The sequence below is a fragment of the Sarcophilus harrisii genome, chromosome X, assembly GCF_902635505.1.
Source record: "Sarcophilus harrisii chromosome X, mSarHar1.11, whole genome shotgun sequence".
Taxonomy (NCBI): domain Eukaryota; kingdom Metazoa; phylum Chordata; class Mammalia; order Dasyuromorphia; family Dasyuridae; genus Sarcophilus; species Sarcophilus harrisii.
The window spans coordinates 24285956-24574313 of record NC_045432.1 but is presented as its reverse complement, the minus strand read 5'-3'; the positions used below and the strand labels follow the sequence as shown (position 1 = coordinate 24574313).

General features: G+C 36.4%; 1 protein-coding gene and 1 pseudogene across 1 annotated transcript; both read left to right on the top strand.

The window, feature by feature from the left end:
- Positions 1-86530: 86530 nt before the first annotated feature.
- LOC116420352 lies at positions 86531-88090 on the top strand (annotated as a pseudogene).
- Positions 88091-88904: 814 nt separating this feature from the next.
- On the top strand, positions 88905-227530 carry LOC116420351 (X-linked interleukin-1 receptor accessory protein-like 2). Its single transcript, XM_031945050.1, has 6 exons — positions 88905-88920; positions 90064-90337; positions 127136-127322; positions 143750-143903; positions 225318-225373; positions 227393-227530. The coding sequence occupies exons 1-6, from the start codon at positions 88905-88907 to the stop codon at positions 227528-227530; spliced, it is 825 nt and encodes a 274-aa protein (XP_031800910.1).
- The last annotated feature ends 60828 nt before the right edge of the window (positions 227531-288358 follow it).

The following is a 288358-nucleotide window of genomic DNA, read 5'->3' as shown; positions in this document are numbered from 1 at the left end:
TAAGAAAGGTCATACCAGGCTGATTTAATTATTTTTGGGACATTATTCAAATGTTGTTGATCAGGAAATAATGGAAATATAGTTTACTTAGAACTTAGTAAGCAATTGATCATTTTAAAGTTAGTTAACAATTGCCTGCTCTGAGAGAAGATCTTGTGTTTTTTGTCAGGGGGTGGGGAGGGGAATTTGGAAAAATACAAAATAAAGTAGTGAATCCATTTACAACTGCCTTAAATGGTTGCCCTGAATTGGTTGTCATTTAAGTCTCTGTGCATCTTTAGAAAGAGGTCCCTAATGATATTCTCCATATGATAGTGCTTGGATTTTTGCTTCTTATATTTTTATAAATAAAACATGGATAAAAACATAGATGACATTGATTTTGACTGCATGCATCTTAATAGGGAGGTATAGCTAATTTCCTGAGTGTCAGGGTTGAGATCCTAGAAGATCTTGAAAAGATAGAACATTGTAATGAATCTAGGAAGATGAAATTTAATAGAAATGAATTATAAAGTGAGAATCATAGGATCTGAGACTTGAGATTTCAGTAGACACGTAGCATAAAATATACATGAAAACAACCATATTCAAAATAACATATTAGGAAAGGAACATCTAGCCTTATGTGCCAGCCATTTCCACTATGAGACAACTCGAGTTCTCCGGCTTTTTTTCCTGACCTCCAGCCCATATTGACCTCTTGGCCACAGCCATCCATTATTCCTGGTCTAGTCTTTGGGGGTCAACAGAAAATAGCCTTCCTTTACAAGGCAGTCCTTGAAATACTTTAAGACAGATAGCATGCTCCATCACGTTTAGTATTTTCAAAAGAACAGAATGAACAAGAGAGACAAGAATTTTTGTGAGAGTAATCTGGGGTTTTCTTTAAATGTCAAATATATGAATCAACTGTGTGAAAAATCATTTAGTTTCTTTATGAAAGGATTGCTCCCAGGGATTTGAGAGGTGATACTCTCTTTGTATTCTTGCTTGGTCAATCTATGGCTGGTATATTGTGTTCATTTCAGAGTGTTACCTGTTAAGAAGGACCCTTATAAATTAGCGAGTTCAGAAGAGGGTAACCTGGCTTGGAAGGTCATGCAGCAGTGAATCAATGTAAATTTATTAAACATCTGCTATCATTGAGTCATTTGGGCTGCATGGGTTCAAATGAAAGAAACATGTACAAAGGATATCCAAGGAAAATCGGTGGGGATTAATAGGGAGGCAGAAATTAAGGGGGAAAATAATGTGGAAAATTTAACTTGAGCAGTGCTTTGATGAATATAGTTTCTAATAGGCCTAGGTATGGAGGTTGTGTAATCTCTGGGTGGGGTCCATTTAAATATAAATGTGTACAAATTGGGCATAGTGTATATTTGCAAAATAGTAGAAAAGGCAAATTTGGTATGACTATAGAGTTTATGAAATGAGTATATCTCTATATACATATATATATATATATATATATATATATATATATATATATATATATATATACTTTGTTGTATATCAAACTTTATTGAAATCAGTTTGCTAGCTTCATGAAGAGGATGGATTAGTGACAGGATAAGACTTGAGAGTATCTTCTTTAGCAGTTTAGCAGTATTTGTTCCAATTAAGAGCAGTTGGGAGTCATTGAAGATTTCTGAACATGGGAGAGTCATGATCAAAACTATGCCTTTAAAATAAGGATGAGAGATTAAAAGCATAAACTCTTTTAAAAGTAAAAACATAAAAAAGCATAAAACTTTTTTCTACATCTCTTTCTAGATGCTTTCTACCTTTTTCCCTCTCTTTAAAATATAAAAAAAATTGATTTTTATGGACTATTTCCTTCTCAGTTATAATTCATGATGTGAACTTGTAAACTGCAATTTTCTTTTCAACTGTTACTGTTCTCTTCTTCCTCCGCCCTTGGGAGGAGATTTTAAACCTAATTAAGTGTGAATGACTTTGTTTTCTAATCTAACAGGAGTTTTTGCTTAGTTAAAGTGGCAATTTCATTTTTGGTCTTCATAGGTTATAGTTTCATTGCTGTGTGTAACAATGACCTAAAGCAGCCTTTTTGAAGTCATCGACACTCTGTACCTCCCTGTAATATTTGAGAGCATTGATTGCCCCTTCTTTAAGGATCCTCTCTTTTCCCTTGTGTTCTTTGACACTATACTTTGCTACAATTCTCTCCACTCTCTCCTTCTGCTTCCACCCTCAGCTGCTGTTTCTCATCTTTTCTTATCTCTATAGACTCCTTTAATTGTCAATCTCATCCATTGCCATGCTTACTACCTCTATTTGGATGATATCTAGTCATTGCCTTCAGTTTGTCCTGAACTCAGAATTTAATATTTCTGATTCCTCTTTGAGCACCTTGAGCTGTATATTTAGGTTGTGCCTCTGCCTTGAGATGTTTAAAATGAATTAGCCCTCTTTTCCCTAAACTATTCTCTATCCCTAAATTTGCTTTTCTTTCCTATGTCCCAATTTGTATCCCAGTTGAACATTTTGAAAATCTCAGTCATTCTTGGCTCATTTTCTGATTGCATCCCATCCTCCTTCAGGCATAAAAGTCAGTTTCATTTTGGTATTCTTTCATATTCATCACATCATTCTAGCACTTCTAGTTCTGTAACTACCATCACCACTACTATGAAAACAATAATGATGACTAGTTATCCTACTAGCCTTCCTATAACTATTATTATTATAATTAGTATTATGACTAATAATATTACTACCACTATTTCTGTTACTCCTACTACTATTATTAATGGTACTTCGACTTCTATTGCTATTCTATAGTTATAATTACTATTATTTATTTTCCTACTACTTCTCTATTATTATTATTATTATTAGAAACCTACTTGTAATGCTATTACTACTATTGCCACTAATACATCCACCACCTCTAGTATTATCACCGCTGTAGTTCAAATCCTCATTAACTCTTGACTAATCTGTTAATAATTTACTATTCAGCCTTTCTGCCTTCTATCTCCAACCTACAAAAAAGACTTCTAGACTTATTGTATACTTTTTTCTAACGCTTCTTTCTAATATATTTCTTTGGGAACTCATCTGCCTCTTTCTCACTTTTATTTATATCATTCATTTTACTTAGAATGAATTTTACCTACTAAAATTTTGGCGAGTAAACTTCACATCCTTCAGCATCCATTTTTGGTGACATCTTTTCAGGAAAGCTTTCCTTGTTCCTATATACTTGTTTATATTATAGCCTGTCCTTCTTCTTTACCATATGAAAATGGATGTTGAAGATGCACAGTAACCATTACTTATGCACTCAATTTCATCATTTCATTGGGAAGAAAACTAAGGCACTGAGAAATAATTTTGGTTTTCTAATCAACTTAGGGAACTTATATGGAAGTGATTCCTTTTGTATGTTCATGATATTTTTAGTTTATTTATATTTATATATGTGTACATCTATTTATTTGTCATTTGCTTATTTGTTTGTTCATTTATTAATTCATTTGTTTGTTTGCTTATTTATCTGTCTGTCTGTCTGTCTATTTATTTATTTATTTATTTATTTATACTTTTGTCCTTTACTACTTTATGGAGGTTGGATTTCAATAATGGAAAATGAATTCATAGACTCAGATAGTGAGAGGATATCTTGTTTTGGGAGGAGTTAGTCTTTTTTGATGGCCTTAATTATGCAGGTCAATAAACTCCCTTTACCCTTGTTTCATTTCATAATAGCCGAAGGGAAAGGGGACGAAAAGTGAATACATACATACATACGTATATATGTGTATATATATCTGTGATATGTGTGTGTATATGTGCATTTATATATATATGTGTGTGTATATATATGTGCACTTATTTATATATATATATATATATATATATCTGTGTATGTATGTATATGTATATATATATATATATATATATGTATGTTATGTGTGTGTGTATGTTCTAGTAACTGCCTAGAAGCAGTAACTGTCTTAGACTGTATTTAAAATCATGTCTTCCATCTCCAGGTTTTGCCCTCTATTCATTATGTTATCCAGCTTCCTCTAGCTATAGTAGCTAGTATTACAACTAGGGCTCCAGAAGTGGGAACATACTTTTTTCCTCTTCTTCTCCATTAACATCTGGCTTTGGGTGAGTGATATGAGGGTAGCATAATCTCAAGTGCATGGGAGTAGCCAAGAAAAGAACAAATTACTTGACCAAGTGGCACAAAAAGGACAGACTCTTGACGTTACAGGTAGATGTATCTGCAGAGATATCTGTTCTCAGCCATGCAAAGATAGTTGTGTGAGTATTCATGATCACATATACATATCAGATAGAAAGAAGGCAATCCCATTGGCAAATTCCTGAGCTTGAGCATTTTTAAGACTGCTGAGAATTTTTCCCGGGGAGATTTTTACCTTTACAGGTCTAAGGTTAGATTGTTCTAGAATTGAGCCCACTTTCAGAAAACGAGGCATTTTGTGCTTTTCTGGGTAGCATCAGAATCTGGAATAAATCCAAATTCATGAATTCAAGAATTCTTCTTCGTTCAAGGGTCTTTTCTCTAGAGGAGCAAAGTTCCTAGACTGAGTTATTTGTTTATAGTAAGAAGAGAATCATAAACGTGGACCTTAAAGGAGTAAAGCCCTACAAGAGGGGGCAGTAAATCCCAACTTTGCACCCCACCATTATTATGAGTTATTTTGATGGTGTGGCCCCAGTGGGATTGCTTGCTGAGTAACTCCAAGTATGTTTCCCTTCTAGAGTGACCTATCTAGATAATACCATAAGGCCAGCTGATACCTTTATAGGTCTTTTTGGAATAAAAGTCAGACTCACTTTTGCTGGTGGGTACTATCACCCACAATCCTAAGATTATTTCTTTTCTGATGGGAATCAAAACTGAGTGCCCCGTGAAAGTGGTACTTACTAGCAAGGGAAGAGAATCATGTTGATTGTTCATGGACTTGTTTAAGTCCTTTATGTGGTTTGATGCATTATTTATAGCTTATTTTGAGTCCTTTGATGTGTTTTTTTTTGCATTTTTGTTGGCTGGAATAGAGATTGTACTATAGTTGATATATGCATTGTTGCTTTGAATGCTTTATGTGTGATCTGGGGGACACTGTGAAACATATCTTTGGAGCCTTAGATAGGAATCATATTCAGAGATTTTCCCAGAGGAAACTGTAGGTACTTATATAATGAACCAAAAAGAATTATTTTACCGTTAGCCTCTAATATCTGAGCCAGTTCATTTAAATCCAGAGTACCGGGTACTAGACCATAGGCTACACCCATGAAATCTTTTCCAATGTCATAAATGTGTTTTTATTTTTCTTCAGAACATTGCAGATACCATCCTCGCCTTCTTTGTTTTCCTTTTTAATAGAACTCTAATTTGCTAACAAATCTGACTTTCAGCGTAGCCATTACATGCTGTTAAGCAAAGGATCATAGTTTGTTACCTGAAGGGGACCTTAGAGGCAATCAGTCCCAGCTGCCTTATTTTAAAGATGACAAAACTGAGGTCAATTAAATGATACAGTCAAGGTCTGGTAGGTGGTGGCAAAGATAGAATTTGAAGGCAGATTTTCTGAGTAAAGCCATTGTTCTCTTAATTGTATCATGTTGCCTTTAACAAAAGGAAAGATAGTTAATGAGTTAATTTGGAAATATTTAGAATTTGGTGTATAATAGAAGTGTCCTATATGGGTAATTTGCTGAAGTATTGGTTGTGATAGGTTTTTGTTATTATTGTTGTTGATTGACTATTTTTTAAGCAGTCAAACTGACTCTGACTTCAATAAAATGATAGTCTTTTGAGGGGGTGAAATATAACCATAGGTTAAGGGGGAGATCTTGTAACTAAGGACTCTGGGAAGGAAGTCCTTGGATTTGGATGACTGCCCCTGACCTATTCCTTGCATTTAGATAAAAATTCTGAGAGGTTGATGGAAGAGAGGTAATATACTCTGGGATTCATACAATATGGAGTTTGGAATATATCCACTGGGCACATTTTGACAGTTGTATAAGGTGGGTCAAAGGGAATCAAGTGAGGTGAATTTGTAAAGGTAGATTGGAGGTTGATTATGGGGGCCTTTAAATGTCAGACTGTGTAAGTGCATTGTTACCACAGGCTCTTCACTAGAGAATGGTATAATCAGAACTACACCTTAGACACTTCTGGCAGTTATATCCCATTATTGTGCCATCAGAGAATTCAAAGCTTCAAGAGACTTTAGAGATCATCTAGTCCACTGCCCTCCTCTTACCTGCTAAGAGAATAGAATTAATAGAAAGTAGAAATGATTCGATGAGGTAGCTTGTTTAGTAAAGGCCTCCTTTTCTCATCTAAGTATGTTTTATGCCTGCTTACCCTGACCCATTAAAAAAAATATAGCAGACACACATAGCTCTCTTTGAACTCCATTTTTCTGTTTCTCTAGTTGGGTGTCATGTGAGTATGGTGTATCCAATCATGGATTTATATCTATGGCTTATAAGTCAATGGATCGATGATCTCAATGTGAACTTTTCTCCATTGGTTCCCTTTCACCACCCATTCTCGACTTCTCATTTTGTGTGATTTTTGGCTGTCTCCACCCATAGAATTTATAGAAGGGAGACCCTTTACCTTCCTAATATTATCAGCCTTCCTTTAGACCTGTTAACTTGCCATGGGCTCCGGTTCAGTACTCTGATTCTTCATTTGTTAACTCTAGTTCCATGATCGGCAATATGGCCGTTTCCCATCATGCATCTCTTTGATGAATATTTTCATGCCATTTCTTAGGCACAAATTGTTGTTCGTAATACGCCTCGGCCTCTTCCCTCGAGTCTGTTTTTTTGCCCTTTTACTAGAATGAAATATTGACTCTTTGGAGATTGTCATCCTACTAAGCTTGCTTGAAAATTCTGACTGCTTTTCTAGTGACATCGTCATCATTGCACCGAGTGCCGTAATTGTGCGATGTGCACTTTCGACCACAGAAAACGTACCGCAATGTTTTCCTTTTTGTCGGTTCCTTCCATCACATTTAGAGGTTTTTTCTCCTTTTCCTTGATGCTCTGGGCAGAGTTCTAACTTGGTATTTGCAAGTCAATGACATGCCAGGCTCAGTGCTCAGGGAATTACACAGTCACAGACAATTAGTCTTTTAAAAGGTCTGCCGCTTGGAAATTCGCCAGGAAACTCAGTATAGCCTCAGCACATAATGTAAATTTTTAATGATTATAACTTTGCTAAATCTAGCCTTTAACAAATCTTATAGTTTTGTTTTGAAACTTTTAAATCAAACATAACCCAATTAGGCTGCTATTTAATTAAACGGAGCTGCCACTTCAGTGAAGTGTTTAAATAAATCAACATTACTATGCTGTTACCACAGTAAATAAAGTTAAGTCTATATGGTTCAAATGTCAATACTCACACACAGCTCTTAAAAATTAAGTACTCTCTGCCTTCCAGATAATGAATCGCATATTAATTTCAGGGAAACTATGGATTTCTTTTCTTTTCCAAAGCCTGGGGGAGTACTTTACCATGACTCCTTGGCAATGTCACTCTTTTTCTAAATTAATGCAGCAATGATTACTTGACTTTTCGAGCTGCCATGAAAGCATTCCTTAGAACACTACTGTTTTTAGGTCTTTTCTTTCCCACACCAAATTGTGACTCATTCTTTTAAAAGAATTGTCCCCAGGAACGCCTTACCTCCTAGTAGGTTAAAATCTTTTGCTTGATGTGCTAGCTTTAATGCACTTTGACTGTTGTTATTCTTATTGTTGTTATTGTAGAGACAATCAGGGGTAAGTTAACAAGCCCAGGATTACACGACTAGTAATTGTCTTTAACAACTTGAACTTGGGTCCTTCATGTGCCAGGGCCTGGGCTATAACTGCATCATCACCTAGCTGCTCCCTCTCATAGACTTTTTGATATGGGACTTTTGGTATGAGGCTTGAGAATCAAATCCGGAGACTTTCCCTTCAGCAATCAATCATGTTAGATGAGATGCAAAGTGATTACCCAGTTGGAAAAATGTATACTTGGTTACATATCCTGGTCAATCATTAAAGAAGAGAAATTTTTCAGGGAACCAGTTTCCAAATAAGATTCCTTGCTGATTTTCCAGATTGTAGTAATTTCTTTGCAATTATATGAAGTAGCTGCTTGTAGAATCCCCAAAAGATCATATATTTAGAAATAGATCATATGATTGTTTTTAATTTAACTGGGGGAAAATATTAAATTAATTAATGAGTTAATTTAAAACATTAAAAAAATAGATCATAGGATCAAAGACATCTAAGCAAATTTCATCATTTTATACATGGAAAAAAAAACGCCCACTGAGATCAGTGAAATAATTTGTCCCATGGTCATTTAGGCAGCATGTGACTGACATAGAATTTGATCTGAATACAAAAGTCTTGTCTACTCATCAGAATCACCAGCATCAATTAATCCACCTGTGTCGGTTTATAAATAGACAACCTTGTGGCTTCCAGATTAGGAGAAACAAAAAATTTGGGGATATAGCCACAGCTGGACTAAATACATGTGTTTTTTTAAAAAGCTGGCTATATTTGACTCTTTGTGACTATTTTGGTCCCTTCACTAGGATGTCACATATTAAAAACCAGCTATAGAGCCAGCTGATACTCAAATTGAATTTGCAAATATTACCATATAACTTTCTAGAAATTCTGTTGGGTAGGGATAATGGCACATGAGGGTAAGACACAGGGCAAATGTGCTTCCTGATCCAACTTTCTCAGTGATCAATTCTCTTTTCTTCTTCTTCGGTCTCATTTGATTATGGGCTAAAATTTTGGAGCTCATTGAGAACATGTTGTATGGAACTCAACATTTCCTGTCCTCAAAGAGTCCATTTTACAGGAGACTATAGCTGCCATCACTAGGTTACTGGTTGAGTTGAAAAGGTCATGACAAATCTAGCTCAACTTCTTTGTATTACAGAAGAAAAAACTCAATCTTCAATGTTTCCAGTGACTTGGCAACAGTCACATAGTTATTATACTGACCCCTCTTCCCAATCCCTCTACAATAAGGCATCAATATTAATAGCTTATATTTCATTATATTGATTTTTTTGTCTGATGACAATTATAGTGGCATAGGTGACTCTGGTTTCTTGAAGGCTTTGAAAATGAAACAGTGTTAGGAGAGAGATTTTTACAATGGAAAGTGTATCAACTCTGGAGATAGGATCGCAGATCAAATTCTTCTCATATTGCTTGACGCTCCCCTTCCTTGGTCCTCAGTTTCCTCCCATATAATGTACTAGGAAATTGGACCCTGGAAGTCCTTTCCAGTTTTAGGGATATGAATGAACTTGAAGAAGTCATTTCTACTTCTTATGCCTTATGTTCTTCCTCTATAACATGAAGACTATGGTTGTAGAAGTCCCTCCAGATCAACGAGATTCAGAGATGCCTTGTGTCTTGGTAGCAATCATCAGCTTTAGATATCCAGACACTCCAACGCTCAACATCTTCTAGTCTTTTAGTGGATCTTTTGCTTCAACTTCCTACTCCTTAAGTTTGATCTAAGTCCCCATTCCAATTGTGTACGGCTCAGCGAGAATCTGCAATAACTTTCCAAAACTTCATATAAGTACATACAACACTCTTTGGTGTATCTGAGTGGTGCTCTTATGGTTATACTTCTTTAATGTTGGAAGTACTAGTAATTTTTCTTCCTCTCTCCTCTCTGCAGACTTGTGCAATTCTTCCAAACATATGTCCATATTTGTCATGTTGCGTAAGAAAAATCAGATCAGAAGGGAAAAAAAGGAGAAAAGAGAAAAAATAAGCAAACACCACCACCACCACCAAAAAAGGTGGAAATACTATACTATGACCCACATTCAGTCTTCATAGTTCTCTCTCTGATGAGGATGACTTTTTCCATCCCAAGTCTTTTGCAATTGTCTTGAACCACTTCATGTTTGAAAAGAACCAAGTCCATCACAGTAGATCATTACAGAATCTTGTTATTATTATGGACAATGTTCTTTTGGTTCTGCTCACTTCACTCAGCCTCAGTTCATGAAAATCTTTTCAGTGTTTTCTGAAATCATTCTGCTGATTGTTTCTTATAGAATAATAATATTCTATAACATTCATATAACATAACTTATTCAGCCATTCCCAAGCTGATGGGCATCCACTCAGTTTCCAGTTTTTGGCCACCTCAGAAAGGGCTGCTACCAACATTTTTTGCACATGTGGGTCCTTTTCCCTCTTTATGATCTCTTTAGGATACAGACCCAATAGACATATTGCTGGATCAAAGGGTATGCACAGTTTGATGGCCCTTTGAGCACAGATCCAAATTAAGGTGCTCACATTCTAATGGGGAAGATGGCATAAAAACATATGTATATTCAGGATAAATTTGACATAATGCACAGAGGGAAGACACTAGGCTTTGGTTTTTTTCAGCAGCCCCAATCTAGCAAGAATTATTAGGTAACACTTTTAGAAATGACACATAAAAGTTTCAGATAAATACAAGAAGACATAAATAAAGCAGCATAGTTCAGTGGAAAGATTTCTGGAGTCAGAGCATGTGCACTCAAACCATACTCCTCATTTTTATAACCTGTGTTAGCTTGAGAAAATCTCTAAAATTCCCTGTGCCTCAGTTTCTTTACTTGTAGCCTGACAAGACTGGACTAGATGGACTCTGAGGTCTTTGTGTAGCTTGATAAATATAAATTTTTAATGAACTTTTTCAATAACTGAAGAGAACTAAGAAACTTCCTTAATCATCTTGATACTGAGTCATCTCCTCATAGTGGGGATGGTAGGGACATCACATACTGAGCTACTATACCACTGACACTTATCTGGTCTTTATTAGCCATCTGGCCATGTTCCTGTGATTTCCCATTAACCATTCTGATTACCTGTCCAGTGAGGGACTCTTGCCACATTTACCTGGATCGTTTCTGAACTTTTTTCCTTGTATTCAATTCCCTGGCTTCAACTCATGCTGTCCTGAATTTTTCTCCCATTCATACTCTTAAGTTGTTACCATTTATAAACATCTTAAACCATCTTATTAAACTTCTTTTTCTGGTGGTTGGTCAAGCACTTCAGTTGTGTCTGACTCTTTTTATGAGCTCATCTGAGGTCTTCTTGGCAAAAAACTAGAGTGGTTTTCCATTTCTTTTTCTACCTCATTTTACAGATGAGAAAACTGAGGCAAATAGGATTGAGTTACTTGCCCAGAGTCCCACAGTGGGTGAGTATCTGAGGCTGTCTTTGAACTCAGGTCTTCCTGACTCCGGATCGCTTAAAGTATTAGACTGTGATCACTAATCTTGTGTTTCATGACAACAGAGATCCATTGTAGAACATTATCTAGGAGTTTAATAAATGTTTTGTGAACGGATTGGGATTTTAATCACCAGCCCTCTTGGGCCAGACACACTCACCTGAGTCCTAGGGATTTCTAGAGAGATCTTCACTCCTGTTCTCAGAAGTGCTCTTCCTTCCTCATCTGGCCTTTGCCGGGAACACACTAAGATTAAGGGGAATCAGGAAAGATTTCATATAGCAAGTCAGATTTTAGTTTGGTCTCAAAAGAAGCTAGGGTGCATAAACATGAGTTCTTTCTGTATCTGAGAAAGTATTTCATGTAGTCTAGATGACTTCAATTCATCAGTCTCAGCTTAGTGCTTTCTTCCCCTTGCCTCTGTTCTACTAGTAACTGTCAGCCATTTGACTTTTCTCCTTTCTAGAACAGACATTATCCTGTGTAGAGAGAAAAGCAAAAAAAAAATGCCTTAAGTGTGTCTTCCTTCTCCTAATTGATTTTCATTAACATTCCGTTTACATCAAGTAGCAGTATCATCCATCCTTTCATTCTTTTATTTTCCTCATGGCAGCTCAAAACTTTATAGAGTTATAGACCAAAAACCTTGTTTTATAATCTTTATCTTTCTGTTCAGTGATTCAGAGATTTGTTAATTTTGACACTCTGTATTCTTATAGTACTGTTATTTTTATTTTTGTATTGGTTTTTTGTCGTTATTTTCAAATGATACTGGGCAATGCAATGAATAAGGTACTTGATGTGAAGCCAGGAGGACTTCAGTTCATATCTATCCTTAGACATTTTGTCATGTCTTATAACCTCTTTTTGCCTTAATTTTCTCATCTGTAAAAGGGGGCTAATATCTCTTGTCTTCCAAGATTTTGAGAATTGAATGAAATATTTATAAAGTTTATTACAAGCTATAAAGAAATATATAAATGCTGTCATTGTCATCATTTTAAAATGCTATTATTAGATATTGTTATACTCCATTTAATTTGAATTGTCCTTCTAGTGATTATAGTTTGTCCATTCCCGCCCATCCTGTGTGACCCTTGTCCATGTCTGCTCATAAGCTTCTCTTAATGTATACATGCAATGTATTGGGGACCTTTTTTTCTCCTGAAATTAGAGTTTAATTCATGGTATCATTGGATAACCCTTTATAAAGACAACTCTTTATGAGGCTAGTGTTGGAAATTTTTGAGTATTTGATTGTCATTTGTTTTAATGATCTGAAAATTTCTTTCCAATCAAGTTGTTTTGTTCTTCTAGTTTTACCATTTAGGACAAAACTGTATAAATATATCCCTCTTCTGTACCATGAAAGAGCTAACATTCTCAGTGCCTTTCGTCTAATAGAGTCTTTCTAACTAAGATTATTTTATATCTACTTTGTATGTAATTTGTATTGTTCACTCCTATGTTTTCTCCCATATTGGTATGTAGTGCCCTTGTGGAAGATACTGTTTTTTTCTTGCTTGATATACTCAGTGATGAGCATATTCCTTGACATATAAAATGATAAGAGACAAAGGATTGGATGTTAGATTTCATTTATACTCAGAAATTCAAGATGAGGGAATCCTTCTCCCAATACAGATTGGTAACTTTTATGTCACTTAAAATCATAGACAGTTTAAAAAGACTCTACTTGATAAGCTGACTTGCCCAGGGTTACACAGAGAGTAGAAGGAGAACCTCAATATTCTTTACTGTGTCTCATGACACATAAGTGTTTAATACAAACTAGTTGAACACTTATATTCCTCCAATTTTCTCTCCTGTATGATATGCATTCATATAACCTTCCTAGCATGTTTTCCCCATATTAGTCACTCTCCTCTAGACCTGTTCCATTTTGTCAATATATCTTTACAAGTATGGCTTTCATACATTATCCATGGTATTGAGATCCCTTTATAGCTTATAAAAATTCAATACATGATGGATCATAATATGAATGTTTAACTTACATATGTACGGCATAGAAAATGCACCAAAGGCTAACCATTAGAACATTTGGAGGCTTTTCCATGGTATAATTTTAGAGGGTGTTGATGAAACTAATATGACATGAGAAGGTGCAATGAAATTGAAAAACCCAGGCAAGGACAGAATAACCATGCTTGTGGGATAACAAATAATTAAATGCATCAGAGTTTTCAGTGCCTTTATTTGAATATATTTTCCTGGTCTTGCATCTTTTCAACAAATATGATGCTCATATTTGAAACATTTGTCCCTTTTGTACTTCTCAATTCTATATTCTACTTGTAATTTCAAGTTCCTTCCCATTCAATATACAGTTATATTTAGTCCCTATTCTGCCAAAAGCAAAAACATATGATGAGTTTTAGTTTTTCCCTACATAATTTCTTGACTGTAGACAGTCAACTGGGCAATTCATGTTTTGAATGGAATTTGGTATAATGAAGAAACTGAAGTGTATAGTTGTTTGTGTAGATATTACAAAAATCTGTGAGTATATGTGTGTGTGTGTGTGTGTGTGTGTGTGTGTGTGTGTGTGTGTTTTAAGGAAGAAACTCATTCATTATTGTATTACTGTAGTAATTTATACTCTTAGGGTTTTACTTGGGGCCCAGATCAGTAAAATAACTTGGGTGAGTCAAGTTGCCAGTATGTATCAGAGGTAAGACTTGAATCTAGTTCTTTGTTCTTCCAGAGTAAGCCTTTTCCCATCTCTGCTTAGCAGCATGTTTATTCGTTGGTTATTCATAAATCTCAAGATTAGGATAAGCTGTTTGGATGCAAAATGTACTTATTAATAGAATGTCAGAATGTCGGTACAGAATTCGTAGTGTCCAGACTTACTCTTTCTTTTTTACATCTTCTTTTTCACACGGTTTTATTTTTATAGGCCATCATGTGAAGCTTTAAAAAAAAAAAAACCCTCATATAGTAAAATTAAGCTAGAGTACCACGTCTCTAATGAATTGGTATTCACTTTGAGTTTGGACGTAATAAAGGAAGATATATCTCAAGCCTTACTTTTCAGTGACTACTCCATATCTATAGGATGGTCCAAATGAATCAATATGAATAAAGTGTAGAAATATCCATATAGTTATATGTTAGATAAATGTAACTGCTTTTCATTTGAAAACCTTTGCTATCTCTTGATTTTCTACTTAACTCTGGGGTTAAAGTTGAACACTTGAGAAAGCAGCTAACAGTAGATTTTCCACATGGCCAACCACGAAAACCGACTACTTAGAATTGCCAGTAGTACATTGTCAGATACTTTCTTCACAGAGAGCTTTTCTTTCCCCAAGTCCCAGTGGTGAATTCGGCTGTTTGAAAATGTCATGACAGATTCAATGGCCCCTGAATGATGCACTTACTGCGTTTAGTTAGTATTATTCCTCTTGGTCTCAACATATCCCTAGGTGACAGATGGCTTGTTCTGTTGGAAAGCATAGTGAATTTTTGAAAGTGAAATCATTAATAATAATTTGTTGTACTTACTATTTGCCACACACTGTGCCAAGTGCTTTACAATTATTATTTCTTTTCTTCCTCACAATAACATCTGAATCATAGTTGTTACAATTCTCCCAATTTTATAGATGAGTAAACTGAGGTAGACAGTGAGTGACTTACCATTGGTGACAGAGCTATTAGGAGCCTGAGACTAATTTATAATTCAGGTCTTCCTGACTTCAGAGTCCATACTCTATTCAGTGTAGCAAGAAAGACGTAGTTTGAAGCTCTGATTTTGCCTCTTAATAGCACTGGGTCTTTGGGCAAGTTCCTTTGCTTCTCTGTTCCTTATTACATCATTAATAAAATGAGGGACTTGGACTAAATATTCATTAGAGGCTATTCTACCTTTAAATTGTATAATCTTAAATTTTTCCTCTACAAAGGAAAGGAAACCAAAATACGGAAAAAAAAATGTGCACTTGAAATCTCGGCTTTTTATACCCAAAAAACTATATTAGAAAACATTTATTACTTGGTTCTCATCTTCAGGGTATGGGGAAGAACACCCCAAACAAATGAGTACAATTCTCCTATACCCATGAACACCATCTTTATCCTAACACAGTGGATGCAACATAATGATTCTCTAATAAAGCATATGTTCAAAAAAACTCAAATGTTTTGAATATTGCCACAGACTTGATCTGCACACATCATCTGTCACAGAAGGCTCATGTCACAGATGAGGAGTGTTCTTGCAGTGTCCTTTGCATTTTAACAAGTTATTATAATCAAAGTCAAAGAATCTTTGTTGGGAAGGTAAAAGTACCTAATTATCTATTCTACGCTTCTCTATATCATTCATTTTGTCAAGTATAATATAATTGTCAGGCGTCTTGCAAATGGCAACATTTTAGAAATTGGAATAACTCGAGAAACCTTACAAATAATCATTTGAAAGTTGCAACATTTATAGCTAAATTGAATTGCCTCCGTTTTTTTTATATTTTATATTTTCAAAGTGAAGTTACATAGTTCAGATTACGTATCTCCATTTATAATTGAGTTATAGTAATATACCAATTCATAATTGTCTTAATTAGAAGGCCATTGGAGCCACTGGAAATGGTACATATTAAATATAAATGACAATTGAAGCTATTTAATTGCTTTTTAAAAATTTATTTTTGAGGCTTTTTAAATATCAAAAATATAATCACAAGATAAAAATCCAAATCCAGAAAACATAATAATAGGCTCTAATTATCATTTTCTATTTCCAAATACTGGTGCTTACAGAAAAGAAAGACCACTGTTTACTGCTTTAATTAAAAATAGTATAAAACCATATAAATTAAAATGACATTTAAAAAGTATACAGAGGAAAATGTTGGCCTGAAGAAATCATTATTCCAGAGAAAATAAGATATATTTAATAAGGAAAATAAAGCATTATAAATATTTTCTGTGACATATCACTTGCATTGTGATTGCTTACAAAACTGATAAATTTTAAAGTCCTTACTTAGTAGCAGAAAGAGTTTATGGTCAAAAAAGTATTGTTAAAATGATCCTTGAGGGACAGCTAGATATTTTAGTGGATAGAGCACTCAGCATCTGGAGAAGCTGAGTTCAAATTTAGCCACAGGCTTTTTAGCTATGTGGCCCTGAACAAGTCACTTAACCTCAATTATTGGGAAAATAAAAGAAAATGATGCTGCAAAAATCACATGGAATGGGGCAGTTAGATGGCACAGTAGATAGAGCACCAGCCCTGAAGTCAGGAGGACCTGAGTTCAAATCTGCCCTCAGATAATGAACATTTCCTAGCTCTATGACTCTGGGCAAGATACTTAGCCCCAACTGCCTAAGCAAAAAAAAAAAATAAAAATAAAAATAAAAAAAATAAAAAAAAATCACATGGAAAGCAATTTTGAGTGGTTTAATTTTAATTTAAGTAAATAGCCATTTATTAAGTACTGGGTATTTTGCTTGGTACTCAGGATATAAATAAGAAAGAGAGTGTCAGTCCCTGTTCTCAAGAAAATGTTGAAAAATTGTTGGGGCAGTACTTAGCATTGGAGTATCTTATTCTATGGAATGGAAATCAAGCTCATCTGTAGACGAAAAGTGGCTTGAGCTTAAAATGTACTTCTAGTCCTATATAACCATTACCTTTGTGGAGCAATTAAGGGATCCTTTCTTTTTCCCTCCCACCAAAGAAAAAAAGGAGGTTTTGGGGAGAGATAAAGAAGTTGTCTGAGTATCCAAGGTTGAATTCACATTTTGATGATGAGATAAATGATTATCCTTTGCTAGGTAGCCAGATGGTGCAGTAGATAGTGCACTGGATTGGGCAGTTTGGAAGACCTTGAGTTGAAATATGATCTCAGACATAGACTAGTTGGATGATGTTTTAAGTCACTTAACCCTTTTTGCCTCAGTTCGCTCATTTGTAAAATGAACTGGATATAGATTCAAACTACTTTAGCATTTTTCTCAATAAAACCCCGAATGGGTTCCCAAGGAGTGAAATATAAGTGAACAGATAAAAAAAAAGTATATGGAGAGGAATCTTCTATGAGATTGAAACCAAGCAGAGCTTCAGATGGTAAATGGTTCCATTTGTGATAAGGAAAGAAAGCAATTGTTCACATATGTGTCTGAAGAGTTATGTGACTGATTAATCAAAAAACAAACAAAAAACTAGATTAGACAACAGATATAAGTAAACATGTTCATTTAGACACATAATGTGATTTTATCTTGAAAATGATGTCTGGGTATATTTATATCCTTACAACCGTTTTGAGGTCATCATTGCATTAAGAGAAATTTTAAATACGAAAGATGGAACGTTCAATGGAAATGGTATAACATGAGAGAATTATATTGAACTTTCACTGAACAGCTCAGTCTGCATCAGGACAAAATGCAGAACTATAACTAATATTTGAAACTGTAGCTCATTGTGAAATTTGCACACATTGCTTGTATTGAGAAGAATGAGGGTCTTTGTATGGTTTTTATAAAATTTTACAAGCATCAATTTTACTAAATAAAAATTGTCAGTTCATTGAAAAGAAATGATATATGCAAAAATTGTGTGATATGAAATCAGAATATGAGGCACTTATTTATTATTGCAAAGCATGAATTTTCTCATTAGGTGTTTGATCTTGAAAAAAGCAATTTTTTTCTTTGGGAAAGAAGAATCATATTCATTTTGTATTACTATTATTTTTGTAAACTTATATATTACTAAGACATTTCTAAAGAATTGAGTACTATATTCTCCACTGAAGTTCTCAACTTAATATCCTTTCCATTAAGATAATTTTTAAAAATTTACAATAAATACAAATACAAACAACAATAAATAAACAAATAAAAATATAAATATTTAACTTAAAAATATTATCTAGTCTTTAATTTACAGAATAAAACCTGCCTTTAACCCTAAATATAAATAAATGTCTATTGTTTAATTAAATAGTATGGAAGAATAATTCTCACTTAATTTTTGAAACTTTTATATTTCTAAATATTTAAGGATAATAAACTCATTTGACTAAGGAGAATAGAATCTATTCGGTATTACTCAAACTGAACAATTATGATCAACAAACCCGTTTTGACACTGTATATTCAAACATGTTTGAACCTGAAAAACTTTTATTTTGACTGCTGGTGAATAACCAGATTGCTAAATTTTGACAGAAAACAATATACATTTTGCTTGTATTCCCAACACCTCATTCTTTGAAACAAGATTTTCTACCCGATCCATTATGAAGACAAAATTCTGACCTTGATCAGTGTTTGGAAAAAACATGTTCTGTCACCAATAATAATATCATCATGAAAGCCAAATTTCAAAAAACATAATTGCAAAGAAGCCCACTTCTCACATTAATGATGTAATGATTAAATTTTATATAGAAAAATTTATGTAGGAAAATGTTGAGTTTGATCAATAATCCTGTTTATTATGATATTATTTTAATATTAATAATAATTACTCTGATATTGGCATTATGAAAACACCAATATTTTTAATTATAGCATTATTAATAACCATATTAATAATACAAATAGCAAAATTAGTAATCATAACATTAACATCAATAGTATAAATCAACAAATTCTTAATTTCATTTAAATGAAATGTAAACTAACAAAATGGTGTAATTTGTTCGTGAAAAGTGGATGAGATGTGATTTTTTTTTTTTTTTTACCTAACAAGGTGGTGTGTGATTGGTGTATAAAATCTGGAAACCATAACTTTCGAGGGAGCTTTCCATTAAAAATTATGGCCATTTTATAGATTTTTTCTTTTGCTTCATAAAAAGTATGATTTAAAATTAGTTCAATTTAGAGCATGATATTGATAAAGTAAAGAAGGTCTATAAACAGGAAGAGTTGATGTGCTAAGTAAATGATTTCTTCTTCAATATGAGCATAACTCATCACCAAGTAAAGGAACTGCCATGTCCCTTTCCATGATGAAAGCCAAATATTTTAATGAGGGTAATTACTCAGGCAGTTTTCTGGCTAATTACCTTCAAGTTTCCAAATGGAAGAGTAGGATTAAGCCCATTAGCCCTCCAAGTGGAATACTGTCAATGGCAAACAAAGATGTTTGTAAATCACTGGCAGATAATTATGAACAGTTGTCCACTTCAGAAGTAATTGCAAATTCAGCATGCCAGTGATATGTTTCATGAAATCTTGTTGACAAACCAAACATAGAGATGTTCAAGGCAGTCTTTATCATAAAAGAGCTTAAATTCTCAAGTGTTAAAGAGGTTATAAGAATTGAGGGGTAATGTAATCTCTAATGGAGATTTTGTAGTAAAAAATAATCATCATAGATGATTATTGAGTTATAGACTATAATCAATGGATTCTGGGGCTCTTTTCTGGCTACTATTTGATTTTTCATGATTTTAACTTTGATCTCTGTGCCATTACTTTTACATGATAACATGGGCAGACAAAACACTTAAAAAGAAACATGTTGCATTGGAGAGGCTTGTTAGATCGTCTTTCCTTGTTGTTTTGTTTCTAGCAGTATCTTACTGAACAGTGAACTCTTTCTGTAATTGCTGTAATCTTTATATTTATTAGGTTTTAGGCCACTATGCTCTTATGGTTCTTTGTATTCTGTACTTAATATGACTATTTATCCATCTCTGTCACTTTTGTAATATTATTATTATGGATGCAGTCTATAGAGCATATAGATACAGTCTATAGATGGTACAATCTATAGAGCATAGTGTCTGCAGTCAGCCCATTTCATTAGCTTTGTAAACCTAGGCTATTCAGTTCATCATGTTCACCTCAGTTTCTTCATGTGTAAAATGAGTTGGATAAGCAATTGGCCAATCTTCAGTATCTTTGCCAATAAAACTCTAAATGGGGTCATGAAGATATGGACGCTACTGGACTACAACAACCAAATTGTTACTATATTTTATAATTTCCTTGAGATTTGGTATCTCAAGGTCCTCTTGTTTTACATCTATTAAATCTTAGGAACAGTAAAACAAAAACAATGTAAAAACAGGCATGGTTGTACATGAAAAAGGTATCATTCTACAACTTATTGATTGATAAAAGATATGAAAATGTTTGTAACTTGCTGTTTGCCATTTTCTTCCTTTATATAGTTGTAGTTATATTGTATATGAATCTTTTGAGCTTGTTTTGGTTGATTTTCTTCCCACTCCATGTGATTTTATATTTCTTTGTATACTTCTTCTTGCATTTCACTACTTAGTACTGTTCCACAGTGTTTAGCTATTTCCCAGTCATTAAAAATGTTATTGGTGGAGGATTTTCAAAAAATGACAGAGTAGGTTGATAAATTTCCAACTTTCCAGATTTCCCCAACAAACAGAACAAATTTGTCCCTCAGGGTGAACATGGAGTGGTAAAAGATTAAGAAGATTTGGGGCCTAACCTGGGTCTTCCTGTACAACCCAAAAAGATCCTAAAAAGCCCAGGTCTGGGATTTATTGGTATGATGTGCAAACACCTCCAGGCTCTCTTCTCAGATACTCCTCAGAACCCTCGGGCAACCTGGGTAAGGAGGGAGCCTCAGCAGGAACCATAGACACTTTCACCTCCCAGACAGCTTGCTGAGTTTTGGGGTGGGGTGGGAGGGTCAGAGTTAACATAAAAGTGAACCTCAGCTTATTAGAAACACTAGACCCAGCTGTACTGCAGAGAGGCTGCCCTGGGAGAAAAGGAACCAGCATACTGAGTGAATGCAGAGGCAGGGGAAAGGGACTCTGCTGCCTCTTGCTGGAAGGTAGAGCTCTTGCTTTGGGATTTCAGGTCAGAGAGGAGAAGCTGAAGTGAAGCTAGACTCATTATACTCCCACCTCATGATTAGAGGTGTTCACACTAATACTTCTCATTAAAACAACAATGACAACAATCCAGTGAAGAAGAAAGAACTCAATTGTAGAAACTTACTACATGAACAGGGAAGATGGAAGTTCATCTTCAAAGCAGGACACTGAAGTAAAAAAAAAAATTCAAACCCAAAGAGTAACATTAAATGGCTTCTTGCCCAGAGATAATTTATAGAAGATCTCTTAAAATAATTTTAAAATCAAATGAGAGATATTGAGGAAAAAGTAAAAAAAAATAAAAACAATCCAAGAACAATAAAAAGATGATGAATAAAAAGTTAACCAATTAGAACAGGTGATAGATTCTTAAGAAAGAAAATAATTCTTTGAAAATTTGAATTGGGCAAGAGGAAGTCAGTGAAGCTATCACAGACTGAGCAGTAACAAAATAGTTTCAATATAAAGAATCAGAAAAATAAAAGAGAATGTGAAACATAAGAGAAACAACAGACCTGCAAAATAAATCAAGAAGAGAAAATATAAAAATAAATATTAAAAAATAGTACCTGAAAGCTGTGACCAAAAAAAAAAAAATAAGAACCAGGATATAATAATGTAAGAAACAATCCAAGAAAATTGTCCCAAAGTGATAGAATATGTAGGAAACGTTTAAATAGAAACAATCCACTGATCACAACCTCAAAGAATCTTTTATAGAAAACATAGGAAGATTATTGCCAAGTTTTGTAACCCCCAGATCAAAGAGAAATATCTTGCAAAAAAAGAAGGAAAAAAAAACAATTCAAATATGCTGTAGCTACAATTAGAATTGTACAAAACTTAGCAGCATCATAATAAAAGACTGCAGGTCTCAAAGTCATATATACTGGCAATCAAAAAAACTAGTCTTATGGCCAAAAATATCACATCCAGAAAAATTATCTATAATATTTAATTCAGTAAACTTGTAGGTTTTCAAGATTTTCAACCAAACCCTAACTCAGTAGAATGTCAAAGATCAATTTCAAGGAACTTATTTATGTTTTTACATGAAAATGTATACCATATGTTTATGATTGACATCAGTAATTGGTTAACTCAAAAGAAAGATTGGGGGCAGAGTTAAAGTAAAAATAGTAATTATGTCATACAGATGAGCTGAGGAAAATGAATAGACACAGAGGTATTAGAGGCAGGAGGAGGACTCTTAGTTCTGAAAGCCTGGGTTAAATAGGCAACCCTACACATATAACATGGAACCCCTCCAGAACCTATAAAGAAAAAAGAGGGGAGGGATTGGTGGAGAGGGAAGTTAAGGGTGAACAAAGAAGATAAGGGAAGGATCCACTGCTGAGGAAGTTAAGTAATAGCAAGGCAAATTAAGGGACAGAATTAAAGAATTATAAGGGATAATAAACATGTGTTTGTCTGTATTTATGGGGCTGGTTTATATATGTGTGCTTGTATGTGCATGTATATATCCTTACTTACCCATAGCTTGTATGGGGGATATTAGGGGGATTAAAGGAGAGGAAAAAAAAAGTTAAAAAAAAATGTGCAATAGAGAACAAAAGAATAACCTACAAGGAAGTTAAGAAAAGATGGACAGTTTTGGGTATAATTTCTTCTAATATTATATATCTTTTCTTGAAATGGTAATTCATTGTTATATATTTTGAATCCTCTCTAATATTGTTTTGTTTTTCTTTGCTTTTTTCTTATTTTATTCATTTTAAATAAAATAAAAAAATTAACAATTTTTTTAAAAACATAGTTTGAAGTGATGAAATATTCTTCAATTACTCATCCTCTGTGAAGTATGGATGATTGACTTAAGAACAGCAATGAGTATAATATTTTTAAGACGATCCAATCAAATTCCTAAACAAAATCTTAACTGTTTCTGAGTTAATCTGGTTAATTGCCCCTCCAGTCTAACTGTGGTAGCTTTCAAATCTTTGTAAAGTATGTCTTAAAAGAAATTTTAGTTCCATTTTGAGGATAATCAAACTGAGACTCATAAGATTAAGCAAATTATATGCCTGTAATCAAGGCCATGTAGTATTATCACTTTCCAACGAACAGATTCATGATAGAATAAAAAGGGGTATAGAGTCCCTGGTATAGATTGCTACTTGAACTTCAAAAGATTAATCCACATTCCTGTGAGTCCAACCCATACGGTCAGATTTTTGATCCGAGATTAATCATAACTATCCTGGTCTTTGCTTTATCATGTATAAAATGACTGGCTTCAAGATTATGTAATATTTCCGTGTGTTCACCCCATGTCTTATTGCAAGTCAAAAGTACAAGAAAATGCTGAGTTTTGAACATAGATATTTTCATCCCAATTCTAGAGTATTAGTTTTTAAGCCGAATTGGTATAGTGTAATGTCAAGAACATGTGTTCTATGCTCAAATGACCTGTGTTCTAATCCTGCCCTCAAGTGTTTAATATACGTGTGAAAATTTGAGTCATTTCCTTTCCTCTCATCATTAACTTCTTCTGTATAATGAGAAATATGGAGATTACCCATTTTCTAGGGTTCCCTTCAAATTCAAGTCTATAATCCTATGTTTCATGCATCAAGAATACAAAGATAAATGTAAAAATAGTACCAGCCTTAAAATAATTTATATTCTTCCAGGAGATTGCATATATGCTTCTAAAGATATGAGATAAATCTTGTGTATTCCATTGTGTGAATCTCTGATTACTTTGTTATTTGGATATGAATTAACTCCCTTTTACTTTGTAGAGTCTTATGAGATCAGTCGATCACAACTTTTTTAGGATATTGGGCCTAGTACTCAGAAATATGGTAGATTAACCTTTTTTTCCCCAAGAAGTCCCTGGCTCTGGCTTCTATCAAAGACCATTGCTAAATTCAGTTCAAGAAATATTTTGTATGAACCTTTTATATATAAAACATTGGGTTAAGCTCTGGGACTACAAATAATAAAGTAATTAGTACATTTCCCCTCTAGGTGCTCTCACTGTAATGGTATTCTAACACAAAACAGGAGAGGGTATAGGGCAGAAAATGGGTTACCTTGTCCTATGGAGGTAAAACCAGACAGTGTTGGCGATGGTGAGTGGGCTTAACTAGAAGGCAGATTTTTGCCATTTATAGAAAAAAGGTTTTGGTAGGAGTTTAGTACTTTACTCTCTAGACCCCAAATTAGAGAAGAAAGGTGATTGAGTCATGTAGTATTCAAAGCTTGGTATAGCAACATAGTGATCCGGAGAGGTTATGGCTTGGCTTTTCTCTTGACAGCCAACTCAGCTACCTTTCTAACCCAGTGAAGATGAATAAGACAGCTTGCATTATGGGATGGTAAGTCACATCCTAGTCTTGATGGATTTTCCCCGAAATGGGGTTTGGCTGTCACAGAATTAGAGCAGAGTTAGAGTACTGCAATTCTCTTTCCTTCCCTCCTCCTCCACTACCTTCCTTACACCCCTGAGACTTTGGGGTGCTGTCGCATGTGTTCATCGACTTAATGGAGCATGATAAAATGCTCAGCATGCACTGGAGTTCTTTCTTGGACGTTATAGTTCTCCATTTGATGTTGCTACTGCTGCTGCTTCAGTGTGCAGAAGTGTGTGTGTGTAAAAAGCACATAGATGGTTTAAAGTTTTGCAGAAATGGTTCCCCATAACTTTCAGGAATCAGAACTCTTTAATTAGCTATAACTATATGCTGGTCATTTCTTTTTTTTCCTCTTAGAAGGAGACAGTTGGAGGGAAAATTAAGAGAAGAATTCATGTGATTTAGGAACAGTAGAGGTGAGGGGTTACGTGGCACTGTGTCCTCGAGAGAATGGTCTAAAAAAGAATGCATCAGGAGGCGGAAAAGGAGATGTCTAGGATTCCTGGAAACTTACTTTGTTCCTTTTTGAAAGGATGTGAATTGGCTAGCTCCTTCTCCCAATCAGTTTTGATAACTGATAAATTTGAAGCTTTTGTTCTCATTGCGATGAATTATTTCCAACTCAGCTTCATCTCTTACACCTCGTTAAAGGAAGCCATTTTATAAGTCTTTCTAAAATTGAGAAAGTAATCTGAAGTGCTTGGAGCTTTTTACTTCCCCTTTCTAAGGCAGAATCCTTTTTGAGGGCAAATTGTCTCTTTTGTGATTGTTTCAGAACCTGGGCAACACTAAAATTCACCCACTGCTGTACTGAAGGAGCATATTAAAGTAGTATGTAAGCTCCTTAGGGTCTGGATTTCCCATCTTTTTTAAAAAGTTTGGTATTCAACAAAGTTTCTTCTATGCAGTAAGTGCCTAATAAATGATGTTTAAATTAAGAACTCATGTTGAATAATAATTTTCCATGTTATGGAAATATGTGTTATATGTAAAGCTGGCCTGACTCGCTGACAGCTGAATCCCGGCAAAATTGGGACCTTTATATACAAGCTAAAGGGTGGCAAGTATGGCAGTACAAGCCTTGTGTTTAGATCTTAGCTCTGCCAGTTACTATTTGTTTTACTTTAGGTAAGCCAGTTTCCCTTCTTGGACCTCAGTTTCCTCCTCTTTCAAATGAGGGAGTTAGGAAGGATGTTCTCTAAGGTCTTTTCTAGCTCTAGTTTTCAGATCCTAAATGTGATATTGGGCAAGTCCTATTCCTTTTCTGAGTCTCAACTTCCCCTTTTATAAAATCAAATGTATTGAAGTAGATGAACTCTAAGGTCTCTTCCAGCTCTTGAGCTTGGATCCTATATTTCCCATCGGGTATGAGTCTTCCCCTCACTGGCCCTCATTTATCTGTTCTCATAAATAAGAAGGATTAGAGTAGCTGGTTTTTGATATCCCTTCTAAATCTTAATCTAGGATCTTATCTGTGTCTCTAAACTGCTTCAAAATCAATTAGGAAAAAAAATGCTAAAACCAAATAATATAATTTTGCCCATCATGACTATGTGTTTCCTGTTGAACTGATAGAATGAGTACGCCAAGTATTTCATATAGGACAAAGGTTGTAAATAGCAACCATAAACCCCTTGACTTAATGGTAGTCTGTGTACTTAGATAAGAAAAAATAATTTTTTATCCAATAAGTAGAATTTAACATTTTCCATTTTATTATGAATTAAAAGCAGATACAGAGCAACATTTTTCTGAGAAGAGCTCCATAGGTTTCAGCTGATTTGCCAGAGAGGTCGGTGACAGATATACACAGAGAATGAATCCCTGATAGAGGATTAGTATTCAGATGAGTATTAACTAGTATGTTTTTAGTCTAAGACTTACGTTTTCTTTTTTTTAAATTTATTTTATTATAGCTTTTTTTATTTACAAAAGATATACATGGGTAATTTTTCAACACTGACCCTTGCAAAAATTTCTGCTCCAAATTTTTCTCTCCTTTCTCCCACCCTCTCCCCTAGATGGAAGGTAGTCCAATATATGTTAAATATGTTAAAATATATGCTAAATCCAATATATGTATACACATTTATACAGTTATCTTGCTGCACAAGAAAAATTGGAACTAGAAAGAAAATTGAGAAGGAAAACAAAATGCAAGCAAACAATAACAGAAAGAGTGAAACTGCTGTGTTGTGCTCCACACTCAGTTCCCATAATTCTTTCTCTGGGTATAGATGGCTCTCTTCATCACAAGATTATTGGAACTAGTTTGAATCATCTCATTTTTGAAGAGACCCATGTCCATCAGAATTTATTATCGTATAATCTTGATGTTGCTGTGCACAAAGATCTCTTAATTCTGCTCATTTCACTCAGCATCAGTTCATGTAAGTCTCTCCAGGCCTCTCTGAAATCATCCTGCTGATTGTTTCTCATGGAACAATAATATTCCATAACATTCATATACCACAATTTATTCAGCCAGTCTCCAACTGATGGGCAGCCACTAAGTTTCCAGTTTTTTGTCACTACAAACATGGCTGCCACAAACATTTTTGCATATGTGGGTCCTTTTCCCTCCTGTAAGATCTCTTTGGGATATAAGCCCAGTAGTAACACTGCTGGATCAAAGGGTGTGCACAGTTTGATAACTTTTTGAGCCTAGTTCCAAATTGCTCTCCAGAATGGTTGGATCTATTCACAATTCCACCAACAATGTATCAGTGTCCCAGTTTTCCCACATCCCCTCCAATATTCAGCATTATCTTTCATGTCATTATTTCCTATGGAATGGGTTACTAATATTACAGCCATCATTAACATTTGCCTGATTGTCTTTGCCTTCAAGTGACTGACCTGACGTGTAAAGAAATACATCAGAAAATGTAGCTAGAAATCTAAAGACAAAACTATTTTTTTCTCTAGCTATTTTACCCAATATGAAACATCATTTCCAAGGTGTAGAATCTGACTCAACCATAAATAACTTATATCCCGGAGCCCCTCTCCCAATTTAGTGATTGTTTGTTGTGCTTTGTCAATTATGTCAGGAAGATTGTGTATTTCCTTGAAAATGACTTGGAATTAAGCGATGCAGGGATGTGCAAAGTCATCACTCATACTATCTCCACTATGGTTATTTGAGTAATGCTCAACAGTACTCAAAAGCTCAACACGAGGCAGGATGATTGTTGATAGCCCCTAATTCAGTGGGAGAATTTGACTTTTTATTAATGTCTTTCTGCTGTCTTCATTTAGATTTTGGATTTTAGTTTGTGGATCCCTGAAAAGCATCGATCAGAAGCCCACCCTGCTATTTATAACTTAACTAGTTACTCAGAGAGTACAATTCAAAGGAAAGACATTTCATAAAATAATGAGAGGTGTGTAATGGTATCTCAGAGTTGTCTTAATTTGCATTTCTCTGATCAATAGTGATTCGGAGGACCTTTTTATATGACTAGAAATAGTTTCAATTTCTTCTTCTGAAAAGTGTCTGTTCATATCCTTGACCATTTATCAGTTGGAGAATGTTAGCCTTACTTTTTCTTTGCCCTGTGATAACTTTACATTTCCGAGTTTCCATTTTTCATTTGTAAAATGGGCCAATAAGCCAGTATTATTATGTGCCTCAAATAATGGAAAATTATGTTCTATTCAAAAAACACAGGTAGAAATTAGAGTGATGCTTGTAAGTAAGAGTTCAATGAGGGCCAGGAATGGATGATCCTCAGAGCTCAGAAGTCCCCGTGTGGTCCGAACCCACATTCAAAACCCCTAAAATGAGGTTATCACTGAGATTTTTACTTTCCATTGGAACTCCTACTGAATTTTGAGCCAGAATCACAGAAAGATGTTTCCTCTTTATTATAACAAGTTTTAAAATCCAATTGTGTCACTACCAAATTCAATTAGTGCCCTCAGGGGTTCCTAATGCTACCATGCCTGCTTCCATTAGAAAGTGTCAGAGAATGTTTACAGAAATGAGTAGTAACAAAGCAAGATGGAATGGTCATTGCTATTAAAAAAAAATGTTCCATTATCTAGCTCAACCCATAGCAGACCTATGAGTATAAAAAATAATTTCTTTTTTCTAACATGTATGCTTTTTCACAAACAAACAAAATGTGGGTCTTCTGTTATGCGACCTGTTCAGATATATAAACACAACCCCCAATTACCTATCTCTCCCCTTCTCCCCCTCACTATTAGCTACTTTGTAGAATATCTAGAGCCAAATTTTAATCCGAGGCTGGCTTCCCCTGTCACCCAGTATTCTTTGGGCCTGCTCCAACTGTGTTTCCCAGCTGGTGTGTACTTAAAGAATGCAAACCACTTTTAATATTAGCTTAAGTAAGACAAGAATAAGCAGGTAAATCTGCAGGAGGGTGGCCGGGTGGGAAGCTGTGATTATTACCATCATTTATCTCGCCTCCTTTTACCTTATTTGAAGCGCGCTCACCTTGGAGGGATGCTCACAGCAAGGATGTAACGAGTAAAATTGTCACTAAGTGCAGGCTGGGTGAACGCAGAGGCCCCGAGATATTAGCCAATAGTAACTTATCTCTTAACTCTTGCTTTCCTTAGAATTACCAGAGAAATGAAACCAGAGGTTTCAGAATGCTTTGACTTTCTGTAAGTGTGGTATTTTACCTCTTAAACTCCTTTTGTCTGGTTGTCAGAAGGCGGGGTGAGAAAATCCCACATCCCTTCCCCTTCGAAAAAGAAAGCGAGCAAACAAATGTGCTGGGTGGTATATTCCAATGCCAATTTTCGATGACTCTTTCCTTCGGTTATTGGATTCGAAGCTTCCATCTAAGTATTGCGGTGCAGATATTTGTGGCACACCAGATCTCCACATACCCCATAATGCTACCCTTACCTTGCTGGTCTCCTTGACTATTATTCTCTTGCTTTCATATTTTATAGAAAATTGCCTACCTGCTTGTCCGTGTCACCTTTGCAGGAAGTAGTACTAGGAACCTTTGGTCAGGTAGAGACTCTACCATTCCTTCCATACAACATTGTTTTCTAGTTGTTATCATGTGTCTTTAGGACGCTCAACTTTCTCTCTTATATTTGTATCAGATCCTCCACATCCTACCCCATCCCTACCTATGTCACTTGTTCTATGATATTGCGAGTGTCACTTAGTATAAATTTCAAATAGTTTTTTTTTTTCCTTAAGGAAACATGGCTTCTTTTTTTTTTTTTGAAAAGCCTATTAACTTAAGTGAGCAAAATCCTTTTCCTGTTAAATGTGAAAGCTTGTCATTATATTTAGCTGCTGCTTCCCAGAATACCTTTTTTTCAGGGTTAATCCCTCAAACCCTTGATTTCAAGAGTTTTGATTCTAAAGATTCCCTCCTCATCATTGGTAAGAGGTCTACAAAGCACTTTGTGAACTTTTTTTTATCTCAATAGGGATATAAAATATACTTAATTAGTTAAGTGCATGGTGCATCTTGGGAGTTTAATAAACACACATGGAATAACTTAGGAAATGGATAGGACTTTGCTTCCTGGTATTTTTCGTATCTGTTTCATATCTCCTGAAAAACATATAGTTTATCACCATGCACTTTTTTGGGAGCTTCTTTTTTTTTCTGAGGCAATTGGGGTTAAGTGACTTGCCCAGGGTCACACAACTAGGAAGTGTTAAGTACTTGAGGTCATATTTGAACTCATGTGCTTCTGACTTCAGGGCTGGTTTTCTATCCACTGCACCAACTAGCTGTCCCTGGAGCTTCTTTAAACAGTTATGTGACCTCTATTGTTCCAGTCCCACTATCAGGTACTAGTGAGCTAAAAATTCAGGCTTCCTATTGCATTGTTGGTGGAATTGTGAAATGATCCAACTGTTCTGAGAAGTAATTTGAAACTATGATCAAAGAACTATCAAACTGTACATAGCTTTGATCCAGGCATGTCTCTTCTAGGTCTGTATCCCTAAGAGATCATAAAAGAGGGAAAAGGACCTACATGTGTAAAAGTGTTTGTGGCAGCCCTTTTTTTAGTGGCAAGAAACTGGAAACTGAATTTCCAGTTCCAACCCATTGGTTGGAGAATGACTGAATAAGTTAAGGTATATGAATATTATGGAATATTATTGTTTTATAAGAAATAAGGAGAAGGCTGATTTCAGGAAAAGTCTGGAAAGACTCACATGATCTCATGCTCAGTGAAGTGAGTACAACCAAGAGAACACTGTACACGGCAACAACAAGATTATGTGATGATCAGTTGTGATGGACTTGGCTCTTTCAACAATGAGGTGATTCAGACCAATTCCAAAAGTTGGGATGGAGGGAGCTATTCTCAGCAGAGACACAACCATAGAAACTGAATGTGGATCATATCATAGTATTTTCAGCTTTTTTTTTGTGGTGTTGGTATTGTTTTGCTGTTTTTTATCTCTTTTTTCATGTTTTTCCCCTTATGATATTTTTCTTATATAATATGACAAACATAGAAATATGGTTAGAAGAATTGCATATGTTTAACATACAGTAAATTGCATACTGTCCAGGGGATGATGGAGGAGGGAGAAAGAAAAACTTATTACACAAGGTTTTGCAAAAGTAAAAGTTGAAAACTAAGTTTGCATGTATTTGGAAAAATAAAAAGCTATTTTTAAAAAAAGCTTCAGTGTCCATCCTGCTCATTTCAGCTCTAGTTTTCCTAAGGAATGAGTTACTAATATTATAGCCATCATTAACATTTGCCTGATTGCCTTTGCCTTCAAGTGACTGACTGACCTGACATGTAAAGAAATACATCAGAAAACCCAGCCAGAAATCTAAAGACAAAACTAATATTTTTTTTTTCTCTAGATGTTTGACTCAATAGGAAACATCATTTCCAAGGTGCAGAATCTGAATGAACCATAAATAATTTATATCCCGGAGCCCCTCTCCCAATTTAGTGATTGTTTGTTGTGCTTTGTCAATTATGTCAGGAAGATTGTGTATTTCCTTGAAAATGACTTGGATTTAAGCAATACAGGGAAGTCATCAGTCATACTATCTCCTCTGGTTATTTGAGTAATGCTCAACAGTACTCAAAAACTCAACATGGGCAGGATGATTGTTGTCGGCCCTTAATTCAGTGGGAGAATTTGGCTTTTTATTAATGTCTTTCTGCTGTCTTCATTTCGATTTTGGATTTTAGTTTGTGGATCCCTGAAAACCATGAAGCAGAAGCCCACCCTGCTATTTATAACTTAACTATTTACTCAGAGAGTACAATTCAAAGGAAAGACATTTCATAAAATAATATAGTAAAAAAACATCTGTACCGTAAAGCTGGAGAATATTTCACAAATACCCAAATGATCAGTGGGAGCCATGAATATATATTAGATACATATATCGAGAAATGCAAGCGTGATGAATATGTGTGCCCATGACCTATGTATGCATGAAAGGGTTTATATGTAGAAAGCTTATCTGGCTTTATTTTAGAGATAGTTCACTCACACCTTCGACATGGCAATCAAATAAATAAACAATTTTTAAAGTCTTGTTGGGCAGCCTCTATGATCAAAAATGGTGGCTTTTTAGGGTCATTAATGTCTTCCTGGTTACCAAGGATTTAGGTCTCTCTGTGTAATACCTTCCCTTGGCTTTGAATGAATATTCCATCTTTATCTCTATTTATCTTTGGTGTTTACATTATAACCAAGAGACCTCTGCTTTACAATTGTGAAGTCTTCAATTCTCTCTCCCCCCAAAAAAAGCTGTCAGGGCTCTTTGGGTACATATCCCTTTATCTGTCAGTTTTATAACACCTGCTTTTCCATGCAAATGAGTGGATGGGGAGAGGGGGAGTACCTAGAAAACAAATCTTTATCTTCTTTCAGCCTTTATTATGTATATGTTGCCAAGAAAGCTTGAAAAGTCTTTAAGCCTCTCTTACAGAAACATCAGAAAAGATGAGACAAAATTATTCCCATTTGTAGATGATAAAATAGTTTACTTAGGCAACCTTGCTGAATCATTGAAGAATCTAATGGATGTGACTAATTGAGTCAGTAAAGTAGTAGGATGCAAAACAAATGCATCCAAATCATCAGCATTTCTATATGGAAGGAACAAAAAGCATACAGGGAAAAGAAAAACATTCTATTCAAAGAAATACAAGATGCTTAAATTACCTGAGAGTCAACCTACTAAGACAAGCTCAGCACTGAAAGAAATATAACTACAATACATTTCTAAACAACTAGGGACTATTTATTGTTCTTTTCTGCAGTTTTTTAGGTATGGTTGCCCCTTGTTCTACCCAAGGTTAATCCCTCTTTTCTCACCCTTTAGCCCAACTTCTTCTATTCACTCCATGGATTTTTTTTTTGTTTGTCTCCTCTTGCTCTGGGAATCTTTCCTTATATGTATGTATAGACTAAAAGGAATTGAGTTTTGCAGCTGCCAGGGATGCGGCCCATAAAGCGTTCTTCTCATTGGTGTTATAAATGCAACTTATTTTTGCGGCAAATTTGTTCCACGGTCATCTAAAAAGCTGCATCATTTAATTAAAGTAGAGGTTAACCAAATAAAGGATAGAGGTGATTATAAAACATAGAGTAGTCTGTTTCAGTTACATACAATTAAGTGTTTTGATGACCAAAATTAATTTAGGCAAACTGTGAAGAGACACTTTTAAGTGAGAAAAAAATTGGACATCAATTATCTCTCCTATTGTCTCATGGAAATAAATATGTTAGTTATATTTTTGGAAAGATGATTGATCCAATGATATGAATAGAATTTTTCAAAATAATTATAGACCATTAATAACCGTAAGAAATATTGTCCCAAATCACTACGAAAATGATAAAAAAAAATAACTTTGTAGTTTTCTATTAGGTTTAAAAAAGCAGAAAGGATGATAAAATCTGTAAATAAATAATCTGTTTGGATGTGTGTTGAAAAACAAGCACACAAATATATTGTTGGTCGAATTATGAATTTATCTACAGATCAATTTGCAATAATGCAAATATAGATATACTCTGAAAGAGAATGGTATGTAATCAGTAAATACAATATTGTAAATGATAATAATACTAGAAAATAGTTTTTTTGAAATCTTCTTAACTACAATTAAGAAATTCTTAATAATTATACTTATTCAAAAGTTAAATGATTTCCCTTGTTAAAAATTAGATTCCCTTTTTTGAGGGTCTTCAAGAAGACGCTGGGTGACCAGTCACTGGTTATGCTGGAAGCTGGACACTTGTGTTGGTTTTAGTTAGTATATATGAATCCCAATGTATTTCCCATCTCAAACCATATATTTAGTGTTACTTTTACTTAATGTGAGTGTTACCCTTAAGACTATATTTCATCAATGCTTCATATATATATTAAGAAGATTTGGAAGTTTCATGTCCCCTGTGTTCCTAAAGCCCTTCCTGACAAGCTACCCAGAAGGTAGGTAGGAAATGCAATTATTGCTGCTTCCATTTTGGTGATTAGTGCATTCAGCCTTAGAGAGTTAGTGATTTCCCACTGACACTTGACTACTGAATAGAGCAAATATAAATGGCCTTCTGGTCTTCTGAGTCCATGTCCATAGTAACAGCTTGTGGGGGAAAAAAAAAGATTTGTTCTACTCTTTGGGAAAAATTATTATGCTGTTTCAATCAAACTTTATGGGATTCCCTCGAATATTATTTGTTCCCAGGAAGGAATGCCAGAGGCCTAAGAATTTCTACTTCTCCCAGGACCAGTATCCATTCAAAGTGTTCTTGTTTGGGGTTATTATATCCAGGACTTTGTGAGGCGTTCAGCTCAAGCTTCTGTTTACTCTTACTCATATCTAAGTCAATCTTTCTTGCTACTCTTTTGACATGGTTGCTTCATTACACATATGGGATTTATGTGTGAATAACCTAGTCTAAATCCTACATAATGTAATCTTTATGGAAAGTGGGATGAACAGCCACACCTTTGTTTTCCAATTTGCTTTACTTTAATTAATGACCTAAAGCATTTCTTTGGAAAACATTAGGTGGTAGAAAGGTGTTCTTGTGAACAATACCCCTAAGGATTGTATCATCCCAGCCCTATTTTAGTTTCATTGACTCCATGTGAGCCTTTTTATCATGTTCCCACTGACTCCTTTAGGCCTTGCCATTAGATATCTGTTTGACATCACGTTTCTACCTGAGTGGAAATCTACTTTGATGATTTGAGAGCCCCAAACCCTTAGCTCCAATCTCATAATTGAAAAGAGTGTACACAATAATAATGTGTATTATTACACATTTCAGGAATCTGAAATAACATTATAGCTTCATGAGGGTTTTAACTAAATCTTTGCAGGTTCCCTGTATCCTTTCAGTAGAGCCATGGTGATAACAGGACCAATGAACACTCCATATTTCTTTCCCTTCAGTTGTTTTTCTTTAATGGCTATCCATTTTCAGCAGGCTGGCAAAGTTTGTGCTCCATGTTGTTCACATGTTTGGACAGACCCTGGCCCCTGTTGCATTGGACAGCAGAATAACAGCCTTATTTATAGGCATTTCTTTTCTGTTTCCATTCCAATCACAACTTGGTTTGGGGCATATTGTAATGAACCCTAGCCGAGGAAGTAGGAGATGAAACCTTTTCCTGTCTCCTCACTTTTTCTTTCCAAACTGGGATGAGGTTGCCCCAGATTGGTCCCTCTGACTTTGCAAAGCCGATTTAGTCAATGTTCTTTTGTGTTCTTGCAAATGTAGTATCTTTTAAAGTAGTGTATCAATACTTCTTGTATGGCATGGATCACTTCTTTTCAAGGTAGGATGAATTAACATTTATAGTAGGACCTACTATGTGCCATGCACCCAGCTGTGTACTTGACAAATGTTATTTTATTTGATTTTAAATAACCTTGCAAAGTAGGTGCTGTTATTTTCTCCATTTTATAACTGAGAAATGTGAGAGAAGTAGAGGTTAAGTTACTTGTCCTGGGTCACAAAGTTATTTTTCTTACATAGGATCACTTTGAAATTGGGTCTTTCTTCCAAGGCCAGTGTTTTTATCCACTGTTTCACATACCTACCTCTTTGATTGTCTGCTACAGAATTTATATTCCTTCTCAGCATAAAACACGATTGCAAGAGTAACAAAATATGTTGATGTGTAGTTAGTAAAATAGATATTGTTAAAAGTTTATGGACACCAGGTTTAGAGATCATGTGCTACGTGTTTAACCTATCTTTGATTATTTGCCATCTTGGGGACTAGGATAGGGGAAGGGAGAGAAAAAAATTGGAACATGAGGTTTTGCAAGGGTGAACGTTGAAAACTATCTTTGCATGGATTTTGAATATAAAAACCTATTATTAACAAAAGAAATCCTGTGCTAGATGGACATTCCTTTCCTTTTGCCATGAGTCCTTTGGTTCTTCCCCTTGTGTCAATAGAGACTCCATTTTAGAAACCTGCTTCTCTGTGATGAAGATTGCAGACTTAGTATAGTTGGAAGGACTCCAAATCCCACCCCTAATACCTATATGCTTGGTTCTTTTGAGTCCTTTTTATGAAACTTAAAACAGTTCCTTTTGCTACCTTGCTTTCAATGAATCTCTGGGATCTCAACAAGCCATGGCAAGGTAGAGGGAGGAGACTTTACATATATAGGTCCAGTGAATCTTCTCCTGGGCCTGTCCCTGATACTCTCTGGGCCCTTGGATCTAACTCCCTTTTCTCTGAGAGATGAGAAGCATCCTGCACTGTCTCACTTAGCTTTATTCACAACAGGTCCAACCACGCTAGAAAAACCCAGTCAACAAAAAGAGAAGATGGGTGGATTTGGGGACATAGGTCTGTCAAGCGAAACCTTTTAATTTGAATGATTTGGGGTAAGATTTTTCACTTTTGTCCAGATGGACTTTGACTTGAGTCAGATTGCCATTTTTTTCACCCCCTTGGGTCATTTTCACATTCCCATAATAATGGGATGTCTGACATACATGTGTTATTTTTACAGTTAAAAGCAGTAACTTTAAATGGAAAATACCTTTTCATATGATTATCTAAATTCTTTGTAATTTTTTCCCTTTCCTTGTTCTTCTCCCAGTAATTGTTAACATGCCTTAAACCAAGTTGCATGAGAAGTCGCTGGTATTCTAACATTCTCTTACGGTTCGAACAGAATCTGTCCAATAAATCTACACTCAGGTTTTAAATTTGCCAACCTCATAGACAATCTGGCCTTCAAGACCATCCTCTCAGAGTCCTTTTATATCCTGCTGAATGTGGGTATCAAAGGCTTTGGAATTGCATTCTGCTTAGTGTTTCTTCCTCTTACCTCTCATATAATGCTTCTGAAATAAGATACTTTTACTTTGTGAAAGTCAAAAGGGAACCATTCTAGCCTGAATGATGAAGACTCGCCCTTGACTTCCATCGGGGGCACTGAGTGAACAATACCCAATTTTCAGATAGGCATTCATGGATTTTGATTTCCAATCATTTCTCATATTTCTCTCCTAATCATCTCCCTCTAACCATTCATACCCTTCTTTACCCCATTCTTCATTCTTCCTCCATCTCTTCACTTTTATCCTTTCTTTTCCATGATCAGCTTAGCTTTTATTTCTTTTTTTTTTTTGTTCCCTTCACACTGAATTTTGTACTTCTTTGCCACCATTTTTGATTGGTATCTGTGTCTGGTTTTGATTCTTCCTGATCCTACCCATCAATATTTTCCCCTCCAAATGCCTCCACCCTAGATTCTTGGCAGGGGCACATTAGAAGTAATATTCCTGAATGCTTCTGACACATGTACCCTGTTCTCATATTGGGGGCTACTTAATATAAACATCCCCTTGGATACCTTGATTTCTAATAGTCCAAGGCTTCAGTGAGGTATACACTTACTATGAGAAAAACTCCCAGATCGCCTCCCTAAATATTGAGATACATTTGAATCTGCCCGTCTTTCCTATTCGATCAGCACTTTGTATGAAATAGGTTGCTTCATAAAGCATCAGAGTGAATACAAGAAAATCAATAAGCAATCTATGTGATAATTAATTAAGGTGCCAGAATGAATTACTGTTTATTCCCCTCCTGATTTGGGTCAGAGTCGGCTTTGATTTGGGAAGTTGTCTGTTTTTCAATTAGACTTTGTTCTGTGTTCTTTGGATGTGACTTGAATGAATGACTGGCAGAACATCACGTTAGCCCCTAATACTTCATAGGAAAAGTTGTCAATGTCAAAGTGGGTCTCAACTGATGTCAGCATCCTGGAAGTAGTTGGACCAGTGTCTGATGATGGTGTGGGTTCAGAGGAAGAATTTCTCTCTTTTTATGGTTGTATGCTTCCTTATGGTTTCCTGACTTTATTTTCTATGCACAACTGATCATATAACTTGCTAGATTACTTTGTATCTATGTTTTTAAAAAATTCCCATAATTTTAGATCATACTTACCATATTTTGTTTTAGATCATCTTTGTTTCCTTTCCCTTAATCGTAGAGCCATACATTGTAAAGATGAGCATAAATGAAAGATGAAGAGAAAGCAGTCATCAAGAAACTAATGAATGTATCAGAAGAGGCTCACTCTACCTCATTCATTTGTCTGTATCCATAATTCACCACCTCTGTAAGGAAGGGAAGGTGGTTCATTTTGCCAGTGCTTCTTAGAACAACCCTGCTTAATTCTTCTCTGTCTTTCACAGGCATTTAAAACACTCAGCAGTACTAATATGGATACATTTACAGAACATCAGAATTCTATGCGATGCAAAAATGGTCAATATGGGGAAAACTGTGTCAATTGATGAAACTTCTGCATGTTGTTCACCATTGTGAGCACATACCATTCATCTTTGCGTTTTTCTTCTTTCTCTTTACATTGGTATAGTTGTTAACTAGATTCCTTGTTGAATTCTTCTTTATTTCATATGGCATCAGTTCACAGAAATCTTCTTTAATTTATATCTGGCAGTTCTTTGACATCATGATTTCCATTATGTCTTGAAACCTTAATCTGTTTCGCTGTTCTCCACTGGAATGCCCCGCATAAATGTTAATGACCTTTGTTCATTAAACATTGCATAAAAGAAATAGCAGTGGCTCTGAATTTGGGCTTTAAATCCTGCTTTTGATATTTACTATCTTTGCAAACTTGGAGAATATTCTTAAATTAATCTGAAGATTTCATCCTTTGTAAAATAAGGTAGTCAAGACTAGATTGTCTCTGATGTTGGTTCTTGCTCTAGGCTTATTATCTCATGTTTGTACTTGGTTAAGCCACTTTTCTTTGTTGAGCTTCAGTTATGTTTTTTGTAAAATAAATGGATTGGACTTTCTTGGCCACCAAGGTTTTTGATAGCAATGAATTTTTTATATCGTGAGACAAAAAAATCCTTGGAAAATGACTTTTTTTTTTCTTGGAATTTACCATTTCCCATCTTCTGTGTTGTTAGTTACAAAGCCATTTCCTACACAGGTCCCTTTATGTTTCACCCACCATACCCTGCTAATACTCCCCTAATTACCTTGAATTTGTTTTATATAGTTTTATTCGTGATATGTTTTAGCACATTTTATGTGAATTCCTTGGAGTGGTGAACTCAGTTGACCTGGAATATCCCTTACAAGTCTCTGATCCTGTGTCTGTCTTACATTTGTTTTTGTAGCCTTATCGTGTAGCACAGTACGTGACACATGGGCACTTTTTGAATGCTTATTGACTTACATTGATCTTTCCCCCACCCCTCACTCTTGTATGAAATGTGAACTCCTTCAGAGTGGTTCTTTGCATTTGTTTGACCAACATCTAATTACCATTGCTACCTAGTAAGCTTGTAATAATAAATGTTGATTGATTAATGTTGTTTTTTCCCTAATAGAATGTAAGCTTCTTGTTTTTGAATCGGTAGCACTAACTTAGTGGCTGCTCATAATACTTGTACCGTGGATAATTGCTGGCATATAGAAGTTGCCTAATATAGGTGTGTTGATTGATTTTCTCATATCAACTTTGTGTTTTTTATCATTTTAGTTCTATCGTTTTTTAAATGACTTTCTTATTTTGTAAGGATAATTTTTTCAACATTGACCCTTGCAAAACCTTGTGTTCCAATTTTCCCCTCCTTCCTTCCTCCCCTTCCCCTAGATGGCATGTAATCCAATATATGTTAAACATGGTAAAAATATATGTTAACTCCAAAATAGGCATAAGAAAAATCAGATAAAAAATGAGAAAGAAAATAAAATGCAAGTGAAAAACAACAAAAAGAGTGAAAATGCTATCCTGTGATCCATATTCAGGTCCAAGAGTTCTCTCTCTGGGTGTAAATGGCTCTCTTCATCACAAGATCATTCGAACTGGCTCAGTCACCTCATTCTTGGAAAAAGTCACGTCCATAAGAATTGATCAGCATTTAATCTTGTTGTTGCTGCTCACACCAACTTTGTAATATCAAAGTTATAATCTCCATTTTATAGGGAGGATAAATGACACTTAGATGAAGGGTGACTTGCTTAAGATTACTTGGCTTGGAAGCGTTAAGATAGGAATCTGAACCTAGGTTTTATTCTGGCCCTTTTGGGTGTTATTTTCACTTTAGGCATGAATGTAGATTTATTTATGAAATAAAGTGTTGGTTAGTTGACATCAGGGCCTTGAGATCGTGGGTCACAGGATGGGGGAAGGGGTGAATCAATGTGAGCAAAATGGAGTTGGGAGTGTCTTGTATATTCTTTAAATTCTGGTTGGATTGAGAGATGTGAATATGGGGTGCTAAGTAGGCAGAATATCTTAGCTTGATGATTTTACAAGACCACAGGTAGGAGGAAAAAGGGGGGGAGATTTTCTTTCTGCCATTGTGGATTTGGAAAAAATGATGTGCTAAGGAAAACCAGACCATTATTTGTAAGCACAGGTGCAAAAACATTCTTCACCTTCCTCTGCCTTAGCAATTGTCTAATCATTACATAATTTAGAATGAAAGAACGATGGTTAACATAACCAACAGGTTAACATAACCAACAGGTTAACATAACCTGTTCTTCTTGTTGTATTAAGTTGTGTCCCACTTTTCTCAATCCCATTTGAGTTTTTTTTAAAAAGATTCTAGATTCTAGCTTAATTTGCCATTTCCTTCATCAACTCATTTTGTAGATCAGGATACTGAGGCAAACAGAATTAAGTGAGTTGCCCAGAGTAACACACTTAGTAAGTGTCAGAGGAAAGTTTTGAAGTCAGGGACCTGAACTTTCCTGATTTCAGAGTTAGAATTCTATCCGCCACATTGCTGGGACTATGTTAACTTGCTTTTTTGTTGTTGTTGTCTTTGTTTTTGTTTTGAACCAATAGCTTTATCTGGGGAAGTAGGAACATGGACATGCAACACTTTTAGATTTAATCTGCAATAAAAGTATATTCTACATTGCTTTGTGAAGTGCAGACAAGCCAAAAAACCCAAACAATAAATTAAACCCTAATTTCTGATGTTATTCAGATTTTCATGATGTAAATACTCATAAAAAAAATTAGCAACTGACTCTCAAGAGCCTATAAGCTTACACCAGCAGATGTCCTCTAGTGGAAAAGTCTTTGTGATATATATGTTGAGAATTTTCTAATGTGCTCAAAAAAAATAAACCTCTCCTAAATGACTGAAAGAAGAAAAAAGGCATTTATTAAGCATTTGCGGTATATAAGTCTCTCTGTGAATTTATTAAAAATATGAAAGAACTTCAGAACAAATCAAAGGATATCTAATAAAAAATCTGGACCACCTTCCCTGGGGGTGCTTCCTCTTTTTAAAGGCCTCCAGGTTTTAGGAAATTCTTCTCCAAGGCAACCCATTGCCCAGTTGAAAGATTCATGTTATGTGATAATTTGTCCTTACCTTGAGTTTGAATCTACCTACTACTGATTTCTAACTTTTGCGTTCACTTTTTCTCACTGCCACCAAGCTGCATACAGTTAATCTTTCTATCATGAGACACTCCTTTAGATGTTTGAATATAGTTCTCAGGCTCTCATGACTTTTTTTTTCCTCCAGCTCTTGGTAGAATGGTTGTAATAAGCTACTGGGGAATGTGGTGAATCCCTCGGTTTTTATAGTGATGATAAACAGAAATTACTGCTACCCCAAAATGTTAGAATTTTCTCAAGTGTAATAAATTATATACTGATACATTCGCTTTTCATAAAAACGGATATTGTAAGAAACATACATTTCTCTCTGGAAAACAGGCTTCTTATCAACTGGGCTCATGAAAAAGTTAGTGGATTTCATTTGGTTGTGATTCTGAAGGCAAAAAGAAAGAGAATCTCATTGTAAACATGGTCAGCCAGCATAGTAATGTTCATGATGAAGAAGCAATAATAATTATTATTATGTAAAAAGCATAATTGAAATAATTGAAGTTTACCTCTCTGTATCTGTTTCAGTGAATGAGGAGGTAGGTAAATTTCCCAAAGAACTCAATAAGACCTTCCACATTACCACATTACAAAGCTTCTCTCTCTCTCTCTCTCTCTCTCTCTCTCTCTCTCTCTCTCTCACACACACACACACACACACACACACACCCCTGAATAGTCCGTGACTTCAATGTAAATATAAGCATATAAAAGGAAGATCTGGTTAAAAGAATCTGGGAAATATGGCTCACAGAAAAAAAATACCCCAAATCTTGTTGTCCTAGGAATATCTTTCCTTTTTGTCATGAATACTTACTTTAGGAAGAGAATCAAGAGGTGACAGAAGCACTGAATAGGAGCAAAGATTGTATCTGTGACTTTATGGATTGAGTGAATTCTCAGTGAGGAAATTCCCTCTCAGTGCAACCATTTGTATGGGTCTGAGACTACAAGTCTTAAAGACTTTAGAGACTTAAAGACTGAGGGTCTTAGACTATCCAGTTAGTGTGTGTTAAAGGAGATACTTGAATCCAGGTCTTCATCACTCTTAATCTGGCTCCATGTTCCCTATACCATGGATGCTCCACTAAACACTTAAGAGCAGAAACTTGTAAGGAAGGGTGAGAGAAGAGAAGGAGGAAATTTACAATATTGTATCAGAAAGGGAAGAGCTGTTTACTGATGTAAAAGTGATAGCATGACATAGTGGTGGGGGGTTTGAATTGAAGTCAGTTAAAGTCCCATCTGTGATACTTTACTGGTTGCATGGCAATGGGTAAATCACTTTAGCTGTCCAAGCCTTTTTTTCCTCATTTTTAGAATGGGTGTAATGTGAATTTTTTTTTTCAGCTCTTTTGTGACAAAAATAAAATAATTTATGTGAAAATATTTGAAAATTTTATAGTGGTATAGAAATGTGAACAGTGTAATTACTTAACTGTTTCATAATAAAGGAAAATGAAGACAGAATATGGGGTTAGAAGCCTTGGTTTCAGATCTGGAATTTCTACTTATTCCCTGTGCTACCCCAGCTAAATCACTTGTCCTCTCTGGATTTCAGGTTTTTCTTATGTAAAATGTGTTTTGTGACTCTTCTAGCTTGAACTCTAGGATCTCCTTGTAACCTTTCTTTAGAAACCACAGTCTTATTGATACTTTAGATCCTCAGTGAATGATAACCACTTCTCTCATTGTCGGAATCTAGTGTTGTTCTCTAATGCTATTCTCTATTGCTCACTAACCTCCCCCTGCCATTTAGTGTGCCCATTGATTTTTTTTTTTTTGCAATAAGGTTTTGTTGATGTCTTTTTAATATCATCATCGTTTCTCCAAATATCCCTTATCTTCTCCCCCTAGAGATGAACAGGAATATTTGTCATACCTTATATGACACATTGTCTTTTTAAGTAAAAACAAAAAAGAATTAAAAATAAACATGCATGATGACAACATTGGAAAATTCCAAAAACATGTGCTTTGTAATAAAACTATGAACTTGCTACTTTTTTGAAGGGGTGGGTTGGCAGCCTTCTCTCATATCTCTATTTTTGAGCCTTGCTGGTTTTTGATAATTTTGCAATATTTCCCTCCTGGTTTCTTTTATATATGGATGCTTTTCCCCATTACATAGCAGTAATCCGTGTATTATTGGTTTCTAGGCTTTGCCAATTTCATTGCATTTTTTCATATAGATCTTTCCATGTTTTTCTGTATTAATCACACCCTTCATTTCTTATAAAACAGAAATAGTCCCTTACATGCACATCCTACAGCTAGTTTCATCATTTCATAATTGATGGCGCCCATTGATTATTAATTAGCCAGTTAATTTGTTTTTACAAAAGTAATTTAGCAAGGTTACTAGTTTAGCAAGAATATTTTATCTGATTTCACTCTTCCCCTCCTTCAGCCTCCAGCACAAGTAAAACTAAGACACCCTGCCCCATAAATAGAGCAGTCCTGAAGCACATGCATTTAAGCTTGGAGTAACTCGTGGCTTTTGATCATGGAAACCCTTGTTTCCCTTTGTGGAATCCCTTGAAATGGAGCTCTCTACTGGGTTCCAAGAGTCGATACTTATGTTGAGTCCATCGCCATACTTCCCTCCATCCAGAAAAGATGATTTTCTTTAAAATTGATTTGATGTATCCCTTTTTGAATTTAGGGAAATGTTATTCTTGGGCCATTGTTATCTGCTCTGTATTATGCTATCTGTTTAAATGTGACTTGAATAGAGGTCCTCTGTCTCCATATCACTTCCTTTGTGTGGGTATCTGTTTTCATTATACATTATAAAACAATCCCCAGGGCCAGTTGCCTACTTACCCTATTATTGTCATTGCTTAGTATTGTCACCTTGGGATCTGTGGGGTCCTTGAATGTACTTGGAACAGCTAATACCCTCAGTTTTTTGTCACACCCCGGTAGGAACCTGGAGATCTAATTGTAACCAAGAGAATCTTTATAACTAATAAATTGCTCAGATGAACTGCATCAAGAATTTTTAGCAATTATGTCATTGACCATTTTGCGATTCTAGTGAAGCTTATGGACTCCTCAGAATCACTTTTTTTAAATGCATAAGATAAAATATACATGGCTATAAAAATAAAATTTTATTAAAATACAACTTTCAAAATAATAAAAAAAAAACCATTTAGGGCTACCAGGTTATCTTAGAATCTGCCTTTGAATCTTGATTGTAATAGTTATTAGATGTGAGACTTCAACATGACCCCTCTTTGAAGCTCAATTTCCTCCTCTTTCAGATAAGGATGATAAAAACTTTCATAATTGTCACAGAAGGTCATTGTGAGTTATAAATGAAATACTATATACAAAATGTTTGGAAACCATAGAGTGTGACAGAAGGGACATAACTTTATGTATACAAGAGCGGCATCTCTTGAATTGTTAATTGATTATAGGAATGATGGCTGCTTATTCCTGAAGGTACAATTTAGAGAGGAAGCCTCATAGTCAGGAGGACTTGGGTTAAAGTCTTGCAATTGAGGCATGCTGACTGTGTGACCTTGGTCAAGTCACTTAACTTCTTAGCATCTAGGACTGCCCTCTAATAACCATAGTTGTAAAATTGACTCTTGTTCAGTTATTTCTTATGCTTGGAGTTGTTTTATTTGACTATCTATATTTATTGCCAGAGTTTTCTCTTTTTCTATTTTTGAAGATATTGATAGAGAAAATATATTTTTGTTACAATTTTTTTTTTTTGTTTTGAGAAATGTTAGAGTAGAAACAAATGGTTTTTCGATTTGGTGAAAGGATACGAAACTAGGAATGGGTTCCCCTTTTCTCTCCTGTGATTCATCATAGAGTACTCTGAGCATAAGGAAGGCTTTCAGTCATCTTATCCTGCATGACCCATTTCCCCACAGAATGACTCCTGCAACTCATGTCCCTATATCAGTTGCCCTAAAATTTTCCAGATGACAGAAGGTTGAAAAGGTAAGGTTACCAACGGTGCTACTTAGCTTTCAAGGGCTTCTAACTGTTGGATTTTGAGTCCTTTTTGTCCATTGTTTATTCACCATCACAAATCTTGTTTTAAAAAAAAAATCAACCTGGATGTCAACAATGAATGGACAATGTATTGGACCCTGGATTAAATAGGAAGCAGAAAGTACTCGGGATCCCTTTTGACAACTTTCACAGTGCTTCCCCCATTCACAAAGCCCCATCTTTTTAGCAATAGCCTCTGGTGATGTCATAGGTTATTGAAGGCCCAGAATTTTACTTTCTCTAAAGATTTAAAAGTTTGGGGTTCAGCATAGGAAAGTGAAGAGGGTCATATTTTAGGTGGAGGGACAAGCACCATTACCAATGACAGATAATGAAAAAAAGGGAAAAGGAACAGAAGTGGCATTTACTAAGTGATTATTATGGTCCGGAAGTGAGCAAAGTACTTTACAAATTACCTCATATTACCATCCCAGCAACTCTGGGAGGTGAGTGCTATTATTATCCCCATTTTATACATGACAAAATGGAAGAAAATAGTGGTTAAGTATCTTTCCCAGGTTTAGTCACATGTCTAGGAGTGAGTCTTCCTGACTCCAGACCAATGTTCTAATTTACACTGTGCTGCCACCTAGCAACCCTTGGGAAAAAAATATAAGAAAGATGGATGATGGAAGAAATTAAATGGCCTGAACATATATTTTGAGGATGAAGCTTCCTGATAGGTAACCCACATGCTCCGTTGGTCAGGTCATATGACAGTCTTTCAAAGTTGCCTCCAGCGTATTGAGCGGAATATGTGTAGAAGTATATGTACAAGAGTTATTAAGGATCGACAGCCATGGCTAGGTGTAGTGTTATGTTGCTTCAGGGATTATCTATGTGTCACAGACTACCAAGACAAACATCTCAATGGCTAAATGGATAGGAAACCAGTCTTAGAAACCTGAAAATACCATTTCTGTGAGTTCAAATCTGTCTTCAGATACTCATTAGCTGTGTGACCTTAGCATACTACTTAACTTTCTTCCTCAGTTTCCTCATTTGTAAAATGAGCTGAAAATGCAAATGGCAACACAGTCCAGTATCTCTGCCAAGAAAACCCCATATAACGTCTGAAAGAATTGGGGCAAAGGAACATAGAATTAAAACAAATATTGAGGTCAATATTGATTATGATTTAATGTTTCAGAATATGTTTTCTGTGTTTCACATTCTAGTTTAAGTATATTGTTTCTTTTTTAATATACACGTTAATGAGAGGGACCATGGCAGTGAATAATAAATGGGAACCCGAGACTTAAATAGTACTTGAGCTTCATAGGTTCAGAGAATCTTTGAATTGGAAGGGATCTCAGTCCTATTCAAAACTAAAGCTTCTTAAACTGTGGGTTGCATATGGGATTAATGACAAATTTTGTATGAGTAAAAAGGTTTCTGAATGCAATTCCAAAAATTAATTGAAAATAAAATGTATAACGATTTGAAGGTATTTCTGGCTGCCTTTATCACGTTGCATTGCTGAATTTCAATTAATCTTATCTCTGACCTCACCACTCATATATGTTGCACTGTGTGTCCATGGATGCTACAAGAAGCACCTCAGTTCAGAACTGATACGTGTTTGCATTAAAATTTCTCAGGGAAAAAAGGTTCTACAATGGAAAAAAGTTTAAGAAGCACTGAATTAAGTGGAAAATGAAATGCCTTTGACAGCTTATGTGACAGGCCATCATCTGTCCTTTGTCAGGTCTTCAAGAAGGGCGTACCTACCACTACCCAAGGCTCTCCATTTTTCTTTGGGACAGTTCAAGGGTCACGAAATTTCTGCCGACATCAAGAATCAGTTCTCCTCTTTGAAATTTATTCCCTCTGCTTCTCTTTCTGGCCTCAGGGGCCAAATAAATCGCCCTTGACATACATAAATACAGCTTTCATGCTTTATGAATCTTCTTATTCATGAAATAATATTGTTAGAGGTTCTTGGAAAGAACTTTGATTGGTTTTGAAGAGCTAGATACCCTGATTCTTTGTTACACATGATATTTATCCTTTCCTAATTTCCCGATTCTGGCAATGTAGGAAGTGTTAAATGCATGTGATTGATAAAAAATCATTTATTTATCATATTATTTATCAATCATGTCAATAATTATTTATGTATGTGGCACTTAGGTGACACAGTGGATAGAGAGTACTGGACTTTTAGCAGAAAGACCTGAGTTCAAACTTGGTCTCATACATTTACTAAACTTTGTGATCCTGGGAATCGTGGGGAACCTTTCAGTTTGTAAATCTGCAAAATAAAGATTTTTTTTCCTGAGGCAATTTTGGGTTAAGTGACTTGCCCAGGGTCACACAGCTAGGAAGTATTAAGTGTTTGAGTCCTGATTTGAACTTAGGTCCTTCTGACTTCAGGGCCGGTGCTCTATCCCCTGTGCCACCTAGCTGCCCCAACATGAAGATATTTATAACCTCTTTATGTCATATTTGTTGTCAAATTCATAAAAGGAGATAAAAATTTTAAAGTTTTTTGCAAACTTTACATTAATGTTATTTATTGTTATTAATGTTTTTATATTTTTGGACGAATGTTAATGGGAATGGGTAGAATATTAAGTGCATGGATACTAGATAAAGTGTATGAGTCAGTAGATTGTGCATAAGTGGGTAGATTTTATGTGGCTAGATGGTGGATAGTTGGGGTGATGGTAGTTGATGAGTAAGTAGATTATGAGTAAGTCTGTCAATAGGATGATTTATTTGCCCAACAGCAGACTGATTAATATGCTATGTGTCATATAGAAATCCCTGAGGCTCTGCCTATGGTCAGAGAGGAGGAGAAAGGGGAGTAAGAGTTGCTTCATTAGCTAAATATTTTTCAAAATTATGTAGCTCTCTCTTAGTTTAGGTCCTGAGCCTGAAGAGACTTTAGATTTTACTGAATTGGAGTGTTTTGCAGTTTTTAAGCAAGTCCATTTTTGTAGCATTATACAGCCAAGAAATATCAATATTATAATGGGTTCTAAGTGAAACCCCCAGTAGGGGAAAGAGACCTGCCCCTCAGTCACACAATAGACACAGTTAGAGAATTGGGATCATGACATGGACACTTTGAGTAACAAACCAGCTTGGGCTACTTCAGATTGGTTGTTCCATTTTTTAAAGGCCATTTCTCCTTCTGAGAAGCATATATATTTTTGTTGGAATAAAAGGAAACTAAACCTTGTACTGAAAAATGTTCCTTCCTTTATCTCAGGTGAGTTTACCAAAGTACTGCTTCCAGGGCAAGGGTACTTCTAGGCCAATTTATTATTGCTGACGAATGTTCTTGGGGGAAAACCTCTGTTCACTGATACTATCAGTGAAATTCCCCAGACAATTTTTTAAAAGCCTTCAATTTTTTTGAAGATTTGCTTCCTTTTTCTTGAATGATCTGACTCAATGGCTCCTACCTAAAGCTGTTTTTGTCACCATTTTGAATCTTCCAGGTAGGAACTTTGCTGAAATGAATGAAGAGTTACCAAGTTATTTGAATGAGAGAATAATCGAAGGCCTTTGCTGCTTCTAATCAAAAATAACCACCAACCACAATAAAACAAACTAAAACAACCCAAAAACCTAACAATAATGTATTAAGTTGGTATTTTAAAATTAGATCAATCCTTTTTTTTTTTTTTTTAGCATCATTTCTTTTTACCTTTGTATCTCCTTTCCAGAGAGCCATTTATATATAACACAGCATTTAAAAAGGAATCGGATGGGAAAAGGCAAAAAAGACTCAGCATTTAAAAACATTCAAACATTGCATATAGCATTCCATACCCGTTCCCATTGTTCTATGCTCATTTATGCAAACAACCAGGACATAGAAACCTTCTATCTCTTATTTTTGTTAAAGCATGGCTGGTATAAATTCACAGGTTTTAAGCACTTTTAAGGTCTGCAGAACTCTTTCCTCACAATGATCCTATAAGGGAATTAGTACAAGTATTCTTACCCCCTTTTACAGATGAAAAAACAAAACAATCAAAGATTGGTTAAGAAATATATTTTTAATCACACAGCTAAGAGGAGTGATTTCATACTCAGCTCTCAATGAAGCTATAGTACAGGGCAAGGAATCAGACTCTTAAGCTGAATTTAAATCTGAGTACAATTAGAAAAAGAAAAATTACCTTTTCACTGGAAGGATCTTAGGGCTTTCAGATAAATGAAATTATCTTTAAACTTTCTTCAACAAGAGCCTTATTGCATTTGTCTTTTAGGTTTAGTATTTATTGGACTTCAAATTCAGTCTGCCTTTTAGCAAAGATTAGGGGATTAAGATTACTTTGGAGTAGAAATAGATGCATGATCATACACAATGAGCCTACCCACTTTGCACAGCCTACATTGCATAGCTCTTTGGGGAATCAAGTTAAATCACCGCAACTGATAGATTGCGGGCTAGTGGGTCTAAATTTTAGCACTGACCAAGTCAGGGGCCGATTTCTCCGGGCAATATTTCACCTCCTGCTTTCTCTGTACTGTCACCCCAATTTAGCACATAGACTCTTCTCCCAGGTGTCTGCGGGAGTTTTAAATTATTTTTCAGTGATGCATGCCGTAGCCACTTGGAGTCTTATGTGACGAATTTGCAGTAAAATCCCAGTGCTTTCGGACTCCTTTAGAAACAAATTAGGCTGCTATCTTCCCCGAGTTGTGGTTCAAGTTCATGCATTTCTTAGCCAAGTGAGTTGCCTCTCGGGAGGTCAATTCCACTGTGTGTTCTCCCTTGCTGGCATGCCAGTCAGATACCAGGGAGCAGAAAATCTACTGGGACTTTCCTTGCCCTCTTAATAGTAGCCTTTAAACCTTCTTTACTTGATTTACAAAGCCAACTGGAAACTCGAGAGCTGTGTAGCATGATTCTAAATTAAGGAACCATGACCAAGACGTACATATCCCTATTCAATGTCTTTTTTACATGAGCTTCCAAAGCTTGAGTTGTAATTGGCAGAACAACCTGACCTATTAATCCGTAGCTAAAAATGATTCCATTAAAGTGAAATATAAATATTGAAGGTAACGTAAAACCAAATGAAGCCCATCGCAGGATTTATGTGCAAATAAATTTACCAACCAGAGTAGCTCCTGTACAATACGTACAAAGTCCATATGCTATCCTCGTAATGCTATAATTAAGTCAGAGCATCATGTCAAACTGCCCTTTTCCATCTGCTCGGGGATCTGCTTAGGGAGTGAGTCAAACAGAATGACAGCTGACCTCCAAACCATCTCTTCATTATGACTGTTGGAGATGTACCTCTTTTTTTTTTTTTCTTAAGGCAAGACTAGGAACACTTTTCTATCAAATGGGTCTCTTTATTCTTCTCCTTTCCTTTCTGCATTAGTTATGTGTGTCCTTGGATGAGTGTTCAATTGGATTGTAGGACATTCTGTTTTGAACATCACTGCCAAGTTTTCAAAAAGAAAGATGACCATTGCAGAATTCTTATAATTAAAATCGGATGGATGTCTCCCATTGTGTATTTTCTCCTTATTAGAGTGCAAGCTCCATGAGGTCAAATCCTATCTTTGTTTTTCTATTTGCATGGGAAGCTCTTGATGCAGAGTGAGTGCCTAATCAATTTTTCAAGTTTTTTCTTTCTTTCAGACTCTTCTCCCTCTTCTCTCCCTTTCCCACAAACTTTTGAAAGTGTGGTTAAGAAGAAGTAGAGTACTTCGTGCCAGAGCCCCAACTCTTGGATCTATTTTGTTGTTTGACATGAAAGACACAGGAAACAGGAGCCTGTATTTATGATACTAATTGATTTCATTTATTTTGCTTCCCCTGTGACTGTCTCACTGTCATGCTCGCCATTATCTTAATGTTGTTGTTTCCAATAACACTCAGAAAAGTCATTTTAAAGGCAGGGGGCCTCTGAGCACAGATGTGTCCGGTGTAAAGGCTCTTTTCCTCTGAGACGTTCCAATTGGCAAAAGGAAATCCCACCGAATGTTGTAACTGTAATGCCAGAGTCTGTCCATCTGTTTGGATCTGGGTTACATTGTGAATGCCTCTTTAATGCTTGGTCCCAGGAGAGCGTCTATTTAAATGATACATGAGTATCCTTCATTTCTGCTAGCAAGGTGAAACTTGGTTGAGCTTGGAAATTTGGTGGTCTTTAGAAGGTCACGTGTCATTTTGGGAAGGCTCTGAGTACGTTGTGGTGCAAAAAAATGAACGTTTTGTTATGATGGCTTACTCTGATCTGATAGGCAACATTATGGCAATTTGAAAAATCTCCCTGTAAGAGCAGCAGCAGAGGGGGGATTTGTGGGGGGTGTGAGAATGAAGACATCTTTGGATGCAGAAAAATGCTATTTTCCACCTAAGGAACAATCAATATGGTATATGGTTTACAAAGTTAGATGAATCCTAATCAAACAGGCAAAGAAAATGGTGAAAGGACTGTTCAATATAATCGGGGGGAGGAGGGGGAACACTGGACTCCATTTAATTCAGAAGTTTGCCAATTATCATTGGAATGACATCAGACAAGTAACTTATCACTGATATAACTTTGGACACATCCCTTAACCTCTCTGTAAAATAAGGCAGTTAGACTCCGTAACCATTCAAATCACTTGTAACTTGAAATTTATAAGCCTTTTAACCAGCAAGTGCCCACATGGACTCTGGGAGATTTGGATCTTGATATACAGAATGGGCTGTATTTTTTGGGGGGAAGGTAATGGTCTCCCCCTTACTGGATGTCTTCACACCAAGAGTTTAGCCACTTATATGGCAAGACCTGCCCTGGTATTGCAAGAACATTTTGTGGATAACGTATATGATCCATTTCTGCTGCTGGAGAAATGAATCAAATTAGATAGCTTTCTGAAATTGTATCATTTTTTCACATGAATGTCAGCCCATCTAACATTCTGTATATTGACAGTATAAGACTTTGCTAGTGATTTAGAATTATGAATTCAGCCAATTATTCCGAGTGGAGGAGATGCTGAGTAGAGTCTCATTTTGCGTGGCAAAAAAAGGGAAGGGAATGTGTTAAAATACAGTTGGGTGTTAAAGAGAATTATATTTAAGCTTAATATGTGGAGGAACATTGTAATAATTAGAATTCACCAATAATTTAATGAACTTACTTTATAATGAATGGAGCTCCTCATTATTTTTTAGTAATTTGGTAATGGATGATCATTTAAAGGTATCACAGAGAAAATTTAAGCAACAGAATGATCCTTGGGTCTTGGTAACCAATGACATTCCTTCCAATTCAGATTCAAGAAATCTGTGGCAATGTGTATTTAAAAACAATACACTTGTATCAAGGGCCAGGATTTTTATTTTCATTCAAATTAAATGGTTTTCTTTTACAGATACCTTCAAAATATCTTTAAATGTAACCTGCTCCCCCCAAAACACAATGCCCATTGTGATCTTAACCTTATCAGATGATAGAAGCTAGGAAATAAGGACCTTCCATGACAATAATCAACATCTCCTATATTTTGCAGGCTTCTCCCCAGATGATTTTATTTACTTGGATTATCTTTGTCCCGGCTCCATGTTATAATCCTTAATGGGGACTATTTGAATATAGAATAGGCCTTCAGGGGCTGTCATCATCGTGTTCTTACATTTAGGTGTTTCTGGCTTGGGTGCTGAATAAATACCGTTGATCAGGTCTAAGATTGATAGCTAAAAAGGATGTTTGTAGCCATCAGAACCAACTTTCTTATGTCACACAATGGCAATACTTGGTGGCAGATAATTGGTTTTAATCTTCCTGGTTTACAACAACAGAAATCATACCTTCTTCCATCTAAATTCTGAGTCTTTTTTTAAGCTAGAAGACATTTATAATGTACTTTTTTGTGATTTCATGTTTTTAGATTTGTTTTAGTGAACATCAGTTCTAGACTCAGTTTTAATGAACATCAGAACTAACATAGGTTAGTGTTTTTCCATTTGGGTTTCTCTCTGACTTTATCCCTTAACCCCAAAGATTGGGTTTTACATAAACATGACTATGATAATCAGTATATGAAATTGGATTAAATGCTTTGACTTTTTTTTTTCTTCAATAGAAGAATGATTCATTGGGCCCTATCAGCCTTGTCTTTATTTCTCTTTCTTTTTGTGAGTTGGAATTTAAATCCTGTTCCTCTGCCGGTTAGAGTACTGTTATTTCCTCTCATTTGGGAAGAAGGAGACATTATCATTGTTTGGTTGTCTGCTCCCCAAGGTCACATGAAATAGTGTGGCACTATGGCTTCTAGATGAATTGATTGGTTATCATAAACTTAGACATTTGCTTCTTATTTCTTCCTTGCTATCTTTCTCTTGAAGACAAATAATTTAATAAGAACTCCCATTTAAACAGTAGTGCACAATTGCACTAGACTTCAATTTTTCAGGAAGACATGAAAAGAGATCTAGAAGGAGAACCCCTTCATTTTCCAGAGGAGGAAACGGAGATCTATGGAGGGCAATCGAGTTGCTTAAGATCACACATTGGATCTGAGTTGTAGAGATGGTAGTTACCACAGAGATCATCTCTTCTTTCCCTCTTATTTTGCAGAGGAGGAATCGAAGGCTTAAAGCAGAGGAAGTAACTTATCTAAGATCACCGGCTTGTCAAGTGACAGACAGTATAACAGTTGGATAACTCGAAAGCCTAAGTGATAGAGGGTAGAACTGTAGGTTTTGGTGTACTCGGCTTTTTGGAAGAAGGGATTACCCTTTTTAAGCAGGGATATTATCATATTACCCTGCCCCTCTCCCTTGAAAATTTCCAGAGCACACATCTGGTCAAAATGTAATACCTTCTTCCCTCAATCCCCATTTGAACACCCATTTATTGGTACACATGAATCTGGAATTTACCTCCACATAGGCTTTGCCATTTTGCTCCTTTCCAGAATGATTTCTTATAGGGGGAAACTTTTTCTTTTGCTCTTTTCAATCTCCATCTATTTTCCTTGGATTTGGAAGGGTTCTGTCAAAACTGTGTTGTTCATGTTGATTTTCAAAACACGGGGCTGTGCCATTCCATTGAAACCCCCTTGATTTTGGCAGATGAAATATTGGGAGCTGTCGGATGAACATTAGTTTAGAAAACGTGAAGCGTGCAGTCCCTGAACGTGGTTTCTATTTACAATTCATTTAAGGGAGCGCAATGAAATGAAAATGGTACTACCAAGAGTAATTAGAGCTTTAAAAAATGAATGAAGTTCTTCCATTACCTATGTTTTGCACATTTATCTCTAGATCAATCTGGAGCTGTCTTGCAGTCTGTACTCTCTAAGGCTCTGTTCCAGAGACAGGTGACCAAAGATTTCATCGTTTGGGGGTATCTTTGCATGGAATATTAGGTTTTAATTTGCCTTCCAAATGACAAAATAGAATTCAATGCAGCTAAAGGCAAGCTTGCATCAAGACAAATTATGGTATGCCGTTTTCATCCAAATGACTGCCTAGAGAAAGAGCTTCTTTCTATCAGACAGTAAGTAGTGTTAGAAGGAGGACAATCTAGCTTTGAATCATTACCTTATCAGCTGTGTGACCCTTGGTAAGTCACATCACCTTTCTTGTTCTCAGTGTGAAAAATGAGGTCATTTTATTTCATTGTCTTCTAATGTCCTTCTACCTCAAAATCTAAGATTTTATGCTCTCTGATCCCCTGCCTCCAAATTATTTTCTTTGCATAAAATTAACATATCACAGCCAATGGCTATTTTCAATTATCTGGCATCAAATGGGTCTTAAAAAGAGCTTAGAGTGAGATTTGTTGGCAGCCTTTTGAGAATTTCAGCAATTCACAGTTTGACACTGTGTGGTTTCAGATTATGTCAGATCTGACAAAAAAAATGCTTAGGAGGAAAAATTCTTTTCAAAGCCACCACTCTCCAAATATTTGCCATAAAATCATAATAATTCATTGAATATGCAAATGAACCTAATTGCATTTATTAACCTGTCAAATGGAAGCTGGACTCTATGAGGTTTTCTTTTACCAACCCAGCACATGACTCTAAAATAATAGGGGATTCTTTTATCTCCCGGTAAGCTCTCCAGAGGAAAAATTTATCGCCTTGTTTTTTGTGTTTAATTTTTTTTTCTTGATGCTCTACTCCACCTCCCTTGCAATCATCTCTTTTTCTCACATGAAAGAGTTGATCTAATCAGGGTAGGATCTGAAGAGTCTGCTTTCTGCCCTCCTTAAAATCTTTATCTGTTTACCACGGTGGGCTGTTGACATGGGCCAAAATCTTAGACAATTGGTGCTTTCTATGAGGATCCTGCAATAAAATGGCTGTTAGAACTTCCTCCCTTCTCATTTTAAGCTGTATATTTAAACCACACTTGTTTTCTTAATATTTCTTCTGTTTCCTTGGTTTCTTTATAGCTAATTGGTATTCGTTTGATCCTTCTGACTGGCTTCCATTTGATCACCTTAAGGGGCTTTTCAAAGAACATCTTCATTCCTGCCATTGCTGGATTGTGCCTACCTTGATCTTGTGTCTGCTATTAGATACTCCTGGGTAAAATTGATCTCAAGCTGTCTGCATGGGTTATTTGCAACCCATTACAAAAGTATGAGAAGTTATTTCTAATATATGATTAAGTATAATTTCTCTGTGCCCAGATTTTTATTTATATCTTGGTCAGCTGGAATACTCTCTATGTTGATGCAAATAGATACTTATAGTGCAACTTAAAAGATTAAAGAAGATTCTAAGTTGTTGTCTTAGGCACCAAAAGCCTAAATAATATGCCCAGATTCATAAAAGGAATAAAGGAAGTGTCTGATGTAGCACCTGAATTCAGGTCTTTCTGTCTTTGATAGTGACTTCCAAGCTATCTTGTCTCTTATTCTCCCCTAAAGAACTTTTCATTTTAGAAGATTATCAATATAGGTTCCCTGCTGACTCTTTTAAAGAAATATGGTGAGGATATTTCGTGTAGTCCACTGAGAATTGCTGTCCTTTTTTTCTTTGTCTTTCAAAGTCCCTTCTCTCATCTTTTGTTGTGGAAGAAAATTAACCCTTTTGAAATATCTTTTTTTTTTTTTTACATGAGCTATTGCCTGGAAATGGACCGTAATTGATATATCTAGAAATATTGACATTGCGGAAGCTAAAATATTATCCTACTCTTCTTATGACTTTAATTTAGTAACATTAGTGTTTTTAATAATATTTAATGGAAGAGATAAGAACTGTACCTTTGATTCATTTATGGAACATTTTCCAATGTTATAGGTTGATTTCTTATTGATCCTGACTTCCTTTTTCCTTCCTAAAATAGCACTATTAGAGAGTGTGCTCGTTGTGATGCTTACTCCATTGTTAGGGATTGGACAAGCCACTTTGCATCCTGGGCTTCATTATCTCCCGTGATATAAAGCGTCTTCCAGCTCAAGATGTATGATGCTGCTTGTGACTTTATACAAGTCTCTTCCACAGCAGGGGCCCCAATTTTTTTCTCTGTAAAAGGAGAACGTTATACAAGATGATTTTTGAGGTTTCTTCTTGTTCTCAATCATCATGTGAACTCAGCCACTTTCTCTTTTCTCATGAGGCTCTTGAATTTTCAATAAATCAAGGCCCTTAGGACCAGTTTATAATGCTTAGATGTTGAAATCTTCTAAATCGGTGTCCCAGACAGGGATAATCCAATGGGGAGCCAAAGTTGCCATTACTGTAGCTTCTCTGTTAGGTAAGATTATGAGCCTGGAAAATAAGGTGGGTGACAAAAGTCCAGGATTAGCATATATTAGCTATTAAGGAGTGGGTCTCGTTATTGTCTTGAAAGATGATCCACAAAAGGAGAATTTCTCAGGTGTACGCTGCTGATTGAAAATGCATCCAATTCATCTTGAAAAGAGAGAATTTCCACTTGGTTGATTACTATCCTATTCACAGTTCAATGAATGTGCTTTTGGGCCATAAAAATAACAGGGAACATTTTTATTATTAGACAGAGCATTATTTTAAGAAACTGCATAGCAACAATTATTTCTTTTGTTATTTACTTATTTCCTTAATCAAATTAAATGAGGTGCCTGACTGTGCTCAGTAATTTATTTCGAATATATTGCTTTTTGGATCTTCTGTATTAAGTGCACCATTTGCAGATTAGACTAGATGGACTCTAACCAGGTGTGTTTCAAAGTCATTCTACTAATGTTTGTGACATTTCATGTCAATGTAGCCTAAGTATTTTCCAGCTGTTTCATTATTTTTTAATTATGTTTATTTCAAAGACTCCTAGTTATATTCATTACTATCTTCCCAGTTTCAAAATGTGCTTTTTGTTGGTTACATATTTATATCAATTCATTTATTGTTTCTGTAATTGTGACATTTATTGAGAAGACTGTACCACTGATGTTTATTTCGTTCCGTAGAGCTCCAAAATCCATTGTAAATACTATTAAATTTGATACTAACCCCATATCTATGAGTATTCTATAGAAGTAATAGAATCCTCAGTTTATAGAGAAGTAAACTGAATTGTAGAGATGAGACATATTTGTGTAATTTGCTCAAGTACTCAAGTGATTATTTGAAACTGGACTCCAGGTACACATAATCTTTTTCATATGCTTATAACACAAGACATTCATGGGTGTTGAAAGAGCCTACTTAATGACTGTCTGTGACATTTCTTATGTTCCTACAGAATAGGAGAAGACCTACTTATATTCTGGAGATATTTACTTTGCCTCACTGTGGTATGAATGAGTTCCAATTCCTTTCACCTTTTCAGAGGGATGTACTCAGGGTATTGCTACCTAGGAGGGCCACCACCGAATTGGAAACTAAACCCAGAATCCAGCAGTTAGGGAAGACTAGTATCAAAGGCTCTGATTGTTACTCACGTCATTTTCTGCTTTGTCCAAACGATTTGTTTGATTCTTGGATTTTGCCTTGAAATTCTAAATCAACCTTAGGGAAAATTTCAGATGGCTCATCTCGCAAGAGCAGAATAATGTGACAGTTTTCTGTCACTTCCTTTGTTCTATTTCCTGTGGTAACACAATTATTGACAGGGAGCTTCAGAAATTTAATAGTATATAATAGTAACATGTAAAAGTAGTTCATTTGAAATGTAAAACAGTAATATCAAGAGGACTAAAAAGAATCCTTGCCACCCATGATGTAACCATCTGGTAAAGTCTCTGAATCTTGATTTCCTAATATGTAAAAAGAAAGACATGGACCTGATGGTCCCCCAATCCTTTAATAGTTCTAAGTATTTGAGCCTATGTACAATGTCACATCCTCTGTTTCTTTTTTATAAAATAAAAGATTTGTACAAGCTGGCCTCTGAGGTGTATTATATTTCTAGATCCTATGCATATCCTTCCATAAGCCCCTTAGCCTATATGCAGTTTAATGTACTTTCCTTTAAAATGGGAGTAATCGACTTTGATGACCCCTATAAGAACCCTTCCAGTTCTAAATCTATATTCCAATGAAAAGTCCTACTTCCCTAGCTTGGGCTTTCATTTCTTCTTCCCAAACCCTTCATTTTCTCTTTTGATTTTCTTGTGTAATTGCATGGTTTCAACTATGAATTCAATTTGAATAACTCCCATTAGGGTCATTTTGCATTTTTAAAATAATTTTTCAATTTGCTTCAATTACATGTTAAGAGAATTTTTGACAAAGATTTTTATATTTTTTATTTCTAAATTTTCTCCTGCCTTCATTTGCCTTTTTCTACCTTATATTATAAGCAATTTGACATGCATTATATATGATCAATTATACAAAATATATTACCATTATTAGTCATGCTGTAAAAGGAGACACAGCCTTAAAGGAAAAAAAATCATTAGAAAAACAACAGAAAGGAAAAAGTAATATGCTTAGACTTTATCAGATCATTCTCTGGATGTAAGCAGTGTTTTTCATCATTTTGAGTCCTTTGTAATTTTCTTAAGATTATTGTGCTTCTGAGAAGAACTAATTTATTTGTTGTTGATCATCGATGTAAGTATATCACACAATTATACCTATGTACAACATTATTTTGCTTATCTTTTCACCTTGTGTCAATTTTATAAAAGTTTTCCATTTTTTCTGAAATCCACCTGCTCATTATTTCTTATAACATAATATTCCTTTAGACTTGGCTAAAATGATAGGCATTCCCTTGATAGTTAATACTTTGCCACTAAAAAGGTACTGCTTTTAGTATTTTAGCATAAATAGATCCTTTTCTCTTTTTTATTTCTTTGGGATACAGATCTAGTTGTATTGGTATGGTCAAACGGTACTTGGAATTTTATACTTATCGCATATAGTTTCGATTGCATACCAGAATGCATCATCTTTTTTTTATCACTAGGTATTCTTTTTGCTTTCCATATTTCTGTTAATGACAGATGCTTTCAATCTATTCTGTGACTCAAACAAGAAATCCTTGGGTGATCTTTGATTCTTCTCTTTTTCTAACTTCTCTCCCCCACCCTTCATGTCCAATGCGATACTAAGTTGCATGAGTTGTGGATTATCTGGAACCCAGTCCTAGTTCTCTTATTTGCTGCCTGTGTGCATTTTGAGAAGTCATTTGTCCATTCTGCTCCTCAGCTTTCATAGCAGTAATATGAGGTGATTGGATTAGCTGTTCTTAAATTTTCTCTCTCTGATACTATGAAAGTAACTTATTCATGTCTATATAATTTAGAGTCAGAAAGGTATCTACTTTTATTCACTTTTAATTTATATAAAATGAAACTGGGGCAAGTGATTTGTGAAGGGTCACAAAGGTAAAGGTTCAGGATTCCAACTCCAGTTGTTAAATGTCAAATGTAGCACTTTTTCTATCACAACAATGATTTCTTTTCCCTTTCCCTTTTGCTTTCCCTTTTCCTTTCCTTTTCCCTTTCCCTTTCCCTTCCCTATTTCTTTTTTCCATCCTTCCTTCCTTCTTTTCTTCCTACCCTCCTTCCCTTCTCTCCTCTTTTCTCTTTCAAAAATAGCCTAACAATAATTTTCTTGTGCCCCAAATTAGTAAGCATGATGAATTATAAATGAGATCTCTTTGCGATGATTGAATGTGAAGTCACACGTCCATTTGGGTAACCTTTCTATTTGATTCAAAAATGGCAAATTCCTTTCAATTGACTCTGAGTTGTGAGGAGGCAGAGTTATAGTTCGATTTGGAAGATGGACCCCCGAATGAATCAAAACTCAAAATGATCAGTTACCATGGTAGTGTAGGTTCATTTTGTAGTCATTTAAAAATGGAATGGATCGTGAAGAAGCAGAGTTGCCTGTGTTCAAGTAGAGACTTGACAGATGTGTTTCAGGGAATCTCTGCTTCTAGGAAAGGTTGAACTCCGTGATCTCTGAAGGTCTTCAGAGTTCAGAAATGTGATTCTGTGGCCTTCAGTTTTCTTGGGAAGACACCATTCCCTCTGATTGTTCAGAGTTAAATCCAGTCACTGCAGGAGTCTCTGACCTGCTGGGAAAAGTATGCCGACAGAGTCATCTGTTTTTATTCTCGTTTAGTTGATTTTACAATTGAATTCCAGGCAACCATTCAGACAAATGGGTGCAACACTTGCTTAGTTTAAATTGCTCAGGGTGATGCTTCCGTAGTCAAATTATTACAGGCAGGTTCAAGATGCAAAATTATTTATTTGGCAGCAAGGAGAAAGACAAATTACATGGATACTATGTACATGTGCTTCAGTAATTGCTCATAAATTATTATGGTGCATGTTAAAATGCATCTGCTTTCCTGAGGCTACTTGGCTTATTTTAAATAAGAAAAATCTCAGATTGTTAGAAATTGGAAAATATAATTTGCATTATAAATGTTCCCCAATTTAGGAACACAGTAATTTGTAAGCAAGTTCCCCATTTGTGTTACAGCTTCAATTTTTAAAGTCTTGACTTCACAATATTGCTACGAAACAGATCTTAAAAAGTATCATCCTCATTTTACAGGGGTGTAAACTGAGACAGAGAAGTTCAGTCCCATGGCTACAAAACACATGGAGAACGTAAACCTAGCTTTTTTTTTTTTACTCTTAATGTATTGCTTTTCCCACTAAAACATGCTGCTGCCTCTTTATATTGAATTGTTTCTCTGTTCAACATTATTGGTTTAGTTATTTTCTTCAGTCCTGTCTGTCTCTCTATGATAGGGTTTTTTGTTGCATAGTTTTACTGGTGTAGTTTGCCATTTTCTTCTCCAGTTTATTTTACTGATGAAAAAACTGAGGCAAGTACCATGAAGAAACGTGTGCGTAGTTGCACAGCTAGCTGTCTCAGGCCAGATTTGAAGTAGATTGCCCAGGTTCATAGAAACTAGTAAGTGTCTAAAGTCAGATTTGAACTTGGGGAGGATGAGTTCCTGTTGTTAGATCTGAATCTCTATTTACTGGAAGAGCTATTGTCTGTTAACTGAATGAGACTAAATGTAAAATCCTTACTCTTAGATTCAAAAAATCAATTGCTCTTGTTCAGGGCATATTAAGTGTGGCTGCACAATAACCCATGTGCAAAAGACATGGAGATTTTAATATGCTAAATGGGAGTATGTAGCTTTTCAAAATGTTCATAAAATGGTATACTGCAATAATAAATGCCTTGAATAAGGGAGACAGTCCCATAGTCCTTTTACTGTCAGCACATCTTGTGTTAATATTGCTCTTGGTTCTTATTGCCACAGTAGTTGGATACCAGGATTGGTCCAGAGATACACAATGGGAATGGTAAGGAGTACTTGAAAGTGATTGTTCAAAGAAATTTGGACAATTTAATCTAGACAAGTGACTGTTGGTCAATTTTTCATGTATCAAGGTGTACCTCTGTTCTGAGACTCAAGCTGTTGGCAGTTTGATTTATGTTCACGGAAGCCCTCCTATACAATATAGGTCATTTTCTATCCTTAAGCCAACATTTAGCATGGTGCCTAGGACATAATAGGCTCTTAATAAATGTTTATTGACTAGCTGACTTCTTATGTTACTGTACCAGATTGCTGAGGCCCTCTTTATACAAATAAATGCTATGGATTCCACAATGCATGCTCATTGTTTTTGCTCTAAGCTTGATAAAAGATTTTTTGTGCACCCAAGCTTAAAATGGTTTATTGTTTTGAATTCAGATATTCACTTACATCTTCTCTGTCTCCCCTCTCTGTATCTCTGTCTGTCTCTGTGTCTCTGTATCTCTCCCTGTCTCTATGTCTCTGTCTCACTGTCTCTTTTCCTTCTCTCCATCTCTGTTTCTCTGTCTCTATCTTTGTCTCTCTTCTCTGTTTCTTTGTTTCTCTCCTATTTGTCTCTCTGTCTCTGTTTCTCTGTCTTTGCCTTTGTGTCTCTCTTCTCTGTTTTTGTTTCTCTCTTATGTGTCTGTCTCTGTTTCTCTCTTTCTGTCTCTTCTTTGTCTCTGTCTCTATGTTTCTTTCTGTTTCTCTCCTATGTCTCTTTCTGTCTGTCATTCTCATATACACACCTACACATACATATATTTTATTGTTACGTCTCTTATCCTATGTGTGATTTTGGACAAGTCAGTTTTCCTTCCTTTCCTTGTCTTCATTTGTAGGTTCATGAAAAAAAAAAAACTAAGGGAAATGACTAGTTCAGGGTTTCCACATTATAAGATCTTCCATCTCCAGCTGCTAAAAAACCAGTGCACCTCGGAGGCTGATAGGTAGATGTCATGTGGGGCTTCTTAACTTGAAGATGTATGTAAATAATTTATAACTATGTATTTATGGACATTTGAAGGACAGACAGTTGTTTTAGAAAAAAAGAGAAAGGTGGATGGGGAAATAGATAACCATTTCAGTAGAACTAGTTTCCTTTATAATTCTATGTATTTTATTATATTTAAAAACATGATGCTGAACAGACGATTATACATCGCACCAAACTGTTTCAATGGTCCATGATGTGATTGAGTCCAACCCCTTCATTTTACAGATGGGGAAATGGAGATCCAGAGAGATAAGAATAAGGGGACATGTTCAAGTTCTCTCAGGTTGATAGCCTCAAAGGAAAAATACAATCTCATATAACTCTTATCCCCCTGTAACACATTGCCTAGCAGCAATTATACAGGGGTACATTGTAATCAAATGTTTGGCCATCAGGGGTCTTCTAGAATCCTCATTGAGAACGTAAGTGATTTTACAAACTCATATAGGCAGGATACATCAGAGGCAATGCATAAACACAATCCTTTCAAAACACTGACATCAGCTTCTCTATTAAGTAAGCCTAACTCCTTCTCAAGACATTGTTTTCCCTCTGAAATTATCTTATTTCCTTCTCTAATCATATGAATTAATATTTGGAAAACATTTTATACAAAACCAATATACATTAGGCACCGGATGAATGCTTATTCCCTTCCATCTTCTATTCTTTCAGTAGAAGAACAATCATAGATTAATTGCTGTAATAGGATTCAGACCAAACTACTCACTTATAAAATAAGTAAATGGAGACTAAGTCAGCACCAGAAGCATGCAAGATTATGAAGGCTGACAAATTGGGGTCTTCCATACTTGCCTAAGTAGCTAGTTTCTCGTAGGTGCTTCTAAAAGATTTATTGAATGATTTACTATTGATCTGAATCAGAAATGGAGCCTCTATTTTCCAATATCAATTATTTTTTAAGAAAATATTTTTCTTAAATGCAAATTAAGACTCAGATTGAGTCATCGTCACACCTCTCAGATTGTCTAAAATGAAAGGAAAAGATGATAAATGTTGGATGGGATGTGGGAAAATTGGGACATATGCATTGTTGGTGGAATTGTGAAATGATCGAGCTTTCCTGGAGAGCAGTTTGGAACTATACCCAGATTTTCCACATCTTTGATCTAGTAGTCTCACTATTGAGATAAAAATCCCACAGAAATCATAAAAGAGAAAAAAGTACTTACATGTGGAAGAATGTTTGTAGCAGCTGTTATTGTAATGGTATGGAATTGAAAATTGAATGGATGTCCATTAATTGTGTAATGGGTAAATAAGTGATGCTGTGTGAATGTAATGGAATATTATATTTCTATAAGAAATGATGAGCAGGCTGATTTTAGAAAAACCCTGGAAAGACCTACATGAACTGATGCTGAGTAAAATGAGCAGAACCAGGAGAACATTGTACACAGTATAGCAAGATTACATATTGATCAACTGTGGAGGACTTGGCTCTTCTCGGGAATGGAGTCATCCAAGACAGTTCCAATAGACTTGGGAAGGAAAATTCCTTGTGCTTTTAGAGAAAGAATTATGGGAAATTAATTTGGATCGAAGCATAGTATTTTGATCTTATTTTGTTTGTCTATGTGCTTTTACTTTCTCGTGGGTTTTTCCCTTTTGGTCTGATTTTGTTTTTTGGCACCACTTTACAGATATGGAAATATGTTTAAAAGGATTGTATGTGTTTGACCTATACCAGATTGCATGGTGTCTTAGGGAGGGGGAGGTACAGCAAAGAGGGAGAAAACAATTTGGAACACAATGACTTATAAAAATGAATGTTGAAATCTATATTTATATGTTTTTAGAAAAATAAAATAATATTAAGAAAAAATACAATTATTTTTCTTTATATTTTTTAGAGTTTTGGGGAAAATTTATACAGGTTTTGGTTTTGAATAAAATAATCTTTCAGTTCTTTGCAGTGTGACTTGAATGAAATGGCAGTGCTTTTGTATTAATTAAAATTAAAGTTACAGACAGTTAGAATTGAGAGGGACCCTAATGATCATCTAGTACCTACTATTCCTTATCATAAATGTCCTCTCCAACATATCTGATAAGTAGTAATCTAGTCTCTGCCTGAGGAACGTTAGTCCAGTGAGGGAAACCTAGGTACTATATTTCACATTTGGAAAGCTCTAAGTCTTTGTAAGTTTTTTTCACCTAGACAGTTGATATGAATCTCTCTACAGCCCCACTACCACCTTCACCAAAATTCATTGCTCTAAGTCCTTCTCTACTGGGCCAATTAGAACATATCTCATCCTTCTTCATTAAACCCTTTAAATTCTTAACGGTACCTATTACTATTCAGACTTCGTTTGTTACATAAAAATCATTCTACTGGCTTACCATGTTTTATCCAAATTAGTCCAGATTATCCCCCATCTTTCACAGAAATTTTAACACTAAGAGTGATCTCATTTGTTAAAAGACCAGAGAGGTGACATATATTTTGTTTTCTTTTCTTTTCTAAAAATATAAGGGCTTAGATCTCGGTTCTGGCTTATTCCCGATGGATTGGGGTATTTACCAAAGAACTTCTGTAAGTTTGGAAAATACAAGACGGTAAATGATAGAGAAGACCAGAAGGAAATATTTGTGCCATTTAGAAATCTGTTCAATTCCTGGAACTTATACACAAAGTATAAACAGCATTTTGCTCATCTGAATCATGAATTTCCAGATTTGTCATGTGTAGACTAGCTAATATTTGATGATAAATTGGGTCAAATATGGTATGGCTTTTTATTTCAACCTGATGGAAAAATTCCCATTTTCTCCATATTTCCCACCCCCTCCCCTCATCTCATTTAGAGAGAATTGTCTTTTTATTATTTGAAGAAAATACTTGATTTTGTCAACATGTTTTATGTGGTTTGAGGATTGCTGGCTTTTTCAAATTCACTTTGATTCTGCATTTCCTTTTCTTCAATTTACAATTATAATTTTGTATTTTCTCAGTCCAATTTTTCTTTTACAAATTCACAAGTTCCTGGTACATTCTAAAAATAAAAACAGAGTCGTTTAATGGCTTATTTTTTATATTTCTATATAAAATATAAATTAAAATGTTTAGAAAAATTCCCTTCTCAATAATGGAACAATAAACCAGTTTTCCACAATAATAAAACTTGCTACTTTATTAACCCCATGTTGACTTCAGCCAACAGTTAAAGAAATGTTCTTGAATATGTGATAGATTAGAGAAAGAGAGATAGAGGACAGAGGAAAAGATCTCCTTCTTCCCTAAGCTAGGTCCCTTCAAAGATTCTTTCTTGGCCACTGGAGACATGAATCTTGACTTTGATTATTTGATGGGCTGACGTCTGCAAAGAAAATCTGAGAGTATAACTGGAAATAAATAGATAAAAGTTGTAGAGAATTTCATGTAGGATTCACGAAAGGTAAAACTTCTTAATGATTACTTTCACAGTGTAATGGCTACCTTGATAGATAATGAGTTCCCTGTCACTAGAGGGAAGGCTACCCATTAAGGTTGACAAATGACTGGCTTTGAAGTTTAAGTACCTAATCTAAGAACATAATTTCTGTCACCATTTGGTGTCACTTGGTATGTAATACTGGGCAAGTCATATAACCTGAATCTCAGTTTCCTTATCTGTAAAATGACAGGATTAGACTAGATGGCCTCTGCAGTCCCTTCCAAATTAAGATCAATGGAATGACCTTCAGAAAGCCTCTTTTCCATTCAGATGCTATGTTTCATCTTGTGTAAAATGAGAGGACTAGATTAGACATTTCTCATGGTCCCTGGGCTTGTCTCATCGTTGACATTGGATATAAAATCAAGTGTCGTATGAAGTGATCTTCTATTTGCCTTTACAGAAAATGGGACAAAACAATAACAGACACCATCTTCCTTCGCACAGATCCTTTACTTTCCCTTTTGCTCTGGGATCTAAAAGCAGTGCATTTGTCTGGAGTAGCTTTCGGAATTTAATCTTCGAGACCAAGCTTATTTTCCTAGCTCAGGGATAAATGTCTAGCTGTTCAGCACATTCTCTGCCCACCAAGCCCTGTCAGGTGTCTTTGTACTGGTATGTAACTCCTGAAAAACAACGAGGTTAATTGCCCTCAGAGCTGACGATTTTTGCAGCATTTTTGTGGCAGAATTGGGAGAGCACACCGAGAGGAGTACTTGCTCAGCAGCCTTGGAAGGCCTTATCTCTTCTCAGGTGTCACTTCTCTCCCCACCGTAAAATAAGGGGGGAATAGAGTGACCCAAGGGGATGCTGCCATCTTGAGGCAAGAATACTGGTTGTGTTTCATGAGCCCTGGTAGCAGCTGGACCTCATGAGCTCTGATCTCCCTATTGGCTGTGGAAAGAAGGAAGTTTTCCATTGGCAGCAGTTACGAATGCATCCGGTGGCTTCTTGGCATCCTTGGAAAACCTTGTATGATCTGGACCTTCACTAGCATGGAGGTGACAGGAAGCTCCCCTAGAATCATATTGCTTCTCGTTTTCTAGCTTCCGGTAGCCAGAGCAGGTTGGGACCTAGGCCAATGAATCCAATCCCCTAGTGTTACAGAGGAGAAAACTGAGTCCCAGGGAGAGGATGTGACTTAGTCAAGGCTATACCTGGAATCTGAAACCTAGAAGTGCGTGCTTCCTCAGAAACCATCCAATTCAACCTCCCCGTTTTACCAAAACAGAAATCTTAGGCCCAGCTGAGGCAAGTCACTTATTTAACATCCCAAGAGTCATGTCCTTTACCTGCAATCCAGTGCTTTTCCCACTGAACTATGAGAGAATAGAGAGGCTGATCAGCTTGCTGTTAGCTCTGGATGAACTTTGACCTTCCCTGTCTCGAGCAAGGTTAAATTAAGACCTGCCATATATATGATCTCCCCTGCACACAGAGACAAGTTAATGAAGTAATCTCCAGTATTCAGATTTTCTTTTTTGCTTTATTAGTAACATACATATCACTTGAGGTGGGACACTAGATAGTTTTGGCTGTTAGGCTATACCTGCAATGACGACATTGATGGTATTACCAATCAGTGTTTTGTTTTTCATCCATGTCTGTCACTTTATGACCTCATTTCTACTTTTCTTGGCAAAGATACCCGAGTGCTTTGCCATTTCTACATCCAGTTCATTTGACAGATGAGGAAACTAAGGCCGAAACGTTCCAGTGGCTTGCCCTGGATCACCCAGCCACTAAGTGTCTGAATCCAGATTTGTACACAGGTGGGTCTTTGTGACTTCATGCCTGGCCTTTTATCCACTGCAGCACCACCTACCTGCCAGAAGAAGAAACTACCTGGGACTAGACATAGACAATCACCTCCCTCAAATGTTAAGTCATTCAGAGCTAGGCTTGTGTCTTTGTTATTGTGTTGTTTTGTGGTGGCGGTGGTTGTTTTCTTGGTGGTGAGAGTCCTTTGACTCTACTAGGTGTACCATATGTTTACTGTCTAATGAAATGGTGACAGTTGGTTCAGGATATTATTCCAAGGGAAAAGACCAAGCTGCGAAGAAAGTCTCATGCCTGGGAGCAGCCTACATGAAGAGATTATGAAAATTGTGAAGATAATGGGTAGGTTTAAGTTTCAAATGGAGTTACCGTATCTATGTTCAAATTCTATCTTTATAAGTTTGGCGCCATTTGACAAGTCTTCCTTCCCTCTGTGAGCCTGTTTTTTCATTTATATGATAAGGTAGTATTGTTGAGTCATTTTTCAATTATATCTAAAACCCTATTTGGCATTTTCAGGCAAAGATCTTGGACTGGTTTGCCATTTGCTTCTACTGCTCATTTTACAGATGAGGAAACTGAGACAAACAGAGTTAAGTGACTTGACCAAGGTCACATAGTAAGTATGGTTTTCTAGATTTGAACTCTTAGGAGTTAGGAGTTCCTACCCAAATCTTGATTACTTAGGACGTATAGTTCTTTTTGACATCAGCACATCAGTTTGGTAGTCTGGGTAACTTAACCACTTAACATAACTATTAAGTAGGAGACTGGAATCCTAATGGCAATCATTTCTCCAGGAGACAATTGAGAAGTCCTTAAAAAATGCACATTCAGCCCATCTCCCTCTTCCTCCCCCCACCAACAGGAACACACCCCTTCTTCTTTAAATAGACAGAATCTATGTGAACTGGCTGTGTCAGAGTCTTTAACACATGAAGGACAGTTGGTCCATGCAGTGATCCATTGTAGCAATTTGTTATGTTTTGTCGGGACATGGAATAGTCTGAGAGGGGAGACATGATAATTTCTTTAGACAGCATAAAGATTGTCATTGTTGATATTGGAAAAAATAGACTTGCCTTACTTGTCCTCAGAGGGCAGAATCAAGACAAATGTGTAGAAGTTGCCATAAGATAAATTTAGGCTAGATGTGAGAAAGAACTTACAAATTATATATGTATATGTGTATTCATATTACACACACACACACATACATGTGTGCGCACACACACACACACACACACACAGACACACATAGTGTTGCAAGGGTGTGAACGCCTTGTAAACCGGGAGGCAGATGCCTGCTTGTCTGGAATGCAGTTGGGTAGATTGCCATCCTTATCTGGGTTGGACAGCTTGTCCTCTGACGTTGGTTATAGCTCGGAGACTCAGGGAGTCTGGGAAATAGAGAAGAAAAGCAACTGTCCAGACAATTCAGACAGAACCTTTTCTCCCTGGCCCCCCTTTCCCCATTTTGGCCTCCGCTCTGGATATTTCAAGCACAAACCAATTCCCTGAATTCTCCACTTCTCATTCCATGTGGGAATGTTTCCATTTTAGGAGAAGGCAGCGAGGCTTTTCTTGGGGCCTTGCCTCCATGTGCCATGCTGGCAGCTCTCTTAGCTCCTTTGGAATCTCCAGCTGTTTGTTAGCAATCATTGGGTGAAATCATTTTCCATTCCAAAAATTGAAGCTTTCCCAAATGGAGATTTTGTGTGTGTGTGTGTGTGTGTGTGTGTGTGTGTGTGTGTGTTGGGGGTGTTGAAAGCCTTTTTGGTCTTGAAGAACTACTCTCCAAATGCTACTTTTTGAAATATTTACTGATAATTTCAAAGGTTATCAAGGCCATTGGAGTGTTTCTCCTCATCATATCCCACCATGTGGCAGCTTGACTTGGGCCATGTGTGTGTACTCTGAAGGATTGACATTTTACAATAAGATCAAGTCTATTTTTTTGGCCCTTGGAAAAGCAGAGGCTTATGATATTGTAGGTCTCGAAAAGGGAATTATATGTCTCTATTTCTGCCTACTCACACCCCTATGGTTCTCTCCCTTTCTGGCTTCAGATTATATAAGGAATGTTTTGGGCTTCTTGCCATATCACTATTGTGGCCACCAGGTGAATGTGAGCATATGGCATCTCAAACATATGTTCTGCTTTTCGAGAAATTGAACCCAGCTTTGGGCAGCACCTTTCTTATCAGTGGCTAATGAAGTACTCTCTTGAAAGCAAGTGCTTGGGATTAAAAATGATGGCATGTAGTGAATTCAAGAGATTTAGAGGTTCTAGGTAATCTTCGGGGAGACTTAACTGACAATTAAGAAGTCTTCCTCGTTCTTTGCCTATTTTATCAGCAGTCCAGAGGACATGGAGAGCAATTCGTACTGGGTCGAATTGAATGCATGGAAAAACAGCTTAATGTTTTGTGAGTTTATTTATCCAATTCCTAGCTATTTAACAGTGGTTAAGAAGTTATTATCTTAAGTTACTATCGATCAGTACCGATATTTTTGCATCCATGAGCTATATACTTTGAGTGTATGAAACTAATATCTGATTCTTATTGCATATTATATATTTTATTAGAGTCTAGTGGAAAAAAATGTAAGCCACAAACTAAACTTTAAGCTAATCATCCCCAAGGCACCAAAGTCAGTCAATTTAAGAAGCCAAATAGGATGAGAAAAAGAAGTCTACAGCCCTCCCCTTCTCCCTTTGGAAGCCACCTTCCATCACAATTCAATACGTACTGGGCTGGATTCTTACATCCTAATTATAGAGAGGTCCCTTCAGGAAAAAAGGCCAGTGTACTGCCCCAGAGATGGAACTAATATCAGTTCGCTAATGTCATATGAGAATTCACAAATTCCAGATTAATATTAGAATCCATGTACTCTAGTGACTGACAGCCCAGCAAAGCTATTTCTGCCTTTCATAATCTTAGCCTTGCTGACCTAGATTTTCAAATATAGACTTATATAGGATCTAAGGATCATAGATTTATAGCTGCAAGGACCTTCAAGACCACCAGTTCCAACCCTTTCATTAATTATGTATATATATGTATGTATGTATAGTTTTTTTGGTTGTTTTTTTTTTTTGGGTTTTTTGCATTTCTAGGTATGGATAGAGTGCCAAACCTGCAGTCAGTAGGGTGTTGGGACTCAGTCGTTACTGACTTTGTGACCTCATCTGAGGTTTTCTTGATAAAGACACTAGAATGGTTTGACATTTTTTTCTACTGCTCATTTTACAGATGAGGAAACTGATCTAAATCTTTTTTTTTAATTTAATAGCCTTTTATTTACAGGTTATATGCATGGGTAACTTTACAGCATTAACAATTGCCAAACCTCTTGTTCCAATTTTTCACCTCTTATCCCCCCACCCCCTCACCCAGATGGCAGGATGACCAGTAGATGTTAAATATATTAAAATATAAATTAGATACACAATAAGTATACATGACCAAACCGTTATTTTTCTGTACAAAAAGAATCCGACTCTGAAATATTGTACAATTAGCTTGTGAACGAAATCAAAAATGCAGGTGTGCATAAATATAGGGATTGGGAGTTCAATGTAATGGTTTTTAGTCATCTCCCAGAGTTCTTTCTCTGGGCGTAGCTGGTTCAGTTCATTACTGCTCCATTGGAAATGATTTGGTTGATCTCCTTGCTGAGGATGGCCTGATCCATCAGAACTGGTCATCATATAGTATTGTTGTTGAAATATATAATGATCTCCTGGTCCTGCTCATTTCACTCAGCATCAGTTCGTGTAATTCTCTCCAGGCCTTTCTGAAATCATCCTGTTGGTCATTTCTTACAGAACAATAATATTCCATAATATTCACATATCACAGTTTATTCAGCCATTCTCCAACTGATGGGCATCCATTCAATTTCCAGAAACTGATCTAAATCAAGTTAACTAACTTGCCCAAGGTCACATAGCCAGTGATGTGTCTGAGGTCAGATTTGAATTCAGATCTTCCTGACTCCAGGCCCAGGCTGGCATTCTGTTTATTGATGAGCCACTTGACTATGGAGTCAGGATTTGAACAGTATCATATCCTCGTATACCACACTTCATAATACCAGAGTCATTATTCTTAATCTACTTTCAGTGAGAAAGTGAAAGGAAGGAAGGGTCATCTTTTCCATTTTATTTGGTGATGTCAGATTAATACCATTAACAGAATAGGGTAAGCAAAACTTTGGGTTCAAGTATTAATATCCCAGGAGGTTTTAGAGAAAGTGAAGTGAACTTTCTCCCAGAAATATTCAGCATTCTTCCAAGGCTGCTGGGAATTTTGGCTTAATTTGAAATACTTTTCCATTTCTACCATCTTGAAACTTTGGTTCAAATGGATTTTTGCAATCAAATGGATTTGGAAGCTGGGATTAGTGAGTCCAGGTCCCTTTTGGGTAGAGACAGAAATGTCATGGAAACTCATTTTATGGAGTGTGGGCATGTTGTAGTGAATAAAGATCTTTTTTCACTTGCAGAAAAATGTAGGATAAAATCTACCTCTGATACATGCTATTTGAGTTACCTGGAGATGTAAGTGATTAGTATGGTGTCTGGAACATTGAAGGCTCTTACGTGCTAGTTGACTGATAATATCAATAGAACAGTAGAATGCACTTAAGATGACGAGTTGTGGAACTTGTGCCCATTTTCCTAGGGAAAAGAAAAAGGGCAGAAATTTACTTATAGGCAGGTCAAAGTCAGAAACTACAGATAACAAACCCAACTTTTGCAAGTAAATCACCCTCTTTTTCCAAAATCCTAAATTTTGGAGTAGTCATCCTTTCAATCTATCTGTGAGTACTTTTCCACTATCTAACTCAAAGTTATGACTTTTATTTTTAGTAAAGGAGGTTTGTTTGTTTGTCTTTTCAATTTATCAGTTTAAATTTTAGGACGTGTTTCTTAGAGATTCACTTGAGCTGTATTCCTAATTGCTTCTTCCCCAAGGGCTTTGCTTGTTTCTAAGGTATCCAAAGCAAATATTCTTGTTTGCTTTTTATTTATTTTGTTGGTAAGTAGTACTTTTTCCCAGATTACATGTAAATATAGCTTTCAACATTCATTTTGGTAAGATTTTAAATTCCAAATTTTTCTCCCTCCATTTTTCCCCTCCCCTGCCTTATGAAGGAAAGTAATCTGATAGAGAATATACATGTACAAACATGTTAAACATATTTATACATTGATCATTTTGTTAACAAAGAAATAGAACAAAAAGAAAATAGTACAGTTCAATCCACATTCATACTCCAGAGTTCTTTCTTTAGATGTGGATAGCATTTTGCCTCTTGTAGCTCTTCAAAGTGTCTTAGATCATTCTATTTCTAAGAAGAGATGAGTCCATCAGAGTTAATCATTTCACACTGCTATTGTTACTCTGTAGAATGTACTCATGATTCTGTTAAATCACTATATATCAGTTTATGTAATTCTTATCAGGTTTTTCTGAGATCTTGCCTGCTTTCATTTTTTATTGCACGTTATTATTCCATTGCATTCATATACCATTTCTTGTTCAGCCATTCCCCATTTGATGCACATTCCCATTTCCAATTCTCTGCCCTTAGAGAAAGGCCTGTTGTAAATATTTTTGTACATATAAGTACATTTCCCTTTTTTATAATCTCTTTCAGATGCAGACCTAGTAGCGGGTCAAAGGGTATGCAGTTTGGTTGTCCTTTGGGTATATATATATATGTATATATATATATATATATGTTCCAAATTGTTGTCTAGAATAGTTGGATTCCTTTAAAACTCCATCAACAAGGCATTAGTACTCCATTTTTACATATCCTCTCCGACATTTATTGTTTTCCTTTTCTGTCACATTAGCCAGTCGGATAGGTATGAAACGGTACCTCACAATTGTTTCAATTTGCATTTCCCTAATCAATCGTAATTTATATTATTTTGCATATGACTATAGATACCTTTAATTATTTCATATGAAAACTCTCTGTTTATATTTTTTTTGCCCTGTTATTAAGTTGGAATTACTTTCCATTGTTTCATTTGTTTGATGTTGACAACCTACCAGTCTAAGAAAAACAATTTAGTCCCAACAGAAATCACAGGACTCCTAATAATGTCCCAAGAAACATCATGTAACAGTGAGAACTCAGATTATCTTGGTTCGATTGTTCCTGCCACAGAATTTCCTGGTAACCTTGGGGAAGGATAAGTATTATATTTGCAGTCAGTAGGTATAGATTGAAATTTCAATTCCTACTAAAAGTTATGTTGAGCAAGACCCTGCCCCCATTTTAAAGTCTCAATTTTCTCATCCTTACAATGAGGTTGTTTGACCAACTTACCTCTTATGTTTTCTCTGATTTTGCCTTTAAATTTCTAGCTATATTTCCCATCACACAACTGGATAGCTAATAGAACATCTAGTAAATATTTAGTATGTATTAAGCACTGTGGACATAAACAGAAAAAAAACCCAAAAAAGAAAAAGTTACAATACCTAGCTTTAAGCAGCTGACTTTCTGATGGAAGAAGAGAGGAGTAATGGAAAATAGCAGTATAGAGGATAACTTCATCTGTTAACTGTTTAGAACCATCATGAAAAGAGACCCAAGAAGTGGCCTAGATTACTGGACTCCAGCAAGATAGGCTATCAGAGCTGTGGAACTGGGATTAGGATCTATGGTTTCTATGGAAAGAGATAAGACTAATGGCTAAATAAGCGATGACCTTATAGGTAGTAGGTATCTGGAACACGAATCCATGAAATAGTCTACCTGTCCCATGTCCTTTGCCATTGCCAAAAATAGTGACAGATATGGCTCTTATCAGCCATGTGGAAACCATAGAGTTCATACTCAGTATCACACACCCTTTAAGAAAAGAACTTTTAAATATGGCAGTATGGGAATCCCATAAAACAAGTCAATTTTTAATTTGCTTTCAACTAGGGACTGAAATTACATTATGAATGTACTTTTACTAATCCTAGGCTGACTCAGAACATCTGACCTTGTTAAAATGAAAAGAAAAAGAGGTAGCTTTCCATTTTTAATAAGTTCTCAGTCAGATGAAACTTGTTCTTTTTTGTTTGTGTATTGTTGTTTGTGTTCATATATTTCATTGTTCTGTTTTTCAGTGTTTATTTTTTAATTTTCTGGTTTTTTAAGAATGAATGTTACTCTAAAAATATGCATAAATTATATCTCTTACTGAGCACACTTCACTGTCAGATATTTTATACCTATAGCTCTTAGATGTTTTAAAAATTATTTTCTTTCACAATGAAATAAGTTCCCAATTGCACCAAAAAGCAAAGGGAAAGGTACTTGAAAATGAAAAATACCATCAACAACTCAAAAGGTGTTGTTTTACAACAGAATCCTGAATTTTTGGAAAAGAATCACAGACTTTCTGTGTTTCCTGGAAGCCAGAGGGGTTCCTACTGATTCTACTACCATATTATGTAGACTTATTTAATTTGAAAGAACAAGAATAAGATCATATGGAGGTAAAATTGGCAGTTGTTATTATGATGAAAAACACTTTTCATAAGCATGATAACATTCAGTCAATAGGTATTTTGTAAGTTCCTCCTATATGCCAGGCATTGTAATATAGATGTTAAAGGTTAAGGAAAAGTCAGTTTTACTGATGAAGCCCTCTTTTTTATCCCAGGATACCCAACGCTCTTTTCTCAGGAAGTCTGTGTAAACTTGTGAGATCGATCATCTTCATTATATTGGAATATATCCACCTCAACCCCAAAATACTTGAGGAATTCTTTTCTTTTTTTCTTTTTTTCATTACTTCCACTTAAAGTTTTATCTCTCTTGAAGGAATAATGAACCCCAATCAATTTATTGATATGTTCAGAAACCAGTCTTGAAGACCACAACATGTCTTTTTACCAGGTAGTGCTTAGTATGAAATGAAGAAATTCATCCTAGAGATGGCGATTAATATCCTTCAGTGTCCTGGAAACTCACCTATTTTAAATCACATTAAAAACATATGGGCTAGACTTGGATAAATGGATCATTCATCAATGATACACTAACGAATGTATTTTATGATGAAAGATTAATTAGTATACATTAAAATCTTGTGAATTCAATGTCAAGTCTCAAGAAAATATCAGTGGGTCGAAAGGGGATATACATATATGAAAAGGCGATTTCAAGTAAAATAATTTTCCTTTTGTTGTAGTCAACGCATTTCATTATTTCATGCTGTCCAAAGTAGTTGGCATATTGTCACAGAAGACACGAATGAGCATACTTGCTTCCCGTTGCAGCCCTGTCATGGAATGTCTTCCCATAGGCTAATAAGGACACTAGCAAAAATAGATTTTTCAAAGTTTCAAAAAAAGAATGTTTATACCTGTACCTGACATCCCCGGCATGCCAACTGACAGTCACTTTGAGCTTGGGCTCTCTGCTACTTAGTTCTCAAATACGGGGACCTTTTGGTGGCTGCCTGGTTTCCTAACCTTGTATATGGCAAGATAAATGAGATATCTGAAAGAGAGGAGATAGCCCTAATTGCCACTTACCTTCGAATCTATATATTCTTTGCCACGCTGAGCTTAATTTGAAATAGAGATGGCCGCATGCATATTGAATGATTTGGGTGAATGCCTGCATATTGTAACAGCCTTGAGTCTTCTACTCAACGTCCATTTATCTAAGTGTTTAATGCTTTTTGCCTCATTTACAGGTTGATATTTTTTCCCATCCCTGTGGTTTGTCTCATCCTTCAGTATTTCCTGATGTCTCTTTACTCACTCTTGGTGTTTTCAAGCCTAGTTTTACACCTTAACTCATTGTTGTCGAACACGACACATTTAAAAAATTAATGACTTTATGCAAAGCCTCCTACATCTAGTCTCTGAAAGCTGAATTAGGGCTGAGTGTGTAAACACTTCATTCAGTCAGTACCCAACTAATGACAACCTTTCATTAATTGGGAGCTTTTCTCTGCCACTACAAAACACAAAGCTTCTGGGAAAATGCCGGGGTATTATATACAAAATTTCAAAACTTGAAAAGGCATTTAGAAAACCCAATTGGTTCATCTCAGTCCCCTACATGTTCGATTCTGTCTCTATAACATCCATGACAAGTGGTTAACTAGGATCTGGCTAACCACATTTAGCACAACTTTCTATATACCTATTCCAAGTCTAGTCCTGTATAATCAATCTGTTATTTGAGAATTTTAGAGCTCAGGGGAATGTTAGAGATCTTCCAATCCAATTGCGTCATTGAACAGATGGAGAAATCGAGAGGGCAAAGACTGCCCCAGATTATATTTAGTGAGTAGCAGAGCCAGTACTAAAAACAAGTCCCCGTCCACAGACTGCTGCTCATTCCCCTGATGTGCATTGTCTCCCTCATACCAGACTGCTGCTGTTATTCAAGATGATGACCCTGAACCTTCGGCTATTAATGAACGATTTACTCATCATTGTCAGCAGTTTCTACATATGAGTGAGGAAGACTTATTTTTAGATATTTTGGAACGTTTTTAAATAAGGAATAAAAAATAAAAAATTAGCCCCCAATTGAAATATTAGGATAAATGCTAGAGGATTCTGTGACTTTCATTTACATGAGATTATATGTATTTGTATACTTAGGAGCACTGATTAATGTGAATCTTGTGTCCTAGGAGTGACAGGGAGGTAATATAAAACATCATAAAAGTTACCTGATCTTTATTCTTCCTTTTATGTAAAAATGCATTTCTTATCTCCATACTTTTGTACAGACTAACTTTTGTGACTACAATGCTCTTCCACCTTACAAGGTGGAAAGTCTTACAATCTCTGACTTTCTTCTTGATTCAGTTCTAGTAATATTTCTTATTCAAGCCTTTCCTACCCATGCCTTAAGTTATTAGAAACTCTTTACCCCTACTATATTTTTTTTGCATTTAGTTTGGATTTGCTTTTATGTGTATAGTCTGTTCTTGTAGATGATTGGTTTCTTGAAGGTAGGGGCAATTTTTGTTTTAAGCCCATTTTAGGTGCTTCATGAATTCTCATTCAATGAGTGAATGAACTTACAGTTTCATCCAGCAGGAAGAGATTGGAGAAGTCTAATTATTGTGTACATCAGTTGAGTAGTGGGATGGGGACTTCGGAGATATAGTAGACATGATGAGCAATTTCTCCTTGGGAAGGAGTCTGTCCAGAATGGAAGGTTTAGGAACATCAGACTTCATCCCCAAAGACAGCTGTTGCAACTAGATTAAAATGTAATTGATAAATATTTTAAAAAACAGAATAAAATATAGTGCATAATCAATGTGTGATTTTTCAAAGTCAGCAGAGAACCAGGTATCTTTTTCCATTTGAGTTTTATAACACTGAAGTAGAGGAAGGTGGAAAAGAAGGGCGATTGATAGAGTTTCACCAAATCAGATGGGGCCTTTAATACCAACCTGATGAGTATGGACATCATGTGAGATCATCATGCAGAGACTGGCCAAATACGTGCTAAGTATGTTGGAGTGACAATTTTGTTTCAGTTCTGCTTTGAACTAGTTAAGGGCTCTAATCCCTTTGATTGACAAAGGCTGATTTGGGGTAAAATAATGAGGGTCACACCACGGTAGAAAGGAGTGATTGCTAGATTTGGATTCAGACCTGAATTGAAGTATTTGGTCTGTCATTTATTATCTGTGTGACCTAGGAAAAGTTCCTTAATCTCTCCAGTCATCAGTTCTTCAAATTCTAAAATGAGGGTTAGAGGACCTTATGGTACCTTCAAATAATAGTTTTTCTTCCTATCACAAGAAATATCTTCTCCAGAACATAGCACTGAGCATAATTTTTTATCGTTATTTTTCAGTCATTCCAGTTATGTCCGACTCTAATCTCTTTTGGAGAATTTTTGGCACAGATACTAGCGTGATTTGCCATTTCCTTCTTCTTCTCATTTTACTATTGAGGAACTTGAGGCAAACAGGGTAAAGTGATTTACCCAGGGTCTTACAACTTGAAAGTGTTTGTAGCTGGATTTGTACTCTGGAAGACGAGTGTTTAGCATTTAATTCACTATAGCTCATAGATGTCCAAATTCTCATTGTATTATCCCTGACTTAGTTCCTAAAAAAGGAAAATCTTACAAAGAACATTTGAAGGCCATCAGTAAGGTCAGTAATGGCTTTCATGGTTTTCTTTTCCTAGTTTTCTATTTGATCTGTTAAGACACATTTATACACAAGACACAGATCCACAACTTAACTCCTAAGCAGTGCTAGGGTGCAGTTCTGTTGTCTTGGCTTTTTTGCTACCAGTTCTCCACTCTGTCAAATATAAGATTAAGTTGAGTGACCCCCAACTGCCCTTCCACAGAAGAAAATCATTCTTTATTGTCATGGCTCTGTCCCAGGAAAGATGAATGGTTCACCTTCCAGTGATGGGAAGTATAGGTGTTGACTGGGGTACAAATGAACTTTGTGACTCTCCTCCCTACTTTTTGAGTCTTCTTTTATAAATTACTCCCTTCCCATGTATTCTGTGATCAAGTTATACTGTCCTCCTTGATGTTGTTCACACAAGATCCTTAAATTCCCATCTCTGGGGATTTTCTTTAGTTGTCTTGTCCGCCTTGAATGCTCTCACTCATAATCTCTTCCTGGTGGCTTTCCTGGCATCCTGAAAGTCCTAGTTTAAATTTTACCTTCTATAAGAATCCTTTCATAGAATCTTTACCTGCTACTTCCTTCTTCTGTTGATTATCTCTGTGAATAATGGATTTTTTGTTTGTACATAGTTATATGTTTTTGCTTCCATCAAGAGCAGGGATATTCTTGTTTATCATAGTGCTTGGCACATAGTAGGCACTTAATAAATGTTTATTGACTGGTCACACTCCCTAAATTTTACAGCCATACCTATTAGTAACATGCCTTTGTTCACACTGGTCAACTCACTTCCAGAGCCTTTTCCCATTGTTCCTTTGTGGAATGGAAGATGGTTTGACAATCCATTATTTAGATGAATGTTTAGGGGGAAATGATGAGAAAAACTTAGCTTAGGTAGACCTCACTCATTGGAGTTTAGGAAGTTAAAAGGTTTGAAATCCCGCATCTATTCCTCCACACACAAACTCCAATTCATAGAAACTGAAAGATGGCATCTCAGGTATCACTCTCTTGTTAGATGTGTTTGTTGGGCATGAGATGAAACTTCAATGGAAAATATCAAATGAAGACCACCCAGAAGGGAAAAAACAAACCAAAACAATCATTCAACTAGCATGCTTTAAAAATTAAGAACAGGAAATATAAAACTTGATTCCCTACATTCAGTAAACAGTGGCGGTGGTGGTCATGTAGTCAGTAAGACATAATTTTAAAATTTGTTTCTGCTGATGATTAACCTTTTGACCCTCCCAAATCCCTTAAGCTGTGTCTGTTTTATTTTTTTTTTATTTTTTTGCTTGTAAAATAGGGGATCAAGATCTCATTTGTTACCCAGAGTTGCCGGGAGAATCAAATGAGATTATATTTGTAAAGACCTTTGCACTCATTAGGATCTGGCCTATATTAGTTGCTTAACAAATGTTTTTTCCCCCTTTTCTTTTAGATTCCTGTTGGATATCTTAACTTCTCCTCAGTTGCACCCTATTGTTTCCAGGATGAAGTGGGAAGTCAAGTGCAGTATTGAAAGCCCCTCTTAGTTTGGTTCCAGCCTATCTCATCCCTTGTGTTTATGTAAAAAATCCCTTCCCGTGTTCTCTATTTCAATCATACTGCCTTATGTTCCTGCTTGTTATCCTCTGTGCTCATTCTTAACCTGTCTGTACCTTTTTACTCTTTTGATCACTTTCTTCTTCTTGATACTATCTTGACACTGGACATCCAGATCTCCTGGTTTTCCTCCAACTTCTCTGACCATTCCTTCTTTGTTTTTCTTGTTAAATATTCCTCCAGATCACATTCTTAAGGTAAATACCTTCCAAATTCTTTGATGGACCCTGTTCTATTCTTTCCTGTACTAGATCACTTGATGAGCTCATCAGCTTCTATGGATTAAATTATTATCTTTGTGCTAATGATTCTCCTATTTTATTTTCCTAACCCAAATTTTATGTTGACCTCCAATCTTGTATCTCTTAACTCCCTTTTAGACATTCATAAATGGATGTCCGCTAGATATTTTTAAATCAGTGTCCAAAATTGAACTCATAATTTTTTGCAGTCCCTTATCACCTCATGCTTGATATCGTGACATCCAAATGATATTTTATACCATTGTGATAGCCTACCGGTTGGTCTTTCTGACTCACGTCAGTTCCCACTTCAATTTTTTGCCATGATCTACCAAAATTAGTTGCCTAATGTATAGATCTGATTATGTAAATCCCTCATGATCACTCAGTAAACTCTAGTGGCTCCCTATGGCCTTCAGCAACAAATATAAATTGCTGTGTTGGTGGTCAGATCCCCTCATAACATTTTTCCATGACCAAAACATTCTATTTCAGAGCTCTGAATTCTCTTTGGCCATCCCCCATTGCTGGAGTGATTTCCTACAGCATGTCAGCCTAATGTCTTCCATGCCTTTCTCTAAGCCTCCACTAAGAATCCATCTTCTACAGGAAGCGTTCCACAATACTTTTTCATCCCAGTGTCTTCCTTCTCATTATTTTCCATTCATCCTTTATTCAGCTGATTGTAAATATTTGTTTGATTTCCCACTCTTAGTTTTCTTGTGAGCTCTTTGAAGGGCAGAGACTTCTGCTTCTCTTTGTATCCTTACCATCTACCATCTAGGCCCTTAATAAGTAATTATACAAAAGTTGGAACAGAAGTTTTTGCATGGATCAATACTGAAAAATTACTCATGCATATGTTTTATCAATAAAAAGCTACAATGAAAAATAAGTAATTATAGACTTTTCCTAAAGTTCATCACGCTCTCACCTCCCTGTCTTTTCATAGAATATCTCCTACATCTCTCATAGGTTCCTGATTTACCCCTAGCCTTTTATAAGACATCTTTCTTTTTCCCATGAATGTTTATGACCTCTTATCTTCTCAAATAAGATTGTACATGCCTTCCTGCAAGGAAGAAAGGTTGTGGTAGATAGAGTATCAGGCTTGGATTCAGGAAGACGTGAGTGGATTCAGGATTTGTTAATTATGTGATCCCAAGCAAGTTACTTACCTTCTGTTGGCCTTAGTTTCCTAATCTGTAGCATTGGGATAATTATAACCCACTTGTACAGTTCTCAGTATCAAATGAGATCATTTTCATAAAGCATATTGCCAACATCTATATGATGATTTAATGTTGGCAATTACTACTGTCATCAGCAGGGGCATCTTTAGCCCTAACACCAGAATCCCTACTGCTGCTGGAGTTCATTTTCTGGCTTTGATTGGAAGAGCAGAGCAGTTTCTTCCTTCCAGAGTATCTTATCCATGTGAAATCACAGCAAATTACAGCAGACAGTGAAAGGTTGATATAGCTCTAAGACCTGGATCAGATCTCTAATTCTTGGATAAGCTTCCCCAAAATTAGAGATGTCATAACGTGAACTCAGCCACTTCAAGAAACAGTAGCTTCCCCTTCACTTCAAGGGAAAACATGATAACCACTTACCAGATAGAGGGGATTCTTGTTAAAATCTAAGGTTTTGCTCCAAATCTCTTTCCAATACCCATTCCACTCTGTACATACTCGCTGACTTCCTCTTAGAAAAGAAATTGAGCAACTTCACTTCTTAATAGTGACCACCCAACATTTCACCCCAGGATCCAAGGTTGATAGAATTATCTATATTCCACACCACCATTCCACACAGGCAGGAGGTCTTTTAGAAGTAGCACTGATGATTGTATTATGTCTGAATCCTCATAGATTTTAGTATTAATTAAGAATGTCTCTCTTGATGAGATGATTTAATGTTTATAAAGCTTTTTTAAAAACCTTATATATGTAGTATTCAGGGTCTTTCTCATCTAATTCAGCTACTTCTTGGTAGCTTTTATTAAAAAAAAGCATCATTATGAAAATGTTTACCTTATGTACTATGAGACCTTTTCTTTTAGCTTTGATAGAAATAAATCATTTATTTAAAAATTATTATTTAGTATTTTATTTTATTCTCGTTACGTGTAAAGATAACTTTTAATATGTCTTTTTAAATTTTTGAGTTGTAAAATCTCTCCCTCATTCCTTTCCCACTTCTCTTATTGAGATGGCAAACGATTTAATACAGGTCACACACATCTTTGCTATATCAGTCATATTATAAAATAAAACCTTGAACAACCAAAAAATGAAGAAAAATAAAAATATATACAATCTATATTCAGATGCCCTAAGTACTTTGGAGATGGACAGTATTTTTCTTCATAAGTCCTTCAGAATTGTATTGGACCATTGCATTGCTGAGAATAGCTTAATCATTCCTATTTATTGAGCATTGACTAATGTGCCAGATTTTATATGAATCACTGGAGTACAAATACAAGCAAGCACTTCAGTTTCTGCCTCCAAGGAGCTTATATTCTTGTTAATGAGGACAGCATATTCAGAAGACCTAGAAAGCCACAGAGTCAGTCCCCTTTCTCGGGATAGCTATTGATGATGATTTTCTTGGCATATAGACTCAATTCCAATTTCCAGGGTAGAAAAGAGAAATGGTTTCCTGACTGCACATAATTCCAAATTGTTTTCTTGAATGCTTAGACTTATTTCTAGCTCCCTGAACATGATTTCACTGTGTATGACTTTCCACATTTGTTCCCATTTCGTAGATGAAATAGGTGAGACAGAGAGTAGAGAGATTAAGCGGTTTTCCTTGGGTCCCTCATTCAATGGCCGCTTTCTGTCTATTACCCTGTTGGACTTTCTAAGAATCTGTGCTTTTTTACATTCCTGGGGAGCTCCTCCTGGCAAAATAAATGACAAAAAAGAGGTGGCTTTTTTCTTGTAACCTTCAGAACTCATCCTTTCTTGTGTCAACAGATCATGTATCCTAAGGACACACACTTGTTTTGAGAATTGCACTGAAAATGATTAAAATAGAAAGGCTGGTTTTGAAGCAGTGACTTCCTGTTCTTCAGTCTGATTGTTTACAGTAGATAGTGACAGTTTCTACTAACTAGACAGACCAACAGAGGAATAACTCCCTGACCTTTCAAGCAACTTAAGGAAATGAATCAGAATGCAGGCAATCATCCTTTCAAAGACCTCCACTGTTATACACAAAGAACACCCAGCTGAATACAGGATGGATAAGTTGGAAAGAATGAAAAGTTATTTTCTCAAAAAAATTATTTCCCCCTACCTACTCAGTTGCCAAGCCTTATTGATTCTAGATTTGTGATGGCTCTTGTCAGTCCCCTTCTCTGCAGTCATATTATGACTGGGTAGTTCAGACCCTCATCCCTTCTTACCTGGATTATTTCATAAGTGCTCCCCTTCCATGGGTAAGAATCCCTGTTTCAAGTGTCTCTCCTCTCCATCACAGTTCTTACATAAAGCTTCAATGGGAGGAATGGATGTAAATTTAGAGTATAATAATAGTAAACAGAAAACAAAAAGAAATACATGTGACTAAGGGAACCCATTTCTTCGAGTTTTGGGGATTGGTCCTTTTCTGAATGTATCCTTAGGGTATTCTCTTCTGGGTGTTTTGTTCTGAATCAATCCCTGAAGGTTGAAGTGTTGGGCTCCCTTTGTCTGCCCTTCCCCAGAGCTCAACTTTCAACTACTAGGGTTAAAATCTTTCTTAGAATACTTCTCTGTTGCTTCTTCTCGGGATGTCTCTACTAACGTCTTTCTTCTCTTCCTTTTTTCCTCCTTTTCCACTTCTTTTTTCCTTCCTCCTCATCTTACCCTTCTTCCCGTCTTTTCTCTTTTCAGCTTCTTCTCTATCAGAGGAAAATTACCCTTCTGTCTAATGGTAATTCAGCAATCTCGTTCACACAAGCTTGCCTGCATACTTGTTTTGAAAACTTAAGATATCACCTGCATTTTCTTTACTTAGATCATTTTGGAATAATACTTCCCTCCCCACATAGTTACTACGACTTTTGAAAAGTTTGCTTTCTTTATTGCCTTTCAAGTAAAGTTGACAAACTTTGAATTCTTCCCTTTTTTTCTTTTTCTTTTTGCTCAAATTCCATTATTTCATTAGTGGTAGAAAATCCTAGGGAGGAAACATATTCTATCATGGTAAATGAGCACCTGTGTTGCATCTTGGTGCTGGTAACCGATGCTGGTAATAGCTGGTAATTATTGTAGGTTAAGTTTCTCAAGTTATTTTCTTCTCCCAGTTGCCTGGGGCAGTAGGAGGTTGATTTGTGTATAGTCATAAAGTCAGCAGGCTTCATAAACAACACTTGAATCCCAAGTCTTACTGATTCTAAAGGTGGCTTTCTATCTCTTACCATGCAATCCTATTTCAATTCGTCCCTGTTCTATGGTGTTTATCATTCCCTACTTTGTTTCCCGGTCTTTGCTGCCATAAAAAATTAGTTACGATTATTTTCTTGTGGTTTTTGTCTCTGTATTCCTTGGCATTTATGGCAGCAGGGGGGTCTCTTGGTGCATTTACTTGCTTATTTTTTTCCTAATTCTGAGTTGTTTTCAGTGTGGTTTGACTAATTTGTAGCTAGGTGGTGCGGTAGAGTGCCAGCCATGGAATCAACAGGACTTGAGTTTCAAATGCTGCCTCAGACAATTACGACCAGTGTGACCTGGGGAAAGTCACTTAAATTTGCCTGCCTCGGTTTCTCACTTTTAAAATGAGCTGGTGAAGGAAATGGCAAACCATTCTAGTACTCTTGTCAAGAAAACTGCAAATTGGTTCAGAAAGAGTCAAACAGGACTGAAAGAAATCAATAATAATAGATCCATCCACAGCTCCACTAAGCATATATGTGTGCTTATCTTTTTGCATTCCCTGTAGTACAGATAATTTCCATGTGAGGTAATGAACAGATCATTTTGAAGACCAATACCCTCTGTCATAGATAGGAATGAGTCTATCTTGTTGCATTTTCTCTCCCTGGGGCAGTAGACTGAAGGATTAGAGGGGATATCTTTGGGGTGGGAGACTATCCAACATCTGTCAAAGTCCACCCCCTATTTATACCATTATGTTAGCATACTTGCTGCCTACTCTTGGGCAGCCACAGTACAGCAGTACAGACGCCACCATGGTTCGTGAGATGTTGGGCACGATACCCTTCCTTTTTGATTACTAAAAGAAAAAAAATTAAAGCAGCTGCTATTTAGAAATTCTGGGTTTCCCCCTCTATCTTTCTGTTCATGTTATTATATAGCTGCTTCTTTACTAATCTGTAGCTTAGGAGCCCCTCTCTACCACCTCAGAAGGCAGAACAGAGAAGCAAGTTGAATAGATTTTCAGAAAAATGAACAAAGAAACAGACTTCACATGGGAATCAGACTACTTGGGCAAGGTTTAAAAGCAAATAAAGTTGGATTTTAAAGCTAATTGTAGACACCGAAATTTCTCTTAACTTATTGTTGTATGTGGCTGATATAATTCAGTGACAGATATTGCAGTTTATCCCAACTGCTAAACAAAACCAAGTGAAAGGAGCATTTCCTAGACCTGATGTGTGATGGAGTTTGCCATTGTGCTTTCTCTTTTTCTTCCCTTCCTGTCTTGTTTCACCACTGATGACGGATTGTTCATTGTCTGAGGGGAGCAGATAAAATAGGTTTAACAATGAGAGAGATGTAATAACAAAAGGTATTGAAACCAAGATTTCTTTTTTTCTTGCCAAATTTTGGATTGTGTTATTCCAGCTTTATTCATCAAGATATTAAACAATATTGTCTCAAAGGTGCCATGGGAAAAAAATATCTTAACAATTGTTTTTTCCAGTGGACAGGCAAAAAACAATGTTTGGTGACATGCCAAATAATAAATGTTGGAATCATTAGCAATAAGGAGTGTAAGGAAAACATTTAATGAGAGTTTAAGGTAAGGAGCCCTTGCACCTTTTCCAGTTCTTTACTTAAACACTTTTCCTCAGTGGGCCTCAGTTTTCACATCTGGTAAATTAGGAAATTTGATTAAATGAGCTCTGAGCTTTGGTGATACGTCCGAAAAAGGAACTGGTACCTAGGTGGTGCCGGCCCAACTCAGGGCTGCCTCTGGAACTTATTCATTTACTTGTCAGCACCCTTGCTACATTCCTGGAACAAGAGCAGCAGTGTTTAGGAGACTCTGGTCTTCTATCAAAATAAAAATTCTTTTTTCAAAGCATATGAATGAAAGTACTAAGCAGCAGCAGGAATGGATGCTCATAAATGTTTGACTTTAGATGAAAGGCAATTAGCAATAGACAATGAAGGGAGAGAGAGGCAGATGGCTGTACAGATTGCTTGGACAAGAGAACTCCTCAAATATTTGGGGAAAATTTTTGTCATTGCTGCCATGAGTCTCACAGCTGGAGCGATCGCAAAAGAAGCAACTGTACCTCTTTCTCCCTGTTGTTACATTAAGCTTTATCCTTGCTTATCAATATGCTATTGATTATGGAACTCTTGTGCTGAAGAAGAAAGACAAAGCAGAAAACATACTGAATGCAGAGAGTAGCAAGGCGTAGATTCCAAGAGGGGTGACTAATTTTGAAAACATTGAATAGTCCAGAAAAACTCCGAGGAAATTCTTCATAGAACAATGAAGGTAGCTTACTTAGTCTCTATTCAAAACACAGAATAGCTTGGTTGAATCAAATATTCTTTCATTTAATTTTTCAAACAGTATCAATATTTTGGATATTATGTATTTTGTCAAAAAACCTCATCATGTCTAAAATATATCCTCCATATTCTTTTTAAGGATAATAGGTCTCTTTTCATATTTTCGAGGTAAGTGTGCTGAAACATATGGTAATACTTAATGTGTTTTACAACTTTCCTAGCTGCCATTTTGGGCTTGTTAAATTAATGGCTTTAAAACACTTTTGATTATACACATATCATTAAAAATAGTTGAGCATGCACCTTGAACACTTACACGTGCACACACTCCTAACATATATATGTGTATATATATATTATACACATATGTATGTATATACATGCACATGTATTTATAAAGTTTATTATATAAGTTTTAAAGCTTATCTAATGAAGAATGCAAAAAAAGGAAATGACTATTAAAAAAAAAACAAAGGAAAGAACACTGTCCCTGATGTTAAAAGACCTGGATTCAAATCCTATCCCTTATTCTTATTATTCGTATGATTTGTAGCAAGTCTCTCCCCACCTCTGTACCTCAGTTTCTCTACTTTCTAGTGAAGGGTTTCATCCAGATGTTTTATGAGTTCCCTTCCAAGTATAAGTTCCAAATACATCTTTTGGATCTTATTAGTATAAAATCGTATGGGGCAAAGGAATGAGGTTAAGTACCCAGTGGGATAAATATTCCCTTTATCTCTGGGATTTTGTAATAGACTTATCTAAGGAAATCATAAAAAAGGGAATAGGACCCACATGTCCCAAAATGTTGGTAGCAGCTCTTTTTGTGGTAGCAAAAATAGGAAAATGAGTAGATGCCATCAGTTGGTGAATGACTGAGTAAGTTATGGTACATTAAAATAATGGAATACTATTGTTCCATAAAATGAAGTAGAAGCTGATTTTAGAAAGGCTTGAAAAGAATTATATGAAATGATGCTGAGTGAAGTGAGCAGAACCAGGAAAACATATCCAGTAACAGTGAGATTGTTTGATGATCAACTAGGAAAGACTTGGTTCTTCTCAGTGGTTTAGTGATCCAAGGCAATTACAGTAAACTTTGGATAGAAAATGTGTTAAGGGGCAGGTCTATTCTCCGAGAGCCTCCACGGCTGTGGATCAGAGCCTCTGAAGGAGTTGCAGGGCAGCCTTTGCTGACACAGGTGTTGCAGATTGGGAATGAGATAAATTGGTGGCAGTGGGGAGAGGAGAGAGGTCAGACAAAGCGGTGGCCTCTCAGTCGTAGAGATCAGAGATCAGCAACTGCTTCTCCCTCTCCTTGTATGATCCTATCACAAGAGGAGAGCCATTCTGGGTTGGCTCTCCAGCAGTCACTGGCCAGAGGCATCTGGTAGCACAACAAAAATGCTATCTGCATCTAGAAAAAGAACTAAGGAGATTGAGCGTAAATCAACACATGCTATGTAGACTTCTTTTTTCTGTTTCTTTTTCTGTCATGGTTTTTCCTCTTTGTTTTGATTTTTACTTCCAACACAATTCCTCAAGAAATATGTGTTTTAAAAGTTAACATTTGGGGGTTTATTAATATTACAGAACAAATGAAACAATAAAAATAGACTTTCCTAAGGCCATGTAGAATCAAATAGTGCAGTAAACTAGTATTCATGCTCAGGACTTCTGACTTCAAAATAGTCTTCTATCTATTCAATATGTTTTGTCTCCTCTAGGACAGGAGAGATTAAGAGATGTAGCACACACAAAAAAATATGGTCGAGTGATGATTTGACACCAGATTTCTAATTCTCAGAGACTTTTTCTAACAATGGTGCTGGTCCAAAGCAGAAGCTGCATGAGCACGATGTGGATGACTTTGCCTGGGCTTACATCACCAGGGAGGATATTTTCTTTGCCCTTCCATTATCTTATATCCCTTTTATTCTTCTTTTTCTTTCAGTGGATGGATGTATCGACTGGTCAGTGGACCTCAAGACTTATATGGCTCTCGCCGGAGAGCCGGTCAGAGTGAAGTGTGCCCTGTTCTATAGTTACATTCGTACCAACTATAGCACGGCCCAGAGTATGGGCCTCCGGCTCATTTGGTACAAGAACAAAGGGGATCTGGAAGAACCCATCATCTTCTCTGAGGTTCGAATGAGCAAGGAAGAAGACTCCATCTGGTTTCATTCGGTAGAGGCTCAAGACAGTGGGTTCTACACTTGCGTTTTAAGGTGAGTGTCATGTTAAACAATGCATCTCTGTTTCTCTGTTTGAAAAAGTGACGTGTTTGAATCAGATGACCTTTAAAGTCCTTTCTGTCTCTAGAAAGTCTCGCAAAGTTAATCTCATTCTTACCGCAAAAAGTCCTTAGTTTTTCTTTTTTCAAAATAAAATTCTTGTGTCCTCATTATACACTGATTATGTTGCAGAAAACTCACATCTAAAGTGGATTTTATGTAAATCAGACAATTTTTTTTTAATAGCCTTTTATTTACAGGATATATACATGGGTAACTTTACAGGATTAAAATTGCCAAACCTCTTGTTCCAATTTTTCACCTCTTACCCCCCCCACCCCCTCCCCTAGATGGCAGGATGACCAGTCGATGTTAAATATATTAAAATATAACTTAGATACACAATAAGTATACATGACCAAAACATTATTTTGCTGTACAAAAAGAATCAGACTCTGAATTATTGTACAATTAGCCTGTGAAGGAAATCAAAAATGCAGGTGTGCATAAATATAGGGATTGGGAATTCAATGTAATGGTTTTTAGTCATCTCCCAGAGTTCTTTTTCTGGGCATAGCTAGTTCAGTTCATTACTGCTCCATTAGAAATGATTTGGTTGATCTCGTTGCTGAGGATGGCCTGATCCATCAGAACTGGTCATCATCTAGTATTGTTGTCAAAGTATATAATGATCTCCTGGTCCTGCTCATTTCACTCAGCATCAGTTCGTGTAAGTCTCTCCAGGCCTTTCTGAAATCATCCTGTTGGTCATTTCTTACAGAACAGTAATATTCCATAATTTTCATATACCACAATTTATTCAGCCATTCTCCAACTGATGGACATCCATTCAGTTTCCAGGTTCTAGCCACTACAAAAAGGGCTGCCACAAACATTCGTGCACATACAGGTCCCTTTCCCTTCTTTATAATCTCTTTGGGATATAAGCCCAGTAGTAACACTGCTGGATCAAAGGGTATGCACAGTTTGATAACTTTTTGAGCATAGTTCCAAACTACTCTCCAAAATGGTTGGATTCGTTCACAACTCCACCAACAATGCATCAATGTCCCAGTTTTCCCGCATCCCCTCCAACAATCATCATTATTTTTTCCTGTCATCTTAGCCAATCTGACAGGTGTGTAGTGGTATCTTAGAGTTGTCTTAATTTGCATTTCTCTGATTAATAATGACTTGGAGCATCTTTTCATATGACTAGAAATAGTTTCAATTTCTTCATCTGAGAATTGTCTGTTCATATCCTTTGACCATTTTTCAATTGGAGAATGGCTTGATTTTTTATAAATTAGAGTTAATTCTCTATATATTTTGGAAATGAGGCCTTTATCAGAACCTTTGACTGTAAAAATATTTTCCCAGTTTATTGCTTCCCTTCTAATCTTGTCTGCATTAGTTTTGTTTGTGCAAAAACTTTTCAGTTTGGTATAATCGAAATTTTCTATTTTGTGATCAGTAATGATCTCTAGTTCTGCTTTGGTCATAAAGACCTTCCCCTTCCACAGGTCTGAGAGGTAAACTATCCTATGTTCCTCTAATTTATTAATAATTTCATTCTTTATGCCTAGGTCATGAATCCATTTTGACCTTATCTTGGTGTACGGCGTTAAGTATGGATCAATGCCTAGTTTCTGCCATATTAGTTTCCAATTTTCCCAGCAATTTTTATCAAACAGTAAGTTCTTATCCCAAAAGCTGGGATCTTTGGGTTTGTCAAAGACTAGGTTGCTATATTTGTTGACTGTTTTATCCCTTGAACCTAATCTATTCCACTGATCAACTAATCTATTCCTTAGCCAATACCAAATAGTTTTGGTAACTGCTGCTCTATAATATAATTTTAGATCTGGTACAGCTAAGCCACCATCATTTGATTTTTTTTTCATTAATTCCCTTGAAATTCTTGACCTTTTGTTTTTCCATATGAACTTTGTTGTTATTTTTTCTAGGTCATTAAAATAGTTTTTTGGGAGTCTGAAATCAGACAATTCTAAATGCATTCCATAAGCCCATAATTTTTAGAGAATCTTTTGTCTTAGAGCAACCAACCCTGGGCTTCAACTGTGGCTTCAGGCATTCACTAGCTGTATGTCCTTGGGCAAGTCACTTAATCCAGGTTTCCTTTAAAAAAAACATCAAGCTTCTTTTGTTCATAAGTGTGGCTTCAGTGAATTAGGGAGCGCATTTTTCTGATGCAGTCAGTAGAGTCTTGAAGTGAACAAGATTTCAGTTCTGGTCTCACCTCTAACCTATATGAGAAACAAGTCACTTAACCCCTTAGAGCTCTAGACTAATAGTGTTAAACTGATATAGAAAGACATTTTTGTAAGTGGCAATAGTGACAAATCAACATCCTCTGTGATGTACTGTATTTTCATTTATTTTGTGAGACATTTCTAAATTACATTTTAATCTCGGTTGCGAAATTACTGGTGTTTTCTCCCATGTTTCTTCATGTTTGAATCCTCTAATCAATGAAACTCATTCAGACAGTAAATTACAGACAAGGGTCTTTAATGGAGAAAGTTACCGTGTTGTAAATCTCTTACATTGATGAAATCTCAGCATTGGCCCTAAAAATTCATGAATTCATGTAATTCAGAGATAGCCAAAGTCACAGGATTTAGTTCCCAAAATGCTTCAGTTCTCAAAGTGGCTCATGTACAGTGCAGAGGAAATGCTTTCATTGCTCCCCATTAAGAGCCTATATGAACCTATTTACGGCTCATGATATTTGGAAGAAAAAGGGAATCGTAGTATCATTGTTTTTTGTTGGTTCATTCTTTTGTTCTTTTTGCTTAGGCAATGGGGGTTAAGTGACTTACCCATGGTCACATAGATAGGAAGTGTTAATTGTCTGAGACCAGATTTGAACCCCGGTCCTCCTGACTTCAGGGCTGATGCTGTATCCACTGCAACACCTAGCTGCCCCCCCCTTTTTTTTCTTCACACTTAGTATGAAATGTAGATACTGTTGCTGCTGTCCTCTGCAAGCAAAACCATTAACTATTCCAGAGAACATGTGCTGTAAAGATGTAATCATACTGAGGTATTCAAAAGCTGAGAGGACTGTGGATCCTTCACATGTGATATTTTTTTCCATATTGATAGTATTGATAATAAATTGGAATAAGCACAATCTTCTCTATGAAGCCCAAGATAATATTGGGTGCAATACAGACTTATTAAGGGGAAGCTCATTCTGCCTTCATTTAAGAAAATAATTCCTAAACAGTTTCCAGGGGTCCTCAAACTACGCCCCGCAGGCCAGATGCAGCAGCTGAGGACGTTTATCCCCCTCACCCAGGGCTATGAAGTTTCTTTATTTAAAGGCCCACAAAACAAAGTTTTTGTTTTTACTACAGTCCGGCCCTCCAACAGTCTGAGGGACAGTGAACTTGGCCCCCTATTTAAAAAGTTTGAGGACCCCTGCGTTTAAGCTATCCATCGGTGAAATGGATTGCTTTGCTTGGAGTTAGGTAAAATGGACAGTGTATCAGAACCTTATATGAATATCTACTTGTCAAAGGGTAGCAGTTGGAAAATGTGATAATGTGGAAAGAGATTTGAATTTGGAAACTCCAGAGAGCATTGAGACTCACAGTTTTAAGAAGCTGGGTTCAAGATGGTCTCTCTAGAGCTAGCTTTTTGTGCAACTACAAGCAGCTGGAAAGAGGGCAGGACTTGCCGTACTGTGGATCGAGATGAATCAATCAATGAAGCTTTTTGGCATTGGAGAGAATGGTTATATATGTTGCATCCCATCTGTAGACATCAGTTCTTTTACAGGTAGCCTTGTTCATGCTGAGAAAAGGATTAGCATTATTTATTTAAACTGTTAGCTCTTAAGCATACTTAGGAGTAGAAGCTGGATTAGAATTACTCCCCAGTGCCAACTTCTGAAAGATTTAATAGTTCTTTGTCTATTTGAGTCATTTAATCAACATTTATTAAGCACCTGTGATATACCAGATCAGTCCCTGTGCAAAGTATTAGGGATACAAATAGAAAAATAATGGAGAAAAACACAGCCCCTGTCCTTAGCCAATTTACTATACGTATATGACAGGGGAAAAAAAGAAAATTGAAAAGATGGGAAGAGAAGGTACCCAAGTCCAGGGATATAGTGGAGCCCTCTACAGGAATCCAGAAAAGTATAGCCAGTTGGGAAACGAGGAGATTGCTCTGTTGGATCCCATCCTGATATGGAGATTTTGGAACGTATTTATATACCCTTCAATCATTGGAGCAGTAGGTACTGATGAACTCTGTTTACCAAAAACAAATTGAGACATGTTGCTTTGATTTACATTGCCCTGGCTTATACTCCTATAGGTCAGAAGGAAGAAGGGCAGCTTTTGGGAGAGGGTCAGGGGCCAGAGTTGACTTGTCACAAGGACAAGTGAAGAGATCCTGAACTGCAGGCTGACTACCCTCTATGGATATACCCCAATGCCACACTTTGCCTTGTAATATCTCCTCCTAGTCTCCTCTCTCTGATCCCCACCCTGATGTCGCCTTATTCCAATTTTTGACCCAAATGAAAAAATTGCCCATCATACCACCACCTGCATTGAACAGAATGCACTATATAGGCCAGAATGCCCAAATATAAGCAAGTCCAGGTATATTTTCTGGTGCCTTATGGATGTGAAATCAATGTTCTCAGAACCCAGATATCTCAAAAATGCTTCTGATTTGTTCATTGTTTTATTTCTTCTCCTGGTTAGGTCAAGTTCTAAGTTGTCTCTTTGAATTGGTATCAGCCTGCAATAGCGCGCTCACGTATTTGTGGTTTTGCAAGGCCCATCATTCTTTTCTACTTTCAACCTAGTCTATATGATTTTACCTGTTGATCTCAGCGAAGCCCCAAGTTTTTCCACGTCCTCCACTTGAATGTGACATCTTTATGGCAAGTGATTCCTGTCTGCTGTCATGAAAGAAACTTATCTGCCTCATCTGCTTCCCATACTTGGAAATGTACTTAATGTCTTCATTTATTGTTACTAGGAAATGTTCAAGGCCAGTACAAACTACACTTGATATATTTTAATTTTACTTTTCTATTGATCTTTGAAAAGTTAAGTGATGAGTTCGTTGCCCTGGAAATAGCCGACAGGAGAATAGATAACTTATTTCTATGCTACTTAAGTCTAGTTCTTACAGCTTTAATTGTCCTTGTGGCCCATCAAGATTCTACTCCAAGATCTATAAGTAACAGCCTTATTTGTCGTTTGTTAGTTTCCTTACACCTGTGATTTCTTTGGTTTGGATAGTTTTTTTATTCATAGGTTTTCTCACTGATGAATAAACTCCCTCTAACTGCACAGATTGGCAAAGGTTCTACAATTATCATCTCATAGTGGTCACTGTGGGGCTTAGTTGCTTTGCCTGGGGTCATGTATCTAGAACATGTCAAAGAAAGTCAGAAGACTTTCTGAGTCCAGATCTTCATCTTCATTCACTAGGGTGGATGTAGCTATTTTTTCTTATTGATCAGTTGAACGCTAGATGCGGCAATCAGAAAGATGGGATTCATATCCAGATTTTCAAAATTTTATTATTTTGGCTAAGTTCTTAATTTTTTTGATACTCAGGCTTTATATGTCTAGTGGGGGTGGTTATCCTTAACCTTCCTAAGTTACAGAGTTTCCGTGGCACTCCATCTCCCACTTCTTGTCTTCACAATGGATTTCTCTCAAAGGTGGAAGGCGCTCTTCCTTTACCCCTGCCTCCTAGATTCCCTGGTGACCTTTAAGACTTTGCTTAAACTCCAGTTCCTTCATGAGATTTTTCCTGATTTTCCTGGCCGCTAGATATTCTCTACCCTTGTGCTGATTCCGCCCCCCGCCCCCCTTCCCCTGACGTAAGAAATTCTTGACTGGAACTTTCATTTGAGGACATGCCAGCCATGGCTTTTATCACTTCCTATTCTGCTCCTGACACACTCCTTTTGTTTCTCTTTTCTTCAAATGCTTTTTCACCCTGAAGAAATACCAATAATAGCCACAGTTTACCTCACTTCTTTTCCAGCTCTTGTCCTGATTCTGCAGTGACCTTTTTACCTTTCCCCTCACCTGAATCATTTCTTCCCCTCTTTGTTATCTTCCAGTTATGTCCTGTTTTTCCCCTTTAGAAAATGCATTACCTTATTCATGCACATAATTTTTTCTACTAATAAACTTTCTTGACCTGGTAATTTGTTGTTATATATTTTGAATCCTCCCTGATGTTCTACTGGGCACATGACAGTGTTCTCTTTTCTTTTGCTTTATTTTGTTTTGTATTTTTTCTATATTTCTTTTTTTCTTATTCTGTTTTTTCAATTAAAATACATTTTTTAAAAAAGGAAAAAAAAACAAAATAAGTCAATTTGACTGTTATGGGAGAAGTCAATTCTCCGAGAGCCTCCACAGCTGTGGATCATAACGTCTAAAAGAGTTGTAAAGCAGCCTTTGCTGACACAGGTGTTGCTTGTGGACTGGGAATGAGATAAATTGGAGGCAGAGGGAAGAGGAGAGAGGTCAGACAACGCAACGGCCTCTCAGTCAGAGGTCAGAGAAGGTAACATCCTCTCAGTCTCCTTGTATCATCCTCTTACAAGAGGAGATCCATTCTGGGTTGCATCTCTAGTAGCCACTGTCAGAGGCTCCCATGTATTCCAGCAACTCTCCCATGAATTTCAACACTTGAGGGTAGAGATTGACTTTTTTTGATTTTATTTGTATTCTTAATGCTTATTCCTATATCTGATTACTTAATGTATAGTTTGTCATTTCATTATCTCATTCATTTCGTATGTATATGTATGTTTGTGTGTATGCTTGTATGTATACACAAATAAAATAAAAAGGTTTTTATTATATATTCTCATACATCATAATATCATATATCATATCCATGTTACACATTTCATATATATTTATTATATCATATACATATATCATTTTATATAAGATTACATATTCTCATACATATCACCTTACTACCTCATTCATTTGCATAACTTTCACAAAATAATATTTATATAATATACATATATTTGTATATATATGTATATATCAAAACATAAATCCCCATACATATATGTATACATGTGAGTTTTTATGTTGCCCTACAACTATTAGAATGTAAACTCTTTTGGGGACGTTGTTTTAATTTTCTTTTTGAGTACTTGGCATTTCACAGTTTCTGCCACAAAGCAGGTACTTATTAATAAATGCTAGTTATTGAATAATTTCACTTATCCCCGTGTATTGTAAACTTCTTGAAGTCAAGGATTGTTTCTTTTTGGATTGATGTTCCCAGTGCACAATATAGGTACCTACCACATAGCTTTGGTGGAGAAATTTTTCAATGACAGAAAAAAAGATAGTTTTTTCTATTCTAACCTAAATAGCATACCTCCACCCTTGGTTAAAATGCAATATTGCTGGTTACCCTTTCTCTTCTTTTCAGTCCTGGGCAGGAATGCTTCTTTTCATTATATTATGGCACTTATGCATAAAATAACTCCAAACTTTACTAGAAGGTTCTGTATCAGTGGCCCAAATCAGTTACGATTTTTTTTATCATTTATAAATGTTGGAATCTTTACAAACTGTTAAGCCATTGGAGTTGATTTGATCTTAGAGATATTTGGCCCAGAACTTGAAACAAGGTACTAAGTGGAACTGATAGAAACGATGCTTATGTTCACACCTTTAGAGAGCTCATAAGTATCTAAGTACTCAATGGAGTTCACAGGTTTGGGAGAATTCAGGGTCTAGAAAGAGATATCTGAATTCACACCTCCCTTAGGGCCAGAGAGCATGCTGGGAGATATGCCACAATCCCACTCTCAGAGAAGTAGCATAAATACAGCTCCAGTAAGCCACTTGAAAGAGTTTACTTGGGAGCATTCCCAGGAGTCAGAGAGGAGCACTCTGCGATAAATATTAAGGAATCTGAAAATAGTAAAGGCAGTAGTAGTAAGTGTAATTGAAATTCATTTCTTTGAAATGGGAGTATAAGCTTGTTATAGTGGGATGCTGGAAATGGATGCTGAGAGAGCCTTGCCATACTAACAACTATTACATCTTGATGTGAATAATTAGGTGGAGGTAGAGTTGCTTGAATTCTGTGATTCCTCAGCAAGATTGCGTTTTTTAGGAAAATTATCAGATTGACTATGATGAATACTCATTACAATTGGGCTCACAGATTCATCAGTAGGTTCCATTCTTTAGTAAGGTTTCACAAGCTAAATATACATCTTTGCTTGACCTCATATGATTTAATCCACTTATTTTGAGAGAGAAGACATGGAAGCTTTAAAACATCTCCAGTCATATCTGAACATTAACAGAATTTTATCAACCAGCTTTGTAAGGAGAAAATCATATTACTTTTTATCCTGGATTACTTGCTTTAAGTATTTTTATATATATACATATATATGTATATATAAATACTTACATATAATATATATAAAATATAGTATATATTTAATAATTTAAATATACTAAATAGAAAATACATATATATAAATTTATGTGTATATATGTGTGTGTATGTGTATGTATGTATATATATGTATGTGTGTATATATGTGTATGTGTGTGTATATACATATATATATGTGTGTGTGTGTATATATATATATATATATATATATATATATATATATATATATATTATAGTAAGCAGCCACATGAAAGTGGATAAGTCACTGGACTGGTAATCAGGAAGTCCTTAGACACTTACTATGTGATAATCTGCATGACAGTCACTTAACCTTTGTCTGCCACAGGTTCCTCAATTGTAGAATTGGAATTTTAATAGTATCTATATTCCAGTATATGTATTAGGATGGTACAGTGAGAAAAAAATGTGTTTATCCATATATGCAGAAGTGTTCTCCAACTGTGCAAAATAATTTCTAAACATCAGTTACTGCAACCCTGATTTGTGCTGTATCTTGTCCTTCTGTAGCGCTAGGCCTGTTTTCATGATTTCCTGATTATCTCTAATTTGTCATTGTAGAGAAGCAACATTTCTCTTGGACATAACTTATTGTAGAATTTAGATATTTTATTGCTGGTAGACATGTGTTATACATGTCTCTAGACATGTGGAAAAGTAGAAGATTACAAGAGCCCTTCCAGTGCTTCCCATTACTTTTTTTTACTTGCCTTGGGATTTATTTGGATGCCAAAACTTGGTGGATTCTGGGAGGTAGAAGGATTAGCTTCCATCCATGTCGTTAGATAGAATCCTCCAGATGAGTATCAGGAAAGCAGATTGCTATTCAAGTAATTAGTTTTCTCTTTTTTATTATTATTATTTTTCTGAGACAATTGGGGTGAAGTGACTTGCCCAGGATCACACAGCTAGGAAATATTAAGTGTCTGAGAACAGATTTGAACTCAGGTTCTCCTGTCTTCAGGGATGGTGCTCTATTCACTGCGCCACCCCTCAAGTGATTAATTTTAACAAAAAGGAATTATCCAATTCCATATTGGAGCACAAGTCAGGACTACGAAAAAGTCCTTCAGAAGAATTTCTTTGATTGGCTACTTGGGTTAGTGTAATCCCTCATTCTGTGATGGACTAAATGAACTTTAACCCAATCCCTTTCCTTGCAAAGGAGAGGCTAATTGATTTCTACACTTTTGCAGATGGTAGCAGCGAGAAATAAACAGCTCAGAAGAGGGTTGAACTCTAGGATATGCTAGTAGATGGAAGTTTATCCGATAAAAGACCAGGGGAAATGTCTATTAGAGAAAAGAAATAACATGTTTTGTAGAGATAATACTATCCTCAGCAATGGTAATATGCTGCCCAAAAGAAATCTACAGTTTGTGATTTCAATGTTTTTAATTGCAATCTGAAAGCAAGTTGTGCTGAGATTGTCACAGAGGAAGGCTAGGGGAGAAGAGTTCCATATCACGCCAGTTATTATAGGGATTACTCGAGGTATCTGACTCTACTTTTATTTTATTTTTATTTTTATTTATTTATTTATTTGTTCATTTATTTATTATTTTGCCCTTTTACAGAGTAATGACTCAACCCCTGGTACTATTAACTGACTCATCAAATAGCAGCCTCCTAATTTGAGGTACATAATTATTGTCGTAGTTCATTAAAATGGGAGGGGCTTTCTATTACATCGATGGGGTAAATAAGATAGTGAATATTCTATATGCAAGACAGTCACAAGAAAAACAGATACTTTAATCCAATACTGATTAAGTCATTTAATGTCAAGTGTGCATGGATAATAATTCTTTGTGGCTCTAAATCTTATAATCCAATTTTTAGCATTGAATTAAGCACTCTAGAGGATACAAGAGAATTCTTCAACATAGTTCCCATTCTCAAAGACTTTAAAAAGTGCTTAGTGACACAGAACTAACCCTAACCTAAATCAGTCATTTGAGAATAACAATAAACTAGAGAGAGCTAGTCTTAATATAATGCCTGAAATTTGGCTAAATTACCTATGAATTCATTTTACTAAGACATTCTAGACGTGCATCATGGTACAGAATCCACTACAAATCGTCACATGGATTATTTGTACCCAGTCTGTAGTAGAACATTCTGAGCTTTTTATTGGTCGTTCCACAGATAGCACCCAATGTATTTGGACTCTAAAATAGTGATGTCATTTTTTTCCCTGTTCAAAAATCAAATATAACAACCGATTGTAAAATGAAATTATTGGAGTTGAAGAAATTGTTTTACAAAAAGAAATTGTTTTCAAATAGCAACCCTTGTACTTTCTAACTGGGAGGCATCATGACATTTACAAGCAAGTTGAAAGTATCTGTTTCAACTGAAAGAAAAAAGTACTAATGGACAATAATATATGTTTTAGTCATCTTTAAAAGTTAACAACATCCCAACCCTTTTTTTTACAGGCTTTTCTTGGCCCATAGAAGGCATCCTTCGAATCTGACTCCTATGAACCAGTGTGTTCTTTTATTCGTTTTTTAAATTTTTTTTTTTTGGAATTTGCATCAAGTCCCACAAGGCAATGTTCAGTTCTAGATAAACAACCCCAAGGCCTCACAATGAGGCTATTTGCCTTTCATGTTATCGTAGGTATCAGTCCAAAGAACTTCTCAGAGAATAGCTTGGTTTCTTGGTAGACCGTGGAAAGCAACACTAAGGTCTGGGGTTAATAGCGTGTTCCAAGATGCTAAGTTCCATAAAGGAACCATCTTCAAGAGTCTTGGAGAAATTCAGCTAGTGTTTCTAGTCTTGCATTTAGGCCAAATGATGATTGAAGCACTGAGACCCAGGGAATATCTTGTCAGAACCACAGTGAGGATCTAAGAACATGTGTTTGAAGAAGGTGAATTCATTTCCCCCCCTTTGTGCATGTATGTCATTTCATTTTTTAAAAATTATCTCTTTTGGACTTATGAAAAGAAACAACTTGACGATTAGCATAACCAATGAAACCATGGAGATAATTGTGTACATGCTTCCCAAATCCCCTTAAGTACTTATCCTGAGAAGAACTGTCTTTCTACTTGTATTAGGGACAAACCATCTGGCATCACAGTACCTGGCATAATAGAAAGGGCACTAGAATTGGAACCCCAAGAATTGGCTTCACTTCTTGGCTACACTACTTACTTGCTGGATAACCTTGATAAATCATTTGACCTCTCCGGGATTCACATCCTTTCATTTGAAAATGAGAATATTGCCCACACACTCTCTCTCTGATAGGGTTACAAATCGTAACTAGGTATGTCAAATTGTCATTGGAATCATTATTATCACTCTTGTTACTTTAGTAGATAGCTTTATCTGTCCATGAGCTTGTAGGTACTAACATTTCCATAGGTGCTATCAAAGGCCATTCAGGATTTCTTTATGTCCTTCTTCAAGTCTTTCATCAAGACTCTTTCCAATGTATTGAAGACTTTTTTTTTCTGCTCTCCCAACATCCCCCGGGAGAATCAGTGGCCTATTTGGTTTGGCTCACTTTCTTTCCATATGGCATTTTTCATGTTTCTTACATGATTCTCTGAATTGGAAGCATGTCAGAAGTGCTTTACTCACACTATGTGTTTTTTTTTTTATTTGTTCTTTATCTTTTGGGGCTTTGCGAAGTTTGATTCTTGACTGACAGTTCTGTCGTGTGTGTCATATCTCTACAGATTGTGGAAGTAATTTTGTATAATAATGATAATTTAATTGGGCAAAATTTCTCAGAAACCTGTTTGAAGCACCCAATCATAGGATCCCAGACATGATGATGATGATGATAGCATATGTAGTTCTTTATGATTTGCAGAACACTTTACATGTCTTTTTGTTTGATCTTTACAACAAATCTATGAACTAGGTAATATTCGAACATGCATTTAACAGATTTTGTGATTGATTGTGAGGGAAGTTAAATGTTATACTCAGAATCATATAGCTGTTAATTATCTGAGGCAGGATTCATACTTAGTTTTCCTGGACTCCATGTATATAGCATTGTATTCACACTACCAACAGCCTGCCACTGTGTGGCAATTCGAGTTCATCTAGATCAATGATTCTTTTTTTTTTAAATTTATTTATTTGGAGGCAGTCCAGTTCCAGTGACTAGTCCAGAGTCACACAGTAAGTGTTTGAAATAAGATTTGAGCTCATGTCCTTCTGACTCCAGGACCTGTGTAGTATCTAGTAGGCTGGCAGATAGCTTACCTGTCGCTAGGGATTCTTAGTTGATTTTCTTTTTAACTCTATGTATTTCATGTGATATGTCTAAAAACATTTTTTCAAGGAAGGGACTAGACTGTAAAAAGGATTCATGATCATAAAAAAATTAAATGTCGAAATCAAGTTTTCAGTTTTTGGTTTTTTTTTAAATATGATCATATCACCCATGTTAAGAATTGCTGTGCTCTATGAAGCAAACCTCCTATGGCTGTCTGAGATTTAAATACAGCATTTGTCTTACCTTTTCCATTGGATACATCACTCCACCCCATTCCCCAGGTTATTATTCAGTGTTCTTATTGACCCTCTGGGCTCAGTGAAAATGGTTTTCCTGATTTCAAGCCAAACAAAGGAGATAAAATAAGTTACTTCTCTCCTTTGCCCTCCTTCCTGAAAAATCAGGGTATTCATTATTTATTACATGGACACTATACTCAGTCCTGTGAAAGACATTGAAAAAGACAACATTTCTTCCCTAAGGGTTTTATGTCAGAGAAAAAAAGGAATAGTTTAGGCATTGAAACACGGCCCAAGAAGGTGGCCAAGTCTCAGAGGCCTAAAGGTCCACTGCCCCAGCTCTCTTTTAAAATTCTCTTTCCCTCTCAACTTTTGTTCTTTATTCATTTCCCTCAGTGAAAAGGTCTTGTCAAGGGCAAATTTTGCATAAGAAGTAAGTTATCTGAAATTTCTGCCCAGAATGCTGAGTGAATTCCTATGATGCCAAGAAGGAGGTGCCAAGGGGTGGCTTTGGAAAGATTGGTGATGCTGTAAGTTAGAAAGAGGAAGCAGCAGGTTCCCTTTCCCTACTCCTTTTTTTTTTTTCTCTTCCATTTCCCCACTTGCAGGAGTGCTCAATACCCCATAGGCCACAGGGCAAGCTGCCCAAACATTCTTGGTGGTAGTCCAATCCAGATTCTCAGAGTGAGGCTGATGGGAAATAAAGATGTATTACTTAGTTATGGGATTGCTGTTCGATAGATTTTTTTAGAGATGGAGCTGTGACAGATTAGCAGGTAAAGAAGATGGTAATGATACCTTGGATTCTACCAAAATGCTTGACCCTGGCCTTCATAGTTTATAGGATCATATAGGCCCTTTTGAGTTTATCTGCTATAGGTCAAAGCGGCCCAGAGAGATACTGCAATTTACCTTAAGACAAATAAATAATTAGGCACAAAGTCAGAATTGGAACCCATATTGTCTCATGGTGAATCTAGTAAATTATACATTTCCCCTGTACCACACTGCCTCTATATCTTTGCAAGGGCTGTCTCTTCTTTCCCCATTCTCGCCCTCTATGCCCCATGCTCGCCATTCCCTCTTTCTTTATAAGTTCTTCTTGCAACTCTTAGTTACTTTCAAGGCTCCGTTTCATGTCTAGAAGTCTTTCACATTTCCATATTGCTTAAGGAACTCTTCCTCCTTAATCTATTGCCTTGGTCTGATTCTTTTTTATTATTATTATTATAGCTTTTGATTTACAAGATATATGCATGAGTAATTTTACAGCATTGACAATTGCAAAACCTTTTGTTCCGTTTTTTTCTCCTCCTTCCCCCCATCCCTTCCCCCAGATGGCAGGTGGACCAATACATGTTAAATATGTTAAATACAATATATGTATACATGTCCAAACATTTATTTTGCTGCACAAACAGTAATTCTTTTTTTAAAGTTTTTTTTTGAAGCCTTTCTCTTGTCTCATTTAACCACTGCCTTAATTCAGACCCTCGTGGCCTGTAGCTTGTGTATTGCACTAGACCCCTAATTGGTCGCTCTTCAAATCTCTCCCCTCTCCAATCCATCCTGTACCCAACTATTAATGTGACTTTTCTAAAGCATAACATACTTTTCTGCTCTAATGATTTTAGTAATAAGAGTGGCCATAGTAAGAGAGGCTCATCAAATAGGCTTCTGTTAAGACTGCTCTCCTGTTCTTATTTGGAATTGTAATGATATGGGATACTTGTGGGTCATTCTGATTAGAAAATTTTAATTTACTTAGCCTGGGCCTAGGCATGATATTTAAGGATTTTCCTGGAAGAAGCTCGGGTAGATACATCCCTTCCTCCATGTTGAATGGTTAGCATTGATATTGTCCTCTCATTTGATCCTCAAGATGTGATTTAGGGGAGCAAATTCTAATTGCACCAAACGTTGAGGTCCAGTCATGTGAAGATTGAGTGGCCATTCTCTTTAGCAAAAGGTCAGTTTATTTAAGAGAAGAGATTACAGACAAAATGAAGAAGTAAAATATATCCCACAAGTGGTAAATATGAAATAGTTTGGGAGAGCACATAACAATTAATAATGGAAAAGTCACATTCCCTAGTAGAACTTAAAATTAACCAGGAGAAAGGGAAACCCCATGTGATTGGAGCATACCCTTAGCTTGCAGGTTAATCCAGAAAGAAGTTTAACACCCTAAAAGAATTAGCTCTAAGTAGGTGGGGATAAGAGAGGAGAGATTCCTCATGGAATGGGGGAGGAGGAAGGGGAAAGAAAGCACAAGACCTGGTGGGCTCAATACAAAGAGATACAGCATGAACCATGGACAGATTTATGGGAGAGATTTAACCTCAGGGATTTAGGGTAACTTGGATTTCTCACTGTACATAGTAAAGTAGGGCTATTTATGACCTCCATGGTGGTTGGGACTATGTGATTAAACTGATCCCTATCAGTGCTCTTCTCCAATTGCCTAAGGGAGTAATTTTATAAATGCCTTAGGCTCCTTCTGCTAACTCCACTTAGTAACCCAGATCCTCCTCACTTAAAACAACCTTATAACACATGATGTTATTAGTCCCATTTTATAGATGAGAATACTGCAGCTTAAGGAATTTAAGTGACTTGCCTAGAATCACACAGGTAGTGAGTGCCTAAGTCCTGATTTGCATTGGGTTTTCCTGATTTCAGGTTCAGTACTCTAGCTACTGTACCATTTAGCTGCCCTCAATCTGCTCAGTAGACCAAATTATGATGACTTATATTATCTTGGAATATATACCTTATTCAAAAGGCTCCAACTCTAAACTGTCAGACCAATTGCTAAGTGACCAACATGCTATATCAATTTTGTCAGTGGCTAACAATAAATTACTTCAAGGAAGATAAAACCGTAGTTTTAAATACTGTGTCAACCAAGTTCTGACTAGGAGATAGTGGTGTTTCCTTTGTGGGTAAAATTATACTAATCATTATTTCAGGAGAGTGATGAATCCTGATGGCTTATCTTATAGCTTTTCAGAGCTAATCTTCTTGTTTTAATAATGTTTTATTTCAGCAAATCTATAGATATGCTAATATTGCTCAGTTGAATCTTTAGAAATGATGAGATCATGAAAATCTTTAAGCAAATAAGATAAAAGGCTGATAGGTAATAATGCAATTAGGTATTCATTTACTGTTTTTTCCAAGAAAGGTGGAATACATGCTTGATTGGCTTTGACCAATATTGCCCAATAACTTTGATTTGAGTTGTCTTGCCCCCTAAGTGGTCGGTGTCTGTCTGTCTGTCTCTCTCTCTCTGTATATATATATGTACTTGTTGTAATTGTGCATATTGTGTTGTCTTATTTTTATTTTTCTACTTTATAAACAACTGTATGTGTATTTGGATTTTTTATATCATGGTTATATCCTACTCCTTATTCCTTTCCTTCTAACACTTTGCTTGTGACAAAAAAAAGAACAGTTTCAGGGCAGCTAGATGGCACAGTGGCTAGAGCACCAGCCCTGAAATCAGGAGGACCTGAGTTCTAATGCGGCCTAGCTGGGCAAGTCACTTAACCCCAATTGCCTCAGCAAAAAAAGGCATTTCATCAAAATTTGCTGTCCCTGAAAATATGTTAGACCGTGTATGCGCCATTTCAAACTTGTGGTCTACCACCCCTCTATCAAAGAATAGGAAAGGGCTTTTCCTCATAGCTCCTTCAGAGTCAAGATTATTACATTTGGCATAAATTCTGATACATCAAATAGTGTAATTTTCATTTGCATCAGAGTCTACATTGTTTTCTTTTTTATGTTTTCTTTACTCTAAAAATATGCTTGATGAAGACATTGTTGGGTCAGAGAGTATGAATAGCAACTTTTTACAAATTTTATTTTCTAAGCACTTTGGGCCGATTCAAAACTTCAGCAAGAACGATTTAGCTTTCCCACCCCCAACACTGACCTTTTCGTCTTTTGTCATCAATTCCCATTTCTGAATAGAGTTGTTTCAATGTGCATTTCTAAGTAAACTGAAGCTATTTTCATATGATTTTGCTTAGTTTGCATTTCATACTTTAGAAATTTTTGAAAATTCTTGCCAAGATAAATGTTTGACCAAGATATGGCCTCCCCAGCTGTTCTATTTGAATCCATCAAAACCCAATTGTTCTAATCATGCCAAATACAAATTGAAAAGATCCAGTGAAAATCTATGGCTATTTACATATCCTACCCCAGAAGAGCATTAAAGGTTATCCAGAACACAGGAAACGGATCTCATTAAAGCTATATAGCCAGTGTGACCTGAGATGGTGGATGGTGATTGAGTATGGGTAATTAGACAGATTCTCCCATTGCAGGGCCATGAAATGATGGGGTCAAGAGGATTCAGAGGCACAGAACCCCAAAACAAATCTTACAGTTTCAGGATTCTCCATGTACAGTCCGCCAAATGTAAGAGAGAAGGGTTTTGGACCTCAAAAATATATTGAGGTTTTTGGTCTGTGTTGCAAAGTATGTCACAATAATTTATATGCTTACACCACTTCCAAATTAAGAGGCAATGATTTTATTATGCCCTTGATTGGCATACTAAGTTTCAAAAGTATTCTAGCCATTACTTAGATGATATGGTCACGTGATGGCTCTCTTCAAGATTGGAGCTTGCTGAATGTGGTGTGGTGAGGTAATGTAGGGAAAGGTTGGAGGGCTGGAAAGAGTCAGAGTCTCTGCCACAGCACACTCAGGAGGGAAGACTTCAGGCTCCAGACTACAGAACTGAAGATTCATCTTTGATGAGCTGCATGGCAGCTTTCCTACATCCTTCACTTCTTCTCCTAAAGACCAAGGACTTTGACTAATCCTGAGGCCCTCCAGAGAGCTAGCCTGGACATTATATGGGATGACATGATAACTTGGACTTCTGATTGGATACAGTAACAGTAGTGTTTTATTTCTTTTTTTTTTAATTATAGCTTTTTATTTACAAGACATATGCATGAGTAATTTTTCAATATTGACAGTTGCAAATCCTTTTTTTCCAACTTTTCCCCTTCTTCCCCCCACCCCTTTCCTCACACGGCAGGTTGACCAATACATGTTAAATATGTTAAAGTATATGTTAAATACAATATATGTATACATGTCCATACAGTTATTTTGCTGTACAAAAAGAATCGGACTTTGAAATAGTGCACAATTAGCCTGTGAAGGAAATAAAAAATGCAGGCAGACAAAAATAGAGGGATTGGGAATTCTATCTAGTGGTTCATGCTCATTTCCCAGAGGTTTTTTAGCTGGGTGTAGCTGGTTCAATTAATTAACAGTAGTGTTTCTTAAAAGAAGGAATTAAACTAGGAATTCAACCAGAGTATATTACAATAAAGTCTTCTTAAGATAAAAAAAACGCCTAATCAAAATCAAAAGCTCCACATATAAAGAGGTAATGCATCTGTTCCTAGCTCTATTTGCCTCAGGGAATAATGTGGGCCATGATTCAGGCTCTCTACTGTCAATGCCCACATGGCTATCAATGACCAAGGACCTCATCATTGGGACACAGCAATCTAGTCTGTGTTCATATGCAGTCAAACAAAGGGCTTTCCTGACAAATTCATATAATGTTCAGAAATACTTATATGAGACTCTTAGAAACTTGGGTAGCATTGGCCAACCTAGTTCCACACAACGTGATACTCGAGCTCAGAATAGTACTACAATACTCAGAAATGAACAAGCACACAAGTTTTTTATTCTCTGAAAGTGTTGGGAGATCCTTGAATATCTAATATTCTGAACATCAAATGTGAGGGTGGGAAAGTGGATTTCCAATAATCTGAAGATGTGGGAATCATTACAGCAAATTAGGCTAGCCACTTCATCCAAAAGTACAACTCGAATTAGTTGTACTTGACACAAAACTCTAATTTAGGAAATAAAACTGGAGAAATGAGTAAATGAAAGGAAACATGATCAGTATAAAAATTATTGCACTTCTAACTTCATAATCATTTAAAGCAGAAAGTTAAAGGGTAGGGGTAAATGAATTTTCCCACAAAGACTATATCAGTATATGGAAGAAACTTAACGAAGGGTTAAAAATGAAATAAATATTGTTGAGGCAGGAACTGGATAGAAACTCAATGTCTACAAGAAAATGCTAGCATTTATTCAAGAAATGCTGTCCCTTGGAAATAAGAGAACAAAAGTAAACAGAAATCTTTATTCCAAGATACAATAAAACACAGCAAAATCAAAATTAAAACTAATCCAAGAGAATATATTTCATATCAAAAACATCTAGTTTGGAAAACAAGTCAAAGAGCTAATTTTTTTTAATTAAAGCTTTTTATTTTCAAAATATATGCATAGATAATTTTCAAAATTCACATTTGCAAAACCTTGTGTTACAAAATTTTTCCCACCTTCCCCCTGCCCCCTGTTTTAGAGAGCAAGTAATCCAATATATGTTAATCACGTACAATTCTTCTATATATGTTTTTACAATTATCCTGCTGCACAAGAAAAATCAGATCAAAAAGGAAAAAAATTAGAAAAAAAAGTAGGCAAAAACAACAACAAAAGTGAAAATACCATTTTGTGATCCACTTCAGTCCCCACAGTGCTCTCAAAGATAATTTAAAACTCACTGGACTTCCTGAAACCACAATTAAGAAGAATAGAATCCTGACAGTATAAGTGAAATGATCAAAATTGAAAATTTCCCTGATCTCTGTGAACCAATGGGTAAAATAAAGGTAGAAAGAATTCACCATTTACTACCCAGAAAGGAAGGCCAAAAGGAATTTCCCAAGAATAACAGAGGCAAAAATCTAAAAGTAAAAACAAATACTGAAAGAATCCAAAAAGAAGTATCAAGGAACTTTAGTCATTATCAAAGAACATCTGGCAGTTTGTACTCAAAATAAAAGGAGACCATGGAGTATAATATTCTAAAAGGCAAAATATAACAATAGTTTTTCCTTTGAAACGATATATATTCCTGTAGGGAAAAAGTTCTCAAGGGATTACAGTTTTCAAGCTTTCTCAATGACAAAGAGGTGTGATAAATAGGAACTTTAAAATATAAACAGGAGAATCTAAGGAAATTTTGATTTGAGAATTCAAAGGGAATTATAAGATATTGTGCTACCATTTTAATAGATGGAGTAGAAACAAATGTTCCTTAAGGGACTAATGTCTCCAAAGTGTATTGAAGGAGTTAAATGAGAAAGCAGAAATCCTGAGAATGGAATCCTTCTGTTCTAAAGCATTAAGGAGAAAAAGAAGGGGAGTGTAAAGAGAAGAATATGATACCATAACAAAAAAAGAAAACAAAGGATGGAGCTTTCTGTTTTTATAATTAGAAAAAATAGCAAGAATATGCACTGAAGATAGGGTGAATGAAGAGGGCAAAAAAGGAGCATGTCTCTTACGTGAATTTTAAAGCATTAAATTTGCTCTCTGTCTCTTGGGTCTCCATCTGTCTTTGATTCTCTCTCTCTCTCTCTCTCTCACACACACACACACACACACACACACACACACACACACATTCACACACCAAAGTGAACTACAAGTTTTTAAGAGAATATTGGGTTAACAGGAAGGATAATAACCTGTGAGTTATTTGAATGAATAAAAAAGTGACCTTATTCATCTCAAAGGGTGGACTAAAGGGCAGTAAATAAATTTTAAAAATGGAATCTGAGAGTGTCATAGATGGACTTTTTACCAATTGGGGACTGCTTGAAGAAATTGGGGTCTGTGAAGTGAATGTGTGCATTAAGAAATGATAAAAAACAATTTCAGAGAATCCTCAGTAGTATGAATTGACCTAGAGTCAAATGTCATGAACCAAGAAAACAATTTATATATTGAAAATAGCAGTGTAAAGAAAATATTACTTTGAAAGTCTTTTAAAAATTCTGATCAAAGTAATGACTAACCAATTCTTAAAAGGGCCTATAATGATTATGATGAATCATGTTACCCTTTCCTGACAGAGAAGTACAAGATACAAGACATGGAGGCCAATGTTATTGAATATGATCACTATGTTCAATCATTCTGTTTGACTCTACTAGATTTTGCATTTTTTTCCCCTTTTTCCATCAATTATCTAGGAGGGTGTATCAAAGAAGAGGGATAGCAATATTAATGCCCCCTAAAGTTAAGTGTCTGACATTTTTTAATGCACAGAATATAACAAAAAGTCATAGATAAACAGCAGGCTTTTAAAGCTATGGTCTAGAATTTTAGGGATTTTTTTTAAACAAGCAATATAAAATGTAGAATCATTGTTTTATATAATCCTTTTATGTTTTGCTATGCCATATTTAGGTTCAGAACAAAAATCTTCAAAGTAAAAGTACCATTTTATGACTTAACCTATCTGTGAATTTCTTTTACTCTTATATGTTTATGTAGATCCTCTAAGTGTCTTGACTAAAACGTCCATATATTTTGACCCTGAGATATAGAGCCAAACCTGTTCCCTAAGGCAGACAAAGGTAGAAGTGAAAATCGTATATATATGAGAGCATTTTGAAGTAGTAATGTTATCCTTCTTAATTATTAGAAACAAAATATCATACCGCCAGGGTCAAGTTGCAGTGTGTCTGTGACAGATCAGCCCAATATGAGCTTAGAGGATTCTACCTCAGATCAGGCACAAACAGTCAAAATGAACTTTTGGGAGGAAATGTCTTCTAAATTTGCCCATCTCCCATTTCTTTGGAAGTACTGTTGTTAAGCCTGTTACTTGATAGATATTTTCAAGAATTGTGGTACATGCAATTCAATTAATTTTAGTGGGTCCTCAGAAATTAGCAATATGAACAATTGTATTAAAGACCAAGAGTGATATACAGAAAGCTTGTAAATGATATACAGACTAAAAATGGAAAGAACAACAACAAAGAACTGAATACTGGGTAATTTTGAAGACCAAGCTTGGTCCTGCAGAAGAGCTGAGAAAATAAACCATCATTTTTTTTTATTACCCGAGGGTGTGGAATATTACATATACTATTAGATTCAATTTATACTTTGATCAGCTTTTTCTCCTTTAAAAAACTTAAAGCTTAAATAGAAAATTAAGAAAGAAAATATTAGAAAAAGAAAAAGAAACTGTCATGTTTACAGCAGAACATACAAGAGGATTTAAAATACGTAACAATCCATTTCCATTTCAGCAAAGTATATAAAATAAATCAGATTGTATTTAGAACTGTCCACCTTTTCTTTGTTTCCAAGTAGGTTTTCTTTTATTCTCTGCTGTGCAGTTTTTATTTTAACCTTTTTGTTTCTTTCTCTCTACCTTCAGCAAGGTTTCCCAAGGAGGGTATAGTTAAGCACTGATATATTCATTTATCTACATAGACATATACACACATACATACATACATACATGCATGCACATTTACATATATACTTGTCTCTTGTTTCCCATCCCTGCTAACTCTTGATTATCTTTTCCATAATACTTTGTTTTTTATGTTATATTATTTGTTTCCAGACACTTTGGGTAGCTTTTGGCAGGGTTGTGTACAGATATGCCTTTGATATGCAAAAAGAAAAGATATCTCTGTGTCTATGGATATATGTATGTATGAATGTTTCTATCTACATATCTGTCTATGGATGGATATTCCTTCCTTCAATTCTTTATATTCTTGACATTGTCAAATTAATTTACTATGTTCATTTTCTTGTAATTCTTGTTTATATCTTTCTTTCAGGTCCTACTTTTCTTTTATCCAATACTGAATATTTTTCCTGATTATTCCTTTAACAGTATAAGCTGAGATCTGGTCATTCTAGCTCTTTTTAATTCCTATTGCTTCCTTGTTTGCTTTTGTCATAATTTCCTTTGAAATTCATGGCCTTGTGCTCCCAGTTGAACATTATTTTTCTTTTATATAGAAAGTAATCCCTTCATCCTTTAGGTATAGAATTAAATATATGAATTATTTTATTATTATTATCTTAACATTATTTGTATAATATTGGTTTGGATCAATCAAAAACCATAAATGTCTCTCCAATTATTTGTATTTTTATCATTATATAAATCATTGTATGTTATAGTTAATTCCTCAGTGTATCTCAGTGCAATAGCATTCAATTCTTTTACTCATTTTGTAGTCATTTTAAACAGAATTTTTCCTTTCAATTATTTTTCCTGGCTTTTATTAGTAATGTATGAAAATGTTTATTGTATTGATGGGAGTTTTTTGTTTATAACTTCTTTACTGAAATTATCGTTTCAATTAATAGTTTCATTTAATTTATATGATTTCGTAAATAAACTATTGCAACCTCTGCATAAAGAAGCAATTTTCATTCCTTTAAGATGATTTGCAGCATTTAGTAGCTTTTTCCTTTACTTATTCCTTCATTTTGTACTTTTGCATAAGTGGGATTTTTAGTACTTTGTCAAATTATAATGGAGGTAATGGGAACATTTGTCCATCCTCCTGATTTTAATGAGAAACTTCTAGTATCTAGGATACCTAGAATACTGGCTCTTGATTTTAAATGGATACTTTTTAAAGTCATGTTAAGGAAGATTATATTATTATATTTTTCACAAATGAGTACTGTATTTCATTGATGGCTTTTTCTCTCTCGCTTGATATAAGCTTATGTTTTTTATTATCTCTGTTGTTCATATGATTTATCCTGTTCATAATCTTCCTAGTCTTAAATCCTCATTGCCCACATGGTATAAAGCTGGCCTAGCACAGTAAAAAAATATTAAGTATATTACTCTATCTTCTTTATGATGTGATCTATGATGTGGGATTGTCACCAGATGATGGCAGGCACCAAACATTGGGGTTCAGTCATATAAAGAATTCACAATGGCCGCTCTCTTTGTCAAAAGGTAAATTTATTTAGGAGAAGAGGTTATAGACAAAATAAAGGGATATAAGAGACACGGGGAATGGTAAATATGAAAAAGAGTTGGGAGATCATATGAAAGACCAGTTCCTCAGTGGAACTCACAATTACCCAGTAGAAAAGGAGCACGTCATAAGGTTTAGGGCATGTCCTTAGTTGGCAGGCTAAATCCTGACAGGGACTTAGCCCTCTAAAAGAGTGAGTTAGGTGTAAGGAGAATTGGGGTTGAGAAGCAGAGTGGCGTTAGGGGAGATACACCATGAGGGCCAGTGCTGTGGTGGACTGACCCAAAGAAGGGCAGCAGCCATGGGATGGCCCATAAGTACATTTTATAGGGAAAATTTAACCTTGGGGACATGACTTGGATTCCTGACAGATATGGCAAGGTGACACTGCTGGAGACCTCTACAGAGGGAGGTTTTCAGGGGGTTGACATAACTTGAATTTCAGACTGGAGGACTTCCCCAAATGGTGGGACCATGGAGCTGAACTGATCTCTCTCAGTACCTTGTGCCTGCTTGCCCCAGAGATTAATTCCTTTAATAATCAAACCTAATACTGAAGACCTCATCATTGAGTAGTATTTTACTTTAATTTCTTTGATATTCATTAATGATATTGATCAGTTGTTTTCCTACTTTGTTTTATATATGCAGTCATTCCCACCATCCAGATGGGGAAACTGCAACTGACTGAATATTGGAGGGTCATAAAACTTATAGGTGCCTCAGGAAGGATTTGTAGTCAAGTCTTATGGATTCTAAAGCCAGCATTTAGCAGAGAGGTTATTGTTCTTAATATAGTTGATAAAATTTATTACTAAATATACCTTTCTTTTTTTTTCAATTTGAACGTTTATTTATAATTTTCTCAATTTCTTATTCCTTCTGGTTTTTTGTTGTTGATACTCAGTTATGTCTGACTCCTTGTAGCCCCATTTAGCGTTTTCTTGGCAAAGGGATTGGAGTAACTTACCATTGCCTTTTTAACCTCATTTTACAGATGAGGAAACAGCCAAACAGGGTTAAGTGACTTGCCCAATGTGACATAGCTTATATCTGAGGCTATGTTTGAAGTATGGAGGTTGAGTCTACATGACTCCCAGTCTGCCCCTCCATGCACTTAAGCACTTTATCTAATTATTTAGATTATTATTTTCAATTTCCAATTGATTTTTTGATTTTGATATTTTAACTTTTTGCAATACTTAATCAATTTCTTTTATATTTTCACTTTTGTTGACATAGAATTTGACATATTTCAATTTATAAAATAATATTCATTAATTTACACTCGATTATGAATTGGTGCTTTCTTTAAAAACAAACAAACAAACACTAATTTGATTGTCTTATCCCTTTAGTCAAATTTGCTAGTACTTTGGGAATTGGGCATTTAAAAAACAGTTTTTGGCTTCATCTATCATCTTAACAGTATTTTTTTTTAATTAGCTAACTTCTAAGATTCACACTTTTTGCCTTATTTTGGAATCGTTAATTTATCCAGTTAATAATTTGTTAAATAAAATTCTACAAGTTAATAATACCCAACGAAGAGAACAAAAATAAATATTTTTTAAAATAATAGTGAATTTTAAATTAAAAATATTGTTGAAATAAAAACTGACTTACCATATATGATCAGTTCATGGATTATCTTTTTTTAGGTGACATATATGTGTGTATATAAATATCAATATGTATTACATAGATTTTTTTTTTCTGTAAGGGCTACTTTTCATGTTTACCTTGATTGTTGTTGTTTGTTATATTCTTACAATTTTCTTTCATACTATTATTTGTTGCTATAACATTATCTTTAATCAGCTAAGGATTATATTATTTAACTTTCATTTAAATCTTTGTACTTTAATCACATTTCTTATTCACTCGCTTTTTATTGGTGTTGTAGTTATATGCAGTATGTTTAATGTGTTAGTCTTTCTGAATTTATTTACAAGTTATGTATGTTCTGGAATGTTACTAATTTTTATGACAGTTCTACTCAAGGCCAAAAAATAAATATGTTCCATATATGTTCCATATATCCAGCAAATAGTTATAATATCTATTCTTGTAAGTTTTCTTCTTTAATATATTTATTTAATATTTCATTTTCATCAAAATTACATGGAAAAAGAATTTTGAACATTCATTTTTCAAAATCTGAATTCTAAGTTCTCTCCTTCTTTCCTTCATTGATAAGGTATGCAAATTTATCTAGGTTATATAAATATGTAGTCATATAAAACATATTTTCACATTACTCATATGCTTATTCTTAAATTTTTGAAAGTAAGCTCATTCTTGAACTTTATGGTTTTCAGTTTCTTCATCTGTTAAATGAGGAGTTTGTGGTATAAGAACCCTTAAAGTTTCTTTCTAGCTCTAAGATCCCTGCTTTTGAACTGATTCAATCTTTCTGTGTCTTGCAAGTAGAAAATTCTATGTTTTTGTTCTATAAACAAGTTTTATACCTTCCTTCATTTTATAATTTCACCACATTCATATTCACAACTAAAATTAACAAGTGTGTTCACCTCTCTAAATGCTGTTGTAATATTTCTTTTTTTCTTATTGTTTTCCTTGCCCATCGTTATTTAAAAGCATATCAAAATCTCCGACTTAGGGATTTCTCGGCAGAAAATAATGTGTATTGTAATTTTATTAAAGAGCTATCCTTTCTCGTTATGGAGTGTGTATAATTCTGGAGAATAACTAATTTCAGTGAAGTTGTAATTCCTTTCATTTTTTCTTTTTTTGTATTTCATTCTATTTTTTAAAAATATCTTCCTATTGAAACATTATGTGCGGTTCAAGTTGCTTGTAAGCTTGTCTTTTTGATCTTGAAGGGCAAGCATTTGATAACTATATGAGCAAGTTAAACTAAAGTCTATTCAATATAGGCATCCTTTTGGTTGTATCAGTTTCTATTCTATAATCTCTTTCCAGTCCTTTCTTAAAAGATGACATTTATAGTCTTTATTTATTTGTCCTTTCTAGGAGAGTAGTAGTTCTCAGGACTAAAACATTAAACATTAGCTTACTTAGTTCCTTCCTCTCCAGCTGTATGGCTTATATTATATGAACATATGAAATACTTTGCAGTGTTGCTAATGGTAAGTTTATTTTTCTATTTATATGTAGTTATTTTTGTACTTTGTGTGGATCCACTTCACTCCTATTTAACTGAGATTTCCCACTATAACTTTTCCACATTGTTAGTACTTAAGGATTGAGAATTTGATATAATATAAATAATTCTCAAGTCAGTGGGTTTGGTTTTAAAGATCACTACTGATGCTTATTACCTTTGTGACCTATGGCAAAACATTTCACTTTCTTTGTCTTCCTTTTCTTAAGCTGTCAAATGCCAGCACTAGACAAATTGACCTTTAACATTTCTTCTGGCTGCACATACATAAATCGGTGTTGTATGCCTCCTGAATCCTTCCTTCATTGCTCTTATTTTAAATGTTTTATATATATATATATATATACCATATTTTTCTTTATACTTCTAATCTGTTCTACAAGTTCCTGTGATATTTGCATGTTTGTATACAGAGGCATAGTTATTAGTGTACATTTTTTTCAAGAGATTTTGCTTTACTTGATTGTACAATGTATATGACAGCTCTTTCGTCAGAGGACTTTGGTTGAAATCTAATGTTTCATGTTAATTACCTATGTGACCTTGGACAAATGATGTAGCTTCTTTGAGTCTTAATTATCTCATTTGTAAATGTGAATTAGCATATTTGTGTTCCTATCCAGTCAGTGACAAAGTAGTTCTTAATTGGTTTGGTGACCGTAAATTGCTTATTTATTTTTTTTTTGGGGGGGAGGAAGGGGCTTTGTACAACATTTTTCTTTGAATGTTTCTTTTCCTTCCACTCTCTTTGTTGTTATTGTTCATTTATTTTATTTGACACCTTTGACACTGTTCTGAGGTACTACATATAATCTGGGTTAGTTACACCCACCCACTCAGCCAAGTTTTTGACATTTCCCTTGCAATTTTGAGGCATACAAGCTGAAACATGTCTATTTTTCTGATATAGAAATTATTGTGTAATTTTTTCAGAAATTTGCAGACTATCCTATGTTCTGCAATAATGAGGCTGCTGCTGTTTCAGTGCATGATCTCATCAAGGTAGATCCTTTCACTCCTTCAGTGTGATCTTTAACCCCATACTTTTTCATCCTATGGTATCCTTTTCCATAGATAATCTTTAGAATTCATGTCCATATCCTCTTCTGGATCTTTTAAATCTAATAAATCCTGTTCTCGTGGCCTTCCCCTGTCTCTATCTTTTAACTTCCCAGTAGATTCACGCTTGGGAGAGTTGACTTGGTAGTGTGGTTGTGTTTCAAATTCATTCATTTTCCAAAATATGTATTCACTTCCGATTTAAGCTGATAACTTGATTTTTTTTTAAAAGCACTGGAATTCATTTAATGGGTCACTTCAGTTTCAGGTTGAGCAACTTATTCTGCTCCATTGCAGTGACTGTGTCTCAAACCACATGGAAAAAAAGGTTATTCCCAACTGGAGATTCTCCTGTTCTTAACCAAAGGTTGAATCTCTCTATCAGTAATTGCTCACAAATTATTTTGTATTCAAAGTCAAATAGGAAAGCTAATTGTTTGTTTACATAACAGGTTATGTGTTGATTAAAGGACATTAGTAGCAATTAAAATACATTTTGCTTGTTCAGGCAAAATTGCATTGCATCTTAATAGAACTTTAGTGATAATTTTCACAAATTTCCGGAGATGGGGAAATAATTTCCTGGGATACAATTTTCTTTGCCTGATAGAATATATTTCAACCTTTCCCAGATCTGAATCATAAGGATTTTTTTAGGTAAACTCTGATAAACTGGAAAGGGAAAGTGGTAAGGACTTGGGTCCTCAGAACCCCTTTTAAATGAATTTTTTTTGCATTTTTTCTAAGTTTACCTAGAGCTGTCATTCTAGAGCTGTCATCAAAGAAAAGTAATATTTCTAATTTAGAATCCATTTTGCATCTCGTTGCCTTTTCAAACGTTGACATTGGAGTGCTCCATTTATAAGCCATCTAATTTAACTCTTACCTTAAAAGGAATCTATTGAACCTGTCTAAGATCAGGGTCTTTTAGCCTATGCTTAAAGTCCAGAAAGAACTTAGATTCCACAACTTCCAAAGGAATTCTTTTTCACTTTTTTTTGCTCATTCCAAATTATTAGAAAATTTCTCTCCTCTGAAGCCTAAATTTGCCTCCTTGTTCCTTCTACCTTCTATCAGTGTTCTGCCCTCTGGAGCCAAGTAGAATAAATCTAATCACACTTTCATATGTCAGTTCTTCAAATACATAAATAAAGCTATTATATCCCCATTACTTCTGAGTGTTCAGTTTTTGAGGCTAAATATCATGAATCCCTTCAAATGAGCCTCATATCCCATGGATCTATGACCATTTAGCATCCTGATTTACTCCCTCTGGATGCTTTTCAGTTTATTAATGTCTGCCTTTCACTGTGCTACAACAAAATGAATACAGTCCTTCAGACATGCTCTGATCAGCACAGAGTATATCAAAATTATAACTTCCTTTTTTCCCAGGGTTTGATCTCTTTCTTAGTGCAACCCAGGTTTGCATAAGCTTTGGGGGTTAGAGCATAACATGGCCAATCGTTGCTTTTATCTTATATTTGATAAGTGGGTTTTTCAATTCCATGTTGGTTTCACATTTAGTTCACTGAATTAATTCCATCTTATTATTTTCAGCACAAAGGTTGAGACATTCAAGATCTTTTTTGGATCATAATAAGAGCAGTCATAGGTATTATGATGATTAAATGAGAATACTTGTAAAGCATTTGTCACAGTTTGTGACACATAGTAGGTACTGTATAAATGTTCAATGCCTCTCTCTTTTATATACCTCAATGTGTCATACAGATGCATTTATATTAATTAATATTAGTAGTAATACTATTATTAGTAGTAGTAGCATTTATATATGAAAGAAACATTCATTAATTGTTTAATCTGTGCAAGATCCCTTGCAGGACTCTTTTAGAATATGTTCTTTGATCCCTAAGCAAGGAGGTAGGTGCTAATATCGGTCCCATTTTCACACGAGGAAACAAGTAGACAGTAGTTATGTGACTTGCTCAAAGTGATACAAGAAGTGACCTGGAATTGTTCTCTCCATCTTTTTTTTTTAATCTGAACGCCATTAGAACCTGAAGTAACTTGACACTCAAAGAAAACTATTTTTTGTGAAGTCCCTTAAGTGGCACTTGAAAAAGACTCTTGCTTGAAGCATCCTCAAAGGGGATTGGTTGACAGCTGAACCTCCTATCTCTTCCCAACTCTGTCCCATGCACCCATGCAGAGTAAGGTTTCTGTTGCCATCAATAAGAATTGAATCCCAAACCAATAGCCTGTGAGACAGAGGTTATATAAATGATTAATGTCATATAGCTAGTGTCTGAGGTTGGATTTCAATTCTATTCTTCCCAGTTCTAGGTCCAGAGACTAGAACCTAGTACCTATCTGCTTCTGGGATGCTGACACTGTCATGCACTATAGTAGTCATCATTCCCTGCCCCTGTCTAACCATACAGTACTTCCCTCTATCTCCATTACCATTTATTCTTGGTACAGGATGGGAGAAGTTCCTAGTCAACATTAATTATCAGGGCTACCACATGTGTAAGTCCAGGGTCAAGTATTTGAGGATACAGCCTTCCATCAAGAAAAGGAGAATTGTTCAAGCCCCTTCGTGACAGAAGGTCACATCCATGGCTCCTATTGCGGGGAGGAACAGTAACAATTAGTCATCAAACAATTTATTAAGTGCTTTCTATGTGCCTTGTACTATGTTGAATTCAGAAAATACAAAGTCCAAACCAAAATAGTCCCTTCCCTTAAGGAACTTATAATATATTGGACACGTGACACATACAGAAATACACACATACATGCACACATATACGTGGTATATATAAATCAATTGTGTATATATAAATCAAATAAATCTACCTTGTAGTGAAAAACACTTGTCCTTGAGGACAAAAGCCATGATATTTGTAAATAATTCATCTGTATTTTGTATCCTTTTACTATTGTGAATTATTCAGATATTATAAGATTAATTTGAATTGAGGTTGGAGATCAAAAGGTTGGCGAGTCTAATAATCCTAAGTGGTTATCCTTTGTTAATGAAATCCAAATTGCTAGGTGGCGCTGTGAATCTGTAATCTTTTTGGACCCACTAGGAAATGACACCCAGTATAGAGGAAAGAGAATTTAGTTGATGATTTTTATGCTACTATGGAACCATGGCACTTTCTGTACTTATATGGAGTTGAATTAAAACTTTGTTGTGTACTATGTGTGTGTATTTGTACACACACATATGCATGTACACAGCTGTAGTTCTTGTATGAGATCTATGGGTCCTGTATTCCACATATAAGGAAATGTATTTTTGAATCTATTTGTAGGTTTTATGAATGTGAATTCTGAATGGTATGGTCAAATAGAGATACCCACATGAAACCCATTGGTAATCTTAGGTATCACACAGTTTGGTTACGATACAACTCGGGGGGCTTGTGTGACTCTGGAAGGCCATACCTTTTCCAGAAAGAAATATAGTAAAGAAAATCAGAGGCAGATTAGACATCTGTGTGTGTGTGTGTGTGTGTATCCATATTATTACATCCTCACATGTAGAAATTTAAAACTCTAGCAGTTAAAATATGATGTGGAATGCTTTGCTAAGGATCCATAATTGGACATATTGAAGCAAAATTGTTATTTATATATCAGAAATAGACATAATATTGAGGGTTTTTTTGAGAAATTTTAATGATGGGAATTTTTGCCAAGAGTTTAGCGGACATATCAAAAGTTGGACATGATGATGTTGATGTCCGGTTCCTGGCTTGATATTTTATTGGGGGTGCCACGTATTTAAACTGTCCAGATACCTGCTGGTGGCCCACAACCACTAATCAAGCTATGATTTCCCCTAATCATAATTTTATCTTTCAAACAATAAATAAATAAAATTCCTTGCTTTGTTATTTCTCTCTCTCTTTGATTTTACAAAAAATGATTTCTCCATTTGTTTCTCCATTTATAAAATTGGTATTGCCCCCTTTCCCTTCTAATGACCTCAGAATCAATGAGGTTTCAAAGCACTGAGAAAGACTTAAGTCCACTGAATACAGGTACAACATTATGCCCCTGTTTCCATGAAGGTATTTTGTTCCCATCAAGCTGTGCTAAGAAATAAGCAAGAACAAGCCCTGATCTTTCTCACTAGACCATCTAGCTCCTCAACCTTACACAGCTCTAATTGTACCTAATGAAAGAAAAGTAGCATTTTTAGGTCCTAGTTATATGAAACATTTTAAATAGAACTGGCCTGGGGCATTTTTTAAAATAAAATCTAAATAATGCAAGATTGTTAGTGGGAGCTGGGCCAGGGCAGGATTCCACATTTCATAAAAATCAGCCTCAGCTCCACACTATCAGGCTGCTTAAGCTGTGGACTTCACCGTACAATCCTCATGGCTCAGTCTAGCTGGACCTTTTTCCCATGATGCATAGGACTGCTACCTCAGTAACCCGGGGACCCTTTGTGTCTTGACAAAACCAGTGACACACAGGAAAAGTACCAGGGTTCAATGAGATGGGGATAGAGCACTGAACAGGACAGGGTTGTGGGTTAGCCCTCAAGTGACCTTATAGGAAATAGGAAACCCTTGGAATATGTTGTATGGTGAGGCTAACGTACCAAATGAGTACTTTAAGTTATTATATATAATAGGTGTGTATACATATTTATTTATATATTATATATATGATTGGATAGACAAAATATAGATATGTATAATATAGATTAATATATAGTTGTAATATAATAGATATATTAGATAATAGATAAAAACAAGTTCTAGGTAGACTTGTTTCCAAAGCCCACTCTAAAACTTTCTAAATGCATTAGCTTTGGCAAATCACTTAATCATATTCTGCCTCACTTTCCACATTTGTAAGATGGGAACAATATGGATCACACTCACCTCAACTGGTAATTGTGCTAATCAAATAAAATATCTCTTATAGGAAAATACTTTACAAATCTTTTATAGATATAGAAATTTCATAATTATTGCATTTTCCAAAAGCATATAATTCTAGGTTCAGATTAGTGTTTACTTCTATATTGTGCTAAAATCTGTACTCTTTAATTTCCATTCTTTTCTTTAAACCAAAAGAATAAGCTTAATTTCTCTTGTAGAGCAGTGTCTTTCAGATACTTGAACACAACTAGCATATATCTTCCCCCTATTCAGTCATGTTAAGTTTTAGCAAGTACTCGCTATGTGCAGGAACAGCATAAATATCTCCACTTGCTTCAGCCAGTCCATATAAGATATGCTTTTTTTAACCCTCTGAATACGTGGGTCCCCAAACTGTACCCCAAATACCAGCCTAGCAGGTGCAAGACCCAGGACAATTAGATTTCAACTCCAAATAACAGCATTTCAGAGATTAAAGGTCATCTAGTGAAGTCTTTCCTTTTGGGAAAAGGAGTCTTTTTTCTAGGTACTCTGTGAAGTGCTTTAGAAATACAAATGCAAGAAAAAAAAAAGAGTCCTTTAATTCCAATGGGAGAAAGGGAACTAAAAATATAAGGATATAACGGTCATGGCCAATTAGGGATATGGTAATAAATTTCTGAAATAAACTATGCGTCCCTTAATCAAAATGGAGATTATAGAAGATACTCCCCAGTGGGACAAGGGAGGTATGGGAATGGAAGGATGTTCTAGGATGAGAAGGCCTCCTAGTCAATAAGTGGTAAAGGAACAGTTCTTCCTCTTAGTACGGTTTATTCCACTGTGGGGAAGCTCCCATTATTAGAACATTTTAAATTAAATCAGATCTAACTTTGCCTTTTTGTAACTTTTACAAAAGTTACACGTTCTTACTAGCCCTACCCTCTGAAGTCAAACAAAAGAAGATAATTGCCTCTTCCACAATTAAAATCTCTACCCCTCTCTTTCCCTCCCCCACCCCAAATAATTATTTTCTTCTCTAGGTTAAAAATTTCTATGTCTTTCTAGTGATCTTCCTATTTTGGTCCTTTCCTCCCTCTTTCCACAAAGGGTATCATACCCTTATCTACAGATTCTCTTAAAAGCATTTTTTTTCTTCTGCACCTCTGAACCCTCTCGAGATATCTTGAGGTTTACTGGCTAGAATTTTTTCTTAAGGATAAGGCCTTAAACCAAAACCAATTTTATTCTAATTGGTCAATAGGTCCTAGACCAAGCTCCATTTGGTCAAGATCAACTCATTTTGAATGTAAATTGCAGTCATTTCTGCTTTTACCAGAAACCCTGAAGATATTCCTCTCCCAGATTGATTCATTCATTTATTTACTTAGTTGTTTTGGACTAGGTGAAAGAGGAAATACTTTGCCTCAATTGCTAGGTAGCCTTAATCACTGAATGGGTACGGCCTCTGTCCAACAGAAGCCTGTTGAAGATCTTAGCTTAAAAAGACCAAAGTCTCCTATTTCATCCAGTCATCTCCTGTCATCCTGATCTACATCTGGCCACTGCACCCAGATGCCTCTGGAGGGAAAAATGAGGCAGGTGACTTTGCCCAGCCCTCCCTCACTGAAATTCAATACCTCCTTGATGTTATGTTCCTTTTCAAGAGCGAAAAATAAACAACCTCTGTGATCTTCATATGCTATGAATTTAGAGCCTATTACCATCTTGGTGGCCTCTTGTGGACACTCTACTGTTACTTGAAATTTGGCAACCTGAAATAAGCACAGTATTTTCCACATTTCCCAACCATGCGTAAAATGCGGTCACTTGATTGACGAACTTCTGCTTAATTTTTTTTCTGACTGGTTTGCTACTTAATGACATTGTTTTTCCTTGTCCTTTTTCCAGGGTAGATACCAGTTCGAGAGTGAGGTACTCTATTTAATCCGATAAACATCTTATACCATCCCTTTCTGTCAACAAGTATCACTGGTCACTGGTTTTCTATCCTTTAGAATTCAATACATAGATTAAAGCAGGTTCCTTCCAATGGAATCAATGAAAGTTCAGTAGTATATTTTCCAAGTCTATAAAATCTGGGAAGAGGATAGAGATAAACATGCATTGTTATCTTCCAGGATATGTATCTCCCTTTTGTTTTCTATCAATTTGTATTTTGCTTTCTCTTTTTGAATATAAGTGTATAATTTTCTTATACCATTTTTTAGTATTAAATCGTTATTTAAAAATTTCTCCATGTTATAGAAAATTTGATCTACAATAATCTCTGCATCTTCTGCCTTCAGTACCAGTTGTTTCTCTTCCTATATTGGTGTTTGGTTTTTTGTTTTTTTTTTAATTTCCTTTGAGAATTTTTTCTCCTGCTTTTTTGTTTTTTAGTTCTAAATCTACTGTTGACTTGTTTCATGTACTCTTCCCTTTTGTCTTTTAGATGCTCTACTCATTTGCTTGTGTTTTTAATTTTTTTGATAGCCTTAACTCCTCGTCTAATATTCTGAAATTTTCAATAAGTTTATTGCTCTTTTGTACCATTCTATGGATTCTGGAGGTTTTCACAATTTTTGTATGATTATTAATCATATATTAATTATTAATGTATGATTTCACAAAATCTTATGTAGGTACAGCAATTTCTTTTCCATTAAGTTGTTTGATTTTTTTTTTGGCAAGGAAGTTGGGGTTAAGTGACTTGCCTAAGGTCACACAGCTAATGACTGTTAAATGTCTGAGACAGCATTTGAACAGAGGTCATCCTGACTCTGGGTCCAGTACTCTGTCGATTATACTTTCTAGCTATCCCCACTAGGGTTTTTTTAATTGACTTCTTTCATTCCATGGTATTGATTCATTATATTTGATCATTGCTTTGCTGTTTTTCTGATGTAAAAAAATTATTTTTTTGTGGATAAACTTCTTCATTTTACAACTTTCTTTCTGAACTGAATATCATCTTAATTGTTCTTCATCCCATACCAACCCCATGTAGTGTACCACATACACAATAATTCAAATATTGACAGGAGAATGATTTTTCCATCTCCTATTTATTGGTTGCTATTATTACTTCTTCCTCATTGCTATGTTTCCCATTTTCAAATACTGTACAAAGCTGATCTTATAACTGTTCTCCCTCAGGTTCAGGCTGTAATAGCTAATATTTATGTAGTACTATGTACTTGTCAGTGTGTTAAGTACTTTACCAATGTTATTGCATTTGATTCTTATAACAATCCTGGATTATAAAGGAGATATTATTATTCCCATTTTATAAGATAGGAAAGTAAGGCAGACAGAAATGAACTCAGTTTCTCAGGGTCACATAACTAGTATGTTTCTGAGACTACATTTATACCCATATCTTCCTCACTCTAAACTTTTATCACTGCTACCTTATTTCCATCCTTGGGGACCATCAAAGGTTTCCTGTTCTTTTGTACTTAGATTATTGAAAGTGGGCAAATACTTGAGCCGCTATATAGTGTTTGTGATGTCGGGGTGTCTGAGGGTCTTGCTTCTCTAACCTTGAAGCAGTCAACCATGGGGCAAAATAATATAAACCGGTAATTAGATCTTGTATTTTTTTATAAGAATTGCCTTATAGGGAGTAGTTTCCTTGGCCTTCTTTCTAATGTTCCAATTTTGATTACTTTCTTTTGTGTATTACTCATTTTTTGAAGGATGGTGGACAGACTGGGCTTTACATAACATCTCTTATTTTTCGGCCTTGCGGGAAGTCCCTCTTAGGTGAAATCTTAAATGGAAAAGTCAATACTCTCAAATTAGAAATCAGAGAAATGAAGGTGTAAGCATCCAGTAAAGCCATTCTGTCATTTCCCTCTTCTTCCAGAAACTCAACCTATTGTATGAAGGTGTCTATGTCCTTGACAGTGGCAGAGAATGAATCTGGACTTTGCTACAATAGCCAGATCCGCTATTCCGAAAAATCCGAAGTCACAAAAAGAAAGGAGATTGTCTGCCCAGACATGGACGATTACAAAACTGCAGAGCAGGAACCGGATGTCGTGTGGTACAAGGTAATTTGGGAGGGGAGGGATTTTTTCTGGGACAGGATTAGAGGGGGAGGTCGAGGCATATTGTTCTTGTTGTTCTTATTGTTGATGTTGTTTTAAAATTTTACAAGTTCCCATTAATCAGTGTTGACGATCTGTCCATCCCTCTGATGGTATGATACCAAAGACCCTTTTCCCCACCTATTCCAATTAAATAATTATAATGGTAGTTATTGTAATAATATGCAGTATATGTGTTTTTCAAATAAAATAATAATAACCACTAAAAATGATTTGAACAACACTTCATTGTTAATTGCTAATAATATCCAATATCTGACATTTCTATGGAGATAGAAATAGCCAATCAGTCCAGTACATTTGCCAAAACAATCCCATATGTGATCCAGAAGAGTCAGACATGATTGAAAGAAAGACAATATTTATATAGTGTTTACTGTGCGCCAAGGGTCATGGTTTACAATTATTATCTCATTTGATCCATAAAACAGCCCTCTCATGGAAGTTCTGTTATTATTCTTTTTTACCTATGAAGAAACTGAGGAAAACACATGTTAATTAACTTAGAGTCCTACAGTAAGTGAAAGTGGATTTCAACTTGGTTCTTCCTTTTTGCAGACCTAGCATTCTATCTACTATGCCTTCTAATTGCCCCATATATTCTTATTTGTTACATCCTTTAAGTAGAGTATGATACTTCACGTCCCCATTTGGGGTTTTCTTGACAAAGAAACTGGAATAATTTCTTATTACCTTCTCCAGCTCATTTTGTATTTGAGGAACTGAGACAAGCAAGGTTAAGTGACTTGCCTAAAGTCACACAATTAGTAAATGTTGGATGCAGGATTTGAACTCATGAGATTAATTTTTTTGATTCTGAGTTCAGTGCTCTATCCATGACTTTCTAGCTGCCCTATATGTTACATACGGAAGTGGAAATTGAGATTAATGAAGATGGAATGACTCCTACATAAGTGTGTTAGATGGGATTTGAACTCAAGTTGTTCCTGATTTCAAGTCAATACTTTATCCTCCTATTTGCCAACAATAGGCGATTCCCAAATGATAAAATGAATGAGGAGAAGCCCACTACTTTGGATAAGACACAAGAACAAGCACCCCATCGGAGTCCAGAATTTATTCTGCTGATCCCCATTGGGATTCTTTGTTGAATGAACTGTGCAAACACTATTCAAAAGCTTGGGAATGTCTGAATTTGGCTAATGGAGCCTGGGACTCACATTTCCTTGCTTCATGGCAAAGCACAAGTGGGTATAAACTGAGATATAATATATATACTTGGATTAAAGTGACCAGAGTTTAATTTGCAGTGCTTGTCAGTGATTGTTAAATTAAAAAAAAAAAAAACTCAGGGCATCAGGATGTTTTCCCAAAGCCATGGAGTACCTTCCTTTGGAGGTTAGGCTTCTAATTTCCAAGGTTAACATGGCGGCACTCCTGTCAGGTACCAAGCATCCTGGGAACACTTGGAGTCATTGATGGCTGGGTTCCTGTTAGCATATTTATAGGCAAGACATGGGACACCTATGTGAACAATTGCTTTAACTTGGAAGAAGTTAAAGGGTTATAATGGAAACTCATCAGGACAGGTAACTTATGTACCATAGAGGGAAACCACCATCCATTTCAATTTACTCCCCCAGTCATGTCTGACATCCCTGTAAGGTGAAAGTGCTATCAGGTAAAGAGAGGGAGATCGGCAAAGGCATTGCATATTGCATAGAAGCTGGCTCTCCTGTTTGTCCACTAAAGAGGCTAAGAATTTTCAGCTACAGAGGTGAAAAGGTATTCCTTGCATTGTAAGCAGGAGAAACAGCTTTTATAAATGCATTGATGTGAGAAATAGAATTTTGAATTTGAAGGACAGCTAGTAGTCTTCTGGCTAGAACAAAGTTCACAAGGGGCAACTGGAACCTAGTGAATAAGAGTACCCAAGCCTGGAATTAGGAATACCCGAGTTAAAATTTATTGTCAGATACTTTCGATCTGGGCGACCCTAGGACACTCGGTTCACTCTGTTTGTCTTCGTTTTCTCATCTGAAAAATGAGTTGGAGAAGAAAATGTCAAATTATTCTGGTATCTTAGCCAAGAAATCTCCTAATGTGGTCATGAAGACTCTCACTTGACTGATTAGACTAACAGAAATGGCATTCACAAAGTTTAATAGTATGAAAGAAATCATGTTGGAAAAAGGAAGGTTAGAAACAGATCTTGTGGGAGATCTTCAAAATTAGGCTGAGGAATTCTTTTTTTTTTCCTATAGGAAACTGAATTTCACTTGGGGATTTTCAGAGAGGGCTTGATATGGTCAGACCTGTGCCTTAGGAAGATTATTTTCCTAGTCTTCTAGCTGATGAATTAAAGAGATTAGAGACTAGAAACTGGGAGACCAATTAGGAGGTGATTAGAGTAATCCAATTAAGAGGCTATTTGAGTGTGAACTAGGGTGCTAGATATGTAAGAGGAAGAAAGGAGACAGATGTTCCAGAACTGGAATTGATGGGAATTTTTAAGCAATTAAATATGAGGATAGCAATTTCCAGAGGGGGCAATGCTGGTGTCCTGTAAGAAAGCTGAAAACATGGAAGGGTCATTTAGATGGCAAACTATTGAGTTGTTTTGGACAAGGTGAATTTTTGAAATGCCTAAGGGACAGCCCGGTCTGGAATTGGGTAGAGAAAATAGGGCTGGTTGTATAGATTGGTGAGTTATCTAAATAGAGATAATTGACCCCAGGGGAACTGAGAAAACCATCAAAACAGAATATATGAGGCTCTAGGATGTATCCTTAGAATAGAGGTGTCAAACACATATGTGGCCCGCCATACTCCCTAGTGGATTAGAACCTGATTAAAACATAATTGGGAAATATTTAACAAAGTAAATAAAATATAATAAAGATAACATTACTTTTTCAAACTAACGAATTTTATGGATCCTGATGTATGGATTTTGGGCCCCCCATTTTAATTTGAGTTTGATAGCATTGGCAAAGAGTACACCTTGCATTATGGGATGAGATAATTGATTTGTAAGTGACATCAGTCACCATCTAGTCAAATCTCTTTGTTTTACAAGGGATGAAATTGAGGCTCACGAAGGTGCTGAAAGCTACCCGTGATCATTATAGATTCATAGAACTATACCTGGAAGGGGCTAAGGAAGTTTTGGTCATTAAATGTTAAATGACTTGCCCAAAGTCATGTAATAATTAAGTTCAGCCACTTGTCTTAACTTATTAAACTGACTATTACTGACTAATACACCCCAAATCCCCAGCTTGATGTCTAGTCTTCTTTGCACGGTATTCTTCCATTTAACGAAACTTAATAAAAAGCCATTGAATAAAATTTTTTTAAAGAGCTAAATGATTGATATTAGGATTGAGCATCCCTACTCCTTCCTGTTATAGCTTCTTATCCAAGACACTGGGGTGGGACTATTCAAATCATTTGAGCATTTCGACCATCTCTTCTTGTTCCAAACTCCACTGGGCAAGAACCATGGTTACGGTGTTTTTTAAATCACTGATGCCCTGGAGACTGCCCCTCACTAAAATGGATGGGGATGGACAGCAATCTGAAATGGCTGTGGAAGGCCACAGACGGGGACGTGATAGCTTAGGCTACTTTTCTCAGTAACTGCTTCGAGGATGCTGTGAATGAGATCTATTGTTGTGAGTGCATATGTCAATGATGTGATAGGAAGCTGTCCTAGCTGGTTTAAGCCTGATCACTGCAATTGAATGCTGATTATTCACGTAGACATAAATGATGTGTCTTAGTAAAAGGACTATGGATGTTACCAGCAACCGTTCGGGCAAAAGTAGTATTCATATCTCTGCTGCCATTCCAAGTAAATGAATTCAAAAGAGAGAGTAAGAATTCATAAATTGAAAATCTGGTTAGACGATGGTATCTGAAAAAGGGATTTGGATTTCTGGACCTCAGTTTAAAATAGAATAATGGGCTATAGACAAGGAATAGGTTATACCTCATGAGAGAATGCATTTGCCATATATCTTGTAAATCTAACAAAACAGCTTTGATTTGAAAAGGAAGGGGAAAGTGGAAAACCACTTTTATGTATCCACTAACCTAGATATAAAGAATAACTACCTTTAAGGATAGCTGAGATACCCAGAAGTTCATAGGAGATCAGATTCAAGAATGTAACCAGTAATAAGATCTAGTCTCAGCTATCAGTATAGAGATGTAGAAAGAATAAGTAACAGGCGATTAGGAATAACTAGAGATCCTGATATAGGAGCACAAAATTGACCTCTGATACAACCCATGATTCTGACTTTGGAATGGAATACATTATTCCAAGGGGTTTGGATGGGGTGTAGCAGCAGCAGCGGGATATGTATATGCAAATGGGGAAGGGGTACATGTTGTTATTATCCCCATTGTACTAATAAGCAACAGAGGCTGAGAAAAATTAAATAAGTTGTCCAGAATCACACAGCTAGAAAGTGTCTAATGTGGGATTCAAACTTTAGATGTGCTGAATACGAGTCCAGCACTCTTTTCATTGTGTTGGACATCTATAGCTTTGAAAATAATCAAAAATGAAAGATACTACTGAACCAAATGAAAGCAAATATCCCAGTTTTAATTTTAAAAAATGGAGGAGAACAGATGTTTCAAACTATAGATTTGTGAAGTGGACTTCAATTTCTAGTCAATCTCGAAAATGTTTAATCAGAACAATGATTAGGAATATTTAGAAAGGATAGCAGTGATTGCACAGAAGTATAGTCATTTTGTGGACAAGTATTTATTATGTGCCAGGTACCATGCTAAGCTTTGGAGATACAAAGACAGGCAAAAGATCTAAAGGACTTCACAAGCTAATGGGGCAGGGAACATGAAAACATCTATTTACAAACTAGACATATACTGGGTAAATTGGGTATAATTCCTAAGGGAAGTCACTTAGATTAAGGATTATTAGTTAGGAAAGACTTCTTGTTGAAATAGAAATGTTAGCTAAAAATTGAGGGAAATGGGAAAATCTAGGAGGCAGAGATTAGGAGGAAGAGAGGCCCAATGATTGGGGATAGATCTTGAAAGTGCTTGGAATCAGGGCTCTGAATGTCATGTCACATTTCAGGAATAAGTTAAAGCCAGTTTCACTGTGACATGGAACATGTGGGAGTTGGTAAGGTATAAGACGGGTCAAGGTTTTGGAGTCCTTTAAAAGTGGATTTTGTATTTGATCGTTGTAGTGATAAGGAACCAATGGAATTTAATTGAAGGAAGAAAAGGGGAAGGGGTGGAAGAAGCAGTGTGATATGGGGAGCTGGATTTTAGGAAGGTCAAGTATTTGCAGGGCTGTCAAGGTCTAGAGTGATTAGCAACTTGTTCCCTTTGACTCTAGAAAGTAGCCCTGGAGCAATGGGTGCATTGTGCTGAGGTGCCAATTTAGGGCAGATCAAAAGGAAAACTTCCCAACAATTAAGACTTTCTCATAGCTCAAAATGGGCTTCCAGTTGTGTGACAATAGGTTCACCTTTCTTACATGACCAAAGGCCTTTCATTAAGATGGTTTTAGACTCATTTTTCAGTAGTTGAGTGAATGCCAAAAAAGCTGGAATTAATTACATGGATAATTTTTAGTTGGGAAGTTTTACCAGCCTAAAGAAACATTGTGTATACGCAGAGGATTGATTGTGGTAGTTAAATCTAGAAATCTCTTGATTATTTTGTCCAAACCTCACCATAGTTTACTGATTCAAGAGGGTCAGTAGCAGAGCTGGGTTCCCAACCAGTCCTTTGAGCCCTTAGTATCATGAATTTACCAGTGTTCCATTTCTGATCCTGGGGCCAGAATAGATTCCTTCATGGAAAATTGGATATGTTTTTGAATAACTACTTTTGTGTCCAAAAGGTGCTTAAATGAATTGGAGTGAAAAAAAATGTCCCTATTTGACTCCTTTCTGTCTTTCTGGTTGCCTAAACTCACCAGAAAAGCTTTGGGCTAATTTCTTATCAAGAAGTAAACCATGGCAGTGATTTTGAAGTATATTATACTAGAAGTGAGGCATTTTCCATGGAGAGTAAATTGTAGACCACTAACGTGAAGGGGACTTGTCCAAGATCACATAGCAGGTTCCTGGAAAGGCTAGAATTTAGGAGGTCCAAGAGGCTTGACTCACTGTCATATCTTCTTTGGTCTATATCATGGTCCAGTTAGTGGCTGTCTTTCCAGGTTGATGCTCATGGATTAAGCCAAAGTCTGGGACATGGGATAGCCAATATGTGACCCAACATACATTGTCCTCTTGATTCTTGGTCATGCTTTGTCTTTGTAATCCCATTCCTAAATATGATGCCTCACATATAGTGTGCGCTTAAAAAATATTTGTTTATTTGTGTGACTTGACAAGCTTGTAAATAATAGAATTGTTCCCTGACTCATGCGATCATCAATAAGAGTATCCTAATTCTAGAAAAGAAAGGGATTTCAGAGTCCATTTGTTTCAATTCCCATCACTAATGGAGGCACAAACTGAGGCCCCAACAGTCTTAAAGTCACATCTGTGGCCATATATTTTGAAGGATATTCGGAATCCATATATATATATATATATATATATATATATATATATATATCATCTCATTTTATGGAACTGGAAAGAAAGAGGAGGGTTCTTTAATGCAAAGTGGCATATAGTCTGCAATTCTTAGTCTTAAGAGAGTTGTCTAGGGGATTGAGGGTTTAAGTGACTTGTCACACATCCAACAGTGAGTCGGAGGTAGGACTTGATCCTGGGCCTTCTTCTTCTTAAGCCTGTTCTCTATCCATTCCTCAGGTGGCTGCTCCATAGTGCTGTAGTGGATAGAGCCCTGGGTTGGGAATTAGGAAAACTCATGTTCATGGCCTAAAAACACTTACTAGCTGTGTGGTCCCAGTCACCTCACCCTTCTTTGCCTCATTTGTCAAAGAGCTAGAGAAGGAATTTGAAAACAACTTCAGTATCTTTGCCAAATGAGGTCATGAATGGTTGGAAATAAATAACAATCCCTGGCCCTCCATGCTGCCCATTGTAAATAGTAATCCTCAGAAGCAGAAATTGAACCCAGATCTTCTTTGCTCTTTTCTTATTTCTTCTCTGCCTCTCTTAAGGAAGAGTATTACTAGGTCAGTCCATCACATAGAGTTAGTCTGATTCCTTTTCAGAGAGTTCCCTCCTACAAAGGGCAAGTTCCCAAATTGAACATAGAATGTCAGCAAAGCATTGAACCTAGTGGAGGGGCATGACAGTGGCCAATCACCTTTCTTCCCATGGATAGGAACGCCTATTCCCTAATATTAGAGATGGAAAGAATTCCATGCTGACAAGTAAATAATTGTACATCGGGCTGAAAAAAAAATGAGGGAAGCTTCAGCGGAAATGCAAGTATAAATGCAAATTCAGACAGATTTCCCTGCTCTCCTGTTGACTAGGGAGCTGATGGCAAAGTGGCAGGGCCACTTGATTGCGGTAAAGAAGTTATCTGCTATCCAAGGTGCAGTTCAGAAATCTCCACACCCCACCACTACCCTGCCATATGTTGTCATGGAGTGTACTACTCTCTCCTCTCTCTCAATATGCTTTTTATCAATTAATTCCTGAATTTGGTGACTCACAATATGCTCTTCCCAGGAATACACCATTCCCTTTGGAAAAGGGAGTCATGTTGGATGTGGCCAGACTCAAACTCAACAGAGGGGGGAAATTCATTTAAGTGAAAGTTAATATTGCAAGGAAATTTGATGTTTACATGGAAAGCATTCCATTTTTGCTGCTCTTTATCTTGACTTTTTAAAGAGAACTTAGGGCACCACAGACCACATAGAGTATAAATGTTCTCGAAGCAAAACATGGCTTTTATTAGACTTAAGAATTTCCAGTCAGTAATTTTGAGAGAGACTCTAGTTGAGCTCATCTGAAAAGCAATGGACTCATTGAAGTGGGTTCAATTGTAACTTTTTGACTTAACTACCTTTGGGAGCTCAGACTCTCTTAAGACAAGTTGTGCTATTTTTTTCCTATGGATACAGTTAACCCCAGTCTTTAGACTTACTATGTATCCTGTTAGAAAAAGGGAGACATTTTAACTTCTGACAACTATTGTATGTGTCGTACCCCACATCAAAACCTTTCTCTGCTTGTTTTTTTGTCTGAAAAAAAAAATGTGTGCATCAATTTACTTTCCAGGGTGATCACTGGGAAAAATAGAGCAACTTTGGTTGTTACATTAAAATGGAAATTAAGGCTTATTTTAAGGGTCCTCTCTTAAATGTTTGAGCCTTAGGTTTCATTTTATTGGCACTAAAATGAGCTGAGAAGCTTTGGTGTAGATAGAATGACCAGAAAGGAACAGGGGAGGTAGAGGGCTGGAGCTCCAGGTCTTATTTCAACCATTTAGTAGTTTCCCAAACTTTTAAGTACTTAATTCTTTCTCAGTCTAAGCTTCCTCATCTCTGATTTATTGTATAGCACCCATCTGACAGAGCTGAGGATTAAATGACATAGCATGTAATTAGCATAAAATACTTTAAAGCATCATATTATTATGCTATTTGTATTATCTTTATGCTTTTGCCTTAATCTTCCTACTAGACTTTTTGATCCTTGATAATTATGCCTCATTCTTGAAACCATTCACTTTATTCTCTCCAATTGGCCTTCCATAAAATTGGGATAATAATGGGACTTTTGTTGTTGCTGCTCAGTCTCCAGCTCCTCATGATGTCATGGATGATAACGTTCTGATATTGTCCGTGAGGTTTTTTGGGAAAAAGATACTGGACTGGTTAGTCTTTTCCTTCTTCAGTAGATTTGGTAAAACAGAGGTAAAATGACCTTCCTAGGATCACATGGCTAGTATGTGTCTGAGCCTATATTTGAATTCAGCTCTTCCTGAATCCAGGCCTAATGCTCTATCCTCTGAGCCAGGAAGATCAAATTTCATCCTATATTTAATGCTCTGCAAATATTACACATTATGGAAATGTTAGATATTATCATTAGCTGCTTTAAAACAAATTTTTATCCCCTTCAATCCTTAGAACATGGTTCTTTTAGTAGTAAGTGTATCAGAAATGTGGCTCGTGTTTGCATTGGAATGAGTCTTAAGGATGGGCCCTGTTACTTTAGACAATAGTATTTTTTCTTATGGATACAGTTAACCTCAGTCCACAGACTTACTATCTATCCTATTAGGAAAAGGGAGACATTTTAGCTTCCATCAGCTTTTGTAAGTGTTGTCCCCCCCAAATCAGCTGGAGATGTTAGGACCTCCTAGTAACACAGGTTGTTATGGGACCGCTCTGCTCAATTCCTTAAGTCACAATGAAATTTTGCTCAAGAGAGATCCATTTGCTGGAGTTTACCAGTACACAAACTAAATGGGAATTCTGAATCTTTAATAACCCTGAGCCTGTTAAATGTTCAATTATTAGTAGCTGAGTACTTTTCTGCTGCTCAGTGGAGCCTGCATGAGCCTGAGAACACATGGACCTCAAGTTCCTAACAGGGAGGAAGAGAGAAAGTAAAAGAACTTGAAAGGAGCCAAACAAGCCTCTAATATGCTTTTCGAATCTATGGCAAAGAGTGAGAAAGTGAAGCTCAACAGAATCCTATATTCTTTCACTCAAGTAAAATCAGTGGGGCAGAGGGAAAGAAGTCATACCCCTAAAGCTTAGGGTAATTTCAGGTTCTAATTACATAAGAAGTATAAATGCTCTAAGTGCACACAAATATCAGATTTGATTGTTTAAATTTATTTTTCATATATTTCATTATATGGATTTTGTATTACTATTTTCTTTGAATTTTAACAAAATAGTACATCTTCTCATCATTCATTGCATGGACTGTTTTTGGATGAAAAGTTCTCAGGCTGGCAGGTCAGCTGAGAATGGGCCTTTTTCTTTTGCCCCATGTTAATTACTGAATCTATCTCAATTAGACTTTCTAGTGATATCATGGTAAAACTGTTGTGTCCACATCAAATTTATATTAGGTCTTGAATTACAAATACACTTAATAACAGTTGAATCTTTTGATAAGACTTAGATACTCACTCAAGCAGTCTACAAATATTCCTTCCATGTAACAACTTTCCTCATCACAATTTCGATCTATTATGTGTCAGAATAAGAAATTAAATGAGAATATTGGGGCAGTTTTGGAGAAGCCATAGATAACTCATGACTTCCAGGAGATGTCTCAGGAAAAGTTTAAAAACTCAGAAATGTCCAAAATATACATGTAAAATTGTATATTATTTACACATTTTTCTTTTAATACCATTAATGTGTAAAATGTTTTTTTTGTAGTTAAAACAAGTAAAAACTAAGTTAATAAAAAATATAAAGCCTTGAAGAAATTCAGATTTTTTTCTCTGGTACAAAGGGAGGGCCAAAAAATTTTATGCAGATTATCCAGATTTTGGTGGGCCAGATGATGCAACCCAAATCCCTATAATGCTGAAAGGATAAGTATATAGCAAAGTTGAGGGCCATATTCATTTTTTAACAAAAAAACCCACTTACGTCATTAACCTTACAAAGGTTTTGTGTGTTTGCACCATTTATCTTTTTCAAATAATTAAAGTTTAAAACATCTCTTCTGACACCAACTTTGTGGTGAAAATGTTCATTTTCAGGGAAAAAATATTATTTTATCAAAACAGATTTTTGTTCATGTTGGGAGAAGTCAAAGGACTGGGCATTATTGATTCTGGACAAAAGAGATTCCATTTGACCTTTGCTCATTAACCTTCCTTGATCTGGAGGAATTAGTAGTATGCTTATAATTGGGAATGGGTAGTTTGTCTGGAAGGATTAAAAAAAGTAGGAAGTGGACATTAGCTCCAATGTATCACAAAATGTCCTCAGCTAGCCATTTTCTATGGTAATAGCATGGTTAACACCCGATACCTCCAATTTGTTTGACTAGTGAGGGGATAGTAAGAGAATCCATACTTTCCAGATCTATCTTCTGCCAGTGAAGATGGTTCCCACATGTGTCATGGACAGAGGGGGCAGTGTTTGCTCAATAATATGCTACGCCATCCCAGGAACCACAGATATAGTCCACTAAGTCACATGTATTTGATTGAAGATTTATAGAATTTCAGAGAAGGCAGCCACTTCACTGACCATTTAGTTTGGTCCTTCCATAATAGACTTAAAATGTGGCCATCTAGCCTTTACTTGAAGAGCTCCAGTGACATAACTTTCTGCAACATATAGTAGCCCATTATACTTTTGCTCTGCTCTGATTGAAAGATTTTTCTTATATCAACCTTAAATATACCTTGAAAAACAATTTTCAATATTTGATGTATATGATTAAATTAAAATAATAGCAATGATTTTAAATGTTAAGAAATTTAAGTTGGGATCCCCTAATCCAAACATAGTAGCCACTAAAGTTATTAGAAAGATTATCTACACTTCTTAATAGTCCCTCTTTCCTCACATCCTACTTATTTCTTAAAGTCTTTGCAATCTCGCTCCGGATTCTACCACTTCAAGCTGGTCTCTTGAAGTTTACCAGTCATTTCTGAATTACAAAATCCAATGGCCTTTTCTTAGTGGTCCTCCTACCTGGCCTCCCTATATGTCTGGAACCTCTTCTTGTTTATTCTGTCATACTTTTTTTTTTCTATGATGTTGTTTCCATCTAGATCTCTTTTTATCTGCCTTACTTTTGTTTTCTCATTCTCATACCATGAATCATCATGGGGTATTAAAAAATGATTGTAAAGCACATTAAGGTTTCAGAATCATTCAATAATCATTTTTAAGCACTTAACATGTCCTAGACTCAGGGAAAAATTTAACAAAGTCTGTAACCATCCCCACTCCAAGCAGTTTCTATTTTAAGGGAGACAAGAAGTACATTTATCAACAGATTAAACACAATATTGATTCAAAGGGATGTCAGATATGGGGAAAATTGGTTCATCTTGATCTTTGAGCTCTTCTTAAAGTTAATGAAGATCTCTTTGAGTCAGAAGTCAGTAGGTATAGAGAACAAGATGCCATATACAAGGAAGATTTTAAAAAAATAGAGATCAGACTTGCAATGAGTGAAGTAGGGCATCTACCAAGAGTAGGGGAGTGACACAGAATCAGCATGAATTATATCACCTCTATCCCCTCCTCTCAAAGAAATATGATTGAGGAAACATGTCAACACATCGGAACATGCATCACCCCTTGTTTATGATCTACCATCTTTCTGATATTCTAGTATCTCATTTTACTCCCATCTACCCAAAAGAATATTTCAGTGTTCTAAGTCCCCATACTCTGAGTGAGGTTCACACTCTTTCCAGAATTAAACAGAAAAGTTATCTTAAGTCTTGATAGATGATAATGTCTTATTTTAATACAAATCATTGATGTTTTGAAGTTTTTAATCTCATTAAACAGTGAGTCCTCCATTTCCATCCAGCATGGATAAGTAGCATCTGGTAGTCATAAACGGTGACTTCCCACCACACAGATAATTAGCTGCTTACCAGTGGACCAATATTCAGTCTGGTTCCAGCCTCTGTGATTCACAGCGTTCCTCTGATATGAACATTGGAAAGTATCTCCTTTGCACTGAGGATCTGTCAGTATGATAGTATCAGAGTTCTAAGTTTGTTTCATGAAGAATAGAAGAAGAAGAGGGTGTCATGGCTATTCCTAGAAGAAATCCCCCTGTGGGGGAGCATGGGAATGGGTATCACTGAATAGTAAAAAAGATACAAAACTTGGAGGAAGAGCTGTACCAGATTACAGATTTGAACCAAGTAGAGTCATTGCATGGTTATAGGGGAGACACACAAAGCTGGCAGGTGGGCAGCATTGGTATCTAAACTGGCACTGGTCAAAAAGGACAGCTTGTAAATGGCAAGCATTCCTTTTGGAGAGCTCTGTACTGAAAGCCAGCTCATGGAGCTCTTTGCTTTTGGCTCTTAATGGCTGTTTTATCTTAGTCATTTGGCTGAAAATTACCTCAGTTTCCTCATTGATAAATTTGGATGGATAACGTCAGCCCTTCTTAACTCATGAAGTTATTGGAAGGAATTTATTATGATAATAGAGCAGTGTTTCGCCTACAGTATAATACGAATAATCATGAGAAACAGCATGTTGTACTACAGAGAGAAAAGTTTCTCTAGAGCCAGGAAACCACATGTTGCCTGTATAATAATTATCTCATTGCTTAATCTTTTTGGTTCTCTAGGAAAAACTTTTGGTTTCAGAAAGGTTGCCTTCCTGCATTATTTTTTTTTTATTTTTAAGAGAAGGCAATCAGCATTAAGTGATTTGCCCAGAATCACACAATTTGTAAGTATTTGAGGCCACGTTTGCACTCAGGTTTTCTTGACTTCTGGACCTGTGTTCTACATACGACAACTTATAGTATCCCCGACCTGCAGTAGTAATTTCCTCATTTTTAATTCCTTATATCAGTAAAATCACAGTTCAGTCCCTGTCCCTACTAATAATCATAGAAGTTTTGAGCAGGAAGAGAAGTTAGATGTAATTGATTTCTACTTTCTGCAACACGTCTAATAAATAGTAAGCCAGTCTTTTTATAAAGTAACCTAATGACAAGGAATTTACCATGCAAAAGGCAAGCATTTCCTTTGTTGCCTAACTCTAATTCTTTGGCCTTCTATCAAATCAAAATCTGCCTCCCTATAACTTTTTTCCCCTGAAGCAATTGGGGTTAATGAGTTGCCCATGGTCACACAGTTAGGAAGTATTAAATGTCTGAGACCAGGTTTGAACTCATGTCCTCCTGACTTCAGGCCTGGTGCTCTATCCACTGTGCCACCTAGCTGCCCTCTCCCTATAAGTTTCAATGAATGCTTCTTGCTTAACTCATTTAGTATCAGTCTTATCCTTATTGGTTTTTTTCCCCAGCATAACAACTGTTCATGTATCTGATAACAGTGATTCCCTGCCTTCCCCTCCATACAAACACACATACACATATATAGGTGCATACATGCACATGCCCTACTGTAGAATTCCCTCTGGGCTAAACATCCCCTGTTCAAAATATCTCATTATCTTGGTTACACTGCGGTGGACACTCTCTAGAATTTGTCCACATCCTCCCTGAAACATGGAGCTTCGAGCCCAACAAAATAATCCCTATGTGGTCGTCCTAAGCTGTGTTAAGTGGCTTGGTGGGAAAGACCAAGGGAGATGAAAGGGAACAGAAAGGAGGGATTCCCAGTTTGTTTTCCTTAGAATCTGTTCTACTCCTAACCCTTGGCACATTTTGAACCACAGAAGCTTAGTTTTTATTTTTCTCCATGCCCCCAGATGCCCAAGGGAGCCATATTTTGGTTTAATGACCACCAGTATGTTTCTTTAGAAATCTGATCAGTGTAAGGAACCAGGAGTGCATACATTTGTGCATTGTTAATATATAGTGGCTTTGCTGGCAAGATAGGGGGTATGTGTGTGTGTGTGTGCGCGCGCGCGCGTGTGTGTGTGTGTGTGCATGCGCGTGTGTGTGTGTGTGTGCATGTGTGTGTGTGTGTGTGTGCATGTGTGTATATGTGTGTGCGTGTGCATACAGGTCTCTGTATGTTTTTGTGACTGCATCTATATTTCTGTTCTTTCATCTCTCCCCTAACCCAGCAATCATACAGCCTGTGGTTTAACCCTTTGTAAGTATCCTAAAGGTGATTAAGCCCCACAAAACACATAGTGCTTACCCTAATTTCAGACAAACTATCGTTTTTGTAAACATGACTCCCATCAGCACCACCACCACCATCACTTTGGACAAGGAGGGGGTTATATCTAGAGTTCCTCAATGGTATCATTTTATTTACTCTCTCACACCATAGCCCGGTTGTTGTCCTGGACATAAAGGAAGCTTTACTTTTAAATATTGTCTTCATAAACTGAAGTACCATTTTCATTGTCAAAACCCTCACAAATTGTGTTGTGGTGAGAGAATACATCAATATGGTGCCTCAGTCTCTTGGGTCACATCAGCATCTACACAGCCAGAGCTTAGATCTTGGAAGGGATACATACAGCTAGGGAGCAGACCTGTGATTTCCCCTGTAGAAGGGACTCCCAGGGGAGGAAACTCCCTCTACCACCATCTTCTCTGTAATTTTTAGTCTTAGAATTTTCCAGTGTTAAACAGCCAATGTGTTTTAGAAATGAGATTTGAACCCAAGTTTCTCTGTCTTTAACACCATCCTTCTAGCCACTATGCCATGCAAATGTTGGTACTATTTCTTTCCTTGGAGAGGTAGATTTGTACAATGGTACGTGGTATGATAATGAAGAAGGAAAAAACACCATTCCCATTCAGGGACTAATCTCTTCACCTTTTCCTTATACAATGACCAGTAAATTTGTCTCAAGGATTCCCTTCCTCTGTCCTGTTGCAATTGTTGTTCATGGACTACGATAGAGGGTGCCTCAGTGGTCCTTGGGTAGCCATGGTCCCCAGAAGCTATGTGACTAGTAAGCAACTTTAGGCACATTGTCAATAGCTTCTTGCAAGAGAATTAATAATTTGAAGAACCTAGATCATTGAATTTCCAGGCCTAGCAGAATACATCTCACCTTCTCTCCCATCTTGTTAAATGCAAAAGAAAAGGAAAATGACTCTCTGTCCAATTATGGAAGGGAACAATCATAATCTGATACTGAGATTTCCTCAGCCTCCCTGAGTTATTGTCTGCTGAAACTTGTGACCCCGGAAGGTTAGTCCTGTTCCATTCATATTACCACCCTCTAGCATCTTTCTGCTTTTATGAGAGCACTGCTTTTTCTGCCTTTACCCAGCTGCCTCTGGAGAAAACAAATCTGTGAGTGCCTCTGAGACTGATTTTAGGGCCTTTCTGAAGTAGGGCTTTTGGCAATGGCCTCCCTTGCAGAGGTGTTGGGATGGACCATGAATAAATGATTGCAGAGTACTTTGCCAACTTCAGTGTCTGTATGAATGTTTAATGATGACTCTGCCTCCCCCAACATCAACTACATGGCTAAGTGAACACCCTTTGCAGTCCCGATGGAAGCAGCACTGCCAGACCAAAAGGACTGGAATATTCTGGTCATGAATATTCAGCTGTTCATTATGCCATACTGTGCTTTTTGAGCCCTCCCCTCTTTGTTTGTTTATGTAGTCTGCCTTCCAGAAGACTTCTGCTCTTGGGGTAAGTTCTTCAAATCGTATTTTATCTATGACATTGAAATTATCCTAGTCATGTCCAATACTCACTGGTTTATTATACTGTCTAGCTGTCTTGGATGCATATTTTGAACACCAAAAAAAAAAGCCAAATAAACAAAGAAAACTGTCAAATGGTTGATGTTGAATTTGGCGACCTGAATCTCTCCTTATTGGAAATTGTTTTCTCTGCAGGAATGCAAGCCCAAAATGTGGAGGAGCGTAATTATACAGAAAGGCAATGCTCTTCTCATCCAGGAGGTTCAAGAGGAAGATGGAGGAAATTACACTTGTGAACTCAAGTATGAAGGAAAGCTTATCCGGCGCACAACTGAACTCAAAGTCACAGGTAGGAACGGTCTTCCTCCTAATTTCAAAAAAAATCACATTTTCAGAACATTTGCTCTGAAATCAAAGGAGCAACTTTGTTGTGGAGTGGGAATATTCACTGGGAATCAAGGTTGTAGGAAACTCATAGTTACTAGTACATTGCCCCTAGGAAATTCAAAGTTTAGCATGGACAAAATCACCTGATCTCCTAATGATTCTCTTTCTTTATTTTTGGCAATTCAAGTTACTTCTTCAACTATTGCTCTGGTCTTTGATGGTCATCTAAATAGCTTGGGTAGAATGCAGAAAAGTTTTCACATGGGCCAGGCACTCAAGCCCAGTTAGAACCAAATTCTAGACAGTGTTAGTTGTGTGTCCATCCACAAATTTAGTCCCTAAAATGGGTATTCTTAGTTCTGAATAAATTTCCTCCTTCCCCTTTGCTCTCATTGAAATGTGATCTAAGTCTTCATTGTAATAGTGTAGACCTTGTACATTGATGTATGTTCTGTCCCAAATACTGAACCACAACTATTTTATATATTAACCACTGTAACATTCTGATGCTCCGGGGGTCCTTTTACCAGCTGACATTCAGAGTACCAAGTTAGGTTCCCAGACTGAGATTCACTACATCTCTTCCTCAAGTATTCTGAATATATGACCGTTAAACTATGGCATCTCTTTTATGTTATCAGCTCAAGCTGTTCTTATAGGGGATTTTTCTCCACAGCAGTCTCAAGTTACAGTTGGTCACATAGAATCTTTTGACATCATCAATTGACATCAATTAGTTTTCCCAAACATATACCAAGAAGATACTGTAAAAGTAGAGGTGCAGGTATCTTCCCCAATATTCTATACCAGCTCAATTTCTGGGGACCGTGGGATCAAAATTAAATCAATAACTACAAAATATTTGTCCCTTGAAATTCACTCCCAAAGGTACCATAGCTAATTGATCAGGACCCTTTCTTGCTTCTGGGATCCATTATTTGTGGTTGGGTTTCACTGACTGGATTTGTTTGGCCACATAATCCACCTGAACTCCCTTTCCAGAACTCTGGGGACTTCATTTCCTTTTTCAACTTCACAAGGTCTTAGCCCAGTATGTTCTATTCCCAACATTCTTCCACACAGAGCAGGAAAGAGAGAGATGTCATCTGTGTCCACACCATGGTCCTTATGGCTTCCTATCAACTTAGAAATGGAAGGGTCCACTGGCACTTGTTTTCTTTCCATACTGGGAAACTTAGGGAATTCCCTGCTTCTCCATTTAAATGAATGCAGCCTGATAGGAAAGAGATTTAAATTGCTTCCCTTTGGAGTCTTTTATTTCCATTTTCATTTGTAGCTCAGAAACCAATCCCAGAGGCCCTTTCTTCACATAGTAAGCAGAGGAAATAGGCATTGTGTACCTGCACATGTTCTCAAGTCTACATGGAGATTATTTCAAGCACAATTCTTAAGGGCTGACCTCTCATTCTTTTAGGGGCTTTGTGCTCAGGGTCTATGTAAGGAATTAGGCAGTTCCATAATACCCAGATACTCATGATATTAGCCACTTTATCTGTCTAGCATTAGGAATAGATGTTTCACCATATTGTTTTGATTCGAAGCTGATCTGATGTCTCAGGGATGTCTCTTCTCCAGTTCAGGCCTAGCACTCTGTCTACTACTGTGTCATTTAGTTATTCTAGGTAACTTCTTGCAATATTAAGGGCTTTTATTTTTATTTATTGGGATTTTTTTTGTTTGGGTTTGGTGAGGCCATTGAGGTTAAGTGGCTTGCCCAGGGTCACACAGCTTGGAAGTATTAAGTGTTTGAGGTCAAATTTGAACTCGGATTCTCCTGACTTCAGGGCCGGTGCTCTTTTCACTGTACCATCTAGCTGCCCCATTCTTAAGTTTAAAAAAAAAACAAAAAACAAATTCAGAATCCTTAATAAGTGAATCCCATATCATTTTTCCTTGATAAGACTCTGAAATCAAAATTCACCAATATCTTACAGATCAACTCTTTCATATCTAAATGGAGATTTCATATAGAACGTTTTCAGAAAGTTTAAATTTATGCTTGTTATCACAAATGCATATCAGTCCACATAATAGTCACATATTTTTTTTTTACTGGAAAGAAAAAAAAATCTGCTTTTTGATTTGATTCCCTTTGAGAAAAATAGAATTTAATGTCTCATTCATTTCAGAGCTGTTGAATATAGATGATTATCTATTGTCATTGGGTTCCCAAGGGCCATTCCAAAGTATTCTGTTGCTTGGATCACAGCGGTCTAAACTTCATCAAATGCTTGCATTGCACTTCGTTTTGAGAATCATTTCCTTCCGTTGGTAATACACTCTTTGACCTGAATACTGAATAAATTCAATAGAAAGCATTGATTACACTCCTCTCTAACTGGATGTACACTGACAACTGATTTATCTCGTTAGTTTCCCATTTAGATGCTAGGAAAGCAATGTTAGTTCAACTTATTTCTTACGTAATCGAAAGAAGGTTCGGTGTGTGATTTTAATTCTGTTGTCCTGCTATTGAGCGATATTTTCTGCTTGTCTGAGCTGGTTAGTTTGGTTGATTAGGGGGTGTTGATAATGAAGTCAGTGTCGTATATTTGATTCCCCACATGAACCTGTTAGCGTTACACAGTGAAAATCACGTTTCATAGCCCTAGACTGAGCAGGAGCCATCCATCTTAAGTGTGCACACAGATGATGACAAGGGGAACTAAGTAAGAATGTGGAAAGGCTCACCGTAAAGCCATCTAAACTACTGGAGATGGAGTTCATAGTACATGTTCTCCCCTCTGCGATTCAGAATTTACTTGTAGTATAGAGTATTCTCTTACCCTGTGTTTGTTTGAGTTCAAATTTCTGTTAGGTTTTTATTACCATGAATAACGAATTCCATGAAATGATTGCGTTATTTAGATTTCCATTGTACCATTTCCCATATTTCATGTAATTATAGCTTAGATAAAAATAAATTTTAAAATGTAATTGCCTCACAGAAATGATCATTTGCACTAATTGCTATCTAGCTTTTTATACTTTATTTTTAAATTATTTAGCTTTTTTTTTTCTTTCACACATTATGACCAAGAAACAAGAGTTTAAGCTCTGACAGTATGTTTTCATAAGTTGGTATAATGACTTAGGTTGTGTGGTACCTCATGTACTCAACTTTATGAATGTAATTTTCCATAAACATAACAATGGGATTGACACTCTTAATAAAACCTCTAGTACTTTGAGATGACGCTTTGCAGAGGATGATGATGAACAAGAATCCCTCTGAGAAATAGATGGATTGCAATCTGCATTGTTGGAAGGGGTACCCATATGGATGAGATAAATATCTAAAACATGGATTAAAAAATAGGAACTTGTGCAAAGGGAAGCTACCTTCTTATAATCTTGTCTTTTTAAATTTCTGACTATTAAATGGAAATGTGGTAAATTAAAAAAAATCTGGAAAGCCTTGGAACTTATGAAGGAAGATGTTATCCACCTTCAGAGAAACAGAAGAGACAAGTGTACTAGATCCATCTATGTGTGTGTATATACTTATATGTGTGTATGAGTATTTATATTTATATATGTGTGTGTGTATATATATATATGAGTATATTTATGTGTCTGTATATATGTGTATATATGTATGTGTATGAGTATATGTGTGTGAATATGTGTAAATGTGTATATGCACAATTAATTATACCTTTCTTGTGGGATGGGAGGAACAAATGGTAGGAGAAAGCAACAAGCACACAGCAGAGAACAAAAGAAAATTTACAAGAAAGCAAAGAAAAGATTGATAGGTCTGTACCCAATTTGTAGTGTTTATATTGGCTTTCTTGAAATGGAAATTTATTGTTTTATGTTTTAAATCCTCTCTTATGTTCCGTGTTACACGTAGCAATTTTTTTTCCTATTTTGTATTTAAAATTTTAATAAATTTATAAAAAGAAAAAATAGAAAAATAACTTGAAGAATAGGTTTAAACCAAATGATTGAGGGCCTTGAATGTTATAGTCTTTGGAATTATATTTTAGGCTATGTGGTAACATTGATGTTTTGGGAGCAGAGGTATAATATGATGAATGGGATGGATATTTAACCTACGTTTTCACTAATAACGTTAATTCCCTGAGGAGATAATTCTTTGGGAGTCATTGGGAGATTACTCCATCTATCAGTGCAAGTGGGTCTGTTATTTGAAATTTTTCATTTTAAAGAACTGCCTAGAGCACCAATAAGTAACGATTTCAGCATAACATACTTAGTATGTCTTTAAATTAAGACTTGAATCTTGTTGTTCCTGGCTATCAGGGAGTACTTAATATGTGCACATTATTATGTACCATGTACTGGGTATATTTTAAATGCTATTTCACTTGATTCTCATGGCCGCCCTGGAAGGCAGGTGCTATTTTAGCCCCATTTTACAATTGAGAAAATTGAGGCTGAAAAAGGTTAAATGACCAGCATAGTTAGATTTGAACTCAGAGATACCTTACTTTTTTTATCCTCTGTCCCATCTAGCTCCAGTGGACAGAGTTTGCCACTTTAACCCGTTCAAAGAATTTTTCTTATAAAATTCACTAAGTGGTCTTCATAATATCTCTGCATTATAATAGCTTGTCCTTCTAACATCCTACAAGTCAGATGGCTTTTCAAGCTAAATTTTCTTATTTGTGAAATGAAGGTAATGGAAAGAATCTGCCTCTGAGGGTTGTTGTGCAAATGAGATCATATATAAATGCTTTATCAACATAAAAGTTCATTGACAACGTGCAATATAATTATAATGCCATGCTGTTTTTAGATGTTCGCTATGACCGCATAGCCCTCCAATGATACATTTGAGAATTCTGCCAGAAATTGAAGTTGAATTCACCTTTCTGTATTTCACAGATAGCATTTTCTTCTCTTTTTGGAGAAATAAGGATAATGTTCCTTCACCTTATTCTAGTTTTGTAACACTGCTTTCTTTCTCCACAGGCTTTTCACTCATTCTCTTATGTTGTAAAGTAGCCCCATTAAAAAAAAAATTGCTGATTCACCTAGAGATAGGATTTGCCTGATTATGTTCAGGATTCCTTAATCCCTCTTTACTGTTGCCCTGTATCCTGGGCAAGTCACTTAACTCCAGTTACCTCGGGGGAAAATAGTGCTCAATGAATTGAAGAGGAGAAAGCTGAAGACTTTTTCCTTCTACTATTGTATAAAAAAGGATACAGTTAGACTTTTGCTCAGATTAGATGGGATAATAATACGAAAAAACAGAGAAACTATTACTCATTATGGTTCTATTTTATCTACCAAGAAGATGACATTTAGACTGGAAAGGACAAAACAAAATGGCGCATCAGGAGTGGGGACCCAATTTAATGGAAGTGTTAGTATGATCACAGAAATTATATCAAGTCATCAGACCCAGGTGAACTTCATCCCAAAGACCTGAAAGAACAGACAAATGTGATGGCTGAGCCATCTCTAAAAGTGATCTTGTATGATCTCTAAAAGAGATAATAGACATAAACGCTAGAATTTCCTTGTCACGTGAACAACAATATGAAGGAGTAGACATTTCTTTTATCACCGAGACTTCCCTCAAAAAACAAATGCAGAAAGAGTGAATCAATGTATTTGGAAATGTCATCAAATAGCAACACAAGGACAATAGAGAGACCAGTAAGAGACTTCTGTAAGGATATGGGTGACTAATGTTAGAGGCAACAGTGAAGAGGGATTAAGAAGTCATCCTGTCTATAGGTGAATCAACAAATTTATTTTTGGTGGGACTACTTTACAATTTAGGAAAATAAATGAAACACGAGGTAGAGGGAGGAGGAAGGGTAGCAGGAGAATGTTGCATAATTACATCAGTGTCTAGCAGTGAGGAAAAGGTGACTATGATATCAGAAAATGAAGAGCATATAGGGAAAAATAGGTGAAAAAAAGAGAGAAGGATTATCAGGGGTGGAAGAATAACGAAGGTCTTCTTTAATGGGAGGAGGGAGTTCCAATGATGAATGGGTGTTAAAAGGCAATATAAAGAGCAAACTATTATCAGTAATAAATGTAAATAGTCAAAATGTTTTAGCATTCAAATTCATAAAGGAAGCATTTGAGCCATAAGAAGACCGAAACAGTAACACAACAGTGGCAGGAGACATCAATATCTGTGCCTTATTTTTGAAAAGTTGACAAACAGATAAAAATAAAAATATAAAATTGAACTCATTGCTGGAAAAATGAGTTTTTTTTTATTTATTTTAGATGACATAATTTCTTTTGAGTGGAACAGTAAAAGAATTTGTATATTTCTTAGCACTACATGGAACTTTTAAAAACAAACTGATCATGGCCACAGAGATATTATATAATTTTAATTTTTGTTTTTTGCAGAGGAACATATATAAATTGAAAGAATCAAGCAATCACCTCCTAAAAGAGATCCCAAAATGAAAATTTCTTGGAATATTATAGCTAAATTCTAGTACCCTTAGGTCAAGGAGAAAATATTGCTTTGCAGCCAAGAACAAAGATTTCAAGTATCATAAAGCAACAATAATGGTGATACAAAATTCAGCTGCTCTGCCAGTAAAGTATTGTAGGGTATGGAAGGTGATGTTTCGGTGGGCAAAGGAGCTAGGATTACAACCAAGAATCACCTACCTACCTAAACTGAATATAATTCTTCAGTGGAAAAATAGACATTCAATGAAATAAGGGACTTTTAAGTATTTTTGATGATAAGACCAGAGATGAATAGAAAATTTTACATTCAAATAAAAGACTTGGGAAGAAGTATATAACAATAAATAAGAAGGAGAAATCAGAAGGGTTTTAACAAAGTTATACTGTTTATATTTTTACCTGGGAAGTTGATAATTGTAACTCTTGTTATTAGGATGGTTAAAATGAATATATATAGAGTGAGCATCTCTTAGTTGTAAATGAAGGCATGATTTTTAAAAAAAGTAAAATTAAGTGGTGAGAGAAGAATTTACTGGGAGAAAGAAAATGTGAGAGTTAGAATGTGGTAAATTGTCTCACATAAAAGGCGAATAAGAACCTTTTATAGTGGAGAGGTGAAGGGGAATGAATGGAACTTACTCCCTCACAATTAATTCACAGAAGGAATAACACACACTTCATTATGTATAAAAATTTATATTATCCTAGAGGAATAGGAGAGGAAAGGGGATAAGAGAATGATCCAGACAATAGAAGGGAGTACAGATTGGGGGAGATGGTAATCAGAAGCAATACACTTTTGAGGGAAATACAGGGTGAGAGGAGAGTGAGAATAGTATAAATGGGTTGTGGGGGAAGCAGAATGGAGGGAAATATAGTCATAGTAAATATGAAAATAATTTTAAGTCATATTACTTTGATAAAGACCTCATTTCACAAATGTATATAGAATAAAGTTAAATTTATAAAAACGAGCCATTTTTAATTGATAAATGATCAAAAGATATAGTTTTAAGATGAAATAAAAAAATATAGCTAAGTAAAAAATACTGTGACTCACTATAGTTTGGAGAAATGCAAATTAAAACAATTCTGATGTACGACTTCATATCTATTTGATTGCATAATAACACAGAAAAGGAAAATGATAAAGGTTGGAGGAGTTGTGGGGAAAAAATGTGACATGAAGTCACTTCTGGTGAAGTTGTGAACCTATTTGCACCACTCTATAGAGTAATTATGAACTATGCTCAAAGGATTATAAAACTATATATGCCCTTTGACCTAGCAACACTAATACTAGTTCTTTATCCTAAAATAGATGCAAAACAAAATGGAAAATTATGTATATGTATTAAAATTTATACATACTAATACATTGTTTGTGGATTTGCAAAGAGATACAACCCTTTTGGAAATAATTTAAGAATTATGCAAATAATGTGATTAATAATATATCCATTTCCTGTGAACTAGAGACTTCATTACTAAGTATATTATAACCCAAGGAAATCAACAATATAGTAAAGGTTTCTCCCTCCTCCAAAATCAGTATACATTTAATGACAGCTAAAAATTAACAAAATAATGCCTATTAACTGGAGAATGACTAAACAGAATATTACAGATGAATATAATGAAATATTACTATTTTATAAGATATAATACACACAATTAATATAGAAAAGCATCAAAAGATCTACATAAATTGATAAAGGGCAAATCAAGTAAGCGAAGCCAAGAAACAATATATGCCATAACTTCAACAATGTAAATGGAAAGAATTGTATACCCCGGATCAAAAGTAAATATTGTTTATCTTTCATTTCCTAAGATGATAAATAACATCACAGAGTAGTGTCTTAATTTATGCATAAATTGGATTAAATTGAGGCAGAGTTCTTTTTCACAAGTGAAAATGTGATTCTGACATACACATCATCAGATAATCAAATTGAGTATATACTTTGCAGCAAAAGATGGAGAAGTTTTATGAAGTCAGTTAAAAGAAGCCCACCGTGGGTAGGTTTCAGCAATAAGTTAACCGAGAATTGTCATGCAAGCTATTTTTTTTTTTGAAAAAGCAGAGGAACTGAGACCAAATTGCGGACATTCAATGTGATATTGAGAAAGCAAAGGAGTTCCAGAAAAACATACGGTTTTGCTTTATTAAGTGCATTAATTTTTTTGATTGTGTGGACAAAAGCCAAATTTTCTCAAAGAGATGGGATTATCAAATTATCTTTCTTGTCTCTTGAGAAACCTCTATGTTGGCAAAGAAGCAACAGTTTGAATTGAACTTGTAAACTTTTTTTTATTAAACTTCTTTGCAGAGTATATTATGTAAAATGCCAGGCTAAATGAAATCAGAAGCTGGAATCAAGAAGAAATTTCAGCAGTGTATGATGTCAAAATGATATTATTCTGAATGTAGATAACAAAGAGGAATCAAGGATCTTCCTGAGGAGGGTGAAGCATAAGAGTGTAAAAACTGGCTTGCAGCTTAACATCAAAAAACAAAGATCTTTGTAACTGTTCTCATTACTTCCTGGCAAATAGAGGGAGAAGAAATAGAAACAGTGTCAGATTTTATATTCTTCAGCTCAAAGATCACTGCAGATGGGGAATACAGCCATGAATTTAAAAGACACTTGCTCCCTGGAAGGAAAGCTATGGTAAATCTGTGCAGCCTTTTAAAAAGCAGAGACATCACTGTGCCATCAAAGGTCCAGATAGTCAAAGCTATAATTTGTGTAAGAACAATTTATGATAGTGAGTTAGATTATAAAGAAAACTGCCTGATACACAATAGACGCTTTCAAATTTTGGAGGATCAGACTTTTGAGAGTACCTTGGACAGCAAGGAGATCAAATTGGTCAACACTTTTTTTTTTTTTAATAGCCTTTTATTTACAGGATATATGCATGGGTAACTTTACAGCATGAACAATTGCCAAACCTCTTGTTCCAATTTTTCACCTCTTACCCCCCCCCACCCCCTCCCCTAGATGGCAGGATGACCAGTAGATGTTAAATATATTAAAATATAACTTAGATACACAATAAGTATACATGACCAAAACGTTATTTTGCTGTACAAAAAGAATCAGACTCTGAAATATTGTACAATTAGCTTGTGAAGGAAATCAAAAATGCAGGTGTGCATAAATATAGGGATTGGGAATTCAATGTAATGGTTTTTAGTCATCTCCCAGAGTTCTTTTTTTGGGCAAAGCTAGTTCAGTTCATTACTGCTCCATTAGAAATGATTTGGTTGATCTCGTTGCTGAGGATGGCCTGGTCCATCAGAACTGGTCATCATTTAGTATTGTTGTTGAAGTATATAATGATCTCCTGGTCCTGCTCATTTCACTCAGCATCAGTTCGTGTAAGTCTCTCCAGGCCTTTCTGAAATCATCCTGTTGGTCATTTCTTACAGAACAGTAATATTCCATAATATTCATATAAATTGGTCAACACTTAAAAGAAATTAATTCAGGCTATTCACCAAAAGGCCCAATACTAAGTGGAAGATTAAATACTTTCGTCACATAATCAGAAGATCAGACTCATTAGAAAAACCTTGATGTTGGGAAAGATTAAAGGCAATTATAAAAAGGGTGGCAGAGAATAAGAGGGAAATATAGTGCCTTGGAAACAAAAGAAAATCTACTTTGACAGATTTTGAGAAGTACGTTAAGGATAGACTAGCCTGGCATTCTATGGCCTTTGCGGGTCATAGGGTAAGATATGATGGAACCACTAAACAACAAACCAAAAAAACGAGGCAGTATTGCACAGGTTATCAGCCTCACTCTATTCCAGAGTCATCAGAATCCAGTATCAGGCCAAAAGTCAGGTAGATCATCAATACCACATGATGCTGTGAATGGCCTTGGCTTTTCTCACCCCTGATCAAGCTCTAAGCATTCCACAGCTATTGCTTCAGCTGCTAGCCATTTGAAAAAAAAATTTTCTCATCTACATATCATGCAGTTGGATGTCTTCACATGCTTGGGGTAAATGTCTCCCTAATTCATCAAGGGTTTGAACCATATTGTTTACTCCCACTCAGATTCATGAAACCTTTTTGTTTGAGGTAGTTTTACTAGGATATGGTCACTGCACTTGTTATACCTCCTTAGAGCCACAGGTGAGAGTTTTGTCACAGGAAGATATTAAAGGTGGATCGGCAATGTTAGTTTTCCCTGAAGAATCTTAATTATAAAAATCAAACAGAACTCAGAATGAAGAGATTATAATAAGATACCTGTAACTCGCATCTTCATGGAAGTAGAAGGTCCACAAATGTTACACAGTGCATAATTTCAACCTTGTAAAATATATAAATATTTTATATAAATTTATATGTATATAAATTTATAATCTATAGCAATATACAAATTTATATAAAGTATTTTAAATACATTACTCTGTTGTGCCAATTTTTTTCTCACTAAAAATAATTTTTGTTGTATGTATAGCTTTCTGTAGGAGGAGGGAAGGGATACTTAGAATATCTTTGATGATATAAAAAGCAGGCAAAAAAAATAAAAAACTTATTTTAAAAAATAAAATAAGTCTGTTATTGAGTCTCTATATTATCTAAAATATTTTCTTCGGGCAACTTTTCCTCATTTAAAATTCTTTTTTCTGTCTCAAAATTTCTTAAGAATTTCCCTTTTGGACTGAGCTCTTATGCTTGTAAAATTAGAAAACAGGAATCTACCCTGTCTCTTGAACCCTTCAAAACCCACTCTCCATAAATCTTCAATACATACTACTCTATGATTCATTTTAGATTTTCTATATAAAAAGGCATTATGTTATAGCCATTCTCTCCTCTCCTCTCACCCCTACCAGTACTCTTTATGTTTTTATTTTATCTCTATTACAGATAAAAAAAGAAAGGGCTTGGAAAATGGGTTAAGAATATTGTTCTCCTTGGTAAGGAAGTGTTCCCCACCCTTTCCCAAGTTGATACCCTCAGGCAAAGGCCCGCTCTTCTTATTTTGACTATGGCTTTGATAAGAGTGAAAAGAGGCATTCTTTAGGAGATTACAAAACTACAGAGAGATCTGTAATGGAAGAAGAAGATGAGAGAGATAATGGGCCAGTACCTCCTGAGATTATTTTGGGAAAAAGATGAGATCAAAGAACCAGCATGAATATAGGGATTCTCAAAATATTAAAGAAATGGGGGAACTACTGCCAACTAAGTATACTTGGTTGATAACTCCCTGTTTACAGTAATGTTTTAGCTTAAGATGATGGGAGAAAAAGGATCAGAGAGAGCTGTTTTAATTTCCAGTGTATCTATACACATCATTACATTTATGTTTAATAGACGTTTATAGAAATTTAAATGGAAAGAACAAAAAGAAAGAAGAAAGAAAGAAGGAATCAAATATTAAGTAATTATAATTATCAGACTTGGTCCCAGGAAAGAACTGGAAAAAAAAAACAACACTTCTTAATTACCAGAAGTGGGAGGACCAAGAGTGGGGGAGCATGACACATACTGACAGACTTGATTGATATGTTGGTTAATTTAGTTGATTTTTTTTTCTTTTCCTTTTTTTATTCTTTTTATTAACATAGGACAGTTTACTGGAGACAGAAGTATTGAAGGCATATTCAGAAATGAATGTGATTTAAAAACAAAAGATATCAATAAAAATGATTTTTAAAGTTGTTGAATAGATGTCCAAATGAATAAAACCTACAATGTAATAGTGACTTTAGACTATTTAACTTAACTTCCTTGGGTACGGGAAATATGAAAAATGAATCTACTTGGATGTATTAATTTTGAAGTCATTTGAATTGAGAGCAGATTAGAATTAAAAAAAATATCTCCAGGCAACAAGATATACTGGACAAAGGCTTAGACTGGAAATTAGAAGATATAGATGATGAGTTTCTCAATAACTGGGTGTGGTTGACAGAGAGGGACTGGAGCATTGATGGAATTGCTTCCTGGGGCAGGTAGGGAAGGGCACTGATACAGATCAGTTTAGCCTCCTGGTCCCATGGTTTGTGGAGGCCATGGCTAGCCCCACATTGCTATTTGCATTGCTATATGCTATTGCATATTTCCACATTTATCATGCTGCATAAGGACAGTTTAAAAAAAATGAAAAAGAAAACAAAGAGCAAGAAAACAACAACAAAATAGTGAAAAAACTATGTTGAGATCCACATTCAGTCCCTATATTCCCCTCTCTGGATGTGCATGGCTCTCTATATCACAAGACCATTGGAAGTGGTCTGAATTGTCTCATCGTTAGAAAGAGCCATGTTCATCAGAATTGATCGTCATATAGTCTTGTGTTGCCATGTACAATGATCTCCTGGCCCTGCTCGTTTCACTCAGCATCACTTCATGTCAGTCTTTCCAGGTCTCTCTGAAATCATCCTCCTGATTGTTTCTTAAAGAACAATAATATTCCATAATATTCATATACCATAATTTATTCAGCCATTCTCCAATTGATGGGCATCCATTTAGTTTTCATTTTCTTGGCACTACAAAAAGGGTAGCCACAAATATTTTGACAAATGTGGGTCCGTTTCCCTCTTTTAAAGATCTTTTTGGGATACAGGCCCAGTAGAAACACTGCTGGGTCAAAGGGTATGCACAGTTTGATATTTCTTTGGGCATAGTTGCATATTGGTTTCCACAATCGTTGAATAAGTTGACAACTCCACTAATAATGTATTAGTGTCCCAGTTTTCCCACATCCCCTGCAACATTTATCATCAACTTTTTCTGTCTTCTTGGTTAATCTGAGAGGTGTGTAGTGGTACCCCAGAGTTGTCTTAATTTGTATTCAGTAGTAATGTAGAGCATTTTTTCATATGACTAGAAATGGTTTTAATTTCTTTCTCTGAAAAACTTTTTTTATATTCTCTGACCATTTACCTATTGGAGAATGGCTTATACTCTTTTTTTTGGGGGGGGGGGTTCTCGAGCATATTTTCTTTTTTTAAAAAATTTTAATAGCTTTTTATTTACAAGTTATATGCATGGGTAATTTTACAACATTGACAATTGAATGGCTTATACTCTTACAAATTTGAGTTAATTCTCTAAACATTTTAGATATGAGGCCTTTATCAGAAGTCTTGGATGTAATGATTTTTACCCAGTTTTCTTTTTCCCTTCTAATCTTCTCTGCATTGGTTTTTGTTTGTACAAAACCTTTTTAATTTAATATAATCAATATTATCCATTTTGCATTTCATACTGTATTATAGTTCTTCTTTGGCTGAGAGTAAACAATTGTATGTTCTTCTAGCTTGCTTATAATATCACTATGTCTAAACCCATTTCGACCTTATCTTGGTGTATGGTGTTGTGTGGGTCAAAGCCTAGTTTCTGCCATACTAGTTTCTAATTTTCCCAGCTGTTTTTTCAGTGAGTTCTTATTCCAAAAGCTGGGGTCTTTGGGATTGTCAAACACTAGATTATTAAAGTCATTGACTATTTTGTCTTGGGAACCTAACCTATTTCGCTAATAGACTATTCTATTTTTTAGCCAATATCAAATGGTTTTGGTGCCCACTGCTTTATAATATAGTTTTAGGTTTGGCACAGCTAGGCCACCTTCATTTGCATTTTTTAAAATTAATTTTTAAAAACCCCTTTCCTTTTTAATTATATGCTCTCCTACTCTATTTCATATTTACCATTCCTGATGTCTGTTAAATCCCTTCATTTTGTCTGTAACCCCTTCTCACAAATAAACCTACTTTTTGCCAAACAGAATGGCCATTCTGAATTCTTCATGTGACCAAACCCCAACTTTTGGTGCCTACAGTTTCATCATTTGGTGACCAGGAATCGCTCTCCTGGATCACATCAATTGACCTCCTAAACCATATCACAGATTCCAGATTTGGCTTTGGACCTAACTTGCTTTTTTTTACCTTTCATATATCCCTTCTATCTCTGGGCCTCACTTTCTTCTTCTGAAAAAATAGGTAGTCATGATGTGGACTTAGTCTCTTCCCCTGTCTAGAAGAAGCCCAGTTTACTATTATCAAACATAACCAATTCCCAGACTCTTGTTTGTATAGTGAATGTATGGCTAGAACTCTGTCAGCCTTCATTGTCCATCCCTGACATCTTGGGGCATCTTTAAGCATCTTTTGAGATGGTGAATAGTAGATCCTTAGGTCTGGGACCTGGTCTTCCTGGTGCATTCCATCTGGCTCCTGGACCCTCCCTCTGCGCTACCAAATTCTTCCCTGGTTTCCCTGCAAAACTTCTAAGATTATATTTCCCCTATAAATAGTATGCCCGAGATGAAGATCTTTGCAATGTTTTTTTTTCCCGGATTAAGCCCATTATAATGCTCTCATTCTCTCTGTCTCTTCTCTCTTTCTCTTTTTCTCTCTTTCTCTCTTTTTTTGTGTCTGTCTCTCTCCCTCTGTCTTTTTGTCTGTTTGTTTCTCATTCTCCCTGTCTCTTTCTTTCTCTTTATCTCTTTGTCTCTATCACTGTCTTTCTCTCTGTCTCTCTCTCTCTCTCTGTATGTGTCTCTGTCTCTCTGTGTTTCTCAATCTCTGTTGTCTTCTTTCTTGTGTCTTGTTTCTTCTTCCTCTTTTCCTCCTCCTCTCTTTTTCTCTCTGTTCCCCCTCATCATTCCTTTTCTTTAATGCTGTCTTTCTCCTTACTATATAACCAATTCTGGTTAGTCTGCCAAACTCCTCTGTGGATCTAACCTGCCAGTCAATGGCATACTCCCACCTCATGGCACATTCCTTTAATGAATTCTTCCTAATTTCTTTCCTTGTTAATCAATCTCATTGCTCTCTCAACCCTGTTTCATATTTACCATTCCTGGCGTGGATTTTTTTTTTCTTATTTTGTCAATAACCATTTCTCCTAAATAGACCTGCCTTTTGGGAAAGAAAATGAGCACTGTGAATTTGTCACGTGATTTTTCTGAACTAGGAGTTGCTACTCTGACCTCATTAGTTGTAAGTCATCTTCTTCAAAGTTCCTTCTAATATTCTAAGTTATGATTCTGTAGATTTTATAAATTTTGCCCTTGGCCATGAAGGGTTCTCTCCTGTTACTATTCATTTCCTTCCTATCGCCTCCCAATATTGGCCTTTTGGAAATTAGAGGCAAAAGCCCCTGGATTTCATCTCAATGACCTGGAACCAATCAGTGGCTAACATTTGACCTTAAAAGGTCAGAAACCTTTGTAAATATTCGATGACACTTTTTTTTCTATGTCTTCATAACATCATCAAATATAAGTATACCCTCTTTGCCATGAACGAGGAGGCCTTTAGCTGTTAGTTTAATTGATATTTTGATGGGTTAGTCTACTTAATTATTTAGTTCTTGCAAAGGCCTCTAAAGATATGAAGCTCTCTAAATCCCAAAAGTAGTGATTTGGGGTCTCTGTGCTTTCCTTTCTCTTAAGGTACCATTCTTTTCACCTTCCTTTTTCAGTACTACTTTGATTAGCTTTCTATTTTTCCATGAAAATATTTCCAATTTATGAGTTTTGTAACTATTTGTAATTTCATTTACAGTTGATTCTTTCTAAAATCATCTATGAATGAATGAAAAAAATCATTTATTAAGCATTTATATGTTACATATTCTGATAATCCTTGAGAACACAAAAACAACTCTCGCTACTAGTATTGTAACTATAAGGAAAATTTACATCACATCAAAGAACTTACATTCTAAAAGGCAAAGACTATATGTAAAAGTAAGCTAGATATGAAGTGGAATGATAGAATTAGGGGTTTACCAGCTCTGCAGTATGCCTTAGGGATAGCCTGGCAGTATTTTGTGGGCCTGCAACTAGATTATGTGAGGTAAAAGCCCACTAATCAGAGCCTAGGTTCCCCAGGGCAAAGTCACAGTTTAATAGACTGAGGGTAAATACTGTAATGCATAGTCATAAGTGCCCAGTAACTTGGAGTCTGGGAAATCATCTCCCTCTGATGTAAAAAAAAAAAAAAAAAAGTATGGGAATTCACTGAAATCATGAGATTGTTTTGTTTTGATTTAAACTAATGTATTCACTACTATAGAAAATTTTCATTGAGGAAATTTTGTCATCTTATAAAGACCAGTTCTTGCTCTTTCACTTTTAGGCTGTCTTACCTGGGAAGGTAAGTGACTTTTCAATATACATTAGAAGTTAACTGAAACTCACATCTTCCTCACTCTTTGGCTAGATGTCTATTCATTGCCATAAGGTTTGAGAAGGAATGAGTAAGTTTTATATAGCACCTTCTGTATGCTAAAGAAACCTTATTTGTTCCTTATCACAACCTGTAAGTCTTATCATTTTCCTCATTTTATAAGTCAAGAAACTATGACTGACAGCAATTACCTGGCTTGCCAAGGGTTATTTATATAGCTAGTAAGTATCTGAGAATAAATTTAATCTCATGTTTTCTTGCATTCAGGCCCTGGCCTCTTTCCATTATATCATCAGATTCCTCCACTTGATACTACATAGAAAAGCAAAAGTTGTGTTACTGTGAAAAAATTTACTAGAGAATGAATCCAATTATGTATTTAGCTTTTCTTTCAAACATTTGTTTTTACATCCTCCTATATTATCTCCCTACCTAACTTTACCCATGAGTCTTCAAGATGATCATTATGCTGTCAAAAAAAATAATTTTAATATTAAAGGATCACATGGATCCTTTTGGAATCCATGGATTCCAAATTCCATATGGAAATATTCATAAAGCCTTTTTTTTTTTTGCAATGATTTTTTAAGTAGGTTGAAAGTTAGTCATAAAAGAAATGACATTGTGTTGTACTATCATACAAATATTTGGGAATAATATTGTGTCAAAAACAAGCAACAAGTTTCATTATTTCTTCAGTCTAAGCATTAGAGCAGTTGCAAATACAAACAACAAATATATTAAATGTAAAATAAATTGACTTCCGTAATATTTAATTTGATTTTTCTAGATCAGGTCTCAAACTTCTTTTGCTCTACTATATATTTAAAATTTTTAGTACAATTTAGTACAATTATCCTTATATAGTGATAATTTTTTTCTCTTGACCCACTCAGACTGTTGAACATAATGCTGGTTCCACTTTTGACTTCCATCACAGCATTGAGAGTATTAAGGCCCTTTCTTACCTCTCACCTTGCGAAGACAGAATATTAATTTTTTAAATTTAATTTTAAAATAATAGTTTTTTAATATCAAAATACATATCATGATAGCAATCCAATATATGTTAAAGATGTATAAGAATTGATATTTTTCTAATTATTTAGAACTGACTTTATTTCTGTAACAAGTGTTTTGTAATGGTGTACAGAGAGTTCCTGGGTTTATCTTGGCAGTTTGAATCCCAAATATTTTATGTTGTTTATGGTTACTTTTGTAAAAATTATTTTAGGTTAAACATGTACATTCATTTTTTGCATTTTTTCATACGAGTCATGGTAGTAGAGAAAAATTAGAACAAAAAAGGAAAAACCAATTTAAAAAACTAGAAGAAAGAAAGGTGAAAATAGTATGTGTTCATTCACATTCAGTCTCCATAGTTTTTCATCTGGATGATGTTTTCCATCCAAAATTTATTAGAATTGCCTTATATCACTTAGTTTCTGAGAAGAGCCAAGTCTGTCCTAGTTCATCATCACCCAATGTTGTTGTTTGTGTATACAATGTTTTCCTGATTTTGCTTCCTTTACTCGGTATCAGTTCATGTAAATCATTTCAGGCTATTCTGAAATCACCTTGTTCATCATTTTTTTTGGGAAAAACTAACATTCTATTTCTTTCATATATCATTAACTTATTCAACCATTCCTCAATTGATGGGCATCTACTTAGTTTTCAATTCCTTTTCACTAAAGAAGAACTGCTACAAACATTTTTGTACATGTGGTTTTCTTTCCCTCTTTTATGATTTCTTTGGGACATAGACCCTGTAGAGACACTGTTGGATCAACGAGTATGCACAGTAACAATGCATTAGTTTCCCAGTTTTCCAACATCCCCTCCAAAATTTATCATCTTTTCCTGTCTTGTTAGCCAGTTTTATAAGGGTGAGGTGGTACCTCAAGGTTGTCTTAATTTGCATTTCTCTAAAAAGTAGTGATTTAGTGCATTTTTTCATATAATTATAAATGGCTTTAATTTCTTCCTCTGAAAATTGTCTGTTTATACCTTTTGACTCTCAATTGTGGAATGACTTGTATTCTTATAAATACGACTGATTTCTCTATTTTACAAATAAGGATTTAATCAGAAACTGGTTGTAAATCAGTTTTTCTGAGCTATCTGGTTCCCTTCTCACATTGTCTGCATTGGTTTTATTTGTGCAAACTCTTTAATTTAATGTAATCAAAATGAGCCATTTTACATTTCATAGTGTTTTCAATTTCTTGTTTTATTATTAATTCCTTCATTATCCAACAATCTGATAGGTAAATTATCTTTCACTCTTCTAATTTGCTTATAATATCACCCTTTACATCTAAATCATGTACCCAATTTGACCTTATTTTGTTATGGGATGTGAGATGTAGGTATACGCCAAGTTACTAACATACTGTTTTCCAGTGTTTCCAGCAATTGTTGTAGATAGTGATTTGTTGACCTAGAAGCTGGAGTCTTTTTTTTTTTTAATGCAACATTAGATTACTACAGTGATTGATTTTTGTGTCATGTGTATCTAACCTATTGCACTGATCCACCGCTCTATTTCTTAGTCAGTACCACAATGTTTTGATGACTGCTGCTTTATAATAGACTTTTAGGATTGGGTTTCTAGCCCACTGTCCTTTGCATTTTTTTTTTCATTAATTCCCTTGTTATTCTTGACCTTTTCTTTTTCCAGATGAATTTTGTTAATTTTTTTTTAGCTGTATAAAATAATTTTTGGCATTTTGTTGATATGACATTGAATAAGTAGTCTAATTTAGGTAGAAATATCATTATTATATTATCTTGCCCTAACTATGAGCAATTGATATTTATCCAATTGTTTAGATCTGACTATATTCGTACGAAAAGTTTTTTGCAATTGTATTCATATAGTTTGGGGTTTTGTCGAGGATGGTAGATACACAAATATTTTATTTTGTCTACAATTATATTATTTCTCTTTCTATCTCTTGCTGTTGGGCTTTGTTGGTAACATGTAGAAATATTGATGATTTATGTGGGTTTATTTTATATCCTGCAACTTTGTAAATTTTTTAATTGTTTCAAGTATTTTTAAAATTTTATTTCTAGTATTCTCCAAATATACCATTATATATCATCTTCAAAGAGTTTGTTTCAAAAGAGTTTTGTTTCCTCATTGCCTAGTATAATTCCTTCAAGTCTTTTCTTCTCTCATTTTTGTTTGTTTCTTTTTGTTTCTCATAGTTTTTCCTTTTGTACTGATTTTTCTTTCCCAGTATTGTAAATATGGAAATGTTAAAAATGATTGTACATGTGTAACTTGTATCAGATTGTTTGTTATCTTGGGAAGGTATAGGATAAGGAAGAAATTGAAGAAAACTTGGAACTCAAAATCTTACAAAAATGAATGTTGAAAACTATCTTTACATGTAATTGAAAAATAAAATATAATTGAAAGAAAACAATAAAGTTGAGCAACAAGGCAGAGAGAGAGAGAGAGAGAGAGAGAGAGAGAGAGAGAGAGAGAGAGAGCGCTTGCGCACACAAGAGAGAGCGCCAGCCTAGATATAGCAGAATTTTCGCATAGTTCTAAACAATCTGGTTTGATATACTATTTTGACACATAGAAAAGAGGGCTTGGAGAGCTTCTGGGTTCATATAAGAGGATTTTAAGGGACTTAAGAACAGAAGCCTCAAAATTACTGGAATGGCATGTGCCTTTGGCTTCAAGTAGGCATAAATGATTTCTGATTCTCAGTGGGTATATATCTGATAATTTAGCATCAGAAAGAGAAAACCTCAAATCCTCAGATGATTTTGATCAAGAAGAGAACAGGTGTACCTTGCTTCTGTCCTTTCTTTATCTTATAGATTAAAGAAAAAAAATGAATATTTAAAGGCTTGGAAGGATTCCAGGACAATGAGGATGACTAGCACAGAAAGGCCAGGTCAAAAGTAACCTCAGTCATAATATTGTGATGTCTCATGAGATCAAATATAGAGAGGAGCACACAGCTTATGGTTATAATACTATGAGAGGAGTATTGATGAAAAGATAAACTCACAGCAGAGCAAAATGTGGATATTAATGTAAGCTGGTTTCAGGGGATAGAAATATAAACTTGAAGATGTTTTAAATAACTCTTATATGAAGCATTTTGGGAATCAGTCAGTTTGCCATGTATTCTCTTCATGTTCTCATTTAATATGGTATAAGTACGTATTTTCTAATTGGTAGAGATGAACCATAGAACTGATGAAAAAATCTCTTTCTCTTGTTTTCTTTAAATTTGTTCTTCCTCCCCATCCCCAAACATCGTGAACTCATAGAAGACTGGTGACTTGGCCATTCTTTCCTATCTAAATACAACATTTTTTTTCTGGTGAAATTCTATTTTATTCCTTTTTTCTGACTTCTGAGAGGTCTTTATAGCCAATCTGCTCCAGATGCAGTTCAATTCTATGTATACCAAGACTCCTCATTCTACCTTCAGCTTCTGAGTCTTTAATTCCAGAAGAGCAGTTTATATAATCACCGCACTAAAAAAAAAGAATTATAAATGATTTGTAAACTGTGATAGAGAAATGACTAGCCTAAATCAAAAATGATTGACAAAGGGCTCAAGGTGAGGAATGAGACATACATTTTCTTACATTTCTAGTTTCTGGATTTCTTTTGTTTGAAATATATGAACATTTGATTTTCTTTTTCTGTTTTTAAATTGTTGTAAGGAGTAACAATTATAATGCCACAACAGAGGGTCATAGTAACATTTTAAAAAATATATAGAACCAAAGAAATTTTAGAATGAAGCCTAGATACGCAGGACAGTTTTGAAATGCTCATGTTAAATACATAATATATTATTTAAATTAAAATATTATATATAGAGATATATATCTCTCTATATATCTATTCATATAGATATAGATATATCTCATGAACATTTAACAAATTTTAAAGTAAGTGGTATGGAGTGTTCTCTCTGTTCTGAGATTGAGATACATACACACACATGCATACATACATATGTATAGATACAAAAATATACACATTGGTACCTCAGCAATAATTTGCTGAAAAGCTCATTGAATGCAATATTTGACCCATTTCACTGTGTAAAAATGCTTTAGCACATGCTGTTTGCTCAGCACTTTTGACACTTGGTTGTTGTCTTGATTGAGTAGTATGATTGTCAGGTTGACCACTCATACTGCCTAGCCCTCACTGTTGCTGCTATTGCCCTTGGCGGCTCTTCCCCATGAAGTGAGGTGGTACAAAAGACTGTCAGGTTGGAGCCCATCATGCTGAGGTTATAGGTGTCATTGTACAGATCAATGTGGATATAGTATCTAGGATCCCCAAACAGTAGTTTTGGTAAGGGGATGGAATATCCGGCTTGCTCAGTAGGATGATATTCAGCAGAACAGCAATGGTGGCTAGAGCCAAACTAGTGGGAGCTCAGGTAGAGATGGCCCAGAGGATATAGGACTTCTTGAATCCTTGAGCCCTAGGTGGCAGCCAGAGTGATGAGCTCATAACTTTTTTTCCCATTTCTTTTTTTATTATTATAATAACTTTTTATTGACAGAACCCATGCCAGGGTAATTTTTTACATTATTCCTTGCACTCACTTCTGTTACGATTTTTTCCCCTCCCTCCCTCCACCCCCTATATAATATATATATATATATATATATATAATATATATAATATATATATAATATATATATATAATATAATATATATATAATATAATATATAATATAGCAGTTCTATATAATATTGAATATGTCGCAGTATATTCTAGTTACAATCTATGTGTGCAGAACCAAATAATTCTCTTGTTGCACAGGGAGAATTGGATTCAGAAGGTAAAAATAACCAGGGAAGAAAAACAAAAATGCAAACAGTTTACATTCATTTCCCAGTGTTCTTTCTTTGGATGTAGCTGCTTCTGTCCATCCTTGATCACTTGAAACTGAGTTAGATCTTCTCTCTGTCGAAGAAATCCACTTCTCTCAGAATTCATCCTCATACAGTATCGTTGTTGAAGTATATAATGATCTCCTGGTTCTGCTCATTTCATTCAACATCAGTTCATGTCAGTCTCGCCAAGCCTCTCTGTATTCATCCTGCTGGTTGTTTCTTACAGAACAATAATATTCCATAACATTCATATACCACAGTTTACCCAACCATTCTCCAATCGATGGGCATCCCTTCATTTTCCAGTTTCTAGCCACTACAAACAGGGCTGCCACAAACATTTTGGCACATACAGGTCCCTTTCCCTTCTTTCGTATCTCCTTGGGATATAAACCCAGTAGTAGCACTGCTGGATCAAAGGGTATGCACAGTCTGATGACTTTTTGGGCATAATTCCAGATTTGAGCTCATAACTTTTAACCCCTCATACAGAACCCCCTCCCCTCCACCCCACATAAGCTTGGATAACGTGGGGTACTGGGAAACCATAAAGGTCAAGGCTCCTCTCAGAAAATGTATCATGTCAAGCAGGGAGGAGCCAGCCTGTGCTGGGCTGGGCTGGGCTGGGCTGGGCTTTGACTAGTTTCTTTCTCCACTCCTGGAAGTCTCACTTGGCCCTTTGAGGAATTGGGTGGGGAGGGATGGTCAGACTGTGGATTGGAGAAGTACTCATTATGGGAAAATATTGTTTGGTATTTGCCATTTTTGCCGCTGGTCATTCTTTCTGGAACCAATTAAGGACAAATACTGAGGTACCACAATGTATGTGTGTGTGTGTGTGTTGGGGGGTGAGGTTCACACACATACACAGACACTTACACATCTGCATATACATCTATCTAAACAGATATTTGTGGTATTGCCCAATGTTTTCATATTTTGTAAGTTTGGCAAAAAGTTATTTTTAAAAAGAAATATATGTATGTAAATATGCATGTATATATGTGTATATACATATATATTTCAATTTTTGGGAACAAATAGTTCTCTAATGATCTTATTAGATTAGCAAAATGTATGTTTATGAATAGCAGAGATACTATTCTGTTTTTATTAATATAAGTGGGCAAATTTGTATTGCTACTAAAAAGAGAATAAGAATAAAATATCCTTGATTAGTAATCAATTAAAAGAGAAGGTAAATGACCTTTTGATCTTTAGTGATAATGCCTGGAAGGAGTAAAGAAAGCTATTGGTGGCCTCCTTGATAAGCCAGATAATCAATTCAGAAGTCAGTACTAATAAATTAAATAAATAAAGGTGGAAATTATGTTCTTGGACCTACAGGTTTCTCTGGAGAATGCCTGGAGTCTAAAGAAATTTGGGTTATTAAAGGGAAAAAGTAGCTATGAGGATAGTTAAGAGTTTAGTTAGATTTGAGAATTAGAAGAAATGGTGATAGCATCTAAAGTTTCTCTTCTGCCTACCTCTCCAAGGTACCACTTCAAAATCTGTAACCTCTAGTATAGGACAGCTGAAGGAAAATCAAATATTTTATGTCAAGAAATTTGGATGTTTTCAAGATAAATTTAAAACAGCAAGCCCATGGATCCTTGGAACAATGGGTAATGAGAGTTTAGTCTGATGCAAGAGAGAGGAAATGTATTGTCATTTGCAGAATTACATTAAGAGGAAGAATTTACAGATGATTTCCTATTGCAAAGACAGCTGAACTTGCAACGTTCTGAACCAATGGAGATGTTGAGTGTCTGTTGCTCTTTCTACTTTATCAAGTAGATAAAAAGGAGATTTATGTGTCCTTGGACCCATAAAGGTGAATCCCTGCTCAACCTTTTCCAGCAAAGGAGAGATAACATTTTTTGAAAACAGGTTTGGTAGACATTCAATTTATGCTTCCTTCCCTGAACCCTATTCTTTATGACTGGTATGGTTTGAGTTCATCTTGGTTCTATGTTTTGGCTAAAGCCCTATATGAATGGCATCCATATCGGACACGTGTAGAGATTGGTGCAACGTTACACAGATGAATGTCCTGGGGATGGTGGGAGAAGGTATGATAATACTTGTCACTTTGTTGGGTGATGGGAGTTTGATGATGATCTCTTCCATAAGGACCTTTAAAACCTAGAGTGGATAAGGAGATGATTAATGGGCAGTCTCTGGTGTATTCCTAAAATGGTATCAATAAATCTGGGACCAAGCTAGTAAAAGATCAAATTTAGAATATTCCAGAAATCTTCTATCTAGTCTCTCCTCCTACCTCCATCTGCTCATTCCCCCATCACATATGGCTGCTCCCTTTCCCAACCTGGGTATTTAGAGGTACTCAAGGCTTTGTGTCCAGATTTGAGAAATATTAGAATGAGTCCCTTGTAGGGTGCGAGCTGAGGTCTCCTTCAAGGTTTCTTTGTTTAGCATAAGGGTTGAAAATGTAGGAGCATATAAGGGGATGTTAGATATTGGCAGCCAGCTTACTCCTTTACCAGTAGACTTTTTAGAGTATTACAAGGTTACTCTAGTTTCTCTTAGAATAAGGACCTTAGAAATAAATAGAACATTTGCTTATGGAAAAGTGGATGGCAGGCCCTTTGTTTGAGTCTCTATTGTGGTGACTGGTCCCAGGAAAATGTTTTATAGTTATAAGTATTATCATCTTTGGGGAGTCATCATCCATAGGGGCACTTATCGAGTAGCTTCTGTGTCAATTATTATGGATGGAAAACTAATCACCCATCAGTCAGTCAGTAAGCATTATTCCTGGTATATTTTATATTATATATCAGATATTGTGGTAAGGATTTTGAATACAAATATAAAAAAGAAAGACATCTTGCCCTTAAGAAACTAGTGGAGAAACACAACACAGAAAAGAAAACTTAAAAAGGGGGAGGGACCCATTACACAGATGACATGATTGTAGGAGTCCAGACAACTGAAACCAGGTGAGAAATGGAGGTATGGCTGAGCTGTGTTCCTTCCTTAAATGGAGGGTTTAGTAGGAAAGCTCCACCCTCCAATCAAAGGGGCCCTCGAAGTAGAGATTACTAATGAACTAGGTGTGGATTCCAGAGCCAATGTGATTTTGTAGAATGACAAGGTTTTTCAAAGTCTGATGTTATGTGCAGTATCTGATATTTACATATGATTCTTATATTAAAAACTTTGAATCTGCTTTAAGTTTGGCATATATTATTAGAAGGCCATTTGGTTGTGATCTTGAATCTTAACCATTTCATAGGCTCTAGGAAAGCAGTTTCAATTATATTTAACCCATTCAGAATCACATATGTATTTCCAATGTTTATTATTGCTCTGTGAAGTGATACTTGTTTCAGAATTTTTCTGTCCATTTTTAGCTTCTCAATCTTATGTTCTCAAAACCTATTATCATCATTATATACTAAATTGAGCTAAATTAAAACTGGCTCAAAATGGCGAAATTTCTAACTCTTGAGGGCATTTTAACAGATGCCTCAATGCCTGAACCTGAAAGAAATGATTAATGATAAAATATTTCAGTCACTCTACAAAGGCCTGTAGGGGAATCTACCTCAGAGTCCCTCAAAACATGCACTAAACAAAGCTACCTCTACCGCCTCTGTAGATCAGTGGTCCTACTCAGAGCAATGCAGGATTAAAAAGAAGAAAAACTTGTTGGGGATTAGTTGGGAAGAAAATTGGATAAAGTATAGATTGATGACCATATTTCTCTGTCCATCTAGGATGTCTTTCTTCTCCTGTCTCTGTCTCTGCCACATATTTACCAGTCATTCTTCTTACTTATACCTCTACTCATTGATTAATCTGAAAGGCTCCAGATATTGAGAGCTAAATTGAATATTTTATTCTTTCCTTGATAAACATTAACATGATCCAATGCCCTCCAGGGAGAGGAGTCAATAATAAATTCCCCTTCACAGAAATACCACTTATACTTTTATTACAAAGTTAGGAAGGCTTTAGTTTCATTGGTGTTCCACCAGCTACACAGGAGGCAAGTGAGCCAGGTCTGAATTAGTTCCAGTATCTGGTTACATGCCAAGGTGAACATATGGTTCTTTTCCAGCAAGTGAAAGAATTGTCAAATCCTTGACCATCTGGGGGGCTTAGCAAAAACTCCTACAGCGCCACCCATTTGGCTATGTCTCTGTGAGTTCATCTACCTTCCAGGAAATGCTTGCCTTGAGCTGCTTTGCACGAATGCATGAATTCCTACTTGTTTTTTTCTACTACCAACACTTGAAAATGGTAATTTCTTGGCCTTGAAGCAGATCTCACAGTATACTTAGAACAGTTATACTCTTTCCATGGATCCTGTTTCTTCATTTACCATAATGGAAGAGAATCTCAACATATTTTCTAAATCTTCTATTCTCCCTTTCACTCAAAGAAAGATGATCTTATTATTTTATTTTTTTATAATTACGGAAATGGTGAGAATGCTAGACCATGTGCAATATATTGAGGAGTTGACTCTTCCAGGCTACATTTTTGGTGATGTCAACTATGGTATCATTTCTTTTTTTATGTTAATTTTTATTTTATTTTCAGTTTTAGATTCTCTCTAAACCCCTCCTTTTCTTATTGAGAAGGTAAAAAATATAATATCCATTAAAATATGAAGTCATATAATATTCCACGTTAGCCAAATTTCAAGGGAAAACAAAACACAAAAAAGAAAGAATGAGAAAAAACACACATACACACATACACACACACACACATCTGCCCTCAGGATGCCTCAGTTCTCTCTTTGGAGGAAGATAGTGTGTTTCAATATGAGTCCTTTAGAATTGTGTTTTGTTGATCAGAATTGCTAACTCTTTGAAAATTATTTTTATAATGTATTATTATATCAACAATTCTCTTCACTTCACTTTATATCAGATCATATAGACATGACATCATTGCTAAGTGGTAAGACGACAAAAAACATACAGAAGTAAAATGGAAAAAAAATAAGAGATTTGTGTAAGGATCTATTCTTTTCAGTGATAGTTGAACCATAATGGTTTGTCCTAGTACTTTTCTCCATATTGTGTTATATGTGCAGAAGTTATAGTGATATTGTTGAAGTTATAGTCCAAGAGAATGAGGGAACCAGATCAAATATGTGCTAGTAAATTCATTTCCAGAAATAATAGAATTTTGCAAACACTCAAGGTTTGACTGTCTCAAAAAGGGGAAGATTCCTAAAGATGAGAAAAGATCAGGAAAATTATTTGTACCAATGAAAGTGCAACTAGAAAGTTACCAGAAACTCCTGATCCTCCTTTCTTTTTATAAAATCTTTATGAAAATGATCTATATATTCAGTAAGTTTTATAATAATATACATACAAAATTTGGAACTATGCCCCAAAAGTTATCAAACTGTGCATACCCTTTGACCCAGCAGTGTTTCTACTGGGCTCATATCCCAAAGAGATACTAAAGAAGGGAAAGGGACCTGTATGTGCCAAAATGTTTGCAGCAGCCCTCTTTGTAGTGGGAAGAAACTGGAAAATGAATGAATTCCCATCAATTGGAGAAGGGCTGAATAAGTTATTGTATAGGAATGTTATGGAATATTACTGTTGTATAAGAAATGGTCAGCAAGATGACTTTAGAAAGGTCTGGAAAGACTTACTTGAATTGATACTAAGTGAAATGAGTAGAACCAGGAGATCATTATACACGGCAACAGCAAGACTATACAATGATCAATTCTGATGGATATGGCTCTCTTCAACAAAAAGATGATTCAGACCAGTTCCAATGGTCTTGTGATGGAGAGAGCCCTCTATACCCAGAGAGAGGACTGTGGGGATTGAGTGTGGTGGATCACAATATAGTGTTTTCACTCTTTTTGTTGTTGTTTTCTTGCATTTTGTTTTCTTTCTCATTTTTTTTTTCCTTTTTGATCTGATTTTTCTTGTGCAGTATGATAATTGTGGAAACAGGTATAGAATTACACATTTAACATATATTAGATTACTTGCCATCTAGGGGAGGGGTTGGGGGGAAGGGAGGGAAAAATTTGAAACACAAGGGTTTGCAAAGGTGAGTGTTCAAAATTACCCATATATAGACTACTTGCCATCTAGGAGAGGGGCTGTGAGAAGAGGGTTTGGAATTGGAATACAAGGTTTTGCAATGATTAATCCTGAAGAATTATCCATGAATATGTTTTGAAAATAACAAACCTTAACAAAAATTATCCATATATATATATATGTTTTGAAAATAAAAAGCTTTAATAAAAATGTAAAAAAAGTCATAAAATAATATACACAGATATGCATACATAGATGTAATACATGTAATAGAAAATATCTAAAACATACATATATAGTTATATAAATATGAAAGTTTTGGTTGTTTTTTTCATGGAACAGATGGATTAGGAGCACTGAAGTGTCTGAAGAGGAGCACTGTCTGTTCTTTCTATGTGCCCCCTACTCTTTTGTAAATACAGCCTCTCTTTTCTGGCTTTCCCCATCAAGCATGTCCAATAAGTTTGACTTTCTACTTAGTCATTGCTCTTACTTTCCTCTCTATTGGGCTAGAGGATGGGGTTCTTTGACATGATGTGGGGAAGAGATTGGTTAAGAATCACCTTCTCAGATAGACTTTTTTGTAACTTCTATTTTTCTCACACTTCATTCTCTTCAGTTACATGGCGACTTCCATAATTCAAACACTTCTTTCTTGTTTGTGCAATTAAATTATTTTGTAGTTGTTCTTTCTTCAATTGTCTTCCTTTCCCAATTCATCTTCAACAGAACTACCAAAGTATGCTTCCTAAGATTATGAGACTTATTAGAATCTCTAGAAAACTGTAGAGGAAAACCTGGTTCTAGTGATCTAACTATAACATACTACAAAGAACTGAAATCTCATCAATTGTAATGCAAAATTGTAGTCTCAGAAAATAGAAGCTGTAATTAGTCTCATTTGATATTATAGAGTTTAGAACTAACTATAATTATGTGAAGTGACATTTGATGTCCCACTTCATCATTTTGCTGATTGGTCCTCTTTAACTTTTTTTTTCTTATACGAACGTCTAATGGTAAGAATTATAAATGACTTGTGTAAAAATAAAAAGTATGAATAAAACCTTTTTAAAAAGTGAGTGCTACCTTGAGTATTCTTGTACAAATAGGTCTTTCCTTTGTAAGTTTCTTCTTTGGGGCATAAACCTACTGAGATCGCTGCACTAAACAATTTCTAAACTTTCACTTTATATTCCATATTGTCTTCCAAAAGGTTGAAATCAATTTCTATGGTCATCAGCATTTATTTGTTAGCGTACATGTTTTTCTCATGGCCATACTCTCCCACTCAAATTGTAGATCTTTGCTAATTTGATAGGCATAGAGATGCTCCAAATTTATCTTATGTTTTCAAAATAATGTTTTATTTTTGTTGATATCGTTTTAATATTTGCATCATTTTTGAATATTTTTCTTTTCAATTCCTTACCCATAAAATAAAAATTCCCTTCCCTTAAAATAAAAGGGGGAGTATTGTAACTTAAAAGCATCAATGTAGATTTGTTACACAGCTTGTGATTTTTATACCTATTTGTCTTACTTATCTCCTTGTGTAGATTAGAAACTCCTCCAGTTCCTTATGTCTTACCAAGAGTATGCATTCAGTTCATATATTTTGCCTTAATTCACAAACTTGTCTTCTTTCAACTTTTATATTAGGCAGTTGGACGTATGAAATGAAAATTGCTTCTTGAAGGGAACTTTAAAGGAAAGAAACTAACAATGAGGTCAATATGTGCATTTTGGTTGTAGTCAAAGAGAAAAAGGACTTTCTGTGATTAAAATTTGATTTGTACTAAGTTAGCAACAAGAAGAAACTAAACCTTAAGTGTCCCTTTTAGAAGCATTTTGTCCAAACATTTACCTTAATATTTTGATGTCTTGTCCATAGAACACATAATGCATTGATTTGTCATTCCATGAAACTAACTCATTTACCTGTTTCTTTTTTCTTTTCTTCTTATATCTTTTTAAAAAATGCTTTATTGATTTTTTTTACATTGCAATCTCTTTGCAATCACCACCATATTGGTTGGTTAGTTGATGCCCAAAATGCCATCAATATATTGGAGTCAAGATATACTTTGTCCAACTAAGACTAATGTCATTTTGAGAGGGAGCAGGGAGCCTGGAGACAGAACCATGCAAAGGGCCATGAGGTCTTGCAAGATCAGGCAAAATTTTTATTCATCAGGTATCTTCAATTTATTCTATATTTCATTGATATATTTTGATTAATATGTTATCTTTCTCATTAGAATGTAAGCTTGTTGCAGGCAAGGATTGTTTATAGTTTTTCTTTGTATCTACAGTGATTAATATACTGCCTGTCAAATAACTAATTTTGATTGATGGATTTATTAATTAATTGATAGGGTTCTTTCCCCCTTTTTTTGTAAACTATTAGAAAATTAATTTGGAAAAAAAAAGCTTTACAAAATGAATATACTTGTGATACAAAAAGTTATATTTCATTTTTTTGGTAGCAAGTTTGCTTTGCAGTCCTTTTGTAGGGTTTTCTGGATCACTTGGAAGAATTTAATTGCCATGTAAATTAGAAGCAAAATCACTGAAAGGGAATTAGGTAGAAAAGGAAAACAAAAGAAAGTCTGGATTGTAAAAAACAAACTGATAACATTAAGATTTTGAAAAGCACTGAGAAAAGAAAAGACAGTATTGATGATACTACTCATAATAATAACCACAATAACAGAAATACTATTTATTGAATGCTAGTTCTCAGCAACAGAAATAGCTAGTATGTAGATATCACTTTAAGGTCTATGAAGTGATTTATAAATATTTTCATTTTGTCCTCAGGAGAACTCAGGGGGTCAGGGTAGTACCATCATTTCCATCCTACAGATGTGGAAATTGTCACCCACCTAGGAAGCAACTGAAGTCAAATTTGAACTCAGATTTTCTAAACTCTTAGTTCAGTGCTCTAATCACTACCTAGGGATCTTTTAGAGAAATGTTTTTATTATACCTGTACAGCTGAATACTACATGGAGAGAAACATATTATAGTCATAAGATGCTTTTACTAGGAACTTCTCTCCTGTCCCAAAGAAAAGTTCTGTCCCACCAAAGGGAAGGGATCTTAACTTCTTATGATTATGTATCATTTCTGGGACAGAATGATGGTATAATCCTTATTTTATGGCTAGGCCTGAAGAATGGCTTTACAAACAAAACTGGGAATGGAAATACATTTTTTTTTGCCTAGGCTTTGGAGCAGGAAATTGTCCTTGGAGTGACCATTTTTTTTAATTGGAGATTGGATCTCCCAATCTCACCCAGACTGGAAGTACAATAGTCTTGCATCTCATCCCTCTACTGATAAACGTAAAGAACTCAACTTGTTTCTTCTCTAACCAGAGCCGATTTGCCCTCTCTTAGGCAGCTTGATATGTCCTCATACCCAGAAACTCACCATTTATGTATGATGCCCAACTTTATGCATCCATCTGATCAGCTTTAGCCCTCCTGTAGCTTATAGTTCCTGATCTCAAGTAATCTGTCAGTTTCAGGTTCTCCTACTAGTAAGGATTACAAATATGTGATCATGCCTAGGGCTCAGATATATTTTTTAAGAAGGGATTTGATAAATATACATAAAACATTTTTTCAATTATTTATTTGTGAGTTGTTATTATATTATTTGTTCATTAATATTATTGTATTTTGAAAAGAAATAGATATAACCGTACTTCTGACACTCATGATCTCAATAGGAAAGGAAAAAAATTGTCACGTTATCTCTGAATCTTAAATTCCAAAAGTATTTAGTAAATTGTAAATGAAGTAATAGGTTTTAACAATCTGTTGTTTCTCATTACTTTCCCCATCTTAAGTTGGGGGCGGGGATACTCTCTAGTCTCCTGGACCCTCTTTGGCAGTCCAGTGAAGCATTTGGATCCCTTCTTAAAATAATATAGTTAGGGGTAGCTAGGTGGTGTAGCAGATAGAGCATCAGCCCTGAAGTCAGGAGGACCTGAGCTCAAATTTTATCTCAGACACTTAAACACTTCCTTGCTGTGTGACCCTGAGAAAGTCGCTTAACTTCAATTGCCTCAGCAAAATAATTATAATAATAATAAAGTTAAATATTTAAATACATAAATTTAAATTACATTGAAATAGTTATCATTTTTTTTAAGTTCACAAACTCTTGGTGAAGTACCCTCCTCTGAGTTGACAAATTATCTGAATTTACAAGACCTGAAAAGCATCTAAATGCCCTCAAGATGTAGAAGATGTAAGCAAGATGTAATTGCATTCCATTTTATTAAAGATAACATTGCAGTCTCAATCTAGAACAAAGGCCTAAAAAGATTCTACTGGTTTATCCAGCTAGAAAAGGCAATTGAATTTATGACAAGAGTCTGTTTATGAAGTAGTAATAGGAGGTTTGGGAGAATTTAACATCATCTCTGCCTTAAACAAACATAAGAATGTTCTGCTCCTCATTGATGAGTGAGATCATCTAATAATATAATCTGAGATCTTGGGAAAGGTTGTTGTGGGGTTAAGATGTAATCTTTGTCATATTGGGGACCAAACCCTAGAGAGTACCAAGTTGATTCATAAAGTGCTCATAGAAAAGCACCGGCTATTTCGTATAGAACAGGGAATTAGTGGGCTTTCTGATCATTGCAAAGATCTAGTTGCAGTGTGCATAAGAATTAGAAATGAGGATGGAATCACAGTACATTTTAAGATGGGTTTTGATGAAGAAAGAATAATATATATTGTCTCCAGATGATTATTACAAGTATAATAAAAGGATCAGGATAGAGATTCAGAATATCTATTTTTGCAATAACTATGATGAAGGGGATTAGATCATCTCCTCCCAGCTGACCCACAAAATAACATCAATAAAATCACCCACGTAGCTCTGAGGCAGATTTCCTAATGAGGATAATCTTCTGGTTCCTGTTTGAGTCTGAAGCTGAAGGACTGGAGACCTATGCATATTTAACTTTCAGTTTTTGTTTCTTCCCAGTATATGTGTCCAATCTACTGTATGTTTAAGAAAATACCCTTGCCCATACTATGCTACTTGGTATGCCCATATAGTACCTGGAATAGTTTTGTTCATCTTTCCCCTTCTCAGAATCTTGTATATTAAAGTCAAATGCAAATAATCACTTATTTGTGTCTATGAACTAATGACCCAACTAGAATAACGTGTCTTAATCCTGATAAAATAGGGCCTAAAGATCAGAAAGGACAGATAGAAAATGAGTTCTTAAAACTAACCAACATAGATTATGTGTTAGAGTGTTTTATGCTGGGGAAAAATGAAATGGCATAGATGGTCCCAGAATGGAGGGAAGGTGTAAATATACTTGGGTACCCATCCTCTTTACATATTTTAGAAATAATAAGAAGAATTTTCTCCAGTGTTTTGATCTAAAATCCTAAGTATCACTTGAATGAACGATCTAATCAGTTTTCACTTGAATACAATCTAATTTAAAACACAGTGTCCTAGTCTAAAATCTTTTATTTTTTTCATAGTTCATTTTCTAAAGGAGAAGCTTGATTAGCCCCAGAAGGACTCTTTCTTGAAGTTGATCAGAATGGATAATACCTCTGATTAATTCAATTAAGAGAAGTATTTTTTTAAGTTTACCATTGACCAGGTAGAAAGGAAGATCCTGACAGGGAGTAAAGAGGGCCTGATTAATTTTTAGAAAATGATTCGCTAAAAGTTAGGTGACTTGTGGTCTATTTGATAAATCATAACTACTCCCAGTACTTTTACCCAAACTTCTCGAGTATATTTTATCTCATCATAGAACTTTGTCTTTTATTAGGGCATACTATAAAGAATGAATAGAAATGGCTTGTGGAGAGAGATTTTCAAAGGCAGTATGAATTTTTTTCCCTTTAGATTTTCTCTCTAAGCAGATATTCTTAGAATTAATTAATCAACTAATTATTTAATTAATCAACTCTGGCAGATTTGTGCCTGAAACACAGGGTACATAATTTTTCTTCTACAATATAATTTAAATTCTCATAAATTTTAGAATTAGATTCATTTACATTGATGTAATAATTTTGTAACTCATTCTCTTGGTTGTGCTTTCTTGCATCTGTATCAGTTTATACACTTCTACCTATTTTTCCAAATATTAATAATCAACATTTACTTGGCAGTATAATAATCCACCATATTCATGTTTCATAGGCTATTCAACCATTCTCCATAGTGGGCACCTGCCTTTTATTCTATTTTGCCTTTCTACAAAAAGTTCTATTCTAAATATCATGATATATTATGGGCCTTACTGTCTTTGACTTCCCTGGAAATATTTTTTTCAGTGGCAGGTTTATTCAAGTATTATGAAATGAAAAGCTTAATTACTTTGCTCACATAGTTTCAAAATCTTTTTACAACAGTTGAGCCAATTAATATTTCTTCTAACAGGATATTCCTGTCCTGTATTCCCATTGGCCCTCCAGTTTTTGTGGTTTTCATCTTTGCTTGTTCTTTACTAGTCTGTGATATGTAGCAAAGCCTACTGCCAAAGTGTGAAAACTTTTTTGACTCATATAAGTAAAACCAGGTATATAGATATAGATATCATTGTGCACTGATCATATGTATATATTTATTTATATTATTTATAAATCATAATTTCTAAAATAAAATCAAAATATATTTTTTATAATCATACATATGTATTTCTTTGCTCTTATACATATATATATATTATAAAAATTTCTGTAAAGTAGGATTTTAGAAGAATAAAGATAAAGATGAAATAACATCTTAGAGACAATTGGGAACCCTTGGAACTTGTCAGATAGGGAAATGACATATCACTTACATTTTCTGAATTTTAGAAAAATCACTTTGGTAGCAGTGTGGAGGAACAAACTGAAGTGGGTAGAGTCGTGAGAACAATCAATACTTTATGACAATCAGTAGTCAAAGTCAGAAGTGAGGAGGGCCTGAAGTAGGGATGATAACTCTGTGAATGGAAAGAAAAGGGAATGTTCAAAAGATATAGAAGTAGAATTGACAAAACTTGATACTTGTTTGCACCTGTTAGGTGAGGGAAAATGAGGAGTTGAAGAGGATATTGAGATTATTTGAACTTGGATTATTGGAAGGATGATAATCTACAACAGTGGTTCTCAAAGTATGGTCTAGAGAATCCTGGGGCTCTCTGAAACCCTTTTAGAAGGTCTACAAATTCAAAAATAGTTTTTATTTCCAATATGGTAAATGTCTATAAATATAATCCAGATAAACAAAAACTCTTTGGAGAGATCCTCATTTATTTTTAATAGGATAAAGATACCAAAAACAAAAGTTTGAGAACCACTGCTCTACAGTAATAGAGAAATTTGGAAGATGATTTGTTTGGGGTGAAAAGGTAGTTTAATGGTATCCTTAATCCAAATCCCAAACCATACATGATTATTCATCCTCTCTGAATCACTCCATACTTCTTACAGTAAAAAAAAAAAAGGGGGGGGGGAATAGGATTCCTACTATTTGGTTACTGTCACCAAATACAGATTATTGAGGAGTACTTTCTACAACCACAAGGTAATCTAGAAGTCAAGAGTTGAAGAGGAACTTTCCAAATCATCCTGCATAGATAGATACTATGGGTAGCGGTTGGTTTAGGTTATAACAGCCCAACAGAGTCTGTACCTAATTGAAAAGTGGAGGGAAGAATTTGCACAGAAGAGGTATAGAGCAGACTGGAGAAGTGATAAGGACACATTGGATATGTGGTTTTGGTGTAGACAGGTTCCATGAATGACTATCATAGCAAGGGTGTGATGCAGCCAGTCTTCCCATGGTTTGATTGTGTTTGTATGCCTTTTGGGCCTCAGGCCTCTGAATCTCACCTGTATGGATTACAGTCTACATTAGTGAGGTGACTTGTCTGTACTAATGAATCCTTTATGTATTCATGTGTTCTTTTGTCATTTTGGTATGTAAGAATGGAAACCAAAGTTTTAATCTTCGCTTTTTATTGTTATTAGTATTTTGGAGCATTTTTCATATGGTTGTTTATATTTTCTATTTCTTCTTTCAAAAACCCTTCGTTTTTTTTTTTTTTTTTTTACTGACATTTTCCTTTTCATAAGGTTTTTTTGCTAGATAGTCTTTTGGAGCTCTTGATATACTCTACTATAAGCAAGCAGACATGTAAATTTATTAGAAATAAGTTAAATCATAGATTTGCAGTTCCATGTACAATCATTTTTATTATACTTTGTTATGGAAATACTTGTTTTATTCAATTTACTAAAAATTAAGTAAAATATTTTAAAAAGTAATATTAGCACAATTATAGAATATTTCATTTTTACAAAGGGATAGATAGCAAAATTTCTTGAAAATCTTATATTCTCCCAATTCACTTCATATAGGATTTCATTTACAAAATTGAGATAGTTAATATAATCAGCAACAATAAAAAAATAAGAAGCAAATAATATACCCGAATCCCATAGGTGTTTCTGTCATAGCAGCCAGTCATTAGCAACAAAGGCTTACATACATGAGAAAAGTGCCTTTCTTTTCCCGCAATATCTATTTCTCTGGAGCTCAGCTATTAGCTCCTACGATTGTCAAATTTTTAGTTCTTTTACAATGTGTGTATATGCTCTTTAGCTGTTATACTCCCATGGTTTTCTGAGTCCTGGAGAGATTTCTAACTATATCAAGTATTCCCTGTACTACGAAATGATTTATGAATTTGAACTTTTGAATCATTTTCTTTTTTGTTAGCTAAAGGAATGTCTTTATATGTATATCACCAGTGATTAATCATGATGATAGATCAAATTACTGGCTAGCAAGAGGCCATTTTCCTAAAAAAGTTTATTCTCAATTATTTCCAGTTTAACTTTATCCCAGTATCCTTTATTTTTCCCTTACATACCATTAAAATGTCTTCATAGCTAGAAAATTTCACTTGTACGAAAGAAGTTTTTGCTTTGAATATTTTAACAAGAATAATATTATATTATATAGAAGTAGCTAGGTAGTATCATGAATGGTGATGGTGATGATAACTAGTATTTATATAGCACTTACATGTTTGCAAAGCACTTCAGGAATATCTCATTTTATCCTCCCAATACCTCTGGGAGATAGTTATGATTATTATGCCCATTTTAGATTTCATTTCGATAAAATCTGCCCCTCTGCAACTTCTACCCATTACTCCTTGGTTCTGCAGCCAACAGAATAAATCAGATTCTTTATTTAAATGACATCCCTAGAAATCCTTGAAACCAGTGGTCTTGCCCTGATCTCTAGGCTCCATATTCCCAGTTTGTGTACCCTTGTATTCCAGTCATTCTCCTAAGAACACACAGTTTGTGAATGGATGCCCATCAGTTGGAGAATGGCTGAATAAATTGTGGTATATGAATATTATGGAATATTATTGTTCTGTAAGAAATGACCAACAGGATGATTTCAGAAAGGCCTGGAGAGACTTACACGAACTGATGCTGAGTGAAATGAGCAGGACCAGGAGATCATTATATACTTCAACAACAATACTATATGATGACCAGTTCTGATGGACCTGGCCATCCTCAGCAACGAGATCAACCAAATCATTTCCAATGGAGCAGTAATGAACTGAACCAGCTACGCCCAGAGAAAGAACTCTGGGTGATGACTAAAAACCATTACATTGAACTCCCAATCCCTATATTTGTGCCCACCTGCATTTTTGATTTCCTTCACAAGCTAATTGTACAATATTTCAGAGTCTGTACAGCAGAAATACAGCAAAATAACGGTTTGGTCATGTATACTTATTGTGTATCTAATTTATGTTATAATATATTTAACATCTACTGGTCATCCTGCCATCTGGGGGAGGGGGTAGGTGGGTAAGAGGTGAAAAATTGGAACAAGAGGTTTGACAATTGTTAATGCTATAAAGTTACCCATGCATATAACCTGTAAATAAAAGGCTATTAAATAAAAAAAAAAAAGAAAAAGAAAACTGAAACCTAAAAAAGAAAAAAAAAAAAAAGAACATACAGTTTGTTTATGGTCTTTCGAAACTAACACGTATGTGATTTGCCCCATCTTTCTAGGTATTATGTTTTATTAGTGCATCATTTTTAATAGCATTCGTGTAATGTTTGATTTAATGTTTTCAAAGCACTTTATGTGTATTAATTGGTTGATCTTCATGACAGTTCTCAGAGGTAGGTAATATATAATCCCCATTTTATAGGGAGAATACTCAGGTGAATTATTTTTAACTTGGTTTTCTTTTCAAAATCTTACCTATAGTATTTCTTCATTTTTTTTCATTTGTTCTGTTTTCTTCTATGAAATTATGTTTTATTTCTTAGTTTGTTTTCGATTAAGATTTAGTTTCTTCAAAATAAATTGAGTTGCCTTTCTTGCTTCTGCCCCTCTATAGTTTGCCAATGACAGTCTGGCCAGGGTGACTAGTATTAGACCCACCTTTGTATCTGCCTTCTATTTCAGTCTCTTGATGTTTTTTTTTTTTTTTATTTATTTAATCACCGTTTTCTTTTTCCTGCATAATCCTCCATTGACGGATATTATCAGTACTTCCTCTGGTCCTCATAGCTACCACTAAGACATTGACAATCATGACGGTCTTGGGTAATAGACCTGAACTGTTTCTCTGGCTATGCTGGCTACCTTGCTTTGATTCCCAGTGCTTTGAGACGCACACCGTTGGGTCTCTCTCTCCCTCTCTTTGTTGCTGTCTCTCTTTCACTCTCTGTGTGTCTATCTATCTGTCTCTCTTTCTCTCTCCTTTCTTCCTCTCCCTCTTCCCACAATGACCTCCTAGAGCTATTTCTGACTCCTGTTTTTTTTTTTTCCTGACATTGTCAGAATCAGATCCCAGGTTATTTACTGGAGTTTGTAGTGTTATATCAACTCCATATACAGAACAACAGCTGATGTCAAGGTTTTTGGTGGGAGTTTGTTAAGGGACAGGTCAATTCCCTGAGAGCCTCCACAGCCATGGATCATAGTATCTGAATGAATTGCAGGGCAGCCTTTGCTGACATGTTGTGGACTGGCAATGAGATAAATTGGAGGCAGAGGGAAGAGGAGAGAAGTCAGACAACACAATGGCCTCTCAGTGAAGAGGTCAGAGAAGAGCAACTGCCTCTCAGTCTCCTTGTATCATCCTCTCACAAGAGGAGATCCATTCTGGGTTGGATCTCCAGCAGCCACTGTTAGGTGGCTCCCGTGTATTCCAATAGGAGCTCCTCCTGATAAGCAAGGTTTTCCCTACTTCCCGTCCTGGTTTCCATGGGATTCCAGCCTGCTTGTGAAATTTCTACGTAAATTCTTTGTTGTTACCCCTTTCTCTACTTTTGTCAGCTTCTCTGTTTACCTGAGATTGTATTAACTTTACTGATCTAGTCCTTCTATTAACCTCCACTGGCTCCTGGCCACCTTTTTGTGTGTTTTTAGAGTGGAGGGAGTAGTTTCTTCAACTATTTTTATCATTTATTTTTTCTGGAACCCTTTATTTTCCAGGATCTATGTGTGAGGCAAATTCCTCTATAGCCTTTCACATTGATATTTTAACTGCTATTCCAATTTCTTCATTAGACATAATTGGTAAAAATTGGTGGTCGTATTAGTAGTAATAATAATAATAGTTAACAACTATATAGTACCTACTATTTTCTGACTATTCTGCTAAGTGCTTCACAAATTTTTATCTCATTTAACCTTTAAAAGAATCCTGGAAGTAGGGGCTAATATTATCTTCATTTTATAGTGGAGAACACTGAAACACATAGATTCTATGACTTGACCAAGGTCACATACCCAGTTATTGTTTAAGTTGGATTTTCGTCATGATCTGAAAAAGATGCCTTTGTTATTTCTGCCTTACTGCATTTGATGATGAAGTTTTTATCCCCTAATACATGGTCAATTTTGCATCTGTGCCATGTACTGCTGAGAAATAAATGTATTAAATTGTCTCCAAAGTTCTATAATACCTGACTTTTCCAAAATTCTATTCACCTCCTTAACTCCTTATTTTGTGGTTAGATTTATTTAGTTCTGAGAGAGGGAGGTTGAGATCCCCCACTAATCTAGTTTTGCTGTCTATTTCTTCTAGCAATTCATCTAATTTTTTTCTAAGAATTTGGATGCTATGTCACTTGATGCCTATATGTTTAGTATTGATATTAATTCATTATCTATGGTACCCTTTAGTAATATATAGTTTCCTTCCTTACCTCTTTTAATTAAATCTATTTTTCTTTTTCTTAGTTTGGGATCAGGATCACTAGCCCTGATTTTTTTTTTACTTCAGCTGAAGAATAATATATTCTGTTCCAGTTAGGTTGGATTCAGACTCATGTTTTCATGACTACAGGTCTAGTGTTCCTTCTACTGTGTCATCTTGCTGCCTCTGTGATAATCCAGATTTTAGCATTTGTTCATGTATGAGGTTTTGCAAGGGTGAATGCCGAAAATTATCTATGCATGTATTTTGAAAATAAAGATTTAATTTTTTTTAAAGAATTTGTTCATGTTAATAATATACTACCAAATAATTGAGACTTGAATAAAATTGTTCTAGCTTTATCTACATATTGAATCAGCTTCCCATATTGAATTATACATGCACTCTCACTCTGTGTCTATTTCTAATGGTTTTTGCTTTGTTTTATCTTTATACCACATAAATGTTTATTTGGTATCTTCATCACTTGCTCCATCCTGAATGCACATCCTTCCCAATCATATAAAGGTTCTCTTAAGTGATGAGCAACCACTTAGGCAGATGGAGGCTAACACAGGCTTCCACATTGAGCAATCAGGTTCTTCATTCAGCACAAATTCAGGCTTTTTTGGTCAAAATCAAAGAACACGGGAAAAAAAACCAGGAGACTATTCAGAAACTCTAGAGTAGGACATGTTCGACCACTTTTCTTGTCCCCTACCCTACCCCCACTCATTATCCATCTCGTCAGTCCTCAAGGAGAAAGGTCATGGCTATTCCCCAACATTTACTGTTTGCTCCAAATATTCTCTACTTTATAGTTGGATGGAGCTGAATGCAGTATAATGATTGCATGAGTTCAGTTCCCAACCCTCTGATTTTAGCTGCATGGTGTTGACTTACCAATTAGGTTATTCCATTTGGCCAATTTCTTTCAAACTAGAAAATAATGGGTGACCTACTGAGGCCTGAAGACGGAAAATGTAACATAAATACACCAAAATGCCATGTCCCAAACTGAATCTATCCTTGAGAGAATTCAATGCAGAGAGGGAAAATGATGCTGAAGCAAACCTTTTTCTTTTTCTAGTTGAATATCCATGTGCATCTGTTTTATGTTGCGTGTGAATCCACATTTTTGAGTGAATGTGAATGTGTATTGTGTGTATATATGGTCATGACTCACTTACCTGGATAAGTCCTCTTGCTCTATCCCTTTACAAAACAGCTGAGAATCATCAAAGTCCCTGAACAGCCCAAATAGATGTGACAAAACCCTGCTATAGACTCTATTTGTTCTATTCAAAAGAAAACCCGACAGGACCTGGATCAAAGCCTATTTCAAACATGAACCTAATTCTGACGGGCCTATTTCTTTGCCCAGCCTACAGTAGATCCAAAGCAGTAAATAAAAGACATAGCATAGACAGACACACCTAGAATAGAAAGAAGTGAGAGGTGTTAATGTTCCAGGTGGAAGGTCATGGATGAACATTATATCTAATGACTGGAGAGAAGGGGAGAGATGTTATATAGGTGGGATCAATTTTGGAGTAAGAGTTGAAGAAGGGAAAAGAATCGGAGAGGACGACAAGTTTGCATGCCCAGGTTATTAAATGCAGGATGATTTCCTGAATAGAAACAGGAAAATGGAAAGGGTAGATAGATTTTGTAGGGAATATTGAGGGATAACTTATTCTCTTTAAGGCATTTTGGAGCTTCAGATATCAATGGAATATAAAGGTTCAGAGTTCGTCATTAATTTTCAGTATTATAGGACTTAAATTCAGTTCCATGCTTAAGATATAATTAATTGGTTTAGGAATTATGCATGAAGAACTGATGATTGAACTTATAGAAGCTGAGGAGATCACCAAAATAGTGTGAAGAAATGAGAGAAGATGGATTTGGGTCAAGACCTGAGCGATTGGGTGACTACAGATTCAGAAATGGAATTAAGAAGCATTTACATGCTAGGAGGGAGAACCAAGAAAATAGTATCATGAAAGCCATGGAAAAAGAAAATATCTAGGAAAATGGTTTAGATGTAGAAGGGAATTTTAGTAGTGTGAAAACTATCAAATTATCATTGGATAAAGCAATTGAGATCATTGGAAATTTGATTGTGGCAGCTTCTGTGGAAGGCTAGAATAAGGAGTCAGATTACAAGGGAATTATTTGTATTTTGGACTCTTAAACCATAAGAAATAGGTAGAAGCTTGCTAAATTCAAAGGACAGCTGAACTCTCCCAAGAGCCCAAGTTCCAACTGCCACTACCCCAACTCAACCCAGCTAGTCATGGTTTCTAGCCCTTCCACCAACACCACCCCCAGAACCCCTACTGGAACATTTAGTGAGGACTTGATCGAGTTTCAAAATTGGATGACTTTCCTATACCCTAGGAAAAGGGCTCTGTTCTTTAAGACACGCATGATGGTTTTTGGTATCTTGACTCCATGTTTCAGTCTGACAGAGATCCAAGTTGCATTGCTATTTCTATCTGATGTCATAGAGGTGGGGTAGTAAAATAATCTGCCTTGGTGGTTCACAAAAGTCACCTGCAGAATTAGATCACCTGTCACACTGAATGTGATGATCTAGGCTAATGCAAAAACCCCACAGTATACTAAATCTAATTCTTCTTAATTTCAAATTAGTATTTGTGTTTTGCCTATGGAGATCTGTGGATCTTAATTTGGAGTAAAGGAACACAGGTTCTAGTTCTAGCCTTGACACTAGTTTTGTGAACGTGGCCAAGTCTTTTGCCCTTTCCTAAGGCTCAGTTTACTCCTCTGTTACTTAGAAATATTAGGCTATATTACATACCTATTTACTAAGATTTTGATAGGGAAAGCAATTCATAACGTTGTGATTTTGATGAGTTTTATTTTAATTCCATCGGATTTAAGGCAACCATACACAGTTGGTAAAAATAATATATGTAATCTAAACCTGCCTTCTAAAAAAAATTCTCAGTCTGGAAAAGGTATGGACTCTTTCTAAGAATACTATTTCGAACAATCACTTACTAATACAGTGTTAAACAGTTATATCAAAATGGTTATCACAATATGAAGAAGAAAAAAAATAGTTACTCAAAAATCCCAGATTAAGATCTTGTGATCTAAACATTTGCTTTCAAAACCTTCTTGATTATTGTAATGAGAATTTCTCTAAATGACTGGATGTTATGAAAACTAACCAGAGTATTGTCTAAAATGATAATATTAATCCATTTATTAATTTAGCACCTACTGTGTGTCAAGTGCTGGTAATATTATATGAAAAGATTCTGGAATTATTTGTAAGAGATAGAGATTAGAAAATGAAATTCCCTATGCTTAACTTCATGCTGTTGGATTTTTATTTCCTCTTCTACTTTATAGGAGCCCATGTGTCAATGAAATCAAATCTAATTGGTGCCCTTTACTAGTTGGTGATTGCTAGATATGCCAGCAGAAGCTCCCAAAGGTGTCAACATTTCACCTGCTTGCCATAAGTAGGATGTACTCAGAGTACATACACACACACCAAGACAAGAGGCCTGAGCTTCCTCCGAGACTCAGAATTAAGATTGTGGGTGAACTCTGGTTCTCTGTGTAGTTAGAGAAAACCGGCAAAAACTTGTCACTGATGTGTCCATGTACAAAAAAGAAATAGGGCCTCAAGACATGAAGCTTGTAGTAAAAGAAAATGGTTCTTTTTAAAAGCCCATATATTTGGTTGATTTATAACAATGAAAAAAAGTCTTAATCCTAATGATCTATTGTGCTGCTGTGGACTATGGAATACTAATTATAGTCACTGAAGAATTGAAAATTATCACTCGAAGGGCAGTGCAGAAGGTCATTGTAAGTATGAGCGTGTATCAATATATTCTAAGTTAGGAGCTACAGAGAAGAACTGGAAGAAATGATGTCATGAAAGAAATTTATAAAAGGATGAGTTGAAATTCTAAACCAGACTTTGGCTGAGCTAACAGTTCAATGTTGGGATTAGAGTGAAATCAGATACTCATAGACCACCTACCATTGATGAAAAAGTTTACTTAACAGTAACATAGAAAAATATACTGAGCTTGGTCCCAACACTTATTTGGTAAATGTAACACCAGTCAGCTCCATATAGAAATGTCTGTTCAAAATTGAGTGTTACATCAGGACATGCATTATCTGAGAGACCCCAAACCCTCATGGTTCAGCCTTTATCTGCCCCTTATGACCAAGAAGCCACATTAATAACACCAGCCCTAGTCTCCTGGGCCAATCTAGGCTTAGGAACAGGCTCCCCGATTCTTAGACAAAAACCTAGTCCAGCATACAAGTAGACATCATTCTTACCCCAGCTAATCGTGCAGTAAAGCCTAAGGATGACAAGTCCTTAGGTCAGAAACTACAGTAATGTCAAGAGAAAGTGAAGGGACCCTCCTAGAAGATTGAGTGGCCCTCTTGGAACACATAGAGAATGATCACATAGGAGGAATATGCATGGATTGCTTGTAATCTTTGTCTTGGAGAGAACTCTCAAAATGATGACATCAAGATTTATTTGAATATTTTCATGTCACTCAGAGGACAGTGGAAAGGAAGGTAGTGGGTGCATGTTGACTGCATCATATAACAAATAAGGAACCTGAAAGTAATGCTGGTATTAATACACTGGGGAGATGAATGAGTAAAAAACAAGTTGGCCAAGAACGGAAGATCAATCAACCGCTTGGTATATATTACATGCTCTGTGTTATGGCAAAGATTCTTAAAGTGTGATTCATGATCCCATATGGGATCCTGTAACTGAATTTAGGGGCAATGAAATTATTATTGATTATTGGTAAATGTTTGTTTTATATACCTATATACTTGAAGTCATATAAAAATTTCTCCAGCTAAAAGGGGTCTCAAGTGGAAAAAGTTGAAGTCCCGCTCTATGCTAAGTGTTAAAGTAATCCAAAAATGGAACAGCTTGTGCTTTTTATGAGTTAGTTAAATTCACATGGGGACAGAACACAGCATGTACATATATAAATATATCTATATCTCTATATATGTATACTTCTCTATAACGAAGCAAGGTAATTGGGGAGGTCGAGCCCTACTAATTGTGGGGAGATAAACCAAAGCCTCATATGTAATGTAATGCTTTAGCCAAGAAGTGTTGTATAGGAAGGAAGGGAGGACCAAGTGCAAAGTTTCAGAGATGGCAGATGAAGCATTGTATATAAGGAATGACAAATACACCGATATGGGAGTATTCTATAGTATATAGAAGCGTGTAACATATAAGCAGACAAGAGAGGTCAGGACAGCAGGTTGGGAAGAACATACAATGTGAAATGGAGCGGTTTTATTCAATCTTATAGGTAATAAGATTACCCTATAGGTAATAAGGGACCAATAGAAGTTACTTAGTCAAGGGGTAATATGGGCAGAAATATGCATTGGAAATATCATTTTGGCAGCTAGCAGAGGATGGATTTGAGTAGGGAGAGATATTTGGCAGGGAGATCATTTAGGAGGCCATGCAATAATGTGAGGCCTGAAATAGAGTGATGACTGTGAATGGAGAAAAGAGAGTATATAGCAGACATATTATAGAAATGGAAATGACATGATTTAGGTACTGGTTGGGAGAGTCCAGAGCTTTGCATGACACTGAGGTTGCAAACCTAGGATGCTAAGTGCCCTTGACAGTAATAAGTTCTGAAAAAGAAGGGCATGATGGTAGAGGAAAATAAAAAATGGTGAGTTTTATATTGAAAATTTTTTGTGTAAGATGTCAGTAGAACATCCAGTTCAAATAATCCAATAGGCAGTTTTTAATGTGGGACATGAGCTCATGAGAGAGACTAGACCTTGGAGTTATCTGCAAAGAGATGATAATTGAACCCATGGGTTCGAATGTGGTTTCCAAACATGAGAAAAAAGGGCCTAAGACAGAGCCTTGGGTATATCACAATCAGTGGGCATGTCATGGACAGTAATCTAGCAGAAACTGAAAAAGCGTGGTCAGACTTGAGAACCAAGTTAAAAACTGAATGGTGACAGCTTCCCGAAGAGAAAATAATCAATAGTGAGAATGGTTCCGGAGGATTAAGAAGAGTCCATCATATTTTTAAATTAAAAGATTATTCACTGCTACTAGGCCTGTACCCTAAAGAAATCAAAGAAAAAATGAACCATATGTATAAAATATTTATAGAAGGTCTTTTGTAGCAGTAAAAATAAAACAACTCTGAAAACTAGAAACAAGGAGAAAAATGCTTGTCAATTAAGAAATGGCCACAGAAATTGTAGTTTATTAATGGAATGGAATGCTGTTGTGTTATATGAACTTAAAATAGGAATGCTTTTAGAAAACCCTGAGAAGACTTATATGAACTAATATAATGAACTAAACAGAGCCAGGAAATGTAAATACATATATTTATGTGTGTGTATATTAATATTTAAAAAGTAACAAAATATTGTAAAGATAAACCACTTTGAAATATTTAAGAGACAAACATAAACACAGGGTCAAACCAGGATTCTCTACAGCTGATGATAAAGAATGCTAACTGCCTTTTAACAGGGAATTAGTGGACTCTGGATGCAGAATAAGAGGCATATATCTATCTATATCTATAACTATAGATATCAATATATGAAAAGAGAGAGAGAGTGTTAATGAAGAAATTTGTATTGCTTGACTTTGTGTATCTGTTACAAGAGTTGATTTACTTTCTTTTTTTCCTTAAAAAAAAAAAAAAACAAGAGTTGGGAAAGACAAGTAAATTGATTTGGGCTCATTAAAAAATGAAATGTAATTAAAAATAAAATGAGCTGATAAAACAATAAAAATATTATTTAAACATTCAGAAATTTTACTTTTGCCATCCATATCTTGAGAGAGAACTATAGAAATTGAATGTAGATCAAGGCATAGTATTTTCACCTTTTTTCTTGTTGTTTGTTTGCTTGGTTAGTTTGTGTTTGTGTTTGTGTTTGTGTGTGTGTATGTGTTTAATCTAACTTTTCTTGCACAGCATGACAAATATAGAAAAATGTTTAGGAGAATTCCACATGTTTTATCTATGTTGGGTTGCTTGTTATCTTGGGGAGAGGGGTGGAAGGGAAAGAGAAAGAAAAATTTGTTACACAAGGTTTTCCAGTGGTGAATGTTGAAAACTATCTTTGCATGTATTTGGAAAAATAAGATATAATAAAAAAAGAAAAAAAAAGCAATGTTACTTTCATTTGAGTGATGAGATTGGAAGCCAAATTACAGAAGGTTAAGAAGTAAAAGGAAAGGAAGCAGAAGGACCACATATAGTTGGTCTTTTCAAGGAGTTGGTTTGAGAAGATGACAACAAATAGAAGACAATAGCTAGCATGGATGCTTTCATCTTGTGAGATCTAGTGATCTTTCCTTTGCTTGTTCTTTAAAATTGGGGAAGGGGTGTGTGTGTGTGTGTGTGTGTGTGTGTGTGTGTGTGTGTGCGTGCGCATGGGCACGCATACATGCATTAGTGTTTACAGGCAACAGGGAAGCAATCAGCAAGTAACCTTCATACTGCCCCATCATCTTCCTCTCAAAGTCAGCTAAAAGCAAAGAAGGTCTCAATCATTTTTTCTGGACTCTCTGTAAAAAACTTTAGGAAAGAGACATTGACATGGTAGAACAAGCATAGATGAGTTACCATCTACATGTTAGAAGGAATATTCTCATGGATGAGAGACCCAGGTCTACATGAGTATTTCAGGAGAGCTATTATTTATATAGTATATCACGTTTCCACAAGATCTTTAAAAAATATCCACACAAAACTGACATTTTAGGAAATCAGAGTTCTAATTCTACTGTTCACTTGTATTATGTTGCCAAGTTCCTTTCCTTCTCTTGAGTAATCTCTCCTTTATTTGTTAATTGAAGGAACTGGAACCCAAAGTTACCCATGTTAATTTAAGTCAGAATACAATGAGATATATTTTTGTTACACTGAGCTTGATGGAAATTCAAGGTGGAGATGATGCAAGACTCTGGCTCAAGAAAGAGATTAGGGCTGGATATATTGATTTTGGAAGAGTTATCTACATAGGGATGATAATTGAATTGTTATTAGTAATTTTCCTTTTGCAATCAACAGCCCCACTTCTTTTCACAAGTGGCTTTTTCATTTCCTAATATCTCTAAAAATAAATCCTCTCCCTGTGTGTTGTGAGCAGATTAATGACCTCCTGACCATCCTGTGATTTCTGACTTATTTCCTTTTCTGATCTCTTATTTCCAGCAGAAGATAGAGATGAGTTGTAAAGTGAAAAGTCTTTCCTGAAACATGACATTTTTTTGGTTTTGTGAAAAGAAAATCTATACTAAGCTCTGAAAGAGATGGGACACACACTAGGGCAAAGAGCCGATTTTCATCTAAATTGTTTGTCTAGTTCCTTTTCAGTTTTCAAGGGATAGTCTGAAGGAAGACATGTCATTTCTCCATTTGCCAAGGCCGGAACATTTCATTATTATCATTTTGTCGTTTGAAAGCCTTGTTCCTCCCTCGCCAAATTCAGAAATCATATCCTCCTTTACTTTGTATGATTTCAATTTCCTGAGCATTCTTTTTTGTTAAGATAGGTTCATTTCTCATGATTCTTACCAACTCCTTTCAGCTTCCAACAGGAACTCTAGCTGTGGTTAGCACAGTGGTTAGCACACCAAACAAAAGTCAACATTAATTTGGAAAGCTAAAGGTTTACACTCTAATAAATTCTGTTCCCACCCCTTATTTTAACTCTGTTTTTGTAAATAATAATAGTAAGAATCTGCATTTTACTTCATTCTTGTTACCTTTCTATATTTGCAGCATGAAATCATCCCAATCTTGCAATGTTGTTTGGTGTTTTGATTGTTACTCTATACCATAAATTCTTAGGCTTTTTTCTCTTTATGTCCTGCCCTCATCTTTACAAATAAAGGATGGAGAGTGATCTAGTTGTTCCCCATTCCTCTTCCCTTCCTCTTTTCTCCAAGGGTAGACTTCATCTGATTCTTGAATCTTTTTTTACTTTCTTTAGTAACCATTTATGACCAAACACAGTATGTTAATATTTCTTCTTCTTATGACTGTTTCCTTCCTGAATCTATTCTACCATTTGAACTCCTTCCCCTTTCTCTTCCTATATTTTTGTCCTCATAGAGTTTTATGGATTCCTGCCGCACAGTCTTTGTTTGTATGTCTGTATGTGTTCTCACATCTTTTTTATTCAGGTCAGATAATCATTAAGTTCATAAGTTATCCTTTCACCTACTCCTGACTCTCTTCTTCACATATTCTTTTCAGGTATCCTAAGCCTGCAATATAGTAAGCTCTTCCCTGTTCTTCATTTTCTTGTTTCCATAGTCCTTTTTTCCTCGCTTTTATTTCCTTTCAAAAATCCCTCACAACCAGAAAAAACCTTGGATCAAGTGTTTTTCTAATTTAACTCTTTTTGTGACCCTTGAATTCATTAGGATTTTGAAGGAGCTCATGTCTCTTAACCTTTAGAATATAGTCACTTCCAACACTATTTAGCCTCTTCGAGTTATTTATAATGTCTTTATATTTTTTAAATGTTATTCTTGTTTTTAGCATTTGCACATCAAATTCTCTAATCATTTCTGGCCTTTTTTATGAAGAAATCTTTTTCTTCATATTCCTGACACCAACATTTCTGGCCTTTTTAAAAAAAAAAATCAGGAATACTTGAAAGTCCATTTATGAAAGTTTCATTTTCTGCTGTCTAGGATAATATTCTGTTACATAGAGTATATTATTCTTGGTTAGTCGTCTTCCTTGATGGTGTTGTTGTTTAGTCTTGCCCAAAATCATACAACTGATACGTGATAGAGATGCAGTTTAAACCAAGGTCATCTCATCCTGCCTCTCACCCTCATATTCTTTTTTACTAGTATATAGTGTAAATGACCCCATGACTCAACGGATCAAGCGCTGGGCCTGGAGTCACGAAGACCCGAGTTCAAATCTCTCCTCAGATACTTCCTAGTCATGTATCTCTGTGCAAGTTATTGACCTTATATGTCAAAAGGATCCAGTGGATCCACTGAAGAAGGAAATGGCAAACCACTCCAGTATTTTTACCAAAAAAAAACGCAATGGACAGTTGGTCCTTTGGTCACAAAGCATCAGGCACAGTTGATGGCCAGAACAGCAATAAAGTAAACACTCATCAAAAAGGCTAGGTGATTTATAAGCATCATCAAATAAAAAGTTGTTTCTGAAATAAACCACACTTAGCTCCTCCTTATTTGAAATAAGTGCTGCTTTTTTTGTCATCCTCTTTGTCTTCCATAACATCTCTCGGAACTTTCCTTTCCATTTGGCTCAGTGTCTTACTCCAAGCACTTAACTACCTATCCATATATGCCAGAAGCTTGTCCTGCTTACTAGCAGGGTCTGAGTCAGCAGCCATCTTATTCCCATGGCTTTGGGCTTTACCCCATTGTTTCAATAGAGAAGGAAATTGCTGTGATTTTCTGATTCTCTTGGTTATTCCCCTGTGGTCATTTGATTCTTCGGCTTATTGCTGGAAAGCCTTAAAGTCTCCTCCAAGGTATCCAAAATCTCTGCCTTAATAACATTTATAAATTAACAACTGGGCCAGGGTTTAACATGCTGGTGCTCAATTACAGCAGAATAATGGTGGCCACTCAGGGGAGGGGTCTCACCTTTGTTTTAAGCATTTAAACCAAAGTAGTCCTGTTCTTTTCTTTAATCTCCCCTCCTTTTTTATTCAATCATCCATTAAAAATCTTTTGTTCCAAGGCCCTCACTGTTAATGGATGTTCTGGAAATAAAATCCCTGCCTGGCTGCCAGATAATAGAATAACAGGTCCAACCAAAGTGGTCATGCAATCCTAAAAGGACCTCAGAGGCCATGCTTCCTCATTTTACTTCTAACTTCCTCATTTTACACAAGAGGAAACTGAGGCACATAGAGGTGAAGTGCCTTCAAAAGATTTACCTCTGTGATTATAGATCTAAAATTGAAAAGGACCTTAAAGGTCATCTTAGTACAGCCCTCTCATTTTACAGAATAAGAAACAAAGCCTTGCCGAGATTGTTACTTAAGACCTAGGAAGTCGGAGATGGAATTTGCACTTCAATCTTCAGCCTTCAAGGCCAGTAGATTATAGTATTTAATGAGATGCTAAACGAAAACCAAAGAGACAAACAGCTACATGATCAGTTGCTGAACACTACTCCAGATGCCCAATTGGAGATATGATTTTAGTTTCCCATTAGAGCAGGAGTTGTTCACCAGAGGCTATGAATTTAGTGGTTTGTTATTTGTTTTTCTTAGAGCTATTTGAGGCAAACCTATTAAAGATGGATGTTTGCAAGTGAGGACTCTTGCTTACTCCTTCTGTTAATCAAGCATATTTTATTAATTAACCACATTTTATTAAGGTACATGTTGCTATTCTGTATGCCTCCATTTTTTCCACAACAATAGATGCCCTCTGTTGTACCTTTAATTCTTCCAAACACTTAAAGAAGCTCATCAACTACTAGCTGTGATTTGGGGTTTTTTTAGAATATAAACTTTTTAATATTTTTAAATAATAGATTTTTATTTTCAAAATACTTGCAAAGATATATTTCAACATTCACCCTTGCAAAACCTTATATTCCAAATTTTCCTCCCTCCCTTCCTTCCCCACCTCCCCTAGGACAGCAAGTAATCCAATATAGGTTAAAAATGTATAACTCTCCTACATGTATTTCCACGTTCTTCATTGATAGCTGATATTTCAAAAAGAGAGACAGAGGAGGAAGAACTGAGTGATGATGAAAGAGAAAGAAAGTAATCATGGCAACAAAGCAGAGATGTGTACTGAAGTAATACTGATCTTTCCTTCTGAACGTGACATCATGGCCCCTGAGTTCAAATTCTTTCATTGTCCCTTACTACCTTTGTGTTCCTGGGCAAATGTCTTAATCTCTCTAACCTTTGATTTCTTTTTTTGTAAAAATGGACAGATTTGGCTACATCTTCTCTGAGAGGATTTCTCCCTTACACTCTATGATTTTATATTTGACACTAAACAAGTTCTTAAACTCTTGGTTTCCTCCTATGTAAAAATGACAATAGATGGTCTTAGAGATCCCTTCCAACTCTAGATGGTTGAGCTTATGAAACAGAAAAGGAAGGGCAGCAATGGAACAAGGGTTATGAGGTACGCATTTTCTTGATGGCTATTATATGTCCCGATGTATGCTAGGCTCTGGGCATACAAAGAAAGGCAAAAAACGTCCCTGCCCTCAAGGAGCCCGCTGTCTAATTGGAGAGACAGCATGAAAACCAGGATGGCCTAAGAAACTATATTCAGCATAAATGCATATTCATCAAAAGAGTGAATGTTCTACAATAATGAGGAATTAGAAAAGGCTTCTTTTTGAAGGTGGGGTTTAATCTAGCGTCTAATGACAATCAGAGAAGTTGGGAGGCTCAAATAAGGAAAGAGAGTACCCAGGGAAAATGTACAAGCAGTAAAATTATATTGGGTTGTCACTAGATTGCAGAGTATGGGGTGTGGGACTTGGCAAGGAGAGAGTAAAATATAAAAAGCATGGAATGGCTGGAGCGTCCCGGGTTATGTAGGGTTTAGAATGCCAAAAGGGGTTTTTATGTTTACTCTTGAGGACAAGAGGGAGACATGGGCATTTATTAGAAAGCATATGTATGTGATACAATCAGACATGTACTTTTGGAAAGTCACATTAGTGGATTGAAATGGGGAAGAGACTTGGTGCAGGTCGACATCCCAGTCGCCTATTACAATAGTCAAAGCAATAACTGATGGGCACCTAATGCAAGAGGGAAAGAAGGGTGAGGGGAGAGAAGAAGACTTATGTGACAGATATTATGAAGTATAATTGATAAGACGTGCCAACAGGTTGTATATAAAATGTCAGAGAGTAAAAAGTTTCAGATGACATCTTATTTTTTGAGCCTGGGAGACTGAGAGGATAATAGTATCATTGAAAGTGGTATGAAACTTATTTTGGGAGGAGGGAGATTCAGGGGCAAAGAGTTTGAAATATCTACAGGACATACAGTTTGAGGTGTCCTATGGAAATCTTGGAGCTTAGAAAAAAAGGTTTGATTAGTAGATTTGAGAGACAGGATAGAGAAGATCATTTAAAGCACAAGTGATAATAGTGAAGAGGGAACCCCAAAACTGAAAATCCTTAAAGGAGAAAGGAGGAAACTCCTTCTGCCCAGCCCCTCCAGAAACAAAGGACCGTCTTTTGCATCCCAAGGTGTTTCTAATCTTTTTTTTTTTCTCTCACCAGAAAGCCCAGCACTCAGGCAGGAACTCCAAGACATGAGAGGAAGGGTCTCTTTAACACCCCGCCCCAGACCAAGGAGATACATGATCGCTTTGGGGACCCCTCTCAGTGCCTCTATTATAAAAGAGCGAAACTAAAACCCTCTCTTTGCAGAGGTTCCAAACATGTCAGATGCTTGGCACCCCAAGAAGCTTCTGCCCACTTGAATACTGTTTCCAGTGCCCTCTTCTCTCTACCTTCACCTATTTGCTTAACTAGACTTTAACCTTACTTCCAATCCCCATAATAAACCTCTTTTCTCAATCTAGGTTTTCAGGTCTGCAAATTCCTTTACAGAGAACTGCGCCGCCAGAAAGGGAATCCTCAGAACTCCCTGCCCTAGTTGCTTTGCCACTAGACCTTATTTAACTCCCTGATCACCAGAAACCCTAATTTCATTTGGGTGCCCCAAATCTAAACCTTATCAATAGCAGCTGTGCTATAAGGACTAGCAATTGTGTAGACCCCCAAAGTCATAAGATCTGTGAATGAGGAAACTGAAGTTCAGAAATATTCCTACTGATAGTAAGTGATAAAACTGCAATTACAAACCACATTATCTAACTTCAAACCCAACAGTCCTTGATTTATTCCAACTCCACTGCCTCTGAATAGGTGTTTCTACATTGACAGGTACACTGCATTAATGGGTAGAGCCCCTATCCACAAATTAACCATAGAATCTCTTGAACGTGTCTTTGGTTCTACAACGTGAAGATTAAAAACCCCTGTCTTAGATCACTGCCCGTATTTTTATTTGAATTCTTAGAGATTTCACAGAGTCAGCTGTAGCAGCCGAAAAATTTAGGGAAAAGCAGTTCCATAAAGATCACTTTTTGGTCGTAATTTGTGGAAACGTTTCTTGGGAGGGGAGAGTGAATAGGGTGGGAACTTGGCACCATACTGCTTGACATTTATTCAGAATATTAAAATGTCCATTTCCTCTAATTCTGTGATTTTGTCTTTGAGTACCTCGGCTTGAGTTTGAGGGTGTAATGGAAAGGAGCTTTGCCTCCCATTTCACATTGATTTCAACAATTTGTTAGACTATGCAGGCTTCCTGCTCCTAATTCCCCCCATTCAAGCAATTCATTTTTCCATCTCTTCACCATACTATGAATAATAATATCAAAGGCTCTTCTGGATGAAAGGCTCCGGATAGAGGATTCAGAATACTGAACTGAAAGAAAATGAGTGTCTTTGAATGGTCTTCCAGAAGCCAAGAATGGAGTATAGAAATGAGGTCCTCTAGGATAAAGACTTTGAATCTAGAAGCAGTTGCCAAACCCCCTTAAATGATGCTCCAATCTCTTTAAACATTTTAATCTTTTCTTTTTAATCCTAAGGTTAGGAGTTCACTTAATATTATCATTTGATCACTAGACTGAGAGTTCATCATTGGAAGTTCTGATGTAAGGAGAAATGGAAGTGTGGGAGGAAGAGATCCTAGCATTTTTCTGTAGAGGTGACAAACATTGGTCTAATTTTCATCAGGAAGAGTTATGTAGTATGATATCCTGCATAATGCCCTAGACCTAAAGTCATGAGGTCAGCATTCGAACTCCATCTCTGCCACTTGATGTCTCCAACCTTGGCTAGTCACAGAGCCTCAGAGTTTAAAAGTGACTTAGAAACCATTATCCTAAGCTGAATTTGACCTGGACTCACTTCTCAAAATCTTCAAGATAGTTAAAATATCATCAAAAATGGAAAGATCCATCAACATGGGACAAGAACAAACAAGAGAACAATTGTTTATGTTTCAATGTCACCATGACAAGAGTTCTTTAAATGCATGTACCAGATATCTATGTTTAGTACCATTCTATTTGACAATTTTTATCAGTGCCTTGGTTAATGTCTTAAATAATATGTTTGTCACATTTACACAGGGCATAAAGCTTGGGACTAATACACTGGCTATGGGATCTTTAAATGGATATTGATATTTTAAATGGTTGCACATATATATCCTGTATCACATTGCTTATGGTCAAATGAAGTATTGGGTTCATTGTTGGGTGCCATAATATAACAACATGGATAAGCTGAATGACTGTCCAAAGGCAACAAAAATGATAAAGGATTTTCGATTCATGGCCTTTAAGGATGGGGTGAAGGTAATTGGACTTATTGATCCTGGAGAAAGGAGAGTCAAAGGGTAACTGATAGGTCTGTTCAAATAGTAGAAGGTCTGTCACATGGAACAGGGATTAATTGTTCCATTTGACTCCAGAGAGCAGGACTGAAAGCTACAATCACATTCATTTGGCCCTGATGTCAAGGAAGAAGTGCCCTTCCAATTAGAGTTGTCTAAAAGTTAAGTGGACTACCTTTCGTTCAAAACTTTCAAGGAGAGTCTGGATGATCAGTTTTTGAATAGGTTGTAATTGGTATTAGGTGTATAGGTTAGAATCCCTATTAGGTCTCAAGTTCTGAGAATCTATTGAGCCTCTGCTTGATGAACGCCAAAGAAGGGGAACCAACTACTTCCCAAGTATTACTTTGGGAACATTTTACTTTGGGGCAGTTCTCATTGTTAGGTTTGATGTGATGATTGAAATAATTTCAAGAGACAAAGTTTTGGGGTCAGTAATAAACAATTTAATCAGTTACATCCATCAAATGATTGACAAAAACATTTTTTCTTCTTAATGGTCAAAGATGAACCATGACCACTTCTTGAGGTTTATATGGCCTTGGCTGAGAAGTGTTACAGAGGAAGGCAATCAATTCTGATTGCTTAACGATTAATGGCAGTAGACTTTACAAAAAGAATTGAGCTTACTCCCAAGAGGGGCTGAGCTTGACATCTTGGACAGAGAGACTATCTCTATACCCAGACCCTCTGCCCCCCCACTTCAGCCTTGGGCAATCTAGAAAAAAGGACCTGTCTTCATCTGAGCTCTTATTGAGATGAATTCACCTTACATTAGAGATTCCTTTTAAGATTAGGGGTCTGGGTAAGGGTATCAGAAGAAAAAGCTCAATCTTCAGAGACTTAGGTTTTGAAATGATCATAATAAAAGGGGGAATTCTGGATCTCCCCAGATCACTGGTTCTTAGTAATCATTTCTTTCACCTAAATGTGCCTCTTTGCAAAGTTGGTCCTTTTATTTTTATTCCTCCCCCAAGGCCTAAGCAGAACAAAGTTATTTCCTTTTTCACATGACTCTCAGGCAAACACTTGAAACTTAATCTGTTTGCCTCAAATCTTTTCTTCTAGGAACTAAATATTTCCATTTACATTGTATAGTTTTTCCACAGGTTGCTCTTAAGGCCTTTTACCATCCAGATCTCCTACTTTGGGATTTTTTTTTTTCATTTCTTTCATTCCCCTTCTTAAGATGGAGTATACAACATTGATCATGGTAGTCAGGGAGTAGGGCAAAGTCCAAGGGCACCATCACTTCCCTAACCCTCAACATTGTACCTCTCAGTGCATCCCAGGAATACCTTCAGCTTGGCCGTATTCCACTGCTAACTCCTATTGAGTTTGCTTGTGAGATACATTTTTAAAAATTATTTAAATGTCATGTTCAGAAAAATTGCTGTCTAACCCTTTGTCTCCCATATTTGCGAATTTGAGTTTTAATCTAAATGTAAGATTTTCCATTTATCCCTATTAAATTGCATCCAATTGTCTAGCCCATTGAGATAATAATTATAATAATAGTTGACATTTATATAGCATTTTAAGGTTTGTAAAGTACTTTACATAAATTATCTCATTTATCTATTTTGATTCAGTCTGTCAAGTAGTGTGTTAGCTCTCTCTTATCTCTTTGTTTCATTTGTAAATTTCATGGGCATGCTATCTATGCTTCTATCCAAAGCCATTGATAAAAATATTAATCAGAATACAGCCAAGCAAGATCCTTGTAGAACTCTAGCAAATGCTTCTTTCCAGAGTGAAAGGCAGTTTGATATAGTGGTCACATTGTTGGCCTTGGGGTCGGCAACCTTAGGTTCAAGTGGAATCTCAAATACTTATTTGATAATCTTGGGACTTTATCCAACCCGTCAAGCTCAGTTTCCTCATGGATAAAATGTGGGTGTTGATCCTGATCACCATTAATGTCCCTTCCGGCAATATACTTATGTTCCTATGAACTATTACTGAGTAATTTCTTATTTTACTCTTTCAATTAATTCAGATTCTGTGTAAATATACTACTATCTTTCCATTCTTTTATCTATTTATCTCTGTCATCTATTTATCCACCTATAATGCATTTGTTACATAAAAATAGTTAGAGACGCAGATGTTTGCTAAAATTTATCTAAATTATATTTATATTATTTTCCTGATTTATGAATCTAGCTCTTTGTGATTATTTCTTCCTTTTCCAAGTGTTTGCAAGAATCTTTATATGGATATATTCTAAAGTTTTATCACGTCTTAGTCACAAGTTCACTGACCTGCAATTTGCAAGATCTGCTCTTTTATCTTATTGGAAAATCCAAAAAGCATTACTTTTTCTTTAGCATCTTTCTCTTTCCTCTCTGATCTTTTACAGAGTACAAGTAGTTGCTCAGTAATCCTATCTTCCTGAATATAGTACTTCTGAGATTCTTTAATATCTAAAATACCATCTCAATGAAAGAGCTTCCTTTTACCCAATTGTTGTTTTAGAATGTAAAAAAGATTTGTCCAACAAGTGTATTTTTATTGATAAAGAGGAAGAAGCAGCATACATTCTCATAAACTATCTCTCAGGTAGGCATGGTTTAAATTATTTATGTTGATGATTCTAATATCTAAGCATCCAGCCCTAACCTTTCTCCTGAACTCTATCCATGCCTCTTCAGCTGCTTGTTGGACATCTAATTAGAATCTCAAACTCTACAAATCTAAAATAGAACTTTTCTCTTTCCTTTTTTTTTTTTAACTTTCCTATTATGGTTGAGGGTTCTCTTTATCACACAGGCTCACATTGCTAATGTGTGTTGTATAGAGATGACTTCTAATACTTTTTTTTAAATAGTTATTTAATTCAAATTGCACAACTGTTTCTTCTTCCATTTTACTATGGCTTCTCCATATGTTTCCTTTTCACCTTGTCAAAACTGAGCTTTACACTCAAGAATTCTTTTCATCATTGTCCATTTTTAGCCTAGAGAAAGCCATTATACCAAGGTGAATGCACTCATCAACACTTGTGTAATTAGCTTTATCACAATTTGTACATTTGATGTACATGATACATCTTTTTCTATAAACCTGAAAAACCTTATGTATTTACTGTCCTTTATAGAGTCTTTGGACCATTTTGAGCTCCTTTCTGTGGATGGACATGGAGAGAAAATTGGATTTCTTTCTCAGCTCTTTGAAAAAGGGGGAAGAAATGATCTTCCGCCAAATGGTAGAGGCTGAGTTGAAGTATCTCTGGTGGATCTTACTTTGATTAGAAGTTCATTCAATCTGCTTCCTTGCTAGATTTTTTTTGCCCTCAATTTCCAGTCTCACTGCCAGCATTCAAGCAAGCAGGACTGGCACAAGCCATCCAGATTTTTATAATAGATACACACATCCTGACATCGTACTTCAAACAATATGGTTTACAGAAATAGCATTTTAGAAGTGGCTATGGTCTGCTGTTTCTACCATCTGTAGGAGGAGAGTCAAGAGCAGTGCTGCTGGGTTCCCATGTATCCACTTTTTTTTTTTATCAGAGGATATGTAAATGAAGGGAGTAACTGGGACATGGAATAGGTACCTTGGTCTCAGTTGCCTCAGAAAATCCTGGGGGAAATTCAATACAAGGTAATGTCACCATATCATATACCTGCGTGTACAATGCTGCAGCAGATTTCTCCAATGGGAAATTGATCCCTGCCTCCATAGTGGTTGCTTTTCTCATTGGGGAGAAGTGATGACTGTTGGTCCCCATTCCCATCCTCAGTGGCAAAGTTCAGCATCTACATTCCAGGTGGTTTGCTGTTCTGCCTTCAGCTATTGCCCTTTTCATCTTTCTTTCATCTTACAGTTTTATCTCCTTTACTTCTTTATCTCTCTTGCTTGGGTTCTTCTTCCACTATCCCTTCTATCCTCACCTCCTTTTAAAGTCAGGATCAAACAACAACAACAAAAAACTACTTTCAATAGTTTTCCTGTAAGTAAAACTAAATCTTCTGTAAAGGGGTTTTTCTGCTGGCCAGAACTTCTTTGTTTTCTTTTTTAAAAAAATATTCCTTTTTTTCAAAATTACATGTAAAGATAGTTTTCAAAATTCATTTTTGTAAGATTTTTGAGTTCTGAATATTTCTCTCTTAATCCGTTTCCTCACCCCTCCCCATTTTAACAAGCAATCGTATATAGGTCATTTGTGTACAATCATATTAAACATATTTCCACATTAGTCATCTTGCAAAAGAAGAAACAGAACAAAAAGGGAAAACCATGAGAAATTAAAAACAGAAAACAAAATTTTCAAAATGAATATAGTATGCTTTGACTTCCATTCAGAATCCATAGTTGTTTTATTTTTTTTCTGGATATAAATAGCATTTTCCATCTTGTGGAACTGTCTTAGATTATTGTATTGCTGAGAAGAGCTGAGACTTTCATAGTTGATCATCACACAATGTTGCTTAATGTGTGTAATGTTCTCTTGGTTCTATTCACTTCACTCAGCATCAGTTCTGTCTTTCCAGGTTTTTCTGAAATCTGCCTGTTTATCATTGCTTATAGAACAGTAGTATTCTACATTATATGCCACGACTTTTTCAGTCATTCCTCAACTAATAGATAACCCCTCAGTTTGCAATTCTTTTCAGCTAGAACTTCTGCCCTATTTCCCTGATCTGTGTTCAAATTCTTTGTGAGTAGCTCCAAAATGGTAAGCTCTAAATATTTGCAGGAAACTGTGATTTTTTTTTTCTGAAAGCTTTCTTTTCTTTCCCATGGTCCTCATTGGATGGCCTGAGACATTCTGCCTTTCTTCTTAATTCTTGGTCTCTATTACTGCTGACTTTCTCAGTTCAGGCAAATAAATTTAAATTTTTCCAACTAAAATCAATAAGCTTATGTTTTTACTCTTCTTCTTTTCTGAGATTCCTCCTTCTCTTCCTTTCCCCTTCCCCATTTCCTTTTACCGAAGTCCAGTCCAGTGAAGTTTCTCTAAATCATTCAGAAATAGCAATTGAACCTGTAGTTCAACGTTTTGTGTGGGCCATAGCCACCGGCTTGAATAAATCAAATAAATTAAAGAGATTTCTCAAGGTAAAAGCAGAAAGAAATTTTATTAGGATCTCATGAGAAAGGGCATCTCCCTCCCTATGAGCAAAGAGAGGCAAGGCCCAGTTAACAGACAAGAAACAGACAAGGGGCCTGAGGTAACCCTCCCTATAGGCTGGATCTTTGCCCTGATTAATGAGGACAAATGACCTCGCATTCTAAGTCATGAATGAGGAAAAACTTTCACCCCAACCACATCTTTCAGAGTACTAAATTACCATATATGGGAGTTTCAATGCCAGGGTAGCCCCAACGTAGTCTCCTAAGAACAGGTCCCACTCCTTGTAAACCATGTGGTCTCTGGAGAAAGAAACCTGGCCCTGGGGCACAGCTAACCTTCACTCAATTTTTACATCACTATCTCCATCTTGTGAGATAGCTTTCACAGTTCACTTCATTTGGTCTGTTGGAAAATCTTTAACAATTGGCTTTCTGGGGGAAAATGTACCCACAAAAACACTTAAGTTTAATCTACAGTATCATCTTCTTCATTGTTTTTTTAATTCTTGGCAGTCACCTAAACAATAAATTCACCTCTTGATTTGTAGCTCATACTGAAGATTTAACGGTCAGCTCTCTTGAGGTTATCTGGGTGGATTCCAGCACACTGCCCAACTAAACATGGCGATCCCAACTTCCTTCACCTCTTTCTGTTCCTTAGCCTGTACATAATCATTTCCTTTTAAATAGGACTCCTGTTGTTGTTGATTAGACTTGATCAGTGTCCATTCTGTATCATAATTTTTATGTGTCCTTGAGATGATAAGTAAAGGATGTGTTGGGTATGTTTCATTTACCTTGTAAAAGTCATTGTCTTCCACCATACACATTCATCCTTAATGAACACTTTATGATAGTGAGAAAGATCATGATAAAGAAACCCTTGAGATTTTTTCCCCCTTCATACAGTTCAACTTTGATTTGGCAAAGCACTACATAAGTGGCAAGCATTCTTCTTAGAATGCTTGAGGAATATGGAATTATAGTTTTCTGGTAAACTAAGTGATTCGCAGAAAAGACTTTTTTCACTTCCTGAGGATAAAGTAGGTCTGTATATTTCTCTGACTTGTAAATAGGTTAATGAAAAGTGTTGAGATTTTCCTTGCCAAAATTTTAGGGATTTAAAGTCCATTCAGAGTAAAGGTGGAGAGACTTTGATATTGCACACAGGATAGAATCAAAAACTCATTCTTAATCATATGATTGGGGATCTTGATCTGGAAGATATTTCAATGGCCATTAATTCCAATCCCCTTGTTTAACAGAGGAGAAAACAGGGTTATGGAGGGAAAGTTATTCATCCAAGGTTACATAATTGATCGCAGAAGAAATCTCAGAAAGCTCTTTTATAAAGGAGGAAACTAAGGCTTTGTAGAAGTGATTTGTGCCAGGTAGGAGACATAAGCCTCAGAATTTGAACCCAGTTCTTTTGATATCAGAGCTACTACTATATCGACTGGTGCTTCTCAGATTTGATATTTTGAATTTATTGCTCCTTGTCATTTACCACTTTCCATTAAAAATAGGCTGTATGAACAAATTTCATTGCTAATAAGTCTCACTCTGATTCCTAGAAATTTTATTGCACCATGTTTTGTGGTTTAAATCAGTCCATTCCAGCCATCTTGTCACCTGTGCAGGTGTATCTACTGTTTTAGTGAAAGACTTATCTCTGATTCTTTGACCAACTTTCAAGGACCTTGGTAATTCAGTGGCAAATTAGCTTATTCACCTCTCTTTAAATTAGTTTCATTTACTGAAGGGAAGTTCCTAAAGTCTATTCTGACCCTGTCACCGAATGCCAGAATGTTTCATGAAAGGATGACTGATGAGCCATTCACAACTGCCAGTGAAATGTATTTCCTTTCCCAGGGTCAGAGAGCCCCAGAGGGCAATCGGGGACATATGTGCCCAGCAGCCCATCAAGCAACCTGCGCTTTTTGAATTTTCCTGATGGATAAAAGTTAGGCAGAAGTAGTCTGCCTCTGTTGGAAACTGCCTAATTGCCCAGCATCCTGGGAATTGTCCAGCTTGTTTGGGAAGATAGGGCAGCCATTTGTCTTACTTTCAGGATGTTGAGTACACAATACGATTTATGTTTAAAACAGGCTAGTTCGGTTTGGTCAAGCAAAGCACGGCACCGGAATTGAAGCATCTCAGAGTTGAAGAGTCTTCGGAATTTAAAAGATCACAGATTGAAAGATAGAAGGAGCCTTCACCATCATCTGTGCCAACTTTCCATTTTAAAGTTCATTATACTTGCCATAGACTGTAGTAATTTGCCACAGAGCAATAAATGTTTCCATTTGAATTTGAATCCAGGTCCTCTGATTCCAAATTGAACATCTTTCTATATTTCAACATCTGCCTTAAATGGGGATCTCCTTCACATCTTCCCCCATAAGGAGGCACCCTATTTCTGCTGAAATACCTCCGATGAAATTCATTATTCATGATACCAACCCTTCTTTTGTTTCTTTAAAAAAAAGTTTGTTCCTTGTTCTTATTGCTGTCGTTCAAATCATTTCGAACATTGTCTCGCACTTCATGACTCCACGTGGTATTTTCTCGGCAGAGTTCTGGGAGTGGGTTTCCATTTGCTTTTCCAGCTCATTTTATGGATCAGGAAAATGAGACAAAAACAGAGTAATGTGACCTGCCTAGGGTCACACAACTTAGAAGTGTCTGAGGGTTAATTTGAACCCTGAGAGATGAATCTTCCTATTCCCAGTTCCAGAACTGCAGCACTTCCTAGCTGCTACCTTGTATCTTATATCCAGGCAAAATCTGCATTCCCTTAAGTCTTCATTGGATCCAGGTCTGATTTTGTTCCATGATATCTATGAGAGTAGGAAGTCTTTTAAAACCATCAGTTAGATCTTCTATTTTTTCTGATCTGCCCCACAACAAGAAAGGGCTTAAATACATGATGCCCTCTCTGACTTTTTTTTCCTCCAATCCTTTTAACATTTTAATTTCAAGTTTTAGTTTCAAATCCTATCCTTCCCCTCAGCTGGAGTTGGTAAGCAATGAGATATAGGTTATATATGTGCAGTTATGTAAAACATTTCCATATTTGTCATTTTCTGTGAGTAGACTTGAATAAAAGAAAGGAAAATGAAAGAAAAAGAAAATGTTTCATGTGTTTTCAATCATCTCAGTAGTTTCTCTGGAGATTGATGGTATGTTTCATCATTAGGCTTTTGGGATTGTCTTGTATTAGTCATCAGAATAACAAAGTCATTCACAGTTCTTCAGGAAACAAATATTGCTGTTTCTGTGTATACCATTCTTCTGGTTCTGTTCACTTCACTGTGTATCAGTTTATGTAAGTCTTTACTGATTTTCCTGAAATCATTCCGTTTTTCATTTCTTATGGCACCATAATATTCCATTTCTGATAAGTACACATTATGTCCCTCATTGTATAGCTGAGGAAACAAAGATCCAGAGAGGTGGTCAGGCAGAAAGAGTCTGAGTTACAATTTGAACCCAGGTCCTCTGACATGAAATCCACCATTCACTAATCCAAACTCTGGTCTAATTGGGGTTCGCTACTACAGCATCTCAAAATGAGGCCATTGAATTTTGAAGGCAGCATCTTATTTCTGCAGGATTATCAACTCTTTAAGGTCAAAGATTATGGTTTTAATGCTGAGATATGGCTCTTTGGGATTTTTCCAGCACATAGCCCAAGGCTGATCAGAGAATATATCCTTGAGAAATCCTGTTGCTGTCCTTTGAAGAGCATATAATCTTATTAGCTTAGTGCTCTTTAACCTTCATCCCTATCATCCTGAATTGTCTTGCCCATCCCTAGAGTTTCCCAAAGTTTTCAGTGAACCTCCAAAAGATGAGTACATGTTCCAATAATTTTATTCAGTTTTGTACCATAGTCTGCATAGCATTGAGCCTAACAACTTATGGGACTATCGTCGGACTTGCCCCACACCTGTTTCTATCTGAATTTCTTCTAATAAAATATTAAGAATGAGAAAAAGAAGATGATGATGGTAATTTTAATAACTGAAATTTGCACATCCCATTGTAAGATTCTCCATATATAATTTCGTTTGATCTTTACCACATGCCTGAAGTAATTAGATTTGGGAATAGAAAGAGAGTAGATTTGGGAGAGCATCATTTTATAAGAATAGGAAACTAGAATTGTGATTCACGACATGAAACATTCATGACAGAAGCATTTATCATGAAACAAAAATTTGCGGTATATTACTTGAAATACTTCATGAGCTTAACCAAACTTGACTATGAAAGGCAGAATCATAGACAAATAAGCAACCTTTTAAATACTCAGGGGAGAGGAAGAGCAAGAATAGGTTCTGGGGAATAAGAAGAGGCTTGTGGGAAGAGTTGAGGAGGGACAAACTCAAGTGACAAAATGTATAATGGAAAGGTTGATAATGATGTAAATAGGTGGACAAAGAGTCTGGGAAAACTGACCTTCTCTTTTGTGCAATTATCGTTGAAAATAGGAACAGGATGGGCTGGATTTACCATTCACAGAATGAGCTGGTTTAAAGTTCATACCATGCCTGGGAAGTTGATCATAAAGATCCCCATTTAACAACTGATGAAAATAAAATTCATAGACATTAAGGGATTTGCCCGTGGTCCTACAATTAATGAGAGTCAGAGTTAGGAGCGAAACTGAGATCTTTCTTGATTCTTGGTTCAGCAAGTCATACGTTAAAACTTCTTGTACTCCTTGCATTATCCAGTCTCCTGACAAACAGCTCCATTTGATTACTAGGAAGATGGGTGAGAAAGCGGCAGCACAGGTTCTGACTGGGGTGAATAAGTAAATCAGTATAGGTAGTAAGGAGATATTAGTGTCTTTCCTTTCTTAGGTCTACTTCATTCTCAGACCATTAAACAGTTCCCAGATTAGGCCAGGGACTCACTCTAATAATGGTGGCCATGTTTCCTTTAAGACGTTTGCTCTTCCCCTAGGCCAATATTTACACCTGCCCTTTCGGTAAAAAATATTAAATTTGTCCCTGGCCTTGAAGATTTTATATTAACCTATTTTTTAATCTTTACTGAAGAAAATCCTTTTTTCTGCTGTGCCCTCTTCAATCATCTGAATACCAGCAGCTGCCTCTGTCTGGTGCTTCTGAGTTGGCTATTCAGCATCTCTCAAATTACTAAAGATTTTGTTGTTCTCCATGGCGGAAGATAAACTCAGAAACCCCGTTCGTTTTCAAGAATCAGAACTCTAGAGGAGCCATTCAGTTAGGTCTATTCTTTAAAATGTATTCTTTTTTTATTCTCTGTAACACTTCTGAGTCATATTTATACAACTCAAAAGAAATATATGAAGAGAAATATGAGTTGTTGATGAAACAGATATTGTCAAAATGCCATGTTTCAGAATATCAAATTATATGGAACTCTATATCAGATCTTCATAAGTTAAAGCTTGTTTTGTCACTCTTGATCTGTTCAGTCACTTCCTTGGTTGATTGCTATGCAGTCTACAGAATTGACAAGCTGTCCATCCTATCGGGCCATTTAAATGGGCTAAAAGCCAGACAGACTGGGTTGACCAGTGGGTTTGAGCCCTTGGTTTTCAATAAAATTTGATAAGAGTAGGGGAAAAATGAATGTTAATTCAATGGAATTTTATTAAGTTTGTCTTTTGTATCTAGGGCTGTGCCGGGAAGTGTCACAATTTAGTCTCGGAGCAAAAATATCATTTCATATTTTAGAGTAAATTGAGCTATCACCCTGGCATCCACCCAACCTTGTTACCACATATGCTTTTTCGAAGTGACATGCGCTTATGGTTGTCATCGGCTCCCTCTTTTGCTTGGTCTTCTCTTTTATTTTCTTCAAACATTTTTTAATCATCTATTTTTGGGAGCGTGCTTCTGCTTCCAGTAACACAGTGCTCATTATCTATTCCCTTGTATGCTACAGCCATGAATCAAGACATTATTAAGTTCTCAAGGAGTTTCATGTGTTTATTATGTCTAGTTAACAACATTACATAATGTACATATGTAGGCATCTCACCTTCTTTTTATTTTCCCATCTCTAAACTTTCCACTGCATTTGAAGGTAGAAAGTGAATTGGTAAAGCTGGTAGAGAAGAGTCAGAAGAACAGCCTGGAGAATAATTAGACATGGTTGGTATCAGCCTTCTCCCTAAAATGGAAATTCTACAAACAACCAGTCAGCTTGAGAAACAGAGGCCATAGTGCATATGGGACTTCCAGTGTGCAAAGCAGTGCGGTATGTTGGGAGCTTCCAAAGTCAAGAGCTTTATATGGCAGGATAGACAAATTTCTGTGGAACTGAGTCAACAGTTAAACCCCATGGGAAATACCCTGAAGTCTCTAGTGTAATAATCTAGGATTTCGGATGTGACTGAGTTACCAACTCCTCTATATGTCACTTTCTTCCCAGAATCCTTCTCTCCTTTCAGGAACCTGAAGTGTGATTTGATCCATGTGTCTTCTCTCTTGAAGCTAAAATATATCTTAGCCTTGTGTTAACCAAGTCCTTCTGTCTTTTTTTTCAGTTCTGGTGACTCCCATAAAATAAGAGGGGTAGTTTGCAGAGGAAAGAGATAGTTGCAAACAGGTACAATTTGGTATGGTTTAATAAGTATAATAATATATAATAATAGAGGTGATATGTTAATATATAACATAAATTAATATAATAAAAATAATACAATAATAACAGCTAATAGTTATAGCCGTTCAATAGTCGAATAGTTGGATAGAGTTTTAGTGATATTTTGCCCTCTGACCAAACAGACCAAATTCTGGTTCAGGCCATAGAGTGAAGAGAGAAGAACCATACTGGTCTGAATTGGGCTTTACTTTTAACAAGGGTGACTATAAAATGGACCTTCTACTTGACATGACTTTTGGGGGTACTTGCTTTGTAGTCTTAACATGGAATAGCACATACTCTCTTGAAGGTACTCTCTTGAAGGAAAGAGATTCAGGTTCAAGTCTTGACTTCACAAGTAGCTTTGGGGAAGTCATTTAATTATTTTGAAATGATGTTTTCATTAGACTAGGAACTCTCTTTATTTAGGGACCATGTATCCTTATATTTGTTTGAAGGGCAAAGAACATAGGAGGCATGCAAAAGTATATTATTTAATGTATAATAATGACCATTGCCCAACCTACCTCTTCAGGTTGTTAGAGGAATAAAATAAGATAATATCTTTGGAAGTATTTTGAAGAGTAATGACTACTATATACAGCAGATACATATACATAGTATTATCAACATTTTTGTGATTATTTTCATTTGGTCTTTAAACAATCGGAAGTGCCTCAATACTACAGAAAGTTCTTCCTCACAAAGGGAACACTGTTTTGTGTCCTGGTTCTATGGATTAAGCTGATAATACTCAGGGTAACAGGGAATGCCAGAGCTAGAACTATTAATTCGGTTAGATAGAACAATTAGAACAATAGTTCAGAGCTATTTGGATTATTACATCCAACCATGTTATTTGTCACTGGAGAAACTGGAAGGAAAGTGACTTGTCCAAGAACTCATATCTAATTAGTAGTAGAGATGTAAGATTAAAACTCAGATCTTGTGACTCTCAGAGGTATAAAAGCACCAGCCTGACTAAAGCTCATCCCGATTCCTTTCAATCTCCTATTTCTCTTGGTCAGAGCTTGTACCCTACTTCCCATCTTTGCCCAGCCCACTGGGCTGCTACCACTGCTACAATTTTCCAAGCATCATTGACTCTGACTACTGCCCCTTATATTCCTCAGCTAAGAGAGCATATGGTATTGTATCCTTTGGCAGCCTCAGGAACAACCCAGCATGTGGGACAAATTAGCCAAGGAGAGAAAAAGAAGTAATGTCTGTTGCTAAAACAACACCCATGCAGGTTTGGGTATATGCAGGAAAAAGGTAGGAAAATTCTCATTAGTGGATAGACAGGTTAAAGGAAGGGCAGGAGAAGAGGTGGTTTTCCTTAGTGGAGGTGAGATCCTAATTTCTTTAAAAGTAATGGGTAAGGTGATGTTTTCTCAGTGAAACTTGTGAAATAGTAAATGGAATTTAACCAACTAATTTTTTTGCATGCTTCCTATGATCTCTGCCCATAATATAAACATATTAAAACGTGGTCCCTAACGGGCTCCTCGTCTCATAAGAACATAAATATAGCATATGCAGTAGCCAGAGAGCAAGAATTCTATTTTTGAATGACTGAATGCATGGGAAATATCAGCACGTTCTGGAACAGTCAGGAAATGGCTCTTGGAAAGAGGTGAGTCTTGAGTTGGAACTTAAAAAAAAGTAGAACTGGATAGGTAGAGAGGTGGAGGGAGATCATTCAAGGTGAGGACTGGGACAACCCAAATAAAAACCAAAAGATATTATGGTTTGGAGATTTACAATGCCAAGATGACGAGTCAGGCCAAAGGTCATTCAAGATTGTTTAAGTGCCTGCTGTATGTCAGCACTGGGAATGCAAAGAAAGATAAAAGCAAACTTCTCTTGAGGAGTTTATAATCTAATTTAATAGGAGTACAGTGCGTAAATCACTATGTAAAAGCAAGCTATATATAAAATAAATTGAAAACAATCAACAGGGGGAAGATACTAGAACTAAGAAAGGTAAGGACACGCTTCCTATAGAAATTGTGATTTTATCTACGTCTTGATCTTGATCTCTTTATGGACTTTGTATTATATCTGCTGAGCTTTGTTCCCCTGAGTCATTTGACTCTTAAGGCTTGCTTCAGTATCTGCTCAGGAAGCACTAGCCTAGTTTGTATTGATATATGTCACTTACCCATCATATCTTTATTTAATCAAGTATATTCCTACATCCATTTAGTTGTGAAAGGTACCTTTTTCATTTTCTCTAATCTGTCTATGTTTTTCTTTCTTTCTTCCTTCCTTACTCTCTTCCTCCCTTTCTGTTTCTCTTCCTTCCTTTTTTCCTCCCTCCCTTTGCCTCTCTCTCTCTCTTTCTTTCTCTCTTTCTCTCTTTCTTTCCCCCTTCCCTTTCCCCCTTCCCCTTCCTTCCCCCTTCCTTCTTCCATTCTTCCCTCTTTCCATTTATCTTGGTATCATATATGTATATGTACACATACATGTATATCCATAGATATGTGTTATGTTTCTATATTAATGTATGTAATGTGACCTTTTAGATTTGGGGAAACCACAGTTAACTAGATGGCATAGTGGATAGACCATTAAGCTTGAAGTCAGAAAGACCTGAGTTCAAATCCAGCCTCAGACACTTCCTAACTATGTGACCTTGGCCAAGTCACTTTACCACCTTTGTCTCAGTTTTCTCATTTGTAAAATTTGTTGGAGAAGGATATGTCAAATTACTTCAGTATCTTTACCAAGACAGATCAGGAATAGTTAGACAGGCCTACATCAGTTGAACAACAACAATATCAAAAAATAGGAAATAGAAATGAAAAGGAGGAGCATTCTGGACATGGACGACAGCCTAAGAGAATGCCTAGTGCTAAGAGACAGAGGGTTTTATTTCTGGAACAGGAAGGACACCATTGTCACTCCATTAAAAGATATGTGTCACGGAAATAAGGTTTAAGAAGAATGGTAAGGGAGCAGGGACAGGATATGAACAGCTTTGCAGTAGAGTAGAAGATGTGTCAAGGAATAATGGGAAACGGGATCGCTAAGAGATTAGACTTGATATAATAGAAAATTGGGAGCCATAAAAAGTTATTGAAAAGAAGTGTTATAATAAAAGTGGTATTTAGTCCAAAAGCTACAAAAATGCAGCGCCATCCATATACCGTAATATTTTAGAGTTGGAAGACATTTCTGAGATCATCTAGTCATATGTGTCTTTATAAGCCTGAAACAATATCCTATTTTAACTAGATGAAAGTCATTTTTGACTCACTATTTTCTGTTTCAATTGCCTCAACTCTTCTAAGCAGAAGGCCTATAGATTGTTTGCTCTTCTTAATCTGAACATAGCTAATAAAGCTGTTTTTAATGCCCTTGATGTTTTTTCATAAGCTTCAGCTCCTTCTGGACTTTAACATTTCCCCTTCTCTTGTCTGAATTCCCTTCTTTGATATTTTTACTTGGTTATATTAGCCTGTTTCTCACTTTTTTCATGTTCTTCTTGAATCTGAAGCCATCAGAGAGTTCTCTGTGCAGCAAAATTGATCTTTTAAAAAAATTATTGCTGTTTTTCTTTTCTTACTGATTAGGATCGTTCATTTGGGAACAATAAGTAAGTCTCTTGCAAGTCTCTCATCCTTATTAAAGTATCTTCCCTTTTAAAGTATCTCTTTTCATCAGTGATCTTTGAAAAATCCCTGAGAATGGAAAAGGTACCATTGGAGTAGAAGACAGATTTTTTCCCAATCAAAATAATAATAATAATAATAATAATAATAATAATAATAATGGAGGGGAGCACCGATAGCCACTTTGTGAACTTGATTCAAATACCTGTAAAAAAAATCTAGAATATATTAGTAAAGGGATAGTAAATGAACATTTATAAAGGAAATAACAGGAAACAGCACAAAAGAGCTAGTATGACTTCATTAGGAACAGGTAATGCCAGATTAATCTTATTCCATGACATTATTTGCAACCAGAAGAAATGTGGGCTAGGTGCTATAGTTGGCTGAATTCAGAAATATCCGAGTCCTTGAGGGGAGGAGGGAGAGAAGTTAATAGCATGTGTCGGCTTGTTGTAGGGTGTAAGGGGTGATGAATTTGGAGCCAGAAGGACTGAGTTTCCATCCTGAAGTTGCCACATACTTAGAGTGTGTGACCTTTGCTAAATTACTGAATTTCTCTGGTCCCCAATTTCCTCATCTATAAAATAAAATAAAATGTCCTAAATGACCTCCATGTTACCTTCCAGATCCAAGTCTCCTTGTAAGCTTTGTGGACTGTTTCTAAATCCTAGGGAAGTGATTAGGTTTTCTTGTACATTTCTCACCCTTCAGTAGTAATTGCTCTCTGCATTGGTTGTTGAACGAGAAGTCCAGAGAAATGAAAAGACAATGCACTCAAATATCCTGTTGATGTCTTGGAGGAAAAATTGAGAACACGGGTTATATGGTTTCCTTCAAAGATCTTTTAAAGGAGAGAACCTATCCTTTTCTGTCCATATCGATCAAGTTTCATGCTCTTCGTGTTCTACCAAAGTACTAGTGTTCCAGATGAGTTTATGAAATGCAGTTATCACAAAAATGGGTTTAAAGTTTTCCTTTTGATAGTTAAAAAAAAACTTATGTATATTGCTGATGCTTTTCAGGGATTCTAGTTCAGTAATTGATGACATCATCATCATCATTATTTTTATGAGGCAGTTGGGTTATGTGACTTGTCCAGGGTCACACAGTTATCAAGTGTCACGTGTTTGAGGTCAGATTTGTACTCAGGTCCTCCTAACTCCAGGGCTAGTTTTCTATCAGCTGTGTCACCTAATTGCTCCAATAATTGTAAAAAGTAAACAAAAATAAATAAATCCTGTCTAACTATTCCTGATCTGTCTTGGTAAAGATACTGAAGTAATTTGACATATCCTTCTCCAACACATTTTACAAACGAGAAAACTGAGGCAAAGGTGGTAAAGTGACTTGGCCAGGGTCACATAGTTAAGAAGTGTCTGAGGCTGGATTTGAACTCAGGTCTTTCTGATTTCAAGCTTAATGGTCTATCCAAATATCCAATACTCTTCAACATCTCATTTGGGCTTTTCTTGGCAAAGATACCGAAGTGTTTGCTATTTCCTTCTATAACTTGTTTTACAGATATGAAAACTGAGGCAAATAGGGTGAAGTGACTCATCCAGAGTCAAACAGCTACCATGCATCTGAGGCCGGATTTGAATTTAGGAAGATGAATCTTCCTGGTTTCATGCCCAGTACTTTATCTTCTAGGACATCTACTTGACATATTGGAAAGCCTTACTGAAAGCCTTTGGTATGGTTTCATGAGCCCCTTTCCAGGAATAAAGAGCCATTAAAAATAAAACTCATGCCCATATTGTCATTATCTCTAAGTTTGGGCCTTTTTTTTAGGGATAGAAAAGCTCTTTCTCTTTAAGAACATGGAGAAAAATAGGAGAACCACCATAGTTATATAAGTATACAAAAGGAATCCTTGTCTAACAAATACAATAAATTAAAGTATTTCTTCTTTTAAATTTACTATAGCAGCACTTCTTTTATTTTAGTGTATGCATGCTGGGTGGCAAGTACTTGTAAAGAATTAAAAATATCTTTTCTCAGTAGAAAAGTAGGTAGAGGGAATAAGGACTATTGATCCACCAGATTGCATCTTTCTTCCCATCTACTTTGGGTTTTACAAATTAGTGTATTTTGGATTTTATGTGGTGGTGCCTTTGAGTAATACAGTGTAAGGAAGGAACAGAAGAACCACTTGTTAAGCATCTGTCATGTGCCAGGCATTATACTAATCAATTTTTAGAAATTTTATCTGATTTTATCCTCATTACAATCTTGTAAAGTTAATCTTATAATTATCCCCATCTTATGTGGAAGAAACTGAGACAGATCATTATTAAGGGACTTGTTCAGGATCATATAGCTCATATTTGATATTAGATTTGAACTTAGGTCTTCCTGCCTCCAGGCTTGGGATTCTACTGTGTCTTATAATGCTGAAAAATCTGCAGTACAATAAGGAAGGGTAATAAACATACATATAACTATACCTTCCTTTCGATTTTTATATGTATATATATATATATACATATATATACACACACACACACACACACACACACACACACCATATACACAAACACATACACATGTTGTATTATTTTATATATTTACTTTTAGTCTGGATCCGTGATTCCATTATGGAACTATAGATGAGGATTGTCATCTAAAAATTCAGATCAACAACTCCTCTGTGATTTAAAGTCTCACAAGTGTTTCTTGGGTCACATAGCCACTAAGAGTTCAAAAACAGAACCTGAACACAGGTCTCCCCAGTTCTTCCAAGAGAAATGCTAACTTGTTTACAATGCACTAAGGAAATATGTTGCTAGTGGAAAAAAACCTTAAACAGCACATTCTGGTTGAGGCACAGAAATTACAAACCTGGTGGCTTTATAAGGTTCCCTAAAGAACTTGGAGGTAGATTTCCAATAGAGTCTTACCCTAGGGATTTATTCTTGCTAAGTCTCTCACAGAGTAGTACCCTAGGGATCTGTACTTGTCCCGTTGCTGGTTAACATTTACCCCCGAAGACTTGGACAAAATATAGATAACATGTTTTTACATGTTAAGCTGATATGAAGATAGAAGGATAGATCTTGGCAGGCGAGAAGGATGGGCTGTGTCTAATAGTTGGCGTTTAACAGGGATCGGTGGAAAATATCCCTTTGGGTTAAAGGAATCAATTGTACACGTACAGGATGAGTTTGTTTGAAATAGATCTGGGTTGTTTTTTTTTGTGCCACAAATTCAATAGGAGTCAACAATATGGCATGAAAAAGTCAATACTTTCTTAAACTGCCTGAGGAACAGAAGAAAGGAAGTGATAATTTACTATCTTTGGTCCTGATTAGTTCCCATCTGAGCAGTGAATACATGAAAAGACATGTATTAAGTATATACTATATACCAATCATTTTGCCAAATCCTAGGGAAAGACAAATTAAAGATAGTCACTCTCCTTTTGGAGCTCAAGTTCCTGTTGAGGAAAAGACAAATACATGGCCAGAAAAGGGAAGCTTTGATTGGAAGATTGAGGAAATGTGGTGATTGGGACTATTGAGGATTAGATCAACACTCTTTCCAGGAGCAGTAGTGGTATTGATTTGATGAATGGGGTGGAGGTAGGATATGGGAGAGAATGAATGAGGTGCAAAGTCTGTTAGCTATAAAGATAGTGGAGGAGAGGGTATTGGGAATGAACCCAAGTACAAATGAGAAGTATTATAACCCACTGAAGGAATATTCTTGGCTTGAAATCATATTACTTAAATTCAAGTCATTCTTTTGCTCCCTTTGTAAACATTAGGCAAATCATTTAACCATTCTGACCTCCACTGCCTCATTTATGAAATTAAAGGCTTAGAATAAGGGTCTGAGCATCTTTCTGCCCAAAGTTAATGCGAATGGGAGCACTATGTTCTACAGTAATTTAATTGCTATCTTTTGCTTTTATATCATTTATACATCCCAGTGTAACCCTCTTTCCTTCAACGTTTTTGATATGAAAATTCTTTGAATGTTCCAGAGTATTAAGGAATCCATATTTTTGGAATGATCTGAACTTTGGGGTGGTGTTAGAATGCTTCCTGGAATTCAGTAGCACCCCCTGAAAGCTGTCAAGCCATAATCCATCATTTAAGAAATAATATTTAAGAAATATTTATATTTAACAAATACTCTAGTTTTAGAGAGTAGTCTAGGGAAATGAGAGATTAAATGCCTTACCCAGAATCATACCGTCAGTATGTGATAGAGATAACTTTAATCTAGATTTTCTTATCTCTAAGGCTATTTCTCTATTCAGGATGTCATGTTTCCTCTCTGATTTGTTTTCGTTTTACAAATACTACAAGAATATAGACCTTAGTAAAGATCCAGTTTCTTCAGAATATAAGGGTGAAGGGCGATAGTGGTCAATGGGAACAACTAAGAAGCTCTTCAAAGCTAATTAATCAACAAACATTTATTTAGCACCTACTAGTTTCAAAATCCTGTGGTAGGTACTAGAAATGTAAAAACAAATACGATTCCATATCAGATAAAGCCAAAAAAGAAAAATTACAAATTTTGAGGGGCCTATCAGAGTGTAGGCACACAGATTCACTCTCTGTAGAACTGAGAAGGGATTTCAACCATTCAGGAAATCGATTTGGATCTCAATTTTTCTTTTTCCCTTTTTTTTTCTTTTCAATAATATTTTATTTTAAATACACAGAGATAGTTTTAAACGTTCATTTTTGTGAGATTTTGCGTTCCAAATGTTCTTCCCCTGCTTACACCATAAGCAATCATCCTTGCTCATCATTTCTTATGGAACAATAATATGCTATTATATTCACGTATCATAACTTTTCCCAACAGATGTACATCCAATCAATCTCTAGTTCCTTAGTGCTACAAACATTTTTGCACATGGGGTCCTTTTCCCTCCTTTTTTTAATCTCCTTGGGACACAGACTCAGTAGTGGCCCTACTGGGTCAAATGGTGTGCACAGTTTTATAGCCCTTTGGGCATAATTCCAAATTGCTCTCCAGAGTGGTTAGATCATTTCACAACTTCACCAACAATGTATTAGTGTCCCAGTTTTCCCACATCCCCTTCAAAATTTATCACTATCTTTTTCTTGTCATCTTAGCAATCTGAAAGCTTCAAAGTAGTACCTCAGAGTTGTCTTAATTTGCATTTTTCTAATCAGTAGCAATTTAGAACATTTTTAATATGACTAGAAATGGCTTTAATTTCTTCATTTGAAAATTGTTCATATGCTTTGATCATTTATCAATTGATTTATACCTTCAATTTCAATAAGCTATGTGTGTACTCTGACTCAGAGTTACGTCTAGTTCCATGGACTCCAAGTGAAAAATCCATTTTCTAAATAGAGAATATCCCCCAGATATCAAAAGTGGAAAAATACTCATAGGGCAGTATGCTTTGATGTAAGAAAGAACTGGAAAGAAATTATGTTCCCATCAATTAAGGAATCACTGAACAAATTATGGTATATGAATATAATTAAGTATTATCAGGTTATACAAAATGAAAAAAGAAGCACATTAAGGGAAACCTGAGAAGACTTAGATGAATTGATACAGAATAAAGTGATACTTAGAAAATCACATATTAACATATTCCCTTTTATTCATTTTCTTAAATATTTCCCAATGGCATTTTAATCGGGTAGTATTGTAGGTCGCCTGTGCCCTATGAGTTGTGTGTTTGATACTTCTGAGGCAAAGGATGCAACCTTGAAAGTCTTCAGTACTTTAATCAATGTCATAACCAATCATGAATCTCAAAGAGTAATGTTGATGTCTCCTACCTCCCACATCTTGGTGAAGAAGTAATGAACCAAGTGTACAGAATGAGATATAGATTTTAACACATGATCATCACAGCACAAAATATATTTGCTTGACTATACTTTATGAAGCAAGGAGGAATTTTATTTGGAGGGAGGATAGAGGGGAAAGTTGTAGAAGAGATTGGAGAAGGATAATTGTAAAGAAAGAATAAAAAGAAGAGTTTCAATGAAATATTATTTTTTTGTTCTCAATGCACATGAGAGAAGAAGGAGGCTCAGAAAGAGATGCTGAAAAGCAGGGCAATGTTACCACTACCACATTAAATTTCATTTAATTTGAATGTTAAATTTAATGCATAGATATGTTTTAAAAAACCAACCTCTATGTGCTAGATTTCTGATTTCACATACAAAATGAAAATACATATTTAATACAGTATACAACTTTCACCTACAATCCCCATTTTAAAACATTTTTATTTGAAAACATTCATATGTATTAATGATATTCTATATATTCCTTGCCCTCAATGAACATATGTATTTACATGTTGTCTACCAAGAGAAAAATATAAGGATGTGTTATGTCATTCAGTCATTTCAGTCATGACGTACTCTTCACTACCCTCCTTGGGTTTTTTTTTTTTTGGTGGACATACTGGAGTGGTTTGCCATCTCCTTCTCCAGCTCATTGTATGGGTGAGAAAACTGCTGTAAACATTTTTGAGACTGGATTTGAATTCTTGACTCCAGCCCTGCACTCCAAGTACTGTACCATCTGGCTGCTTGAATATTAGTAGATAGCATCCAAATGATGTTTTGCTTTTAGCGAATATTCAGTAATTGAAAGATGAACGCCATCGGGTTCTGGCCTTGGGTGGATTCGGTGGGAACACCGAGGATGGGAAGGATGGGTGGAACATTTCAAAGAAGAAACAGATAGAGTTTGGAAACTGGTTGGTTATAAGAGATGAAGCAATGCCATGAGTCACACATGACTCCCATTTGGGTGACCTTGAGAGAGGCGGTTGACAGAGATGGTCACTGGGAAGAAGAGCAAATTTCAGGGCAATTTGGTATAGATGATAGTGTTGAATTTGGAGTAAGGAAACCAGTGGTTTGAATCTTGCCTCAACTGTTTATTAGTAATTCATGTCACCCTCCTCTGGGTCTCAATTAACCTATCTGTAAAATGAAGGAGTTGGGCTCAATGACTTTTAAAATCCCTTTCGGCTCTAAGTCTGTGACATTATATGTGACCAGTCACTTAATTCCTCTGGGCCTCAGTTTATCTATAATCTCTGTAATGAAGGGTCTAACCTCAGTGACCTCTAGTTCCTGCCGCCTCTACAATATGATTCTATAGTATTTTGATAGCTGCCCCGAGCTGTTTCATTTTCTTTATACGATGACAATAATAGGTGTACATTTTTCACTACCCTGGAAATGAAACCTTTGCTTCCAAAGTGCACTTGTCTCATTATGACATATCATTAAATTAAGATCCCTTTGAGAGCTCAGAAATAAAGGACCTGGTTCTTGAGGGCACTTTACAATTTTAAGACTTCTTCAACAGCAACAGAATTTCAGTTAATACCTATGAAATGAAGGGGATTGGCTTGTATTGTTCATGGACTCTCCAGGAAATGTATAATTGAAAATAAAATGAAGTTATTTCTTCAAAGCATGATTATCAACCCTACCCTTTTCTCTGCCACCAATTTCATCATATAAATAAAGCTTTGGAAATTTTTTTTATGAAAAAAAAATGAATGAATGAAAAAAATAGAATCCCTATTTTGGATATGGTACACAAATACTCTGCTAAGTAGACACAGTCTCGTCCTAAAAATATCAAACCCTAAATTAATACCTATGCTTTTATTACACATGTACTGGTTAATTGATGCCTCTGGCATACTCATTGAATGTCACCCTTCTCCCATTGTACTGCATGCTTTGACCTTGAGGTTAAACCCAAATTAAAACAAGAATGTGGATCCATGTTTGAATGAATACATATTCTTTCTCTTAAACACAGAGCTATATGATTCACTTTTTACCTCCTCCTTCCCAATCCCTACCCAGTTTCCAATCAGTAGTGACAAGGCCCAATCTCTTTATTTCATGGCCAATTTGAGTTGAACATATACTGGTTCCCCTTTTATCTAGCATTCCCTGGTTACCATTATGAGTCATATAACAATGCAACTTTTCTCATTTTCTTTGTCTCTTGAGATAATTTACAATGAATTATTGGGAAATTTTCAAAATTCCTTTCCTTTGAACTCTTTCAAACTATGCTTTGGGTGGGTGAAGATATACTAGTTAATAACAATATCAAACATTTAGTACAACTAAATTGTACTGTGAATATGTTTTACTTTGGGTCAGGAAATCCTGAATTCAAATTCTGTCTCAAACCTCTCTTGGGTTCTATTTCCTCATCTGTAAGATACAGATAATATTAACCCCTAACTCATAGGGTTTGGGGGAGGATCATGTGAAGTAACAGGTAGTATTGTTTAATTAAATATACTATATAACTAATAGTATGATTATTACTACTAGTCAGCTGAATGATGTAGCAGATAGATTACTAGACTTGGAATTAGGATAATATGAGTTTAAATTTGATTTCACATACCTTGTAAACCTGGGCAAATCATTTAACTTCTATCTGCCTCAGTTTCCTCACTTGTAAAATAGGAATAATATAGCACTTACATCAAGGAACATTGTAAGGATCAAATGTGATAACATTTTAAAGATTTTTGAAAATATTAACACACTGTATGAATGTTCTCTATCATCATAATCATTATTGTGATCATGATTATTGTTGAATGGCTATTATATGTCAACTGAAGTATAGCATTGGTTCTGGGGAGAAAGAACTAAATTGAAAAATAGTCCCTTCCTTAATATTGAGGTAAAGATCAAGATCTGCTAGAGATAATCTACAAACCCACAGTATGGGATATTGGTTAAGGAAGACCCAGTCCTTGGGGCATCCTCAGATATACCCTCAGTAGGATGATATATTCCATGTCTGGTTCCAGTCCAACAAATGGAAGCAATTCCATCCTGTTTCATTTGCTGCAAGTCCAAGAGGGAGACAGAGAGTCCTGAATGTGACCCAAAAGAGAGGGGACCTAAAATGAAAAGTCTCAAAGGTAGGGACCCACTTTTGTAAATTAGCGAGATGGTAGCTTCCTAGATAATTGTTTATTTTCCCTGACTTTTGGCAACCAGTTATCCTCAACAGAAACCTACAGTCATAGGAATTACCAAAAGTTTCTATATCCTCTCAATAATGTATGTCTCTTGTGGAAAAGATATCAGCTCCATGGGCAGCACCCCAATCTCATAAATCCAAGAATCTCCTGAAGGTCTCCCCAGTAAAAATAGACACTTCAAAATCTTTGCATTTTTATTATATGATTATCTTTCAAATTAGTCAACCAGTCATCTAACAACTATTTGCCAGACACCTCTAAGCCCTAAACATACAAAGAGAAGCAAAACACAGTTGGATGAGGGAGACAAGATTCAAAGAACTATTTACAAAGAAGACGGAAACAGAACAAATTGAGGTAATTTCAGAGGGAAGGTACTTTAATTGAGATCTGGAAAGACTCATATGCATATGGTATGACTTCTTTCTAAAGCTTGAAGGAAGCCAAGGAAGCTTGGAGGTGAAGATGAGTAGGTATGAGGGTATAGCTAATGAAAATGCTCCTAATCAGGAGATCGAATATTGTGTGTAAGGAGGCCGGTATTACTGGTCTGAAGAGCACATTGAGGGAAATGAGCTATAAGAATAATGAAAAGGAGTGTTCAAAATAAAATAACAAAATCCAAAATAAAATCACCCTAAGGTACCACCTTATATCCAGCAGTTCAGAGCGTTGGTGAACATAAAATGACAGATGTTGGAGGGGCTGTGGAAAAACAGGTATGTTAATATACTGATATTCATTCTGCAAAGCAGTTTGGAACTATTTCAAAAAGCTATTAAATTGTGCATACTTCTAAAAAAAAGTTTTAAAAGTGTGTTAACTTGGATTTAAACATGATCAGTTCTTTCTGATGGTCTGTATAGCATCCCAAGGCCTTCGGAGTTGGTTTGGATCATTATATAGTTGAGAATAGTTATTTTATATTGATGAAACTTATATTTCTCAGTTAGATTGTAATTCCCCAATCTTTTATCAAACAACTAAGTCTATTTGAACACATTTAAATAACACAGAGGAAGCAGGTAATTAAAACATTTTGTCATGTGAATTAGAAAGAACGTCTCCCTCCCCTTTCCTCCCAATCTCTGCTAAGCTATTTATTTATTTTTCCTTTTTTTTCAAGTTTTCTCTTCCAACATGTGATGTTGGAAAACTTAGTTAACTTGTTAGTGTCTATGGAACATCCATGGAGATTGGCATACGTGTGGGGAGCATATAACATGAGTGGTATATATAACAAAAGTGAATTTGTGACACATCACAGTGAGAATGTCACAGCCATGCTAGAACCCTTCTCTGCTTATAATGCTCATGTTGTTGTTCCTCCACCCTTCCCCATCTAGAGCTGCTAATGGCACTGAGCTAGTCCAGTGATATCTTTGAGTCTCATTCTGCTGGGCTGTCTCCTGAGCTCTTTTTTTCTGCTGTTTTTTGCACTGGGACTGGATTATTCTGCACTGCTCTCTGCTGGTCATCTTTATCTAGGCTCCTCTCTGTGGGCATTCTGTTCTCTGCTGCCTTCATTGGCCCTTTCTCCGAATTACTCCTATTTTTGTTGCCCTTCCCACTCCCCCTCCCATTTCTCTAATAGGTTGGTGAGATGAACTCTTTTAGCCCATGAACTCCAAATTATTTGTCTTTAAAAAAGAATAAACTCCCAAGCTACATCTAATGGACCAACCAGATGAACTCCTTAGACTTAGATTAAATAAGTCTTTCAAGTGCCAAGTGGTAAAATGGGAAAACAATACAAATTCTGAAAATCAGAGGATGCTTCCAACCAGCTGTATGACACTGGGCAAATAGCTTCACTTCCTTGAGCCTCACTTTCCACGTCTATAAAATGAAAGGGGTTGAACTAGATCACATGTGAGGTGACATCCTTTCCAACTTTAGATATGTGATTATTTGGGGAACCCTGGGTAAATTTCCTCTCTTCCCTGAGACTCAGTTTTTCCATCTGTAAAATGAGTGATTTTGAGAAGATGACCAATGAGGTCCCTAATTATTCTAGAGTAAAATCCTAGATCTAGATGGCTAAGCTATATCCCTTATTTGATTTAGAGACTGAAAAGCCTTTCAATTCTTTTCTACCTTCATAGGCCAGTGGCGACTCATGTAAACTAGAGGGCCAGTTATAGATCCAGCAACTTTTTGTCTGGTGTTCCCACCGGCAAGTAAATTGCTGCTCTGCCTACATATTTACAAGTATAACTTTTTCTTTTTTTATTCAATTCAGTTTGATAAATATTTACAAAGTTGGTAGACTGACAAAGCCCTGTAGATGTCTTTTATGCGCTTATGGCACAGTTAAAAGGAGAGGCCAGTCGTGAGGGCCATGACATACACCTTCCCTGAGTAATAGAGACGCTTCTCATTCTCGGCTTTTTGGGGTGTCAAAATCAAATCTTTCTTGTGACTTTAACTTGTTTACAAAGGAAGGTTTGGCTCATGGGACCCTCCCAGTGAGTAACTCGCCTTCTAAATCTGCATTCTAGAGTAAGTACAGGAAATCCCTGCAGATACCAACAGAATTTTGAAAATCAGTAAGTGCAGGAAAACATGTCCAAAAATTAATGAAAGATCTGGAGTCACAGAGTGTGTTTTATTCATTTATTCTCACTAATATTATTTGGCCTCAATTATTCATAAGACTTCAGAGGGACCAAAAGAATGCCCCATACTCTGTGACATTAATAATGTCTTACTAGCCCAAACCCAAATTTCTCCTCCAGCTCTTAAAAATGTGCAGCCCTTCAGAACAAGGCTACTCTAGCACATCTGTGGATTGGAAAATTGAAGATCGGGCAGATCCTAGTGAAGGTTTCCATCGAACTTTTAATCCATCAGAAGGAGAAGTCATTAAAGATTAGCTACCAGCCTGTGGTCCTAACTCTTCATCACACCAGCTTGAGAAATCTGGAGCCAAGTCAAGGTTGTTCGGAATAACCTTTGGGCTGGACGGGCCTCTCTTTGTTTTTCTTTTCGAAAAGGTGGCTTCCATTCCGAAACCGGGGCCGTGAAAAATCGCTGCTGCTCCAGACCAGGTTGTTGCCTGATGTTTCCCCAACATCTGAATTACAGAATTGTCGTCCAGACGTATATCAAATATTTTTCATGCTGAAGACATCGTACGGCTTGCCACATGCAGATCCCAGGAGCAGATGAGGAATGGTGACAATGACATATTTTTAAAGGCACAAATGGCATTTTTGTGAGTTATGAGCCTTATTCTCACTAGTCCTAATAATACATTTATCTCTGTTATTGAAAGGACCCCATAAATCAACAGCAGCAATATGGGAGGCAGAGATGTACTCCAATTCATGTATGGAGATGTGTTCGCGTCTCCTTTCACTGGTCCCCTCGGAAGGGAACCACGGTGCCTTGTAGGTGTTGGAGTTACTTGGGAAAGTGATTCTATTTCATAATGATGAGGTCCTGGGTCACTAGATACTTTTAAGAATACTCCCTGGGGCAAGCAGGGAAGGGTGCTGATGGGGGGATTAGTTTAACCTTATAGTCCTACCCTCTGCAGAGGTAGTGCGTAGCTCCATCTTACTGTATCTAATCAGAAAGCTAAGTATGTCAATCTCCCTTATAAATCTGTCTTTGCTGAGTCATTTTGGGTTTGTCCACCACTGCATTCTGCTTCATGATATCTTTCTCTGCTCCCTCCCCCCATGCCTCATGGTGTCTTTCTCCTTCTCCTAGCTAGCTTACTCTTTTGGGATGCTAAAAGCCTTTATGGATTGAGCCTGTCAATGGAGTATTCTCTGTCTCATGGTATATTATTGTCTTTCTCCTGGTTACTTGTGAATCCACTAGGGAACTTGTCTTTTCCATTGTTAATTTGTTAAAACCACTTTCCTGTCCAACTGTATGCTCTTCCAAATCCATTTCATATTTACCATTCTCGGGGGTCCTTTACCTCTTCATTTTGTCTGTATGCTCTTCTCATAAATAAACCTATCTTTTGCCAAAGAGAATAGCCATCGTGATTTCCTCACGTGACTCATCCATACCCAGTATTTGATGCCAGTTGCTCTCTTCAACTTCATTATTTGGTGCTTACTTACATGAATCCCCTCATTTGTTGTCAAACTTCAAACACATCAGTTTTCTGCCTCTTCGTGAACTCTCAGGGCTTTTGCCGGTTAGCATTTTGCTTTATCGTCATAAACTCCAAAGCACCTAACGTTAGATCTGCTGACTATGCTCCGAAATCGGCCATCAAAGCAATCTTCCTAAAGCGTAGGTCTGCCCATATACCCCCTACCCCAATTCAATAAGTTCCAGCAGCTTCCTAATACCTTCAGGATCAAATATAAAACCCTCTGTTTGTTTGGCATTGAAAGCCCTTCATAACCCGCTCTCTTCCTCCCTTGCCAATATTCTTAGACTTTATCCAGTTCCATATACTCTGTAATCTGTCAACACTGACCTTCCCGCACAAGACGCTCCATCTCCTGACTCGACATTATCACATGCTGGTTTCATGCCTAAAGTATTTTCCTTCCTCATGTCCATCTCTTGTTTTTTTTTAAATCTTACCTTCTACAAAAAGCTTTCCCAATTCCCCTTGACGCTGCTGCTTTCCCCTATAACGACATCTGATTTATCTTGTATATATCTTGCTTTTTTGTAGTTGTTTATATATGAAATATAAGCTCCAGGAGAGAGGGGACTCTGTTCTTATTTGTACCATCAGAGCTTAACACAATCTCTGGCACATAGTAGATGTTTAATCAGTGCTTGCTATAGGACATCTAGAGGGTGCTGTGGATAAACACGAGTTCTGGAAGCAGGAAGACATGGGTCCAAAATAAGCCTCAGACACTTAACACTCACTAGCCCTGTGACTCTGGAAAAGTCATTTAACCCCAATTGTCTTGCAAATTAAAAAAATTAACAACAAATGCTTGCTGACCAAGTCACTGAATAGTGACTCAGTGAAGAAATCAGCCAAAACTGAAAGCTATTTTCAAGGCTGTTGTGGGATCTGCAGGTAGTTTGATATTCATTTCTTCTGTTTTTTTGTTCAGTCCCTTTTCTTCCACTCATTCAGCAAACATTTTTCAAAGCTCCATCTCCACTCTTAGTCATGTATGGAAAGAAATGTCTATCTTTCTGCCCTTGTCCTCATTGCTGGCCGGAATGGTGAGAGGACAGGGGTGTTGCTTGAAAAGAGTGTTTTCTATGTTTCAGACTCTTAATTTCTTCCTTTGCTCCACCTCTTTGCTTCCTTACCCTGGCCGTAGCCCAGACCCCTAGACCCTGGGTTAGTGCAGGAGCTCCCAGTCTATCTTCCTGGCTCTGATCCCTGATCAGCCTTTTGACTACTATCAGACAAAAGGGACTAGAAATATTCACTGAACGTGGGATTTCTATCAAAGTGACTATCCAAGGTTCTCCAGCACTCAGGGAAAGAATGGCTAACAACACTGCTACACATGGTCAGCGGTAGTCCCCACTTCTCAGATGAGATGCAGACAGTGTTTTGTAAAGAGGATTATTGAGACCCAAGGAGAATTGCTTTGTTGTCTCACATTGTCTCCTAGAATAGGAGCTAGAATTTTAGAAGCCATCTAATTTAATCCATTCCTTTTTACAAATGAGAAAACCCAAAACACTATAAGCTAGATAAGCTGACCTCCATTTGTTTTTCCGGGGCTCTCACAAGGTTCAGGTCAAGTACCACGTCCTGCTCCGATTCCCTCAGTTGACTCTACCAGAACCCCTTCTCCCAGTCAGAGTTTGGTGCTGAGTTGTTTCATTTAGATAACGTTTTGTTTTCTTTCACAAGCAACTGAGAACTCCAGTTGGATCATATTTTAGAGTTCTTGTGGATCTAGCAAAATGCCTAGGACAAGTACCAGGCACACATACATAGGAGCACATAATGCATGCTGGAAGGGCTCTTAGAAACTAATCATTCTCACTGGATACATAAAGAAATTGAGATTCATTCATTTGAACTGAGCTTCAAGGAAAAATGACTTGTTCAAGGTCACACAGACAAAAACGGTAGAGCTGGGACCATAGATCTAGGATGAGAGTCCCTTGACCCTACCTCTGGGAAGCCCAATGATAATGCTTGCCCAAGAACACACTGCTATGTGTACATTTGTACCTGGAAATCATACTTGTGTTCTCTGGCCCCATACTAGGCAGTATTACCATTGTACACAACTTCCTCTGATCAGTAGGTCTGAAAAGGGGCTATGAATGGCCAAGAGATTGGGGACAGGGAGGAAAAGACAAAGAAAATCTTTGACGACCTTATCATTTAGCAGAGTGTCAGGCTTGGTCACCCTTCGTTCCTTTCCTGGGACTATGTGCTTAAAGATTTTTTTTTCTGTTCCTGATCATTAGAAGCTACTCCATCAAAAGCAGTTGCTTAATTGTCTGGGCAGTATGAGGATCCCACAAGATGAACCTTAACTGTGTTAAATAATGGGCTTCTATACAAGAAGTTCCTTTGGCTTGTCAAGAAAGATGGACAAAGCTACTCAACCAGGCCGCTGTCTTAGCCATCCCTAGGACTGCTACACTCCAGTGTCCCAAGGCCATGAGGACTATCTGCTAGGATTCGTATTCCTACCAACCAAGAAGGACATTTCCCATCCCCCTGGGATGTCTGCATTCAACATGGGATCAGCTTGATATAATGACCAGAGCATTGAAATTAGAGTCAGGAAGACCTGAACTAAAATTCCTCCCCAGTCACTTACAATTTGTATGATATTGGATTAGTCATTTAACCTGTTTCCTCATTTATAAAATAAGTGAGTTGGACTCAGTGATCTCTAAAGTTATTTCTTGCTGTATATCTATGAGTCTGTTTGTGAATTTAGGCAACACATTCTACCACTTTGTCCCTCAGTCTCCTCCTTCATAAAATTAGGAGATTGATGTCCTTTGAGATCCCTTCCATTTCTAAATCCTATGTTTCTACAAAACAGAATCAGGAGTGGCTAAAGTCTTCTCCCTACCAAATATCCCTAGCCAGTTTCCCTTTCCTCTGTGTCCTCTAGAATTCTCTTCCATTTTCTCTTCCTTTCCATATTTATCCCATCTTTTTGTGCTCCCTTAAACTTAACTTTCTTTTTTCAATGTTCCTCATATTTGGGGTTCTTAGGTCCATCTACCATATGGTAAAGAATCTTCTGGTTCACCTTTGGTGAGTCCCTTCCCCTCCCTGGACCTTAGTTTCCTCCTCAGGAAAGGGAAAACACTTGATTAGATGTTGTCTGAGAACCCTTCCAGCTCTAGATCTTTTTTCCTATGTTCCTATGACCTTTGGAACCTTCTTTCTTAATAGGTTCAGTGCACAGACAAACAATCAATATTATCCATTCTAACCCCTTCTTTTGTTGAACATCCTCGTCTCACAGGTCCTCATTCAACTCACGTAATCTCCATCTCTAGTCTGCCTCAATTACTTTTTAAAATGGCCGTATCTTAGATCCATCCCCACTTTACAATTGAATTTGCTCCTGATTTGGCAACCTCTACTTAGGGCTCTGTATTAGGTTCTAGTTATTAAAAAAGAAAAGAAACTAACAGAAAACAAGTAATTTGGAATTTTTAAATGAGTGACATTGAGAGGAAGCTCCCTGCCTTATTTGGGGAAGGGTTCATGACTAAATGAGCCAAGGGCATCCTGAGAAAACCTCACTTTGATGTTGTTCTTGTGTATTCTTTTCAAATACTTACAATTGTGTGGTTACAGTGGTTTGGAAAGTGGAGAAGATGCAACATCGGAGCCCATGATGCAGCCTCAATTAATCACATCACTTGTCTAGAGAAGACTGCAAACTCCTAAAGGCCAGAGATAGCACCTCCCACATCCTGCACAGCATAGTGTCTGCCCTAGTGCTGGGCCTGCTCTCAGTTAAGGCTTGTTGACAGTCTGCATTACAGAATAAACAGATTGTCATCTTCTGCCTCCCTGAGAGCATCCACACTGACCCTATATTTAGAAAATAGGTTCCAGTCTAAATCGAGAAACACGGATGTTTCTGTAGGACAGATGCTCATTATGAACTACATAATATAGGCTAGAAGCAAATGAGACGAGACAGCTTGTAGAGTCTTCAAAATTCCCCTTCACAAGCAAACATAAGAATGGAAGTTCAGGGAGCCCATTGACTTTCTCCCCGGGAGCTCTACCATGCCGTTGCTCTGGGCTCTAATCTAGTAGCTAGAAGAAAATTTTCATAGGTTTTGTCTTCTGGGCTATTCCACTGGATTTTCCCATGGGCCATCACTGCTTTCAACAATCACTCTGTGCTCCAATTCCCCCAGGCTACCACTGAGGCACCCATCAGGTAAGCCATAGGGAAGATAGTTCTTGAAACCTCAAAGTGACCTATTGAATGGCATTATTCCCTTGGAAATATGGGGACTGACTTGTTCTGTTTGTCTTTCCGGATGATTCAACCTATCACCCAAACACCAATAAATTTCTTTGTATTTTCATCCTTTAATTTGTATGTGTGTGTATATATATATATATATATATATATATATATATATATATACACACATTTATGTATATATGTATTATGTATGTATATATATATATATATATATATATGCATTTCAGCTCATTTCTATTTCTACCCCTTTCTCTCTACTCACGTTATCATTCCTTTAATTCAGACATTATAGCCTCTTACCTGGGCTTTTATGATAGCTTCCTAATTTTACTTTCTTCAGTCTCTTCTTTCTTGAATCCATCATCTATACTGCTAAGTAATTTTTCCCTAAATGGGATAATAGAAATTTAGAAACAAAAAATAGAAATAGGACAATAGAAAATTATCAAATTTGCAATCAATATCAACTTGAAAGGGACAACTATCTCACTGTATGCCAGAGTCAGTATGCACGAAGCTATTGACGGGCTAAAGCAAGGGGCCAAATCTCATAAGGGACAATATTCTTATTATTAGAAATAATAATAGCCAGCATTTATAGAGCAGTTAAAGGTTTACAAAATCCTTTATATTCGTTAAATGAATCGGAGTAAATGTAAAGTCTTACCCTTGGGCTCAAAAAATCATCTTCAGAGTTCAAGATTTACATTATAGATATGGCAAGACTGCAGATAATCTGAAAAAATATCTTAAGGCTTTAGTAGACCACATTTCCTTATGAGTGAATATGGTAATAAAAATGCATGCAAACTTCGGGCACATTGAGAGATATGGTGTTAGGCGAGCACAGTCCTTCTGTTCTCTGCTTTGGGCAGACCGTATGCGTTCATGTCTGGATACCACATTTTATGAGGGACTATTGATGTGCAAAAGAGCCTCCAGTGGAGAATGATCAGGATGGGAAGGGCTGTAAGATCATGCTATCTGATGATCCACTGAAAAGGTTTTAGTGGTTATATTTTGTTTGGGTTTGGGTTTTGGGGGGGGTTTCGTTTTTTAGAGAAAGCTTTTTCTTGGCTGAGGCTAGGATGGCTACTTTTCCAACAGATCTAGAGTATAGAATTTTTTTTAAGCCTTCTGGGTTTTTTAATTGAAAAGGCATTTTAGAAATATCCCTACAGCAACAGATTGTAGGAACTTTTGACTGAATCCAGAAGGTGGAGGCAGAGGAAAGCCTCACAGTTACATTCCCAATAAGGGGCCATGTCTGACTCTAGCTGCCAGAGACTACACATCCAGGGAAACAGCATCCAACCCACAAACATCTGTGGAAGCTTACAGGGAGCAGGCCTAACATGGCCACAGTGTGCTAGCATCACCAGAGCACATCAGTAGTTTTGTCAGTGGCAGAAGTATGAGTTGCCTCTTCACATACATGCTTTGGCCATGTAAATTACTTAGAATCGTCTAACTTTTCCATGTTTCCTCTACATGTTCCCCACGTCCTCTGATGGAAGAGGTATTTTTCAGAGAAGTGAAGCATTATTAATGAAATGATGTTATTAATGGATATATTTTATTATTACATATGTCCTGGACTAGTCTAGTCTTTCAGGCTTGAGATTAAAACAAGCAAATATTTAACAAAATGAGTTTCACCTAATAGTAGCACAAAAAGGAGATTCATCAAGAATTCAGTGCACTATTGGTTCACAATATTGCACAGCTCCTCTTACCTCCAAATTTACTATGCTGTTGCCCCTAGTCAAAAGAGTATATCAGATCTGAGTTCCTGACTCCCAAAAGGACTCCTTAACTAAGCAGGAAACTATATCGGCTTTTTCGGTCTTTGTCCCCTGGACCAATTAAATCCCGAAGACGGTTTCATTGCCTTTTAAGGGCAAAAAACTAGGCTAGTCTACATAGAGTAGATTTATTCTTTCAATATAATTTCATTTTTTATTTAATCATTTTCATGTTCGAGTCAGGCTTGTCCTCTGATCATAAAGTTAAACACTTTGCTATTAGCTTTCTATAGATGTTGTTTAGATAGATATAAACTGGTCTGCGGAGTACCTCAAACCTTGAGTATTGATTTCCGACAAAACTACCTTGACTGTTAGGGGCATGGAATAAGTGCTTGTTGATTAGTTTATTACCTCTCCCCTCTTGAGGATCTGCATGAGACCAGCTGTGTTATTTCCTCCTGGTCTCTAAGAGTGCCATATTCTGCCATTGGATTATCCATCAAATTATTTTGCTGTCTTTCCTACCCCATTTTGAAACATCCATTTCTGAACACGAATGCGTCAATGCCAGTGCTTCTGTCGACTGACATTCTGACACTGACTACGGGCCACGTTTTCCGCCAAATCAGGGAAATGTTTTCAAAGTGAATATAAATTAAAATTGTGCTGGTGAAGAATGTGTTTACTCTGGATGTTCTCTGAATACATTTATTTTAGGTCAGTTTTTGTTCCTGTTTTTTAATGTTTTCATCACAGCAACGGGCTTGGGTTTTATGATTCAAGTAGGAGGGGGGGAAGGAAAAAAAACCCTCCGTTTCATATTGCTTCATTGTCCTTGTTGCTAGAGGACAGATGGTAACCTGAGTCCTGGACTGTTTGGACTTTGATTAAAATCTTGTACAGAATCCAGTTCTGAACATATGCCTCCAGCTCAGTATGCACACATTACTGTGCATCCCAAATACTTTATGCTAACAGATTACAGTAGGTAACAATATGCCTTTGTTTCCTTCAGAGAAATGAGACCGTAAATTTTTCTCCTAACTGGTTTTAAAGGACCAGCTTGAGATGCAAATCTGTCCCACTAGCTCTAAATCCCACTGTAAGTCTTCCTAATTTAAGGCATTTATGAACTCATAACAGAGACTCAAGCTGTTCATATTTCTAGCTTATTGTATTTATCTTTCTCTTATTACCTGTGCTACTCAAAACTTGACAAATCTTGAACATCATTTTAATGTTCGCAAAAAGACTTGGTCTGAACATTGATGAGGTTGAGAAAGATCCCTATCCTATTCATGTCTTTTTTCTGGGATGTTTTATTTAACCCTCTAATTATCACCGATCACAATGAACCTTCGGGTTCAACCATCGAGAAGTGACTAGGGAGTCGGAAAACCTTGGATTCATATCTTGCAGATGTTTCCCAGGTATGGCCCTTACTTTGTTTATCTGTACAAAACAAGAGGATCATATTTGTGGTTACCTCTCTGGCCCCAACTGGCTTGAAATCTACAATCCTGTGATCCTAGGATCTTTGCAAGTAGCCACATAATGTTAGGGAAAGAGTGAAACTCTTGTTTACGACAGTGAATTTTTGTGAAGCATTTAGGGGCTGATGTCACATTGCTTTTTCGAAATGTCTTCTGAAATCATGTACATATGCACAGTTTATTAAAGAGATTCAACAATGCCATTTCTTAGGCTTCTCTCCACCAAAGAAATGACATTTTGAAATATTAGGTGGGTCTTTTTTGTTTTTTGTTTTGTTTTGTTTTTAATATAGACGGATGAAACACCCACCCAGCCATTATCAAAAATGGAGAAGCTCTTCTACTGCTATTAACATCTTGAATCCCATTTCCAGGGCAGATGCTCATAGGATTAAAAAGAAACTGCAAAAAGTATTGAAATAAATATTGTGAAATAGGAAACTCACAGTTTTTCTGTTAGAGTCATCTTTGTGTCCATACTTGGGTACTCCAGGTAGGTCTAAATTCATATAAAAAAGAGTCCACTGGGAGAGGAGTACTTCAGAGAGTGGCAGAGTTAGAGCTAAATAAGATTTGGGAGCGTAACCCTTTCATTTTACAGGGGAACAAAGCAAGATTCAGTGAAGAAAAAGTGCTTGTCCAAGGTCACTTAATGTAAGGCTGGGAAGAAACATCATCCTGAGTCCTATCCTCAAATTTTATAGAGAAGGAAACTGAGGCCCAGGGAAGGGAAATGACTTGTTCAGAGCAACACAGTTAGTAAACATAAGGGATTTGAACCTAGGTCTTCTTATTACAGAGGTTGTCATTAACTTGAGAGCAAAAGACAAAAAACAAAACAGTCCCTGCTCTAAAGTTATCCCATTCACATCCCAAGGGTTGGGAATATAGCAACCCTGGCATCTGGAAAATTTGTAAAAAAAATTCTGGCCCTCCTTTCATAGCAGAGAAGTCTAAATTATTTTGTTTTCTTTTATGTGTGTTTAAAGTACCTTATAAAATTTGGATGGATATTATAAATAAACATATTTTATGTTTCTGAGTTCCTAAGCTTTTTCTATATTTTCTGCTGGCCTTTGCATGTCATCTTCAGCTTCCACAAATGTCCTAAAGAATTCCCATTAGATTTCTTATGCTGACCTGTGCTATTTTGAGGTCATGATGTAGAAGGGATAACTATATTTAGAAATATTAATATATACAAAAAATATGAAAGTGAGGTAATACATGTAAAGCACTTTCTAAGTCTCGAAGTGCTATATAAATATTAGGTATTTTTATAATTATATAAAATCAATATAATATAATTTCATTACCTTCTTTTCAGTTCAAAATTTTGTTTATTCTACTTCTGTGCATAATTTATGGTTATTAATGTGCTGCCCTCATTTCTATGTTTCAGACATTCAGACAAAACAAAGGGCTGTTTTGAGTATCAGACAAGTTAATAATTATAAAGTATTTTAGCACAGTGCCTGGCACATAGTAAACACTATATAAATGTGCGCTGTTATTGTTATTTCTCTAGTGCTCTTTGAGCGAACCATAATCCTGATTCCTCAGAGATTGTGATATTCCATAATTCACAGCCAGCCAGCATAACTGAGAACACAATTGTGTATAAAGGACAGAATCTTATTTCGGGAGGAAGCTTAGGGCCAGTGGTATCACTGTGTCATTTCCCAAGGGAAATCTATCCCACCCTCTTTCTCGTATTAAACTCTGGGACCAGTATGTTGTCCATATAAGGTATTGGTGCAAGAAATATGTCTTGATGGACTAAGACAGTGTTGAACTCAGTTGATATACTGGCCTTATATAATAGTTAAAACATTATCATCCACTTGATTTTCCCCCTATTACTGATTAGTCTGAACTCTTAGGAGTGGTTTTCAATTTGATTTATTCTGCAATGTTCTGGATCTCATTTGTTCTGTGTTTTGGGGTTTAATACAGTCATCACAAGACCATTAATTAACTGGGGAATCTGGAGAACCTCACCATCTATACAGAATTCCTTTTCCATTTGAATTCTGCACTGAACATTTTCCATGACAGTGACAAACACCTGTGGGGAGTATGTGCCCCCCCCGTTTCTGCCTCAGTTAACAAAATAGAAGATTTCTCAACATCTATCAAAGAATCTTATGATTTTAACACATTCATAACAATATGTGTGAAATATAATATGTCATAGCTATTCTTAATCAGGTCCATTGTCTGACACATTCTGTCTCTGAGAACCTGGGCAATTCACATAACCTCTATTCCCCAACCCATTCTATAAGACTACAAAGGTGCAGAACTGGTCCAGTTCTTCATTGGCAGATAGAGTTCCTAAACTGCATTCCCCAAGCCAATTAAATCATTGTTGTTGGATCATTTTTAGTCATGTGCTACTCTTGTTGATTCTATTTGGGTTTTTCTTGGCAAAGATCCTGGAATGGTTTGCCCTTTTCTTCTTTAGCTCATTTTACAGATGAGGAAACTGAGGCAAACAGGGTTGAATGATTTGCTCAGTGTCACACAGGTAATAAGTGTCTGAAATCGGATTTGAACTCGGAACATTGAGTCTTCCTGACACCAGACCCAGCACTCTATCCTTTGGCCCCTGTAGTTCTCTCAATCCAATTATAGATTCAATTTAAAAATCGCAACAATAAAATAGCATATTTGTAGAGCATGTTTATAAGCTGATATTTTGTTCTATCAAATCAAATATTTCTTTTTATAGTCAAGAAACACATCAGGTTTTAGGGTATTAAACTGCTTAGGAATGTATAGAATCTGTAGAGGGAAAAGTACAAAATGACTAAGGTAAAGCTTGAACTGAGTCCTACAGAGATATTCACTGTACATGGATGGGTTGAAACAGTGTAGTAAAATTGACCGTGCTCCCAAAGTTAATGAAACATCAAAGTACCAAGGAACTTCTTTACCAAACTAGACAAAACCATATCATTCATATAAAAAAACCAAGAGCTGAAAATTGAGACATATTGAATAGAAAAGTCGCTGAAAAAGATGTTGTCCTCCCATAAATCGAAATTTTAATAAAATGGTTATCGTCAAAACTATTGGTACTGGGGCAAAATGAAGAACTAGGCAGTATACAATAAGATACTAGCTGAAAGAGTAATGTTACATTACATTACATTACAAAAGAGTAATGTTAAATGAAGTTATAGCAAAGAAAAACTGTTAAAATGGTTCTTTACATATTTGAACAAGTTATCTGGCAGTTTGATGGGAAAGGAATTTGGATTCCGGTCATAATACTATAGATACACCAGAGGATACCACGTGTTTGAGAGTTACATACAAATTAAAGTGAATTCTAGAACAGAGCAACATCCAATGAAGTATCTGTCTCCATCATGGAGGTGACATTTTTGAATAGCTGTCTCCCATGCCTGAAATTTTCTCTCTCCTCATTTCTACCTCCTGTTTTCTCTGGCTTCCATTAAATCCGAAATAAAATCCCACCTTCTGCAAGAAGTATTTTCAATTTTAACATGTATTGGTCAACCTGCCGTCTGGGGGAGAGGGTAGGGGGAAGGAGGGTGAAAATTGGAACAAAAGGTTTGGCAATTTGTCAATGCTGTAAAATTACCCATGCATAGAAATTGTAAATAAAAAGCTATAATAAATTTTTAAAAAGAAGTATTTTCTATTCTTCCTTCATCTTAGTACCTTCCCTCTGTGATTAGCTCTAATTTATTTTATTTATCTTGTTTGTACATAGTTGTTTGCATATTGTCTCCCTCATTAGACTGTGAGCTCCTTGAAAGTGTTATTTTTACTTTTTTTATCTTTAGCATTTAACATAGTGCCTGGCATATAATAAGCAGTTAATAAATGCTTATTGACTTGGAATCTCTATCTTCCTTCAAAGTTCAGCTTTAATGCCCCCTTTCTACATGAGTCTTTTTCTGATTATCCCAGTTACTAGTGCCTGTCCATAGACAAAAAGGTACAATTTGTTTTACTTGTGTTTACTTTTGGCTTTGTATTCCTGGTACCTGTTACAGTAGCCAGCATATAGATGGAAATTTTCTAATTCTTGGTCATTGATGGTAACCTTGACACCATTCAGTCAATTGCATGAATGTAAGGCTTAAGTTAGCTGCGGAATATCTTTAGTGAAAGCCTGCCTATTTCTTTCTCATATTTTTATCTTAAGCATGGCCCTGATGCTTGTCTAAATTATTCTCATAAGACTGATACGTTTTTTAGGTTTTTGCTTTCTTTTCCTGTGGATTCAGTTATAATTGCTCGACATCTAGCACAGAATTCTTCGTTTTTAATGTCATAGCTTTCTGCTTTCTTTTTTCCTTTCTTTTTATTTTTATTTTTCAAAATCCTTGCAAAGATACTTTTCAGCATTCACTCTTGCATAACCTTGTGTTCCATATTTTTCTCCCTCTCTCCCCACCTCTCCCCTTCCCTCGACAGCAAGTAATCCAATATAGGTTAAACATGTGTTATTCTTCTAACCATATTTCCACATTTATCATGCTGTGCAAGAAAAATCAGATCAAAAGGGAAAAAACACGAGAAAGAAAAAAACAAGCAAATAACAAAAACAAAGGTGAAAATGCTATGTTGTGATCCACATTCAGTTCCCACAGTCCTCTCTCTGGGTGCAGATGGCTCTCTAAATCATAAGATCTTTGGAATTGGCCTGAATCATGTCACTGTTGAAAAGGGACCCGTCCATCAGAATTGATCATCATATAATCTTCTTGTTGCTGTGTACCATGTTCTCTTGGTTCTACTCACTTCGCTTAGCATCAGTTCATGTAAGTCTCTCCAGGCCTTACGAAATTCTTCTTATGAGAAGTTTTTAAGAGTTAGTGGATACTGAAGAAAATGTCTAAGCTGTCATTTTTTGATCATGTGTGTTTTCTCCCCATTATTCTTCTAGTAGACATTTCAAGAGATGGTCAAGTAAGCCTATGACTCACAAGCTTATTCATAGGATCCTAATTCTAGAACTGGAAGAAACCTCAGTGGCCTTTTAGGCCAACTCTCTTGATAATTTCTTTTTAAAAATGATTGCCTTTTGTGATTACATTATAGTAACTTATAGATACCCTACTTCCAGCTATACCAACACTTATACATAAAAAGTCTTCTCTCTTCACAAAGAAAAATAGACCAATCCACTTCACACAGTAAACATATCTGACAATATATACAACTTTCTACAAAGCAGAACTTTCTTTACTTTTTTTTTTTTAACAAAAAGAGGGAGGTTCATTTGCTCATCTCTTCTTTTGGACCATGGCTGATTAGAGTAATGGCTCGGTGACCAATTTCCTTTTCCTTTCATTTATATTATTATTAGTCATTCATATTATTATAGGCATTTTTCTTCTGGTTCTGCTTTCTTCACTGATTCAAATCACTCAATTTTCCTATGTTCTTCCTATTTATTAGTATTTGCTTGTTTTATAGTTCAGTATTCAGTGGTACCTTAACACTCTGAGGAACTCCCAGGTACGTACAGAGGCTCCAAGGTTCTAAAATCTATTTTCATATGCCAGAGAGCATATTAAAGAATCCAATGGACCTTGGAAGAACTCCCCATCCAAAAAATGGAGCAAAGAGCAATGCCTGGAACTAGCACAAAGACTCAGTTCAAGAACTGATGCTGGAACTCTTTGATCTAGCAGGGATACTTATTGGGTCTGTATCCCAAAGAGATCATAAAAAAGGGAAAAGACTCACATGTGCAAAAGTGTTTGCAGCACCTTTTTGGGTGGCAAGGGATTAGAAATTGAGCGCCTGTGCATCAATTGGGAAATGGCTAAATAATTTATGGTATATGATTGTAATGGAATACTATTGTTCTATAAGAAATGATGAGCAGACTCATTTCAGAAATGCCTGTAAAGCATTATATGAACTGATGCTGCGTAAAGTGAGCAGAACCAGGAGAGCATTGTACACATTGACAGCAAGATTATGTGATGAGCAATTGTGATAGATTTATGTCTTCTCAACAATTCATTGATTCAAGACAATTCTGATAGGATTGGGATGGAAAATGTCATAACTGCATTCGAAAGGAAAACTATGGAGACTGAATGTAGATCAAAACATTTTTTTTCCATTTTTTTGTTTGCTTTTTCTTTCTCATGGTTTTTCTCTTTTGTTCAATTTTTTTCACAACATGACTACCATGGCAATATGGTTAAAATGATTGTACATGTATAATCTATATCAGTTTACTTGCTGTCTTGGGAGGGGACTAGGTAACAGAAAGGGGGAAAATAGAATTCAAAATCTTATAAAAGTGAATGTTAAAAACTTATCATTATGTGTAATTGGAAAAATAAAAATACGATTGAAAAGTTGGAAAAAAAAGAACTAATGCTGGAGAGTGAGTCTCACTAGTATACAAAATTATTATAGATCTAGAGATCCACCACTAGAAAGAGCCAGTAATTCCATTACAGTGACAAGCAAAGACTCAAAAGAAAAAGAAATTAAATTTTTACAATGACTACATGAATATATTGAAGGATGAGACAGAAAAATGAAAGTTTTTGAGAAAAGAGTCAGAAGTAGCCTAGAAGGGAAAGTGATAAACCTTCCCCAAGGAAATGAATCATTGAAAACTAAAAAAAAAAGACCCAATCAAAATCAATGGTTCCATGAGACAGCAAGAAATATTAGAACAAAATAAAAAGATTGAAAAAAATTAGAGACTTCTCTTTAGTATGTAATTAGAAAACCAGAAACTAGTTACAGAATGTTTATACATGCTCTATAATCAAAATGAGAATTTCATTAACTGAGCATTTTGTAAATGTTCGTAAGATCCAGTATTATTATCCTTTCTTCTGTAGCACTATATATTTTTAGCAAAAAATGCTTATCATTTACTTTTTTCTTCCTCTTTAAGAACTTGTAAATGAATTTACATCCTCAAATAGTGTTGCTTTGTCTAGTTTATAACTGTACTTCTTTAGTAAATCAAGTGTATTCTGGTATCTTTTAAGATCCTTTGACATCTTTATTATAATAGTCATTTCCTATTTGTTAAACATACAGGAAATAGCGTTAGTTCATTACAACATTTCTTCCTTTATTCATTAGCCACGATTGGGGTGGGGGCTCAATAATGTGTTTGAATAAGTCAGGGAGGAACTATTTTAGTTGTACCGCGTTTCTTCTTTTTTTATTCTTTTTCTTCATATCGATTTCGATTTTTCTTCTTTCTATAATGTCAGTATTCTGACATTACAAAAACAGCTTATTCAGAAATGGTTTCCACATCTTTCACCAATCATTTAAGACATAATCAATTTCATTTCTTTTGATATTCGGTGTTTATTATAACCAGTGCCTCTAGACTCTTCTAAAAAGACACTTTTCACAATGTTTCTTCATAGACCACATTTCTTTGGCATCTTATGTTTCTTGATTTTAAATCACAATTTCAATTACATTTTTTTTAACTACTCTCCCCATGACTTACTTTTCCATTAAGGATACTAAATATACCTTAATTTTCATTAAGGATACTAAATATATAAGAACAGATGTTCCTATATCAGTTGCAGGATTTTTTTTTCCTTGCAGCCATTTTGCCTATGCTGATCATGTGCCAATAGTCAATGAATGAGTTTATCAGGTGATGAAATACTTTTGGTTAAGGGCTAGAACTAATTCTGCCAAATCCTTTATTTGCTTTTTTCAAAAGTACCATTTAGCCAGCTTTCTAATTAGCAGCAGCATCCTCATATTATAGAAACTTCATGGTGCAATTGAGGAAAGGAAGATTGAATTTAGAGTCAGAGAGTTTGATTTTGAGTCCCGGATTTGCCAGTTACTACCTGGATGACCTTTGACAAGTATACTCTTCTTACTGGGCTCCATTTTCCTTTTCAGCCAAAGAAAAGTATTCTTCCTTCTCAAAGAAAGTATTCCTCCTTCCCTTCTTTGTAAAGTTGGGGGTCTATCACTGTCGAAAATTCATATCCTATCTAAGTCAGTTGGTATGTTGGTTAATTAAACGAAATATTTTTTCTCTCTTCTTTGGTTCTTTGTAGCAAAGTATAGCTCTATGAGTATTGGGAGTGGGAGCAGGCAGCAGCAATAGTGTTTGATAAAGAAGGTAATGTAAAGAAACAAAATCCATCAATATATTTTCATGAGGGAGTTGTGTTAAATGTACTCTGAGATCTCTTCCTTATCTAAGCCTCACATAATATGATAGCTTCTGGTTTCATTTATTTAGACTATCATCCTTAGGTAAGTCATATCACTTCAATTTTATCCTGTCTGAAATCAGATACTTGAACTATCTGGTCTCTAAGGTCCCTTCCAACTCCAGGTCTCTGTTGCTGTGTATGAGTATGGACAAGTCAATTGATCTAAATGTACCTCCAAGTACTTCTCAGGACAATTAATTGGATAGATTAGTTGGCTACTTAGGTCTCTTCCGGTTTGAGGTTCATAATCCTATTATTAGTCTCTCCATTAGTATCTTTATTTGTTGTTGAACAAAGTTGTCTTATGTTTTCTCTACCTGATGAAGTTGATGTTTTAAGATGATCCCAAAATAGTGTGCTTCATAGCAGTTAGATAGCACTACTGTGGATAGACTAGTTGATCTACAGACAGGAAGATTTCAGGTCAAATTTGATCTCAGATCCTTATTTACTGTATGACCCTGAACAAGTCACTCTAACTCTGTTTGCCTTGTTTTCCTCAAGTCTAAAATTGGGGAAAGAATTATTCCTACCTCACAGAGTTGTGAGAAAATTTGCAAAGTACTTCGAATTGAACCTGGCAAATAGTTAGCATATTGCCTGCCCTTTCCCCTCCCCTCCTTCTGTCTCTTTGCTACCCTCATTGTCATAGCCAAGGGAACCAGACAGGACTTCGGATCATGATGTATTTTTCTTTATTTTGCGGTAAAGCAACACCAAAGAACTCTGCACCAAATGATCAGCAGACAGGTGTTGCCTTCTCTCCCTATGTAGTTTGATTAGTCCTTGGAAAGCAGCCATGGTCTGTGGCCAAAGGTCTATTTGAAGCCTTATCACTGAGGTGAATTACACACTATTTTGAGCTCTGTTGGCTTAACCTTTAAGAACACTGGGTCACCTCCATTACAAGAGGTAGCATTGAGATAGAAATTTGGAGTAGCTCCTTATCTAGGAAGGAAACAACAAAGAGATTTCCCCTGTAGCCAAGGCAAAAATACGTATGAAATACATGCTTGATATGACTTTGCTCAAATGTTGTTTGTAGTAACCCAGACAACAATGAAATAGACCCCTTCTGTAATCAGGCATCAGATACGCAGCCCCTGATCTATGACTTGAGAAGCCATGACAGATGTGCACAGCTCCCCCACAATCAGGCTTTAGGGGAGTTTGGCCCATATTCTGGGCCCTTGTGTTTATAGTTTTATCCCTACACGTGGCACATTTTGAAAGAGTCACTAGTTCATAAGTGTCATCATGATGGGTGATATTTGGGGCATGGCTTTGTAGCTAGAGTTCTGTTGCTCTCAGGAGTCTTGCAACAGGTGGAAATTGTTTTGAGGGCAAAATAATGGAAAGCTATTGCCGTTGCTAATGCTGAAAATCACCATATGCCAGCAGCGAGTTGGCAGTGAGATGGAAAGACCTCAGACACTCTCCTTTACATAATTCTTTAGTTTTATTGGCTCATGGATCTAGAGTTGGAAGGGTATTCAGGGACTAGTCCCATCTTTCACCTTACAGAGGAGTAAACTGAGGCTCAGAGAGGGAACATAACCTGTCCAGCCTCATACATCAGCATCATAGATTTAGAGCAAGAAGGGATCCTAGCTACCATCTAGGCTGATTCCCCCCCCTCCATTTTGTGAGACCCACAAAAGGAAAATGGCTTGCTATAGGTCACGTAGTCAACACCCACTTGAAATTTGAACCCAGGACCAAGAAATAAAGGCTTTGGGCTAGAAGGAGACATGTATCAAGAGGAAGAAAACGTACAGAGATTATTCCCATATATTCTAACAGTTTTTCTGTATCTGTTGTGGGGAGAGTCAGTGTAATGTAGAATGTTTAGATGAATGAATGAACCTTGAGCTCGCCCAGTCCCCACAAATCAATCCCTACTCAAAAGAAATTGCCTCGAGATGGATATACATCCACCAAAGGGTGTCTGTTTTCCCATCACCAAAAGGAAATAATCCATTCCTCTAACCCTCTTTTGTAGGATTGCTATATGGATTTGTAGAGTTGCTATCCGTACCACTTAGTGGTTTCTTTATCATTATTTTCCAATTAGGGAACTTTCTTTTTTTTTCCTGGAAAAAGTCAAAGAGCCACAGTTGAAGTGTTGGCTAGTTTTGTTAAGCTACATTTTCCCCTCCCTTTTTTACTTTTTCTGATACAGAATGGCTCTCTAGGGAGAGAAATGGAAATAATGCAAAAATAACAGATACCAATAAAAATTGTTTTTAAGTCATCAGCCTCAAATCTGACCTTTCCTAAATACGACCCCAAGGCAAGCAATCCTGATTTTTGCTCCCTTTCTGAGATTGTTTTTTAAGTAAACGTGAAAACATCTCACTAAAATTTTCTTAGAAAAAAAAGAGACTCTTACTTTGTAGGAAGTTACAGTCTGCTTTTAAATGGGGATATTGTGAAGGGGTTGCATGAAAATAATTTTTTGCTGATGTTTGCAAAGTTTCTTTTTCCCATGCCAGGATTTCTTGGCAACTTAGTGGAGAGATTAAGGCCTCATTATGAGGTTGCTTGACAGCTGGATTAATTCTCCAGAGAGAGTTCTCTGAGCCAATGTTATGCATTGTTTTAATAAGAATTAAAGTTGTACTAAAACACAGTTTAATAATGTGTGATTTCAATCAATCAGTCCATCATCTAGCAATTATTGGGTGCCCATCATGTGCCAGATACAGTCCAAGGTGCTGCGGACATAAAATCAAAAGAAAAACAATTCCTGCTCTCAGGAAGTTTACATTTTAATGGTGGAAAAAACCTATCCATACAGATTGGAACTGGGAGTTTTTTGGCACAGGAAATTTCCAGATGGGGAAACGCATTTATGGGTACAACAGAATAGATACAGGGTAACCTTAAAGGCGAAGACATTGGCGATTGGCAGGGTTTGAGGGGGGAGACCTGGGGAAGGTCTCCTACAGAGTGGGGAGTTCAAATTGAGTATTGATGAAAGCCAGGTATTCTAAAATTTGGAAGTGAGAAGGCAAAAAAGTCAAGTCATGGGGTAGGGGCGGGGAAAGCATAGAGATGAGTGAGGAATACCGAGTACTTCAGCATAGCTGAATAGTAGAGTGTGCAAAGGGAGTAATGAACAGGAAAGCTGAGAAAGGGACCAGAGAGTAGAGATATTGTGAAATCCCAGAGTTCATCAAGGGAGGGTGTTGATGGAGAGGAGTGAGTGACATTGTCAGATCTGTGTGTTCTGAAAATCCCTTTGGCAGCCATGCAGCAGAAAAGGGTTGGACTACTAGATAACCTTTTAGGATGCTTTCAACTGGATCTCTGTGTTCCTTTGTGGGACCTTGAGGAAGCCACATAATTCCTCGGAGTCTCTATCTGATCTTCTATAAATTCAAAGGGCCAGATTACATGGGTACTCATACTGCCAGTATGAGATCTGCAATCCTATAAATCGCTTGGCAAATATTCCGTAAGGAAAATTGTCCAACAAAGTAGTATTAGTCGTTCATTAAGGAGCTATGACTTAAGTCATTTAATGTTAGCCCTCCTTTGTAGCTCACTTCTTGGTAGGTTAGTTTCACTCACACGGTGCCCCTGGCCTATGTCTGCCTACCTAGTGCCTTCTCCAGTCTCCTTTATACTTGGAACATTTCTCCTCACCCAAACTCCAAGCATTCTCTCTCCCTACATAGAAGGCTCTAATTTCTTCCTCTGAAACCTGTTTATATCCTTTGACCATTTAGATTGATCATGAATGCTTATCTTGAAAATTTAACATTTGACTCTCCTGAGTCAGTTGCTCCTACCCACCACTTATTTTTCATCTGCCCCCATCATCCCTTCAAATGTGAGCATGCTCTGGGCCTTCCGTATCGAGGTTTCACAATTTCTGCACAGGGCCCTGATTCTGAGGTGGTGGGCGAGGATCCCCTCTCATGATCACATGGACTTACTGGCACTGACCTGTGGCGGACACTTGGCCTAAACCACTTAAGCTCTGGCAAGTTAGACTGAGTCTGCAACTTATGTCTGCTCACTTTCGAATCTCCCACAGCTTCCCCATCTTGGAATTTTCTGATACAGGATTTGGTCATATTTATTTCTCAGGGTTTTGGTGCTCATTGCTCTGTTGATACTCAGGTAATTCAGGCTGGGTGGGTTTTCTGTTTAAAGCTGTGTGGAGGATGGATTTGAGAGGGGCAGGAATTGGAAGCCAGGAAACCAGGTAGGAGGCTGTTAGAGTATCCTAAGCAAGGAGAGATGAGGTCCCAACCCAAGTTTGGTGATCGTGTGCATGGAAACAAGAGGATGGATGAGTGGGATGTTGTGGAAGTAGAAGAGTCGAAATCTGATGGCTGATTTGACATGTTGTGTGGGGCAGAAAGAGGGACCAGAAGGGAGAACGGAGAGTAAAAGTTGATTCCAGAATTGTGAAGTTTGGGAGATCTGGTGGTAGGTGCCTTCAAATAGAAATAGGAGGAAAGAGTAAGGGGTTTGGAGAGGAAGTAGATTGTCTTTGAGATGTCTGTAGACCATCCAGTTGAAAATAGCTAATATTTAGCTGGTGACATGGTCCAGGAGCTCAGGAGATAGGCTAGGTCTGGATATGCAAATCTGGGATTACATATATAAGTAAAAAGATAATAATTAAAGCTACGGTAGATAATGAGTTCACTTAGACAGAGGGGCTAGAGAGAGGGAAGGTAAGAGTTAGAACAGTCCTCGGGGCAGGGATGTGCTGGACCCACCTTGTAGGCTTTCCCAAGCTAATTGTTAAATGATCAGGGTGAGCATTTGTCCCTTGGAAATTAAGAAATACTAGCAATCGGGACTTGATTTATTGTTTTGTTGATTGCCTAGAATTTTTTAAGTTATTGAGAAAATTGTAATGATGCAGATTAAGCTTCAGATTGTGTCACTTTTCTGAGAGTGAGCTGTTAAAACATTTACCCACATCTCACTGCTTGGGGGCCACCCACAGTTCGGGATGTCGGAAAATAATGAGTTGTTTGGGGACCATTATGCTTGAGATACCAGTGGGATATGTAGGAGAGATGTCCTTCAGACAGCTGGCAATGTGGCACTAGAGTCCTGCTGACCAATTAAAGTTGACTGATGATGATGGTGCTCAATATCCTGTAAAAAAAAAAAAAAAGAAATGTTGTGATTTCTTATCTTTCAACTAGACTTAGAATAACTATCATGGCCCTTGGAGATAAGTCTAATTCAATTCCCTCTTTAAATTCACAGAGGAGGGAACCTTCTCCAAGGTCACATAGAAGAAAGTGACAGAAAAGCCTTGTCATCAGTGTAGCTCGACTGGTCCCTAGTCCAGGACTCTTGACACCATAGCACATGGCCTTTGACACAAAGCAAAGACTGCAGGTCATGATTTTGTGACCTTTGAAACAAACTTGAAAAATGGCCTATGAAGCTTCACCAGCATGGGACAAAACTGTGTATTTAGATCAACAAACATACATCCAGAGTCACAAATGTTATAAGCTTGCAGAGCTTCAATTGGAGCTCAAGGTTTCTGAGTCTGAATCCAGTGTTCCAAATCAATGGTACCTTATATAAGGAAAGGGTGAAAGGGTCCTTTTGACTCCCCTTCTGCCAAGCAGGGATTGTAAACCAAGTTTGGGGGATCTGTCCCCAGAATAACTGAGGATCTGCTTGGTATTGACCCCAGGAGATAAAAAGACCTCTGACCTTCACTCTGGGGAATGGCTATTGGTACTTGCCTTCCCATTCCCCCCTGCCCAGCCCCCAGAGTGAAGGTCAGAGGTCTTTTTATCTCATGGAGGAATCTGTCCCCAGAATAACTGAAGCTAGCACATGGCTTTCAACAGAGGGAGCTTGCCAACACTGGGCAAGCAAAGAGAGAGTGATTTGCAATAGTCTAGTTGAGTGTTTCCTTGTTTGCTGATTCTCAGCTAGTGTTTGCATTTTCAGCTGTTCCGTGTTTGCTGAAGAGGCTTGGAGGGGAGGGAGGGAGTTTGGACTGACTGGGGAATTATTGATCGCTCACATGTTGGCCACTTACAGTAGCTAAAGGTACATGGGACCACACGGGGGCATGCCTTAATTATTATAGCCACTTCCAGCAGGTAGCTAATATGGGAGAAACAAAGGAAGGGAGGGAGGGAAGGAAGGAAGGAAGGAAGGAAGGAAGGAAGGAAGGAAGGAAGGAAGGAAGGAAGGAAGGAAGGAAGGAAGGAAGGAAGGAAGGAAGGAAGGAAGGAAGGAAGGAAGACAAAGAAAAAGGAAGGAAGGAAAAGCAAAAGAAAGGATTAAAAAAAAAGAAAGAGGGAGAGAGGAGAAAGCTTTATTGGAAGGAAAGTAGGTAGGCAGTCAGACCTATGCTTGATTGTACTCTCAGACACTAGCTATGTGGCTATATTGGCAAGTCATTTAATTTCTCTGTATCTCAGTTTCCTTGTTAAATGGATTTAATAATAGCACCTACCTCAGAAGTTGTTCTGAGGATCAAATAGTAAAAGATGTAAAGCATTTTGCAGACCTTCAGATGGTAACAATTGTTGTTCATTGTAGTCTTAAAGTTGTTCACAAGTTGACATTCTCTTTGAACCATTAGCTAGCCCCTTCTCTAGGATATCTATCAGCTTATCGAGGATATATACAACATAGCTTTCATAGAAGCTGCACCATCATAACTGAACATTAGATGGCACTTAGTCTGCATATTCCTAGATTAATTGTACTCTCCTTGGGGAATGGTGCAACTCCAGCCCATCAGGCAACTAGCATTTATTAAGCACCACTTATTGTGCTAAAGATGTGGGATATTTAAAAAAAAAAAAAAGGCAAAACGCTCCTTAATTCCTTCCCTCAAGGAACTCATCATCTAATGGTAGAGACAATTCATGAACAACTTTGTAGAAACAAAAGCTAGACAGGATAGATTGGGGGTATCTCTGAGGGAAGGGACTAAGATTGAAGACTGGGAAAAACTTCCTGCATAAGGTGAGGCGTTAGCTTGGACTTGAAGGAAGCTAGGACAGGTAGGAGGCAAAAATGATGAAGGAAGAGTCCAGGTATGAGAGGTATCCGGTGAAATTGTGTCAGGTGATGGATTTTCGTGTTTGAGGAACAGCTAGGAGTCTACTGTCACTGGATCTCAGAGCACATAAAGGGAAATAAGGTATATGAAGACTAGAAAGAGGCAGCACAGGTTATGTATTGCTTTGTACATCAAACAGAGAATTTATGTTTGGTCCTTGAGGCAAAAAGGAGCCACTGACTATAGAATTGCTATAGTCAGACCCGTATTTTAGGACTGGCGTGAGGAGAGGTTTGAGGCAGGCAGAATAACCAGCAGGCTATTACTTTAGTCCAGGTGTGAGGTGTTGAGGATTAACACTCAATGGCGAAGTCTGAAATTAATTTCAAGAAGGAAATAGAATATTAATCAAAATATTGAAATATGAAATAAATTTTCTGTACTCAGTTCTTAATCCTCTGAATTTTCCTTTTTAATTTATTAGTTTTCACAACTTCTTTTACTGAATTCAGACATACTTAAGGTTATGATCACATATGTTGTGCATAGAATAAAATAAAGAGGAAATATAATTATCTCCTAATCCTCCGTATGGTTGTCCCCCAGATATTTGGATGTGGCTGGGATAGGGTGGGGTTGGTATAGTAGAATACCAGCAGATACCATGCAACGCTCACAGAACAAAAGTAAGGGGAAAGGGATGCCCACATATATCTCAGGATCCCTGACAAGAAACAAGGAAAAGCAGAGAAAATAGTAAGGAAAATCAGTTTCTCTAGCCCACTAAATGGACAGTCTTGTAAAAACAGTGTTCAGATCTTTAAGAAAACTTGTATGAGAATCTCAATCCTGTATCTCCAATTCTAACAGACTCAACTCTTCTTAGCAATGCGGTGATCCAAAGCAATTCCAATAGACTCGGGATGGAAAATGCCATCCTCATCCAGAGAGAGAAATATAGAGACGGAATGTGGATCCAAGCATACTATTTTCATTTTTTTGTTTATTTGCTTGCTTTTTTTTCTTGTGGATTTCCCCTTTTATACTGATTTTTCATTTCACAACATGACTAATATGGAAATATGGTTTAAATGATTGTACATTGATGATCTATATCAGATTGCTTATCTCGAGGAGGGGGGAGGAAAAAGGGAGGGAGCAAAACATTTGGAACTCAAAATCCTATAAATATGAATCCTGAAAACTATCTATACATGTAATTAGAAAAATAAAATACTATTGATATAAAAAAATAATCCTGTATTTGCCATTATCTTCTCAGGACTCACCACCCTGACATGCCTTCAATGGAGGCTTTTATGACTATTTCATGGTTCCCTGTAGCCTATCGTCTCCAGACACTCAGTGTGTTGATTCTGTTTCATAACTGAGGCAGATATAGGTCAAAATGGATGGAACGTGGGACTCTAATTTTACATTCTCCATTCTGATAGTTATTTACCAGTTTGGGCATATCACTTAATTGCCTCAGTTTTCTCCTTCATTAAATAAGGATAATCTAATAGCACTTACCATTATAGGTTTAGGGATATTTTGCAAATTAAATGGGATGGCTTGTGAATGTGAGGAACAAAGCATTTAATAAGGATTTAGGACATGGCGGGCTGTGTTCTTTGCACTGGGGATACAAATGGAAGCCAGCTCCTGCTCTGAGGGAGCTAACATCCTAATAGGCGAAGAAAGTCCAGGAAATAAGAAAAGGAACAAGTATGGTTGGAAATGGCCAGGAAAATTTGTAAAGCATTTGTAAATCTTCACATTTTCTAAAAATGTTATTAATTATTGTAATATTTTAAATACTATTTTGTTTATTATTATATGAATAATCACCTCAAAGTGAGAGAAATAGGTTACAATCTTGACAGAAGGAGCCGAAACGTTCTAGGTTGTTCCTGATGATGAACCTGGGAGAACCGGCATAATAAAATAGTTTATCTCAGATTCAGGAACACTTGAGTTCAAATCTTGCCTCAGTCACACTTCCTAGCTGTGTGACCCTGAGCCTATTGCTTGATCTCTTACTGCCCTAAGGCAGCTCTCTAAGGCTGTAAGTTTCAGAGCAGATCTATCACCTGTACTCTCCTGAGGGAATACAGAATGAGAAATATTGGGGGAGAAAGAAATATAGGGGAGTTTGTTTTGCTTGACTATGCATGTTTGTAATAGGGATTTTTTTTTTTTGCTTTCTCTGCGGTGGCAAAGCGGGAAGGGAAAGGAAGAGACGGCAGATCTGAAAATTAAATAAAATGTGATTTGAAAAAATAAGTCGCAGAGTAGGTGGCAATCAGAATTGATAAATGGGGTTTCATTACCTGGGAGTTTTCTGTACCAATGAAATCATAGGCCCATGGCAAGAAAAGCCCATCTGTTAAGGCTGATATGGAATGGGGTTCTAGACATTTGAACTAAATGGTCTCTAAGGCCTGTTGCAATTCTGGGATTTGCTACTCTGCAAAGCTCTGCTCACCCTGCCCTGCCCCCAACCTCTTTTTCTTCATTTGAAGGCGATTGGGGTGTGTTTGGTATTACTACTATCCAGAGAAAATTCTTAATTGCCATCATTTCTTCTTGGCGTGACTTCTGAGTTAACCCCAAAACTCCATCAGTAATAATAGACTTTCATCTTAATATTAGCGAGCTAGAGTTGAACCAAAAAGGGGGACAAAAGGAAATTCTGAGAGAAATTTCGGTTAAGCACAGGGGCTTGGAGTGGAAAAGACCTGAGTTTGAATCCAGCCTCCGTCGCTTCCTAGCTGTGTAATCCTGGACAAGTCACTTTAACCGCTGGCTAGCTCAATTTCCTTCTCTGTAAAATGGTCTTAATAGGGAGGATCTTATGAGATGGCATGTACAGTGCTTTGTTAACCTTAAAATGTTCTGTAAATGCCAGGTGTGCCAAAGAAAACGATGACAAATACGAAGACTAATTTCGATTTAGCTTGTAAGGAAACTTTGCTAATCTAACATTGTAACCTCTGAGCTAGATATGCTGGAGCAGTTAGGAGGCTCAATGTATAGAATGCCACACTCAGAATCAGAAAATCTCATCTTCCTGGGTTCTAATTCTGCCCCAGATACTTAGTAGCTGTGTGATCCTGGACAAGTCACTTCACCTTGTTTGCTTCAGTTTGTTTGTGTTGTGAAATGAGCCGGAGAAGGAAATAGCAAACCATTCCAGTATTTTTTGCCAAGAAAACCCCAAATGGGGTCACTGACCGAAAGGGTTGAACGACAATAACAGAGATGTAATGACCCCAGATATGTCTGGGACAACTGGAGATGGAATAAATTAGAAGCTGAAAATATATGTACCCTTCTAATGTGAGGCATGCTTTGCACTTTGGGACTGAAATAAATATAGCACTTTTCCCTATGCATCTGTTGCTCTATTATCTGCCCCATTACCATAGTGCATGTCCTGATTCAGATAAAAAAAATCTACAGCTTCCCATCTCTCAATCCGGGGGTATGTTTGTTTTGAAACAGGTTCTTGGAAATAGTCAAATGTGGTCTCCTCTGTGTGGGACAGAGGAGAAGTGGAGGGTTGTGTGTGTGTGTGTGTGTGTGTGTGTGTGTATTTTGGGGAGCTGCTGACTGAGCTTTCTTTATAATTTACCAAACTAGGCTAACAAAAACAAGATACCTGACTATGAATCTTGAGGGTCACAAAAAACTGCTTTTGATTTTTCTAATAGTATTAAGAGCTCCATGAAATCCCAGAACCCCCAGCACCGTACTGACTCACGTTTCTTTCTAGCAAACACATCTGCAAGCCCTCCCTACTTTATTACAGGTGGCCTTTGGAAAATCAGTATCCTAGCCTATGGGTGGGCTTGGGATATGGGAGGGCAGGCTACCACTGGGGACTCTCCTGGTTTTACATCCTGGCTTGTTCACTAACTAACTGAGTGACTGGAGAAAAAGTCCCTTCCCTTTTCTAGGCCAGAGTTCCCTCATCTTCAAGAGAAGAAGCCTGGACTCAATTTGAGGCAGTTCAATGAAATTTCTTATGGTAGCTAGATGGCGCACTGGATACAGCACTAGGTCTGAAGTTGGGAAGTCCTGAATTCAAAAGTGACCATATAACTTAGTGGTCAAGGGGATTAATTTCTCTCTGACTCAGTTTCCTTATTTGTAAAATAGGGATAGAAATAGCATCAGCCTCCCAGAGTTATAGTGAGGATCAAAGGAGATGTTTACAAACTGTTTGGCCAAACTTTAAGCACCAGGATGTTAGAATGCATGCTGTATTGGGGAGGGGAGAGATAAGGGAGGGCAGGTGGGAAATTTGGAACATAAAGTTTTACAGAAATGTTATGTTGAAAACTATTTTAAGTGCATTTGAAGAAATAAATACTATTTTTTATTTTTTCATTATTATAGCTTTTTATTGACAGATCATATCCATGGGTAATTTTTCAGCATTTTTTGACCCTTGCAAAACCTTGTGTTCCAACTTTTCTCTTCCTTCCCCCCATCCCCTCCCCTAGATGGTAGGCAGTCCTATACGTGTTAAACACGTTAAAGAAAATACTGTTTTTTTTTTTTTAAAGATAAATACTGACTGACAAAAAGACTTTGTATTTGCCCAGTACAGTGACTGGTAAATAGTGAGATTTAATAAAATTTGACTACTTGAATACTGAAAAAATTTTTTAAAAATCCTCTAAGTACTATATAAATGCTTATTATTATTATTATTATTATTATTATTATTATTATTATTAGTTAAGCATTCTTTGGCACAGGGGATTCAAAATCATCCCTGTCCTCCAGGACTTTATGTTCTATGAGCGGTGGGGTGGCTAGGTGGTACAGTGGAGTTGGAGCCAGGAAGATCTGTGTTCAAATTCAGCCTCAATTACTTACTAGCTGTGTGATTCTGGATAAGTCATTTAACCCAGTTTGCCTCATTTTACTTATCTCTAAAATGAGCTGGATTAGAAAATGACAAACCACTCTAGTATCCTTGCTATGAAATCCTCACATAGGCTCAGGAGAGTTAGACATGCCTGAAATGAGGGAACAATCATAATAGAATGTGATGGGTATTCTTTCCCATGATATGTGCTAAGAGCCCCTTTGCTCTTCTGCTCAAAACTGTGGGCCTATCCTCAGAATCATGTTTTAAAATAAATAAAATATAATACAAAGGAAAATATTGAAAAACCAACTTTGGGGGCAGCTAGGTGGTGCAGTGGATAGAGTAAAAACTCTGAACTCAGGAAGACCTGAGTTCAAATGTAGCCCCAGATACTTAGCACTTCCTAACTGTGTGACTCTTGGCAAGTCACTTAACCCCAATTGCCTCAGCAAAAAATAAAAAAAAAGAAAAAGAAAAACCCAGCTTCCCAGATGATAGGTTGTCACCTGTTCTATGACCTTTAAACTCAGTCTCTTAATAAGCATATTTTGTGAGTTGGAAGGAATATAGGTGTCGATCTAGTTTGAACCAGAAACAGAAGTAATCCTCAGGATTTACTAAGTGCATACGACATACTAGCCATTGAGGTAGCAAAGTCAAAAACAGAACAGCTCTTGTTGGAAACCCAAGAGGTATACATGAGGTAATTAATTAGGACAAGGAACTAGCAGTTGCAGAGATCATGCAGTCTTTATCCAGATGCCAAATCCAGATCTATAGGGATCTGGAAATTCTAAAAGGGAGTGCAGGGGTAGAGGAAGGGAATGGGAACTAGAGGGTGACTCCAAGTTTGCTAAAAAGAAATCACAGGGAGGTTGGTAGCATCGTTACTGTTGTTCAGAAAACCTTTGAGGGTTTTCTTGGCGAAGATGCTGAAGGAGTTTAATATTCCTTTCTCCAGTTCTTCTTATAGATGAGGAAACTGAAAACAACTGGGTGAAGTGACTTGACCAGGGTCTCGCTGGTTCTGACTCCAGGCTCAATGTTCTATACACTGTGCCACCCGCTGCTCCAGTCTCATTGATAATGCTATTCTTCCTGATACACTGACTCCTATTTAGATTGTGAGACACTCCTCTCTCCTTGTTCTCCTATCTGTTTGACCTTTCCTCCTTATTCCTTTGCTAGATCTTCATCCAGGTCCAAACTGCTAACCGTGGGAATCCCCCAAGACTTTGTCCTGGGCCCTCTCCTCCTCCTCCTCTGTATTATTTTCCTCGGTGATCTCATCGGCTCCCATGGATTCAGTTATTATTTCTATACTTGTGACTCTCACGTCTTTGAGACTTATTCTGCTCTGCCATCTCTAACACAGTGTGTTCAAAAATCAGTTCTTTTTTTTTTTTGCCCAAATCCTTCCTCTCTTCCAAATTTTCCTGTTACTGCCGAGGGCATCAGCATCTCTTCATACCCTAAGATTTAGAAGCCGGTGGGAGCCATCGTTCTCCCTTCTGACACTGTTACCATCCTGGCTCATACCCTTAGTCTATTACAATATCCTGCTAATGACTTTCTCTGATTAAATCTCTCCCTACTCTAGTCCGTCCTCCATTCAGAAGTCAAAATGGTTTTCCTTAAATTGCTCGTTTAACTGTGTCACAAACCTTTCCTCCCCCATAAGACTCCAGTGGCTCCCTATTACCTCCCAGATCAAATATGAAATCCTTGGGCCTTTAAATCTTTCAGAATCTGGCCCCTTTCTACCTTTCCAGTCTCCTGACATTTTACTGCCCTCTCTTCCCTCTTTGATCCAGTCACACAAGACCCGCTATGTCCCAACCGCTTGAATTTGTCTTGGCTGTCTCCCATTCCTACTGTCATCTCTGTCTTCTGATTTCTTTTAAGTAGTAGCTAAAATCTCACTTTCCACAAGAGCTTTTTCTTGCCTCACCTAATGCTAGCACTGTCCCTGCAGTTCAACACACACACACACAGTCTCAGTCTAAGGGAGACAACATGCAAACAACCTGAAGAAACAAGATATAGATCCTTAAATGTAAGTTCTGCCTTTATTTGCTGCTAGGTGGCACCATAGTTCATAGAGTGCCGGGCCTGAGGTCAGGTCCTGACAAATCTGGCCCCAATCACTTCCTAGCTGTGTGATCTTAATCAAGTCATTTAACCTCTATCTACCTCAATTTCCTTAACTGTAAAATAGAGGTAATAAGTACGTATTTCCCAGGGTTGTTGTGCAGATCGAATAGAAGAATATTTATAAAGTTCTTAGCAGGGTGAATCACACATAGTAGGTACATAATAAATGTTTAATGATTCTTTTTGGATGGGATTGGGTATAATATTCTGAGTCTTCAAATCCCTCCAATCTTAAAATTCTGCGTTCTAACATTTATATGGTCAGATTCCTCTCTTTCCTGTCCTTCTACATTCTAAGTTTCCTCCAGATTCTAACTTTTTATGTTCCAAGGAGCCCTCCAGTTCTAACACTCTGTGTTCTAAGGTCTCTTCTATCTCTGCTATTTAGGTTTTAAGGAAGTTTCTATCTTTGGCCTTCTACATTCACAGAAGGCGATAAATATATACCACATTTCCCAGTCTTAAACTAGTAAGGTTACTCTTATTCATCTAAATAAGTTACGAGTTTCTCTTTCTTTTCCCTTGACTCAGGAAAATTCTGTGAAACATGCGCCGAGATGTGTAAGGAACTGAGATTTAATTGTAGTTGCTAGTCTGACTTTTCAGCTGTACCAGAAAATCTAGGACCTCTCTTGTCCCTCAAGGCTATCTGCTAGATTAAATACTGAGAGAGTGTGATCTATGTGACTAGCTTTCTGGGTTTTGAGTTATGGATTAACTAGGTTCAAATCCTGTCTCAGACACATAGAAAAAGCATGATTCTAGTATGTCATGTAATTTCTCTAAGCCTCAGTTTCCATAAATGGAGATGGAACCTATAGCACAATTACAGCATAAAATTAGATCACGTGGATAACATCATTGGTAAACCTAACATCATATATGAATGTCAGTGGGGAGCCAAGAACTAGAACTCAGGAACTCTTAGGTTCCACTAGATCTAAAGTGCATGGAGGAAGACTCAGGATTTGGACTAACCATTTTGATAGCTTGCAGCAGAGCTGAGATCCCATTGGTAATGTGGCTTTTATTCCATGTGGGTCATGCTAGTTAAATGGCTCATCAAAAATGGCTGAGCTTCCCCCCATCCAATGTTGTCATTGAGTTCTGGCCACACCTGTGCATAGCATCCTAAAATCCTAGAATTGGGGAGGTAGGAGGAGCTTTCCATGCCAGCCCAGAACCAGAATAATTCCCCTCCCATTCTTCAAAATTCCTCAATCTGGTGGTGTCCTCCTAAGAGACAAATTACCTTTCGATCTTGCATAGCACGAGAAGCTAAAAGACGGTCATCAATAGATCATCCAAGTTAGAGAGAGGATCCTACATTATAGGTCTTCAAATGTGAAGGGATCTTAGAAAATATCTTGTTCAATTATGAGTATGTTTGACAGAAGAGGAAACTGAAGGTCACAGAGGGGCTGGACCATTGTGACAAAGGCAAGATTCAAATCCAACTTTAATGACTCCAAGACCTGAGATCTTAAGGGGATCATCTTCCTCCCTTGAGGTTAGGACCTATATAATATATTTATCTATACATCCCCAGTGGTGAGTCTAGAATCTTATAAAAATGAAACTGTTAATAAATTTGTTTTTAATTAAAAGGTAAGTTAAAGATGGAAGAAATAATTGCAAAAGTAAAATTCACAGAACTCAGATGGTAAAGGAAGATTCAAACATGAGTTGGAGGTGATTGCGGGGATTGTGAGATTTGTTAACAATAATAGAAAAGTTGAGAAGAGAGGTAGATATTGACTGGCTTTGGCTGTGTTCTGTTTTTGACAATGAATGAAAAAATGAATGTTCAAATGAAAGAAAGAAGTACTTCATAAGCCCTTAATATGTGTCAAGCACTGAGCTGAATGGTGAGGATAGAAAAGTGACAATAGGCCCTACTGGCAATGAGTTTATACACTAATAGAAACAACTTACAAAGAGGATGACCAAGGAGAGAAATTTTGCTGTGGAAATTTCCATGGATGGTGAGTGGGGCCATGGGAAGTGGATTGACACAGACTTTTCAGTGGCAGTGACCGTATTGATTTAATCATAGTTCTAGAATTGAAAAAATGATGGTGACAAGGCATGTATCAAAAAGAAGGCCTGTGAATAAAGTGAAACATATGGCTTGGCTGGAGTCACTGAGTTATAAGAGGACAGATAAAGTAGTCATCCATCAATGTAGTAATTCTGAAGTTGAAAGAGTTAAATCTTCCATGATGTAGTCTCCAAGGTGCTTTTTTGCAGGAAGACTGGAAAGAGATATGTAGGGTTTGTGGTTTGGGCAGGATAACAAATTGGATGTGTTCAGGAAATAATATGGCCATCAGGGAAGAAGTTGGGGATGTAGAGAAAGAGTTGGAAGTCATATGCTTAGAGATGAAGGTTTTCACAATGGAAATGAATGAGTAGCAAACTATTAAAAAAAAAAAAGATAAGGGAGACCAGGACAAAATCTTGAAATCCACCAACATTGAAGGTTGGGAGGAAAATGATATATCAGTGAAAGAAACATAAAATGAGTGACCAGATAGAATTGAAGACTGGACACAGAAGTAACATGGAAAGCAAAAAAGGACAGAATATCTAGTTGGAAGCAGTAGGAATGGCATAACAGAGGGTGTAATGAGTTCAAGGAATATGTAAGACTTAAAAGAAAATGGAAGTTGGGTGACCCATTGGTGACCCACTCTATTTCCCATTCCAAGGCTCTTGCCATAGGCAGCAAGGTACAATGGAAAGAGCTTGGAACTTCAAGCAAAGTCATCTATTTTCAAGTTTGCCCCGAACTAGCTATGTGATCTCAGGCAAAACAATTCATTCTTTTTTTAAAATATTTTTCTTTTTTTATTTATTGTAGCTTTTTATTTACAAGTTCTATGCATGGGTAATTTTACAGCATTGACAATTGCCAAACCTTTTGTTCCAATTTTTCCCCTCCTTCCCCTCACCCCCTCCCCCAGATGGCAGGTTGACCAATACATGTTAAATATAAAACAATTCTTAAGAGCCTCAGTTGCCTAATATGTAAAAAAGAAAGCTGAAGGATTTAAAGCATTAAGTAAATATAAAAGAAAAGTTGCTATTGACCACCAATGTAGTATTCAGGTTTGAGAGAAATTAATTTTGATTGGCAGTTTGTGAACTGCAAGATGATCAGGAGATAGTCTAAATTGATGCTAAATGTTTTTGGAAATTGTATCATGTTCTTCAATGTGATGATACATTTGAACTAATAATATTTCCTGTTTCAGGATTATATGACTGTATAATCAGAACACCGTTTTCCTAAGCACAGTAACTAGCACACAGTATGTGTCGTGAAGTGAATGATGTTCCAAATCACGTACTAACTGACACTGCCAGTTCAGCAAATTTTGCAAAATGTGGAAAATCCCTATTTTCTCGAGGGAGGCCTTCTCAGCAAAGCGATTGTAAAAATCGTTTGCAATGTCATTCGAATACTTAATGTGGCTACTGTCTGAGTGTCTCCCAGGTGGGAACCATTGCTTTATTATCAGAGGCATCACTAACCAAAAGGAGTTCCACCTGGAACTTGAAGCAAATAAAAGAAAGGAAGAATCCGGGACAAGCATCCTGTCCTTAAGCTCCCAAGACAGCCAGTGGGCCATCTTTATGATATATGGCCCCAGTGCTAGTTTATATCAGAAACATTCTAGCTAGCACATTTAATGAACTCATGCTAACCATTAATCTATCCTATAAGAGGCGTATGTAGAAATCCAATTCCTTCTGCAGTTAGTATTCGAGTTTAAGACCCAGCACCCGTCTTTACTGGTTGTCTTAAATTGATTACTCCCCTCGTAGGCTTCATTTTTATCAAGGGGAAAGCATCTTACAAATAATCTGAAACCATAATTTGAAGTAGAATCTAATGCAGCTTTCAAAGTATGATTTGGGGACCAAGGGGAATCCCCAGGGATTCTGGAAGGCCCAAACTACTTTTATTATAATACTAAAATGTTTTTATTTCTAATACATTAAATATCAATATCTATAAGAAATTATTTTGTTTCCTCAATTATTTTAAGAGTCTAAAGGAATCCTGAGACCAAAGAGTTTGAGAATTGTTAATCTTGTCAAGCTCGCTCATTTTTCAGGTGAATGAACTTGGGCTCAAAGCATTAAAGTGTACGATATAAAACTAGGTGACAAATTGAAGTTTTCTGATTCTGAAAGAGAAGGAAGGAAAGAGCCCAAATTGAACATATACTATAGACCGCCTGGACAGAAGAAGGAATTAGATGGGAAATTTGTTCAATTATTATTCAGTCATCAAAGATAACAAGGTCAACTACTCTCTTCTTGGCTGCCACCGGTTGTCCCAACTTCTGTCTTGCCTCCGAACTTAGATGATTGTGGAAGAGAGAGTGTGGCTGATGGCTTTGTGTAACTCTACCTTACTTAAATCCAATTTATACAAGTCTTTGTGCAACTCTACCTTATTTAAATCCAATTTATACGAGTCAAGGCATCAACATATAGTATCATTGGTCCTCTTTGAAAAGAAGGATGAACAATAAAAGAAAGAGTACAGGCCCTCTTACTCCCAATCTCTAGATTAAAGATTATTAATCTGTGTTTGTGAACGTGTGTGTGCACTGTGCATGTGTTACATGAAACATGAAAACTTCTAACAGGCTCATAAATCTAATGTACTTTTTTTAGAATAAAGTTTTAAAATAAATGAAGAAAATGATAAATTTCAATTAAAGGTCAGTGAAAAATAAGATGAAATTTTTCCTATCCAAGTTGACTCCCTTCAATCTATTCATAGATCCATGAACCCCAGATTAAGAAGACATGCTCTAGAATGGAGTTGTCAGCCTTGGAGAAAAGGAAGCAGATTGAAAGTTAATTAGATGCTGAAAAATTACCCATGCATATATCTTGTAAATAAAAAGCTATAATTAAAAAGTTAATTAGAAAATGTTTAACATAAAAATATATTATTAATATTTATTTATAGTACATATTCCTTTATGAATCATGTTGGGAGAGAAAACTCAGAACAAAAGGGAAAAAACGTAGGAGGAAAAAAAACAGAAAAAAGTGAACATAGCAAATATTGATTTACATTCACTCTCCATAGTTCTTTTTCTGAATGCAGATGGCATTTTCTCTCCAAAGTGTATTGGGATTGCCTTGGATAACTGAACCACAGACAAGAACCAATTCGTATATAGTTGATCATTGCGCATTCTTGCTGTTATTGTGTACCATGTGTTCCTGGTTCTGCTTGTTTCCCTCAGCATCAGTTCAAATAAAGCTTTCTAGGCTTTTCTAAAATCAGCTTGTTCATCATTTTTATAGAACAATAATATTCCATTACTTCCATATACCATCACCTGTTCAGCCATTCCCCAATTGATGGACATCTCCTCATTTTCCAATTCTTTGCTACCACAAAAAGAGCTGCTACAAACATTTTTGCACATGTGGGTCCTTTTCCCTCCTTTATGATTTCTTTGGGATAAGACCCAGTAATGGCACTGCTGGATCAAAGGGTGTGCACAGTTTGATAGCCTTTGGGCATAGTTCCAAATTGCTCTCCAGAATGGATGGATCTCCAGAACTCATTTAACCTCCAGGGACACACTAGCTGTGTGACCTGGACAAGTCATTTCACCCTGTTTGCCTCAGTTTCCTCATCAGTAAAAAATGAGCTGGAGAAGGAAATAGGAACTCACTCCAGTATCTTTGCCAAGAAAACACCAAATACGGTCATGAAGAGTTGGACACAACTGAAATAAGTGAAAAACAGTCCTTTTTTTCAAATTCACCATCGTTAATGGAGAAATTCTCCAAATTAATTCTCCCAGTGAGAGACTGGATATACTTCCCAGTCAGGGTCTTAGGGCATACTTGAAGAGTTAAAACATAGCTTTCTCTGATACTTTCAGGGTGAGCCCCCATTCCTGTGTATTCCTTCCAGTGTTACCCACCAGGTAACCAGTTTCAGTCCTGTTTAATTAACACCTATTTGCTTTTATAAAGGGACATTTACCCCAAACATAGCAACAGTTACAAGCATTCTCCTCCCCTCTCCCCCAGCACCTCTTTCCTATACTATCTCATTCCCTGGGGAGAATGGGTTCAGACTTAACAGTTTCTACATAGCATTCACTTAAACAAGTTCACTTACTGTTGTATGAATGAATCTGCATCTCCACTACAGTAAGTCTTGACTGGATAGATTGCTCAGGATTTTTTGTCACTATTTGGCTTTTACTCAATCCCAGTATGCCCTTTTGTGCCTCGATCTCCTAACTTTTCTCAACTCACAAGGTCATAAGCATCTTCCTGTCTCCAGGAAAGTCAAACATGGTATAAACAAATTAGGAGAACAAGGGAGAATTTACCTGTCAGATCTTTGGAGAAGGGAGGAATTTATGACCAAAGAACAATTAGAGAACATTATGAAAGGTAAAATGGACAACTTTGATTACGTTCAATTAAAAAGGTTTTGCACAAACAAAACCTACAGAAACAAGATTAAAAGGGAAGGACAAACCTGGGGAAAATCGCTACAGGTAATATTTCTGATAAAGGTCTCATTTCTAAAATATACAAAGACCTGTGTCAAATTTATAAGAATACAAGTCATTCCCAAATTGACAAATGGTCAGAGGATATGAACAATTTTCAGATGATGAAATTAACATCATCTAAAGTTATATGAATAAATGCTCTAAATCACTATTGACTAGAGAAAGGCAAATTAAAACCACTCTGAGGTATCACCTCACACCTCTCAAATTGACTAAACAGCTGTTTTTGTGGTAGCAAAGAATTGGAAAAGGAGTGGATGCCCATCAGTTTGGGGAATGGCTGAACCAAGTAGTGGTATGTGAAGATAATGGAATATTATTGTTCTATAAAAAATGATGAACAAGCTGATTTTAGAAAAGCCTGGAAAGATTTACAGGAATTGATGCTGAGAGAAACAAGCAGAACCAGGGATACATTGTACCCCAAAACAGCAAGAATTGTGATGATTGACTATGAAAGACTTGGTTCTTCTCAGTGGTTCAGTGATCCGAAGTAATCCCAATAGACTTGGGACAGAAAATGCCATCTGCATCCAGAAAAAGAACTAAGGAGACTGGATGTAAATCAACACATACTAAGTTCACTTCTTTTTTTCTGTTTTTTTCTTATCTACCATTTTTTTCCTTTTGCTCTGATTTTTCTCTCCCAACATGATTCATAAAAACAATATATATTTAAAAAATAAAAATAAAATAATAAGAATAAGAATTTTTAAAAAGTAAAAAGAATAAACATGGCAAAGACGGGAAAGATTAGGGCCATGTCCACTCTTCTTCATGCTGGCTTTGGATGAGAGATTACTCAAGACCTCTTCTCCACCTGGAGTTCCACAGCAGCTGGAAGAAACCAGAACCACATGCTTTGTCTGGTTAGCACCTTTTAAATACATCCAGATTCTGGCTTCACAGCCAATCACAAAGACTCCTCTTTGCCACAGAATTTAGAGTCTAAAAGCAGTGACAGGGTTTCTGGGCATGCTCCATAATGAGAAGCAGGTCTTTTTTTTTTTTTTTTTTAATGACACTATGCCTTTTTGGAAGCCAGTTCCCTAGCCTCTTTCCCACTGGGAATTGCTCTCCATCCCCCATCACTGTTAACCTGACATATCACTTTGATTGTCCCAGGAGTAAAAAAAAAAAGCAATTTACTTAAAATAGAAAGCATTATTAGATCATTGTAACGATATTATAAAGCTTTCCCAACACCTGTGGTCCAAGCAAGCCAGCAAATCTCCAACCTCCCCTGGAGGGAAGGTTGTGGGTCCAGCCTGGCCTAGTTCCAAGGTCAGTCCAAGGAAGTTGAGACACTGACGTGGCACTTTGTTCACAAGCACCTGATTTTCCCTCCAACACTTCATAGCAAAACTGCTCTCCTGTGGGAAGTGCAACCTGCCCAGGGTCTAAAAAGAATATGCTTCTAAACCCCCAGTGAGGGTGGGGGATCAAATACATAGCTGCACAAGATTTCTACCTCATCCCTTTGCTTCAAATCCCCTTGATCTTAGTGTTGCAGAGTAAGGCAGACTCTGTTCTTTTCTCGTATCTTCTGCTCCATTCATAATCTTACAAGCCCCATCATTCTCACTCAGCTCCCAAAGGAAGCCTCCCCAGTTGGGCAAGGCAAGAACCTCACAAAGGGTACCAGAGCAGGCTTGCATCTGGCTTAACAAGACAGGAAACAAGTATTAATTGTAGGGACACCCCCGGTTTGCAGACTATTGAAGCATCCATCAGATTTGGATTACAAGGTCTTAAATTCAACTTCAATTCTGCTTTTTATTACCTGGATGATATTGGACCAATGACTTCGGTTCCCTGGGCTTCAATATCTCATTGGCAAAATGAAGCATTTACAGCCAGGGGTCCTCAAACTATGGCCTGCGGGCCAGATGTGGCAGCTGAGGACGATTATCCCCCTTACCCAGGGCTATGAAGTTTTTTTATTTAAAGGGACACAAAACAATTTTGTTTTTACTGTAGTCTGGCCCTCCAACATTCTGAGGGACAGTGAACTGGCCCCCTATTTATAAAGTTTGAGGACCCCTGATTTAGACTCTTAAGAACCCTCTCAGTTCTAAATCTAGGATTCTATGATCCCTAGAATTGCTCTCCATGCCTTTCTTAGTTATTACCATCTCTCTGATGGCATTTCAATCCAGCCATTGTGACGTACCTATTTTTGCCTATAGGAAAGACAATCCCTCCATTCCTACTTCCTTTGAATGGTAGAGCACCATTATGGACATCTGCTAGAACTCTCTTTCAGTCCAAAGTAGGTAATTCATGACTCTCCTTAATCAAAATGAGATGGAGATTATGGGAAGTATGAAAGTTTATGGAGCTATATGCAGAAAAATGTGAGCAAGGGCATTGTGATGGATAGTGAGAAAGGAGGTAGCAGACGTTCGTCTCCAATGCAGTAATCCCAAGTTTGCGATGGCCAGATTGGTCCGTGGACCATCGGCAGTCTTTTTTGAAAGAACTAACAATCAGTTTCTTCTGAGAAATCTGGGACAAACAGCCAAGAATAGCTGAAAGGTGAGTTATAGTGATAGCATCTTTTTGGACCCTAACCTTCTCTTTCTTCCCCTTTCCTGGTCCTTGTACTAAAGAATCTACCCCCCTACCAATTTCCTTTTAAAATCCACTCTCAGGAAAGGATTGTAGGCTCATTCCCACTGAGGTATAAATGACCGATAGGCCCAAAGTAATAGCCATCCTTGGGGGAATTTGCATTTTAGGCTTGATCAAAGTTTTATACCCAGTTAGTCACATGGTTAAAATATTTGGGGAAGTAGCAGGCCTTCCAAGTTAAGGAAATTCTCTCACATCTCATTGGGGAGAGAGTTATTGGGAAGTCAGCTGGGCATATGAATAATAAAAAGATCATTTGGTCAAACTCTGGAAAAGACTGATCATGTAAGCAAAGCCCACCCTTTCCCATTTTGCACTGGAGGATATCAAGGCACCGACAATGGCCAATTGCTATAAGTCCCGTAGCTCACTAATGGTCCTTCTGATAGTTAGCCTTTCACCACATTGAAGATATTTGTTTTGCCTCGAGCTTAGCACCCTAATGAAGTCCACAGAAATGTTTTATTTAAGCATCACCCAAAATTGTTCTATGAGAATAAAATGTTATTTTTGTCCATGGTGGAAAGCAGGATCAGAGTCTATTAGCAAAGCCTTAGAACTGTAGCTGCCTAGGCCAAGAAGATTCATCCTTTACAATAGACCCTATTTGTTGTTTTCCATTCAATGTTATTTCTCATCAAGGCATTTTCTCCATCCAAACAATTATCCGCCAGTAGGGGCAGTAATTGCTTTTTTCGTGTCTTGGTGACAGATGGCTATACTGGTTATAATGTCATAGGCCATGCCTGAGCATGAATCATTAGATCAACTTGAATTTGAATTTGCAGGGCTATTCTTGTCTTTAATAAAAGGCTCCCTGGCTGGAGGAGAAGATAGATTTTTATTATCCTTTTTATTACCCCGCACGTCGTTCACAGCTTCCCATTTTAGAAGCAATGCTGGGTTATAGAAATTGACATCCGTGCCTATCGCCGGGCGCGGTAATAGTGATTGACAATGAGGTTCTTTATTTCTGGAGAGTCTTTCTTCAAGGTAATCAAAACACGTTTCCTCCCATCTTAAGACCCAGGTGGACTAACTATATCCTCAGTGGCACAGTGACCATGAAAACCCACGTGGGGAATAGCAGACTTGAATCCACATGTTTGAAGGAAACAAAGACAGCGTACAGTGCTTCAGCCACATAATTGGGCGTTGTATACGTACATCAAGCCGGTCATCCAAAAATTGGCAAGCTCGGTCCAGATGACTCCGGCTGGCTCTTGGTACAGGCAATGAAAAATGGTTTTTGTTTACCAAGCCTAGCCTCTCCATTCTGCTCCCCGTTCCTCCCTTTTCTTCTTGTTCCCATTGGGGATATACCCAGGCCTCTCCCTACTTGCCCATTCTCACAAGTATCTTCTGCCTGCTCAAGAATCTGATAAAAGTGTTTTACTTGAGGCCCATGTGACTGTTAGGAGCTTCAAGATGGCCCGCTGGGAGATACAAGGAAGAAATTTGCTTTGAACAAAGATCAAAGTCTTAAGTTTATTCCAAGTCGATTTTAAGTTCGAAGAAGTGACCTTGGGAAACATTTTTGGGGAAGAACAAGAGTTGATCATTCCCTCTACTCATGAAATCACTTCTGGAATTATCTGGGCATTTAGGGTCAAAAGAAAGTAGTAGGTCTAGACTTGGAAAAGACCTGAGGCCATCTTTTTCTAATATTCTCATTTTAAAGATGGGCAAACCGAGGCAAAGGGAGGGTACTGACTTGCCCAAGATCACAATATAGTTATAACTCTTGAACTAGAAGAGACTACAGAAGTCATCTTGTCCAGCCCCTCATTTTACAGAGGAGAATTGTGGGGTAAGAGAGGGGAAGGCATGTGGGCCGAGAGCACCACATGATCAAGTGGCTTCTGAGCATGGATATGTACGGTAACTTTCACAGTCTGGTCAAAAGCCCAGAGGCCTTCAGGGATCAGGTAAATAGAGTTTTAGACAAAAAGCTGGTTGGCACTAAAATAAAAAAATAAAATAAAACTAAATATAAATAAAATAAATAAAAATAATAAAATAAAATAAAAGCTAATATACAAGATACATATATGGAGCTGACACAAATGTATTCAACTAAAATTCATTCCCCAATAGATAATCATGAAAGGACACAAGCAAACTGATTTCTCCAGAAAAATACAAATAATCAACAGGCACATGAAAGATTACTTCAAATGAGTAAAATGAAAATTTAAATTATTTAGATAGCAAGTTGATAAAGATATATTTTTTAAAAGAACCATAAATACTCTGTCCTTCAGAGATTGTGGAGAGATTGGCATGAGTATTATTGTCAGAATCCAGCTCTTTAAAAGTTTGAATCATTTCATTTTTTGTATTTTTATCCCCAGTGCCTAGCACAGCCTAGCTTAGTGCCCAGCACATAGAAGTACTTCATTTTGATTGAATGATAATTATATAGTCAGTCCCTGTGTTGAAATTCTGGGTATAGTCATCAATAAATATGGTAACATCATGATGGTAACTTCCCAGTCAATGAGATCACAAATCTTTTGGAATAATAAGGATTAACCCATGTCCCTTCAAAGAACAACACACAGAAGACTTGTGTGTATTGACAGTGAAGAAAAGAGAACCAGGCAAACAATATGCATAACACCTAAAATAATGCAAAAGATCACAGCACTCAAAAGAAATCAGATGATATCATAGACCTCGAGATAGAAGGGACATCAGAGTCTAGCCAATGCCCTGTTCTCTATTGAATTAAAATGCACCATATTGGTCTCTGACAATTGATAAGGAAGGAGCCAGGGAAAGAATAGTTAAGGGAAAACGTGTGTAATGTAAGAAGAAAGAACAATACCAAATATCTGTTTAAAATCCCATTTGGGGACTTAATGCCATAAATGTTCTCAAGGATAGTTCCCTTTTGACCACTCTTGGTTACTTCAGAACAAGCATTCATCCCACCTGAGTGAGCCACCGTAGACCTCACCATACAGACGCTAATTTGAGAAGAAAAAGGCATATAGGTTTTCCTTTCAAAATGAATTCATGTACCAAGCTGGAAAACATTCCCCAGGATGACAGTCTAGTCAGGGTTATCCCTTTGGACAAGTCTTTAATAACACCGACCACTGAAAAATGGAGATGTGAGATGTTTGACGTTATGACATATGAGCCGGTCTGCAGTCCTTTTTTTTCTTGTCTTGCCACTTAAATTGCATATTTGGTGAATTAGTTGTGATTGATGAGAACATTTTAAGTACTCGCTAGTTTGTCTTGGGAAAAGATGGCATATTTTAACTATATTAATAGTTTTAGACTTAAGTATAGCACAATGTATTTTTATAATCCTTCAATTGTGAAGCCACAATTTATACAAATGGATTCATTCTGTCTTTAGCCCAAGCGACTCAGTGACAGAAAGATGTCGTTTTGAGTAATGCTGTTCATCTTTCAAGAATATAGGAGCTTAAGGATACATTGCTTCGGTTCGAAAGAGCTTGGGAGTTTCCAACTCCTGGAAAAGACAGTAGTTCCCCCTAATGATACCTGAACAAAATGACAGATGCTAATTTTAGCCTAAATAATTAGGCTGTTTTGTCCTGAAACTCCATTGTGTTTTAGCCCAACAGTCTCCTCTAGGGTCATTAGCTTAATAAATCTAAACTACCAAAATGCTAGATGTAGTTGTTATGAATATAGTAAAAGGTGGGATTTAGAAAGGATTTTAGGAAATTAATTAGAATTCCATGTAGCTTTCTTTGATGCAGGATAATAATAGCAACAACAATCATTGTTTATGTTAATATAGCATTTTAAGATTTGCAGAAAGTTTTTTATTTATTACCAATTTCATATTTATAAAAATATGGTAATGTAAGTGATACAGAGAGTATTATGCCCATTTCACAGATAGGCAAACTGGGGCACCTGCCTGGAGTTGCACCCCTAGTCAATACCTAAGGAAAAATTTTAACTGAGGTCTTTTCCCCACTCTTCTAATTTTCCCCATTACTGTTGAATGTACCATCATCCAATCACCCAATTTTTCAACCTTTGAAATATCCTTGATTCCTCTCGCTCTTCCTTATCCCATATTGTCAGTCATTGGCAAATTTTGTTATTTCTTTATCTCCATCATGTTCTGTACACATTCCATTTTCTCCACTCATACCATACTAATTCAGTCCCTCATCAACTCTCTTGGACTATTTTATTAGCCATTTAATTAGTCTCCCTTCCTTAAGTCTCTCTCTCTCTTCCAATCTATAATCTCTATAGTGATTTTCCTTAAGCACAACTAAGTTGTCAATCCTTACTTATGCAACTCAAATGGATTCTATTAATTTTAGAACCAAATATAAACTCATCTCTTTTTCCATTTAAAGCTCTTTATAACTTATCCCCTTCCTATTTTTCAAGACTTAGCATATTATTACCCTTTAGACAATCTACGTTTCAGCCCTTCTGGAATACCCGCTGTTCTTTAAACACAGTATCCTATATCTCAGTTCTGTACTCTTCCACTGCCTTGAGATGTCCTTCATTCCCATCCTCTTTACTCATAGATTCCTTGGCTTCCATGAAGATTCAACGCAAGTGCCACCTACAGCAGGTCTTTCCCAGTCCCTTCAATTGCTGATGGCACCTCTCTAAGGCTACTTTCTGGATAATGTGTTTGTATGTTCTACTTATTAAATGTTTTTTGATTGATTGATTCCTGTCTCCAAACCAAAGGTTCTCTCTATTATAACACGTTGCCTCTTAACATATGTTTGATTAACGAAGACCCTATATCTTGCTAATATGTGATCTATTTGTTAACCATTAATTGAGTCAATACCCTTTATAAAAGAGGTGGGTTCTCTTTTACTGTCTTATATAAACTTAAATAAGATGATAATTCCTCAAAGAAATTCTAACATGGTCCTAGTTAATGACTCTCCTTTTTTTTTTTTTTTTTATTACTGAGGCAATTGGGGTTAAGTGACTTGCCCAGGGTCACACAGCTAGGGAAGTATTAAGTGTCTGAGACCAGATTTGAACTCAGGTCCTCCTGACTTCATGGCTGGTGTTCTATGCACTGCGCCAACTAGCTGTCCCTGGTTAATGACTCTTAGGGGTTATAGGATCCTCAATCAAGGAACTAAAACTAGAAGGGCTCTAGGGAAGTCTCATTAACAAAGGAAGAAATTGAGGTCCAAGGAGGTGAAATAATTTTCCCAAGGACACAGATAGGATCCTAACTCTAGAAGCGGATGGGACCTCTGAGACCACTTAGCCTCTCTCATTATAGTGAGGGGGAAACTGAGGCTAAGGAAGGTGAAGGGTCTTGCTCAGCATCAGTTAGTGTAAGCATCAGAGTCCAGATCCAGGTTCCCTGATTCTGAATCCAGTGCTTTTCCCAGTACACCATGCGGGCGTCCCAGATCTCCAAGTATTAGCCTAAGATTCATTTTTGAGATGTAAAGAGTCTAAGTATAGGGACCTGGAAAGGAGATTTGTCCAAACTTTTGGCACTCATCTCTTTGGCAAAGAACCCAAATCTCTTTGGGTCTTACATCGCCATTGCCGGGAAGGAAAGAATGCCCTGAAACCACAGACACGTGTTAACGATCGTTATCAATTGTTACCATGATGCTTGTAACAGGATAACCCAACCAAAAGGGAATTTTCTTATTATCTAAATTGGTTACATATAAGTATGTTCCAATATATACTTTCCCTTTCATTTTCTTCACATCCAATAATGCCTAAGAAGTACTTTGCTGACCTCAAAGCACTATATAAATGCTAGTTATTGTCATGATTTTTGCTGATGTTATTGTTGGTGTTAGAAGAAAATAACAGGCTCTTGGTAATTTTCCTCTCTGTACCTCAGTTTTTTCAGCTTTTAAATGAAGGGATTAGTCTTCATGGCTTCTAAAGGAAGGGACTTCCAGCTCTTGATTTATTGTCTTGTGTCAGATGGTCAGAATTGTCTTTTAAAATATTTTCTTCGAGAATAACGATTAAGTCTTAAACGGTCAGACGAGCCTTGAAAAGAGTGGCTTTGGTCCCTCTGCTTTCGCCCACATTGTGAACAGCAGATTCTGACCCTGTGACATGAGTGCTTTCTCGGTGCAGCTGAAGGCTGGGTGGAGGACTGGAGGGAGGAGGCGGGCTCTGAATGGAGAAGTCTTTCTTTTTGAACGGTCAAAATTATGATAGGATGCAACCTGGAGTTCATTTTGCTCCAGGCCAGAAATATTTGTTCCTTCTGACCTCTTATGAGAAAGAAAGGGCTATATCCTGAGAAATTGTTTCAATGTAATTTCTCCCAGATGGAAAAATAACCATGGAAACATGAATGGTCGAGCCAGATGAGACCTTAGACCATTTGTGTTATTGTTGGTCCGGGGGATGGCAAGCCACATTAAAAGGCATTTTTTAAAAAATTGCTTTTGCTGTATTTTGTTTTTAGATTACCTTCTTTTCCAAATATAACCCATTCCCCTCCCTTATACAGGGAGCAGTCTGTAAAAAATTTTTTTTCTGATCCTTCCCTAATCCAAATAACTATTTGGGTCCTTGATAGATCTGATTTTTAGACAAAGCTGTCCGTTTGATGTTATGTGGCTTCTGGGATAGTGAGGGAAGATTCCCATAAATCTGAGACCTGTCCACAATCAGTCACGTTCTTCTGATGGACTTGAGAAGCCATATGTAGATCTTTCAGAACAGAAATAACACCATCAGGATACCCGAGCCACATAATACTCCATTGATACTAGTGGGTACCTTTAATTTATTTACTTTTTAAATTGAAATACAAAATAGGAAAAGAAAAAAATTGTCATGTGTACAACAGAACATTAGAGAAAGAGAAGATTCGAATGAAAAAGCACTGTTTCCATATCAAAAAAGGCTATAAAATAAAGACCATATACACTGTGTTCAGAGTTGCCCACCTTTTCTTTGCTTCCTTGTAGGTTTTCTTTTGTTCTTTGCTGTGCACTTTTTACTTTATTTTCCCCCTTTTCCCCACTCCCAGAAGGCTAAAATTAAGCACAGATCACTGGATGGATGATAGATAAACTTGAGAGATTGATCTGTATTTACCTACATATATGTACATTTATACACATATTCACAAAAGTTAATGGATATCTTTTAAAAGGCAGCCAGATGGCCAGTGGGTAGAGTGACAGACCTGAAATCAGAAAGACTTATATCTTCCTGGGCAAGTCACTTCACTCTGTCTGCCTCAGTTTCCTTATGTGTAAAATGAGCTGGAGAAGGAAATGACAAACCACTCCAGTATCTTTGCCAAGAAAACCCCAAATGGGGTCACAGAGTTGGACATGACTGAAAACAGCTAAACGATAACAAGCTTTTGAAATGAGTAAATACCTGATCATCTACATTTAGGCTAGCTTGTTAACTGAGATATACTTTGAACAGTACCCAGTTCAGGTAGGCTCTCTTGAGAAGGAAGTTTCCTGATGCAATATATCTATTTAGATATTCCTTTCCTTTTAATTTGCAAATAAGTTTTGCAAGTCTTTTGAGTGAATTTTCGGTTTGCTTATGTCAAGATAGCCCCTTTATCCTTGACATTAACTGGGAATATGACAGTATTGCCTATCTTCTTTATATTTAGTGATATAGCACAGCACGTTATAAAATGTCAGAGGTCCTGGGCACCTAATGATCTTGTGAGCTTGTGAAATTCACTTCCCTCTCTGAGCCACAAAATGGCATTTTTACCATCCTAAGAGGGAGCTGCAATCTGTGGACGTCTTGTAGGCAGTATCTCACCGTCGTTGGATGAAAACCGAGCTGCCTCTAACCATCCAATTAATAATGGAATTGACAATTTTGGCAGGAGTTAACATCAAGCTCGCTGCCACGGAATTGGAGTTTCTGTTCTCTTATATATTGGAAAAATTAATATGTAGGTCTCCCATTCTCACTGAACTTTCAACAGTCACTGGATGAGGGAAATAGAGAGGGGGGGAGGAGGGAGGGAGGAAGAAAAGGAAGAACGAGAGAGAAAGGAAGGAAGGAAGGAAGAAATTCATTTAGTACATAAGGGTGTAGTTCACCTGGGCCAGGTAGTCAGAATTCATGAAATATATCAATATGCTCCCTTACTAGTTCTCCACAGATCTCTGATAATAACACCCAATTAGTCATTTTCTCTTATCTTTCATATTCTGAGTTTCTGCGTATTTTAGTCCTGTTTCCTATGGCTTCCTTGAAGAAGACAATGAGCTTCTTAGATAATAATGGATAGAAAGGCAGCTAGATCAATTGACCAATCCACAAATGTGTATTAAGCACCATATAATGGAGCTAAATGCTAGGTGGTTGCCCTTAGAATCAGGAAGAACCTGTGCTCAAATATTGCCCATAATGCAACTCATAAATGCACTCTAAAGCTCGATAGTGATCTACATCGGCAGTCTGAATCAAAATGTTCTCACTTCAATCTGACACTAGAGGGGGAAATGCATGGAAGCCAAGTATAAGATAATTACACCAGCCCTCAAGTCAGGAGGACCTGAGTTCAAATTTGATCCCAGACACTTAACACTTCCTAGCTGTGGGTCCTGGCCAAGTCTCTTAACCCCAATTGCCTCAGCCAAAAAAAAAAAAAAAAAAAAGAGAGAAAAGAAATAAAGAAAGAAGCAAAGCAGACGAGATCTGAAAAATTAGAGCTATCCAAATGGAACAGGTAGTAGGCCGAATCCTCTATTATACAAACATGAAAAGTGCTGCTGTGATGGTGATGTCCCTAATAGTGTCCAAACCAAGGCTGTTTGAATATTTGATGTTGTAAAGGAGATTCTTGTGGCTGCTAGGTGGATAGAATACTCAGCCTGAAATTGGGAAGTCCTGAGCAAATTTGGCCTTAGTCATTTACTAGCAGTGTGACCTAGGGCAAGTTACGTTCAATTCTGCTTGCCTCCATTTCCTCAACTGGAAAATGGGTATAACAATAGTACCTAATCCCCAGAGGTTTTGTGAGGATTAAATGAGACTATTTGGTACATAACAGCTTCTATTATAAAACTTCTTCTTGTTCAGGTATTATTTTGATTGCGTCTTAGGAAACTGCATCTTGAACTGGAAGGAACCTCAAAAGTTTGTCTAGTCCAACCTCCTCATTTTACAGAAGAACAAACTGCCTCTTCTGTAAGAACAAAGGCAAAGGACTTACCTAGTCTCAAAATAGTAAGTGAGAGGACCAGCATTTGAAAGCAGGTCCCCTGGCTCCCAATCCACCACCATTTCTACTGTACTCTGATCTTCGAGCTCTCTTCCAGCCAACGTTTCACAGAGGTTCTAGGATTCTGATTTTGTCACGGTGGGTCTTAAACCTCTGAGGTTTTTCACTCCTGCCTCTTTCCAGCCGAGGGCTTCTAGAATGAACAAAAGGAAAATTGCAATCTCATCTTCCTCAGATATGGGGATGAGAGAATACCAGGAGTCAGTTTCCATTTCTTTGGCTTGGTACAATTGTCAACACGTTCACAGATCCTTTGGAGGCTCTCTGTACAAAGATTATTAACACTAATCCTTCAGGAATGGAAAATAAAGCTTTGCCAGAAGGAAATGGCCTCCAGAGGCACTCAGCTAGGAGGCACTAGGTTTCTAACCCTAATCCAGGTCTTTTAGAATTGAGAGGTAGCAGGGTAGTAGAGTCAGGAAAGCCTGTGTTTAAGTTCTACTTCTAACTTTTACTCGTTGGATCACCATGGAAAAGCTGCTACATCTCTGTAAAGTTACTTCCTCCTCTGGAAAATGAGGGTTTTGTACTTGTAGCTTTGCCTTCTTTTCAACTCTAGATCTGTCGTCATACATGTGACCTTAGTCAAGTTCATTCCCTTCTCTGGGCCTCAGTTTCTCCTTCTGTGTGTGAGAGAGTCGAACCAGGATGCCTCTGGGGTCCCTTCCAGTTTTAGATCTAAGAACCTAGATGTTTGACTCTGGAAAAGTCCCTTCCCTTCTCTGGTTTCAGTTTTCTCCTCTGTAAAATTAGGCAGTCAGGTCACAAGGCTTCATAGGTTCCTTCACTTCTGCATGTGAGATCTTAACTCCCATTTTCATTCTTCTGTACTTGCCTATCTTTCAAAGTCCTAAAGGTAGAGATGTTTTTTAAAAAAGGCAGAATGCACTAAGTTTTCTTTTGTTCTACTCTCAGTCTCCTTCTGGTTGTGGGCCTGTATTCCCTTCCAAATTTCCCCCATCCCCAGCCCACCCCGAAACATCTGTGCTTTGATTACATAAACATCCTTGTTTCCCAGATTAGCCTATTCAAAATAACATCTGCTACATGTTAAGGTATGTGTGTAAGCATGATATCTATAAAAGAGAGAAAAAACCTCTCTGTATATTGACTATATATATATATATATATATATATATATATATATGCATTATCAAGTCAATTTTTGTGGCCTTTCCCATGTATGTGCTCAATGAAAGGTTCACAGCTATTCAGGGATTTACCCATTAGCCACTTTGAATATCAGATGGGTAGATCCTTCCGTTCCCCCCTTCCCCACCCCTGGTAATCATGCACTTATAGACATCATCTCTAGATTAGCCTGTATAAAGTGTCCCCCCCCAGTATATAATTATAAATCCAAATATAGTGTGTGGCCTAAAAAAAAAAAAACCCTTCCATAAGACTTTTCATTGTGAATCCTAAGGCTTATATTTTCAATTGTATCTTCTGCTATAGAAGATACTTAAAAAGGAGTTCTATCTCTCCCTGGCACAATCTCTTGCCTATTATGATAAATAACACCAGTGAACAAGGTTTGCATCATTTGGCTATGAGCTCAGTTTTATGTGTATGTTAAAATAAAGGATTGGGGGAAAAAAGTGCAGATACAAAAGAAACCCCTACAATTTGGGCCATTTTTAGAAGCACACTGAGACTTCCTCCTATTTGGAGGCTAAGGTTATTGTTCTTTTCAAAAAATGATTGCTTCTAAAAAAGACTGGAATAAATGGTGTTAGGATTCATAGATCCTTAAGGTTGGAAGGAACCTAGAAGGTCATCTTGTCCAGCTTCCTAACCAAATCAGGCAGTAGAGATTGTCAGACCAGCCAAAGGATTAGAAAGACTGACTTCAGGGACAGAAAAAGGAAATTGATGAATATGGGAGACTTCCACAATTTGCAATCTCTCTATCACTCTCTTTGTCTCTATTTTCTGCTTTTCTTTCTCCATTTCTGTCTGTCTCTTTTGTCACTTTTTCTGTTCCTCTGTCTCTCTTTTGCTTCTTCCCTTCCTCCTAAACTCTGTATTCATCTGCCCTTCCTTACTTCCCTCTTGCCCTAACCTTACTTGTTTTTTTTTTCCTTTTGACTCTAATCTTCTTGCCTGTCATCACTAATCTATTCTCTCTCTCCCTCCCTTCTTCTCTCCTTCTCCCTCTCAGCAATTCATACTTTTGACTTTAGTCTTCTTGCCTGTCATCACTAATCCATTCTCTCTTTCTCTCTTCTTTCTCTCCCTCCCTCCCTCTTTCTTTCTCTCCCTCCCCTCTCTCTCCCTGTCTCAGCAGTTCATACTTTTGACTTTAGTCTGGTCTGTCATCACTAATCCATTCATTGTCTGTCTGTCTCTCTCTAACAGTTCTTACTTTTCTTGGACTTAGTGATCATTTAATCCTTCAATAATTGGGAGAAGCAGTAAGGGGAATAACCATATCTGAACCTTAGTGCTCACCAGCAAGGATGCTTCTCAGGATGCTTTGAGGCGCAACATGGAAGGAAGCGATAGTTCCATCATGAAATTTGTTAGACCTAGTTTGACATATGGCTGGGATTTGGTGATAACAGGAAGTGAAAGCATTCAGAAATAGCAAAAGTCATATTCCATGTACTTAATATCTCAGAGTATTAGCCTAGGAAATCTCCCAAGAATGAAATTCTAAACACCCAAAGAGGATCAAATCTTAAAGGGAAGAAAAGGAGAATCGTCCAGAGAAACTGATGTGGATGCACAAGGAGCTCAAAGACCCAATGAAACTTTAAAAGACATCTATATAAAAGCAAGGGCAGTTAACAGATGAATACAAAAGCACTGTTGCATGATTCCATAAGAATGGTGTCCATATCTCTAATACTGAGCCTTGGCAAAAGGTATAACAATAATGCAAAGATTATTTTTCATTATGTTGCGTAAAATATCCTCTAAAGGTTAGGACCATTGCTGGTTGTAGATGAGACAACGATAGATAGGAAAAGCCTAGAAAGAGTCATATCATAGTTAAATAGAACAGAGGGTCAAAGGATGCTTGTGGAATCCATTTTGGGTTAGAAAGCTACTTATTTATGATGTTCTATTGTATTTTTATTTATCTTGTTAACTATTTCCCAATGGCATTCTCATCTGGTTCAGACTTCACTCTGAGATTGTTGTTTGCTGCTTGGGTTGTTTATTTGACACTTCTGGACTAGAAATCACAAAAATCCAACAGAGCTTCATCAAGAATAAGTTAAAATATACTTTAACATGTTTAACCTGTATGGGACTACCTGCCATCTAGGGGAGGGGATGGAGGGAAGCAGAGGAAAAGTTGGAATAGAAGTTTTTGCAAGGGTCAATGTTGAAAAATTAGCCATGCATATGTTTTGTCAATAAAAACATATATATATGAATAAGTTAAAGCAGAATAATCTCATCTCTTTTTTCAGACGTGTTACTATATGCATATATCAAGAAAATGCTTTTGATTTAATGTACCTACATGTTAGTCATGCATGTGACAAAGTCCCTCCAGCAATTCTTGTGGAAAAGATGTGGGTTAGAGAATAATTCAGTGGTGTGAATTTTAAACTGGATCAAGGAGTGATCATACATGAGTCACCTTGGATGTTCTTTTATGGAAAGTCCCAAGGAGTTTTTCTTGGTTTCTTGCTCCTTCTTAACATTATCACCACTACCTTAAATAAAAGTATGGCTTTTCAAATTTGTAGATGGCATAAAGCTGGGTAGGATAGCCAAGTGCCTTGGATATCAGGATCCAAATTAGTTCCAGAGAGACCAGAATGTTGGGTTGAATCAAATGTCAAATTTAAGAGGGATCTGTGAAAAGTCTTACTCTTGGGGCTGAGAAACATGCCATCTGAAAAAAGATTTTACGTTTTTCATGAACTGCAAACTCAGTACAAGGCAGGAGAGTTGCCACACTTTGAGTGACTCTGTGATCCCCTACATGTGAGGGTACCACTCCCATGTAGTTCATATCCCAGAGTTTGTTCACATAGTGTCTACGGAGCTTCCGGAGGCTTTCATATATATCCTTTTTAAAAAATATTTTCTAATATCAGAGCAGCATTTGGTATGTTAATCTGTTATCCATCTCTCAACATATAACCAGCTCACCTTGACCAATCATACATTTCCTCAGTGACATTCCTGGTCAAAATTCTTACATGCAAGTCATCAATGAAAATGCGTGATCAGCTCCCTGTCCCTATCAGCAGCTTCAGTGTTTCCCTAAATGTTAACTTCAACCTTGATTTCTCTTTTTTTAATTAAAGCTTTTTATTTACAAAGCATATGCATGGGTAATTTTTCAACATTGACCCTTACAAACCCTTCTGCTCCAATTAACCTTGATTTCTCAATCATATAGTAAATTAATTGGAAAAAAGTGAGTCTTTGTATTGGAGAGCACCTTGGAATAGTTAAAAACACCATATTATTTCCCAAATGCAGTCTAACTCTTTGAAGGAAAGGACTGTCATTTATGTTTTTATTCCCAGAGTTTAGCAGTGCCCCTTGTATATATAATTGGCCCTTAATAAGTACTGCTTGAGGTGATTGATTTCTTGCTATTCTACCTATGGGCCCAACTCATTCTTTCCTTGGTTCAAGTTCCAGTGTATTACCTTAGTGGGTAGACCAGCCTTCCAGTTATATGCCATTGACTCAACAGGAGGCATTTTTCTTCCTTTTGACTTTTCGCTCATGGATTGTTAGGCCATTCTTTACTGAATTGTTTTGGACTTGTGGATCACTGTTATGTTCTGAAGCTTGGTACAATCAGCACAATCCACAAAAATACACTAATGGGCAATCAATAAACAGTTATTAAGAGTCTACTCTGAACCAGGCACTATGCTAAACTCTGGGGATACAAAAAAAATCAAAAGACAGTCCCTTTCCCCAAGGAGTTTGCAATCTAATGAGTGATACCATATGTAAGCAAGTATTTACAAAAAAGCTGTACACAGGAAATAATTAAGAAAAATGCACTAGAATTAAGACAAGTTGGAGAGGGCTTCCAGTCAATTATGGGGTTTAAAGGAGGCCAAGTAGCATTGTAAGGTAGAGCAGTGGGGGGAAGGCATGCAGGCATGTGAGACAGCAGAGAAAATGCCTGGAGTTGAGAGATGGAATGGCTTATTCATGGAACAGCTAGGTAGCCAGTGTCATTGGACTGAAGAGTATATGGCAGGGGAAATGAAGTGTAAGAATACTGAAAAAGCAGGATAGGGCTTGGCTATGAAGACTTTCAGGCAAACGGAGCACTAGGGAGGCACTAGGGAGCCATTGGAATTTATCGAGTAGGGACGGGACTGTGGTTACACTTGACATGATCAGACTTGCACATGAGGAAATCATTTTTGTGGCTGAATGAAGGATGAATTGGAATAGGGAAAGATTTAAGGCAGACAGACCCAATATATGATCTCCACACTGTCAGCCCATCCCTCTTTCACTTAGATCTGCTGAAGGATACTCTTGTGACAGTGACGGACAATTTTGATGAACACGCATCTCCATATTTTATGCCTCGCTCAATATTAATAATCAGGGGGTCTGTGAGAGGAGTTATTTATCTTTGTGGTTGAATTCCTCAAGAGAACTTCAGATTCTAAATATGTACAAGGAACTCCTTGGTGGATAGCTTTTAAAGCGCTCTGTCCTTTGTAATTTTTGTGTCAACGATGGGCAGGAGGCGCTTCTAGTCTGTACTTTTAATTCAGTAACATGACTGCCTAAAAAGATATAGTCTGATATAATGAATCACTGAGAAAAGTTGTCTTCTTCCCTTCTCATGTTTTCATTTAGAATACTTTTGCTAGACAATTCACCCATGTAAAGATTTTACCACAAGGGAAAGTAGGCAAATAGTTATTGATATTTTCTTGAGCATTTTTGGAAGATAGTAATATTGTCTGGGATGCTTTTTCCATTGTTTGGAAAGGTATTGAACACTCTTTTGGTACCTTCCCATCCTCGAAAGTATTTTATGAAGTTATCCTGCAGAGCTTTCCAGACTGAGCTGACCCCTCATTGATTTCTGTGATGTGTTCTTGTTCAGGTCTGCCCTCTTTTCCCAACTTCATCTTTCTAAATGCTGTTTCTGCTTTTGCATTTAACTTATCAGACCCTCAAATCTTAGGGTCGAAATGTGGTGGTTTCCTATCATTGGTGATGAAAATATATCAACATATTATCATTTGTCTGTTTTCTACTTACTAATTAATCCTATAAACACTCTTGAATTGATGTGGTTCATTTGATTCTTTTCCCAAGCTTCCTTCAGTGTATTTTCCCCCATTTCCACTACTCTGTTGTTTTTATAAGCCATCGTTAGTAAGCATTTCTTAATTATTATTAATATGTACCTACTATGTGCGAGGCTCTTTGTTGAGCACATTAGAAATATTATCTCATTTGATCCTCACAAAAGATTGTTAAGTTTTATTTGTCCCCATTTTACATTCAAGGAAACCAAGGTAGGCTGCTTAAGTTCACATAAACACAAAGTTTCTGGGGCCATAATTGAACTACGGTCTTCTTGACTCCAGGGCTAATACTCTGTCCCAAAGTGTAAGTCTGATCATGTTACTCCACCTCTCCCTCTGCCCAATAAATTGCAATGACTCCCTATGACATCCCGGATCAAATACAAAATGATGTTTCGGGTATTCAGAGCTCTTCATGTTCTAGCCCTCACCTATCTTTTCTTTATTCTTCTACTTTACTCACCCTGCCATGTATTCTTCCATCCAGTCACATAGACCTTTTCCCAAACAAAACAGTCCCTCTCTCTTTGTTATTTGGTCATTCAGTCATCACCAACTCTTTCTGACCCCACAGACTATACTGTTCATGGAGTGAACTGGAGTGGTTTGCCATTTGCTTCTCCAGTGGATTAAAGCAAACAAATGTTAAGTGGCTTACCCAGCATCATACAGCTATTGAGTGTCTGAGGTTGGATTCTAGGTCCAGTGCTCTGTCCACTGAGCAACCTAGCTACCTGTCCATCTTTTAACTCCAGGCATTTTCTTTCTCACTGTTTCTCATGCCTGAAATATATTCTCTCCCCAGCTCCTCCTATTGATGCCCCTGGCTTCCTTGACATTCCCTCAAAATCCCATCTTCTCCTGAAAAGCCTTGCCAAGCCCCTTGTCTTCCCTCTGTTAATTATTTTCTATTAATTCTGTATATAGTTGCTTGGTATATACTTGTTTGCATGTCATCTCCGCCATTAGATTATAAGTTTCTTGTGGACAGCAATTGTCTTTTTTATTATAGCTTTTTATTTACAAGACATATGCATAGGTAATTTTACAGTACTGACAATTGCAAAACCTTCTGTTCCAACTTTTCCCTCCCCTTGATGGCAGGCAGTCCCATACATGTTAAACATGTTAAAGGATATGTTAAATACAATATATGTGTACATATTTATACAGTTCTCTTGCTGCACAAGAAAAATCGGATCTAGAAAGAAGATTTAAAAAAAAACAGAGAAGGAAAACAAAAATGCAAGCAAATGATAACAGAAAGAGTGGAAATGCTATGTTGTGGTCCACAGTCATTTCCCATAGTTCTCTCTCTGGGTGTAGTTGATTCTCTTCATTACTGAACAATTGGAACTGGTTTGGATCCTCTCATTGTTGAAGAGGGCCACGTCCATCAGAATTGATCCTCATGTAGTATTGTTGTTGAAGTATATAATGACCTCCTGGTTCTGCTCACTTCACTCAGCATCAGTTCCTGTAAGTCACTCCAGGACTCTCTGTATTCATCCTGCTGGTCCTTTCTTATAGAACAATAATATTCCATAATATTCATATACTATCTCTTATTCAGCCATTCTCCAATTGATGGGCATCCATTCAGTTTCCAGTTTCTGGCCACTACAAAGAGGGCTGCCACAAACATTCGTGCACATACAGTTCCCTTTCCCTTCTTTAGTATCTCTTTGGGGTAAAAGCCCAGTAGACACACTGATGGATCAAAGGGTATGCACAGTTTGATAGCTTTTTGAGCATAGTTCCAAACTGCTCTCCAGAACGTTTGGATCCATTCACAATTCTACCAACAATGCATCAGTGTCCCAGTTTTCCCACATCCCCTCCAACATTAAGCATTTTCTTTTCCTGTCATCTTAGCCAATCTGACATGTGTGTAGTGGTATCTCAGAGTTGTCTTAATTTGCATTTCTCTGATTAATAATGACTTGGAGCATCTTTTCATATGGCTAGAAATAGTTTCAATTTCTTCATCTGAGAATTGTCTGTTCATATCCTTTGACCATTTATCAATTGGAGAATGGCTTGTTTTCTTATAAATTTGAGTCAATTCTCTATATATTTTGGAAATGAGGCCTTTATCAGAACCTTTGACTGTAAAAATGTTTTCCCAGTTTATTGCTTCCCTTCTAATTTTGTCTGCTTTAGTTTTGTTTGTACAAAACCTTTTTAACTTAATAGAATCAAAATTGTCTATTTTGTGATCAATAATTATCTCTAGTTCTTCTTTGGTCACAAATTCCTTCCTCCTGCACAGGTTGGACAGAAATTATCTTTTGCAGCTTTTTGTATCCCTAGCATTGAGCATATTGCATGGCATGAAGTAAATACTTAATAAATGTTTATAGATACATTAATTAAATCAGTCAGGTTGTTTTATGGGATACCTAGGTGGTAACAGTGGCTAAATTGTTAGTCTTAGATTCATGAAGACTTGAGTTCAAACTTTCTTACAGACACTAACTATATAGCCTTGAGCAGTGGTTCTCAAAGTAAGGTCTAGAGAATCCTGGGGATCTCTGAAACCCTTTTAGAGGGTCTACAAATTCAAAAATAGTTTTTATTTCCAATATGGTAAATGTCTATAAATATAACCCAGATAAACAAAAACGCTTTGGAGAGATCCTCAATAATTTAATAGGATAAAGATACTGAAAACAAAAGTTTGAGAACCACTGCCCTTGAGCAAATCATTTACTATTTCTCAGTCTCAGCTTCCTTCTCTTTAAAAATGGAGTTAATAACAGCAACTGGATCGCTATTTGTTGTTGTGAGTATCTAATGATATAACATTTTGTAAACCATAAACTGTTATATAAATGCTAAGAATGATTGTTATCAGGTGATGGTGTTCAAATCTTCCTTCTTCCTCCTCTTCCAGAATGTGTTACAAATTAGTTTGTATTCTAAGGCAATGTTGTCGTTGGCTGCCTTTCAAGAGTGTGTTGCAGATAGTTCCATCAGCTCTTGAATGAATTGTTAAATTTTCAGTGTGAACACTTACATCTTAGAAATCGGCAAAGCTATGAATCAAGACTTGATTTATTGGGTTTTTTTTAATTTCTAAATCTAAGTGTTGGAGAAAACATTTGTAATGCAAACTAAACTTAAAAACTTTCATGGGTTCATTTTTTTAGAGAGCTGATTGTTAAAATGTGTTAGCATGCTCAAAATGCCATTTCTCTCTATTTGTCCTAGAGATCATGTGTTTTCTGGCTAAGATTCTGAATTATTTCAGCTTCCTCACTAGGGAACTCATTTTTATCAATTCAACATCTGCAGGGAATGGTGATAGTCAAGGTCAATATCTTTGCTTTTTTCTATTTCCCACTTTGTGATTTTGTGGACTCATTTGAATAGGTCAGATTTAATTTGTGAAAGTTTCAAGGTGTCTCTTAATCTTTGCCTTTTCTTCTAATTTGACAGTGATATTTGACCATTGCCCTAAGGTCTGATGGTCTGACTGCACATAGTCAATTTCGAGTGGACTTCCACGTTACTAAGTTTCAGCCCTACCATTCTTTGCCCCTATTTCTATCATCATGACACCATCATGTTGAATGCAGAAGAGGGTAATGGGGAGACAAAGAAAGACTGATATCCATGTTGGTTTTTTCTTTTTTTCCTTCATTTTATGCGTTGCCATAATTAAAAAAGTCATCAGCTTAGTAGTCCCATCTATTGGCGGTAAACCACTGTGTATATAACTAGTTTGGTCCTTGGATAGTAAGCTCACCATTTTTCTTGGAATCAGGTTTTCCTTCAGGATAAGACCTGATCATGATCACACTCCATTTTCAGGACATTCAGGAACACACTGTCACCTTTAGCACATGATAAAAGCAGAAAAAGAGGACATGATGAAGAAATAGTATAATGTAAACTCTTCAAGTCTCAATATTATTATCTATACTCTGGGACTGATTAGACCTGTAGGAACTATTTCAGGGTGATTCTGATAGGATCCTAGTTCTAGAGCTGAAAGGGACCTCAGAGTCTAGGCCCACCCCTTTATTTTACAGAGTGGGAACCTGGGGCCCACAGAGAGAAATTGATTTACCCAAGGTCACACATAGGATCCTAAATCTAGAACTTAGTGAGAGCTCAGAATCCGCCATATGGGCCTTCGTTTTTCTAGATGAGAATATTGAGGCTTAGAATAAGAAAGCAGATTGTCCAAACTCAAATTGGCAATAATAAATTGCATTAGAATTCAAGCCTGAATCCTCTGCCTGGAAATCCAGAACTAGTCTACCAGACTATGCTAAATCCTCTCTTAATCACACATAAAGTACTTTCAAAATCTTAAAATATAATAACCATATCAGCTATCACAATCTAGCTGCCTCCAAGCTAAGAGCTGGGAGGTGATAGAGAGGACAGGCTGAAGTCATAAAGACCAGAGTTCAAATCCAGCCCAGCTGTGGAACTCTAAGAAAGCATCTTCACACTGTTTGCCTCAGTTCCTCTTTTACAAAATGAGTAAGATAAGGACAGAGCAAACCCAAACCGCTCCAGTATTTTTGTCAAGAAAATTCCAAATGGGGTCACAGTGAATCGGACCTGAGTGAAAAGACTAAACAGCAACAACAAAGTCCCAAAGCTAATGCAATCGCCATCTGTAGTAATGGAATCATGGAGCTAAAGGCACAAGCCAGAAAACTTTTCAACAACGAACAATTTCCAAGCGGCAAAACTTCAGTCAAGCCGTCATGTCCCCAGGGAAGCAACAGCAGTAAAAGAACTATGCTGAGAAGAGCTGGGTGGGTGACTGTGTCTGGGGCCTCTTTTCTCTGTTTACTGGACTCTGTCTTGATGGCTCCACAGAGAGCTCAAGCTGTTTTTCTCTTTGCATTTCAATCAGGGAGATTTTAAAGGAGGGGCATTAAATGTCTATAAGATAGATCCTTCTGGATATGAGTGGAAATCTGAGGGTGCCAAAGGTCCCCAACTTTCGATTGAAGAATTGCCCAGATTCGGTCCTACAGGGGCCAAATATGTCCCCATTGCCCTTCCCCTGTTAGAATGAAGAATGGGTGTCAGGATGATTTGGG

Coding starts and splice junctions, on each gene's coding strand:
- LOC116420351 (XM_031945050.1), top strand. Junction 90,338..127,135: donor TTCTACACTTGCGTTTTAAG/GTGAGTGTCATG, acceptor CTCTTCTTCCAG/AAACTCAACCTATTGTATGA. Junction 143,904..225,317: donor AACTGAACTCAAAGTCACAG/GTAGGAACGGTC, acceptor TATATCCAGCAG/TTCAGAGCGTTGGTGAACAT.